This window comes from Wyeomyia smithii, chromosome 2, assembly GCF_029784165.1.
Source record: "Wyeomyia smithii strain HCP4-BCI-WySm-NY-G18 chromosome 2, ASM2978416v1, whole genome shotgun sequence".
In the NCBI taxonomy this organism is placed as follows: domain Eukaryota; kingdom Metazoa; phylum Arthropoda; class Insecta; order Diptera; family Culicidae; genus Wyeomyia; species Wyeomyia smithii.
Genome location: NC_073695.1, coordinates 200,515,556 through 200,791,465, shown reverse-complemented (window position 1 = coordinate 200,791,465; position 275,910 = coordinate 200,515,556). Strand labels below are relative to the sequence as shown.

The 275,910-nt window shown below is 38.8% G+C and overlaps 19 protein-coding genes and 1 pseudogene across 37 annotated transcripts in view; 9 read left to right on the top strand and 11 right to left on the bottom strand.

The window, feature by feature from the left end:
- Window positions 1-1,830: 1,830 nt before the first annotated feature.
- Window positions 1,831-6,539, bottom strand: LOC129722632 (uncharacterized). The gene is made up of 2 exons (XM_055676233.1): window positions 5,529-6,539; window positions 1,831-2,584 (listed from the first exon to the last, which is right to left on the bottom strand). The coding sequence occupies exons 1-2, from the start codon at window positions 6,427-6,429 to the stop codon at window positions 2,565-2,567; spliced, it is 921 nt and encodes a 306-aa protein (XP_055532208.1). The 5' UTR covers window positions 6,430-6,539; the 3' UTR covers window positions 1,831-2,564.
- Window positions 6,540-7,478: 939 nt separating this feature from the next.
- LOC129722630 (protein lines) lies at window positions 7,479-16,099 on the bottom strand. Its single transcript, XM_055676231.1, has 2 exons — window positions 15,359-16,099; window positions 7,479-12,227 (listed from the first exon to the last, which is right to left on the bottom strand). The coding sequence occupies exon 2, from the start codon at window positions 12,077-12,079 to the stop codon at window positions 9,362-9,364; it is 2,718 nt and encodes a 905-aa protein (XP_055532206.1). The 5' UTR covers window positions 12,080-12,227; window positions 15,359-16,099; the 3' UTR covers window positions 7,479-9,361.
- Window positions 16,100-21,607: 5,508 nt separating this feature from the next.
- Window positions 21,608-22,353, top strand: LOC129722633 (protein mago nashi). The gene is made up of 2 exons (XM_055676234.1): window positions 21,608-21,990; window positions 22,056-22,353. Exons 1-2 carry the CDS (start codon window positions 21,724-21,726, stop codon window positions 22,236-22,238), a joined length of 450 nt encoding a protein of 149 aa, XP_055532209.1. The 5' UTR covers window positions 21,608-21,723; the 3' UTR covers window positions 22,239-22,353.
- On the bottom strand, window positions 22,174-23,903 carry LOC129722631 (WASH complex subunit 1). Its single transcript, XM_055676232.1, has 2 exons — window positions 22,639-23,903; window positions 22,174-22,575 (listed from the first exon to the last, which is right to left on the bottom strand). The coding sequence occupies exons 1-2, from the start codon at window positions 23,794-23,796 to the stop codon at window positions 22,375-22,377; spliced, it is 1,359 nt and encodes a 452-aa protein (XP_055532207.1). The 5' UTR covers window positions 23,797-23,903; the 3' UTR covers window positions 22,174-22,374.
- Window positions 23,904-31,703: 7,800 nt separating this feature from the next.
- On the bottom strand, window positions 31,704-36,815 carry LOC129724179 (ankyrin repeat domain-containing protein 13B). 2 transcript variants are annotated; one of them, XM_055678862.1, is made up of 5 exons: window positions 36,398-36,814; window positions 35,980-36,112; window positions 33,943-35,028; window positions 33,546-33,885; window positions 31,704-32,438 (listed from the first exon to the last, which is right to left on the bottom strand). In XM_055678862.1, the coding sequence occupies exons 1-5, from the start codon at window positions 36,494-36,496 to the stop codon at window positions 32,168-32,170; spliced, it is 1,929 nt and encodes a 642-aa protein (XP_055534837.1). In that variant the 5' UTR covers window positions 36,497-36,814; the 3' UTR covers window positions 31,704-32,167. The 2 variants fall into 2 exon arrangements, with proteins under 2 accessions (XP_055534837.1, XP_055534838.1); XM_055678863.1 differs by having other exon boundaries at window positions 32,300-33,343; window positions 36,398-36,815.
- Window positions 36,816-44,023: 7,208 nt separating this feature from the next.
- On the bottom strand, window positions 44,024-44,593 carry LOC129721036 (uncharacterized). Its single transcript, XM_055673082.1, has 2 exons — window positions 44,228-44,593; window positions 44,024-44,170 (listed from the first exon to the last, which is right to left on the bottom strand). Exons 1-2 carry the CDS (start codon window positions 44,574-44,576, stop codon window positions 44,103-44,105), a joined length of 417 nt encoding a protein of 138 aa, XP_055529057.1. The 5' UTR covers window positions 44,577-44,593; the 3' UTR covers window positions 44,024-44,102.
- A 2,650-nt stretch (window positions 44,594-47,243) lies between these two features.
- Window positions 47,244-80,927, top strand: LOC129723558 (membrane-associated guanylate kinase, WW and PDZ domain-containing protein 1). Of its 3 annotated transcripts, none has more exons than XM_055677860.1 (4): window positions 47,244-47,343; window positions 50,403-51,966; window positions 75,121-77,560; window positions 77,638-80,927. In XM_055677860.1, exons 2-4 carry the CDS (start codon window positions 51,437-51,439, stop codon window positions 78,190-78,192), a joined length of 3,525 nt encoding a protein of 1,174 aa, XP_055533835.1. In that variant the 5' UTR covers window positions 47,244-47,343; window positions 50,403-51,436; the 3' UTR covers window positions 78,193-80,927. The 3 variants fall into 3 exon arrangements, with proteins under 3 accessions (XP_055533835.1, XP_055533834.1, XP_055533837.1); XM_055677859.1 differs by having other exon boundaries at window positions 47,251-47,407; XM_055677862.1 differs by lacking the exon at window positions 47,244-47,343 and adding an exon at window positions 48,952-49,187.
- A 289-nt stretch (window positions 80,928-81,216) lies between these two features.
- LOC129723564 (mitochondrial import inner membrane translocase subunit Tim10) lies at window positions 81,217-81,797 on the bottom strand. Its single transcript, XM_055677871.1, has 2 exons — window positions 81,647-81,797; window positions 81,217-81,583 (listed from the first exon to the last, which is right to left on the bottom strand). Exons 1-2 carry the CDS (start codon window positions 81,795-81,797, stop codon window positions 81,456-81,458), a joined length of 279 nt encoding a protein of 92 aa, XP_055533846.1. The 3' UTR covers window positions 81,217-81,455.
- An 80-nt stretch (window positions 81,798-81,877) lies between these two features.
- On the bottom strand, window positions 81,878-100,322 carry LOC129723565 (uncharacterized). 4 transcript variants are annotated; one of them, XM_055677875.1, is made up of 3 exons: window positions 100,228-100,322; window positions 82,146-82,190; window positions 81,878-82,031 (listed from the first exon to the last, which is right to left on the bottom strand). In XM_055677875.1, exons 2-3 carry the CDS (start codon window positions 82,181-82,183, stop codon window positions 81,878-81,880), a joined length of 192 nt encoding a protein of 63 aa, XP_055533850.1. In that variant the 5' UTR covers window positions 82,184-82,190; window positions 100,228-100,322. The 4 variants fall into 4 exon arrangements, with proteins under 4 accessions (XP_055533850.1, XP_055533848.1, XP_055533847.1 ...); XM_055677873.1 differs by lacking the exon at window positions 100,228-100,322 and adding an exon at window positions 82,260-82,352; XM_055677872.1 differs by lacking the exon at window positions 100,228-100,322 and adding an exon at window positions 82,272-82,331.
- On the top strand, window positions 88,210-90,688 carry LOC129723562 (uncharacterized). Its single transcript, XM_055677868.1, has 4 exons — window positions 88,210-88,519; window positions 88,671-88,741; window positions 88,832-89,561; window positions 89,626-90,688. The coding sequence occupies exons 1-4, from the start codon at window positions 88,478-88,480 to the stop codon at window positions 90,142-90,144; spliced, it is 1,362 nt and encodes a 453-aa protein (XP_055533843.1). The 5' UTR covers window positions 88,210-88,477; the 3' UTR covers window positions 90,145-90,688.
- LOC129723559 (nuclear exosome regulator NRDE2) lies at window positions 91,068-94,214 on the bottom strand. Its single transcript, XM_055677863.1, has 2 exons — window positions 93,954-94,214; window positions 91,068-93,895 (listed from the first exon to the last, which is right to left on the bottom strand). Exons 1-2 carry the CDS (start codon window positions 94,003-94,005, stop codon window positions 91,116-91,118), a joined length of 2,832 nt encoding a protein of 943 aa, XP_055533838.1. The 5' UTR covers window positions 94,006-94,214; the 3' UTR covers window positions 91,068-91,115.
- Window positions 100,323-109,714: 9,392 nt separating the features above from the next.
- LOC129720340 (uncharacterized) lies at window positions 109,715-119,340 on the top strand (annotated as a pseudogene).
- Window positions 119,341-121,463: 2,123 nt separating this feature from the next.
- LOC129723561 (uncharacterized) lies at window positions 121,464-226,388 on the top strand. Of its 4 annotated transcripts, XR_008727772.1 has the most exons (7): window positions 121,464-121,695; window positions 121,755-122,421; window positions 122,477-123,314; window positions 206,864-207,056; window positions 225,738-225,855; window positions 225,917-226,031; window positions 226,090-226,388. XR_008727772.1 is itself a non-coding variant. In XM_055677867.1 (4 exons), the coding sequence occupies exons 1-3, from the start codon at window positions 121,596-121,598 to the stop codon at window positions 123,267-123,269; spliced, it is 1,560 nt and encodes a 519-aa protein (XP_055533842.1). In that variant the 5' UTR covers window positions 121,464-121,595; the 3' UTR covers window positions 123,270-123,314; window positions 206,864-207,201. The 4 variants fall into 4 exon arrangements, 3 of the variants coding, with proteins under 3 accessions (XP_055533842.1, XP_055533840.1, XP_055533841.1); XM_055677867.1 differs by lacking the exons at window positions 225,738-225,855; window positions 225,917-226,031; window positions 226,090-226,388 and having other exon boundaries at window positions 206,864-207,201; XM_055677865.1 differs by lacking the exons at window positions 206,864-207,056; window positions 225,738-225,855; window positions 225,917-226,031; window positions 226,090-226,388 and adding an exon at window positions 147,094-147,459.
- LOC129723560 (zinc finger protein 883-like) lies at window positions 123,452-125,417 on the bottom strand. Its single transcript, XM_055677864.1, has 2 exons — window positions 125,003-125,417; window positions 123,452-124,939 (listed from the first exon to the last, which is right to left on the bottom strand). Exons 1-2 carry the CDS (start codon window positions 125,287-125,289, stop codon window positions 123,583-123,585), a joined length of 1,644 nt encoding a protein of 547 aa, XP_055533839.1. The 5' UTR covers window positions 125,290-125,417; the 3' UTR covers window positions 123,452-123,582.
- LOC129723563 (4-hydroxyphenylpyruvate dioxygenase) lies at window positions 136,842-144,895 on the bottom strand. The gene is made up of 3 exons (XM_055677870.1): window positions 144,701-144,895; window positions 137,145-138,212; window positions 136,842-137,083 (listed from the first exon to the last, which is right to left on the bottom strand). Exons 1-3 carry the CDS (start codon window positions 144,701-144,703, stop codon window positions 137,009-137,011), a joined length of 1,146 nt encoding a protein of 381 aa, XP_055533845.1. The 5' UTR covers window positions 144,704-144,895; the 3' UTR covers window positions 136,842-137,008.
- Window positions 166,791-207,847, bottom strand: LOC129723556 (huntingtin-interacting protein 1). 10 transcript variants are annotated; one of them, XM_055677852.1, is made up of 13 exons: window positions 207,667-207,847; window positions 180,690-181,350; window positions 180,142-180,563; window positions 180,020-180,081; window positions 179,221-179,952; window positions 179,047-179,156; window positions 178,595-178,633; window positions 170,669-171,182; window positions 170,048-170,418; window positions 169,297-169,768; window positions 168,828-169,075; window positions 167,950-168,203; window positions 166,791-167,889 (listed from the first exon to the last, which is right to left on the bottom strand). In XM_055677852.1, the coding sequence occupies exons 2-13, from the start codon at window positions 180,720-180,722 to the stop codon at window positions 167,499-167,501; spliced, it is 3,648 nt and encodes a 1,215-aa protein (XP_055533827.1). In that variant the 5' UTR covers window positions 180,723-181,350; window positions 207,667-207,847; the 3' UTR covers window positions 166,791-167,498. The 10 variants fall into 10 exon arrangements, with proteins under 10 accessions (XP_055533827.1, XP_055533832.1, XP_055533829.1 ...); XM_055677857.1 differs by lacking the exon at window positions 207,667-207,847 and adding an exon at window positions 207,327-207,347; XM_055677854.1 differs by lacking the exon at window positions 207,667-207,847 and adding an exon at window positions 206,428-206,568.
- LOC129720339 (uncharacterized) lies at window positions 216,266-219,419 on the top strand. Its single transcript, XM_055671806.1, has 3 exons — window positions 216,266-216,617; window positions 216,954-218,498; window positions 218,653-219,419. Exons 1-3 carry the CDS (start codon window positions 216,266-216,268, stop codon window positions 219,417-219,419), a joined length of 2,664 nt encoding a protein of 887 aa, XP_055527781.1.
- LOC129720338 (uncharacterized) lies at window positions 219,677-225,495 on the top strand. Its single transcript, XM_055671805.1, has 2 exons — window positions 219,677-220,163; window positions 225,233-225,495. The coding sequence occupies exons 1-2, from the start codon at window positions 219,677-219,679 to the stop codon at window positions 225,493-225,495; spliced, it is 750 nt and encodes a 249-aa protein (XP_055527780.1).
- A 13,564-nt stretch (window positions 226,389-239,952) lies between the features above and the next one.
- On the top strand, window positions 239,953-246,167 carry LOC129723551 (protein Daple-like). The gene is made up of 2 exons (XM_055677841.1): window positions 239,953-242,996; window positions 243,053-246,167. Exons 1-2 carry the CDS (start codon window positions 240,276-240,278, stop codon window positions 243,395-243,397), a joined length of 3,066 nt encoding a protein of 1,021 aa, XP_055533816.1. The 5' UTR covers window positions 239,953-240,275; the 3' UTR covers window positions 243,398-246,167.
- A 29,552-nt stretch (window positions 246,168-275,719) lies between these two features.
- The window catches only part of LOC129724237 (uncharacterized), a 19,687-nt gene continuing 19,496 nt past the window's right edge, over window positions 275,720-275,910 (top strand). Inside the window, exon 1 of the mRNA XM_055678959.1 lies at window positions 275,720-275,910. This exon is cut by the window's right edge and continues 758 nt beyond it. The gene's annotated coding sequence lies outside the window, so the exon portion shown is untranslated.

Below are 275,910 nucleotides of genomic sequence, written 5' to 3'. Positions count from 1 at the left end.
TAAAACACACACGCAAGTGGTGTGGTGGGTTTGGACATGCCTGCGTTAGACAGCCCGTTACCCTGCTTCAAACCATGCGACATAACATGGCAAGCAGCGTCCGATATCTCACCGGCTGACGCTTGATGTGTAACTATCAAGGGTGGCACGAATCAGTCTAATTAGTTTTGTTGGAAAACCATGCTCGCACTTCATCTTCTATAACTCATTTCTTTTAACAGATGGTGTGTCTGCAAGCTCGAATTCTCGAAGTTTATCGAGGATTTGTCGCAAGGTAAACATTTGGTCCGTGGTGAAGCGTCTCCCTCGAAAACCGCATTGGTATTTACCAACATAGGTTTCCTTCAACGGTCTCAGTCGATGGAACAGGATGGGGGAGAGAATTTCGACACGGTATTGAGAAGAGTTATGCCCCTATTGTTACTACAGTCCAGATATTTCGGACATATGAGACCCTCCAACCAGTCCGAGAGCAATTCTACATGGCCCGATACAGCTGTTCACTCATGACTTCTAAAAGCTTGGAGGGAATACCGTCTTTCCCAGCTGCTTTCTGCTTTCTTCACCTCTTCCATGGTTGGTGGACCTACAGCTTGTCCATCATTCACAATATAAATCCTGTTCTTGCGACGTCTTTGTCTTTCTCGTTGTTCAACAGAAAATGTTTCCAACGCCTTATCACCTCTGATTTAGCGGTAATCAGGTTCCCCTCCTTGTCGTTGAACATGACAGGGGCAGACACGTTTCGCTTCCTGATTCCGTTCGTACCTGAAGCAGCCCTCCGTCTTCTCTTCCGTCGCTTGCTGGTATACAGTGTCAAACTACTCGTTGGGCATGGTTATCGCAGCTATACCCAACACTGGATGTGTGGATGTGTCTCCACTGTTCGTTTGGGACCTTCCAACTTGCTCATCGATCCGTGCATCAACATTCTACGATTACTCTGTAGCCACTTTTCCAGTTGATATGTTCAACCGTCTCTTCCTCGTTGCTCTTGATTTGAATACATGGGACGATCTTGGATACCACGGGATAGTGATCCTAGTCAACCTTCGGTCCTCTGAACGACCTTACGAAAAATGCCGACCATCGATCAGAACATGGTCGATCTGACAGCAAGCCACCCCATTTGGGTGTATCCAGATAAGCTTACGAATATTACGAATAGAGTGGAAGCTTTCTCTGCCAATTACGGGGCGGAAGAAGTGTTCCTACTCGACTTGTGCATTTGGGCACTCACTGTACGTCTTCTCAAGGAGATTCTAGAACTCCTCCTTCTCGTCATCGGGTTTATCATTAGTCGGTGCGTACACATTGATTAGGCTGTGATTGAAGAATTTCTCCTAATCCTTAACACCCATATACGGTCACTGATCAACCTTCATCTAATGACACGCTTCAACTTTTTCCCAATTGGCACGAAACCGACTTCTCTTTCTACTTTCACGCCGCCACTCTCTTTCTGCACTCTATGCAATGGAACTCGTGGCTTTCTGATAAAAATTAGTTCTTATTTCCGATTGAGATTCGCCACAGGAAACCTCTGAACTAGTCGGCATCAAATCTCTACCCGGTCCTTCAGATAATGGCAAGGGGCGATCAAACCGTTCAATACCCTTCTGCTTTTAATATATCACAACTAGGTAAAATAAGGTCAGTGAACTCCAAGGATTTCGGATCAGAGATCAACGAACTGTATCAAGAATCTTCTGCCGCTCGCGTCCAGCTCAGCGGTATTTATTTGCATTGCTTTCGCGCGTGTTGGTAAACACGCTGTACGTTTTACATAATCAAAATTCTGATCGGCCTTAGCCTTTGACTTGGTCTTTTTCTGTACACCACAATTCTTCCTCTTTTAGATTTTGAATACATTTACAATGCAAATAATTAAAAAAAATATAATTAAAATAATTTTTGTATATAATTTGAATTGCGTTCTTTAACGCTCTAATTTGTAAAATTTGTTACATAATAATAATTCCATTTTCAAAATGTGTCCATTGACACAATATACAATTCTAATTTTCAGAATGTGTCCATTGACACTCTTATTTATAATACAATATTTTTTTTTTGTAAAATATGCTAATAGATATAATTGTTTAATTATTTTAATTTTTATTTTTCAGATAGCGTCCATTGACACCGATATCTTTTTCTAACCAATTTATTTTTATTTTCAGATAGTGCCCGTTGACACCTATATCTTTTCATTAACAATTAATTTTATTTTAATTTTTTTTCATTTGTGTCCTTTGACACACATCACCAAAATCATTCAGTTTAGCTTTTTAATTTTCATTTTTGTTTTTCTTTTACCTTCATGTTCTCTCTTCTGTACTTAATTCTTTCTGACCGTCTCGGAGCCGATGATCCTGCTGCGCTATTAGTACCATCATCCATCCGCAATCTCTTAAGGTCGTTCTCTAATACATCGTCAGAGAAACCAAAGAACTCGCAACCTGAAGTGGATCTTTCACGTTTGCAGGTCCTCCTGCACGGAACAGTCAAATTATGCCTTACACTAGTTGTTTTTGGGACCTTCAATTGCTCGCGATGCGCCTTTAGCACCACGTTTCCAATACTGATCTGGAAAATTGTAGGAGAACACTGTTTAATGAATTTTGCTTCTACCCATCTGGAAGAGTCTTTAATATTATGATTTTTGTACCAAATGTTATCTCCTAACTTCAATCGAGCAATTGGATCAACCAAATTTGTTTGCTTAAAACTAGGAATATCACAGATTGTTATTTTTCTATCATCAACAGAATCGTCATTAATCTTTGGTTTATTTATTTTCTTTGGATTAATCAAATCCAATAAAATCTTTGGTGTATATGTAAATATTTTCTCTGATGGAAAAGTTCCATCCTTTGGCAAGCAAGAATTTCTATAATTTATCAGAAACAAGTTAATCTGATCCTCCGTATCCATCTGCCTAACATCTTCATCAAACAGGAACCTTTTGAACACTTCCTTAACAATCCTTACCGACCTTTCGGCTTGCCCATTACTAGAGGGATTGTAAGGAGGGCTTTTCATGACTACTATTCCTTGCCTTTCCAAAAATGATACAAAAACAGACGAATTAAAGGGTGGACCACCATCCGTCACTACCACATCCGGAAGACCAAATCTTGCAAAAAGAGAAACAAATTTCCTAATAACCTTGCTTGCATCAGTTCCATAACGCATCCATTCTACTTCGATCCATTTAGAATAACTGTCAACAATTAACAAAAATATCTTTTGACCGAAATAAAAAAAATCGGCATGTATTCTACTAAACGGACGAACCGAAGGAACCCAATGCGTTTGTGTCTTGCTTTTGGGAACTATTGCCATCTTATTACACGATACACATGCTTGAACGAAAGCCTCTATAGCTGCGTTGATACCAAACCAGTACACAGATCTACGTGCCATCTGCTTCATTTTTACAACTCCTGAATGGTTTACATGTAACAGTTTTAAAATATCTCTATGCATGCTTCTTGGAATAACAACTCTGTCCTGGAAGATCAGACACCCGTCAATCAGTTCTAAGTCGTGTCTATTAGAGTGGACATTTAATAATTCCTTGTCTATCTTCTCAGGCCAACCATTCTGGTAATAATTGATAATTCGTTGTAAAAACACATCACGACTCGTTTCCTTAGCAATCTTGGTACAATTTACGGGAACTTCCTGAGAAAAATTTATGCTTTTAACGAATTCTCTATCATATTCTTCAGGAGTACCTAAGTCAAGAGGAAAACGCGAGCAAAAATCTGCATTACCCATTTGAGCAGATGGTCTGTAACATATATTAAAGTCATAAATTGACAACTCCAAAATATACCGTTGTAATCTAGTTACATAAATCGCGTTTTTACCAGATCTCCCAAAAATTCCAACCAAAGGTTTATGATCTGTGTACACCGTAAAACTCTGACCATATAAAAATTTGTGAAATTTTTTGATCGTGCTTACTAAAGCCAAAGCCTCTAAATGTAGGATCGGGTAAGAACGTTGTGCTTTGTTTAGAGAGAAAGAAGTGAAACAAACTGGTTTTTCTACGCCGTTAACCATGTGCGCCATAACTCCACCTAGTCCATATCCTGATGCATCTGTCACAACTACAATTGGTTTCTTTGGATCGTAATATTCTAAAATATTTGCATCCAACAAAGCCTTTTTACTATTAACGAAAGCCTCTTCGCATTTTTTATCCCACTCAAATTTTACGTCTTTTTTTAGTAGCTGATACAGACAAAAAAGTTTAGAGGACAAATGTGGAACAAATTTGCCATAATAATTAATAAGGCCCAAAAAAGCTTTTAGCTCCGTAACATTTTTTGGGGTGGCTGCTTTACTAATAGTAGAAATTTTATCAGGACTAGGAAGCAGCCCCTTATCAGTTATAATGTGTCCCAAATAAGGCAAATTTGATACGAAAAACGAACACTTTTTCCAGTTCACCTTAATGTTTGCCTTGTTTAGTCGATCCAATACGGTATAAAGTTTTTTATGACAATCATCTAAATCAACTCCAGCAATTAAAACATCATCAAGGTAAACCGAAACATTCTCTAAACCAGCCAAAACCTGCTCCATTACCTGTTGAAAAATTGCCGCGCTAGACGATGCTCCCTGAGGCAAACGATTGTAAGTAAACAAACCTTTAATAGTATTGATTACTACAAATTTCCTGGAGTTCTTTGACAAAGCCAACTGAGTATATGCGCCTTCAAGGTCAAGAGAACAAAACACCTTACACCCAGAAAGCTTGGCGAACAAATCCTGTGCTACGGGAAGCGGATATGTGTTGGGAATGATTAATTTATTTATAGACACCTTACAGTCGATAACCATCCTAATCTCCTGATTTTTTTTCATCACTACTACTACAGGGGAGGCCCACTCACTAGTCTTAATTGGTGTTATAACTTTTTGCTGTTCTAACATCTCTAAATGCTCTATGACCTTATCTTGCAACCTGTATGGCACATCATAAGCCCTTTTAAATATAGGTGTATCCTCTTTCAGCACCAAATCTGCCTCGTACCCAACAATAGGAGATGAAAAATCTTTAAGAAAAACATTAGAATATTGCCTCTTAATATTTGAAATTGTTTTATCCCTCTGGTTTATGGCACCAACATTGTTTATGGCGGAAAAATTTTTAAAGGATTTTCTCCAATCAGAATAAAACACATCCAACCAGCTGCGCCCTAACAAAGGAAGAAAATCATTCTGACTGTCTAAAATAATCAATTCCAAACGCCTATGAACACCATTAATTTCAACATCAACCAAAGCTTTGCCCAAAATCGATAATTCAGCCCCATTTACAACGACCAATTTCTTCTCACATTTTTCTAATGGTAAATCAAAAAATTTTGCATATAAACGCTTTCCCATAAGAGTGATTGACGAACCACAGTCAACCTCCATTTTAACAAAACGATTTTGAATTTTTACGTCAATCAAACAGGGCTCATTAAAATTTGTTTTGTTTGAAACCATCATACATGTGAATTCACCTGAGTCATCTGAAGAATCGTCCAACATTGGCTTGAATCTGCTAAACAATTGTTCCAAGTTAGATTCAGCGCTAGTGCCTGGTTGCGGCTCATCGGCAAAACGAACAGTTGGTTTGCGTTGACTGTTGATGTATTTGAAGCATCTCTTCAAAATATGTCCTGGTTTTCCACAAAAATAGCAAGAGACTACCGGTTTGTTGTAATTATATTTTTTCGATCTGCTCCTACTTCTATCTCTGTTATTACTCCTGCTTCTATTTCTCATGTGAAAACCTGACCTACTTCTACTTCTGCTTCTATTTCTACCATTTCGTTCGTTCAAATATTCATCTCGCCTACCCAATCTGTTTTTTACCGAAGCCACCTGTTCTGTTCTACCACTTATCATTCTTGCTCTCGATCCTGCCAACTCCCAATTCACTAACATGCGCTCCGCCGAAGCCAACGTCAAATTTTCCTCGCTTAACATTTTCTGCTGTAAATCTTTGTTGAAAACTCCCATCAAAAGCTTGTCCCTAATCGCGGTGTCTTTAAACTCTCCAAACTCACAGAATTCCGCTTGAAGCTTGACAGCCAAAACGAAATTCTCTGCGGACTCATCTTCCCCTTGAACGCGGTTGTAAAATTTAAATCGTTGTATAAGATCTGATTCTTTTTTATCAAAACGTTCTTTTAATTTCTTAATTATCTCAGCGTATTGCAAGGTGGATAAGTCTCTCGCCGGATACAGCAGTTTGAGTTCCTCAAACACTGCTGGTCCGCTAAGCGTTATAAATAAAGCTTTCTGTGAGCTTTCCGGTACATTATTGTACTGAAATACGAACCCTAACCGCTCAACATAATTGGTGAATGAAGCACCAGGGACGTAGGGCTCAATCGAACCGACAATGTTCGAAGCCATTTCAACCAAATCTGCAGCACTAATGAAAAGTAGAGTCACCCTAACGAGTCACAAAAGAGAAAAATAAAGTCGCTTACCAGAGTCGATGTAATTTACCAAACCTTCTCACGCTCTCCGTTTACGATCGATATAGTGTTGTATGCTGTAGAATCGGAGCAGGAGCGCAAAGCAGAATCGACATAAACAAATCTCCCGTAGAACCTTTAGATTTAGCGCGCAGAACTCACACGCTCTCCAGTCGATCTCGCTTACACCGTTGCCGTAATGTTTTAGTACTGGCACTCAATGCACTTTGAGCAACACAGCCGACGGGTAATGAAATTAAAATAAAACTTCTCCCGCTGGAGGAACACAGCGAATCAAATGATTTTTTTTTTTAAATTGCACACACTTTCTTTTTTTTTTTTTTTAATACTTTTCAAATCACTTTCTTCTTAAAACCTTTGCTTTCTTTTCGTTAAATTTGCACTATATTTTGCCTTTGCAAATAAAATCGAGACCTTCGCCTGCACACTATTTAAAAGACCTTTGCCTTAGCACTTTTTTTCCCTCAGAGTATCACACTTTTTTTATTCTTTTCACAAAAATTAGCACCGTTGTGCCCGAATTTTTTTTTTAAATTTTCAACAACTGACCTTTTTGTCCCCTTTTTTCCTTCTATAAAATCACTTACGGCCGTTGCCGTGCCTCACAAATATCAAACAAATCCAAACTTTTGCGTGCCTTTGTACAACTAATCAGCAATTTCACTAGCTATTCAAATTTTTGCACACGCGTACCAAATTGACTTCGTCGCCAATTTTAATATATCACAACTAGGTAAAATAAGGTCAGTGAACTCCAAGGATTTCGGATCAGAGATCAACGAACTGTATCAAGAATCTTCTGCCGCTCGCGTCCAGCTCAGCGGTATTTATTTGCATTGCTTTCGCGCGTGTTGGTAAACACGCTGTACGTTTTACATAATCAAAATTCTGATCGGCCTTAGCCTTTGACTTGGTCTTTTTCTGTACACCACACTGCTTACAGTAGAGTGTGCAATGCAGTAAAATCAACGTTTCCTGATTCCGGCGTACCGATGGATAAATCCTGAGAGTGGAGAGTGTTTCTAAACTAAGTTTATATTGATTGTTGACGATTGATTTTCTCGAAAATTGGCATCGACCAAAAGACTAAAGCCTGATACATAAAGTTTTGATGACTTTTTGAGTTCTTGGTGGCAGTCAAAAATAGTTTTAAGATGCAAAGACCAATCTACTTGATTCTAATATTTCTTGATTTCCAATATTTTTAACATAATTCAATGGTTAATCTGTTTATTTCGACGCAGATTACAGAAGCGCAACGCTTATGTCAAAATGGTAATGCCAAGGTAAGTTTCTCTTAGTTCTATTCCTTCTCTAACGACGTTTGTTGAGGCAAGTTTAATTTTAAATAGTTTATTGTGAGTCAATTGTACACATCGAACGATCTGATTTTTATATAAATTATTATTTGCATAATAAAACCTAACTAAATATTTCACACACACATATATGTTTTCTAGCAATATAAATTATCTTTAGGTGGTCACCATAAATTAAAAAATTCTCCTTTCCTTACTAACGAATTTTAGTTGGAACTAAATTACAATTTATACAAAAAATACATACAGGAATAGACCGAATGGTAGAACCAAGGCTCTACTTACTCTGCAAGCACTGCAATCGCATCTTAATTTTGTGATAACCCATCAACCATTTTTACTAAGCACCATTCATCGAATGGTAAATTTGTCGAAGTTAGTAGATGAGGGTTATTTGTTGCGGTCTTATTTCATTGGGCGAACCGTCTTTCGGCGTAGTGTTATCTATTACTGCTGAGTTACTCTATCGCTATTATGTACAAATATACTAAACGACTAAACAAAATAACCCACTTGAGGGGAGAATATTATTAACTAACACAATGATTCGTGTGAGAGAGAACTTTTCTATTTTAACGATCAGTCTGCAGAACGAAATATTACAGGATTGCGATTACGGAAGTACTTGGAAATTGGATCCATCCAACTATGTGGAGAGGATCTGTACGAAGGCACTGTTTCGTGGCCGGCAGTATTGTCTAAACGATTTAAAGTTTTTTTTCTGGTTCAAGAAACACTAATTTTATGTGTAATTTTGATCTCAAATAATTCTAACATTTTATTTCTTCCGAAAGCATAAAATTAACCATAAATACGTTCGCTCAAAAACATTTTAATATCATTGAAGCATACCTGAACATTTTGTTATTGTTTAACCGAATATTTTTTTCTGTAGATTCAAAATTATTGTTAGGTATAAGAACTATGTTTGTGATGCTAGTAACAGTAGCACTTTTATGTGATATGTGTCTAAGCTTGCGGTCTTTGACTGCACTGCACGCAAACTTCAACGTGCAATTTTCAGGATAATCAGTATTGTGGCTAGAGAACACTTTTCCGTACGTTTTTTTACAATTTCTGTGTTTGCGAAATCATCAGCAGATGACTAAGCACCAACGTCCCGAGTTCAGAAGGTCCTTCAAGATTTAAGATGTTTTTGAAATTTGTCGAATAAAATATATCAAAAGGTATGGAACATAAAGCCGAGATGTTTTACAATTTTTGAATTGAAATAATTTCTTTGTGTTAATGTAGAGGTTTTACACGTTTGTACGTTTTTTTGTACGCTACTGTACTCAGCAACTCCGAGTACAAAGATATGCATAAAACTATTACATACGGAATACGAGGCTACTTGAACTTTACATTAGATAAGTTTCTTCTCAAAATATAACATTCTCGCATTCACTGGGATTCCTTGAGCAAATAAAAACTTATAATTTGGTCATAATGGAGCTACCCGTTTTGCAGAACCGTCCTGCATCACAAACATAGTTCCTTCCCATACCCCGAAGAACAAAACTCACCTCAACTTAATTCGTTACCCTCGTACAAACTCTCGCAGTTCTCAATTAATCGCAGGATCGGGCCGATATTGTAAGGAAAAATGGTGTCCGCGACGAGACGACTGATTTGCAACCGTAAACTTATTAGCACCGTCATAACATTATCCAGCACCACGTTCTGATTCTGTTGATTGGTCTGCAATGCCGCGCTGCTACTATTGTACATAACCGCCCGGGCGTTGCTGTAGCTGTTGTGTCTGTAGTAACTCAGACAACTCTCCGTAAACATTGCCCAGTTTTGTCGAATGTACTTCAGAAACCGAAGTAGGAACAACAGAAAACAGGTCTCCGTACTGATCAATAAATCCAGAAACAGGTGTGTGATGTTTGGTCCCAAGTTGGAGAATTCGATAAACGTGTACACTGGATTCAGAATTGCGATCAGCTCCGGGAAGGCGTTATTACGGAAAGATATACCGGATGTGACGTCCAGCGTACACACCATCGCCTCCACCAGATAGTCGTCTTGGTCATCAAACAGATGTATTAATACCTGACTGAAGTGGCTATCTGGGTGAAACTCGAGCTGATGCTTAAGGTAAGTCTCCAGTTTTCGAACTACATCTCGGATGCTCCGCTCAATCATTTGTATTTCTTGCATATCAATGTCACTACTGTCCACACTGCTGTCACTGGAGTCACATCGAATTTCCTTCACGATGACTGCCACAGCTTTCAAGACTAAGAGTGCCATTTTTTGCATAAGAGTTCGGTCATAATGAGACCCGGAAGACGTGGAAGCAACAGCCGCACTTTGAGAACTGCTGCCACCACTACTGCTCCCAGCAATACTGCACCTTCCATTTGCTTCCATAACATGTGATAGACGGCTGTCGTGATACTGAACGACTTCTCCCTTGTGACCTAAAAAACCTATTCCACTTTTGTAAATAGATTTAGGCATCTTATCTAATATGCGGTGGTCCTTGACGGACCTGACAACACTGTGAGCTAAACTACCCACTTCTTCGGGAATAAAATCCTGCAGCGCTAACGTACTTCCATAGCAGAGTGCTTCATTAAACAAAGTTAGCATCTGCTTGTAGATCACTGCGTTCTCAGTCGACAGAAGCAGAGCGTGGAAGTCGTCTAGTTTCGAACAGAACGGTTTTGTTTCCACTACCGAGAGATTTGCTTTAACACTGATAATGCTTTCCCAGAGCCCTAAGAAGGTTAGGATACAGGTTTCCGTTGATATACTCTGTGGGTTGTTTGGGCGCGACACCTCTGGGATAAGCTTGCTGATAATTTTCACAAGTGCTGACCACTTTCGACCAAGGACACAAATAGTTTCGCATTTGATTCTTGTCGTATCGAAGCTTTCCGAATCCGTCAAGGTTATGATATGGCATACTTGTTGGGAGGAACTTGAAGATATGCTTCCGCTAAGATGTTGCTGGAGGGGTTGTTGATGCTGACTTATTACACTATGGCTAGACAAGGGAAACGTGCCCGGGTTTACCAATGGAGTTGAGCCCGACGATGGACTAAAAATGCTATTCGTTAACGGTTCACCTTCATACTGCTGAGAACCGTAATGTGTGGCGAAGTAGTTATTTTCTAGTGGGGGAACATGAAACCCTCCAGACCCAGAAGAACCGGCAACCGGTGCTTGTCCGGTTTGAATATCCTCCTCGAGTGGATGTTCCGTTTCATCTTTCCATTCTACGATTTGTTTGATAATATCCAAACTAAAGTTGATTTTCTTCACTGCCATAAAATCCGCTTGATGAAAACCGAACAAATTTGCTACGATCTTCTCCAGCCACCTGTCGTCCCAGTTATCCTTAATTATAATCAGGAATGAGGATAATATCCTCCCGGAAAGGTAGTTTATGAACTTGTTGTTGTAGTTACACAAACCAATAATCTCATCCACGTTAACTGAGACGAAATCCGCATCCGCGTGTTGCTGGTTTTCGCTTCGTATTAGATAGTTACACATGTCCATTATCCCAGAACATATGTTACCTTTGATGTTCTGCTTCAAGTACGTATCAAAAAGCAGCTGCACGTTAGACAGGAACTTGAGAAGATATTCGAATGGCCACTCAATCATTGGTAGCAGTTGCCGTATTTTCCCTACCCTTCGTCCACCCTTGTTTAACGGGGATGCCTCACTGCATATATAATACGACTGAAAGGACATTAATAGCACCTCGGTTTCCAGCCGACATAGGCATTGTCGTGATATAGCTTCTTGAAACAGCGCTTGATAGTCTGACACCTGTCGCAGGAGCAGATCGTCTTCTTCCGTTTCTGATCGAGCATCTGCGTTTTCTGGCATACCTGTCACCGCTGGTGACGGAGTTGCGACAGGAACCACTGCGGCTGCAGAAGCATTAGACGAGGACGATGTCGGTGGGGATGACGACAGGGATGTCGAGCTAGAACTGGCTGACGCAATAAGCGACGAGGCATTGGACGAATTACCACTCGAACTGTCCACAACGTCGGAATCGTTCTCAATTCGCTGCCGCTTTGACATCGGCTGCTCGTTTCCCGAAGAAGATAGCGTACTGCTTCCATTTCCGGCGTTACCAATAACGTTAGTAGACGAGGAAGTTCCACTTCCCGGCACGGTCACACTGCCGTTTCCGTTGCCGACTACCGCTACTGGTGCACCAGTCAGCGAGGAACCCAGCGGTTTTTTGGGTTCCTTTTCGTTTTGCAAAACCATCGGTTACAGTGTGTTGTGGTGTTTCGAAAATAATCTTTGTTCACCGTTGACTCCTTCATGAAATTGGTTGTAGTTAGTCACGAATAGCGGTTTGGCGTGTTCGGTGATTCGGAGAGGTTGCCAGTCCATGTAGATGCATTTTGTGAATCTGTAATAGTAAACAATAGTAAACACAAATTAGATGATGAAGTTTATGTTTTGGTTATGTTTTCTTGGGGTGTACTAGCATTGAAATAAAACCAAAATTTAAATCTTTAAACCGATTTCTGATTTGTATAACCAGCTAAAAGAGTGAATTTCTATAAGCAAAACGTAAGTTGAAAAAATATACCTTTATCGTTGTCCTTCGATTTAAAAATGAAGAATGGAAATCGCTCTCAATCACTTAATTGACAGTTGACAATACATGGGCAAACTGCCATTCAAGTGATTTCGAGTAGATTTCGATCAGTTTTAATACGCGATTTCGAAACTGAGGAACGATATACATTTTTGTAAATCACGTTTTGCTCAGAAAATGTAGGTACCGGAAGCAGCAACCTTATGAATACAACCCGCTAAACTAGGAATAATGAATTCTGGAGGCTATCCTTGAATAAAGTCCGAAAGATTGATAATATTCATATACATCTGGCAGTTCTTTAACGTAGTCTTACGGCGCCACGAGGCTGGGGTGCAAATTTAAAAAACCAAAAGCATCGAGAGCGTCACGTTTGTCTTTTTTCAAAAACTCTTACTCAGTTTTTAACGGATTTCCGTTATTTTTGCAACAATCGATTGAAAAATTAGATATGCGTCCACCAAATGCGGAAAATTGTGATATGTTCTAACTTTTGTTTTGAACGCAGATTACGACATATAAAAGTTGAAAACCAGATCAAATACCATCCAATATGGGTAACTATGTTTGGTATCGGGATAATATCCAAAGATGGTGATTTCCGGCAAATTGTTCGTCTTAGCTTCCGGTCTTTGGAAAACAACCTAAAATGACCGAATAACACCCAACATGGATATCTCCAGAATCGAAATAGCGTCTAAAGCCTGTATTACACTCTTTGACCAAGCGTCAAATATTTGGCACTTTTTGACAGATAAAAATTTGGTCAAAGATAATTGTTTGTCACTCTCCAATTTTAACATGGGGCAAACACGGGCAGACAACAACCATGATATCAAATAAGTTTGACCATTATGTCAGAAGGTCCATAGATGGGCAGTAAACTTTAGACGTTATTTTTTTAATGAAAATGGTGATTTCCGGTTTTCAGAAAAAGCCAAATATCATCCAATATAAGTGCTTCCGCAAACCTCAAACGATATTTTGAATTCACGGTTGCAATTTCCGGTTCAAATGGCCGGATACCATTCATTATGGGTATTTTCGGAATCAAATGGGTGTCGAGTCCGGAAAATGACTCCAGATGTCATTTTTAAAATTCAAGATGACGACTTCCGGTTTCCGGAAAACAGCTTGAAATGGTTGAGTGCCACCTAGTATAGGTATTCACCTAACCGAGATTGTGTTCAGGCAGAAAATCAATTCCAGGCGCCATTTTTAAATTCAAGATGGTGACTTACGGTTCCTGAAGCAGTCTACAATCGCCGAATACAGGGGCGACTCGTCCATAGGTGCAACCTGTGCATTGCACACGGGGACGCCAGGCAAAAAAATATATTTCAGACGCAAATTTATATCAATATTTTATTGGCTTTCAGTTTCACTTTCAAAAAATAGTAGCGACTAGATTGACTTGCGCATATATGAAGAAATAAAAATAGACTGACTTGCGTGATTACGCGGACATGATTGTGATTACTTCCTCAAATTGCGATTTTCAGAATTTGTAGTTGAACAGGCAGATCCAAAAGCCACGAGTAGCCCCTGGCCGAATACCATCTAATATGGGTATTTCTAAAATCGAGTTGATGCCCAGAAGCCGGAAATAGACTCTAGACGTCATTTTAAATTCAAGATGGTCAGTGACGTCGGGTCCACCTGTGCAGCATGTGCACTGCACAGGTACCCTACTTCCTAATATCCGGGCATATGCAATTATTGAAATATTATAACTTATAAAAACAAGCAAGCATACTAGCGAAACCCTTCCATTCACCACTTTGGTTTGATTCTCTTATCTCAGTTGAGGAAAAAGAACTTAAATGAATGTTTGATGCACATGTCACGAAATCAGCCACGCGACGCCTCTGTAGATGGTGATTTCCGGTTTACGGGAATCAGCATAAAATGACCGATCTAATATTAATAGTTCAGGAACCAGATTGTTTTCCAGAGACCGTAAATCGACCCCAGATGTCATTTGAATATTTGTCAAGGTTACCAAATTTTTTCCGGAGTTATTTAACAGTGCTGGATAAGGTAATTAACATTTAATACATCGTAATCTAAGCGTCTAATATTCATTCAAATGTTTGAAAATAAGAAGTTTGCAAACATTCTCGAATGCCACAATGCAAATAATGTAACAGACAGCCTTAGGTAGTTTGTCGTCAACCTTGTCTTGTTTGTTCTTTTGACGGTGAAAAGGGGCTCTACCGCCAACGGTGTTCCAGTAACCTCCAAAATGGGGATACTCTATATGTATGTATACTAAAACTCTATATAATTAAAATTAATTAATTATTCGTTCGATATGATTGAAAGAAATGAATGTCCTAATCATATAAGTAGGTAATTATTTCTCTCAGATTATTTCTACCGATATTTTTAAAATTTGAAACCGATTCAACAACTCTAATTAAATAAAATTTTATTCAGTTTCCGTTAACTCTTCATTATAACCCTTCATGCATAATTTATAGACATTCGCTATCATATATCAAACCGGCCAGAATGATGATCCCATATATCGCTGTAGCATACCACACGCAACAGCAGCTGCCTACCACCCGACGAGTGGAAGGAAAGATCAGACAGAAAGGGCGAAATTCTCGAATGCTTTTTAACCTCGTCTTCCTTTCCAACTATCTTCGCCTGGGCTCTCTATTGCATTCTTACCGGAAGCTATCAAAATTCCATCCCGCCCGTGTACAAGTTTCCGTCGACTCTCATCTCAAGCTCAACTGTGAAGAGATTCAGTAACGACGGCCCTCCTGATGCAACTTTGCAACAAAACGCATTTGCGAACACCCGAATAAAAACATATTAGAATAATCCACGATCCAGCAGACAAAATCAATTACAGCGCACATTACATTATACACCACCGTTCCTGCCCACCTGTGCCACGATTACCCAACCAACGAAAAATAACTTACCGTCAAAATAAATTTCATCCAACAAGCAAGGCAGTAGAACAGCAAAAGCGAAAAAAAATGATTCAATTCAACGCTGGCGGCAGGCAGCTCCAAATAGGCGGCAGCAGACGCGAAGAAGAGCCGATCAAAATCCAATTCCAAAAGCGATCCACGGGTGATCGCAAGCTTCACAGCCTTCTGCCTGAATCTGCGTGTCTCCGATATTGGTATGAGTCTTGCGTTCCACAGCACACAACCGAAGAGGGAATAAGCGAGGAAAAAATAACTTGTTCTTGCACGGTGTGGGTGACTGTGTAAGTGTCAAACACCAGTAGCACTTTTCAAAATAATCGCACTTTTTTCGCGCAATCCTTGCCTGAACGGAGAACTACAAGTTTCCGTGCAGTCTTCGGGAATTTATTGGAAAATTTTGACAGTATTTCACGTAATCAATACAAACTTTTAATGAAAACGGCTAAAATACCACTTGTTGCTTCTGAACTCACAGAAATCTCGGAAGCTTTTCCTGGCTTCAATGATTGAACTGGTGTTGGCGCAGCGCAGCTCTCAGATTTACCGATTAAAATTAACACTGTTTTCTCAACGATCCGTGTCACAATTTTATATTACAACGTCAGTCCGACAGTACAGTAACTTCAGAATGGAATTAAACAAGAATTTGAATCAATTAACACAGGAAATTGCACAAAATATTACGGGATTAAGAGGACTGCTGTTTCCAAGTAGAGAGTAGACACGATTTTTTACTAAAATGGCGACCTTCAATAACATTTGTCGTCACGGTAGACTGGGTTGGCAGTGTAGATTGTGCCATTCGATCTCATGCCTCATGGGCCAAATTTTTGTGTGATGAAAAGGCTTTCTGGTTCTGGTAATATTAAAAATGCTGTGAAAATTTATTCAGTTAAATAAATATTATTTACTCAAATATTGTCCTTTCACAAAAAAATTAGAATGCAGGGTATTTTCAAGAAAAAGAAGAAGCAACACCCGCAACTGGCAGACATCTAAAACACTGGTAAAAATGTGCTGTAAAAAAGAGCACTCGATACACGTTCAACTGGGGATAATGAAATATTCATAATTGAAATACGAAAATATCCGAATAAGTTCTATTCTCTACACCTCATTAGTTAATTATGGTCTTTTTGTTTGTTTCTTAGGTTTTCGTTTGTCTTGATCGAGCAAAGAATATCATATTCATCATCGAAGGCATGTACGATTTATTGCCATCAGTGATGGGCACCATTTCGCCTATTTTTAGATTGGTTAGCGAATATGATACGACAACATCGGGTACGGGTTTGTTAAAGTTCGCATGCTTTTGGCGATTTGATGTATTTATCACAACAAAGCCATGATATATAAAATAAAAGTCGTGGGACAACTATGTCTATAAAGCTCAATTTTGAAGATGCAGGAGACAGACATAGAAACGATGCGCTGACACTTTTGCGGTACTGGAAAACATTTATGTTATCTCAGGAAACAAATTCAAAAAAAAGATTTTCTGAAGCATAGGAATTCTCGAGCTGGAACCAACAGAAGTTGCGGGGAAATTAGGCCTTCGAATTTCGTTCAGCGGTAGAGCTCAGAAGCTTCGGTTTTTCGAAAAATGTCCTCACGGGTAAAACTAAATTAAAGCTGAGAGAGTTTCCCAGCTGAAAAATATATAAATATTTTTTTTTTTACCACAAAAGATCAAAATAATGGTCGCAGTGGTCCAAATCTTACAAAAAAAAACACTATATTTTAACGTTTATTGCATCTCTAAGAAATTTAGCATCACAATATTTTTGTGCTATCGAACATTTTTCATTGGTAAAAAAGTATAATTTTACCCGCACGACTTCCCGAAGTCTAATTGTGTTAAAATTTAGAATACTAACTTCTTTCGAGAAGACGAAACTTTTGAGCCGTTCATCTAAATCTCTGAACGAAATTCAGAAGTCTTTTTCCCATATATCTCATTGATACATTTTTTGTTGAAGTTTTAACCGGCGGTCATTCACCAGTCAATGAAAACTATGTTATATTGCATACTGTTAAAGCAACATCAAATAATGGATTATAACTAGTTTATTCGTAGAACATTCTGATTGTAATCCATATCAATGCGGCTCTGCTGCATAGTCGAGGGCAAGGAATCAAGGCGGCTTTAAGTCAATGCTATTTAATTTCAATTGAAATAAATTAAGAGTGCATACGCTTTGACAAACAATTTCTTGAGTCGCTTTTTTATCGGTGCTGTCTGAAATTGTCATTTTCGGTTGTCAGTTGCGGTTGTCAGTCAGAGCGCAAAATTCTAATTTTTCTCTGAAATCACAATAGAAGTTTGGGGTTGGAAGAAACTTCTTTTCTGCTTTTTAATATTCTGTCTGCCTAAGACCAGAGTCTATGTTTAAGAGTCCCGCAAAGATGAAACCAAAGGAACCAAATCAGTGTCAAACGAGGGTACCAATCGAGCAATATAAATAAACAAGGTGATAATGTTAGGAGTGGATGAAAAGTGCTGTAATTGAGCGTAATAAAGAATATGTGTTTTTCTGAAGTTTTACTTACACATTTTAATCCCACATTAAACCTGTACACTGGTTCACTTGAATTCAACAAAACATCACCGGTGTAATCTTTCAAAACTGTGTACCTTGGGAAGAATTTCAAAAAATTATATTCGCTTATGCATGGTGAAAAACAGAACTGTATAGTTCTTGGCAACAAACGGCACAAAAACCGTGTTGCCGAAACGATAGATTTTCTCTTCGCGCGACTCTATATACCATAGACTCAGGTCTCTGCCTCCTCACAAGTTACCAAAAAGGCCTTTAGATAGCAGACGAAAGTTTTTGTAACGTCAAAAAGAAAAAAATTAATTGACAGGTCGAAAAGCGTATCTAGCAATGGGCGATCTTTGAACAAAAATCGATTCTCCTGCATCGATTAATCAAAATCAAAAAAATCGATTCATAAGAAAATCGAGCCTGAAAAATCGATTTAACAAAAAATCGATTTTTGTTCGGTATAAGCTTTTTACGACTTTTTTTGGCTATATTTATGGAGATTTTGTTTTGTTTGCGTTTTCTGGTTTATTAATCATGTTCATCGAGTTTTCGTACACATCTACTAACGATACGGCTTTTTTAGTTTATTGCCATCTTCTTTAACCGCGTGTACTCTCAGCGTTGTTTTTTCTACTAAAAGTTTTCATTGTTGCTCATCCCATAGACCATTTCACGAGACGTTTGGGAACTTGATTCATGAACGAAATTTTGACAGAAAGTTTGGAACCGCTGACATAATGCACGTGAAAGCATCAAGAACATCAGCAGGATCCGTGACACCTGTCAGTTCATGAAATGGTCTATTGTTTCGGATGCACTAAGAGCAATCCAAACCTGTATACAGTCAGGTTTTTTTTTACGCGGGGGATACGTACCTCGTAAAAAAACGCATAAAAACCGCGGTAATTCAAAAATCCGCGTAAAAAAACGCGCTCATTCAAAAATCCGCGTAAAAAAAACCTCGCTAATTTAAAAATCCGCGTAAAAAAACACGTTTTTTTTTAAAATCCGCGTAAAGTAGTCCAGCAAGAAGGGCTTTAGAAAAAACCCGAGACGCTCTAGAACCAGTATTTAAAATTGTCCTTTTTGACGGTCATTCCGGATCTTTCAGTGGGCGGAAGGTATTTTTTGGACTAAGTCTTTTACTAGATAAACACTTAAACGTTTCTGGTTCCAAACCCACGTTAATTCGGAAATTCACGAAAATTGTTTTGAATTAGCGCGGTGTCGCGTAAAAAAAACGCGTTAATTCAAAAATCCGCGTAAAAAACCCCGGTAATTCAAAAATCCGCGTAAAAAAACCGCGTTAACTCAAAAATTCGCGTAAAAAAAACCCTTGAAAAACCTGACTCTAATTGGGTTGTTTATTTATTCACGGATTTCCGTGATTTTTTAAAACTTTATATCATTTTCCTTCGGTTTTTAAATGAAAAATAAAAATTCGCTCTAAATCGTTACAATGACAGTTGGTAGATGGGCGAATCGTTGTAGCGGTTTCGAGCAGATTTCAAGAAGTTTTAAATCGTGATTTAAAAAGCGAAGGACAATGATAGAATTTTTTTTGAATCACGTTTTACTTGGAAAATTCAGATCATTCAGATGATATGGAAAACTGATATAGCTTAACAACCCAATTCATAAAAAAATCGGGATATCCGCAGAACAAACTCAAAAAAAAACAAAAATGGCGAGCGCGACACCATGCAGAACAGAATACAGCACGGCATATACACGACCATTCAATTCAACTTTTGCAATATTTGAGTTAACGATCACCCCGCTACTCATAGTTGAAAAATAAGCGCATATGCCTTTTCTACCTGAATCAAAAAATTGTTGCTTGATAGTAAACATCCACAACGATAGTAAACAACGTCCCTACGGAAGCCAATTTTCAAAAAGTGCACTTGCAGAGGTAGCAAATATGAAATAATGTTGGCTTAATGGTAAATTCAATATCCAATGCAATGCAAAATTTCAGCTAAATCGGAATTCAGGAGTATTTGGTCTAAATTTCACTTTCTCGACTTATGAAGAAAAGCACAGTTTGTAATAGTTTTTTTTTGTGCCAAATGTCTTATGCCTTGTTCACACTATAGCAGATATCACGTGATATCGCGTATCTTGAAATAAACATACATCTAGTTTTCACGGAAAATTTGGAGTATGGGATTTGAAATCAAGATGGGCGATATTACATCATGTGAACTGGTTATTAGAAATGTATAAAACGTCGAGGTCGGGTGTTATCCAAAAAATCGAAATTTTGCTAACTGTTCGTGAAGGCGAAATTTTGAACACTACTTTTAAATAAAACTGTCAAAGTCAATTTCCATTGCCACCCCAATGTACACCAATCAGATAGTAATGACTGTATACAATATATGTCAAACTTTCGAGACGGTCTTGTGGTCTGGTAATTTATATTCAGTTTGAGGTGCGGCTCACGAGCCGTTCATATAAACCGGTTCTTAGGAAAGAGCGAGTTAACGAACGGCTCACGAAAAAGGACCACGGTTCTTTGGGCGCACCAGAACTGTTTGGTTCGCGCGAACCCGAAGTTTACTGAGACAACACGAACTGTCAACGCTCGTGAATCATTGTGAACCATGAGTCGGTTCAGAGCCGCTCTTGCAAAAGAGCCGTTTCACCCACCCCTAATCCTTGATATATTTCACAACGCATGCGTATTAGCCAAATTTCATACGGGTTTGTCTATTGATGTCGCGTTTACAAAGGCAAAAAATGGTTACTGCGTTAAAAATACTGGAGGGACTTAATTTGTCTGCGGATTGTTCTTTTTCAACTCGACGACAAGGTTATCCAGCTTCCCTGACCTACAGAAAACGTCAAAATGGGCTGCGTGCACTATACGCCATTACCGTTCGTGAATAGCTGGATATGCTGGATATGGGGGTGGTGACATACTCATGAAAAATGTTGTCATGGACGTAGACAATTGGGTCCTAAAGCTATTCCGGTTTTTATATATCATTTGAAAAAGCCGCGTTTTCTGAGCAAAACGTGATTTTTAAAAAACGTTTATCGTTTTCCTTTGATTTTTAAATGAAGAATAAAAAACTGCTTGAAAGGTCTCAAATGACTTTTCGCCCATGTACGGTATATGAGAGAGCTGTCATTTAAGGCATTTCGAGCAGATTTTTATCCTTCATTTGTAAATCAAAGGAAAATGATAAACTTTTTTTAAAAATCACGTTTTGCTAAGAAATTTGCACTCTTTCAGCTGATATATAAAAATCAGAAAACCGTTTAAAACTTTAGGACCCCATTGTTTGAACCAACAAAAACATTTGAAATGCGTTTTTCCCGGTTTCGTGTCTATTGAATTTTAGCCCATTCTTCAACTATGGACATCCCGGTAAAAAATTGACACATTTTTCAGATCAGTGTCCGAATTCCGAGCACACACTTCTTCGGAGAGGAGAAAAAAAATTCGTATACTATCAAGAAAGAAATTTTCTTCTCTTCAAAGAAAAGTGTTCTCGGAATTCGGCCGCAGATTACGTTAGCAACAATAAATGCAATCACTATTGTTTTCAATCCGTTTTGCTCACATTTATTTTTCAGGCGGAAAAAAACGATCTTGCCATCAGAAGATCGCACGTGGAGAAATCGATTCAAAAAATCGATGAATCGACTAGAAAAGATCGATTTTGCAAAAATCGGATGGATCTTGCCCATTGCTAAGCGTATCAGCGAGAAAAGAAAAGTCAAAGTGAGAATCTCGATATCAAGCGGTCAGATAGCAGTATTTTTCTATTTTCCAGCTTTCAAACTTTAACTATGGCATCCAACACGGAAGATTTCTATCTGCGCTATTACGTCGGTCATAAGGGTAAATTCGGACACGAATTTCTCGAATTTGAGTTCCGGCCGGATGGCAAATTAAGATACGCAAACAATTCCAACTACAAAAACGATACCATGATTCGGAAAGAAGCGTACGTCCACCAGTCCGTCATGGAGGAGCTAAAACGAATCATTGTAGATTCGGAAATCATGCAGGAGGATGACTCGATGTGGCCACCACCGGATCGAGTAGGACGACAGGTAAGATAAACTTCACTTTTAGGTTATGATGTATCATCAGCGTCAATTTGCTTTCACTGTTTTAGGAGCTGGAGATTGTGATTGGAGATGAGCATATTTCTTTCACTACCTCAAAGACTGGATCTCTAGTAGATGTCAACCAATCTAAGGATCCGGAAGGATTACGTTGCTTTTATTACCTGGTGCAAGATTTAAAATGTCTCGTATTTTCACTGATCGGTCTGCACTTTAAAATCAAACCTATTTAGGAAGCAAGCTGTAATCACAACAATTTTCAACTCATTTCTGACTAACATATTGTAGATTTAATTTTGCTTTATAATACAAAACACGAAATACAAAAACATTTGAATTTCCAGTAAAGTTTCGTCTGCATTAATCGTATTAATCCCAATCTTCGTCGTTACTCTCACTGGCACTTGCGTCAGCTTTTGGGGGCGGGGGTGGAATCAACGCCGATAGACGGTCTATAACATTGCCTGGCTCTTGATTCTCTCGGGCTCCAGAAATACCTTTGCGTCGCATTTGCAGTTTATTGTGTAGATCGTCGATAAAATTTTGCGGACCCGTTTTGGAGGGTTTAGTCTATTAAACAAAAATTTATATTACAGGTTGCAAAACGATGTGTGAAAGTTTTGGCTAACCTACCGAATCTTTTTTACTATTGCTAGCCTCACTGGGTTTGAGATTAGCGTTTCCAACACCTCCGGCTTTTCGGATTGCTTCCATTAGATTGAAATGAGCATCCCCAGCTTGTGGAACTGGAGGCTTTCGGTCTTCTGCCTTCTTAACATCCTTCTGGGCCTGCTTCTTCTCTTCTGCAATACTTTCAACTGCGTATACATCTAGTGGAGGAGGTGGTGGTGGAGGCGGCGGTGGCGGAGGAGGTGGTAATTGTGCACTAGGTGTTGCAGAAGATAATTTAGCTTTCACAGGAACAATTACTGGAACTATATTCGGTGCTGTTAAGGTTTCTTCTGTTTGTCCGATATCTACCAAGTCTTTCAACTCTGGTAATTGATCAGCAATTGCAGCTAACTGCAGAGAAGGAGCAATCAATGTGTTATTTCCAGCGTACTGAATATTAGTAACGATGCCTGGCAGATCAGGCAAATCAACTGGAACATCTATTTTGGGTGCTTCATTGAGCTTCGGAGTGTAAAATATCTCCTGGCCTTTCTTTCGTGAACGGTTTCGTATAATTGGCGAAGAAGATGAAAGTATTCTTTCCTCGCGTATCTGACCGGCGGCTTTTCTACCGTCTCTCGACTTGTCTGCGATTCCCTTATAGCTAACCGCGAATTCTTTACTGTTAAACATCAGAATTGAATCAACATATTTTACGCCTTCGTCCAATCGAATTTTTTGGGGATTATCAAACGAAAAAATCCCATGTCGATCCGTTGGACTTTTCACATGGTAAAACTGTATTTTCTCTTGATAGGAGTGTGCTGGAACGTACGGTCTATCACGTAGTGTGTATTCGTTTTCCCTCATCCGTATCCCGTTTTGGCTGGTAAACGTTGGTAGCACGGTAACATTAAGATCCGCTCCTGGATAACGGCAGGGAGAATAAATAACAATTGCCTCTTTGGTGTCCTTCAACCGTTCTACGTCCGTGTTTACTTTTTCGATTCGAGCATTGATTCCTTCTAGCCGCTGCCGATTAGTTTCAATTCTTCGATTAACTTTATTGAAAACATCCTCAATGACTTCGTTTAGAAATTCGAACACATTGATCGTCTGAAGGATTGTTTCTTCGTGGCGTAAATCGGAATCGATTATTGGAATGTTGTAGCAAGGCATGATTCAGTGGTTTATTCGCTAATTTACAACTGGCGTATTTAACGAGTTAAATTTTAACATAGGAAAAAAATTAGCACTTGTTTATGTTTTGCTGAGAATAGTGATGGGAAACTTATCGATACTTATCGATAATATCGATAAATGCGGGACATCGATATTATCGTTAATTTTCTGACGCTCACGATAATTATCGATATTATAAGGGTGAGCAGTGCACAAGTCAGTGCAGCTGGTTACTGGAGGAGACCCAAAAGAAGGAGACCTCACCTACCCTACCCCAGGAGTTGCTTTTGCCGCTAGGTATTTGTTGGGTGCTGCTATTCGACAAGATTTAGCATTGTTGGGGGTGGTGTAAAGGTTCGCCCCGGGTGTCACTGAGTTTCTGACAAATAATGGTAACTAAAAAGGTATTTATAGTTTTTAGTTTCCTGAGAACAGATGAATTCGACAACTGAGTACTGGAGGAGTTTAAAAAATATCCAAACTTTTTGCACCATCTCATTAAAAGCAGTGATACGAAATTGTAATAAAATTCATTTTCTTTGGCTTGCTAACTCTTATAATATGATGGACATGCATAGCAGCAGTCTATTGGTATTTCTCTGGTAATTCTAGTTTAACTTGGAACTGTTTAAGTTTAAAGTATCTGTTACCCAACAAACAATTTTTAGTTCCACTAAAAATCCAATTCAACGAAATTGTTGCGCCAAAAAAAATATCCTGACTTATACAGGGGGTAGACAAAATAATTGAGATGAAAAAATTCTCTCGAATTTTAAATGACCCGAGCTTTACGAAAAATGAATCAATTTTGATAACCGGTTTCATTTCACTGGAAAACAGTATTATACTAGTGTTACTAGGGAACTTGGTGTGATCAACCTACACTGAAAATGTTTCGGATTTCAAGAGTGTGTGTCAAATTGTACATTTTCGCAACGCATAGAACGTTTTAGGCAACTAAATTTTCTACCTAATATAATTCATTTAAAGAAATCTGTGATCACCGATATTTTCTAAAAACATTTTTTGTTTTTAAAATTATATTTTTGTCGGAGTAGGATCTTAAACTCATTTTTTTATATTTTTGAAGGAAAGTTCAGATAATTTTTACTAAGATATATTGATTCATAAGAAAAAGGTTCAAATACAGTTAGGTTTTCTTACGCGGGGGATACATGCCTCGTGAAAAAACCATGTTAATTCAGAAATCCGCTTGATAAACCGTTTTAATTCAAAAAATCGCGTAAAAAACCACGATAATTTGAAAATCTGCATAAATAACCTTTTAGAGAAAATCCGCGTGAAAATAATCTGACCTTTTTAAATGTTAATCAAGATAAATTTTAAAACGCAAGTTTACAAAGTTGCTTGGTTTAATAAGACCTACACACCCACAATGTTCGATTGAATTCTGCTAGAGTGCTGCAAGCTCTAAGAAAATTAGTACCCAACAGTGAACCTAAGTGAAATAGAATGTCAGAAAAAAATCTACGCGTTGCAAAAATGTACACTTTGGCACACACTCCAGAAATCCGAAACATTTCCAGTGACCAAGTTCCCCAAGAAGGTGCGGCTGTGGCTGACAATCAGCGAGAAAGGGATGTCAAAGTTGCTCTTCTTTCGCTCCGGGCTGGCCGTGAACGGGGAAATTTATAGTACGAAGTGCCTGACAGAAGTTGCGTCGTTCATCAAGAAATACCATAGGCGCAAAGACAGGGTGTTCTGGCCAGATTTGACGTCGGCCAACTACTCGAAGCGATCGTTGGAGGAGATGGAGCGGCTGAATATCGATGTGGTACCGAAGTCGGCGAATCCGCCCAATGTCCCCCACCTGCTTCCCATCGAGAATTTTTGGGCAAACTTGAAGCGCAAGACCTATTCCAACAATTTTGTCGCGTAAACGGAGGAGGAATTAATAAAAAAAAAAAAAAAAACAGAAAGAAAGAGTTTAAAAACATGGCTACACGCATGTTTTCGTCCGCCATGACGAATGTTCCGGTTAACTGCCGGAAGGCCGCACGCAAGGACGTAATATTTTTTTGCGAGGAAGCTAACATGATAACCTTCCATGGGAAATTTATCCAACTCAATTATCTGTCCTATATTTTTTTCATCACCATCTGAAATAGTTTTTTTCATCACCATCTGAAAAAAATTTTTCTACCGCAAACGTTAGCTGTCAAATTATCGATACTTATCGATAAAAGCCCCGGAATTATCGATGTCCGTTTTGGGCGATATTTCCCATCACTGAGAATTGATCGATACTGGTCGATACTTAAGGCAAACGTATCGATATTCTCTCAAATTCAGTATCGATAATGAAAAACCGAACTATAGGGGCAAGACACATTAGGAATATCGCAAGTTTTTACAATATCAATTAACGTTTGAATCGAATATTACTATTAAAAGATTTGCCCAAAACTGAACGCGGTCTAATCCAAACACCGCGCTTGAATCAAAGGCCGCGCTGAGTTACCAGATGGATGCTGTTTTTATTTGCATCAACCTTCATTGTGAAAGAATCGGAAAAATCCTTGAAGAAATCACTGCTGGAGACAGTGGAGACTAAAAAGGATTACTAATCACCAGAGGAAAATCTCTTGGATCATATACTCACTTCGTGGTTTCTGTTTTAAGCATTATGATATCAATCTATATTACAGTAATCTGTAAAAATGGCACCCCTGACGCCGCCTTCAGTGTGCTGCCAGAATCGAAGTTTGTTTTGATTTTGGAAAGGGTTGCCAAGACAGGTAGATTTAATTTTGGCTGTTGCTTACAGTGTCCCGAGGAAAATAAAATGGATTCGGCAACCAAGAAGGGCATTTGGTTTCAGAGTTTCGGTTTATAGCGCGGCGAATAAGTTTCAGTGAAACTCACAATAGTTGGCACTCAAAAGTCCCTGTTCAACACATTCCAAAGTCAAGATTTACTCATTTACGACAGGTTGGTGTTTTTCCTGAATAATCGTCGAAATATTTTACCAAATCCGCATAATCATATGCAACTGTTAAAATCACTAATATTTTGACACCTTTTGAAGTTCAAAGCTTTAGGTCAGACTCAAATTGGTATAAAAAATGGTTCCAAAAAATATCTCGGGTTCAGGTTTCGGGCCAATTTCGGGAACGGGTCGGATCGGATTTAAGCGAAAACATGTTTCGGGTTTCAACTGAAAATAAAAATTCGGTCTCGGGTCGGATACGGATTTGAAAAATATCAAACCTGACCACACCCGATTCTGAACACAGAACTTTTAAATGGAAAGCGAGACATCGAAGCATCTGCAGTTATGGTGCATTATTTTAACGCAGATCGAGGTTTCTTGACAAAGTCTATTCAAATGACACGAATGACATCGTGTTTGTCTGTGGTGATTATAATCATGATGAGTAGAAAAAAGCAATTTTTCTTTATAATACTTCATTTGTTGTTCAATCTTTCTCCTAAAACATGACTGTAGCAATCAAACAAACCATAGTTCATTTTGAAACCTGAACCAAACTAACAGGTGACAACTAAAAATTAGGAATTTTTTTCTACAGCTGTCAAAAAAGGTGGAAGAAATCGAAGAAAAACTGATTTATTTCTCATGAAGATATATTCATTGTGAACTAACAAAAAATATTGAACATTTGAGAAAGGTCTGTTACCGGCCTCTCGACCATGTTTTCTTTTGATGCCGAAACAGCATTGTACGGCCTTCAAGTCCGCTTTCCGAATGCATCTCTTGATTTTACCCATCAACTGTTCGTAATTCGTTGATTTCCAGTTATTTCTCAAACTAAACTCAAAATCCCAAGGAAATCTTCGATTGGACGACACTGGGGTGGATTTGTTGGGTTGCGTATTTGGGGTATAAATGGAGTCGAATGATTGCTTAGAAATGTTTGTGTTTTTGACGTACTGTGATGATATTTTTTCTGGCCAAATCATACACACAATTCATCTGTATGGTGTTTTGAAAAAGATGGAATCAATGTTGTTCAAACATTCGTTTTGGTATATATTTTAATTGATAGCCAAACCACTAGGCTTGAACCATGATTTGACAAAAAGGGAAAAGTCTTTTTCTGTCCACTACGCAGGTTGGTCTTTAGCTTCCTTCCTGGCGGATTATAGTTGAGGTTTGCAGGAAACCATACACAATAGAAACCGGAAGATTTTCGCTTTCAAAATGGTTTTCCATCACCTCTTGTCGATATTGTTTTGCAGTTCATACCGAACCGTACAATGCACTTGCGGAGTGCTCCTTGTTTGGACACCATTTTGAACCGAACTGAGCATGCATAAACAAAACAAAAAAAATGACATAAAGAGGAAAGATAGAGCTTTCATATACATATTGTCATTTCGCTCTAAGCGTGTTTGTTGTAGAGTAAAAGAGCCCTCGAAAAATTCCAGATTTTTAGTTGTCGCCCGATACCACAACATGATCTACCACTACTCTCTCCACTATACGAGAACATTCCAAGCCAGGGGGTACAATCGATATGAAAAATATCACCAAGGGGTACGCGGACAAAAAAAGGTTGAAAACCGCTGCTTTGGAGGGTTGGAGACGAAGCATAACTATGCAACAGCGAATAACTTTTTCGTGTTTGTTGATATATCCTCACAATTGAATACCGCAAATTCAGGTGTTTTAAGTTGGAAATTGTTTCTTGAATTAATGAATACTGGTAGCAAGGTATGTAGCATTGTTATATTTATAATTTAAATTCATCCAAATGATATATTATGAGATGCGACAATTTTTATGCCCTAGTTGTTTATAAACAAACCTACTCGCTGGCAACTTTTAATTTCCCAATATGGCTGATTCTGCTTTTGACATATCGTTACACCATATCTTTATACATCATGATTATAATCAGCCACGCATCGTGTGGATGACTGGTGCTGGCCCTGCTTCTGTTCGATTGCCTGTTGCTAGTACGACGCTGATGGACGGCATGGATTATTTTAATCTAAGACAGCAAAACTATCAGCGAAACCATAACGATCGTACCCTGGATTTAGTTTTTTGTTCCCTTGACCATCAGCTTACTGTTGATAACTGTATTACACCGCTACTCCCTGTCGACCGCCACCACCCACCCCTAACTTTCTCACTACCTACCGTCCGTTCTCATAGTACTGTCCCGGTATGTGCAGATAATTGAAGCAGATTGAACTACCGAAAAATTGACTTCGTCGCATTGATCGATTATTTGATGAGCTTCGACTGGAATTCAATCTACGTTTGCACTGATGTCGACGATATGACAGCACGCTTTTGCGATATAATTGGTCAGTGGTTGAATGCAAATGTACCGCTAGCGAAGCGTCCCAACATCCCTGCTTGGAGCACGCGTCGATTGCATGAATTAAAACGGCTTCGAAACAATGCCCAGCGTAATTTTCGCCGTTTGAAAACGCAGGTAGCAAAACATAATTTCAAAAGCACCAGCGACGAATACCGCCGTCTTAACAGAGAATTATACAAATCGTACGTCTCACATGTACAGACAGACCTTAGGAGAAACCCCAAAGGATTTTGGAATTTTGTCAACTCCAAACGAAAATGTTCATCGGTGCCTGTAAATGTTCGCTTGGATGACTTAGACGCGACTGCAGAATCGGAATCGTGTGAGCTTTTTGCAACTTTTTTCGCATCAGTGTTCGCTGATAGAGTTGCCTCCGATTTTTTTTTATTCTCGCTTATTTTCCGTCGGTCTAGTTCCGCCACTGTTGTGGCCAATCACTGACGCCCAGGGAGGCGACTCCACACCCAGGACCCTAACTCACGACCCATTTATTAACGGACCGGCGCCAACGGCTTTACTTCCTCATGCGATGGAAGGGGTGATCCCAGAGATTTTTCGCCTCAGAAAATCTCCCGGTGTCGGCTAGAATTGAATCTAGACCAGTTGGGTTGGTTGTGAGTGGATCACGCCACCTCACAACCATCGACTCCTATGTCGGCGGTGGGATTCGAACCCAGGTGTCGAGCGTGGTTGGCGGAGACGCTACCAACCACACTAGGCCCCCGCTCATGAGTTGCCTCCGATGCCGAGGCGGATATTGCGGCGGCTGATGTTCCGGCCGATTTGATTGATTTGACAACATTTGAAATTACCACCGATTTGATAATGGATGCCGCAAAGAAACTTAAGCGATCTTATACTCCGGGGCCCGATGGCATCCCGGCTATAGTTATAAGCCGTTGTGCTAATGCGCTAGTAAACCCACTTCGCTGCATTTTCAACAAGTCGTTCGAGCAACGGAAATTCCCCGAGATATGGAAACAATCTTTTATGTTCCCAGTTCTAAAATCTGGTGATCGTCAAAATGTCAGAAATTATCGAGGCATAACTAGTCTCTCAGCTGGTTCTAAGTTGTTCGAGATTATTGTTAGTAACGTAATGCTCCATTCCACTAAGAATTACATCTCTACCGCGCAACATGGTTTCATGCCGAACCGCTCAGTTCATAGTAACTTACTGGAATTTGCTTCGATGTGCATTGCACATATCGAACAAAAAGCGCAAGTTGATGTCTTCTACACTGATTTGAAGGCAGCTTTCGATCGTATTGACCATAACATACTTTTGCGTAAAATGTCACGGCTTGGAGCTTCGCGTTCACTTGTGGAATGGTTAAGTTCGTATTTATGTGGAAGGATACTGCGTGTGAAACTTCGTTCTTGTGTCTCGTCGCAATTCACTAATAAATCGGAAGTTCCGCAAGGTAGCAATTTGGGGCCTCTGCTTTTCGCTATATTCTTCAATGATGCAATGCTACGGTTAGGTGTTGGCTGTAGGTTGGTATATGCGGATGATCTAAAGCTATATCTGGTAGGTTGTACAATCGACGATTGTCGTCGTTTGCAACATTTGCTGAGTATATTCGTCGAGTGGTGCCATAAGAACTGGCTGATAATTAGTATTGGAAAATGTGAGGTAATGACATTCCACCGCATTTTAAATCCGATCATATTCGAATACCGCATTGATTTACTTGAGCTGAGAAGAGTTGACCGTGTTTGCGACCTTGGCATCTTAATTTCAAAAGCGAGTCGACAGCTGGGATTCATTGCAAAAATTGGCCGTGACTTCAAAGACCCTCACTGCTTCAAAGCCTTATACTGCTCTCTAGTACGACCACTTCTTGAAAATTGTAGCTCGATCTGGTACCCTCATCAGTTAACTTGGTGTCTACGGATCGAACGTGTTCGGATGAAATTTGTCCGACTGGCATTACGTGACCTTTCCTGGCGTGATCCGGAAAATCTTCCTCCGTATCCTGACCGCTGTCGATTACTTGGCCTCGACACGCTCGAACGTCGACGCAAAATCCAGCAAGCTGCATCTGTTGCCAAAATATTGAATGGCGAAATAGGATCGCCAACGCTCTTGTTCCAGCTAAACTTCCGTGCTTCTCAACGTTTGTTACGTTCAACTGGCCTTCTACAAACCGCATTCCATCGGACGTCGTTTGGATTTAACGAGCCTATAACCGCGGCAATCAGGACCTTCTCAAGCGTAGAAGATTTGTTTGAGTTTGGCGAACCACCCCGCAAGTTTGTGAATAAGTTGAAAAATTCGAATATTTTGTAAACTTGACACTATTTTTTTTTATTTATTAAGACTGCATACTGTCAGATACATTATTGAATAAAATTAAAATTAAAGCCATACATGCTTGGAGAGGGCACAAATAATAAACAGAAACACATTAAAAAAGTTACCCGCCTTATGTTCACAGAAAAAAAAAGAAAACTCCCAGTTTCTTCATAAAACGACAATACACAGAAATATGGATATTTAACTATTTTTGGATAAAATATTCCTCGTTTCGGCAGAGCAAACATACGGATTCTTCAAACTAAAGTCACGGTGTCTAAAAGCAATGGCTAATTTAATATAAATTTATACAAATAAGAATATTGTAGTTCATAATTGATATAAGTATCTTTGTTTGATAACTTATAAAGTTTATAGGGAAAGCAACGCATACAATTTGCGTGAAGTCATACAATCGAACGTGGTATATATAGAATAAAATGCTTGAAAACAGAATAATAGACGACCGTTAATTTATACAAATTTAATGTCGTTGATCAGCAAGATAGATCTCTCACTATACGACTAACTCTAAGCACAGTACATACAAAAATAGTTAGATCACTGCTGTATAAATATTACGAAAAAATGGCTAGTGCTAATAAATATGTTTAATATTTCTTCTTTTTTTAATTCAGCCATTAATGTTAGTCTTCGAATATTCCATATTCGCGCTTTCGGTAAAAAATTTTTGATTTCACTGTGTGCAACTGTGCAGACTGAAACAACCCGTGCCAACGGAAACTAAATCCTAACTACTTATCCTCTAAGCTGAGCCGCAATACCTCGGCTAGCATCTCCTCCTCACGCTTGCGTTCCTCTTCGCGCCGTTTTTCCTCCTCCTGGCTGAGCTTGATCGCCAGCTCGAGATTTGGATCCAGATAGTCGGGAATGCTGTCCACTTCATCGTTTCCGAGCATTCCACCAGGAGCGGCGGCGGTACCGTTGACGGCCTGCTGCTCATGTTCCGCAGAAGTAGCTGCACTTCCACTTTGAAATCCAGTGATCAGTGATTCTTGCAAAGCTCTGTGGATACAACATATAAAAGCGTTTTGGTTCGACTAGCGATAGTGTTCGAGTGACGGATGGGTGATGGATTGCTATGCTCTAGATAAGTATTGACAGGAGTTCTAAGGGTTGTTAGGAAACGGGTTCTGCGTGGTGCTTGATTGTTCGTTAGTGAAAATGAAGATTGGAACGCTCTAATCATGACTCTTATTTAACGTGGCTTTACACAGTAAACATTTGGACAAAGTTGTATTGTGTAAATGATTGATAACGTAATTTCATAATCCTGAGTTCCAATGTCAACCTTAATCTTGTAACGTCTGCGTTACATGATAAATTGAAATCTGCTTTTGCTCATATTCAACAATGCTTAATGAGGTATACACGTCTGTAAGCACCCCTCGTCCGTTTTTACTTTATTAAAAAACAATGTTATAAAAATATAAATAATTTTGTTAATTAGACAATCAGCTGTTAGTGTATAGGACAATTTTGGATTTAGTGCCACAATCCTATTGACACTAAAAGTCTCTCCCGATCCGAAATTCTGTTGTAAGACGATTGTCTTGTTAGGCCAGGAGCATACATTGGAACTGGGATCGTTTGATAGAAGTTTCATGGCTTTGCTAAAACTACGATTTTTAAATACTCATGTGCACATTCAGTTTTAGGTTTGATGCATATCATAACAGATCATGTCACTAGATTGCCAAAGGACAAATTTAAATCAATAGTTTTTAGTTACGCAACAAATAGAAAACAATTATTTACACGTGAGATGTTATTGTTTCTCATAAAGCGCTCACATATATTTCGCTAAAAACAGTTAACTTTTGTTGAACAACTTTTTAAGAGGGCTTTTCGCCAGTGAATTGGGCAAAGCGGGTGCAAGATTTTTACGAGCATCTATAGGTTTGGTAGAGCTGTCAACAAGCGGTGTTCAATAGTTATGCGTTGAGCCATTATTGAAGAAGCATTAGCCAAGTGCCGAATAACAGAATATTTCAAAAATAGAAAAAAAAAAACGGGCAAAAAGAATATGAAACGTAAGTTTTGTTCCGCTGTGGTAACAGTTGTGAAGATATTCTGTTGGTTATTGAATCAATCGCACCATAACACACTCACCTTTGCAACTGTTCTTCCTCGTAAAAGTTTGGCGTTAGTGGACGCTGTGCTCTGAGTGCCTCCCAAATGTCAACTTCGTCGTTCTCGCTACCAGATTCAATCAAACTCTGCTGGATGGCAAACTGCATCAATTCATCCTCGTCCTCAAAGGTAACCTGCCGCCTGAACTCGCTACCCCGTCGAACATATTCGGCAGGAACATCGAAACAGCAGTCGTCAATAATGCATGTCGTTCGATCGTCCGATTCCTTGAGGTGGCTAACGTTGGTCACGGCTGTATCAATCGCGAACACATTTCCGAATGTAACCACCGCGTTAAGCACGTGGAAGAGTGGAATCTCTGCAAAAATCGACAGATATCAGCATTCCGCTTAGGAATTTATTTAAAAAAAACTACCTATTCTGACCGGAAACCCTGATGGAAGTTGCATCGTGATAAAGTCTTTCAATTTGGACACGTGTGGACTAGCCATAGTAGACATGAGATCTAGAATTGGTAAAACCTGTTCCTGTAGTTTAATTGGAAATTCTTCGCTAAGCCACAGATTGGCCTTGAAGCGTTGCACTTTGGCAGTAACTCTCTTTGGTTTTCCAACGTCTCTTCCTTGAAGATCAATGTCAGAAAAATATTCTTCTGCACTAGGAGCGCCGGCAGGAAAATCCGTTGTTGAATTTGACGAGGTAGCACCTTCTAATGGACTGCTATCATCCGTTTGACCCAGCAGTGGTGAGGAACTAGTATCTTTAAGTGCACTTTGCGTGTTATTAGTCGCATTCGAACCACCATGATCGTAATCTTCCTCTGCCATTCCTAGGAAATGCTGCAGCGGAGTTCGTGAGCTGCGAATTCTGGCCTGTTCCTCACTCAAGTGCTCGTTACGTGTACGGGTAATAAATTCTACGTTACTAGCACCATATACTTTGCACTCGTAACCGTTTACGTTTTCTACCTTTTCGCTACGCCATCCCCAGAAGCCGGACTTGTTGCGTTCAAAACTGATCTTGTCCATGTCGATATGGTTACAAATGACCGGCGCTTGAAGTCGTAATGAAACGGACTCTTTCGACGGCGCAATGCCAACAATTTCTTCTGCCTCTATATTTCGCATGTGTTCCACTGATACTTCGCCAGTATCGTGATCAATTTCGATCATGGTCGCCGTCTCAGCTTGTCCCTTGAAAATGTAGCTCCGATTACCTCGTTGCCAGCTGTTGTTGTCGAACCCTAGTAAGGTGGTGTCAATTCGCACATTCGAACCTCTTTTGAAGACTTTGTACGTGTCACTAGGGCAAACGCGCGACATCAACGGAACCCAGCTGGTGAATTCCCATTTCATCTCGACATAGAAATCAGGTGTGTCCTGCAAGTGTTGCAGCAGTTGTGGAACATGGGAAACCCGTTTGATGTGACGTTGCAGGTCTCGTACCTCTAGGATTGCAGTAAGAATGCTAGCGTCGCCAGAGCAGACTGCCTCTTGAACCACTACGAAAGGTGAAAATGAACCATTATAAAATGCTCAATGACGGAAAACATGAGTATGAAAAACGCCTCATTTATCGATTTTGTCATTGAGGACGCACATCACTGCAGCTTCAATATCATCAAAAATGAATTTTATTTTGTTTTTTAGCCAGTGAATTAATTTTTTATCCAAAATTATTTAAAATATGAATTTAAAATATTAATTGGATTAAAAATCAAGATTTAATTGTATGTTTTAGTACAATATGTTAAAGCAATAAAGCACTAAACAATGAACTTTAATAATCATTTATTAATTTTAAAAAAATGTTGCACATTGAATGTTAAAATTTAATTTTCTAAAAAGCTGTAATTTTTTATAGATTTTTCCTGGCATAATATATTACAATAATCAACGTAAACTCGTTATTTCTTTGTTGAAACTATAGTGTTTATACTAGTTAAGTTTTAACTATTTGTTCATAGTGTGAAACTTCGTATCATTATTCATCTGTAAACGAATCAGCTATCCGTGTAAGAGTAAAAAAAGAGTGTACCGTATAAATATTGAACAGTTTTCTCTCTATCATTATAGCAACCGTTCCTGTTAAGCATGTAACCCTCAACAGTATTTGGCAAAGTTGTCATACCGACAAACGATCCGTCATTTATAATTGTCACCGTCAAATGGTGCTACTTACAACAATCGCACAGTATGCTTCTTCTTCATTTGTTGATGTTCATATACTTAAATATTCAAACTTCATAAAACCTAGTCATATGTCATGTGATCTTTAACCGTAATAATTTATTAAGCAAACTTCACCATCTTACGGTACAGCAAGAAACTAATGAGTGATAGTTAGGATCCTTATGATAAGTTGACCTTGCGCAGTAGTCAAGTACCTTTGGTAGTAGTATCCCCTAAAGCACTTCGAAACAGAATCATCCGATATTCAACACCAAACTTACCCGACCATCCATCGCATTCGAAATTGGCATCACATCTGGCCGCTAGAAGTAATTTTACGCATTCCAAGTGACAAAGCTTGACCGCTAGCATAAGCGGCGTTCGACCTCGCGGGTCCAGCTGTTCTAAGTTGTACTGCGAAATGTACGTAAAAAGCAATCAAATAATTAGTATCCAGCTCACGCATATCCTTCCCTTGGGACGCAGAATGCCCAAGACTATTTTCCGAGATTGGAAATGTTATCAGTTTCCATAAAAACAGGCAAAACGAAACGACTATTCCGCATTTGTCTAATCAACGATAATCGAATTATATTTCAAACAAACTAATTGAATTAATAAATTTTCAACAGCTGCAGTAAATCCGAGCTCAAGCTCTGGTCTGCTCCCAAAAAAGCCCGTTAATCAAGCAAAACCTACCTCACTCGATTCAATCGCTTGCTGCAGCTCACGAAAATCGTTGTTCCAGACAAACCAATGGATCGGATACTTTTCTTTAATCTTATCAATCGTTATCATCTTCCAGACGAACAAACCCGTAGTGAGCTATTCACTTGCCTCCTGAATAATGAACGTAGCGTACAGAATATTTTAATGCACTAGCTAGAAACACCGTCTGTGAATGGCTGGCAAAATGATTCACTCTTTAGAAAACAACAATTTTTCACTAGCACCACAACCAAATGTAAGCTCGGATGTGTAAAACGATTGAAAAAATAAATACCAGGAAGGTGTTAATTGAACCGATTACAAAGTATACTGGTTTTTCTCCTATCAATTTGCAGGACGAAACACTTTTGCACAAAAAGATAACGCTTTGGAAAAAGGAGAAAAACAAGCAGAGAATGAAAATGACAGTAAATGGTGCAAGCAAGGTTGCCAGGCCAGCTGTTTTAGAAACTAATTTAGTCATTGAAGTCAGGGGCCTATAAACGTCAACATTTTGCCTACCAATCATTAATTCATCACGGCGATAATATTTCATTTCAAATGCTTACAAAACTTATCTTATTCATTGAAAGTGCACATTGTACTGAAAACAAATGTTGAGCTCTTGCCTTTTTCCATTTGAAACGACATTTACTCGAGAATAAGGCTACCGCAAAATGGGACGTTTACTCTATTACACTTGCTTTAGGGCAAACCAACCAAAAAGTGGGTACCAGAATCAATGAGTGGTAGATGGAAAATGTATGGAGTTTGACAGCCACAAGAGCCCCTTGATTGAAGTAGAGGATAGGGGCTAGACTTCTTCTTCTTCTCTAATTGTGGACACAATAATGTACCACTCAATGGAACGGCAATCTTTTTATGCGGGGGTTTCGTCTCAAATTTTTATGAAAACGCGTAAAATATGACATTGAGTTGAAAAGATTACTAAGAAAACCGTTCTAAAATCTTCTTGCTATGTTTGAATATGAGAGTGATCAGTTTAAAGACAAAAATGCAACATTTTCACCAGAAATTGTGATTTGTTTGTAAAACGGATAACTCTAAATATAAAACGGAAGCTTAACTTAAATTAGTTGGATGTCTTGTACCGTTTTGAAGCACTGCAGAATGTTTCTAGTTCCCTATTTAAAAAGTTCAACATTGTTAAACTGTACCTTCTTTCTTCAATAAAAAAGATTTCTGCAGACTTTTGCCTACGCAAACGATTTTTTTTTTCAAATCACGGCCAGATTTTTTTTTTTTCAAATTTCAAGCAGATTTTGTCAGTTTTTCGTGCAGTTGTAAACTTTTCCAAAAACATCTGCCATCTCTGATTGACCGTAATGAAGATTAAAAAAACTGCCGCTTTTCATAGACCTGTTTTAAGTAGCAGGTAGAATATCGATACAGCTGATATCAATGCTCCGCGTTCAATATCAACCTGGTATCGATACGACCAGAAAAAAATTATCGATGCTTGAGTATCGATACTTTTGCAGATCTTGGCCAATGCTAGAACGGTAACCAGGACCATAAATCCAACAGCTCTCTTATTTATTGTCTTTTTGACGTTATCCTTCCGCTCGATGGCATAGATGCCAGTCGTATCGTATTTCTATTACATGAAAATTGTTATAATAACAGTGCAGTCAGGTTTTTAAACTTTGATATTTGTTTGTTTTATGTAGTTCAATACTTTTTTGTACAGGTCAATATCATTAGTCTTTAATATGTCAACCGTACTTTGAAACTTGTCTACAAAGCTGAATATTTCTCTTATACTTTGGAAACGAGGACATTTTAATAAAGCGTGTTCGGATGTTTCCGGTTCATCGCATGTGTTACAGTTAGGATTTTCTTGCAGACCCATTTTGTGTAGCCAAAATTTACTGTAATCATGACCTGCCATTAGTCTGTTTATAATACGCGTTTCTCTGTTATCTAGTTTGTTTTTTTTTTTTCTCGCAGTACTACGGGTTGACAGGAAAACCTTCTTGGATGGCGAAGAATTTTTGTCCTTTTTGCTGAGCATACTCTTTGTACCATTGATTTGTTGAGGTATACTTTTCTTCCTGTAACATCAAACAGACGTCCTTAATTAAAAGCTCGTGTTTGATGACGATATCAAAATTCGTTCCTTGCTTAGCTAATTGGTCTGCTATAACATTACCAAGTATGTTTGTATGACTAGGAATCCATTGTATGGAAACATTTTAATCACGGCAGTTATTCAAAATGTCGTCGATTAGCTTACTTCTATACGATTTTTGTTGACTGTTTTTCAGAAGTTTACATGAAGAGAGAGAGTCGGTTAATATTACTGAACATTTTAAGCCGAATCTCTTAATTTGTTCAGTGGCTACTCTAATTGCAATCATTTCTGCTGTCATAATCGAGGTTTCATGTTCTAGGCGGTGTGCTATCCGTTTTTTTTTTGTTTTTCCAAGTATACACCTATTCCGCACACGTTTCTATTTTTCGAGGCGTCCGTATAAACTTTTTGTGCGTTTAGGTATTTTCCATTAAGAAGATGAAGAACTAACTGTTTGAATATTTTGATGTTTGCATCCGCTTTGCGTACTTCTATTCCAAGGTCCAATTGGATTTCAACCTTCTCCTCGCATTGACGGCTGTATTTAATTGGACTTATACAGTTAAATATTTCACGATTTGCCATATATAATTGTTCAACGTACGTAAGTTGCTCTGTTTTCCCGGAATAGTTCCATAGTTTTTTCAATTGGTCGAACAATGGCGTGTTCAACGCTATACTTTTGGCTATCTCCTTGCTTGCCACAAATTTAGTTCTAATAACCCATGGTTCTTGTCCAGCAAGCGCCATGAGAGTGTTGATTGGAGTTGTTTTTGTGCAGCCGGTTGTTTTTCGTAGACAGCTGTTCAACGATACTTGAATCATTTTCTTATTCGTAGTACAGGTGTTGTTGACTATCGACGAACCATACTCAACACTGTTCCTGATGAGTGCATTGTGTATGTTCCTCATTGTTTGTGGATGGCGCCCTGGTATATACCACTTATAACTTTAAGCATGGACAACCTTTCGTTTATTTTGTTTTTCATTTCTTTCGTGTGATAACCGAAATTAAAAAAACGATCTATGTGTAGCTCTTGAAACTTGTGCCTTTTTACTGTTTCGACAATGATGTTTCTAATCGTTAGCTGTATAGTGTTGTTTCCTCCGTGGAAAATTAAAGTTTTCGTTTGTTCCGGGTGTATTTGTAAATTGAGGCTCTCTGCTCGCTCTTTAAACTTTGAAACAAAGTGTTGCACGGTTTGTTTGAGTTCGTCAATGTTTCTCCCTTTTATCAGGAGCGCAAAATCGTCCGCGAATTGAATAACCGTACCATCGTTATGTTGTATGTTGTGTAAATCGGCCGTGTAAATATTGAATAATGTTGGGGAGAGGACGTCCCCTTGCGGAAGTCCGTTACTTATGGTGCGCGAAACCTTTTGCTCCGCTACCTGCATTGTTATTCTCCTGTTGACTAGTGATGTGCTTACCCATGTGACAATTTCCGGTGGGAAGTTAAATTTTTGGATAATTTCTTCCAATTTTATGCATTTCACTGCGTTATAAGCATTAGAAATATCTATAAACAATGTCGATTGTTGACTGGTCCTTTCCTGCTTTGGGAATAGCTATCACTTTTATTTCTTTTAAATCACTGGGTAACGACCCAGCTATGAACATGTTGTTGATATCTCGTATAACATTTTTCTTTACATCAGGTTTTAATTGTTTTAGCATCCCATACGTTATCATATCGTTTGATGGGGCCGATCGGGAACATTTTTTAGCTAAAATTTTTTCCCATTTTACTATGTCGATCAAGTTATAGTTACACATCGGTCCAAAGGATAAAGGAACATCTACCGTTACTTCATTTGGGCCGAAATGAAGGTCTAAGAATTTTTCCGCAAGCTGAACATTTTCTTGTACTGGATTATTGACCTTGCGATTTTTCTTCCCGGTTAATCTACCAATTTTATTCCACAAGATTTTTGAACTCGTCGTTGGATCGATGCTAGCTGCTAGCTCTTCGATTTGTTGTCGAATTCCTTCTTTTTTCTGCCGAATAAAAATAGCCGTCATCTTTTTAACATTTATTAAGTTTTCGACAGAGCTCACACGGTTGAATTGTGTCATCGCCTCTTGTTTGTTTTTCCAAGCTTTTCCCACCTCTTTATTCCACCAAATCTTTGGAATGTATTTGCTCTTTTTCCTATGTTGTTTCACGCTGCATTGGACTTTGTTCTTTAGATCTACAATACTTTGAACTTCATCGCCGTCCAGTACTAAAATGCTTTCATATACTTTACGATAATTGATCACAGATTGCTTTTGTTTTCTGATTAACGCGATTTATTTTGATATTTAATAGTAGATGAGCACTCCCTCCTACTGACTCTGGTAGAGCTTTCCATTCGCAGTTACAGAACAGGTTAGCAGATGCTAGAGATAGATCGATGGCTGTTGGCTTTTTCCCTATCTCTAGTGGTACAAAAGTTTTCGCGCCGTCATTCAGTAGTATCAGGTTCGAATTGTTAATGATTTCTAGAAGCTTCGCTCCTTTCGTGTCACACGTGTCGTTACCCCAAATGAAATGATGACAGTTAAAATCTCCTAGAACTATTCTAGAAGCTGAACTAAGACTATTGAAAATTATCTCCATGTTGGATTCGAAGTCGTCCTTCGATATCGACGGAGAAACATAAATTGCAGCTACAACAATGTTCAATCTTATGATGTTGACAGCGGTGAACTGTATTTGATCAGATGGTACAGAAACGTCTACTGGTTGGTAATTCCAATTATTTTTAATGAGAATACCCGCACCGCCGTAATTATCAATACGGGATGAAAGTACTCGATGGTATCCGGTAACGTTGTATTGTCGTGATTCTTCTTCTCTGAATTTCGACCAAGTTTCGGACAGTATGGCTATATCATAACTTTTTTCATTCAATACACGGATTATTTCTTCTTTATTTTTCTTTAAGCTTTGCACGTTTGTCTGCAATATTCTCATAATTGTATGGCGTTGCATTTAAAAATCATCTGTTTCGGTTAGTTCCATACTACTGGGATTAATTCTTCGCTTATCGATCATATCCGTAACAAATAATGAAAATTCTTCTGGGGTATGTTTTTCACTCGTTTCTTGTACATTTTTTGTGATGGTGTTTAACTTATCCGGCATTTCCTGATAGTTTTCACCATTATTAACAGTTGGCTTCTCTCGCTGAATTTCTGTTCCTTGAGACTGGTCTAATCTGTTCTGTGTTAGTTGTTCTTTCCACTCTGTTGATTCATTTGGCTTGTAACGCTTGAATAAGGCTGGGCTCTCCTGTGTACTGGCTCCTGTTTTTTGTTTCGCCTGGAACACCATGATATTGTCTGCTAAGGTTTGAACATTATTTATTCGTCTATTCCTCTCCGTTTTTCGTCGAGGCAAGTTTGGGTTTCGGCGGAAATTACCCGCTGTCATTTCAGCAAAAGGTTCAGCTGGAGTAGGCTCTTGAACTGCTTCAGTCAAGGCTTCATAATAATTTTGTGTTTGAATGGGAAACTGCTTGGTCGCCTCTATGGCTGTAAGATTGGTTCGTGCCATTATCGCCTGAATGTTGTTTTGGCGGTTACGTCCTGGACATGACTGGTCGGTAGTCTTGTGGTTACTACGACAGTATAGACATTTTTCTTGGTTCTGGCAGTTCGAAAAATCTTCGTCTTTCTCATGAAATTTTGTGCAGTTTGCACATCTGCGTTTGCCGTTGCAATTTTCGGTTTTGTGGTTGTATCGAAGGCAGTTGAGACAGATATTTGCTTTGTGGTAGAATGTCTTCACCCGTACTGAGACACAAAATATTTTCACGGACTGAGGCAGTTTATTTGCCCTGAACGTAACGCTCATCCTCATTGTAGGTTCTGCGATTCCTTCGACAAAACTATTTAAACGATAGACTTGCATGACTGGATAGTCGCCATTGATTTCTTCCATAACCTCTTCTGCAGAAATATCCAACGGAACTCCAGATATAACTCCGGTTACAGATATCAGATGTCGTGGTATGTACGCTCGGTAATTTTTATCTTTTAACAACTGATCTGTCGTTAGGCGATTCGCGATTTGGTAATTATTTAGATACACCATTACTTTAAATCGTCCGATATTTTTCATGTCAGTCACATGTGTTTTGTACATTGCCATTTTGCGTAATGTGTTGGCGAGCGACAGTTTGTTTATTGTTCCATTTTGTGTATCGATCATTTCTACCATAACTCTGAATGGTCCTTGATCATCAAACTCATAGTGAGAATCCCGTTTTTCCATGTTCTCTCTTCTGTTCATCTTCGCAGAGTCTCCTAGATACTTTCTTTTATTACCATTTCCGGTCGACATATTGCTTCTTTCCTCCATCTTGCTAATTTTTCAAACCGCGTGTCATGTTATTCTTCATCTATGAACTTAACCTTTTTCGGTATCTAATGGCGTCTCTGATCGCCGCGTGTGCGGATTCGATATTATTCTCACTTCTACTTTATGATCACTCAATATTCCACTTCACACGCAATTATATCAAAAAAAACTATTTGCAGAGGTAATGCCCCTCAAATCACTTCTACGATGTATTTTGCTACGAATAAAAATTTCCAAGCGCGTTTCTGAAAGACTTGTTCATCACTCAACGTTTGAAACCCGAATCGTAGAGGCTAGACAACTTTACTTTCAAGAAAAAAAATTCGGTAATAGTATTCGATAATGGTGGATATATTTTGATATTTATCATTTATCTGTCACATTCATATCACTCCGACAATAATGTGCTGTCAAGGAGTTGTGATACAGGTAGACGGGTGCCTGAAAATGCAACGATAAATACTTTGTAATATCGAATATTGGATTTATATCAATAGTGTTTTCCCCCTACGGTAATAGACCATTTTACGAGACGTTTCTGAACTCAATTCATGAATGAAATTTTGACAGAAAGCTCGGAACCGCTGACATAATACACGCAAAAGCAGCATCAACGTCAACAGGATCCGTGACACCTGACACCTGACGTAATCGATATCGTAAATAGGAGGGGATTGTAAGGTAGCTTTCGGTGTTACTAAAATTTTCTCCTGTACCACTCGTTAGAAAATATAAGAAAAAATCATGCTCCCAATGAATACAGCAAACATTAGGATGTACTCGCAGAATCTCCAAAGACAAGAGTAGACTGACCATATTTAGAGGGTAAGAAAACAAAAAATATGTTTTGTTTTTTTGTTTTGAAATGTTTTAATTTTATGACATTTAATTTAATTTAATTTATTAAAATTTATCTGACAGAGTGTGTGTCTTAATGAAAAACTTAATACTAGAACAATGTCAATAAATAATCACAAAAAGGTTACCTAACGCGAATTCTATTTTTAAAAGTTGTACCAGTTATATTAAAATCGAACGCATCTGCCACTGTGTAAAAGCTGGCCGACATGAAGCGTATTGGGTCAAATTGCTCATACTGTGCATTGTATATCCAGGTAGCCGAGGGTTTCCGGAGCATCGATTTTATTTAGAAGAACTTTATCAATGACCCGGGGAACAATTTTGTTGTATGACAGCTTTTTAAGCTTTAATTCAGCCGAAGTCCACCGAATAGCATCTTTATAAGCTGTAATTCAACAAAATTGTTTATTGGGGAATGCAGCTTGCGCTTCGAATCGTCTCTGCTCAAGAGTTTGCATTCCTAAAAGAGAAATATCATTGATGAATATCATGAAGAGTAGCGGTTCTAGGTTGCTACCTAGCGGGACTCCAGAGACATTCGTGAACTGCGCAGAAAACTCACTTCCTATCTTCACACAGAGTGTTCGATTCATCAAGTAGGAACCAAACCATTGCACGAGAGCAGATGAAACTCCAAGTTTTTCAAGTTTAGCTAAAAGTAATCTGTGGTCAACTCGATCGAACGCCGCTTTCAGATCGGTGTATATTGCATCTATTTGAGCACCGTTACTCATGTTTTGCAAGCAAGTCGAAGAGAACTCGGCTAAATTAGTCGTTATCGAGCGTTTCGGGTGGAAACCATGTTGATCCGACGTGATGTAATGTTTGCAGCTGGCGAATAGGGCGTCGTTTACAATTATTTCCATCACCTTAGAGCATGCGCAGAGAGATGAGATGCCTATATAGTTTTGTACATCACGTCCCCTTTTTTGTGCACGGGAAACATAATGGAAAATTTCCAACTGGATGGAAATGCGCATTGCCGAATAGATAAGTTGAACAACAGGCATAACGGGTGAATAAGGACAGTGACACATCGTTTAAGAACGCACGACGGAACTAACCTCAACTTGGTAGTCAACTATTCATAACGATTGTATTAAATTTTAAATTTATACGACGAAATGACAACCTTAGCTGCGGGAGACAGATGTTTTTGGTTAAACTCCGACAAATAAGATATCGTCAATTATAGGGATGGGCAAATTATATCGTAGTCCCTTGAGTTTTAAATGAAGAAATTCAAGCAGATTTCGATCAGTTTTTAACCCAAACAAAAATCGAAAAACAGGGGTGGCATTGCGCATTTCGTTTCAACTGATTTTTATTCGTTTCGACCACATTTGACATTGCCGATTTCGATTCGAGCTCGGAACGAGTAGATGGCGTATTATTGCAGTTGATCTTCGAGCAAAACTGACATTACTTAATGGTTTGATCTAGCATTTTTTAGCTCGAAAGTGATAAAAAATGGTCGATAGGTTGAAGACGTTCGTTTGTACCTGAGTTTTTTGACTAAAACATAAATAATTTCACTGAACATCTGTGGAGCGGAAAAACATTAATTTGGTGGGATCCACTAGCGAGTAGATTCAAAGTAGGGGCTAACTTTAACGGAGCAAGAATTGTACTAGTGCAGTTTGGAGGGAAATATTGTACTTAAAATAGGTTTGAGTGCTCCCCGCCTTGTCTTGAAACGTTGACGAAACCATGAAAAAAAAATTTCTTTTGCTTCAGAAAATAACTAACTTTGTTTCATTTTAATGTAAGCCTAATACCCCGTTCACACTACACCGCATATCACCTGATATCAGGCGATTCGTGCTATCGAGTCTATATCACCATCCATATTACCTGATAACCCATACAATCGAGCTGTCAACGGATATCACCTCGGCTACATGCTATCGCGGATATCATGTTCGAAAACCAATAATAACCACAATTCAAGCAGTTGGCAACATGGCCAACCAGCGTTGCCAGGTATCCAGATTTTGCTGGATTATCCAGATTTTTGAACATGTATCCAGGTAGACAGCTTTGATGTCCAATTATCCAGATTTTTCATGGATGATCCAGATTTTATCCAGATTTTATTTTCTCTGTTCCGCAAAAAGGTCATCACTTCAATTTTGGCGCGAAATTTTGCAATTTTGTCACCTCAAATTTTGCGTACCCCAAGACTTTTATTCCAAAAATTAACCTTTCACCCCACGAAATGACTGCCAGATTCCTTCCAGATTTTTATTTTGCCTTTTCCAGATTTTTGAAATAATGACCTGGCAACGCTGTGGCCAACAGACATTTGACGCAACCCTACAAATTCCGAACTTCGCGTTGCATGCGAGAAAAAAGGAAGGAAATATTTTTACTATTTTCATCCCGCATATGTTGATAATTGCATATAAGAGTTCGCGTTGGTGCGAGCCAACTCGCTGACATCTCTACCCTAATCCCATTGCTCTTGTTGTCTTGTTTTAGCTTTGACCAGTTTTTGTTTTCTTCTCTTTTCAATAACCAAAGCAAATGTCGAATCATATCAGCTCACTCAAATGTGAACGCTCGAGGTGATATCCGATATCATCTGGCGATATCAGATTTCTTTCTGAGTGTTACGTATGTCTTATGTATGTGTTATTACCACCTCGTTCCTACTCGAAAAATGCTGCATTGATTTTGTAAATAACTTTTTGACAGTTCCTTATGTGATTTTATTTGGGGCTCGATAAGGCCGAGAAAAAGAAAATTCATTTTGTTCATTATTTATCGAGCAGTTTGACAGGGCGAGATACGGAGTACTATGGGGCAACGTGTACCAGAAAAAAACACCAGTGTTACGTATGTCTTATGTATGTGTTATTACCATGACTCTGGTAGCAACGTGTACCAGAAAAAAAGCCAGTGTTACGTATGTCTTATGCATGTGGTATTATCACATACATAAGACATACGTAACACTCAAGAAGAAATCTTCCAAAAAAGTTGGTACAAAATGAACTACTCGAAAGTACCAACCTCTGTAAAAAAAAACCTCTGTTTGAGTAGTTTATGGAGGTTGTGTACCTGCGCAGCCCTGCATTTGTCTCGTTCCTACTCGAAAGATGCTGCATTGATTTTGTAAATAACTTTTTGACAGTTCCTTATGGGATTTTCTTTGGGGCTCGATAAGGATGAGAGAAAGAAAATTCATTTGGTTCATTATTTATAGAGCAGTTTGACAGGGCGAGGTACGGAGTACTATGGGGCAACGTGTACCAGAAAAAAACGCCAGTGTTACGTATGTCTTATGTATGTGGTATTATCACGTTTGCCTAGCTTCAGAACCCCCCACCCCCAAGTTCTAGGAACTCGTCACCCATGTAAGAAAAAAATAATGTTTTACAATTTTACAATCTAAAACTTCATGTAATTAACCTTTTTGGTCATGCGACATTTTGAACCCTGATTCTAGAAATGTACGCCCACTGAAGAAATCCGACAAACAAAAGTCGAGTAGTTCGGTCTTGTCGCCTGTCGGTCGCGTTCCGTCAGATTGAGTTTTTGTTTGAAGATGGATGCGAGTAGAACGTTTGCTCAATATTTTGGCTATTTATGGCTGTAAAAGTTCTTGTTTTGACCTGAAACACCTATTAGGTATGTGCTTTAAAGTGCGTTTAGTTTGAAGAAACATTTTTTGTGCATTATTCATCGTGAAGTGGTGAGTTTTGTGTGGATTTTTGTATTTACATCTTCGCAACATCAAACGCAAGCCGTGGTCGTCGTTCTCATTTTACATTGCTTTAGCCCAGCAAGCTTATTCTTGATGCGTGGAACAGCCAACTCCGCTGTGGATTTGACAAGCCCTGTTTATTTGAATTACGTTGCACGTTTTGTTTTCAAACTTTAAATTATAGATATTAGTCAACACTGCGTACGTTACGTGTGGCTGCTGTTCCACATTCCAACATAGTCGCTTTTTGCATTACCTTTTTAGGAAACAGTACCATGTAATCTAATTTGTCAAGAAAGACTACTAATATATGTTATCGACGCTCTGCAGACAAATTCCAAATCATGTTTCGACGCTTAACCACATAAGCCAAAGTCTATAATTATCGAATACCAACATCCAAAATCGTCGGCAAAAGGTTGATGAGTCGAGAGATAATTTATGAAAGGCTCCATATGGTGCCAAAGCGCTGCTGCGAAATTTTCGAAGAAGAAGAAATCATGCAACTGGATAAGCCAGATGTAAGCAGAAGCTTAGCAGAATCAGAGAACGCGCTAGCAACGTCACTAGTTTATTCCAATAAAAGAGAATGTATGTTTACCTCTCCACTCCTTCATTCATCCACCGAAGGTCCAACGGAGTCGCAAAGTACGCACAGCATAAAACACATCAGTTACTTATCCAACACACACAAAGCTGACAAAACAAACCGCGGTTCGCCGTGTTCCAACCGCGAGCTGTGCCATTGCAGCAACTTGTAGAAGATGAACACACACACTCAAAAAACGCAAGTGGAACTTCTCTGTTTTCTTCGGATCTTCCTTCGTCCCAAGTAGCGTCTTTGCATTATGATTTTTTGGATTTTTTATTAAGTCGGTCCTGGTCTACAGTCATCTTTCAAAGTTAACGAATTGAGTGCGTTTGCTGTAATAGATGGTTCGTTTGCTAAATTTCTTCTTCAGTCGCTCGTATATTTTGCTATGAGATTTATAAGAGAAATATCTATGCAACAGTAGCGAAAAACGAACGACGAAGTTACGGTTTATTAAATTTTCTACCCCCAGGCTGAATTCCATCATCGTTATCGTCATTATAATCATCACCTTCCTCTTTCGAATCAATATAACTAGGAACGAAAGCAAAAGAGCAGATAACCGGACAGGACAGGTGAAAAAGCTAGTAGTTAAGCATCCAGTGAGCGATTTTCTACAATCTGTGTGTGTGTGTCCCTCCATATCGTTCCCAATAATGTAGGATAAACAACGAAAAGGAAAGAAAGAAGTGGAAGGGCGACAAGTGGAACCACACATACCTCCATAAGTAAAGCGCTTTGAACCATGAGTAGAATATTCACAGCGTCCGACGCCGGTGGCAGGTGAAACGGCGGGAGGAAAATATGTTTATTATGCAATTTTATGCTACTCTTCTGTTTTCTCAACAGTCGGTTCTCATGTTCACGCAGGGAAGAACATTGTTTGAACGAGTTGTCTTCGGTTGGCGGTTTCTCCCTTTTGTGTGTGTTGTTAGTTTGTCCGTAATAGAAACAGTTGTGGGCTAGAATTACGTTCGAATATCGAGAACTGTTCCACCGCATGCGAGTGAACGAAAACAGTGTCGGTGAAGCAACGGAATTTATGTTGTGTAAAACAGAACGATTCTCTTGTGAACCGAACTTCCGGTGTATTTTGGCTTATTCGATATCGTATAGAATTTAAGTATATCAAGGGTTGTTCGACATGATTGAACGAATATTTAATATATTCATTGAGTAAGTGTTCTTCTGCTGCTTACAAAATTGAGATTGAGTCGTAACTGAAGAATTTTATGCCAATTAACCATATATTCAAATATTTTGCAAGATGTAGGTACATAGCGATAGAGATCTTTTTTTGAAAAAAGTTTTATAGTAAGAATAATGTATGTGAGAAAAAAATGCATTTCGGCAATATTATTTTTTCAAAGAAGTTCGTACATTTTATTTTGTGATCAAACTTTTGTAGAAATTATAGTCTTTGAATAGAAAAATCGATGTTTCTTTTAGTGAAGTGAGAAAGTGTTGACATAAACAAGTTTGCATAAAATCGTTTGATGTTATAAATAGACACAAAAAAGACGAACTCTACAAGTGCTTGACACATAATTCCAAATTTACGCCCATCTCAAGATATGATGAATGTGGGTTACTACCATTACCTTGACGATGCGATCTAGCGAATGTAAAATAAGAGCGCAACTGCTATCCAGGATATTTTTCGATAATGAAACTCCTTAAGTTTACAATGTGACCATATCGCTTATTTTGCATACACAAATAATTGCCAATGATTGGGGTATACGACCTACTAACAAGGCTAGGCGCTACTTGAAAATTGGCCCACAGCAAACCTGTTTTGTATGAAAACTGCAATTATAATTATGCGACCAAACCAAATTCCTCTATGACCTCAAAAACGCTGCTGTGAAGCGAGCCCATAGTGGACCAGTTCCAACCAGTAAGCAGTGCGGTTTTCATCGATTTTTTAATGTATGAAAAGATAGAATATCTCTACCAGTATCAAAAGACAAACAAGACGTTTATGCTTTCGCAAGCATATAGGGTTTTGGTTGAATGGCAGAGGCTAGGGGCTGAGCCTGGTATGAATGAAGCGAAAGTTCAATGGAGAGTTTCTGCACGACAGCGACTATCGAGCAGCTTCCACCCCTTGTCATCCAACCCAACAGAATGCGCGCAAGTGTTGGTGCTTTAGAGTTCCCAGTAAAGGTTCACTCTCTAGAGTCGCATAGGCTGGAGGACGGGTTGGCTTGACGGTGTATCATAAAGTAAAAAAGCGCTTATTACGAATTTACCTCGGTTACGAGCCACAGCACCCTTTTCACCTCGGCGAATTCGAAATTTAATCGCTTCTGTTAGAAATAAACTTTCAGTGTACGTAGCAAAAACGGCGATGGTTAATTATTGTGTTTTTATTTTCTCGCCCAACAGGTTGTACAATCGTATTGGATCCGGATTATATACTGAGTTCGGTTTTTATTATTACGTGGTGAAATAGAAGCCAGCCATTTTTTGGTTGAGTAACATGTGAGTGTGCCTTTTAAAATTAGGAGGTTTACTGTGTATATGCGAAAAAGAGATATCGCAGTCAACGTACGGTTGGTAGGTTCGGGACCACCACCTTTGAAATAAGCAAAAGATTAAGTATTTTCGCGTGGAATGCTGTGCGAATGATTCATGTTATAGTCATGCGCGCATGAGGAACACGAAGAGCTCTTGCCAGTGTATAGATGTCTCCAGTCATCACTACGTACCTTCATCAGCATCACAATCGCAGACTTTAACGGTTGCATCTCTTGTTAGCATCTCTAGTGAATGTAACGATTTATATCATCCAAGTTGCTGGCTTTAGAGGTTTAATGCACGTACTGAAGAAATAATCTATCCAAGAAGCACCGACATAAAGTAATACTGTGTTGACGTGAGAAAAAATGCAACAACCGACATTCGTTCGTTCGCCTAAGTCCGAAGAAAAACTGTGCGACGACAGGTGATGTGATCTATAGGCAGATTAGGTATAGCAGCAAAATGCCTCTAAAATAAAGTGTCAGAGAAATCCGTCTCAGTGGGTATGCGAAGTCAAGCGCTACTACATATCGACCTCCAACGAGGGGAAGTGCAGTGTTCAAAGCAAGGGGAATTAAATACCAATTTGTGATCAAAAAGCGTTACAGCTAAAAATATACCTTCGTCGCTTACAGCCATTTACATCACACGAGAGTGCATTCAAAAGTTGTGTTTTTTACTGAAGAATTTCAATTCAGTGGTGTTTGTGTACGGTAGCAGCAGCGTTGCATCTGTGTCATTGAAACACGTTTTTAGCATACCAAACTTTGCGTGGATCGGCACGCACACCTTTTCAACAAGGCAAGGAAGGCCAGGAGTTTGCGATGCCGACGAAGAAGTGACCGAGCAAGTTAAGTGAGGAGCTGCTAAAAGAATATAGAAAGCCATCAACACATTCAATGACAGACAAAAGTGAAGTTAAGTTAACATCAATAATGAATGAGTCAGGGGCTGCTACTGCTAGTGCCAATAGTAGTGCCAATGCGAAATCCGAAACCAACAAAGATTCACTAACAAAAATGGGCGTAAATAGTGGCATGAATGGCCCCAATGGAAATACAACAGCAACAGCTAAGGCGGCTTCTGTACCGGGTGATAACGGTACCGATGTAGGGCCAGACATAATGATGACCTCTGCTGGGGTGAATAACGATGGTCATCCGCATCATCACCATCACCATCATCATCACCACAGTCACGTTCATCAACATCAGCAGCAGCAACAGCAGCAACACCTCTCGCAACAGTATCAACAGCAACAGCAGCATCAATCACAATCAGGAGTGATAAGCAACGGTAGTGGTGGTTTCTACGATCAGAAAACAGATATTTCTCCCGTCGTCCCAAACGAGGAGGATGACGGACTTGGGCCACTGCCACAGAAATGGGAAAAAGCGTACACCGATAGTGGAGAGGTTTACTTTATTGAGTAAGTATAGCAGATTACATATAATTTATGTCCGGTCGCAAACTATTGAAACAAATTAGAAAACTTAAAAACGTTAAAAATTTTTCCAACAAATTTAAATATTTAAAAAAAAAATTTCAAGAGAAAAAATTGAAATTTTTTTCCCATTTTTGAATAGGTTAAATAAAAAGGTGATTCAAACATAAATAGAAATGCAAATTTCTGTTACTTTCGTATGAATGTATAATAATGTAAAATGTTTTCAAGATTATGGAATACGGTTTCTCAAATTATCCTCAAAACTTCAAGCTAGCGTGGTACTCAGACTCCAGAATTCATTGTTTGACCAATAAGTCATGAGAATTTTTTTGGGTTTTACCTACTAAAAGTTTGCCAAGACTGGAATTTTGAAAGCAGATGTGTACCTAATTCATCAAAACTATCTGCATATGAAAGTAATTAATTGACATCTTATTGTATCTAAAGGTTTCTGGTCATTTAAGGAGGAAAATATTTTGAAAAAATAATATGTATTTTCAAATGTTTGATAAGAAAAACAATCAAATGATCATGAAAATCAATGTTTTTAAGAGCGTTTAATTGGCATTCAATTATTTTGACCGTCTTAGAACTGTTTGTTGGCTTGAGATGCTTTTTTCGTATATTGCTCTGCTGGCTATGTTCTTAAGCTAAGAGAACACAGCATTTTTCAAAGAAATAAACGGAGTATTAAATTCGGCGTTATGGCATTTGCTCATCAAATGAATCGAATTTTCATGCTATGAACTATTTGTTCTGCTAACTTACTGTTGATTGTTTTAGTCAGCAGTCGATACGATGGCTAGCTCGATGGAACAATTTCATACATCAAAATTAACTTTCTTTTGGCTTTTGAAACGCGAGGCTGTTTTAAGAGAAAATCCTCGGAATAAATTCTCGGGCAGGCTTCACGGCTACTTTGATATTTTGATATATCCAATATTTTGTACTTAAATAAAAAATACCATCAATGCATTCATATTTCTGTAACAATCGGATTTAGATCTTTTGGGCGAGAAAAAAATACTGGAAAAAGTTAACTTTCTGGAAAAACCTGGACAAATCAAGGAATTTTATTTTTGACTAACCCCTCTGTCGTGGTTGATTGCATAAGGCTACCGCTTCCAACGGCGGGTCGGCTTCTAATTCCTGCATCGCATATCGTGGCAAAATATATAAACAAAAACATGCCATACGCTTTGAAGCACATGCTTCAGAACTCGTGACAGTTGGAATCCCTCTCCCCATAACAACAGAATTCAAGCGCCTGAAACTTGGATTAAAGTTTATCTTACAGAGAATCTCTTGGCAAGAGCATTATAACTCAATCGGGGCATGAAGAGGTAAAAAGAGAATTGAAAAACCAATTAAATGGGGAAATGAAAAACACTCACAAAAGTATACTGACTCTAAACTCATAAATTGGAGAGAGACTGATGAAAACCATCAACAAATTTCGAAAGAAACTTGAACATAAAAACAATTTCAGAAATGATTATTACTATTGAAATCGATTAAAAAATCTTGAAATGAAGAATCTAAAATATTATTAAACTTTTATTTCTAGACTTGATCACCAGTCAGTTATAAATTGTGATAATATTAAATTCATAGAAACAATTCTTATTACTTTTGTTGCACAAGGAAATTCCAAATTTTTGACAGAAGTTACACGTAAAACTTTTGTAGTTAGGATGTTAGCAACGGTATTGCAATATCATCCAATGAGATACTTGATCCAGTCGATCATTCGTAGTTGGTATTGACTGAGCAGAGCCTGTGTGTTTCTTCTGTTAAAGATTCTTCGGTATTCCGGAGTTGCTTGGTCAGCTTGGTCGTTGTATTTCCATACTGCTTTCAGACATTGTATAGATGCTCTTTGGTGCTCTTTTTTGTCATACCGAGTTGTCATATTGTAGGGGTAAGCGGTGTAAGACCGCCCTCTTAAGAAATTCTGTTTATAGAAAAAAAAAGTTGCGGCTGCAATTTCATTTTTTCTTCGCTAAGAGGTTCTTCTATTCAATTTCTTATTTAAAAAATAAGAACTGAAATATTTTTGTTTATTTTCCAGCTTTTTTTTCAATTTTTAAAATTCATTGGAAATGTGCAGATTTTTTTCATGCGGAGTAAGCACGCCCACCAGCGGGGTAAGATCGCCCACCATTTTTTAAGGATAACAAATAGTTTTAGGGCCAAAACAGTTGATTTTATCGGTATAGTGTCTTTGACAAAGTTGTAGATGGTATTTTGAAGTAGAATACTTCTCTCAGGAAGTTCGGCTACATAGGGATGTGAAATGAAAATCTAAAATCGAAAAAAGTGAAAAATATGTCCAATTTCAAATGCCAATAAATCGGTTAGTATTCGATGTATTTCCTTCGTTCTTGCACCAATAGATTGGAAAATCTTCTAAGATTCTTCCCAAATGAAGATAATTGTTATTTTATTATTAAAACTATTGTACTATTGAAAATAGTCAAGCCTTGTCAAAACGAAAAATTCGACCTCTGATTGGTCGTTATATGATTGCTTTCCAAGCACGGTCGACCCTTCTGTGGTCTATCTGCTTGTTCCCTTAGAATGAAACTAAAAGCATGGGAAACTATGAAAGTGGAATCCAACTGGACAAACACTTTCATCGGTAGGCAGTCGAAACGTTTTATCACTCCGAACGTTTCTATGACTCGTAAAATACTGGATCTTTCAAAAAAAGATCTAAGCACGTATACTGGTTTTATAACAGGGCATTGTCCGAGCCGTTATCATTTGAAGGTTATGAAAAAACTTCAAGATGATACATGTCGAGTATGTGGCATGGAAAAAGAAGACTCAGAACATCTGTTATGCCGGTGTCCGGCAATTTTTATCAAAAGATATGAGTTCTTCGAGAGAGGTCTTCTGGAACCCTCTGAAATCTGGAGAACAAATCCCAGTACGGTTGTGCGCTTCATACGAAGTATAATACCGGACTGGACTAATGCTATTGGCCAGACTTTAACGACCACTTCCAATAGTGATACGTTATCCTGACTAAGCAAAATTAAAAAGGGGGAATATGTCACAAAATATCAAAACATTGGTCGCAGTGACGAAAATACCCAACACGGAAAAAAAAGCACGGTCGACAGCATCATATACCTTGCAATTTAAAATATGCTATTTGGTCTATATAAGAGCCTGTTACAGCCGAAGCCGCTCATAATAGTTCTAGACAGCGACAACAGCAGTCATCCCTTAGCAGCAGCAGTAGCAGTGCAGTGGATACCAGCGATAGCGGATAGCGGCCACACTGCCGGTACCCGGATAACTGTCCCATAATGAAAAACAACATGTTGAGAAAACGGCGATTGAATATTATCCGTGAATTTTCGGATTTCCAGCAATTACATCCAGACCCAATGACCATAACAGTTTCATGGCAGCACAAGTTTATTGTTGAAAATAAAAAAACCATAGATGGAATTGGTTTTACGTTTTATAACTTGAAAAAAAGACAAAATGGGACAAAATATGCCGGTACATTTCAAAAGTACTCGCATATTTTGTCCCATCACATATAAATCCAACCAGCAACCGGCAGTATCATTGGCAACGTAGATTGTACTACAGAAAAACAACATTAGTCTAGTTAATTAAATGATATACTTCTATATGCCTAAAATAATCCGATATACACTAATCTGGAGCAAAATTTTATGTTTGCAGTTTGTACCACTATGCAGTGGGACTGTAATGCGAGTACTTTCAAAGACAACTTGGTATTTTTTCCATGTTTTTCCATACAAAAGTATCAATTTTAATTTTTTTCCAGAAAATATGATAACAATTAAGTCGATTCCCGATGATAACTCAAAAGTGACCAAAATCAGTATGGGACAGTTATGCGGGTACCGGAAGCACAGCTGTGGCATAGCAATCGATAGCGCACTAGTTGCAGCGGATCTCAGGCCACAACTGTGGCATGGCTACGGATAGCGTAGCAGTTGCAGCGGGTATATCTGACCATGAAGCATTTAGGCAATAATTGAATGAAAATTGCAATTGCAGCAATCGGCCTTTTTCAAGGCTACTAAATGTATTTGGAAGAGCATAATGAATGGTTATTAATAAACTGCAACTGAGGTTTGATGCTGCTGCAAATGCACAGCTGTTGATGTTGATACTGTACTTAACAAGCGGTATATATGATAAAATCCGAGTTAACTTTCTTGTAAAAGTATTCCACTTCAATCCTGCAGTCGTGGCTTTGCACACAACCCTCCTATGATTTTTTTCTTTTTAAATAAAATATACACTGTGAAATATCTGAAAAAATATTTTAACTTTTTTGTTTCTTGATTAGCCAAGTTAAAATCATTGTTAAGGTAATTTTTTGTGGTTTTCAAAATGAATAGTTTTTTCAGAATTGGGGTTTTTCTAGATATACAATTTATAATATACCTGTCTTTAAGCTAAAAATTAAAACTCATTAAACCTGTTTGTATGATTTTTTTGGAAGACTTATTATGTATAGAGTAATAATAATAGTTATTAATTTTTTTTATTCATATTTTCAATTTTTCTGTTTTTTTTTTTGAAGAACAAAGTTACCTCTATACATCAAACAAACCGCCCAAAAAAAATCCTTACAAAATTTGAGCTAATAATATTTCTATTACTCCATGATCCAACAACCATCAGATTTTAGCTTACCTTTTGTAGATTTTGTAGGCAAAAACATGTTTTTTTAAAATAAATAAAAAAAATATTTTTAATTTTATTTTTATATCTTTTCTTGAAATTTTTTACAGTATATACTTTTTTTCGGAAGTAAAAAACTACTATTTTCAACTCTGCCGGAGACGTCACACCGATCAAAAAACCGTCCTGGCTCAAAATTATTTTTGTTCATTAGTACCATTTTACACAAGTTTATTTTTTTTCAAAAATTAGTCTTGTTAAAAAATATTACCGTCTGCCGGGGTGAAATTAAGCCACGGGGGTGAGATTGAGCCAAAACGGGAAATGTTTGTATGTTAAATTACTTAAGATTTCCAGAACCTAATGCCTCAAACTCAATACTATATGAAACATGACATATTTATTCACAACTTGAAATAGAATATAGATAATATTAGTGAACTGTTTACTTAAATAATGTTCCAAAGTACAGACTGGGAAACACGCGCAAATAACGTTACCAAAAATGTCCCATGCAAATCAACCCGATCAAGAAATTACATCAACTTCCGTTCAGATGGTATGTTAGGATGTCGTCTCCAATAAGTTGAGGAAATATCATGCATTGAACCTGCGATGGCTCAGAAAAAAAATGTTTTTCCAAACTGTACACTTTTCGAGCCCTTTTGGGGTGAGATTGTGCCAAGCTATAATGAACTGAACGGTACAGTGTGCGGAATTCACATTCACGATAAAATTATATCAGTATAAAACAAAACGCTTGCATTGTTTACATAGGGTATGTTGTCTAGCTATGGTATTATTTGAAATAATGACTAAATGCTTGAGAACAGTAAGCTAACAACTGTTAAATGGAAATTTAAAATGACTGAAATTACTTATGGAATGTAACAAAATTTCGTACACCTATTATATATAAACTGATGACTTTTTAGGCAAGGAAGGAGGGTACCGTACGTACCCACACGTTTCCAGCAGTTTTGAGATCTCCAATGGAATATATAGTGGTCAATGACACATAATAATTGAAAAGAAAAGTCTTCTCAGGCTTTATGTCCTAAGGTTTTTCCTTTCTAAGCTACCTGGAGACGCCACTATGTGTTTAGAGACTGTCCATGAGCCACGTTCTCATAACTGGCACAATACAAATTAATGTTTTACGTAGCCAATTAAATCTAATGCCTTATGGTCTAAAATATCTTATAATCTAAAGGCAAATTTTTTATCCTCGCTGCCGACTACGAGCTGAAACTAAATCTATTACTAAAACTAACATGGTTTTTTTTTTATCCGAGATTCGTTTCGCTGTTAAATGGGCACCTTGATGCTCTTCAAATAGCTATAAACAAGTAGCATGTATGGCAAGTTTCGCTGAGCGAGGATATCACGAACTGGCACATAAGGCTGTATTCCTCGGGCCCTGAGGGTATCCAAAAGTAGAGATCTGGCGCCGCGGAATTCAGCACACACCCAAACCACGTGTTCAATGTCTTGGTACCCCAATCCACAAACGCAATGACTACTGCTCGCCAGCCCAATACGCAGGAGATGTGCATCTAACTCGTAGTGGTTGGACATAATCCGAGACATCATGCGAATGAAATCTCGTCCTACATCCAACCCACGAAACCAAGGTTTGGTGGAAACCTGGAGGATGATGCTGTGTAGCCACCTCCCCAGTTCTCCCTTATCCCACGAGGCCTGCCAGTTGAAAAGTGTATTCTGACGTGAAAATTTTAAAAATTCATTGTAGGCAATTGGTCTGTTGTAAATATCACCGTTTGTTGCGCCCACCTTAGCCAAAGTGTCCGCTTTCTCATTGCCCGGAATGGAACAATGAGAAGGGACCCACACTAAGGTAATCTGAGAAGATTTTTCGGATAAAGCACTCAGATGTTCCCGTATTTTCCCCAGGAAATACGGAGAGAGCCTTACATCCTTCATCGATCGGAGAGCCTCAATAGAACTGAGACCGTCCGTAAAGATGAAATAATGGTCCGTGGGCATTTTTTCAATAATCCCTAAGGTATACTGAATTGCAGCCAATTCTGCGACGTAAACAGAAGCAGGATTATCGAGCTTGTAGGAGGCGGTTAAATTATTGTTGAAGATACCGAAGTCAGTGGACCCGTTGAGAAGTGATCCATCAGTATAAAACGCATTGTCGCAGTTGATGTTTTTAAATTTGTTATAAAATATTTTATAACATAATATTTTTTTATATCTGCTGCACGCGTAATGATCCCGGATTCCACGAGTTTCTTCCATGATGGATGTATCGAAAAACACAGTAGAAACAGAAGTATCTAACAAGTTGACACGATTGGAGGTGTATGAGGAAGGATTTATACTTTGAGACAAGTGATTGAAATACACAGTCATGAAACGGGTTTGAGAATTAAGTTCAACTAGCCTATCGAAATTTTCGATTACAAAGGGGTTCAAAACCTCACATTTGATAAGAACACGAGAAGTCAGATCCCAAAAGCGGTCTTTTAAAGAGGGAACGCCCGCCATAACTTCCAAACTCATCGTATGGGTCGAATGCATGCAACCTAAGGCAATACGCAAACAACGATACTGCAATCGTTCCAGCTTGAGTAAATGGGTGTTTGCAGCGGAGCGGAAGCAGAAACACCCGTACTCAAGCACCGACAACATCGTTGTTTGGTAAAGCCTTATAAGGTCTCCTGGGTGGGCGCCCCACCATGATCCAGTAATTGTCCGGAGAAAATTCACTCGCTGTTGACATTTTTTCATCAAATACCGAACGTGACATCCCCAGGTGCCTTTTGAATCGAACCAGACACCAAGATATTTATATACCAAAATCTGAGAAATCGTTTTACTCATTAACTGTAAGTGGAGCTGAGCAGGCTCGCGCTCCCTAGAAAAAATTATTGTCTCAGTCTTCTCCGGTGAGAATTCGATACCTAGCTGTATAGCCCAAGCAGACAAATTGTCCAAGGTATCTTGCAATGGTCCTTGCAAATCAGCAGCTTTGGCTCCTGTAACAGAGACCACGCTGTCATCTGCAAGTTGTCTTATCGTGCATAAATTTGCCAGACATGCGTCAATGTCATTCACATAAAAATTGTAAAGAAGGGGGCTCAAGCATGAGCCCTGGGGAAGACCCATGTAGCTAATACGAAACGTTGCCAAATCGCCATGCGTAAAATGCATATGCTTTTCGGACAACAAATTATGCAAAAAATTGTTCAAAATTGGTGAAAATCCCTGTCGGTGAAGTTTGCCCGAAAGAATGTCAATAGAAACGGAATCAAAAGCCCCCTTAATGTCCTAGAACACAGATGCCATTTGTTCTTTGTGAGCATAGGCTAGCTGAATATCTGTAGAAAGCAACGCAAGACAATCATTCGTTCCTTTGGCACGGCGGAAGCCAAATTGAGTATCTGATAGTAGACCGTTTGATTCGACCCAATGGTCTAAACGACGGAGTATCATTTTCTCCATCAATTTCCGGATACAGGATAGCATTGCAATCGGCCTATAAGAGTTGTGATCAGAAGCTGGTTTCCCGATTTTTGGAGCGCTCAAGCGCCTCTTGGCATTGCCGGGTAGATTCTTCAACAAGTTGAATTTGATTTTATCTAACCCATGCGCGTTATTGTTACAGGGCAGGGGGGCAACTGAAAATTCTGCCATCGTGAAAGGTGATTCTATCGCGTCGTGGCCCGGAGACGTATCGCGAACAAAGTTTTGCGCAGGAACAGAGTCCGGACATACTTTCCTGGCAAATTCAAATATCCACCGACTTGAAGACTCCTCGCTTTCGATGACCGTTACGCGATTTCGCATTCTTCGGGCTGTGTTCCAAAGAGTGCTAATTGATGTCTCCCTCGACGTCTCGTTTACGAACCGACGCCAATATCCGCGTTTCTTTGCTTTAGCCAAGCTTTTAAACTTGGTCTCAAGCTCCAAATACCGCTTAAAGCCGTCGGGTTGACGTTTCACCCGAAAGAAGGCCTTAAACGCGTCGGATTTTTCCGTGTAGACATCGGAGCACTCTTTGTCCCACCACGGAGTGGGAGGCCGTTCTTTGATCGTCACGCCGGGATATTTCTTCGTTTGGGCTCGCAACGCGGCGTCGAGAATCAAGCCCGCGAGGAGGTTGTGTTCTTCAAGTGGTGGGTGATGTTGAATCGACTCGACAGCTTCTGAAATCATTTCCTCGTAAAACTTCCAATCGACATTCCGTGTGAGGTCATACGGAAAATCAACTGATCGCGTGCGAGTTGAACCATTATCAATTGAAACTTGAATAGGCAAATGATCGCTACCGTGGGGATCAAGGACTACCTTCCATATGCAATCCAACCGTAGCGATGTTGAACATAAAGATAAATCTAAAGCACTGGGGCGCGCTGGAGGTTTCGGAACGCGTGTCATATCCCTGTTGTTTAATATTGTCATGTCGAAGTCGTCGCAGAGGTTATAGATCAAAGAGGAACGGTTATCATTAGAAGGGGAACCCCAAGCCACGCCGTGAGAGTTAAAATCTTCCAAAATCAAACGTGGCGAGGGAAGAAGTTCTATTAAATCAAAGAGCAGCAGTTGCCCAACCTGTGCTCTGGGAGGAATATATATTAAGGCAATACAAAGCTCTTTACCTTGTATTGTCATTTGACATGCGACAGCTTCGACGCCTGGGACCGTGGGGAGGTTAATACGATAGAAAGAATAGCACTTCTTAATCCCTAGAAGTACTCCTCCGTAAGGGGTGTCTCGGTCGAGGCGAATTATATTAAAATCATGGAAGCTAATATCTACATTTGAAGTGAGCCAAGTTTCACAGAGGGAATATGCATCGCATTTATGCTTACTAATCAAAACTTTAAATGAATCAATTTTGGGGATGATACTTCTACAATTCCACTGTAAAATAGAGAAAGAATCCTTCATCTTAGCCGATGAATTAGCCATCGAATGATACGATCGCTGCAAGGAGGGGCCATTTAGCAGTCAACTGCTTCAAAAACGTTCAACTGTTGGTAGAAATGCCAGCAGAAGACTTTTAAGAGGATCAGTTATGTTAAAATTTTCGAAAACCCAGTCCACAATATCTACAATATCACTTCAGCAGTCCAGATTCTGGCTGAATCTTGGACGAAAAATAAGGAACAGTTGGGTTTTTTGATGTTTCTGGAAGTGCCGGAAACTCCTTACTTGAATTCAATTTTGCCAATCCCGGAGGAGTTTGCTTCGGATTTTCTACAGCACTTTTTTGTTTCTTAGTATCACTTCAGATGGAGACCTTCTTTGTCCTTTCCTAGGAAGTCTAGGGGAAGAAAGGTTTTTCCTCTTCCTAGACTTCCCGGGTTCAACAAAAGAAGGTTCCCCAACTGAATAGTCAGAATCAGACTCATCGGATGACAAGACCTCAAAAAGATTCGGGGAAACCAGTTTGGTGGCAGCGGCCTCTTCGAGCATTTCTGCGAAAGTGCGCTTAGAGCGCTCTTTCAGAGACCGCTTGATCTTTTCTTGGCGCTGTTTGTACGCGGGACATGCAGATAGCTCATGCGGAGTCTGCCCACAATAAAGACACTTTCCAGCACCCTTATTACAGGCGTCATCCGCATGTTGCTCTCCGCACTTGCCACAACGTGCTTTATTGCCACAGTGAGAGGCCGTATGGCCCAACTGTTTGCACTTGAGGCAATTCATTACCCGCGGTAGAAACAAGCGCACGGGTAGACGTACCTTATCCACGAGCACATAGCTCGGCAGAGCAGACCCGGCGAAAGTCACGCGAAAAGAGTCTGATGGGGTGTAAGTTTTTACACCCTTGTCGAGCGATACTGAAAACATTCAAGTATCTTGGCAGGTTCAAGGCTAGAATCCTTGAAAAGGCCTTTTCCAGCCTTCGACAGGTCCTCGACAGTCAGACTCGATTCGCTGACCACACCGTCAATCTCAACTACGCGAGCTGGAATGTACACGTGATACTCCCGCGTGAAGAGCTCACAAGCAGCAATCTCGTTCGCTTGCTTGAGGACACCAAAACACGCAGCTTATTCGGGCGTACTTTGGTAATTTCAGTCACGGCTGTAAACCGTGCCAGATCTTTACAGATTTGCATTGTGTTTAATGCTTTCACTTTCGGCCGGAAAAATACAGCCCCAATACCAGCTTTGCCCTCCGGATACTGCTTAAGCCGATGGGTAGCTTCCTGCGGGGCTCCATTTTTAACCCTTGGAACTTTGTATCCGGGAGGGCTAGGCGGTAGAACGAGCGGGTTTTTATCCCCGCGTTCGTCGTCCATGTTGGACGCGTAAGCCACACACGGAAAATGCCAATCAACAAATAAAATTGTAGAAAAAAACCAAGAAAAAAAAACTACTTATCTTCTGCAGCCGTTCTCCACCGCAATCTGCGCACGGGCGATGCCAATCTCCAGTCCTTCACACAAGAGTCCGGTAGCAAAAGCTGCAGCCGCTCCAGCCACACAGCAGCACCAATACAGCCAAGCAGCCGTGCGCCGGGTACTGGATTTCTCCAAGTAGCGACACAACACACGGGCTATTGTTAACTTTTTCTTCCTTGTTTTTGCTGTCTTCAACAGCGACGACGGCAACGAGCAGCAGTGCACACGCAATACAATGCACGGTGACCTTTAAGGCGAATAACTGGTCGGCACTATCGAGATCGAAATAAAATTGCGACCGAACACTACGAGAGCACAACTCGGAATGACTCAAGATATTGATTTGATCCAGTCATACATTTTTCTATAATTCATATGAAATGTAATTTCTTGTCAACCCCCTACAGCCCCTTAATAGTCCATGTTGTTTATGGTCGTCCCTATACTTACTGTTGTATTATGTTATTCATGTGAATTATTCGTAGATACACTACTGTTCATTAAACAGGTATTAAATTCAAATTTTTGCCTTTGGCACAATCTCACCCCATAGAAGGGGTGAGATTAGGCCAAAGTTCATTCAATTTTAGCAAAATTATAGTTCATTGTAATTTGACCATATTTGCGGCAGTCGTTAACTTAACATTTAAGTGTGTATTGACGTGATTGGGATCAAACTCATTGCCTAAATGTGTGCATTACAAGCTAAGGCTACTGACATACTGAGGCGTCAAATGAAGCGAAGCAAGAAGCGTCCGAGCTACTTCTTCGAACGTCTATATGAAACGCTCAAACCGGTCATACTGGAGCGGCAAAGACGCGTCGATAGAGGCGGCGAAACAGAACGAGTAGTGTTTTGACGCAAGTATATGTACGCGGTAATACCATATTCAGACTAAATCTTTTATCGCCAGGTGCTTTATATTTGCTTTGTTTTGGTTTGGTAATTGAAAAAAGCAAATAAAATACATTTTCGTTTAGAAAATGTTAAAATGTTTAGAAGAGGGTTGTGCAGTAAGTCCATGTTCAGACTAAACCTGATATCGCCAGGTACTTAATATTTGCTTTATTTTGGTCTTAAATTTTAAAAAAGAAAAAAAGTAGGATAGAAAATACTATCGGGAAAAATTTTCAGGTCGTCGGGAAAATAGCACTGATATTATTGATTGATATTGTTGAGTTTTGATTTGAATGGCCAGAAATTTAGCATGCTGAACTTCTTTGGTCGCGAAAATGCAAGCCGCTGAGTAACTAGCTGTGCTCACATGGGTTATTGAAATCCTAACAGATATTATAAACTAGTTGAACGTTGCTCGGGGTCAACGGGTTTAAAATTCAGAATAATTTCTTATATTTTTTACTACGTCTGTAGCGCAACTCACTTCAGTAATATTATTTTATTTCATGAAAAAATCTCTATGTTTACTAAAACGTAGTTTTCCGTGCTTGAAGAAGTAAAAAAATCTTCATTGGACGAATTAATATTTCCTTCAAACAAAACCGCTACTGGAATCTAGGAATATGACAACACAACGCATTTGCGACGCTCGCTCCAGTATGTCATAGGAAGCTTCACCCAACGCTTCTGTTTATTCCGCTTCTCAAACGCTCAACGCTTCGCTTCGTTTGACGCCTCAGTATGACAGTAGCCTAAGGAACAAAAACGTGTCCTTTTTTGGCACAATCTCACCCCGGCTGACGGTACTAGTAGAGCTTCAACCAAATCGAAAATGGTCGATTAACATCGATGTCTTATGTGGCTTGAAATTGCTTTACTGATCCTGTAAATGTTCCCTTTGTAGTGTCGAGGCATTTGGGTCTTGAAGTAAAACAACAAACAGTTGTATACGTGGCGGTTTTACCCCATGTATAGTGGGCAGCTTTACCCCCAGTGGAACAATTTCGTATTCCACCGAAAATGTAGTCAAAATTCACAAACAAAACAATAGATTTTTAGACAGAAAAACCTTGAGTCCCGTTGCTGCAAAACAATAGCGCTTCGACTGGTTGCCAGCTGAAAGGTTGTTTTTGATTATTACTGTGACCGTTCGCGCACTATCAAAAAAGAAAGGGGTGCAAAATGTTATGTAATTATCCTGTAACAGACACGTTAAAGAAATTTTTCAATTATTATATAACTTGGTAGTAAAATTACGGTGGGTGGTCTTACCCTGTTTACCCCTACTGACTGGCTCCGCTCCAACATATATGGACTAGGGATGTAACGGATATCCGCATCCGCAAATGCGGAACATCCGCATGAAAATTGACATCCGTATCAACATCTGCATCCGTAATCACATATCCGCATCCGCATCATACCATGCGGATATCGAAAAAAAATATCGCTTCATAAAATATTGCGGAAAAATTTTCCTTGGTGTATTTACTGCTCGCCCAAATAATTTTTGCACTGGGGAGGGGCATGGTTATGTGAAAAAAGCAAAATATAACACAAGGGATGCTGCGGATATCCGCATCCGCGAATGCGGAACATCCGCATGAAAATTGACATCCGCATCAACATCTGCATCCGTAATCACATATCCGCATCTGCAGATGTCTGAAAAATCACATCCGTAACATCCCTGATATGGACATCAAGTTGACGGGTTTCTTGTTTTTCTAAACCATTGCAATGATGGTGATTTACAGTTGCAAGGCACTTCTTGTAAAATCCTCTAGGATTGTTCTTCTTCATTATCTCCTTTTTATCTGGTAGCTCCATAATTTTCAATCTGTTAATCCTCACTGTTCCGAGAAAATAAATGTCTTGCTTTGCTAGGTGTGTTACCAGAGGAAGTGAAGTGTAGAAATTGTCGAGGTACAAAATACGGCACGATTAGAATCAGCTTCGTATCAGCAAAGGATACAACTTAAATCCCATTCATGTGGCTCATTAGGTAAATATTGCTTTGTCATTTTCATTGCATACATTTGCTCGTCCATGGATAGCTTCTGTTCCATTGGTATTCTACCGAAACTTTCTATAAGAGGTTTGAAAGCTGGATGTATCTTATGAAGTTTGTCATGTTGGGGGTGTTCCTTTAGCAACATTCCGTTATTGCTGAAATGAGTAACAACAATCTTGGTAAAGGTGTTCTGTAGCATAGTTGTGTTGATAGGATCATAATCATACTTGTAACTAGGGTGATTGATCGTGATTCGCACTATGCAAAAACTGATCCTGGTTCGTGCTATTAACTAAATTAGAGGGTGGTCGGTATTACCGACTTTTCGACAAACCGGTATTTCGGTATTCATAAAAATAAAAACCGGTAAACCCGGTAAAAAACCGGTATTTTTATTTTTTTCTGACTAATACAAACCAGGGGCGACTCGTGGTCTATAAAACTACTAGTTCAACTACAAAATTCTGAAAATGATAGTTTGGGGAAATAATGACAATCATGTCCGCGAAAAAACGCAAGTCATTCTCTCTGTACTATTTGAAAAAAAAAACTGAAAAATAATTAAACATATACAGAAATTTGGATTTGAAATTTATTTATTGCCTAGCGTTTTAGGTCACATCTATGGATGTGTCGCTGCATAATTATGTTTTTGCATTTATGAGTACCTATGCTTCATTACGACCCAGTTTTTTTTCTGTAAGATTTGGACCACTTGTTTTGATTTCTTGTGATGTTATACGATCCAGATACAACACTGGATAAATTTATTAGTGTTTGGAAAACTTTAATGAATGAATCCAGTGATATGATAACGAAGAACATAATTTCGAAACTCATATTAGTAAAAAACACGCAGATTTTTATTTCAAATTTCTTTCACATCGCAAAACTTAGTTTCAAATTAATGAATAAATTTGAAATTCTTAGAGGAACAACTATTGAAATTGTTGAGAAGAGTAAATGAATGAAGTAGAAAATGAAATGACGATCAGGCAAGAATTTACATTCTACGAATCCGAAGGAATCGAAGGTAAATACTTCCCTATTTTTCTGTTTGATGCTCTTTAAACTGTTCTTCCAAATTTAGTTGAACCTGAGAAAGCATTTTCCTCACTTCCATCAATAGTGATATGTCTGCCACGAGTACCTAGACTAAAGAACAGGTATACCACAAAAGATCAAAATAATGGTCGCAGTGGTCCAAATCTTACAAAAAAAAGCATTCTCCTCAGCTAGAATTATTGCTAATGAAATTCGCTGCAGTTTGGGCGACGAAGCTTTGACCATGCTACAGCTATTTATATTTCACTTTCTCAAGAATAAGGAGCAGTAATTCTTAGGACGAAATACTTTATTGATTGATTCTTTCATCCTGTAAACGCGCTGTAGCAGGAGCAACATGTTTATAATTAGGTGCAACCTGTGCAATGCACACGGAGACGCCAAACAAAAAATAAATCCCCAATCCAAATTTATATTTATGTATTATTTTTTTAGTTTTACTTTTAAATAGCACAAAACGAATAATGATATACGTTTTTTCGCAGACAAGATTGTGATTGCTGCCCCAAACTATGTTTTTCAGAATTTGTTGTTGAACTATTAGGTTCAAAATCCACGTGTTGCCTCTGTGAGTATGAGTGTGTAAAGAGATTAGCTGTTCTACTTAAAAAATAAATGTCTTGCTTTATTGATATGAAGTTTTTTAACATATTATCGATACACACAAATAAATCATCTGAATCCAAGCAGAACAAACAAGAAGGAAACAAAAATTGATAAATAGGTTAGAGTAAATTTAAATTCAATGTTGCTTCTGTCTAAATATATTGTTTATATACGCCGTCATGTGATTTGTAACGCCGACCTAACAATGATTTATGAATATTGTGACAATAATTTTTTTAATTTTAAGAAAAATACCGGAAATACCGGGTTTTTCGCCTCTCCAATACCGGTATTTCGGTATTGGAAAAAATATCGGTTTTACCGGTTTTACCGGTTTTTGTTTTACCGGTAAACCACCCTACTAAATTATCAACAAACCATTGAATATTCGAAGCTTTTAAATTAAATTAATTTATAAAGCTGCTTATATTTTTTATTAATTTATTAAGCTGCTTCTCTGTGAGGTTCAAAGCGTTGGTTCAGGCTTAAATTAGTGAAAAAATTGACCCCTAAAAATCTCTGATAGGGTTTTACAATTCCGGGTTTGCGTTTTAACCGAAAAAAAATTGGGGTTCGGGTCGGGTCCGGGTTTAAAAAATATCAAACCCGACCATCTCTCTTGGTGTACCGATGTGTAATAGGTACTAATGCTCATCTGCAACATCTGAATTCGACTGCTCGCGTAAAAAACTGATCTAATGAATTATATTCCTTAAACCATTAAAATGCATTTATTTTGAAACGTTATTCGCAATGTTGTTTTAAAATTGCCTTGCGCATTTTAGGGTTACATATTACTATTTTAGTCTACATAAACAATAGATTGTTTTATAAGATAGTTGTACTTAAAAGTCAGGACGGGACTTTCCAAGTATCTCTAATGGTTTTCTGGGGATAGGTATTTTCTGCTTAAAAATTTTTCTAGCGATGATTTCATGTATCAATGTTAAAAAGCTTCTTTATAACCAAAACAATTTGAGCAAGTTTTTTTCTAAGCAAAAAAAGAAAACATAGCTATCCTTTTTGATCCTTCAAAGCTTCATTATTACTGTTGGAAATTTATTTACATAAATGTATGAAGTTCTGGGGATGAATTGAAAAGAAATCAAGGTAAAGTTGTTAACCTGTGGTATTAATTTATCAATTAGAATTGGTTTCATTCAGCTCACCATGAATAACTGAAAATCTTTCCAAGTTTGTTTTTATTCAAATTTTTATTAGAACCGCGAAGTTATGATTTTGTGCTGTTAGCGTTCTACATTTTTTGATAAATTGGAAAAACATTTTTCATGATTTTGAACTATCTTCTAAGACATTAAAACAACCATATACACTACCCGTCATAAGTTTGGAATCGCTTTACTGAGTATTGCAACACCCAGTTCGAATACTGCAACACCCCAAAAAGTTTAGCATCACTTGATATGGGCAGGTCAATGTAACTCTATCTCTTGATTCTAAAAACCTAGAGAGTTATGGTCTTCAGCAAAGTTGCTCAGGAGGTCAAGGGATTATGATTGGAGGAGAGTTTAGTTCGGAATTCAGCCACAACGCAGCGCTAGTGTGCATGAAGTTTTGAGTGTTTTGAACGCTATTTAGCTCAATAATCCCACCATTTAGAGAGTTGCGATTTTCAGCAAAGTTACTCAAGGGCTTGTAACTGGCGGATAGTATAGTGCGGAATTCAGCCGCAACGCAGCGCTATTGTGCATGTAGTTTTGAGCGTTTCAAATTTAGTTTAGCTCAATAATAATATCATTTACACCGATTGTTTACACGTGACGAAGTGAAACCAATTTGAATGTTGACAATTTGATTACCAAACACAATACGTAAGCTTGTGTGTGTGTTTTTTCTAAAGAAGTGCTTTCATTTGAGGAGGTTATAAAATATAGCATGCGACTGTGTTGGTATGTTGACAGTTTGATCAGCAACATACACAACCCGTTTTACTATGGGGAAAATTGACGATATCGCGACTGTGAGCTGTGATCAAGCACAGCTAGGATTATTGCTAATGAAATTCGCTGCAGTTTGGGCGACGAAGCTTTGACCATGCTACAGCTATTTATATTTCACTTTCTCAAGAATAAGGAGCAGTAATTCTTAGGACGAAATACTTTATTGATTGATTCTTTCATCCTGTAAACGCGCTGTAGCAGGAGCAACATGTTTATAATTAGGTGCAACCTGTGCAATGCACACGGAGACGCCAAACAAAAAATAAATCCCCAATCCAAATTTATATTTATGTATTATTTTTTTAGTTTTACTTTAAAATAGCACAAAACGAATAATGATATACGTTTTTTCGCAGACAAGATTGTGATTGCTGCCCCAAACTATGTTTTTCAGAATTTGTTGTTGAACTATTAGGTTCAAAATCCACGTGTTGCCTCTGTGAGTATGAGTGTGTAAAGAGATTAGCTGTTCTACTTAAAAAATAAATGTCTTGCTTTATTGATATGAAGTTTTTTAACATATTATCGATACACACAAATAAATCATCTGAATCCAAGCAGAACAAACAAGATGGAAACAAAAATTGATAAATAGGTTAGAGTAAATTTAAATTCAATGTTGCTTCTGTCTAAATATATTTTTTATATACGCCGTCATGTGATTTGTAACGCCGACCTAACAATGATTTATGAATATTGTGACAATAATTTTTTTAATTTTAAGAAAAATACCGGAAATACCGGGTTTTTCGCCTCTCCAATACCGGTATTTCGGTATTGGAAAAAATATCGGTTTTACCGGTTTTACCGGTTTTTGTTTTACCGGTAAACCACCCTACTAAATTATCAACAAACCATTGAATATTCGAAGCTTTTAAATTAAATTAATTTATGAAGCTGCTTATATTTTTTATTAATTTATTAAGCTGCTTCTCTGTGAGGTTCAAAGCGTTGGTTCAGGCTTAAATTAGTGAAAAAATTGACCCCTAAAAATCTCTGATAGGGTTTTACAATTCCGGGTTTGCGTTTTAACCGAAAAAAAATTGGGGTTCGGGTCGGGTCCGGGTTTAAAAAATATCAAACCCGACCATCTCTCTTGGTGTACCGATGTGTAATAGGTACTAATGCTCATCTGCAACATCTGAATTCGACTGCTCGCGTAAAAAACTGATCTAATGAATTATATTCCTTAAACCATTAAAATGCATTTATTTTGAAACGTTATTCGCAATGTTGTTTTAAAATTGCCTTGCGCATTTTAGGGTTACATATTACTATTTTAGTCTACATAAACAATACATTGTTTTATAAGATAGTTGTACTTAAAAGTCAGGACGGGACTTTCCAAGTATCTCTAATGGTTTTCTGGGGATAGGTATTTTCTGCTTAAAAATTTTTCTAGCGATGATTTCATGTATCAATGTTAAAAAGCTTCTTTATAACCAAAACAATTTGAGCAAGTTTTTTTCTAAGCAAAAAAAGAAAACATAGCTATCCTTTTTGATCCTTCAAAGCTTCATTATTACTGTTGGAAATTTATTTACATAAATGTATGAAGTTCTGGGGATGAATTGAAAAGAAATCAAGGTAAAGTTGTTAACCTGTGGTATTAATTTATCAATTAGAATTGGTTCCATTCAGCTCACCATGAATAACTGAAAATCTTTCCAAGTTTGTTTTTATTTAAATTTTTATTAGAACCGCGAAGTTATGATTTTGTGCTGTTAGCGTTCTACATTTTTTGATAAATTGGAAAAACATTTTTCATGATTTTGAACTATCTTCTAAGACATTAAAACAACCATATACACTACCCGTCATAAGTTTGGAATCGCTTTACTGAGTATTGCAACACCCAGTTCGAATACTGCAACACCCCAAAAAGTTTAGCATCACTTGATATGGGCAGGTCAATGTAACTCTATCTCTTGATTCTAAAAACCTAGAGAGTTATGGTCTTCAGCAAAGTTGCTCAGGAGGTCAAGGGATTATGATTGGAGGAGAGTTTAGTTCAGAATTCAGCCACAACGCAGCGCTAGTGTGCATGAAGTTTTGAGTGTTTTGAACGCTATTTAGCTCAATAATCCCACCATTTAGAGAGTTGCGATTTTCAGCAAAGTTACTCAAGGGCTTGTAATTGGCGGATAGTATAGTGCGGAATTCAGCCGCAACGCAGCGCTATTGTGCATGTAGTTTTGAGCGTTTCAAATTTAGTTTAGCTCAATAATAATATCATTTACACTGATTGTTTACACGTGACGAAGTGAAACCAATTTGAATGTTGACAATTTGATTACCAAACACAATACGTAAGCTTGTGTGTGTGTTTTTTCTAAAGAAGTGCTTTCATTTGAGGAGGTTATAAAATATAGCATGCGACTGTGTTGGTATGTTGACAGTTTGATCAGCAACATACACAACCCGTTTTACTATGGGGAAAATTGACGATATCGCGACTGTGAGCTGTGATCAAGCACGTTGAAACACAGTATAACGGCGCATATGTGTTCCGAACTATTCCATTGAGGCTATTTCCATTACAATTCAGTGTCAACACAAATCAAAAACACCTAGTGTTCTAATTGAAATACGACTTCGACGATTTCGACAACTTCGGCAACCACCAGAGCCTGATTTCGTGTGTAATTTTTGGGTGTCTGCTCGTTGGATGGGGCTTACACGCGCTATCTCAAACCATGTACTGAAGTCAGAACCACTCGGCTTGCATGTAAGCCGACGGCGTTGCGTGTTCGGTCTCCAGCTTGCAGGGTAAAGTAATACGAAATGTCCCCTGTGGTAGTCAAATCCTTCAATTTCGGATTAGAGGCAACTTCCTAGGTTGTCAAAAACACGAGATATCCGCCTATTCTAAGTGATGCTAAACTTTTCGGGAGGTGTTGCAATATTCAAACTGGGTGTTGCAATACTCAGTAAAGCGATTCAAAACTTATGACGGTTAGTGTATATCTTATACAACTGACCCAAACAGCAATATTGCAAAGTTAATTCTTATACACGGGCATACTGGTCTCAAAATTACCGCGGAAATTCATTCATAAAAATGCGAATATGTACCTTTCTCAAGTAATATCCAATGGTCTCCTTACTTTGAAGAAGCATACGATAAAAAAAACTACACAAATAAAGAATGTTGAAAGCCCACCTCCTAATCACCGACAAAAACGTAAATTATTTGAAAGGGAGGAGATCTGGTGAAAATCTATTATTACCCAGTATCTACTTATTAGGAATATGAGAAACCGAAAAAAAAATCATTGCAGAATCATATATTTTAACGCCTTCTCCATACAAAATAGAGGGCTGATGGCGATCACGCAATAATACCCCGTGGCTCTGTGGTTAGCGATGTCGGTCGGTTAGCTTTCTCACACGGTTGTGATATCGGGTTCGATTCCCCATCAAGTCGAGTATCTTTTCGAGCTGGAAATTTCCTCTACTCAGCACTGGGGCACGCTGTATCGTTGTACTTATCCTTCACATGCCAAATGTGTCCAAAAAAAAAAACAATATCGATAACGAATTCTCTCAACTAATCTAGTTGATCGAGACCGCTATTACCTCCTAGGCTAAGCGTGTGATATTGTTTTATCCAAGAGAGAACCGCGATTTGATCACTTATATAAACAAAGACAATTTTCGGTAACTTACCTTTTTTGTAAGATTTGAACCAAGTTTTTTGTAAGATTTGGACCAAATGTATTACTTCATTGGGATTGGGAGGCGTCAAATTTCGTCATCTGACTGACCAATTTATTTTAGATATAACTTGACTTGGTTTCTTTCTGCCAGTTGTTTTAGTAAAAGAAAGCACGAAAATAATCATTCCCCGTTGCGTTGAGAGCAAAAGTGATACATGTCCAGTCTTAGAATGATGGATGCATTATAGCTTGATAATCTTAGGACACAAAACATTCATGTCTTCAGCAAAGCTGTTCAAGTGATTCATTATTTTTAGATGAAAATCTATTTGTAAGGAATTTTTTTCACGACGTGGCGCTAGTGTATCTGTGTATACTTTGTAACGGATGAGATTTTTCCCGTTTTTAGATCACCTCCTTGGTGTCTCTGGGAAAGTTATTGGGTAGACACATGACTACACACTGGACCCAATTTCAGCTTTTGGTAGACTGGATCTCTCCGGATCCATTTTTAGAAGTGGCCGAGAAGCTCCCGGTTTTCTCCTAATTATTTTCGGGTTATTAGTTTAGAGGCCAATGGTCTTCGACCGAAATATAGTTTACGATGCACTCCACGTGTTCCTTCAGAGGATCCGTAACTACCGTAGAAAAGGGCAGCTTTTCTTTTTTCGAATTCACTTACAAATGGTCAACTAAAAGAAATTATTTTTTGAGCGAAATATGTTTTTAGAGTGGTCAACAAACGACCCATCGAAAGATCCGGAATTACCGTAAATAAGGACCATTTTCGAAAATATTCCCATTGTTTTATGACTGAAAGTATATGTCTGTGATGTTATCCAGCACTCTGACGGTATGTAATGATGTTACGTTGTGTAACGCTGTAACGTTACGTAACTCTGTGACGATACGTAGCGCATTTACATTACACCACAAAGGAGCGGATTCAACAAAAAAAATGGTAAGCTCTAGAAACAGTTCTGTAAATTGACCTTTCTTACGGTAGTTCCGGATCTTCCGGTAAACCATCTGGTGGGCACCCTAGACCTTGCTTCGATCAAAAGATTATTTACTTTCTAGTTAGTTCTGTAGTTAAAAAAAAACAAAACCCGTTAATATCATTTTTGAAAATTTAAGTCTTTCACGTTCCAATGGGCAACCTTGGACCATACTTCGATCAAACCATTATTTTTTTTGCTAGTAGAAGAAATAAAAGTGATTTCAAGATAACTGGGAAGCTCTGGCACCACTTTTGGTCACACCTGGTGGTCATTTTGGACCATATTTTGGTTAAAATAACATTTTTCTGTTTCGATATAACCGGGGTCACTTATACAGTAACTGCAGGTTTTGCGGAAGGTTACTTGGTGACCACCTTAATTTATTCCCCGGCAAAAAAACATCTTACTTCTGATTGACCGCCAAAGAGTGGTTTGAAAAAAAAAGCCGAAGAACTCGGATAACGAGTTCACAAAATAATTGGTATTAAATATTTCAGGCTATTGTCTTTATTTTTTCCATGGAGCAAAAGTGGTTCATGTTTTTGCATTCAAGTTTGTGCAAATTTTTCATCCAAACTTTGTTTTGTTTTCATGCACCGTGTTTTCAGACCCTCAATGACTTAGTGCAGTTTTGTTGTGAAAAATGTTCAAAATAATTTACTATTCGAGTGTTTACAATAATTGCGTCTCCTGAAAAATTTACTCAATGGCAATACATGTACCACTTTTGCTCTCAACGGCTTGTATGTCTGTTTTGAGATAAGATTATTTTTATCTAAATATTTGCATTATTTAAAAGAATAGTATGGTATCTATTTGCAAACTAAATTCCTGACTTTTGCTCTTCCACTTTTTATTTATTTCCAGTCATAACACCGGCACATCGCACTGGCTCGATCCAAGATTGTCCAAGTTCCAAAAAAAATCCCTCGAAGATTGCCAAGATGATGAGCTGCCGTACGGCTGGGAGAAAATCTGTGATCCCCATTACGGTACCTACTATATTGATCACGTCAATCGCAAAACACAGTATGAAAATCCAGTTCTACAAGCAAAGCGACTGAGTGAACGGGCTGGCAGTGGAAGTACTGGCATGGGACCAGGTTCTGCTATGAGCAATTATAGTGGACAAAATGGTGAAGGAGGCAGCAGTCACGATGATACTGGGGGAATGGGACGGCCAAACCACTTCACGAAGAATCCTGCGAATCTGAGAGGCGAACGACTGATGACGACGCTCGTTAAATCGACTCGTGGTTTGGGATTCACGATTGTTGGTGGAGATGATAATGTGGAGGAGTTTCTCCAAATTAAATCGATCGTTCCGAATGGACCTGCATGGATCGATGGAAAATTGAAAACAGGTGATGTGTTGGTTTATGTGAATGATATTTGTGTGCTAGGATTTACGCACCACGAGATGGTGAATATCTTTCAATCTATCCTGCCGGGGGAAGAGGTTCATCTAGACGTTTGCCGCGGTTATCCACTACCGTTCGATCCGAACGATCCAAATACGGAGGTGGTGACTACCATTGCTGTGGATGGTCTCAATAATGGAGCGATGACTGAGTCGGATTTAAAGTTTCTGGAAACTGGCGGTTTTATGGATCTGGGCGACATACAGCACAAGAACCCGATTGCAAAAATTCAATCCGGTGTTGCCACAGCGAATGGCGGGGATGTTTACTTCACTGACACTCATTCTTATCAGCAGCACTATAAGAGCAAAGAGGGCAGCTTCGAAATACCAGAAATTCTTCACATTAATATAGTTAAAAGTGATACCGGGTTTGGATTTACGATTACGGATAGCTCGTACGGGCAAAGGGTGAAAAAAATTCTTGATCGACAATGTTGTAAAAATCTTCAGGAAGGTGATATTTTGCTGAGCATTAATTCTATTCCTGTTAAAGATATGTCTCACAACGAAGTTGTGCAAGTGTTGAAAGATTGTCCCAAGAACATCGAAACTACGCTGAAAGTTCAGCGAGGACCGTCAGCGTTGCTGGTGGCCAGCAGTAAAATGACGAACAAATTAAGAAAAAGCATTGAAATGGCAAAGTTCGGTAGCGGTTTGCTTAAAAAAGATGGTTACGGTATTGGTGCTAATAGTTTATTCAGAAGTAAAACACCGACTGCTGATCTGTACAGTACTCAGACAAAGGAGGTTCTACCTACCAGGCCGAAAACACCCTTGGTCGATACAAGAGCCAGAGCCAAAACTCCTTCCCTGCCATTATCCGACTTGAGTACTGAAGAAATTGAACTTGACGTTAACAAAAACACAGGAGATACAAAAATGGATCCGAATTTGAACCTTAAATCAAACAACAGTGTGCATGATAATGACTCCATAGCAAACGATATTGATTCGTTCAACAATGACGATCAGTATCAATCGGCTAAGCATTCTAATCTCACCGAAAGATTGGGAGAGCTTACAATTAATAGCTCAAACAATAGCGCTGCAGACACCATCTACCACAACCATCAACCTCAATACGGAGGAGGTCCAGGAGAACACCTGCAACATCAGCCAAATTACAATCATAACAATTACAATCACCTGTATTCACCTCCTCTAGTTCCTCCTCCACCAGTGCCACCTATGTCGGCAAATCATGTCGGTTATGGACCCAATACGATTCCACTTCAGCCAACCTACCATCATGAGAGTTGTTTCTGTTACGATTGCCAGGACTATCAGCGCCAGCAGCAACATCACCATCAGCAAATGTATCAGCAACAAACTTTTAACCGTTCCTATGGGAATAATCATAGCCATATGCAGCATCCGCAGCAACATCAGCTTCCGTATCAATTACCACCACAAATGAGTGATAATATTGGCAAACGACTGAACGAATATTTGATGGACAGAAAAAGATTGCTTCATCAGCAGCAGCAACCGTTGCCTCAGCAGCACCATCAGTTCGATAATCTCTACCATCATCATAAGGCACCTATTCCACTGCCCCCACAGCACCAGCAACAAGCACCTGTGCCATTCGATCAGCACTTCTATACTACTAATAACTGGCGAGCTGCCGTTGGTGGAAACCAACACTCTCCGCAGTTGTATAGTGGAGCGGCCATGTATCCAGCTCCGGTTCCCATGGATGATTATGCACTAACCGAAGTTATTCTGGATCGACAGGCGCTCGGATTCGGTTTTCGTATTGTCGGTGGAACGGAAGAGGGATCTCAAGTTACCGTAGGGCACATCGTGCCAGGCGGTGCCGCGGATAAAGACACGAGGATTGCCTCCGGTGACGAGATCCTAAGCATTAATGGAGTCAATGTGGTAAGTTGGTTAATGTCAGTTCAAATAAGTTGCTCGGTAGTTCGGGTTTCACTTTTATGTTTTCTACAAATTCTTAGGAGAATGCCTCTCATCATCGGGCCGTGCAATTGATGGGTGAAGCTGGTCTACGTGGTCAGGTCACTATGATTCTACGACGAAGAAAGCCGCTGAAACCACCGCCACCGACGCCGAATTCTCGTTACCCATACAATGTTTTGGTGTCACGCAGCGAAAATGAAGGATTTGGATTCGTGATAATTTCCTCCGCCGGTCAATACCATGGATCATCGATTGGAGACCTCATACCGGGTAGCCCAGCTGAACGCTGCGGAGAACTGAAAATCGGCGACCGTATAGTTGCAGTCAATTCGATCGACATATCTGGTATGAGTCACGGGGATGTGGTAAACCTGATAAAGGAGTCCGGATTACAGGTACAGCTCACTATCGGTTGCCCCCGCCCGATGGACACCCCGACGGGAGCATCATTGGTCCAGACGACTGGTGGGTTGACTTCTACCGCCATTCCCGCCTCCAATGTGTCAAATTCGAGTGGTAACGAAATGTACGTAAGTACAAGCACCGGTAGCATCGGACCATCTATGAACCGATATCCAACTATAATGTCCTGATTGAGAACTAAGGTAATCCTTCGGCGCCAATCGGTTTCGATAGAGGAGGAGGAAGACGAATGATCGAAGTTAGCAAATTCGCTTATTTTTTCTGATGGAACCAAAGCATTTTTTATTTACTTCTAAGATCATGTAAGTATCGCATATAGTTCTGTTAGCGCATATCTTTTGAGAGCTTTCGAGTCGGCTTAAAGCGGACGCAGAAAGCAGAAGCTCAATAGTACAGTAAGCGTATTGTATTGATAAGATTGACTAATAAGCTCCCTTTAAAATTAAAGGTACTTTGAAAAGGTTCAGCCGAAAACCTTTTTCTTATTGGCAACACAGCCAACACCCTGAAAGTATACATGACGGGTTATGCTGTAGTTAGAAATACACATCAATTGCTCATAAAATCTCTGAGACTAGTATCGCAAGTCATACAGTCAGTGATGGCATGAACTCGTGCAAAGTTGAACTGAGTAACACTTTTCCAGATTTGAATCCAACTTGAATCTGCTTCCTCTCGATAATTTGAGTTTTTTTGCACCGCGCACTCTGATCGATTGAGTTTAAATGCGTGCAATGCATGCAGTGCACCATGTATCCAACGATGCAGGCGTTAATGTGACGCGATGAGTTTTGTTTTTAGATCGAATTTATGCTTTCAAAGGACAATGCAACAAACTGTTGCAGCAGACGCGGCGCGAATTACATCGCAATTCGATTTTTATGCAATTGTTGTTATGCAGGATTCAAACTCAAATCCAACTCAAGTGTAATGCACTGTTAGTAGGGTTTACGTGCAAACCGAAAATAAATGTGCAAGCAAGTTTTAAAACTCACTTGGATACGAGTGCAAAGTCTCACTGCCTACTCTGCATACAGTTTCAATTTAACTTCTATGATTACCTTTCGGCAGTTAGTTTCAGCTGGAGAAGTGAACATACTGCAAAATAGTGGCAATAATGATTCGTACTATAAATAAATAATACATGCAATAACACATTTTATTTTTTTCGCATACAAACTTTGAAATGAATAAAGTAGGTATCAAACTTCAAATTATAAACGATTTTCATAGGGAATAGCGTCATCTGCTGAAAAAAAATTTTTTTTTCATGAATAACAATGAATTTTTGAAAATATTTATTTTTTGAATACTTTCTGGTTAAAGTATTCGTCGACCCTCAAAATTAGATCGTGCCATTCTATCAATTTTTCAAACTTTTGAAACGACAGATCCTATACACAAATGCTGTGATGGCACCTGCGTTGCAATTTTGTTTTCTTAAACAACAAAAATGTTATATTTTTATCAGTTCCACCTTCAGATCTCATGGTTACAGCACTTGCATAGTGCGGAATTATTATTATACCTGCCTGGAAGGTGGAAAACAAATCGCAACCTCATCATCATACAGCCGAGAGCTTTTTTCAACGTTTCTTTTTGTACCTTCGCACCCAGCTGCGTGCGACGGGGGCGTGGGAAATGTGGGCATAATCCAGTTATAAATAGAAACTACATATATCGCGCGAGCAATAATCACACACAACAATAGTTGGTACGTACTGGCGATTAGTGACGGTACGTTCGTTTGGTAGCATGCTGAACACACCGCAAATTATATGCATCAAATACTAGCAGCAGCTTTTACTGCGGCTTAGCAAATCGTTCTTTTCAAGTGGAACCCGATGTAAACCAATGAAACAAAGCAAATCGAAAACGAGTGTCGTTTGCAAATCTGCCTTACGCTAAAATCCCTCCACGAGAGAAACAATCAGCAGTAGCATTTATAACGCAAAACAGAAACCAGCGCCGAAATGACTGAATATAACATTTTTAACAAACGGTACACGAATGAAACAGGAAGGCACACATATCATTTAATCCTATTCATCAACCGACAATTTTGTCGGATATCTAATAAACTGCACACACTAGATATAGAGTCTTCCGCGACCGGTGATAGAAATAAATATGTAAAATCTCAACCTGATTGGCGATGCAAACCACCCTCACCAACAAGCAAATCACTGTGAATAATCTTGCCTTACCTTTATATTTATATACATAAGCAAAAGATGAAACGAAGTAAACTGTATAAGAATGAAGAGCATAGTAGTATTCCATAGTAGATGTTTTTAGCAGTAGTAGAAAATTAATCATAAACAACATTTGCTATTGATATTCTGCAGGACGACTCGTGGATGGTCGAATCGATTTGTTAGACATTACAAGTATTATCTAGTTAGTAGTTCTGACCCTAAGAAAATATCAAACCGAGCTTAGCAGTCAACGGCTGATTTTATAGAACCCGACGATAGGTGAATTGTTGTTATAAAAGTGCCTCCATTTAGTCAATATTAGTAAGCAAACTTTTATGCACACCTCCAGATGTTCTCGAACTGATTTTGAATGCATTTTAAAGCCCAATCTTTCGACTGTAATGTTATAAAACTTCTACAAAGCTGCGTACTTAGACATACTAAATAGCACTATTTACTTTCTTTTTACTTAAAGCACTCTACTCTACTTAAATCTGCTAGAATCATAAGCAGAAGATCCTGTGTCTGAAAAAATTACGAAATAATGTAATTATTAGCCTTTAACTCATCGTTATTGTTAAATGAAAGATTGTAAAGTATACAGAACATTCAGACACATTTAGTTACTATATAAAACTGTATATTCTGTAGTATCTTCTATAAAACCCGTACACGACACGAAGCAATACAATCAATCAAAATAATAATTGTCGGATGTTTGACAATTTGCGTAAGATCATTAATGAGAAATTTTCCATGAACGACCAGTGAGGAATGGTACAAAATTAGAAGTAGGAAATCTGATTCTTAAGCATTCCGAAAAAGTAACCAGATTTTTTTTCATGTGTTTAGATTTTGATCTCGTAACAATATCACATGCTCCACCGGTCTAGGTCATGATTGCTCTTAAATTTTTTATACTCTTACGGGGTCTATGAACGAAAACCCGCGAGAAAGAATAAGGCTATATGGCGTTGTTCTCTACAAAACAAGAAGTTTTTATTCGTTTTTAATATATTTTGAAACATTAAACATTCTCCGCCATGCGATCCACATACATAATAAAACTTATGGTACCTGTCACAGCGTTTGAGAAATTTTACACTTATTTTTCACATGATGCCGCCCACCGCAAGACGGTTCCAAGATTGCAGACATCCAGAGCTATTTTTATTGTACCGAGAACACCTTTAACTTTCTACGTTGTACACTACCTACACTATCCGAGCTGATCTCTAAACACCCATTTTTTTCTTAAGGTCTTCGTCCTGGGCAGACATGGCGGTCAACTTTTTGCCTATTCGTTCATGGATTTCCAGATATTTGGCCACACATCGATCGAGACAGACAGATTCACCTTTTCCTAGAACAATAAACAAACGGATGATTAGAAATGGAAACATATAAATTCAAAGAACATTATTACCAAGCTCTGCATCGGCGTATTTTGGGGGAATACACTTTTTGTGGCATGCCTGGGTCATCCGAGTGTACAGATCGGACATCATTTCAATTTCCATTTCTTGCATTAATTGAAGCTTCGCCTGCTGGGCGGCATCCAGTTGTGCGGTATTCATTTTACTGCTTTTCTGTTAATTTTACGTTCTTAGGGGAGGATTGATCTTCTAAATAATAATTTCCAGTCTTGTATTTCTTCCTAAGCGTCGAATCGTCGAGGTGATTCTACGGAGTAATCGCCTACGTTAGATTTCCTCATTCGTTCACGAATTTTCATATTCTCATATCGATTTTTATCAACAGAGCGCTTTGAATATACAAATCCACCGATGCCTAGTACTGTAATAATGCCCCTGTGGACAAAAACAAATATGTATCAAAGTAAGTACGGTTCCAAGCTGCGAAATATTTTCCGAATCACACAATCCAATGAATTGCACTGCAGATACTCTGCAACAAGAGCTTACCAGCCGATTCCGATTCTACCGAGATGTCCTATTTGCATAATCGTACTAAAATTAGAAGAAACAGATGGAAATTTATGTAGTAAATCATGTATTTGCTTGATTTTTGGTTTTTACTATAGCTCTTACGAAACAGCACACACATGAAATCGCTGCACGCGCACCATTCGTGACAGTTTGGTTGGTTGATACACTTTACGCGAAAAGTGCCTAACAGAAACGTTAAAATAACCTAAATGTGGGTAGATTGGGTGTAATTGATATAACCTATTGGTTACGCGAAACCCAAGTAAAACAATGCTTTGTGTGACCAAGTTGGTTGTTTAGCTACTCACGGATTTCTGATTTTTATATATATATATATATATATATATATATATATATATATATATATATATATATATATATATATATATATATATATATATATATATATATATATATATATATATATATATATATATATATATATATATATATATATATATATATATATATATATATATATATATATATATATATATATATATATATATATATATATATATATATATATATATATATATGTTTTATATAGTGTAATTTTCTGAGCAAAACGTGATGTTTTCAAAATTTTATATCATTGTTTTTCGATTTTTAAGCGAAGAATAAAAACACATACATAAGTTTTTTTGTTACGCGTTGCCACACAGTACCCCGCACGCTCGTGAAAAGTAACACAGCGAATGAATTAGTTTTAATTAAATTTCATAAGTTGCATGGAAACGTCAAAAAATGAATACCGCATTTGGTGATTCTGTGTAATTTTTACACTGATTTTAGATTAATCTAGAATAACTCATTTTTGAATTTACCACTATAACTCAATTTTGAGTAGCAAGCATGAAAAAACGACACCATTATTTGACACGAGTGAAAAGGCGGCACCATGATTCAACATTTGTGCGCCATTATTTAGCCTTTGCGGCCGTGTTATCTATTCTTGTGGCTATTTGAGTGATTCCAAAATATGAGAAAATCGCTGGGAAGGTGGTCACGGACATTTTAAAAAGCTTTAAGGTACACATATAAACTTTTTTCATTATTCATTCTAAAGAACCAAAAGTTTTCAGGTTGTTCGTGTCATCAGGAAAATTGTGGGAGAGTAAAATATCAAGTGATTATGCATCACAAAAAAAAGAGCAAAATATACTCAAAAAATAAATATAATTAGACACCGTTTAGATTTTGTTTGTTTTGTTCTGACTGTTACCGGCACAAACCTCCCTCTCTACGCTAACATCGCATTTCAAACTGAGTGGTTTTCAATTCTTAAACTGAGTACTTTTAAATTCTGAAAATGGTTAGTTTTAAATTCAAAAATAAATATTTCTATATTCAAAAATTTGATAGTTTCAAAATCTAAATCTGTGTAGGTTTTAATTTTAAAACTGAGTAGTTTTAAATTCAATAAATGGATAATTTTGTACACATAAACTGATATTTTTTAAGAACTAAATGAGTTTTATTAAACACAAAAAATGAGTTCAATTGTATACATCATTCTGAATAATAAATACACAGTATTTGCCCATACTATGGTTACACAATTTTGAATAACAACAGAGTTACTCAATTTTCGTGTTGTTCCACTTTTTATGAAAATGAATTGTTTTCTAATCATTTTTGAATTCATTTTAGGGAGCGTGCGTACTCTTTTTTATCAAACTACTCGATAAATAATGAACGAAATGAATTTTCCCTTTTTTCGGCTTCATCGAGCCTCAATAAAAATTCCATAAGTAATTTTCAAGAAGTTCTTTACAAAATCAATGCAGCATTTTTCGAGTGGGAACGAGACAAATGCAGGGCTGCGTAGGTACACTGCCTTCATAAACTACTCAAACAGTGATTTTATTCAGAGAGTGGTACCATTCGAGTAGTTCATTTTGCATCAAATTTTTTTGGAAAATTTCTTCCTGAGTGTTACGTTGTCTTATGTATGTGGTGGTACCGCTCGAGTAGTTCATTTTGTACCAACTTTTTTGTAAGATTTCTTCCTGAGTGTTACGAATGTCTTATGTATGTGGTAATTGTTAATGCGTCACTTGTGTAGGCTGACCAGACGTACCGTTTTGAACGGGACAGTACCATTTTTTCGACTATTTTTAACCGTCCCGCCTTTTTCCCATTTTGTACCGTTTTAGAGACTTCTTGAAAAATTGGGTTGTTTAGCTATATCAGTTTTTATGTCATCAAAAAGATCTGCGTTTTCTAGGTAAAACGTGATTTAAAAAAAATTTCTATCGTTGTCCTTCGCTTTTCAAATCACGATTTAAAACTGCTCGAAATCTGCTCGAAATCGCTACTGACAGTTCGCCCACATACATAAGACATACGTAACACTGGCGTTTTTTTCTGGTACACTTTGCCCCATAGTACTCCGTACCTCGCCCTGTCAAACTGCTCGATAAATAATGAACAAAATGAATTTTCTTTTTCTCGGCCTTATCGAGCCCCAAAGAAAATCCCATAAGGAACTGTCAAAAAGTTATTCACAAAATCAATGCAGCATTTTTCGAGTAGGAACGAGACAAATGCAGGGCTGCGCAGGTACACTGCCTTTAAAAACAACTCAAACAGAGGTTTTTTTTTACAGGGGTTGGTACTTTCGAGTAGTTCATTTTGTACCAACTTTTTTGGAAGATTTCTTCCTAAGTGTTACGTATGTCTTATGTATGTGGTTCGCCCATATACCAACTGTCATTGTAGCGAATTAGAGCGAATATTCATTCTTCATTTAAAAATCGAAGGATTATGATATAATGTTTTAAAAAATCAAAACTCTTGAAAGATTACACCGGTGATGCTTTGTTAAATTTAACTGAACCAAGGTACAGGTTTACTGTTGGATTAATATGTGTAGTTGAAACTTCGGAAAAACACATATCACATACATAAGACATACGTAACACTGGCGTTTTTTTCTGGTACACTTTGCCCCATAGTACTTCGTACCTCGCCCTGTCAAACTGCTCGATAAATAATGAACAAAATGAATTTTTTTTTCTCGGCCTTATCGAGCCCCAAAGAAAATCCCATAAGGAACTGTCAAAAAGTTATTCACAAAATCAATGCAGCATTTTTCGAGTAGGAACGAGACAAATGCAGGGCTGTGCAGGTACACTGCCTTTAAAAACAACTCAAACAGAGGTTTTTTTTACAGAGGTTGGTGCTTTCGAGTAGTTCATTTTGTACCAACTTTTTTGGAAGTTTTTTTCCTAAGTGTTACGTATGTCTTATGTATGTGCACATATTCTTTATCACGCTTAATTACAACACTTTTCATCCAATCCTAACATTATCACCTTATTTATTTACATTGCTCGATTGGTACCCTCATTTGACACTGATTTGGTTCCATTGGTTTCATCCATGGTGAGTAGAACATGGTGCAACCACATACATAAGACATACGTAACACTGGCGTTTTATTCTGGCACACGTTGCCCCATAGTACTCCGTACCTCGCCCTGTCAAACTGCTCGATAAATAATGAACAAAATGAATTTTCTTTTTCTCGGCCTTACCGAGTCCCAAAGAAAATCCCATAAGGAACTGTCAAAAAGTTATTTACAAAATCAATGCAGCATTTTTCGAGTAGGAACGAGACAAATGCAGGGCTGCGCAGGTACACTGCCTTCAAAAACAACTCAAACAGAGGTTTTTTTCACAGAGGTTGGTACTTTCGAGTAGTTCATTTTGTACCAACTTTTTTGGAAGATTTCTCCCTGAGTGTTACGTATGTCTTATGTATGTGGTGCAACTGTTTGACCAAAAAGTAGGCGCGGGGTGAGGACGCGTTTTTCACTTTGGAGGGTTGGAGACGAAACATCACTATGCAACAGCGAATAACCACATACATAAGAAATCTTCCAAAAAAGTTGGTACAAAATGAACTACTCGAAAGTACCAACCTCTGTAAAAAAACCTCTGTTTGAGTAGTTTATGGAGGTTGTGTACCTGCACAGCCCTGCATTTGTCTCGTTCCCACTCGACAAATGCTGCATTGATTTTGTAAACAACTTTTTGACAGTTTTGTGAGGGATTTTGTTGAGGGCTTTAGTAGAGCCGCGATGAAGAAAATTCATTCCGTTCATTTTCGTCGAGCAGTTCATACTGGTGTTGATATCGGGTGATGTGGGGCAAAGAGTACAAAAAAAAAAATCGCCAGTGTTACGTATGTCTAAGTATGTGGAATAACTTTTTCGTGTTTGTTGATATATTCTTACCAACTAGGCAATTGAATACCGCAAATTCAGGTGTTTTAAGTTGGAATTTTTTTCCTATATTAATGAATAGGGACCATTCATTAATGATGTCACGCGTTTAGGGGGGGGGGGGGTTTCAATTATTGTGACATTTTGTGACATATGGGGGAGGGGGGGTTAGCTTGAGTGTGACATCACATTTCAACAAAAAAAAATAAATAAAAATGTCACATACCTAACCACAGAGATCAACTCAGAACTATTTATAATATTTGCATCATTCATTTATAGTTCTACGATCCCTTCTTTTGCTTAAGATTTGCTTTAAATAAAATAAACGACAATTTTTTTCTCCTTAAAAAAGCATAATGTTCTTTAATTCCGTTTCACCGTGCATGTCATTTATGAATGACAGCGCAATTTCATCAATTTTTAGTGTCTCTCAATCCAATCAATACAAAAATTGTGACAAAACGTAAATAAAAATGCTTGGTTATTGTAACATGTGGAGAATATTCGGGTTGCGAATTGAGTGAAGAAGAGGAACTAAATATTGATGGTTTTTCAAAAATCAGCAGCAGTTAATGTCTCGGCTTTCTATGTCGTCGATATGCGACTCCATCAGCAGCATTCTTGGACTAAGAACTAAACGCCTTTTCTAGTTATCTTATATAATCTTATTTTCTTTTTAGTTTCAGTTTTTCTTTCAGTAAAATCGTTCTTATTAGGAAAAAAAAAAATTCCTAACAAATTTCTCAATTTCAATCAATTATCACCAAAGAAGGGGGAGGGGGATATTAAAACGTGACGTAGTTAAGGGGGGGGTCAAGGAAGTTGTGACAACTTGTGACAAGGGGGAGGGGGGAGTTAATTTGTTCCAAATTTGCGTGACACCATTAATGGATCGTCCCATCTTGGTAGCAAGGTATGTAGTATTGCCACATTTATAATTTAAATGCATCCAAATGATATATTATGAGATGCGATAATTTTTATGCCCTAGTTGTTTATAAACAAACCTACTCGCTGGCAATTTTTTTCCAATATGGCTGATTCTTCTTTTGAAATACCGTTACACCATGTCTTTACACATCATGGTTTCATCTTTGCGCGACTCTATATTATAAACTTAGACTTTGCTATTCCCGAATAGATCACTTTTTACGCTATTCCCGTCTGATCATTCGTGATCAGAAATCGGAAGAAGCTGCTTAACATAATAGACCAAAAATGGTAAAAAGTGATGAAAGTCGAAGCAACGAGATGCGATGATTCACAGTTTGAAGGAAACAAAAGCAGCTTTACACGGGTTTGCACGTTTACTAGTGTGCGTAGGTGAAAAGTCACTTATCTCTATTGTGTGACATTATAGATCATTGCACGATGACGTCGCAAAACAAGAAGAAGAAAGAGATTTGACAGGTGTCGCGGGTTTGTTTATATAGTAAAATTTTCGGCTCGAATAAAAATGCGGAAGTGTCTTGTTAAAAATTGCGTTTCCAAGGATAAACCAAAAGATCACAGTAATGAATTCGCATAGGCGGAGAGTTTTTTCATGTTTTTTCCTACTCGTATCATTTATTTTCACTCCTATAACATAAAAAGTGCATGAAACACCTTGTAAACAAACCCGTGGGAAATGTCAGAAAAGTGAGGTTATTTTTCGTGTACGACGCACAGAAAAAACAGAAAATTTCATTAACGGAATCAAACGATAATTTATTAAAACTGCTCGAAAATTGTGGTAAAATGTGTGTGCACTGTAAAAGTTTACTCTGTTTATGGCTCTGTGAGCACCTTTTTATTCGACTGTACCTTGCTCTCTAGAGAAGCGTCAAATTTGCCGTCAAAACGCCATTCTCACTCCAGTTGAATAGGTGAGAAATCTGATCAGAAAAAAAGAAGAAGCAAACTGCGCGAGATTTCGGTGGTTGGTTTTGGTGAAAATTTTCAAAAATACCTCTGGTAATAACCAGTTTAGCAAGAAAAATTGTTCTGCAGTGTACAGGCATCCCACAAGCATCACAGAGGTAGTACGCAGTTGTTAGCTGGGTCAGAAAAGTCTTTCCCTCTAGGTACAAAGCGATGCCGTCTAAGAAGAAAAAGTACAATGCACGATTTCCGGCGGTAAGTAGCGGAGCAATCTGGCCATTTCAAGATATATTCCAACTTGGTACTGTTACACTATACGAGGGAATAGGCCTGGGTGTTGATTTGGTTTACAAATTGAATTTGTGCAAATGCGAAGCATTTAGCTGTTTTTGTTTTGTTTTTCTAGGGAAGAATCAAGAAGATAATGCAAACGGATGAAGAAGTTGGAAAAGTGGCGCAAGCAGTCCCCGTTATTATCTATATCCTTTTCAAAAGAACAAATTTTTGTTTATTTTCAGAAAGTTTATACTGTATCAAGATTTTTTTCCTTAACCTAGATTAAATAACACCTCGGACATTGGAGCTTTTCGTTGAATCTTTACTAACCAAAACTCTTCGCATCACTAATGCACGAAATGCTAAAACGCTATCACCATCGCATATGAAACAGTGCATCATTTCTGAGAATCGATTCGATTTTTTGCGTGATTTGGTTAAAAACATCCCGGATATCGGAGTGAATGAGGATCAACATTCTGGGTCTGAGACTGGTTTTGGAAGTGAGACGACTATTCCTCCGACAACCACATCATCGTCTACATCGAATGGTGGTAGTAATGTTACTGCAAATCCGTCCGCAAACGAGGCCGCCAGTAGTGCGACTTCTAGTGGACTGGCGATACAAAGGGCGGAGTCTCACGCTACAGTCGGAAGTAACTATGCAAGTGCTCTGCTAACTCAGTCAAAGCAGCCAATCTTAGTTCAACAGCAACAACCACCGCAAACAAATGCGATGAAACGAACATTGAATCACACTAATAGTTTAAATTTCTACAAAGAAATCTCGTTGGAGGACTCTGCTGGGAGAAGCAATGTCAGAGAGCCACCACCGAAGTTAAGCAGGTTACACTCAGCACCGGCTGGAACAACAATAACAGCAACGAATTCGGCTCCCTTCAAAATTAACATATTGCCCACGACCAATGCTGCAGTTGCACCGACAGACGTGAACCAAACTTATCCGCAACGACAGACTATCGCAAACAGCGGAGGTGCGCCTGGTAATAGTAATTTCAAGGTTAGTTGATAGCTTGATATACATTATGCTGTTTAATTATATGTATTTTTTTTTATTCTAACAGATCACCTACAAAATTGAGCAAGTTGCTGCCGGTTCATCAGGTACTGTTGCCACAAAGTCTATTAAACTCGATCAGCCAGTAATAAAGTTGGATTATTCCAACCTGCAACTGCCGATGACGATGGCTGCCACTGACCCGCAACCGAAGCCTGTTGTCCGATCGCATCAGGTGCAACCAACAATCAAGATCGACCTTAGCAATATTACCAACTTTAGTTCCAAGGCGATACAGCCAGGAAGTGCTGTGAGCATCAAGCAAGTGCCTTCAACGCCCACTGCCAGCACACCCTCGACCCCTCTTTCTGCCCTGAGCAGTGCCTCTTCAACAGCTTCATCGTCTACAGCGTCGAGTAGCAAGAACCCCTATATCTTTCAACATTCTACAGCGGGTTGCTCCTCCGCCACACAGCAGGCTTCGTCCGTATCATCGACTTCTGCTCCAAATTCCAGTGTAGCACCGCCGTATTCCGCAGCGTTCTCTACGATTCCTGGCATGGATGAAGACTATGATGATATTTAACTTTTCACAGTTCCGTGGTGTAGAGTAAGTAGGAGTTTTGCTAGTTAACTAGTTTATTGATCTTCTTTTTTGCCGATTCTAATGCATTTATACGATATGCATCAGCCTTTTTTCTGTTCTCCATTTTGCGGCTGATCTGAGTCGCCAAAATATGTTAAAATATAAACTTTCCAGCAAACTACATAACGATCGAAATTGCAAAACGTGTACAGAAACGCTGTTTCATAATTGCTACCTAAGTGTAAGTTGTTTGTTTTAACTTGTAAGCTTTAATACATGCTGAGAAGCAAGAACACGAGAGCTGTATTATAATTTCTCATTATTTTAAAACAATAAAATTGTGTTTTAAGATTGCACCTGTTTGTAGCGGAGTGCATCAATCTACACACATTTCGTACCTATACAGCTGTTGTTGTAGAGCCAGGGATTTGCAGTAATTATGTTTCCGATTGGTTACACACACACCCACACAGACACACGAACTTTTTGAGTCACATTGTACAACAATTCGAGCTGATATCGATGAATAAATTTATTTAGGTTTACGCGAAATTGGAATTGGGATAGAAATGCAGAGAATTTCCCTAGGGTGTTAGAATAGTTTGAAACTCGTCTATGGAGTTTGGTGACATTACACTTTGACCAACATTTGTAGATCGAGAAATGAGTTTTCAAAAATAGTATTAAAAAGACTTGAAAATGTTATTGGGCATTTTTTCTTTCACTTTATTTCATTTCTGAACGAAATATACTAATAATATGCAAAAAATTCAAGATTTCGAGTAAGTAAGAGTTGCTTAAATGACTGATGTTACCAAACTCAAAAAGTTACTGAGTAAATTGTTGTGAAATTCTTCAAGGGACAAGATTGATAGATGAACAACTATGTGATCAGTTCTTTCATATCATCTATAATTCAACAAGAACCAGCAATAGTCAGCTTTGTTTATTTCACATCATATCAAGCTTAATCATTCGTTCCGCAGAATTTCCAGTTCCTCCGGTATCGCGTGTATCCGTAGTTGTTTCTCCATCAGCAAATCTAGCAGATGGGAAAGTTCTTGTGGTGCAAAAAACGCTCCATCCAGATACAATGCCTTATTCCATGGGCAAGCCTCCAGGGCAAGGTATAAAGTTTTCCGACACTGTTCCAGCACATTGTCCTGACCGACCGTAGCAATCGACTGGTTGAAGCTGGGTTGATCGAAAAGTTCTCTCAGGTACAACCTCCACAGCAAAGCATTTTGGCGCAATGATGATTCCCGCCTGACGCTGTGCTTAAGTAAATTCAACAACCGGCGCTTGTACGTTGTTTCTCCCTCTTTAGAAGGCTGCCCTAAGCTTGAATCGTGTATGTAGTAAGAACTGCGTATACGGCCGGCTACAGTCAACAGAAGAACCGAACGAATGGTCAAATATTTGCCAAGAATCGTGCGAATCTGAAACCAGGAGAACGATTCGGAAAAGGCACAAAACCGAATGGCGGCCGCGTTCTCCGGAAATTCGTGTAAAATGCGGTCTACGGCCTGCAGTAAGCAATTATTGGAGTATTCGTCGAAACGGAAGGTAAGAATTTTCAAATATATTTCGTATAACTGCTCGCGAATGAACAGGTGCCTCTGATTGGTTGAATTGTTGAAGTGAAATAGAAAACCTTCGAGTTTCCGGGTGGTTTCCGTTTTGGACTTGACTAGCGCCAGGTAGTAGATATATGCCTTCATGGTGTTGATAAGCGGATTGACGGCAAAATACTGTTCCAGTAATAAGAATTCAGCTTGATCATCACTGGATAGCAGGCGAGTTGCGCGCTCGTTAAGTTTCTGCAATGCAAGAAGTTTTACCGGATCTTTTGGCGGTTCAAAATTTTCATCAAAGCATATCTGTTTGGGATTCAAGGCCAGCGTTGTTAATAGGTAAATTGCCTGAGCTTTCTTCTTTTCTTTTATTAGGATATCTGTTACACTGAGTATCAGCGCATACAGATCATCGTCAGAGGTGTCGTCATATTGAGAGGAGAAAACTTGGACCGAAATGTTGAAAATTTTCATACAGCTATCGCCAAATCCTTCCATCTCGTATTCAATCAGGCCATATTCTATGTAGAAGCGTAAGTTGTTTGGATATTTACTGTTTTTCAACAAATTTTTAACACGACTTCTACAGGATTTCTTGCGTTGATCAGCTAGAGGTCCGGATATTTTATCAAAAACAACCAAAATCCGCTCAAGTCTTAGATAAAGAAGAAGAAGAATAACATGCTTCTCGTCTGTGAAATGCTCCGATGTCGCAACAATTAGCTCACGCATAAGGTCAAGATATGATTCAAAAGCGAGATTAGTGTTGATGAACGATGGAGGTGTGTTGAGCTCTTTGATTAAACTTAAAACGGCGAGATCATATTTTTTACTCCTGTTAATTTCTAGAAACAAAGGTAACAACTGCTCCGAATGATCTGCCTCGTATGTTTCAGGTTTAAAAAAATTACATCTCTCGAACGCGTTACTTTCGAACGGATACTTCATCAGTTTGAGAATTAAAATGACCAGATCGAAGCTGTACTCTCGATTGATTAGAGGGTATACAAAGCCGACAATGTCTTCCTGTAGTACCATTCGCTGTGGGTCACTGCACATCTTGGTCCCCCCAAATGGCAGGAAATGAAAAGCCCCACGCAGTTTCTCGATTCTCAACCATATTTCATTCATGGGCAATCCTGACTTCAAAATGAGTTCCTCATACTCGATCAATTGAGTGTAATGTTCCGGGGATACAAAAAGCTGCTTGCCGTTAGCGAAATCGGTACTCACGTTCAATCCAACCGCCAGTTGTACTAATCCAAAGAACTGCTCCCATAGACCAGACTGCCTACAAAACAGTGAGCATTTTTTGAAAAACTTCAACATAACTTCATCGCTGCGCTTCGCTAAAAAAAGCGACCGTATGCTCTTTTCATACAGACGAAGTACATTGGGAGCAATGCATTGAGCCATCGCTCCTTGTTTGTTAGCAATCAATGCGTCCCACAGCAGGACATTGGTGTTATCTTTAGATATCAGACGCTCGATCATTTCTAGCACTTCATCCGTTGGGAAAACTTTCACAATTTGTTCTAACCATAAAGTAAGAAGTTCGTTACTGTCCGGATGTTGTCGCATAGCTTTTTCAAGTATAGTCAGCTCTGCTTTATTATTCTGATAGCTGTCGATGTGAGTCGGATGGTCTGCTTTGTAACGGAAATATTCCACCCATTTTTCCACAGAATCATCAACCCTAGCAGCCTTCTCGAGTTCGAATTCTTTTTCTAACGAAACAGCAGCCCTATGTTCTAACTCTTTGATGTTTCTGTGGTATTTGAAATATCGTTGCTTTTGCTCTATTTTATTGTTGTTTGTTCGAAAGTGGAATCGGTACGGTCCCAGTCTGTAACGAGGACACGCTGGCTTGTGCAGTGTTTCCACTGTCAAGTAAATTTTCAAACCCTCCAAGTCCGTGTAGTATTCGTGTTCTGAAACGTGAACTGGCTGCTGGGTGGTTTTCTTCTTATCTGCTTCAACATCGGAACTACTTCGATGGCGACGTTTTTTATGTTTCTTGCCCTTCTTTTTCGTTTTACGTCTAGGGATTTTGCTCTGTTCATTAGCATGGGAGTGATCCGAATCAGAATCCGATTCTGCAGGTTCAGTAACTGGGAATGCTATGTAACTTTGGTTGGTTAGCCAGGATAGGTCACTCGGTTTCGCTGGCACAGATGCTGTAAAAATGCAACTTTGTTCAACTGGCTCATATAATCAAATAATAACAGTACTTACCACCTTCAGAGCTATTAGAAGCAGGAGTTGAGTAAGCCGGAAACAAAGACATGCTTATTTCAAAAACAGTTTAATTAAACGAGCGTAACTTCTTTGCGATTTAGTAAAAAAAAAAAAAAAAAAACAAACATCTGAAAATCAAGAGCTGTGCTCAGCTCTACTACGATTTGAGGGTTAACTATTGTCTTGAATTTTTGTTTGTTTACGAAGTCAGAGATATCAGAAAATTATAGCAACAGCTTCTTGTTACAGATGGGCGTACTCCTATCGATTGGCGTTGACGGTGTTGCTGATATTTGTTTGGTTTCTGCGTGCGAAAAAAAAAGAAGGAAATATTTTTGCTTTTGTCATCACGCACATTTTGACAATTACATAAGAGAGTTCACGCAGGTGCGAACAGCCTTCGAAATCTCTTTCAACGCGAATAAACCGAATTGACGGTACGATTTTTTTGTGACCGCTCGGTATGAGTAGTTTAACGTGAACTACCAAAAGGACGTATTCGCATGGACCTATTTACGTCATGTGTTCGTGCCAGTCGATGAGGAAAACATAAACAAATCGTTGTTTTGTTTGCAATGCTACGTTTTTAGCTAGCAATACTCAGAGGGAGAGATATGCGAAGAGAGTGTTGTGAGCCAAACGAACATGTCGAAATTCGAGCCAAACGAACAAGAAAGGTCACACATTGAAAGGTATTGCAATAAGGTTTTATAAAGAATATATTTATTTTTACACGTTTTTCATGTTCTATTGCTAAAACATGAATTGAGAATGCTCCAAAGTTGCTTCATCACAGTGATTTTTAACTGGTGGTTCACAAACCCTTAATATGGTCTACAGAATAATGATGAAAGTATATAAAATTAAACATAAACATAAAATTTAACACCTTCACGGTTTTTGTGATGCACTTTTTTATTCCCCAGGACTTCCACCGTCACCATCAGCTATACGAGCCGAATTAAAAAGTTAGTAAACATTGTGCTTTGAGAAGAGATCTGGCACCTCTGATATGTGAAACCTAGTTGCCAAATCAGCGTTTTTTTTCATCGCTTATCTCTCCCTCTGAGGATCTCTATTTTTAGCAGCTGGACAAATATTCGGTTGAACACTTATTATATGTTTTAAACTCGGTTCTTAATATACTTTTCGTTTGTTTCGTTCTAGGGCTAGACAACTTTATTTTTAAGAGAAATATTTCGGTAGTATCATACACACTCAATCAGATAATAAAAGTTCGGTAATTATTATTACAATTTCGATCGGTAAGTTTAAGAAAATACAGAGTAGTTTGTAAATTTGATACAACTTTACATATTTTCTGTATTCAGCGAATAATTTTACTGAATACTGCTATACTTTCTGCTGAACTGTTCGGTAAATTAAACTTTTACCGAATATTGGTAAAAAACTACCGGACCAACTATAGTGCTGTCAAATTTTCTCTATTCGTTGTTCTCCTTCTGGTTGTCAAGTCACATTCTCGGTTCCATTGGAACATTGAAAAAAAAAAACCTGCAAAAAAAAACGGAGAATGTTTCCCAACAACTTCAGCATAAAGATGATCGCATAGAACAAATTTTTCGTAAGTATATGATGATAAAATTTGTAAATGTAAAATATTCTTATTTGCTTCTACTTCCGAGCATCTGTTGCATGCTACGTAAATAGTTTACACCGCCATGTTAATGGACACATCCGGAAGATCCTCGGCTTTAAGACTATGAGCACAACTGGCATGAGGTTCATGCACAGTCCACAGCAATAAAAAACTTTAATTGATTTTCGCTCGTACACACTTATAGCGAATTTCTTGATTCCACTAGCTCACCTCGTTTTGACCTGGAAGCGCACTAACTGCTGTCAAAACCCTTCTTTGTTCGCTCGATTTTGACCCAGTTTTGACCTGGCGTGATGCCCGAAGCGCACTGTAAAATTTGTCAGTTTCAACCCACCATTTCTTTATTCCACTGTGTGCGGGCAAAACTGCCATTTAAGACGCAAGTAAGAAAGAGATGCCAGATAATTGTTTACGAACTTAGCACGTGCGGTGGTGGGTTGAAGCTGACAAATTTTAAAGTGTGCTTCGGGCAGCACAGCAGGTCAAAATCGAGCGAACAAAGAAGGGTTTTGACAGCAGTTAGTGCGCTTCCAGGTCAAAACGAGATGAGCTGGTGGAATAAAGAAAATTCGCTATATGGTGGCGAACCAGCTTGTGGCAGAAAGCCACCTTAATATTGTGAGTTTCACTGAAACTTATTCGCCGCGCTATAAACCGAAACTCTGAAACCAAATGCCCTTCTTGGTTGCCGAATCGATTATATTTTCCTCGGGACACTGTAAGCAACAGCCAAAGTTAAATCTACCTGTCTTGGCAACTCTTTCCAAAATCAAAACAAACTTCGATTCTGGCAGCACACTGAAGGCGACGTCAGGGGTGCCAGGGGTACGGATTACTCTAATATAGATTGATATCATAATGCTTAAAACAGAAACCACGAAGTGAGTATATGATCCAATAGATTTTCCTCTGGTGATTAGTAATCCTTTTTAGTCTCCACTGTCCCCAGCAGTGATTTCTTCAAGGATTTTCCTGATTCTTTAACAATGAAGGTTAATGCAAATAAGAACAGCATAAATCTGGCAACTCAGCGCGGCCTTTGATTCAAGCGCGGTGTTTGGATTACACACTTAGATTTTATTGCCGAGAACTCAACAGCTGATAAATTCAGCGAAATGTTCTACAAGTTTTCGGCAGAATTTTCAAGAACTTCGGCAAACGAAATTTAATACCTGCTGAATTACGGTAGATCGATGTATTTGCTGAATGTTCGTCGAAATATATTGCTGACATTTGTTAAAAAATTCGCCGAGCTCCATCGGTTGTTGGGAAGTTCGCCGAGATAAATTAAGTGTGTAGACCGCGTTCAGTTTTGGGCAAATCTCTTAATAAAGTAAAAAAAAAGAAATTCGCTATAAGTGTGTACCTAGGACAGGACGTGACAAGAGAAACCAAAAATCACCCAAAGTTCTGTCAAAGCGAAAGCCCTCTCTAATTGGTCGATTTTACTTAGCGCACTGTTAAATTTTGTTATTAGTCGGTACGGTTGGCCGTGCTGCGAAAACTATCGATATTTTTTGTTCACACTGTTTTTGCTTACCAAGTGAATGAACAGCTTTTGTTCAACAATTTTTTGAAACTTTTTCATACACTATACCACAGATAACAGACATTCATGTTCATAAAAAGAAATTTGAAAATCGTGTGTAAAAATATGAATCAAAATACGTTAATACACTAACGACATCTGTCTTGTGGTGCCCCAGTTGCACTGCATAAATATTGCTGTAGCGATATTTTATCGATATCAGTGCTTGGTTTGCAAGCGACAAACGCGCCACATAACGGGAGCATTACCACTTAGTGGTAAATGGCGGTTGCAAGCTTTTACACATCTTTTGAAAAGAAGATGAACGTCTGTGCTCTGAGACTATACTGTGTAATGTCTATAAAAATCAACATTCGAAATGTTATTCACGTTTTTGAAACTACGTATGATAAACAATAGCAGATTCATTTCATGAAAAGCAAGACGAACCCAAAATTAGTTGAAATTATGGCTGGTTCAAACAAATTTAACATATATCTTAAAATCAATTGAACTAGCATCATCAAATGAAACAATTAAAATTGAAATCCAGAACTTGGAAAATCCTTGATATTTATATTTTGCTAATTAAACATTTTTGGAAACACCGGCAAGCGTCGTGCCGAAAAATCACAATGTTGCATGAGGGCAATTTCGAACGAAAAGAAGAATAACTAGAAGCCACTTGTCACGTCCTGTCCTAGGTGTGTACGAGTGAAAATCAATTAAGTTTTTTACTGCTGTGGACTGTGCATGAGCCTCATGCCAGTTGTGCTCATACACACTCAATCACATTTTTACTGGTCGGTAATTTTTTTTACAGTTTTCGATCTGTTAATCAAGAAAATTACCGAGATTTCAGCTTTCTCAGCAACAATTACTGACTTTTAGTGTAAACTTCCTTGATTTACTGAACTTGGCTAACAAAAATGCCAATATTTCTGTAAAAAAGTCACCTTACTGTACAAAGTCAACAGTCTGTAAAATAGAGCAACGAGTTTTCAGTAATTACAAAATTTTACTGAACCATCAGCAAAATTTTCAGAAAATCACTGACCACTGTAAATTAGGCTCTTTGATGCGCGCCATTTTATGTTTTATTTTCTGTGTTGCGGTTGTGAAAAAGTGAACAAATGGAAGATATTTTATATCAATTAAAGCAGGTGGATACAGGAGTGGAGGACATTTTTCGTAAGTAAAGTCATTTATCGTTGTTTTTTTGTGTGCAAAGTTATTTGAATGCTTTCATGAATATCGACATGTTTAGTGACGTAAAAACATACTCTAAACAAAAAGCTTTTCTTGAAAATCTCGCAGTTCAAATTCCCGAACCAGTGGACAAATGTGTGGGAAAACGCATCGCAATGCTCCATGTCAACAGTATTCCTCGACTAGAAACGATTAACGAAACCTTTACATATTTACCGATCATTGAAACATTGAAGCTCATATTTAGAGACCCACAGAACAGAATGTTACTCATGTCAAATAATTTTCAAGGAACGACGGGTGTCAAGGAGTATGGTTCGTTCAAGACAGGTTTGCTTTATGAGTCAAGCGAATATTTTAAGAAATATTTCAAGGCAATAATGTTGAATATCTATGAGGACGATGTTGAGCTTGGTAACGCTCTAAGTTCAAGAGCAGGGAGAAATAAAATCGCAAATTTTATGTTCAAAGTTCAAAACTTTCCCGACAAATGGAATAACTCTCCAAAGACAATATTTCCTTACTGAGCCCCAGCGCAAACTTTTTTTGTCGAATCTGCACTGTTTCTCGTTCTGAGTTCAAAAATGATCCGTTCAAGAAATTTCCTGTAAGAACGCTTGATTGGTATAACAAAAAACTAGATGCTGTTCAATGTAGCAAATTAAAACCATCTGCATGCGGCTTAAAAAAACTGGTTGTATTTTAAACCAACTTGAAAATTACCATATTATCAATAATTGGTCACTAGACCCAATGCACGATTTGGCAGAAGGCGTGATTCCTCAAACGTTGCAATTAGTCATGAGCGAATATTCTAAGCAAAAGGATTTAGGTTTCACCGCGCAGTTCATCAACAACCGCATCGATAATTTCAAATTCGGTTATGTGGACCGGAAGAATCGGCCCATGGGTAATATTCCCAGAGAATGCAATTTAATGACAATGATTGGACATCTAATTAACATCACGAGGATTGTTCTATCGCCAATTGTATCTGAAGATATGCTCGATGAGCATGTACGACTTTTCACTGAAAATTTTGTGAACATTTTGAGAAAAGAATAAACAAACTTCACCATTTGCAACACTATTCTGATTGCATAAAGCATACCGGTAGTATGAACCAATCGAATTGTCTTCCATATGAGCAAAAAAATAAACCTGCTAAACGACAAGCGGCAGTGTGTCGGAATTTTAAAAACATAAGTAAAAGTTTGGCCAAACGGCAATGTATTGAATTGGTGATTGAAATTCTCGAAAGACCATTCCGAAATATAACAATCTTGAAGCCGAATGCGATTACGGGTATAGAAACACTCAGTCATGTTCATGTAGCCGAGGAATACAACAACATGTATAGCCTGAACTCTGTGAAATTCAACGGAATCGAATTCAGAATAAATCTTCTGGTTTCTATCAGAAATCACCAGAACATGAGTTTTCCGTCATACGGCATTATTAAAGAGATCGTCGAAATCGATGGTGAAATACATTTTTTGTTGCGATTATGTGAAACTCTAGAGTACTATAACTTCCTGCAGGCATATGAGGTGGATGAACTTGAAACTTATCAATTATTTCACATAGACGATGTTCTCCAACACACAGTTTTTGCGTTCTGGACCACCTACAATAGTAACATTAAATTTGTATCGAGACGCTTTTTCAATCAAGATTACTGAAAATTCAAATTTGAAAACACGCATAACGAACTCGCTATAAATTTTTGATCTGTTTTACTTAGTATATGACGACATGCTATACCGATAATACATACGAGTAACAAGCAAATCAGCCACTCAAAGGTAAACGTCACTTCGGGGAACATAATGAAAATACAATCATTATTGCTTATGTACGTAACAGTTTTTTATCTTTACCATTTAGTTAGCAAATTATATCTTTTTACTCACGTTTGGTCTCCTTCTGTTACTTATCCGTACTATAACAACCTGTATTAGAACAGCCCGTACTTTTAGAAATTCGTACTAACTATAACGGAGTAATCCTATAATCGTGACATTTAGGTTAAGCGATTATAATTTAATTTAAATTTTACCTTTTACCAGACTTTTAGCTTATAAGAAAACCCGTACTAATAATTTAAGTTAGATGTAGGTATAATAACAATGAATTATTAGATGTAAGTATAATTATAAATGTAATCTAATTCCGGTAGCATAAAAAAAACTCCTTCTGAACCTCGTTTATCAGTAACTTAAGCGAGCTCACTCTGACAACCTTTTACCTTTTTCTGCTCTTCCTTTTATCTGTCAATACACTCGTAGACAGTTGAGCATCCAGGGTTGCTCATCGGCCGTCGGCGGCTCAAGATTGTACAGATGGAGGTGCATCACATCCCACAGGGTTGTGACAGTATGTAACCAGTAACTGCAAATGCAAAACTAAGGGATCATTCAAATAATACATAACGCTCTAGGGGGTGGGGGGGGGGTATTCAGCGGAGCGTTATATTGCATGTGGCAAACATGTAAAATTGCGTTACATGGGTGTGGGTGGGTATTGAAAATTGCCAAATTCCGCGTTATGTAATATTTGAATGGTTCCTAACTAACAGTAGTCGTGCTTTCGTATTACGTGTACGATGTGTAATCTGGCAACGAATTTCTTTATTTCATCAGCTCACTTCGTTCTGACCAGAGTCTATGTGTATATAGAGTCGCGCAAAGAGAAAATCTATCATTTCGGCAACACAGTTTTTATGCCGTTTGTTGCCAAGAACTATACAGTTCTGTTTTCCACCATGCATAACCGAATATCATTTTTTGTAATTCTTCTCAGGGTACACAGTTTTGAAAAATTACACCGGTGATGCTTTGTTAAATTTAACTGAGCCAGTGTACATGTTCAATGTTGGATTTAAAACATGTAGTTAAAACTTCGGAAAAACACATATTCTTTATCACGCTTAATTACAACACTTTTCATCCACTCCTAACATTATCACCTTGTTTATTTACATTGCTCGATTGGTACCCTTGTTTGACACTGATTTGGTTCTTCTGGTTTCATCTTTGCGCGACTCTATATTATAAACATAGACTCTGGTTTTGACCTGGTGCCAACCTAATTGCCGTCAAAACCAGTGATGCCACATATACAGGTTGATCTGCATTTATACAGTTTTTCTGCGTATTTTTCATACAGATATCTGTATATATTGGCCATGACGACTCTGTTGATATTGGTTTGGTTTTCACTTGCAAAAGTGAAGGAGGGAAATATTTTTGCTTTTGTTTTCACACATAAATTGACAATTGCAATGAGAATTTGCGTAGGTGCGAACAGCCTTAAAAATCTCTTTTACTTGTATCAGGGCCAATTCCTGAGTAGATTTGCACTCAACCAGTGGAAAAAAATTCGCACTCACCCAGTGGAATAACGGAATTCGCCCCTTTTGAATCTTTGTATACACGAACGGTTGTCAAATAAAGTAAAGGCACAGAGTGGTTTAATGGTAGCTCCTAAAATAATGCAAGTCGTAATCGTATTTTCTAATCTTATTCATAGTGCGATCTCCTGTCTGCAGAATTGTCTCTAGAATAAATAAAGCAAACTAAACTGTTTTCTAGCCTAATTATATGTTTTTATTAACGTTGCAGAGTCTGAAGGTATTGACGATTTGGATATTTTCTTAGAATTAGATGAACACGATTTCACACGACTGCAGTTGAAAACAAAAACGATTAAACATATCAAACGCATTCAGAAGGAAATATCTTCTATGCCTACAAATGAAGAATTTGCAATAGAAATGCTTGAATATCCTATAAACGATGCTACGGAGACGATTGCCGAACATGCAGAAATTTTCGATCAGGAGGGAAACCAGGATCCAATCGAAGGTTGCCATGATAAAAATGAAGTTAATCCATTCCACGAAATATTATTGGACAAGGTATTTTCCCCATTCTGTGCCGAACACGCATCAGTATCGGATGTGTTTGGTGATCGCTTCGATAGAATATAAAACAAAAGACGCGCGAGCAAGTGTTGGCATTGTTTGCCTGGTCGAGTGAAGGTTCAAGGTCGCCCGCCTTTGTGCAACTGTTTCGCATCGTGGCTGTTTGCTGGTGTGTAAGCCGATTTGGCTGCTAAGTGATTTGTGCTACAGCAGTGGACGAGAATCTCAACACAAAGGAGGAAAAAGAAGAAGCCAACAGTTGACAGCGAGTTGTGTCGCTGTGCTGAGTGATCACACACCCGGCTCGCTGCTGGTGGCTGTTTGGAGCTGCTGTATTGGTGCTGCTGGCTGTAACGGCTGCAGCTTCGACCGTTCGGACAACCAACCCTGCTGAAAGGAGAAGTAAAGAGGTACGTGTTCTGTCGGCGCTAGTGTGCTAGATTTAGCGCGATGGATGTAGATCCCTCGCCTCCCGTGCCACCATTCCCGAACCCCTCCGACCCTGTCCCTCCTGCCAACCCTTCCTCTGTTAATTCTCCAGTCCCCCCTAGCCCCAGGCTTTACCCGGACGGATCTCAGGGCAGCTTTACTGTTTTCTTTCGGCCAAAAGCAGGACCGAAATCGAAACCATTAAACATCCTGCAGATTTCGAAAGACCTGACGGAGGGGTACAAGGCCGTGACCGAAATCTCCAAGGTCAGACCCAACAAGCTCCGTGTCGTGGTCAGCGACCTGGAACAGGCCAACGCTATTGCTCGCTCCGAGCTTTTCACACGCGAGTATCGCGTTTATATACCCGCACGAGACGTGGAGATCGACGGTGTCATAACCGATTCGAGTCTGTCGGTCGAGTGTATCTTGGCAAGCGGTTTTGGCTGCTTCAAAAATGCTTTGTGTCACGACGTAAAAGTAAAGATCATAGATTGCAAGCAATTGCGGTCTGTGGCTCTTGTCAACGGCACAAAAGTGTACACTCCGTCAGACTCGTTTCGTGTTACGTTTGCCGGATCTGCTCTCCCTAGCCACGTCTCGATCGATCGGGTTCGTCTGCCTGTGCGATTGTATGTACCCCGTGTTATGAATTGCACCAATTGCAAGCAGCTAGGCCACACAGCCGCCTACTGCTGCAATAAGGCACGATGTAGCAAGTGTGGAGAAACTCATGCGGACGATTCTTGCAGTGTAAATGCTGAAAAATGTATTCACTGCGGGGAAAATCAGCATGAGCTCTCCACATGCCCGGTGTACATGCAGCGCAGAGATAAAATCAAGCGGTCACTTAAGGAGCGTTCAAAGCGATCTTACGCTGAGATGCTGAAGAAGACCGTGACCACTTCTACCATAACATCGAACCCCTTTGATCTGTTGTCCTCTGATGGAACCGATTCTGACGATTCACCAGCGGGAACAACTTATGCCAATCCTGGGGCGTCTAGAAAGAGGAAAAATATTTCCTCTCCTAAACTTCCCCGAAAAGGTCCTAAGATTTCCCAAAGTGAAATGAAAGTTACAAACAAACCAAACAGTGCTGCGGAAAAACCGAAGCAAACTCCTCCTGGGCTTGCAAATTTAAAGTCCCAGAAGGAGTTCCCAGCACTGCCAGGAACATCTAAAACCCCAGTTGTTCCTTTTGCACTCCCAGTTGATGAAACAAACTCTGGATTAGTGAAATTTTCTGACATTGTGGACTGGATTTTTGAAACTTTCAATGTACCCGATCCAATTAAAATTTTTCTTACAGCATTCCTCCCAACAGTTAGATTATTTTTGAAGCAGTTGACTGCCCAATGGCCCCTCCTTGCAGCGATTGTATCCTTCGATGCCTAATTCATCTGCGTATACGAAGGATTCTATCTCTGTCTTACAGTGGAATTGTAGAAGTATTTTACCAAAAATGGATTTAAAGTTTTAACAAATGCGGTGCATTTTCCCTTTGTGAAACTTGGCTTACTTCAAATATTGATCTCAACTTCCATGATTTTAATATTATTCGCCTTGATCGAGACACCCCATATGGAGGAGTACTTTTAGGGATTAAAAAGTACTATTCTTTCTATCGTATTAACCTACCCTCGATTCCAGGCATCGAAGTTGTCGCATGTCAAATGACAATACAAGGTAAAGAGCTTTGTATTGCCTCAATATATATTCCTCCCAGAGCACAGGTTGGGCAACGGTTGCTCTTTGATTTAATAGAACTTCTTCCCTCGCCACGTTTGATTTTGGGAGACTTCAACTCTCATGGTGTGGCTTGGGGTTCCCCCTACAATGATAACCGCTCCTCTTTAATCTATAACCTTTGCGATGACTTCGACATGACTATTTTGAACAACGGTGAAATGACACGTATCCCGAAACCTCCAGCGCGCCCAAGCGCTTTGGATCTATCCTTATGTTCGACGTCGCTACGGCTGGATTGCACATGGAAGGTAATCCTCGATCCTCACGGTAGCGACCAACTGCCTATTCTTATTTCAATTACTAACGGTTCAACTCGCATGCGACCAATTTACATTCCGTATGACCTCACACGGAATGTCGATTGGAAGTTATACGAGGAAATGATTTCAAAAGCGGTCGAGTCGATTCAACATCACCCACCACTTGAAGAATACAACCTCCTCGCGGGCTTAATCCTCGACGCCGCGTTGCAAGCCCAAACGAAGAAATATCCCGGCGTAACGATCAAAGAGCGGCCTCCAACTCCGTGGTGGGACAAAGAGTGCTCCGATGTCTACACGCAAAGATCTGACGCGTTTTTGGCCTTCCAGAAGGGAGGTATACCCGACGACTATATACGGTATTCGGAGCTTAATACCAAGCTTAAAAGCCTGGCTAAAGCAAAGAAACGCGGATATTGGCGTCGGTTCGTGAACGAGACGTCGAGGTAGACATCGATGAGCACTCTTTGGAACACAGCCCGAAGAATGCGGAATCGCGTAACGGTCAACGAAAGCGAGGAGTCTTCAAGTCGGTGGATATTTGATTTTGCCAGGAAAGTATGTCCGGACTCTGTTCCTGCGCAAAACTTTGTTCGCGATACGGCTCCGGGTCACGACGCGATAACGCACCTGGGTTAGATAGAATCAAATTCAACTTGTTGAAGAATCTACCTGGCAATGCCAAGAGGCGCTTGTTGAACTTGTTCAATAAGTTCCTGGAGCAAAACATTGTACCGCAGGATTGGAGGCAAGTGAAGGTGATCGCCATCCAAAAACCAGGGAAACCAGCTTATGATCACAACTCTTATAGGCAATGCTATCCTGTATCCGGAAATTGATGGAAAAAATGATACTCCGTCGTTTAGACCACTGGGTCGAATCAAATGGTCTACTATCAGATACTCATTTTGGCTTCCGCCGTGCCAAAGGGACGAATGATTGTCTTGCGTTGCTTTCAACAGATATTCAGCTGGCGTATGCTCGCAAAGAACAAATGGCGTCTGCGTTCTTGGACATTAAGGGGGCTTTTGATTCCGTTTCTATTGACATTCTTTCGGGTAAACTTCACCGACAAGGATTTTCTCCAATTTTGAACAATTTTTTGCACAATTTGCTGTCCGAAAAGCACATGCATTTTACGCACGACGATTTGGCAACTTTTCGCATAAGCTACATGGGTCTTCCCCAGGGCTCATGTTTAAGCCCCCTTCTTTACAACTTTTATGTAAATGACATCGACGAATGTCTGGCAAATTCATGCACGATAAGACAACTTGCAGACGACAGTGTAATCTCTGTTACAGGAGCCAAAGCTGCCGATTTGCAAGGACCATTGCAAGATACCTTGGACAATTTGTCTGCTTGGGCTTTACAGCTAGGTATCGAATTCTCTCCGGAGAAGACTGAGATAGTAGTTTTTCTAGAAAGCATGAACCTGCTCAGCTTCAAACACAATTAATGGGTAAAACGATTTCTCAGGTTTTGGTACACAAATATCTTGGTGTCTGGTTCGACTCTAAAGGCACCTGGGGTTGTCACGTGAGGTATCTGATGAAAAAATGTCAACAAAGAGTGAATTTTCTTCGTACAATAACCGGACAATGGTGGGGAGCCCACCCAGGAGACCTTATAAGGCTTTACCAAACAACGATATTGTCTGTCATTGAGTACGGGCGTTTCTGCTTCCGCTCCGCAGCAAACACACATTTGATCAAACTGGAGCGAATACAATATCGTTGTTTGCGTATCGCCTTGGGTTGCATGCAGTCGACCCATACGATGAGTTTGGAGGTCTTAGCTGGAGTACTACCATTGAAAAACCGCTTCTGGAGCCTGTCTTCTCGCATTCTTATCAAATGTGAGGTCTTGAACCGTCCTGTGATTGAAAATTTTAAAGGTTAATCGAACTTAATTCTCAAACCCGTTTTATGACATTGTATTTTTAATCACATGTCCCATAATATTAACCCTTCTTCGAATATTCCAAATCGTGTCAACTTATCAAATACTTCTGATTCTACTGTGTTTTCGATACATCCATGATAGAAGAAACTCGTGGAATCCCGGAGCATTTACGCGTGCAGCAGATCCCCAAATTTTTTTCTAATAAATATCGAAACATCAACTGCGACAACATGTTCTACACTGACGGATCACTTCTTGATGGGTCCACTGGCTTCGGTATTTTCAATAACAATTTAACCGTCTCCCATAAGCTTGATAATCCTGCTTCTGTTTACGTCGCAGAATTGGCTGCAATTCAGTACACCCTAGGGATTATCGAAAAAATGTCCACGGACCATTATTTCATCTTTACGGACAGTCTCAGTTCCATTGAGGCTCTCCGATCGATAAAGGTGTTAAGCACTCTCCGTATTTCCTGGGGAAAATACGGGAACATCTGAGTGCTTTATCCGAAAAATCGTATCAGATTACCTTAGCGTGGGTCCCTTCTCACTGCTCGATACCGGGCAATGAGAAAGCGGACTCTTTGGCTAAGGTGGGCGCAACAAACGGTGGAATTTATGAAAGACCAATTGCCTTTAATGAATTTTTCTCATTTGTACGTCAGAATACGATCATCAGTTGGCAAAATGTTTGGACCAGAGGGGAACTGGGAAGGTGGTTACATTTCATAATCCCCAAGGTGTCGACGAACCCGTGGTTCAAGGGGTTGGATGTAGGTCGGGATTTCATTTGCGTGATGTCCCGGCTTATGTCCAATCACTATAGATTTGACGCGCATCTCCGTCGTGTTGGGCTCGGGGAAAGTGGTATCTGTGCCTGTGGTGAAGGTTATCACGATATAGAGCACGTTGTTTGGTCATGCCCTGTACACCGTGACGCCAGGCCTAAATTATAGCTTCCCTGCAGGCCGAAGGTAGGCAGTCGGCTGTTCCTGTTCGTGATGTCTTGGCAAGCCGTGACCTATCCTACATGTCCCTTATATACGTTTTCCCGAAATCCATCCACGCCCCAGTTTAGTCCTACCCCCTTCCGCCTGCATCCAGCCTAACGATAAGAACACGTTAAGACCCCGGATCCGGAAACAGCAATCAGACCCGCACGATACTCTCAAGGCCCGAGGGAGACAACCCAATATGCCAGTCCGTAATATCTTGGCAGTGCAATACGGATCTGAGAACTTCGAGCTGCGGGCAGTGTTAACTATGTTTGTCGGAGATTCGTTGGCAGCTCACGACGTTTTTGGATTACTGAGCCCCAGCGCAAACTTTTTTTGTCGAATCTGCACTGTTTCTCGTTCTGAGTTCAAAAATGATCCGTTCAAGAAATTTCCTGTAAGAACGCTTGATTGGTATAACAAAAAACTAGATGCTGTTCAATGTAGCAAATTAAAACCATCTGCATGCGGCTTAAAAAAACTGGTTGTATTTTAAACCAACTTGAAAATTACCATATTATCAATAATTGGTCACTAGACCCAATGCACGATTTGGCAGAAGGCGTGATTCCTCAAACGTTGCAATTAGTCATGAGCGAATATTCTAAGCAAAAGGATTTAGGTTTCACCGCGCAGTTCATCAACAACCGCATCGATAATTTCAAATTCGGTTATGTGGACCGGAAGAATCGGCCCATGGGTAATATTCCCAGAGAATGCAATTTAATGACAATGATTGGACATCTAATTAACATCACGAGGATTGTTCTATCGCCAATTGTATCTGAAGATATGCTCGATGAGCATGTACGACTTTTCACTGAAAATTTTGTGAACATTTTGAGAAAAGAATAAACAAACTTCACCATTTGCAACACTATTCTGATTGCATAAAGCATACCGGTAGTATGAACCAATCGAATTGTCTTCCATATGAGCAAAAAAATAAACCTGCTAAACGACAAGCGGCAGTGTGTCGGAATTTTAAAAACATAAGTAAAAGTTTGGCCAAACGGCAATGTATTGAATTGGTGATTGAAATTCTCGAAAGACCATTCCGAAATATAACAATCTTGAAGCCGAATGCGATTACGGGTATAGAAACACTCAGTCATGTTCATGTAGCCGAGGAATACAACAACATGTATAGCCTGAACTCTGTGAAATTCAACGGAATCGAATTCAGAATAAATCTTCTGGTTTCTATCAGAAATCACCAGAACATGAGTTTTCCGTCATACGGCATTATTAAAGAGATCGTCGAAATCGATGGTGAAATACATTTTTTGTTGCGATTATGTGAAACTCTAGAGTACTATAACTTCCTGCAGGCATATGAGGTGGATGAACTTGAAACTTATCAATTATTTCACATAGACGATGTTCTCCAACACACAGTTTTTGCGTTCTGGACCACCTACAATAGTAACATTAAATTTGTATCGAGACGCTTTTTCAATCAAGATTACTGAAAATTCAAATTTGAAAACACGCATAACGAACTCGCTATAAATTTTTGATCTGTTTTACTTAGTATATGACGACATGCTATACCGATAATACATACGAGTAACAAGCAAATCAGCCACTCAAAGGTAAACGTCACTTCGGGGAACATAATGAAAATACAATCATTATTGCTTATGTACGTAACAGTTTTTTATCTTTACCATTTAGTTAGCAAATTATATCTTTTTACTCACGTTTGGTCTCCTTCTGTTACTTATCCGTACTATAACAACCTGTATTAGAACAGCCCGTACTTTTAGAAATTCGTACTAACTATAACGGAGTAATCCTATAATCGTGACATTTAGGTTAAGCGATTATAATTTAATTTAAATTTTACCTTTTACCAGACTTTTAGCTTATAAGAAAACCCGTACTAATAATTTAAGTTAGATGTAGGTATAATAACAATGAATTATTAGATGTAAGTATAATTATAAATGTAATCTAATTCCGGTAGCATAAAAAAAACTCCTTCTGAACCTCGTTTATCAGTAACTTAAGCGAGCTCACTCTGACAACCTTTTACCTTTTTCTGCTCTTCCTTTTATCTGTCAATACACTCGTAGACAGTTGAGCATCCAGGGTTGCTCATCGGCCGTCGGCGGCTCAAGATTGTACAGATGGAGGTGCATCACATCCCACAGGGTTGTGACAGTATGTAACCAGTAACTGCAAATGCAAAACTAAGGGATCATTCAAATAATACATAACGCTCTAGGGGGTGGGGGGGGGGTATTCAGCGGAGCGTTATATTGCATGTGGCAAACATGTAAAATTGCGTTACATGGGTGTGGGTGGGTATTGAAAATTGCCAAATTCCGCGTTATGTAATATTTGAATGGTTCCTAACTAACAGTAGTCGTGCTTTCGTATTACGTGTACGATGTGTAATCTGGCAACGAATTTCTTTATTTCATCAGCTCACTTCGTTCTGACCAGAGTCTATGTGTATATAGAGTCGCGCAAAGAGAAAATCTATCATTTCGGCAACACAGTTTTTATGCCGTTTGTTGCCAAGAACTATACAGTTCTGTTTTCCACCATGCATAACCGAATATCATTTTTTGTAATTCTTCTCAGGGTACACAGTTTTGAAAAATTACACCGGTGATGCTTTGTTAAATTTAACTGAGCCAGTGTACATGTTCAATGTTGGATTTAAAACATGTAGTTAAAACTTCGGAAAAACACATATTCTTTATCACGCTTAATTACAACACTTTTCATCCACTCCTAACATTATCACCTTGTTTATTTACATTGCTCGATTGGTACCCTTGTTTGACACTGATTTGGTTCTTCTGGTTTCATCTTTGCGCGACTCTATATTATAAACATAGACTCTGGTTTTGACCTGGTGCCAACCTAATTGCCGTCAAAACCAGTGATGCCACATATACAGGTTGATCTGCATTTATACAGTTTTTCTGCGTATTTTTCATACAGATATCTGTATATATTGGCCATGACGACTCTGTTGATATTGGTTTGGTTTTCACTTGCAAAAGTGAAGGAGGGAAATATTTTTGCTTTTGTTTTCACACATAAATTGACAATTGCAATGAGAATTTGCGTAGGTGCGAACAGCCTTAAAAATCTCTTTTACTTGTATCAGGGCCAATTCCTGAGTAGATTTGCACTCAACCAGTGGAAAAAAATTCGCACTCACCCAGTGGAATAACGGAATTCGCCCCTTTTGAATCTTTGTATACACGAACGGTTGTCAAATAAAGTAAAGGCACAGAGTGGTTTAATGGTAGCTCCTAAAATAATGCAAGTCGTAATCGTATTTTCTAATCTTATTCATAGTGCGATCTCCTGTCTGCAGAATTGTCTCTAGAATAAATAAAGCAAACTAAACTGTTTTCTAGCCTAATTATATGTTTTTATTAACGTTGCAGAGTCTGAAGGTATTGACGATTTGGATATTTTCTTAGAATTAGATGAACACGATTTCACACGACTGCAGTTGAAAACAAAAACGATTAAACATATCAAACGCATTCAGAAGGAAATATCTTCTATGCCTACAAATGAAGAATTTGCAATAGAAATGCTTGAATATCCTATAAACGATGCTACGGAGACGATTGCCGAACATGCAGAAATTTTCGATCAGGAGGGAAACCAGGATCCAATCGAAGGTTGCCATGATAAAAATGAAGTTAATCCATTCCACGAAATATTATTGGACAAGGTATTTTCCCCATTCTGTGCCGAACACGCATCAGTATCGGATGTGTTTGGTGATCGCTTCGATAGAATATAAAACAAAAGACGCGCGAGCAAGTGTTGGCATTGTTTGCCTGGTCGAGTGAAGGTTCAAGGTCGCCCGCCTTTGTGCAACTGTTTCGCATCGTGGCTGTTTGCTGGTGTGTAAGCCGATTTGGCTGCTAAGTGATTTGTGCTACAGCAGTGGACGAGAATCTCAACACAAAGGAGGAAAAAGAAGAAGCCAACAGTTGACAGCGAGTTGTGTCGCTGTGCTGAGTGATCACACACCCGGCTCGCTGCTGGTGGCTGTTTGAAGCTGCTGTATTGGTGCTGCTGGCTGTAACGGCTGCAGCTTCGACCGTTCGGACAACCAACCCTGCTGAAAGGAGAAGTAAAGAGGTACGTGTTCTGTCGGCGCTAGTGTGCTAGATTTAGCGCGATGGATGTAGATCCCTCGCCTCCCGTGCCACCATTCCCGAACCCCTCCGACCCTGTCCCTCCTGCCAACCCTTCCTCTGTTAATTCTCCAGTCCCCCCTAGCCCCAGGCTTTACCCGGACGGATCTCAGGGCAGCTTTACTGTTTTCTTTCGGCCAAAAGCAGGACCGAAATCGAAACCATTAAACATCCTGCAGATTTCGAAAGACCTGACGGAGGGGTACAAGGCCGTGACCGAAATCTCCAAGGTCAGACCCAACAAGCTCCGTGTCGTGGTCAGCGACCTGGAACAGGCCAACGCTATTGCTCGCTCCGAGCTTTTCACACGCGAGTATCGCGTTTATATACCCGCACGAGACGTGGAGATCGACGGTGTCATAACCGATTCGAGTCTGTCGGTCGAGTGTATCTTGGCAAGCGGTTTTGGCTGCTTCAAAAATGCTTTGTGTCACGACGTAAAAGTAAAGATCATAGATTGCAAGCAATTGCGGTCTGTGGCTCTTGTCAACGGCACAAAAGTGTACACTCCGTCAGACTCGTTTCGTGTTACGTTTGCCGGATCTGCTCTCCCTAGCCACGTCTCGATCGATCGGGTTCGTCTGCCTGTGCGATTGTATGTACCCCGTGTTATGAATTGCACCAATTGCAAGCAGCTAGGCCACACAGCCGCCTACTGCTGCAATAAGGCACGATGTAGCAAGTGTGGAGAAACTCATGCGGACGATTCTTGCAGTGTAAATGCTGAAAAATGTATTCACTGCGGGGAAAATCAGCATGAGCTCTCCACATGCCCGGTGTACATGCAGCGCAGAGATAAAATCAAGCGGTCACTTAAGGAGCGTTCAAAGCGATCTTACGCTGAGATGCTGAAGAAGACCGTGACCACTTCTACCATAACATCGAACCCCTTTGATCTGTTGTCCTCTGATGGAACCGATTCTGACGATTCACCAGCGGGAACAACTTATGCCAATCCTGGGGCGTCTAGAAAGAGGAAAAATATTTCCTCTCCTAAACTTCCCCGAAAAGGTCCTAAGATTTCCCAAAGTGAAATGAAAGTTACAAACAAACCAAACAGTGCTGCGGAAAAACCGAAGCAAACTCCTCCTGGGCTTGCAAATTTAAAGTCCCAGAAGGAGTTCCCAGCACTGCCAGGAACATCTAAAACCCCAGTTGTTCCTTTTGCACTCCCAGTTGATGAAACAAACTCTGGATTAGTGAAATTTTCTGACATTGTGGACTGGATTTTTGAAACTTTCAATGTACCCGATCCAATTAAAATTTTTCTTACAGCATTCCTCCCAACAGTTAGATTATTTTTGAAGCAGTTGACTGCCCAATGGCCCCTCCTTGCAGCGATTGTATCCTTCGATGCCTAATTCATCTGCGTATACGAAGGATTCTATCTCTGTCTTACAGTGGAATTGTAGAAGTATTTTACCAAAAATGGATTTAAAGTTTTAACAAATGCGGTGCATTTTCCCTTTGTGAAACTTGGCTTACTTCAAATATTGATCTCAACTTCCATGATTTTAATATTATTCGCCTTGATCGAGACACCCCATATGGAGGAGTACTTTTAGGGATTAAAAAGTACTATTCTTTCTATCGTATTAACCTACCCTCGATTCCAGGCATCGAAGTTGTCGCATGTCAAATGACAATACAAGGTAAAGAGCTTTGTATTGCCTCAATATATATTCCTCCCAGAGCACAGGTTGGGCAACGGTTGCTCTTTGATTTAATAGAACTTCTTCCCTCGCCACGTTTGATTTTGGGAGACTTCAACTCTCATGGTGTGGCTTGGGGTTCCCCCTACAATGATAACCGCTCCTCTTTAATCTATAACCTTTGCGATGACTTCGACATGACTATTTTGAACAACGGTGAAATGACACGTATCCCGAAACCTCCAGCGCGCCCAAGCGCTTTGGATCTATCCTTATGTTCGACGTCGCTACGGCTGGATTGCACATGGAAGGTAATCCTCGATCCTCACGGTAGCGACCAACTGCCTATTCTTATTTCAATTACTAACGGTTCAACTCGCATGCGACCAATTTACATTCCGTATGACCTCACACGGAATGTCGATTGGAAGTTATACGAGGAAATGATTTCAAAAGCGGTCGAGTCGATTCAACATCACCCACCACTTGAAGAATACAACCTCCTCGCGGGCTTAATCCTCGACGCCGCGTTGCAAGCCCAAACGAAGAAATATCCCGGCGTAACGATCAAAGAGCGGCCTCCAACTCCGTGGTGGGACAAAGAGTGCTCCGATGTCTACACGCAAAGATCTGACGCGTTTTTGGCCTTCCAGAAGGGAGGTATACCCGACGACTATATACGGTATTCGGAGCTTAATACCAAGCTTAAAAGCCTGGCTAAAGCAAAGAAACGCGGATATTGGCGTCGGTTCGTGAACGAGACGTCGAGGTAGACATCGATGAGCACTCTTTGGAACACAGCCCGAAGAATGCGGAATCGCGTAACGGTCAACGAAAGCGAGGAGTCTTCAAGTCGGTGGATATTTGATTTTGCCAGGAAAGTATGTCCGGACTCTGTTCCTGCGCAAAACTTTGTTCGCGATACGGCTCCGGGTCACGACGCGATAACGCACCTGGGTTAGATAGAATCAAATTCAACTTGTTGAAGAATCTACCTGGCAATGCCAAGAGGCGCTTGTTGAACTTGTTCAATAAGTTCCTGGAGCAAAACATTGTACCGCAGGATTGGAGGCAAGTGAAGGTGATCGCCATCCAAAAACCAGGGAAACCAGCTTATGATCACAACTCTTATAGGCAATGCTATCCTGTATCCGGAAATTGATGGAAAAAATGATACTCCGTCGTTTAGACCACTGGGTCGAATCAAATGGTCTACTATCAGATACTCATTTTGGCTTCCGCCGTGCCAAAGGGACGAATGATTGTCTTGCGTTGCTTTCAACAGATATTCAGCTGGCGTATGCTCGCAAAGAACAAATGGCGTCTGCGTTCTTGGACATTAAGGGGGCTTTTGATTCCGTTTCTATTGACATTCTTTCGGGTAAACTTCACCGACAAGGATTTTCTCCAATTTTGAACAATTTTTTGCACAATTTGCTGTCCGAAAAGCACATGCATTTTACGCACGACGATTTGGCAACTTTTCGCATAAGCTACATGGGTCTTCCCCAGGGCTCATGTTTAAGCCCCCTTCTTTACAACTTTTATGTAAATGACATCGACGAATGTCTGGCAAATTCATGCACGATAAGACAACTTGCAGACGACAGTGTAATCTCTGTTACAGGAGCCAAAGCTGCCGATTTGCAAGGACCATTGCAAGATACCTTGGACAATTTGTCTGCTTGGGCTTTACAGCTAGGTATCGAATTCTCTCCGGAGAAGACTGAGATAGTAGTTTTTCTAGAAAGCATGAACCTGCTCAGCTTCAAACACAATTAATGGGTAAAACGATTTCTCAGGTTTTGGTACACAAATATCATGGTGTCTGGTTCGACTCTAAAGGCACCTGGGGTTGTCACGTGAGGTATCTGATGAAAAAATGTCAACAAAGAGTGAATTTTCTTCGTACAATAACCGGACAATGGTGGGGAGCCCACCCAGGAGACCTTATAAGGCTTTACCAAACAACGATATTGTCTGTCATTGAGTACGGGCGTTTCTGCTTCCGCTCCGCAGCAAACACACATTTGATCAAACTGGAGCGAATACAATATCGTTGTTTGCGTATCGCCTTGGGTTGCATGCAGTCGACCCATACGATGAGTTTGGAGGTCTTAGCTGGAGTACTACCATTGAAAAACCGCTTCTGGAGCCTGTCTTCTCGCATTCTTATCAAATGTGAGGTCTTGAACCGTCCTGTGATTGAAAATTTTAAAGGTTAATCGAACTTAATTCTCAAACCCGTTTTATGACATTGTATTTTTAATCACATGTCCCATAATATTAACCCTTCTTCGAATATTCCAAATCGTGTCAACTTATCAAATACTTCTGATTCTACTGTGTTTTCGATACATCCATGATAGAAGAAACTCGTGGAATCCCGGAGCATTTACGCGTGCAGCAGATCCCCAAATTTTTTTCTAATAAATATCGAAACATCAACTGCGACAACATGTTCTACACTGACGGATCACTTCTTGATGGGTCCACTGGCTTCGGTATTTTCAATAACAATTTAACCGTCTCCCATAAGCTTGATAATCCTGCTTCTGTTTACGTCGCAGAATTGGCTGCAATTCAGTACACCCTAGGGATTATCGAAAAAATGTCCACGGACCATTATTTCATCTTTACGGACAGTCTCAGTTCCATTGAGGCTCTCCGATCGATGAAAGATGTTAAGCACTCTCCGTATTTCCTGGGGAAAATACGGGAACATCTGAGTGCTTTATCCGAAAAATCGTATCAGATTACCTTAGCGTGGGTCCCTTCTCACTGCTCGATACCGGGCAATGAGAAAGCGGACTCTTTGGCTAAGGTGGGCGCAACAAACGGTGGAATTTATGAAAGACCAATTGCCTTTATTGAATTTTTCTCATTTGTACGTCAGAATACGATCATCAGTTGGCAAAATGTTTGGACCAGAGGGGAACTGGGAAGGTGGTTACATTTCATAATCCCCAAGGTGTCGACGAACCCGTGGTTCAAGGGGTTGGATGTAGGTCGGGATTTCATTTGCGTGATGTCCCGGCTTATGTCCAATCACTATAGATTTGACGCGCATCTCCGTCGTGTTGGGCTCGGGGAAAGTGGTATCTGTGCCTGTGGTGAAGGTTATCACGACATAGAGCACGTTGTTTGGTCATGCCCTGTACACCGTGACGCCAGGCCTAAATTATAGCTTCCCTGCAGGCCGAAGGTAGGCAGTCGGCTGTTCCTGTTCGTGATGTCTTGGCAAGCCGTGACCTATCCTACATGTCCCTTATATACGTTTTCCCGAAATCCATCCACGCCCCAGTTTAGTCCTACCCCCTTCCGCCTGCATCCAGCCTAACGATAAGAACACGTTAAGACCCCGGATCCGGAAACAGCAATCAGACCCGCACGATACTCTCAAGGCCCGAGGGAGACAACCCAATATGCCAGTTCGTAATATCTTGGCCCAGCAGCGGAACATGTGCTTACCTATGGCAATGAAAACCATCATACAGTAAACCAGTGCTTTAAATGCAAAATATTATAGCTTTAAGTTAGATTTAGTTTCAGCTCGTGGTCGGCAGCGAGGATAAAAAATTTGCTTTTAGTTATAAAGATAGTTTAGAAAGTAAGCTACCAGATATAATTGGCGCCGTTAGACATTAAATTGTATTTGTGCCGTGTCAAATAAATTATAGATGAACAAAAAAAAAAGGTATTTTCCTATCAATTTTTACCCTATATTTTAAGTTTGGGTTGAGAAAAATCACAGAGAACAGAGCATTATTTGAAAAAAAAAAAAAAAAGATTAATGAAAACTTATAAATTATTCTATTGTACTACCACCGCTATTTCAGAGTGTCGTAGCTATCGTACATTACAAGGGGATAATTTCTAGAGACTGCAACTATTTTATATTAATTGTGCCAAGTCTAGGTCTTTCGCCTGGACGTCGGTTCTCTGTGCTTTGATAATGATTGTTAGAGTCTGTGATGTCGCGGTCTTTGTAACAATTAACCAGGTTACTTAGAAGTTTATTTTGGGTTAAATAATTAAATAGTTTACGTATACATTGTTAAGTTTCACCAAATTTATGCAATTTGCTAGATTATCGACATTGACAGTATTCTTGAGAGAACAGCAGAGGGTCAACAAGTTAAAGAATACCTAAAGCAAGGAAGTCGACCAAACAACAAAATTTTAAACAAATATTACACGTATTGACCATCTTTTTGAGAACAACTTATGGATCTTAAGTAAAATAGAAATTGTTCCTTGTGCAATTTTATTCACATCGTAAAATTCCTTTTCTAGGTATCCTACAGCTTTCCACAAGGACCTTATAGCACGTTCGTTGGTTCAAGCTTATCCTATCTTGCGTTCAAGTAATGCTGAAAACCCTCAAGCTCTCTGGTTTCACCGAAATGCAAGAGGTCCACATAAGCATTCAGGAAGATTGCATTAACATCTCGAGTATGTCAACCGTATATCCGGAGGGAGAAAAATTGTTCGAATAAAACGCGCAGCAAATGGCGAACCGAAAGTTTAACTTCTTGTTAACCTGGATGAAGGCTGTTCTGAGGATCTAGATGAATTGTTAATTTTTTATCTTGTTAACTACAATCTTTTATACTACGAAGAACAGGTCTTTTTGATGTTACGTTTCAGCTTTAGATTGTTCGCTACTCAAGGAGTTTTTTGCCAACATTTGATCTTTTTCGCTGCCAAAGTAGATTGAAGGCCAATAATAAGTTATGTTACGGTAAAAACGACAATTTTTCCGAGCCTCCCTTCACCCTATATCATTTCTTGAGCTCCCCGTGAAAGCGTGACCTAATTTTTGTATGAAGCCTCAATAGGTTTTTCTGTATTTTTTCGTGTTCGAGTCAAACTGATTGGAAATTTGCAATGGAGGTTTGAAATTATATGTGGGGATAATAGGTTGCTCAAGTTAATGAATTGTTAATTCGGATCTCTGTGAATTTTGGAAAAACTGACATCGACGTATTATCTGTTTCAGATTGCTGAGTTGAAATTCTTTTGCCTCTCCGCAAGAACACAACCACGCGCTGAGAAGTTGTGGATCCACACTTTCAATGATAGAGACCGATTTCACCAATCTGGAGAGTTTAACAACTATTTGATGGATTTTCCGATAGCTACTGCTTTTGATGGAAAACTAGTAAGGCTTGTTACACTTAACTCACAATGATTGTTTTTTTAATAATGATATACTCTTATTTCTAGCTTTCGCTCGACTTTCAGAAACTTTATCCACAGGCTCCGCACTTCTGGAACAAATTCCAAGACTTACAAACAAAGATGTTGAATCATTATTCAACTCTACTGAAAAATATTCAGGATGGTAATGTTATCAATTTGGAAGAGTTTATTTAATTTATTGAATTCATTTACAGACACCATCAGAACACTAGGAATCATTCGGCTCAAAAATCCAGCTCGTGGAATCAAGCGCTCTACAGAAGATTGTAACTTGGTAGACATACCTTTGGGAGGAATAGCAGAATGGATCCAGGTAATAATGCACATATGTTTAAAAATTACGTTAATCTAACAAAATATCTAGTATTTAGCACAATTCTAATAGTTTGTTTAAAAAAAAAGAAAATATTTGAATGTTTACCTATATAATTTTGAATCAAATGTTCATTATCATTTTAGTAGTCTTCTATATAATAATAAATAAACCATTTGTTCTTTTTCTCCACATTTTAGCTTGATGAACCGATTCCTATCAATGATAACGATAATCCGATCCTCTATTTGAGAGGACACTTCCCAGATGACAATTACGATGCGGTTATCTCATGGAGAGGAATAACACTACCAGTAAAAAAGGAATTTCGATACTGCTTCGAGATGTTATGTAAAACGATGGTTGTCTTCAACGCTACTAGTAAACCATCAGATAAAATGTTTTAATTTTTATTTTGTCGGAGCTGATGGGTATTGGCAATTTAACTACGACTGGGGAAAAATTTAAATGTAGTCTGGATTAAGACATTTTGTTTCTGTTTTTAATAAAACTTTCAAAGTAACGTAAACAGTCAGTAGTTTTAACTTAAGAAAAATAAAAACGTCCATTTTTATTTTAGTCGATTTACTGACTGATCAAAATCAAGCTAATGACAACAAATTTATCACTGAAAAAACTCAGTAAAATCAGTTTATTTTTCACTGAACACATCAGATAAATTCACCGAGAAAGTCTTCACTCTTTACTGGAATACTCGCTTTATTTTGACAGTTTGCGGTTTACTGATATCGGTAAACAAAATCAGTTACGAGCGTTGATAACCGAAAGGTCAGTTGTTCGAAAACTCAGTAAAATTCTACCGAGTTCGGTGTTACGAACTGAGTGTGTAGTTTCTACGCGAGGTTCTTCCGGATGTGTCCATTAACATGGCGGTGTAAACTATTTACGTAGCATGCAACAGATGCTCGGAAGTAGAAGAAAATAAGATGATGGTTTTATGCCTGAAATATTTACAAATTTTATCATAATACACTTACGAAAAATTTGTTCTATGCGATCATCTTTTTGCTGAAGTTAATGGGAAACATTCTCCATTTTTTTGCAGGAACTTCAATGTTCCAATGGTTTCGATGAAAAATAAATCTATGTTTTTGATTTTTTGAATTTATTTTATTTATTGAGTCAGATTTACAAAACCCAGTTATCATTACTTACTTACTTAACTTTACTTTACTTTTTTGGCTAACGGACCGTTCACCGGTCTAGGGCCGAACGAATTAGAGATGTCCAGCTTCTTCTGTCTTGGGCAGCCGTTCTCCAGTCTCCCCGTACACCAGCAGATCGTGCATCTTCTTCCACCGCGCACATCCACCGCGTGCGAGGTTTACCACGGAGTCGACGGCCTCTTCCTGGTTCTCTACTGAAGATAGTTTTGGCGGCTCTCTCGTCAGGCATCCTGGCTACATGTCCAGCACACTGAAGCCTGCCCCGCTGTATTACCTTCACTATATCAGCATGTTTGTATACCTGGTACAACTCGTGATTCATGCGTCTGCGCCACACTCCGTCTTCCAATTTACCGCCAAGTATCGATCGCAGAACTTTACGCTCAAAAACTCCGAGCACTCGTCGATCAGCTTCCTTTAGCGTCCATGCTTCATGTCCGTAAAGGGCCACCGGGAGTATAACTACGGGACCTTAGCTGGTTACGCAGTCCGTAGAAAGCCCTGTTCGCAGCTGCAACTCGTCGTTTCACTTCACGGCTCATATCGTTGTCACATGTCACAAGCGTACCAAGATAAACGAATTCGTCAACCACTTCAAAACGTTCCCCATCTATCTCCACCTCAGCACCAACACCACGGGGACCCCCAGTTATCATTAAATTGCCAAATTTAGGCAAACTGGGTAACTTGTACTCATTTTCGTTAATTTCTGGTTTGCATAAACAGAGTAGATTCTACTCTCTACTCTAGGTACTCCAATTAGGGTACCTCACCCTTTTTCAAAAATGGGTAATATCAAACTCACTTTAGAGTAACAAAAAATGAGCGTGTAGAGCTTTAGAATGGATTTCTCGACGCTTTGTGATAAGGTCGTATGTCTAAACGTCAACAAAACGAGTGATAGTTATATTCCTTGTACTTCACAAGCATAAATCTCGCTAAACATGTGAAAAGGGCCCATGTGCCATATGTAAACAAGCCACAATTTCACGTTTTTCAATGAATACAAATTTAATCTACTCGTACAAATAAGATTTTTTGATAAAAAGTGAATTCTTTTATCAATAAATCTTATTGGTAAGAGTAGATTTCGCTTGTATTGATCAAGAAACGAGAAAATTTGGCTTGTTTACATATGGCACATGGGCCCTTTTCACGTGTTTGGCGAGAAATCATCTCTCACTCGTTTTGTTTACGTTAGACATACGATCTTATCACAAAGTAGTCGAGATTTCTTTCAATGTTTCCAGCTGTTTACTAGCCATAATGGCGGTCGCTATAATGCGTGATAACGTAATATGCGAAACTCTCTGCTCATGTCAGTTTCGAAGTTTCGACTTAACTTCATATTCTTGTTATGTCTTGTTTACTGTTTGCAGGCGTTTTTTTTTTGTTGAAACAGTTTCATTCGCGCTTGTGTCGTTCGTAGTTATGGAAATTTAAACGAACATATTGTTTCTATCATTTTGTACATAATGATAAACTCCGACATACTAATTGAGAAGTATTTCGAACACCGTAAGGTGCACGAAAGCTTTTTGCAGCTCTTCAGCAATCTGTTCGAGACAGTCATGAGTAAGTGTTTCTATTGTTTCAACATTAGTCATAAATCAACTGAATATTATTCTGTTTAGAAATGCAAACATTAGCATCAGACGTAAGTCGGCACTATGATGCTATCTTCGAACAGTTGAAATTACATAGCCAAACACCACCTGTTGTTTCTCACAAAAGGCGCAAAGCTCACTCCATTGATTCTCCTTCAAATATTGTTCGCGCGCTTGAGGAAACCTCGACTGCGCGCAATAAATCTGATTCAGAGCTTTCTAGCTCCATATTGAATCAAAATATCAATCTACCGGACTCGGACGAATCGTTCTTTGCACTTACGCAGACCCCAACCAGGACTCCTTTGTCACCAAAAGTTCCTAGCGGTTCCGTAGATAACGTTCAATATACACCACCTAGAAAAAAATGGATCAAAACCGAACTCTGTGAAACACCTGATCAAAAATTATTGGAAACGGAAAAGAAGAAAAAGAAGCACAATTTATCTCTCAACAGATTTTCCTCAGCTTTACCAACATCTCCAGAAACAAATAAGCAAATTGAACAGCTTCCTGTGAGGGCAAAAATGGCAACACCTAAGACTGGGAGCGGAGAACAACAAGAGAATGTAGTCCCAGCTGGAAAATGGACGGTTAAAAAAGGAAACACTGGATCTGCCAGTGTAGTGGCATCCAACTCAAAACGAACACCAACACCAACTGGGAAGAACAATTCTCTTTTAAACCGGACCAGGTATTCAATCATTGTATAGATTTATTGTTCTTTTTTCAAGTTAGTATTTTTTAAGGTTGCGCCAAACTAAGTTACGTTTTCCTGACAACCTGAACAAATCGGATGTAGTTGAAGATCAAACTTATTTTGATGATTTTGTCGTGCCGAGTCCAACCGCTTTCAGTGGTTCACGTTTTCTAAAAAGCATTAAGAAACGAGAACAGTCTTCACTGATAGGTGACTCTAAATCGATGAAAGTTCAACCACAAGCGAATCCTCCCGAAGATGATCATTTTGATATCGATCAGACCTATTTCTCGGAAGCGGAAAAAGATTTGACTCGGCAAACGTCTCACACATCCTGTGTTAAAAAGGAAAACTTATTTCCCAAAAAGATTCCAATAGCTCCCAACGAACCAGTTTCGACTAAAGAAACTAAACAGATAAATGACGTCGACTCAGATACGAGTAGTGTTTTGTTTGTAAATCCCCCAGCGGCACAGGTCATCGTCATCGAAGAAACGCAACCAAATCAAAAAGATCTGTTTATGGAAGCTATCCGGGAGCAGCGTCGCAAACAAGAACAAACCCGGCAATCCGTGCTGAGCGTGATGGCCCCAGCACCGTCAGAATTGAAGCAGACGGATTTTGCTAGCAGAGAAAAATTGCAATCAGCTCAGAAACCTTTGGCGCCGGAGCGTCGGTGCGGAGAATGCAACAAACACTATGATTTTTTGGTCCACTGTGGGCTTCCGGTGGAGGTTATACGTTCCAAAATGGTGCGAAATTGCCGTGAATGTCGAAATGTTCAGCTGCACGAAACACCGATTGGTTTTTGGAATCCGGAGTTCTCACCAACACAGGAATAACAGGAGCCGATAACAATGTGCCTTAATCTGTTGCTTCTTTTAACGGTAAGCAATTGGTTTTAGTTATCTAATTGATTAGAGAAACTTAAGTACGTCACCCAAACATAGAGAAACAGACCCCTAGTGTTATTCTTGAAGGAACTTTAGAAGAAAAAAATGTAATATTTCAAACAAAGCCCTAATGAGGTTACGTGCAGTTGAAATGCCGCATTATTGCTGTTCATTTTTATCATTAATTTTATCTGTATTCTGAATAATTGAGAAATGTTGACCGTGTTCAGCAATGTGATGAAATCGCATTGTGATCAAAGTTCTAGGTTTCGGATTGCGCAGCCAGCCTTGATCCCTCAACTCCCATAATCGGCGGTGGTCCCAAATCTGCAGACTGATATGGCTCCGCGTGATTTGTAGTCATATGTCTGCTGAGTGAGGCATCGTCCACAAATTTTGTCTTACAAGAGACACATTCGTAGGGACTTTCCGGCAGATGGTGAATACGGATGTGTGTTTTCATGTTCTCCCTGTATGTAAACAGTTTACCGCAAAACTCACAGGCATAGTTTTGTTCATTCCGATGTAGCTTCAGATGCTGTCTGAGATTGCTTTTGTGTATAAAATCTTTGGCACAGTATTCGCACTTGTACTCCCGAATGCCCGTATGTACTGCATAGTGAGCTTTGAGTTGTGATTCATTCACGAACTTTCGCTGACACTGGTCACATTCAATCTCCTTGAAGTGCAGTTTAAGATGATTACTTATCCTCATTATAGATTTTGTAAATGTTTTTCCACACAGTTTGCAGACGAATATTTTGTCTTGCCCCGGTTCATGATGCACTGTGTAATGTCCGCTCCAATCCTTATGTGGTTTATAATCGGGATTGTCGATATGGATCTTTCTGTGGAGGCGCATATTTCCAGCAGTATGAAATTTCATTGGACACAGCTCACACTTAAAGGTTTTACCACTGATATGCATTTTCAAATGTGCGTTGTAGCTTCCTAGAGAATGCACAATTCGGTGACAGACATTACATTCAAAAGTTTCAGTTTGCTGGCTTGCGTGTACCCGCGATATGTGTTCCTTTAATTTGTATTTCCTATGGAAGATTTCGTTGCACTGGCCGCATTCCAGATTAGTTTTATGATCCCGTAGGTGACGCTTAAGTGCTGCCAACGAGCTGCAAACGATGCCACATTGTTCGCAGGTTGAGGGACACGGAGCGCCTTCGCCCAGGTGAAATGTCTTGACGTGACCCTCGCGTGCTCTTTCATCGCTGTATCGTCGATCACAGTACTTGCATTTTACCGGTTGGGCGTGCATCTTTTTGTGCAAATTCAACGATCGCACAGTCGTCAGAACGGTCCTTTCCATTTCACATTCAGGACAAGTGTACGGAACTAGCTCTGTATGGGAAGCTAGGTGATCTAGAAGGGCTTTTCCAGATATCATTGACTCACTTTTGCAAATGTAACATTTGTTATCGTTTTGTTTTGGTCGAATGGAATGGGCTTGGCGTTGTTCAGATGTGGCACTGAATTTAACAATGTGTGATTGATTCTCAACTACTGCTTGTTGTTCTACTTTAATGTGATTATCTGATTTATTTTGTATTTCTTGTTTAAAAATGCGTTCCTCAACAGATATATCTTTAGCTAATTTTTCTTTTCTAGAAACATACAGATATGTCAATAGTATTAATAGTGATCGAATATACGCAGAAAGTACTTACTCTTGATTTCCTTCAACTTCCATATCATTCGAAGTTGGTTTATCTAACAATCGATAACGAAGCGTTTGCTCGTTTTGTCGAAATTTTTGTATCGTTTTTCGCAAGTCAAACAGTTGATCAACGCATTGGCCACATACCCCGGGTGGAAGTCCATCATTAACTTCAATCGAAAGTTGTAATATCTCAGTAATGATGTTGATTACATTCTGCTCCGCGTAGTCGTTGATTATCGACTTGAGATTGGTGTTCGGCTTAGAACACATTCTGCATATCATGGCAATATCCATTTTTTGTAATTTTTCGCATTTAATACTGAAATGCGCAATTTTGACCAGAAAACAGACCAAGCATCAATGATTAAAACCAACTGAATCTTACTCGAAGAACGGATTGATAATCAAAACAGAGAAAACCAAAACAAACATAAACATTATGGTAATGGTCACATTTTAGGAATACATCGCCCTGTTTCTAACATAAAATATATACCAGCGGTGTGGTTCAACATGTATTAAACAACATGTACCACGTTTGCTGCAGTTACCTTAGTAGAATTTTCCCTTCCACCCACCCATGTTTTCATCGGTTGACGTTTTGAAAAACGACTGACGAGGGGTTCGCTTATGTACAGCTAGTTTCACATTGAAAACTTTTGGCAAATGTTGTATAGCGTATCGTAGTGCATTATATTAGTAAATTATATTCTTACGAGAACCTCACTTGTGACTCTGGTACCTAATGATAATGTTCACGTGGACACATTTTTTCTAAAAAAATGAAAATCTGCAAAAAATTGGCCTATAATAAAAATTTTACAGATAGGTATTCTGGTTTTAGAGCTCAGCTGTTATTGAGATAAATTTGAAATCGTTTTTTTTGTGGCTTATCTGGTTTTTTAATTTTGGAAAGGTTTTTTTCAAACATGTTGAGCACATGTTGAAAATCTTTCGAAAATTTCAGATAAATTAAGATATACTTTTAAGTTTTCTTAGGTTAATTTGAAATCATTTTTCATAAACTTTTTTCTAACTCTTTGAGGTACTAGAGCAAAATCATTTCAAATGACGTGGAAATACGCGAAGATTCAATTGACCATTTTTGATTTGAATGAAACTTTGCACACGTATTTGGCTTAGCAAACTGAGCATTTTTCGCAGATGGAGAGATTTTTTACACCCATGAGTTACATTCTAAAAGGGCGTATGTCTTTTGGCATAGGTTTTATTCGAAGCATTGTAGTCCAGAAACCGTTGGTTGTATAAAAAAATCACAGGAAGGTTGTGTGCAAAGCCACGACCGCAAGGTTGAAGTAGAATACTTTTACAAGAAAGATAATCCGGCTGCTTGCGTGTCAGTCATTTTTCCTAGTAAATAAATGTTGACCGCTCATTGGCAGTATTGAAAATTCTGTGCAAACGAAGTTGAAATACTACTCAATTTCAGTTTGCACATATAAATACGACCTCACTGAACAGGAAAAGTACAAACTCTTTGCGGCGCAAACAAGTTTCAACAGTCAGAGTATATGTACATGTGAATTCAAATTAAGATAATTAACTTTTGGCTAAAGCTCAGAACAAGAAAATATTAAATCTTCAATTCATTTGTTTGGTTGTCCTAAAAATGGTTCGATTTCTCCTACCTCTAGTAGAAGGCCCTTCTCCAGCGTCCCAACCAGAGGTTGGACACGTGTTACCTCTGGCTGCTTTTAAATTGACCTCCGTACTGGTACTTGGTTTCTTCGATGCACTTCCCCCATGCTGGTCCTTCGCGCGTTTCCGAGCATCACGCTTGTATTTGGCGTTCATATATTTAGACATGACACTGAATAAACTTCCGATGGATTCCTCAATAAATGCAATAAATGCACTCGTAGTCTCTTACCCGAGAATAATAAAACACTTCCAAGAAATGTTGCACTACTGCCCATAATTCAGAAATTGGCTAATATGCCGTAGGCATCAAATCGAGAAAAACGCCTTTGAAAGTTTTTTATCGGTACAACATATTTTGACTGCTCATGACAACTTTTTTATTTAGTATGTCACCCTTCATATATGCTGGACCCTTGCCGTTGAGTTGAAACAGAGAAATCTGTAGAAAAATTCCATCCGCCACGTATTTTTAACACAGTAGCCGTTTTTTTTTTCAATTATAAACGAAAGGTCAGTTGACAAAACGGTGTGCAATTCGGCTAATATCCATACGATGTGAATTATATCGTACTCGTTGGTGATGCAAATGGTTTTAAATTTAATAAAACAACACGGAAGCACAAGTGAGGATGAAAAGGACGACGAGACAATTGTTACGTGCGGCAATATAATAATATAACGAAAATATTATTATTCATGGTAATCTCACAATCCACTTTCCTATTTTTTCTCATCAAATCCAAAATGAAATCTGAATCTTATCTTTATTAATAATACTCCTAATCAAAGAGCTAAATATCATTTTTTTAAATGTAAAGGTTTATGACAGAAGGAAACAGTCACACGTTTTGATCATTGGGTTTCGCTGTACAACAAATAAATTCTTGTAGCATCAAATATTCTTCGTGAAAAAGCCAAATTTGATGCAATGGCCTTACGATCGCTCACCTGTCGCCAGTAACCACCAAGCTACAACACACTTTCGAAAGTTAGAAGAAAAACAGTTCAGTAATAATACACTGGTTCGTGAACATGCCACAGGTTCAAATTGGATATTGGATATTAGCCAAATTCTCAGTTATTCTGGATATTAGCCAAAATTGTTTCACGTTTGCTGCCTTCCCAAATGCATTTTTTGACAATCGGCTTCCGTAGGGACCTTGTTTAGGGTGTACACAAATCTAATCTCGTGTTTTCTCGATTTTGGTAAAAATGGCATATTAGCCAATTTTTGAATTATGGGCAGGACTAGTAAAAAGACAATTTCCACGTGTTGTAACGTGCTGGAGCACGAAATCTATGTCTGTGATAGAGAACCTTCACGTTCACGAGGCATGACTGGAGAAACGCGTCTAATAATGCGGTAAAATTTTTAATGTCTTTTTGTGCAAATTATTGTACTCAGACAAAAACCTGTTTTGAATTGGATGAATTTTTAGTGAATAAACGTTAACCGTTTGTTATTCAAAGTTGGTCATGCTGATCGCAGCCTTTGTGCTGCCCCTACAGTGGGGGGATTACTAAATAAAGTAAAAATTGGACAACTACAACAGAATTTAATTGCATCCCGCACAGAATGTCTGCTTGTGTTGATGCCAGAAAATTATTAACCTTCAATTATTTTTTTATTTGCCTTGAAAAAAGCATTTTGCGGTTCAAAATCGGTTGCTAACTACAACATTTGAGCTGCCCTAACATTGGGGGAATTAAGATACACGAACAACATGCACTGTGGAAGCTATTTCACATTCAGTAAATTAGACGCGTGCGACAAATTTAAATTGCTAGGATGCAACCCAAAATACTTGCTTGCGTTGACAAAAATTATTAACTTTCAATGACTTGTTTATTTGCCTTCAAAAAGGCATTTCGATTTCCAAAATTGGATTTCCTGATGGCAATCTTCATGCTGCCCCAACACGGGGGGAATAATGGCTGTCTGGCGACACACGCTGAGAAAAACCGCGCTGCTCCTGAGACGTGGTGACCAACCACAGGGCTAGTGCTGCTGCTGAGGAAAGACGACTGCTGTTGTCGCTGTCTAGAACTATTATGAGCGGCTCCGGCTGAAACAGGCTCTTATATAGGCCAAATAGCATGTTTTCAATTGCAAGGTATATAATCCTGTCGACCGCGCTTGGGAAGCAAGCATATAATGACCAATCAGAGGTCGAATTTTTCGTTTTGACAAGGCTTGACTATTTTCAATAGTACAATAGTGTGAATAATAAAATTACAATTATCCTATTTTGGAAAGAATCTTAGAAGATTTTCCAATCTATTGCTGCAAGAACGAAGGAAATCCATCGAATACTAACCGATTTATTAGCATTTGAAATTGGACATATTTTTCACTTTATTCGGTTTTAGATTCTCATTTCACATCCCTATGTAGCCGAACTTCCTGAGAGAAGTATTCTACTTCAAAACTGTCTGAGAATGAGTTGTAGGGAATTGAAAATGAATCATAAAAAATTATACACTGTACAAAAAAAATTTGTTTGGCCAAAAAAAAAAAATTAAAAATAAACATTAAATTTCAATTTAAAAAAAAAAGAGTTGATTTTTTTTTTAATTTTTTTTAAATAAACTTGACGTTAAAACGCAACTTTAAAAAAAAGTCCAGGATGGAGAAATGAAAAATATTTTTTTCATGGTAGATTGATTTTTTCTAATTCAAACATTTTTCAAAAAAAAAAAATATTCTGATGATTTTGAAAGATGCAGAAAGTCATTTTAAATCAAAAAGCTCTTAGTAGTTAACATTCTAAAGGCATTGGTTTTTGAGTTAATTCTAATTTAAGCTCGAAAAATTATTAAAATTTAGGGAAATACACGTTTTTCTTAATTTGTCCGTGGTTCTCCAGCAAAAACCATACGTTCATTGGAATGCTTGATCAAAAATATACAATTCATTCTTTGACAAGACGATTGGCCGAACGGTTCTCAAGAAAAGAGCTCTGAACTTCACCATCTTTCAAATTATTTTTTGCTTCTCTTATGTAAGTCGACTGTTGAGTTTTTATGTGATCGTGGGTTATCAACTTTTCCAACTTTTCACAAAAATAAGATACAAATTCATCAATTGATTTCACACGTGTCTCTATATTACATCGATCTGTTGCAATCAACTGTTCGAAAGGTATTTCTCTCACACAACGTTCCTCAAGTTCTTTGAAAAAACTGTTTTCAAAATCTAAACGGCTTGGGCCATGTTCACATTTGCGGAGATAACAATATTTGGATCGTGTAGTTGAGCTACATAATAGTTGTTCAAAGTAAAATTTATAATCATTTTGGAGTGAATATTTCTTTAGACTGTGTATCATCAATTCAGTATTCTCGTGATCAGTACAAACACAAATATTATGAGATCCTGAGCTTCCAAGTAATTTACAATGCTTAGGTTTCAAAGCTCTAAAAAAAGTCAACCCAATATCAGTTTTGCTGATATCTTTAAAATAAGCGTAATCCTCAACTGCAATACCTCGTTTTTTACTTCCAGGGGCAATCCATGTCCAAGCCTCACGTCAGAAATAGCCAATATTCCACTAACCTCTGATATGCGCCGAGTCTGTTTCACAATGTATTTCGTTGTTTCTACACGATTCTACACGAATCACAAATTGATGAAAACGTAATAAAATGAGCTTGACTGTTCAATATTTTTAATTTTGCAATAACGTTTTCGTTTAATTTGCGTAAGCTTGATGAACACCGACGATCAGGTAAGGGTTTACAGCACTTGGGCTTGGTGTATTCCATTTTCGGTTTATTCATCTTCACAAAATGCAAACTGTTACTAACACTTCTAAAGAAGTGCAATCGTATTTATATACGAAAACAGATATTATAGCATATTGGTAGCGTACTTTACAAGTAGGTAGTGTTGCACGACAAACATTTTTTTATAAAACATTCGGCAAAGGGGAACGTGTAGGTAGGCCAAGGTACAGCGCCTGAGTTATTTATCCAATCGTTTTGTTGTCAAAGAATGAATTGTATATTTTTGATCAAGCATTCCAATGAACGTATGGTTTTTCTGGAGAACCACGGACAAAATAAGAAAAACGTGTATTTCCTAAATTCTATTAATTTTTCGAGCTTAAATTAGAAACAACTCAAAAACCAATGCCTTTAGAATGTTAACTACCAAGAGCTTTTTGATTTAAAATGACTCTCTGCATCTTTCAAAATCATCAAAATAAATGTCTTTTGAAAAATGTTTGAATTAGAATTTTTATTAAAAAAAATCAATCTACCATAAAAAAACATTTTTCGTTTCTCCATCCTGGACTTTTTTTTAAAGTTGCGTTTTAACGTCAAGTTTATTTGAAAAAAAAAAAACAAAAAATATTCAACTCTTTTTTTCTAAACTAAAATTTAATGTTTATTTTTAATGTTTTTTGGTCAGAAAATTTTTTTTTGTGCAGTATATAATTTTTTTATGATGCATTTTTAATTCCCTACAACTCATTCTCAGACAGTTTTTCTATACAACCAACGGTTTCTGGACTACAATGCTTCGAATAAAACCTATGCCAAAAGACATACACCCTTTTAGAATGTAACTCATGGGTGTGAAAAATCTCTCCATCTGTGAAAAATGCTCAGTTTGCTAAGCCAAATACGTGTGCAAAGTTTCATTCAAATCAAAAATGGTCGATATTCGACCATCGGTCATTTGGCGCGATTTGTCTCACTATCAGCTAAGCTGTGGAATAAGTTTTGTCTTCAGTCTCATCCATCTATGGATCCACTTTAACCTAAAAAGATTTTGAATTTGTGTTTTGCCCCTTTAATTTAGAAGCGTTCTTCAACCATTAGGCTGAATTTGAGAATTTTTTAAATATATTTTTTGACGATTTTTCTTTACCTAAGATTCATTGATTATATTTTATTTTGGCTTTTTCTGTCTAATTGAGGCGTTTCTAACTATTGCTGACTTTTTCCGACCGGCCTTCAGAAACGGTTTTGAACCATTTCGAGCTGAACTTGTATTCATTTTTTATTCTTTCTAAGTCTTTCGAAGTGTTTTCAGATGTTTCAAGCACAATTTTGGATTATTCTCTGAATTGTTCGTAGTATATTTGTTTTAGCATGCTACCGTATTAGGGCTGCGTTGCCTAATTCTATTTATGCAAGGAGTTATGCATTTTGAATTAAGTTTGGTATAGTTTTTTCTTGAGTTTTTTTCCTGGTTTATATTCTGATTTGCTGTCAAGTTTATAGGTGTTTTGTCTGTTTTTTTACTTAGGCTTTTTTAGGCTTTCGGGTTAAAATTTGAGTAACTTGAAGATATGTTTAAGATTAGTTGTTGGAGATTATTTTATTTCCATGCGCCGCGTTAGGTTTGTTTTTCTAAGCTTTTGAAGTGCTTTCAATAATCTCAGGGTGCGTTTTGGATTCTTTGCCTATGGTTTAACTAGCATTCAGGAGTGCTTCAGCAGTGGGGGGCACATTCCGCTAATTCGCTAGTTAAATCCCTAATATCCAGTTAGCGGTTAAGCGATTTCGCTAGTTTTTGAGCTGGTTAGTGAAATCGCTAACGTTATTCATTCAGAGGATCGAAAAAAAAAAACAATTCGCAAAAACTACGGGTTTCTGATGGCGTACATAAAATACTTCGAATGATGAACATACTTCACTGCAAAAGTTTTTTTGAAACGCATGTTTCATTCAAACAACGATCAATTGTGTTAATTGTCTAGATTTCCTCTCTTTACGACAGCAGGGCAAGTCAGTCTTTTTACACTAGAACGGGGTTCCAGATATTGTACAAGCCACAGGAGCATCCCAAAAGGACATGCTCAAGGTGATCTAGATTAAATTTTTGGCTCGCCAGAAACTTCTGTAAATTGCAATGTGCTTGAAATTATGGCAACTCCGGTTCTACTTTTTTCCGTTTTTACAAAATCCCCAAGTATGAACACCGTTTTGTCAATTTTAAACCTCTTGTTGTAAATAACACAATAATTATTTTCCTCCGTTTTTATGAGCAATTAATATAGCCATAAGATAATCTATGTATTAATAAGTTAGCGATTAGTCCCAAAAACATTGTTAATGTCTCTTGGTTTGAACCGGTACCAAATATAAATAAGCTAACTGTGCTTCTCTAATCAGCCGGCTGAACATAAAATAAACCAAAAATAGCTAAATAGAGACGAGTAGAAGTTATATGTATGATCGCATCACTTATCAAAGTGAATCCTTATTCAACGAGCCCTCCCCTACTAACAAAAACCTCCTTCCTGTGACCTTTGTGGAGATGCAGGGGTTAACACGGTCTTTAAATAGCAAGGGTCACTTTAACATCCCTTCCCTCTTCCCACCTGATTGCCAGAACGTGGCCGGCGTCGTTATTGATCCTTCAAAGTATTGAGTCACTAAAACTTAAACAATGAGAATGGTCGGTCACTCCCAACCCCATTCAGTTGATTCACTGTGCAATTTTACTGATTCGGATCAATCACGGTGTGCAACCATTGATATGTGCAGTCAGTCAAGCTAAGCTAAGCTACGTATTAATAAGTTAGCGATTAGTGAAAGTTCCGCTTATTTGGGTTTAGCGTTTAGCGATTATCGAGCTAAATTTTCCAGTTAGCGGTTAGCGCCAAATTTTCAGTTAGCGGTACCCACCATTGCTTTTCTGGTTTATATATGGCGATATGAAACTTTTTGATTGAAAATCAATTTTGAACTTACTTTTGTCCATTTTTAAACAATTTCTACGGCGTTTTTGGTTACTCCTGTTTTTTAAAACCTGATTGTTTTTATTTTTAGCAATAGTTTTCTGGCATTTTAGACTGAACTGTATCCGCCCATAAAAGCGTATCCTTTATGTTGGTCTCGAGGTCTGATACTGATCTAATAAGCCAGTTGTCGTATCTTCGAGCCCCGGTTTTGGATATACTGTAAGTGTCAGCAGTATTGTAGCGCTAGCATTGCAAATCCTGTACATTAACCCTTCAACGGGGCGAGGCTAAAAAAATGTCATTAAATTTCATTGTTTATTTCTGATCACTGATCATAGCTCGTATTCTTGAAGCAGAAAAAAAACAAAAGTTGTTGGTGGCTATATAGTTGCCACTGCCATATAAAGGGTTAACAGTTCGCTGCAAAGTCTGTATCTAATAAACAGAACAACATGAGCCACCTCGGTTTTAATTTAGTTTAAGAATAGTAAGGCTGAACCAGTTTGTTTGTGCAGTTTTTTGGACGCTTCTGTTATGTTCAGCTAAACTTGAATTTTTGGTAGGGGCTGGCATATTCTTTCTTTAGTAATAAAAGCTGAAATCGCAAAGTACGGTGTCCCCTGTTATCTAGAATAGTGAAGGGGAAAATTACCGAACCGCTCTGGATAGGATAAGTATCATTTTATTTTCGAAGTGTTTAGTTTGTTTTTGACCAGGTACAAACAATCACCGACCGAGAAGTAAATTTAGAAATTGTCACGCAAAAATATCGGCCCTTCGTGATTTGGCCGATTAAAATTTCGGCGCCTTTTGTGATTCGACCCTTTGTAGGTAAATTTATAAATCAACTAAAACAGTAAATTTTTGGTTGTCTTTCGATTCTCAAATGAAGAATAAAAGCGCTTGAGTTGGTACACGGGCGAACTGTTCAAGCTGTTTCGAGATATTTTTTCCCCCTTTTAGGAGACTGCACGAATGCGACTATTATTTGATCTATTGTGGTATGCTCCAACTTACTCTTAAGTGCGTATGAGCAGATTCATCACTATTTGGCGAGTTGATGTCTTTGCTACATTGCACATTCATCCCAGTTGGGCAACGCACTTCGTATGAAGTTTCTTACCTCACCGGGACTTTCCCTCCAAATATCGGTAGGTTCTATGTGTCCCTTACCGAAGATACGCAATCAGTGTTGTATTAATATTCGGCATTCGCAAAGTAGATGTTCATTATCGAGTTTGCCTATCTTTTTGACCTGTAAATATCCTCAGGTCTTTCTTATTTAGCTTGAGAAACACGAGGCTTTTCTCGTGATTTGGCTGTATGAATCTTTCAGAGCTTCCAGAGCGTTCGGGGGGACTCCACAGAAAGGTTCTGGGCCAACAAAGTCAGTGGATGACCTTGTCTGGCTAGAAGTCAGCCTTCTCATTTCCCTCGATTCCACAGTGACCAGGAACCCAGTATAAGTTATCCTGGTTTTTCATAGCCAACTGTCGGTGCGTTAGGATGCTTTCCCACACTATTTTAGAGTGGCAACAAGGAGAATTCAGGGCTTTAAGTGCTGCATATCACAGAAAATACAAATATTTGCGTGTCGGTAATTTCTTTTCAGACACGTATTCGCGCACTCTATTATCGCTTATATTTCCGCCTGGAATACTGTTGGCCAATGTCCCATGGGAAATTTTTTTATTAATTCCTGGCCCTGTGAATCCTGCACCCGTGGAACCGTCTGCGCAGAAGTAAAGTGAGCCATCCCGAATTGTGGGTCCACCTTGTTGTCAACTTTCTCGTTCTATCTCTGATATTCTGTCGGAAATTTCGAAGTTTGTTTTCATTTCCACCCAATTCTCGTTAGTTTCTATTAGATTATTTATTTGGAAAGCTTTCAGTGTTCTCAGGTGTTCTGTTTGATCTCCTTCTTTTAGATTAGACTGTCGATTCAGCCTTAGAGCGCTTTTTTTCCGCTTCTAGTTGAACCACCTGATGAAGTGGAAGAAGAGGAAGTATTGCATCTTAGGCTTTTGATGGAGTGATCTTTGGAATTTTTCTAGTTTAGCTTCAGTGGATGTTTCAGTGGTTTTGGGCCACCAAACTAACGAGGCGTAGGTTATTCTTGGTATGATTATAGTTTTGTATATCCAATGTATCATGCTGGGTTTGAGACCCCCTTTTTTACTCGGGATTTAAAAACCGAAGGACAACGATAATTTTTTTGTAAATCACGTTTTACTCAGAAAACTCAGATGATATATAAAAACTAGTAGCTAAGGGGGAAGTTGAAGGGTTCAACCCGCCCCCAGTATCTTCGATCTTAATTCCTGTTTCGTTTAGATCTTGTTAAGCTGGAATTATATTCATTTTTACTTTCTGTTCAAAATGTTTTCAATCATTTTGCTTCGTTTTCATGCATTTTGAGTTAAATTTGGTGTATGTATTTACTAATTTTTTAAATCTTCTCAAAAAAAACTTTCTAGCTTCTACAGAAGGTTCCAGCCATATTGAGCTAACTTTTGAATCCTCTTTTTTTTTCACATATATCCGCTTTGTTTTTGGTCTTTTCGGGGGTCTTTGAGTGCTTGGAAACTTTTGTTTTTGCCAACTCTGTGGTTTAGAAATTTTTGGCAAAAACTAATATGATATCAACATTTCAGCTCTTCTTCAAAAAATTAACCTAGGAATCATTTCTAGCAAAATTTTGAAACAATTTCTGCCTCAAACATTCACATGTTTGGTGCGTTTTTAGGCTGCATTTTAATGAAAAATCTCTTTTAGTCTAGATGACTTTGGGCTGAAATACTTTCCTGACATTTTCTTTGTTCAATGCTTGCATAGACCACAGAAATAAACATTTTTCAACTTTTCTTCCAAGGGGTGGGGAAGGGGCGGGGTAAGGTGGTTTGGTCAATTTCCACGATTGTCCACCGGAGGGGTCGGGGGATCTAAAGTGACAATTTTTGGGTTCACAGGGAATGTGGACGGCTCCTCTCAATATCTAAAATTTTTATTCAAACCCAATCTCAATTCTAAACCTTAAAGTTCAATCCAAACCCCAGTCACAACCTCAAGTTCAATCTCCTAATCTTAATCCCAATTTCAATCCCAATCTCAATACAAAGCTCAATTTTGAAATCCCAATCCTCTCTCTATTCGGTGTCATTTTTTCGGTGCTTTGTTTTGGTGTAAATCGATTAATTGTTAATAATATATCTGAATGATCTTCAGTGTCTACTCAGGTCCATCGGTCCATTGACATCAAAGTTTTCCAATGTTTACAAAAGGAGTGCGCAAAAGTGTTTTTATACTGACGTTTTATTTTTGAATTTTTGACCTAAGTTAAGATAAAGTTATACGTTAATAACTTATGATTCGCTCCTGCGATTCATAAGAAAAACATTTGTAGAAAAACTGCATAATAACTCCATTTACTCAAAAACGTCCTAATTGATTTGGTCGACTCCAGTTGCCGTGATGAAAAGAAATCAGTGAAATCAAGAACGGTTCATTTATTCTATTCACTTAAACACTAAGGGTTAGGTAGTCGCGGTTCGTCTTTAATCTAAGCTTAATTGTCCTGCCGTGTCCATTTGTGATATTTGCTCTGTTTTTTTTTTCTTTTTCTCATCAATCGATTAGTTGCAGATCCGCATGGTTTACAGATTGCCTCGCTTTTCCTGATCGGCTTCGATAGCTTCAAACAGTGCTTTGAAGTTGCCCGCCCCAAAACCCTATAAAAGAACAGAGTTTCAGTATCCAATATCTGTTTCAAAAACTAATGGATTATCTTACGTTATGGTTGTGTCTTTGGATAACTTCCAGGAAGAGAGTCGGTCGGTCTTGCATGTTTTTGGTGAAGATCTGCAGCAAGTATCCGTTTTCATCGTAATCGATGAGAATATTCAACTTTTGCAGCACGTTCATATCCTCCGTTATCTTAACATTACTGGCCTTCAAACGCTGCCGCAGCTGGTCGTAATATGTGTCTGGAACGGATAGGAAATGCATACCTCTAGCACGAAGGTTCGTGATCGCTGCAATGATATCGTTGGTATTCAGTGCGATATGTTGAACGCCCGCTCCACCGTAGTAGTCAACGTATTCTCCGATTTGAGACTTTTTCTTGCCTTTGGCAGGTTCGTTGATGGGCATTTTGATTGTCTCCTCGTAGTTGGTCATTACGATCGACCGCAACGCGGAATATTCGGTGTGGATTTGACTGTCGTCCACCGACCAGAAACGATGGAACAATAAAACCTTCTCGTACCATGCCGCGGTTGACTCCATTTGAAGATCGGGTTGATTTCCAACAACGTGATCAACGAAATTCAGGTTGATTGGCGGTAATGTCTTCAACAAAGCATCGTCGTACAACGGTGCTTTGTACCCGGGCAGAAACACCCCTCGGTAGTTTTTCCGCTCCACAAAAGTGTGCTGAGTGTCGCCGTACGTTTTGACTGTGGCGAATCGTACCTTTCCGAATTCGTCACTTTCTTCCCAAGTATCTCGAACCATGACGGCTCCGCGTTCCTTTGCTCTCTTCACGATGATGTCGAGATCTTCGACCTGGAAAGCCACATCCTTCACTCCGTCGCCGTGTCGCACCAGATGAGCACCGAGCTCGGTGTTGTTTGGTTCGTAGGCCGACACGAACACGAAGGTGACTTTGTTTTGCCGTACGACGTGCTTGGCCAGCTGGCGACTTCCGGTTTCCAGCCCCTGGTAGGCTATCTCGGTGAATCCCATCCGGGTGGTGTAGTAGCTGGCTGCCTGTTTCGCGTTACCCACGTAGAAGGTGAGATGGTCGAAGCACAAGAACTTGCCGCCATTTGGTTTCGGGCCCTTGTCGGTGTAGGTGGTCTGTAAGGGTAGGGGATTTGGTTGTAAATTATGAAACAATATTCTTTTGTTTGAATGTTTTTGAGTTAGGTCATTTTTGTTCAATTAAAAAAAAATCATAGGTGATCTCAAACAGACGAGAATGGGTTATTGGTATAATGCTGTACTGTAATGAATGAGCAACAACAACTCTTGACACTTTTAAGACAAACGTTGAGTTGAAATAATTATGGAAGAAATTGGAACCATCCATTCAGAAGGTCGACTCATATTATTAATCTCGAGTGCGCGAACGTATTTTTATTGAATTTGACGTAAAAGGGTAGGGGCTAAAAAGTCGTCAATATGCTGCGCAGTACAACTTATTGATAAAGAGATTATAAGAATATTGTAATATTGTTTCCTGTTAGAGATATTGTGCCACTCTCAATATTTACCGGGCAAAAAAAGTATGATGAAGACGAACTAATTACTTCTCCAGTTGCCTACTTTGTACACAGGATAGCCGCATGTTATAAGGTTTTCAAAATTAGGTTGAAAGAAGTTGGAATATTTTTTATTACGCTTATTTTCGTCAGTGTAAAGGGAAAAAAGTTTTCAGAACCTGAATAAATATATGAAAGTATGCAAAGCATTTGACGTAGAAATGTTCTTAGCATATGAGAGCTTTACGCAAGAATAGAGAGCAACATTAAATCTGATCCGAAAGCATTTTTTAGCTTCGTGAGTGACAAAATGAATTCTGAAAAGAAGAAATCACACCAGTGAGCGTGTTACTATCTATGAAATAATTCTAGAAACTATCGGCTACAACCACATCTGCACTAGATGACGTTGGTTGGCTATGGGTATTGAAGTGGTTCATCGTTATATCGAGAAGTGTGAACTTGGCAGCACAGAGCCAGAACAGTAATGCATTTCGAATTTGTTTTAAATTGTGCTCTTAAAAATTTCGTATATTCGGGTTTCTATTTGAGCTGGCATTGAGAGGTAAGCTCTCTCTCCTTCCGAGAAGGAAATGCAGTGTAAACAAGTGGAACAGTCTACCTCCACACAACTATAAAAAAAAACAGAAGGAAATAGGTTGCCAAAATCAAGGCTCGGATGCACCTGAGAAGAAAACTCCAGACGTGTTCTCAAGCAGCCTGGATCAAAGGATTCCAACGAAACGCTGCTGCAAAGCTACCCGCTCTATGTTCTTCCCGTTTATGTGCAAGCCGATCCAGCTTCAAATTCGGGAGGAGATGCCCGTTGCACATTGGGAAAAAATGAACCCAAATTCCCACTAATTCGAAGCCGCTGGGCTTGCAACCTGAAATATAGCATTTCTTACATAAAATAGGTCAATAAATCGATTGGTGATAGTTTCATCTTGTGCAGGGCACGGTAAAAGGTCTATATTTCCAAAAATACGAAAAAAAAAGGGTAAAAAGGGGCAAAATAGACCATTTTTCGTGCCCTGCACGAAATGAAACCATCACCAATCGATTTATTGACCAGTTTTACATAAAAAATGCTATGTAATATAATAAATAATCGCCTAGAGGGTTCCACTACTCTGGCATCACTTCGTCGAATTCGTGTCCTCTCCAGCCTCGTCGTCGAGTGGGAATCTTACCACCCACGTCATCGAGATGTCACCCAGTACATAAAGTGTCTTGCTTTTCGATATGGTACCAGAAATTGCCCGTTGCGACAAATATGCTGGCAATCGCGTCACCACCGAGTGCGCGTCGGACAGGAAAGTGATATGTGCAAGCTGTGGGCAGCTACATCAAGGTAGCGATCTGAGTTGCTCAAAGCGAGCGGAGTTCATCAAAATTCGGAAGGATACCGGCAAAAGGAGTAAACTGCTAGGAACAAGGCTCCTGCTTATAATGAGGAAAATTATCCAAAGCTGCACCATGTGGTTCCGAACCTCACACTGCTCCCGCTGAACAACAAACTATTGTCTGGTATATCGTTGGTTCATGACCGATTGAGAGCTGTCAGTAAGTCAGTTCCGCCGCTCTTGTTGTCACAACCTCCTCCTGGATTGACCGGAGCCTGGACAATTCCACCAAACTACCGTGCAGCTTAATCTAACTTCCTACGCCTAGTGGATTGTCGGTGCAAACAGGTCCAGATCCACGCTGCCACCTCGGTGGTGTCTGAATTCTTCGGCAAAAATGCTCCATTACCCGCTCAAAAGCTTTTTAAATTGGAACGCTCGATCTATCAAGAGCAAAATCTCCGAGCTTGGTGAGTTCTTCAAAACTAACGACATCGATTTCGGTTACCTTACCGAAACCCATCTGAAGCCTGATGTTTCGAGCTACTTCCAAAACCACCGGCTACTTCGTCTACATTGCACTAATTGCACTGATTGCAGATGCAGATTGCAGATTACACTGCACGATTACTGTGAGGAATGGCATCAAGTTCAAGCTGCTTTCATCCAGCTCAGCCTCATTGAAGTAATCGGCATCTAGATCACCACCAACAGTGGCCCTCTCACCTGCATCACGGTATACTGTCCGAGGCAAACCCGCGTTCGGAATGGCTCTGACGTAACTCTCAAGAACGATATCATAGAGCTGGCGAGGAGATACGGCAAGATCCTCATCGCCGGTGACATCAATGCCAAACACGAAGTGTGAGGTAACACGTGCCGCAACCAGAACGGAATTGTCTTAAGTGACGACTTTCAATATGGTCATCACAACATCTTGTAGCCCGAAGCCCCAAGGCCTACAACAACATCGGCCATTTAACCGTACTCGAGGAACTTATATCCCACCATTACCCGGTGCTGTTAAGTATCGGTTCTGTGGTTGACGTTCACCAACCGAGACTACCATCATGTCGACTGGCTGGCATTCGGACAGAGTGTCGATCAGCATGTCAACTTTAATCGGCAAATCGAGACTACCAACCACATTGATTAGGCGTAATCGTAACTTCTCCAAATTAGCTAGTGGTCTAGACAGTTACTCAAAGCCCTTCTGGAAACTAGCCAAAGTGCTTAAAAACAAACCAAAACCAGTCTCTCCCCTTTTCTCTGATGGTAGACAATTACTGACACTGGCTGAAAAGTCAAATCCTGGAAACCATTTCCTAAGTTCTCATCAATTAAGTAATAGGGTTATAAGTCCGCTCGAAGACATCGTGTGTGTATGGTACACAGTCTAACAGTCCAGGGGCTGAGAGTGACGGTGGGTGAGGTCAAAAACGCAATCAAACTAACCAAAACCATGAAGGCACCTGACTTCGATGCTCAACATCGAGCTTAAGTTAGTAAGTTATCACCCAATTAGCCTCCTCTCTGCACTTTCCAAGCGCTTATTCCGCTGACTTCTACAACATATTCCTTAAGGAACAGTTTGGCTCCCCAAGGGCTACTATCCACCAACCTCTGCGTGTTGCAGACATCGTTCCCAGTCCGCACAAATGACATGTAGGTGACCTTTATGAGACGATTCATATTCGTATGAAGAATATGTTCTGTAAATGGTCAGGAATGCTGAAAAAGCGTCGAAAAGGGGGCTTAGAGCCTTATATAAACTTTTAGTAACTGTCACAAAGTGGTTTGTTAGAAAATTTCTACATTTACATATTTTTAACTTGGTGATATTTATAGGAAAAACCAGAAACATTTCTATTTTTTTTTAAATTGTCGCCGCGAGACATATTTTTATCAACACTTTCATGAATATTTTTCGTGACAAAGTTCTAAAATAAAACATAGTATTCGTGACCAACTCACTAACATTGCTATTTTAGTGTTTTTTTATTTCGCCGATGAAATTTAGAAATGATTGAGTGTGTGTATATAAGTAATAACATAGAACAAGCGGAAATGCAATCCCATTTTCATGGAGAAAGTATATCGCCTACCCCTTAAAATTTTCACGCGCCTCCAAAAAAAAAATAGGTTTTCGATATAATTCGTAAAATTTTTAATAATTTAATAAACACGAAAAAATAATTTTGTTGATTTTTCAAGGCAAATGTCTGTTTATAAATGACTCCTGTTGTAATCCTGCTACAAAATACATGAGAATTTTCAAGGAAAACGTCTAAATCATATTATGGTTTAATTTTATAATGGACTACTTTCGCCGCTTTTAGCAAGTATTTCCCCCATTTTAGTGAGCCAACAAACTTCAGGTGTTCGTCACCAATTATTCTTGGTGACTTTTCTAAACAAGATGCATTCCTCCAATTATAGATCATTTCTTGATTCTTCAATAAAGATCAACTGATACGGGGACACATTTGAGACAATACCAACCGAACGTTAGTTTCAGGGAATATGTCACCTTATTAAATTTAACTATTTTTTGTTACTTGTTTAAAAAAGGATAGGGTTACTAAAATCCCGCGGAACTTTCAGAAAAATCACATATTCTTCAATGACAACATTTGGCATATGTTTCCTTAGAAAGTCACAGTGACTAAATAGTAACATTTGTTGGTTAAAGCCAGATGTTCACTTTTTTTTTATTTTTGTTTAAATCAAAAGAGATGATTACCAAAATCACTGTGACAATCTTAATAACTTATAAGTTTTTTCAAAAGGTTACTAACTCTATTAAACAAAACTTTTGTCAATTATTTTCTTACAAAAGTCACAGTGACTAACTTTCTTAATTTACTTAATTTCTTGGTGACTATTCTAAGACAAAAAGCCATTTGTACTTCAAATTATCACCGTGACTACATAATGGAAAAAATACTTTCGTTCCACAAGTGAAATGATTTCGTCTGTGACTTTTCAGAGAAAAATAAATAAATTGTAGATCAATGATCACGGAAACAAAATAAAAGAAATATTTGTTTTTTTTTTTTATCATAGCTAGTGCCTTTTGTAAGAAAATAAATACAAGTTTTTCTATAAAAAGTAATGGTTACTCGAATACAAGAACTATTTCTGAGATAATAGTAAGAAAAAAGTCCTATTTTTTTTGTGACTCTCGTGCGGATTGGGTTAGGCGGAATAACATCTGCCATGACATTACTGGACGTCAAAATGGCGTTCGAAAGCATCTGGTATGATGGCCTGGTCTGTAAGCTGCAGAGATTCAGTTTTCCGATCTTCCTGGTGAAGTTTGTCCAAGGCTATCTATAGGCCAGAACATTTCAGGTCAGTCTGAACAACATCAGCTCTGACCCCCAGGGTTGGTCCCGTTATCTTCAATATCTTCACATCAGACATCCCTGATTTACCTGGTGGAGCTAAACTATGATCCTTATTACAGAAGACGAGGCGAGCAAATCGCCTCGCCCGCAGTCACTGATGAGGCGAGCAAAGTGTTGTGTTAGGGAACGCGAGTGAAACTTGGTTGGTGACAGCTGGGCGACAGACGAACTACCCGTCCAATATTCAGTCGACTCGCCATCAGTAATACCAAAATTAGTCAGACGAGTGCTCGTCTCATCTTCTGTAATAGGGGCTAATCTCTGTTTGCCGATAATACCGCACTCATATCCAAAAGATGTATGCTAATGAATGACCAATATGATAGATGAATTTGCAAAAAAGTTCTTGTTTTGGCAAGAAATTTGCAGCAAGAAAATCATGTTTCCCGACACAAACAAGACAATAAACTCGAAAATGTATGGGAAGGTATACCTACTTTTGTTGAGACTCATTAAGATCCAGTGAAGTTTTGACCAGATTTAGCTACACAGTAAAAAATTCTGAATAATACACGTCACGTAAAATATTTTCCCATTTAAATTTTAGCTGTTTTTGACGTAAACCCTGATTTTGTTTGAAAATTATGTGCAATTCCATTAAAATTTCTGTTGATTCTGACGTAAACCACGATTTAATTTGAAAATTATGTAAAAAACATTTAAAGTAGCGTGGAATATTATGGAATTTTCTATCATAAGCGATGGAGGCAATTCTTTACATGCGATTCGACATAAAGTTTTCTTACTGTGTAGTTATCACTACTGTCGAGAGGTGCTTTAATGGTGCCCGTGACAATGTGTTCGATAACATTAAAAAAAGTTTGTGAATGGCATTATTCATTAACTGAGCTGTGTTTCTAGCAAAGTTAGCTTCGTTGACAAATAATGTAAAACCTTCAGCTACTTGATAATTGATTGTATTTCAGTGGAGATTGTATTTTAGGCTTACAAAGAAGCTAATACTATTTTCACCAAGCAATACGAACAATTCAACTCTATTCCTGATAACATGGGATCGCTTACTTTGGTATACTATCAAAAAGGGCGGGGGTGTAGAACCACAATTAATTCTTCTTGCTTTGTGACAGAACTACAATATAACACATATCCTTGGTTGATAACAGTACTCACTCGAAACAGCGTTACTGTTTTTCGATAATTCCGATCGAGGCATCGGAATAACTTTGCACATAGACAATTCAAAATAATGCAAGCACCGATTTAATCTCAACAAACTTATAATGAATTCTTCTTCAGTAAATTGATTCATTGTGGGTTATCACCTCTTTTAACTTCCCCGCGTTCTAAACTGCTAGTATTCCACTCACCATTTTGAACAAATTTTTCAAACAAACTCTACCACTTCACTTTTCAAATAAAAGATTCAGCACCTTTTGCACCTCACAACACCCCGTCGAATTATTTGTCGTAAACTTTCAAACTTACTGATAAAAACACAAATATAAAACTTCTACCCGTTCCGAAGCGTGGTGCGATCGATTTCAAACTTGCACCGACAGTCGGCACGGGGCTAGCTTTTATAGCATTCCAGTGATCGTTCGCACCCGCACAAACAGGTTGTGTTTCTAACTGAAAACCGGCAAGTTAGCTTTAGAGCTGCTGGCCTGATCCCCCAGTGTCACCCAACGAGAAATGGTTGCTTTCCATTCCGATGCCGTTTATTTTCAGTTGCTTTGCATACCTGTGACGGCACTCCGGTGGGTTATTTATCGATTAGAACTAGAAGTAAACAGTAAATTTGTTATTGCAAGAATATACAACGTGCCAACGGATGTGTAAACAACGGAAATTCGAAGGTGTGTAGCGGGGTATGGATCGCTGGTTGTTTCAAGTTTACGAATATCCTTATGCCGGGGTTATATGAAGGTAAATTGAAATGTGCTTCGTCACGGTTGTCATTCATTATTTCCCTCGATGCATTCATCAAACAGTTGTGATCTCCAAAATATTTTACATCTGCCTAACCTTTTCTTGGTAGAAAGTTGCAATGAATCGAGTCATATTTGGTAATTGAGAATCCAATTAAGACTTGAATAATTGATATTAGGTATAATTTATTTTTGTATTCCATTATTCTTCCACTGATCTTTGTAATTTGAATATGTATTGTGACATAGATTGTGACAATTGTAGGTTGACTTTTTTCTCAAAATCATAAAATTGCACTACCAAAAGCAGGTTACGATGTCTTCTTCAAAGATGCTGTTGACAACATAGGATTTAAAATGTATCTAAAATAGAACTACTAGTTATGCATTTCCGGTTTTGGTTCTAAGGGTTCTCGAATCGTTTCACTCCATTCCGCTTGGTGATAATAACACCCGAAAACTGGTTTATGGATGGGCCTTGTTTTTGTCGCTGCTGTTGCTTAGCGGCGAGCATCCATGACGTGTCCAGTGCACGCCTTGGTATCATACGATCCAAGAGAATTTTAAGTTCCGTATGTTGACTTTGAATATTTAACTGCCGTTATATGGGTGTATATATTTGTTTTCTATTTTGAAGGCGTGTATCTTCTTTTTAATGTTCAATAATTATGACAGGGTTCGTGATTTTTGTTTTTTCAGTTGTTTTCTTAACTTCATTGCTAGAGAAAAATTACAATTACAGTGGCTATTTACTGAATCGATGCTTTAAGCATCTGGGTACAAGTATTCAAATTACAACCAGAAGGTGATAAAAGCTGTTTGACTTGCAAATCATCGCGATTTGAATATAGGCGAGCCCCCAACAGTCTCCTTGCTAGATAAATGTATTTTATTAGTAGGTCGTAGTCAATAAGCTAACTACACTATTATTGATAGTAAAACTGCTATTTTAAGCTCATATCTGGTTCATCGTTCATTTCAAAAATTTGAGCTGTCATAAATGGTATTGAACTCAGAAATAAAATAAGTCAGTAAATTGTTTCTATTTTCGTGAGAAGATTTTTACAGGCCCATGAAGAAATCAGCACGTTTTCTAATGCATTCGAACATTAATTACGACATAATAAAAAATGCTTTTAATTTTTCAAACCGGATCGTCCTATTTTCATCATCGTAAAATAAACACTTTCTTACAGACTGAGCAACGATCGCAGAGTTTGTTTCTCGCCTGTGAATTCATTAAATCAAAGTGACAATAATATTTTTACGTAGTACGATATCTAACCGCAAAATACTGCGTTTTATTTCAAGGTTGTTAAGCCCTTCAGACCAGAGGCACAAGCGAAGTTAACAACTAAAATAATTCATGTTTGATTTTACTTCTTCACAACTGTTGACCGATCCGTCAACACTGTACTATTATAAGTGTGCTACAATTAGCACCTATGAGAGTAATCGCTCGACAGTTACTCTTTTAAGTAGTTCGTTGTGGCAGATTGGAATAGATGTCTGCTTGTGTCTTGTCTTAGGGGTGGACCCAATGAGAATAGAAGAGAGGTGAGGAGGAGAATGTATTTTTGTAGTATTAGTAAATGCTTCGAATGTAAACAATCATGTTGATAATGATATTGTTACCGGTGACGTCACTATTTGAAAAGATTAGGAAACGGGTGCAGTGTTAAGTTCGCAATATTCCTGGAGTTATTACCGAATTTTTTTTGCAAAGCAGGCATTGTTTGTAACAATTTTCATTATTCAACATTAGTGCTTTTCATTCTAGCTTACCGGGTTTCTCTTATAGATACTTTTTAAAGTGTGTATACTCTCTCTAGCTGGCACCATACGTACGACGTTATTGGAACCAAAAACGGAAAAAATATTGAGTACATCAACATCTGTCGGCGAACACAATGGAAGATATGAAAACCGTCGTTATCAGTAAAGGAAACAGTCAACAAAATGACAATATCCAGGAAAAACAAGGAATTAATGATGATCAGCAACGGAAAGATCGCTGACATGCTCGTTTCTACCGCAAGGAAGGGTAAACCAGAATTCCGACAGGGAAAACCTTTTCGTAGGCGAGACGATGTGCTTCTCTATATAGTAAACAATGATGGTGAAATAAAAAAAATATTTCTATATAGCAATAAACAATGAAGGTGAAATAAAAAAAAATTCTATGCAGTTTCATACAACTTTTTTTTTTTTTTTTAAGGGGGGATTTGTTAGTAGCTTAAGTATTTATGATAAATATTAGTAAATAATGAGTATGTGTGTCCAATCACAAATGGTGACTTCTCAACACTGTTAGAAATTTGTAATTTTAATTGTTAGGATTTGTTTGCTTTCGCAATTAGGACTTATCATTCGTAGGGATTTAAACCTACTTGTCAGAAAAGGGGAAGTAAACTTACAACTAACTTAATTGCTAACTTATTGGCTATAAAGAGAGCTTATCGTAGCAATTGAGGATTGCAACGATTTTTGTCGAAAATTGTTAATAATTTTATTTGACATAGCTTCTAATGGTTCAACACCAGTAAGTCTATGTAATTCGAGTGTACCAAACCAAGGAGGACGCTTCAAAATCATTTTCAGAATTTTATTCTGAATCCTTTGGAGCGTTTTCTTCCTTGTTGAACAGCAACTTGACCAGATCGGTACAGCATAAAGCATTGCTGGTCTAAAAATTTGTTTGTAAATCAAAAGTTTGTTCTTTAAACAAAGTTTAGAATTCCTGTTAATGAGAGGATATAAACATCTCGTATATTTGATGCACTTGGCTTGTATACTCTCAATGTGCTCTTTGAAAATAAGTTTTTATCATAAATTAGTCCCAAGTACTTAACCTTGTCGGACCAACTTAAAATAACCCCATTCATCTTGACAACGTGATTATTGTTTGGCTTGAGGAAAGAAGCCCTAGGCTTATGCGGAAAAATTTTCATTTGAGTTTTAGAAGCATTGGGAGAGATTTTCCACTTTTGCAAGTAGGAAGAAAAAATATCTAAACTTTTCTGCAATCGACTGCATATGACACGAAGACTTTTTCCTTTTACGGAAATGCTTGTGTCATCGCAGAACAATGACTTTGTGCATCCTGGAGGCAAATCAGGAAGATCTGAAGTGAATATGTTGTACAGGACTGGACCCAAGACTGAACCTTGAGGCACACCTGCTCTGACAGGAAATCTATCAGATTTTGAATTCTGATAGACAACCTGCAGAGTTCGATCAGTAAGATAATTTTTTAAAATTTTGATTAGGAAAATTGGAAAATTAAAAGTTTGCAATTTCGCAATCAAACCTTTATGCCAAACACTGTCGAATGCTTTTTCTATGTCTAAAAGAGCAGCTCCAGTGGAATAACCTTCAGATTTGTTAGCTCGTATCATATTAGTAACTCTGAGCAATTGATGAGTTGTGGAATGCCCATGGCGAAATCCAAACTGTTCATTTGCAAAAATTGAATTTTCGTTGATGTGTGACATCATTCTGTTAAGAATAACTCTCTCAAACAGTTTACTTATTGAAGAAAGCAAACTGATTGGTCGATAACTTGAAACTTCAGCTGGGTTCTTATCCGGTTTTAAAATGGGAGTAATTTTTGCATTTTTCCATAATTTGGGAAAATATGCAATTTTGAAGCAGCAATTGAAAATTTTCACTAAAAAATCCATTGTGCTCTCAGGGAGATGTTTGATTAGTATATTAAAGATTCCATCGTCACCAGGTGCCTTCATATTTTTGAAATTTTTAATAATTGATTTAATCTCATTCAAGTTAGTTTCAATTATTTCTGCAGGTAAAAAATTCTGGGAAGAAATTAAATCAAATTGACGTGTGACTTCATTTTCAATTGGACTCACAAAATTCAAATTTGAGTCATGAACACTCTCAAACTGCTGAGCAAGTCTTTGAGCCTTTTGTTCATTGGATACAAGAAAACGTTCACCATCTTTTAAAACTGGAATAGGCTTTGAAGGTTTCTTAAGAATCTTCGACAGCTTCCAAAATGGTTTTGAATATGGTTTCAATTTTTCAACTTAAGTCTCAAAATTTTGATTTCTCAGAAGAGTAAATCTATGTTTAATCTCTTTTTGTAAATCTTTATAAATAGTTTTAAAAACAGGGTCACGAGAACGTTGATATTGACGTCTGCGGACATTTTTCAAACGAATTAGAAGTTGAAGATTTTCGTCAATTATTGGTGAATCAAATTTCACTTGAGCCTTTGGAACAGAATAATTCCTGGCATCAACAATTGCACATTTTAATGCTTCCAAAGCGGAATCAATATTCACTTCGTTTTGCAAATCAAGCTCATTATTGAAATTTCTCTCAATATAATTTTTGTATCTTTCCCAATTAGCTTTGTTATAATTAAAAACAGAGCTCATAGGGTTTAAAACTGATTCATGTGATAAAGAAAAAGTTATTGGAAGATGGTCAGAATCAAAGTCAGCATGTGTGATCAAATCACTACATACATGACTTTGATCTGTCAGCACCAAATCAATTGTTGAAGGGTTTCTTACAGAAGAAAAGCATGTAGGACTATTCGGAGACAAAATAGAATAGTATCCTGAAGAACAATCATTGAATAAAATTTTGCCATTGGAATTACTTTGAGAATTATTCCATGAACGATGTTTAGCGTTAAAATCGCCGATTATGAAAAATTTCGAACGATTTCTGGTGAGTTTTTGTAAATCACCTTTAAAATAATTTTTGAGCTCGCGTGTGCATTGAAATGGTAAATATGCTGCGGCAATAAATAAAATCCCAAGTTCAGTTTGAACTTCAATTCCCAAAGTTTCAATAACTTTCGTCTCAAGATGGGGAAGAGCACGATGTTTGATTCGGCGATGAATAACAATTGCAACTCCACCGCCGGAACCCTGAATCCTATCATATCTATGAACCACGTAATTGGGATCATATTTTAATTTTATGTTAGGTTTCAAAAATGTTTCAGTAATAATTGCAATATGCACATTATTTACTGTTAAAAAATTAAAAAGCTCATTCTCATTGGCCTTCAATGGGCGAGCATTCCAATTTAATATTTTAATTGTTTTATTTAAAATCATTGCTAAATTTTAAATTAGAAACAATTTTAATAGTAAAATTTGTGCCTATTTGAATGGCTTCAAACATTGATTTTGCCTGCAACATGGCGTTCATAAGATCGAACATTGCCTGTTGCAAAAAAGAAAGTTTACCTGCCGTAATAGGCCCCAGGCAGTTGACATTAGAAAAAATATTTTCGGCAGCAATATTAGCTGGAGTAATAGGTGTGCAATTATTTTCTAGCGTGTTTTGCTTACCCATATTAACGGTCATTTTCGAATTACCAACACTAGGCGGTATAATGTTCGAACTACCTGTAACCTGTGCATAAGTTAAACGGGTATGCAAAGGAGTAGGTAAACTATGCGTCACTGGTACGCTTGGAGAATTTTGTTTTGAAGTTGGCTTTAATTGAGAAATTGAATTTTGTTTACCTTGCCTTGCCTTAACAATTGCTAAACGGACTGGGCATTGATAAAAATTTGACATATGGTTGCCGTTACAATTCGCACAGCGAAAATTTTTACTCTCTTTCACAGGACATGTGTCCTTTTTGTGAGAAGAGTCTCCACAATTAAGACATTTTTGGTCCATGTTACAGAATTTGGAACCATGGCCATAACGTTGGCAAGTACGGCATTGGGTGATATGCTTTTCACCTCCGCCATACTTCCTATAAGTTTCCCACTTTACACGCACATTATACAAAGCATGTGCTTTTTCAAAAAATTTTAAGTTGTTAACCTCATTGCGGTTAAAATGAATTAAATAATTAACAAGGGAAATTCCAGTTCTCTGACTGTTTTCGCCTCGTGATTTTTGTTTCATGAAAATTACTTGGGTAGGGGCTATGCCAAGTAATTCTGTTAAAGTAAGTTTGATCTCATCAACGGTTTGATCGTTGGTGAGACCTTTCAAGACAACCTTGAACGGCTTGGCGTTCTTGGTGTCATATGTAAAAAATTTGTACATCTTGTCAGTTAAATACTGAACAAGACGATCACGACCCTTTACTGAGTCGGCTAATAAGCGGCATTCACCTCTACGGCCAATTTGATAGGTAACTTTAACGTCAGAAACAAACGTTGAAAGTTCCTTTTTGAATATATTGAATTCAGAAGAAATAGTTACCACAATAGGTGGAACTTTCTCCTTTTTTAAAGATTTTATATTTTGTATAGTTTCATTATTGGTAACTTCCATTTCACCAGCTTCTTGCTCAGGCAAAATATCAAAAGGATTGTCACTACAGACACTCGATGTGTCAGAAAGAGATGCCTCTCTTTACCTCCCCGCAGCGATGCGAGGTTTCTTTTTCCGTCCAGCCATTTCAGGTGATACGAAAAAAGTTAAAACAAATGTTAAATTCAAAAGTAGGTAGTCTTGAGAAAGACTGATGGGAAATAACTTTCAGGTAGTCTTTAAAAGACACACTGACAAAACACAAACTTTGAAGCTATAGGCAGTCAAAGACCAGTCCACAAGCAACCGAAAAAACGTCTGATCTGTAGGACAGTTCAAGACGCACTGAGTTTCATACAACTGTTTTATTGTTCATATAGGCAACTATTCCAATTAAATGATAAAATGTTTAATTTTTCGGGAATTCTTCCTGATAATTGCACTCCTCTCGTCGATCTTATCATTAGGCGTCTGACTAAAGCTTGTTATAGTTTCACTTTTTCGTTGCTTTCGAATTCGCATCCTCGCTTTCTCCATTTTTTTTCTCTTGCAATTGCTTCTTCAAATGCTTTACGCGAATATTTAATCTCGTCTTAGTAAAGGATGTTAAAACTCTTTCTGGAAGCTGCGGAAATTTTTGTTTTAGTTTATGGATAGTCCTTTTTTTACATTTTGTTTGTTTTTAAATCCAATTTGTTTAGTGTCAGGGCCGATATTATGAATCCAGTTAAAATAAGAATCAAGCTGGTCTCCTATGTTAAACCATTCCTCACTTGGTTGGACTAAACCGCCGTGTGATAGATCTTGCACATAATTCTCTTTATTAACATCTGGTTCACAGTCTTGTTCTAATTGATAGGTATAATTTCCCAAATTCGGAAATTCATTCATCTGGTTTTTGGCGATGTAACCCATAGCGTACTCGAAACCATCTGCCTCTTCAAGACTCCTTTTCTTAGGTTCATATATCCACGGCGATTCTGCGTCATCGCTGAATACTACATCCTCCTTTTTTCTATTCTTTAGGTAAAGGTTGGCTTTGCGGAAAACGTTAGATATAGGATTGGCTTCCTTCACCAAAACAGACCGCGTATTTTGGTTAACTTTCAACTGCTTTGACAGTCCTTCGCCAAGTATCATCAATCTGAGACGTTCGAGAGCTTGAGTATGGTCATGAATGGTCATGAGTACCACCGTTTAGTCGAATCACCGCAAACTCATTCTCTGCGCAATCCTGGTTAACCTTATACATCATCAGAAATCCTTGCTCCAAACCGGGGAGTTTTCTAATCTCTGTCAACAGGTTTTTTGAGGACTGGATGGAAATGAGTATCGCTTGTTGGAACAACTGGAAACATGCAAATTAATGTAAAAAAAGAATCGTAGCTAATAATAAAATGTAATCACCTTGTGTCCGGTTTGAGCTGGCAGACAATGTGCTGTAAGCACTCGAATCTCTGTGATCATAGTTTCCATTTGGTCAAGAATCTGATTTTGTTTTTCGAGTTCCACACTATAACATTTTTTCGAGAGAATATTCTGGTTTAGTGAATATGAATTCATCGTGTCAAACCAATCGTTCACAACTTGAATGATTTTAGCCAGCAAGCAGGCTTCTTCATATTGTCCGTAGTGTCTTCTCAAATTCACAGCCGTGGTGTTACTGATCAACTCAGCAGCTAATCTCACGTTTTGACGCTCAGGTCCACGACATGTCAAATGCTTGGAAGTCAGCTTGAACAACGAATTTAATTCGACAGAAGCGTCTTGACCACTATCGGTCAGATTTTTTTTCTCTGTTGTCGCTTTATTCACTAAGAGCTCCAAAAAATTTTTTGTGACTAATCTACCTGCAAAAAAGGGAAACAAGAAAATCAGTTCAACTGTCGGTTCAGAAATAGTAGGACATTTAAAATTGCGATAAATTTATTTCGATTGATTTTACAATTCACGTGGAAGAAAAATCAGATTCAAACATTAAAAAAACTATTTTTTCAATAATTACAAACTAACCTTTGTATAAGAATCCGGTATCCAAAAGCCAGTTTCGGAAAAGCTTCAAGAGGTGTGGGGCATCTGGCAAGAAGAAGATGTCTTTTCCAGTACATGGATGCTTCATTGAAGTTTGTTTAGTCTCGTAATTGACTCCGTGATCTCGCCATACACCACGATTGCCTGATCCACAATCATGTACATTGGCCATCACAGAGAATCCTATGTCATAGAGGCGTGTGATCAGATCGTCCAAAAGTTGCTTGGTCATTTTGGTGTCGAAATCAACGAAAATGGGCTGTTTCCACTGAGAAAAAAGCCCTCTAACAATAACGACTTGCATTTCAGAATGCGGGCCAAGAATTGCATCGTTCTTTTTGTCGTACTCGATGGAGGATTGAACAGACATTTCATCATACACAAGAGCACATATTTTTTCACGATCTGTCATGTGTGTACCAGCAACCTTCAGTAATGTGAATACATCGTCGATCACACCATTCCGCATATTGACATGTGAAGCCCATTCACGCAAACTCCGTAATGATGGCAACGGATAGTTGTATTCACTTCGCAGTAGTTCGTAGGCAGGTTTGCTATGATATCTGTAAAATTTAAATTTCTATTAATGCAGATAATATTCGCCAAGACTTTCATCTAGATAATGTTCCAGCATCAAATGATAGTAGCTATACAAATTTTGTTGTACTAAAATATGAACCAGAGTATTGCGAAGAAAATAAAAGAAAAACAGCTCTTTTTTGGCTTGCTGATTATGCTATGAAACCGACTTGTCATGAACGGCAGTACGGCTCGCAATAAGCTTAGTAAAAAATATACCCAAACAAAAAAATGGTCCATATTGATCCCAAAAACCCTCATAGCAATGATTCTATTTTTTTGTGTGACTAATAATCGGGGAGACATACCTCAATGAGAAAGATTTTGCAATCTCTTCGGCCGTCCATATCACTTTTTCTTTCTTTTTGAGTAGCAAATCTATTTGGTTTCTTGAAAAAACCCCTCTAAGAACTTCTTCAACACGGTCCATAATATTTTTCTCTCTTATTTCGTTCAACTGTCCGCATGCCTTTCGAAGATCATCGATAATTTTACATTTGTCAGTTAGTTCTTTGTCCTTCTGCTTTAGTTGTTTGTTTTTTTCTTTTATCGTTTTGAGTAAAGCCACAAAATGTTGATTGTTTTCCATTACCTTTTTGAATAAAATTAGTTTGGTTATTTTACGAGATGATAACTTCATTTTTAAATTAAATTGGGAAATATGACAAGTTAGAAAAAAAATTGAAGTCTATTCCAACATGGACAGCTGTAGAGTAATCCTCTAATCTAAAATGACTGAATAATTTGCTCAAGTGTTTTCTCGTAGTCAAACTTGAGGCCTTTGCCATGCTAAACGCCAACGCGAGCGATCGGGTCTCTTCACCGGTAAATGCACTAGACGGACTAAAAAGTAAACACAAATAGTGACGTAGGCATTTGGTGTTAAGCTCGCACCCAGTGATGCCAGATATACCGATAATTGTGTGTTATAAACCCTTTCTATGTTATGCTACAATAAAGAAGAATAAAACATGCCAAAAATATATCTAGCATCTTTGCTCGCGTTTGGGGGCGTGCAAGTGTTAGTAAGTTTTCTCCTCACCTCTCTTTTATTCTCATTGGGGTGGACCCTGCTCTGGAAGGTTGAAAAAAAAATTTACTTGATCTTTGTTTTTTTCTGTAGCTGTTGGTAGCGTTTTTCTCGAAATTATGTTTTTTCAACTGTTGGTAAGTTTTCTTCAGCAAATGGATGATCTGATGATACGGTGATGATACGGTGAACATGGTAGCTTGTGTACCACTAGTGTCTAATTCAGAAAGCTTTTTTTTGTGTGAAATAAAGTGCTATAGGTGATCTAGTGCTAGTGATCCGACGGCCAAATTGGATATCTTAACGGATAAGTAGAAGTGTCTTTGCATGCTTTTGATTCATTCTGTTTTTTATTGATTTAATTTGTGCCATTTGTCTATATCACATAGACGCTACGGCTGCTGATTGAAATTTCATTGTTGTTTTTTTCATTGTTCGCTGCCTATAGCCTCTGCCGTTGCTGCTGGACGATACCAGCGTATTTGTCTCAGCGGGGTCAACTGGGGCCGTTTTTCAAAAAAATCAAAGAAAAGAGAACCGTAAGGCTCGGCCGGTCATTGTGATCAAACCAGTCGAGTCTTCTCAATCTAGTGAAAACACTAGATTATTTTTGAAAGAAAAATTGGATCCAAAAATACACAAAATTAGTAATTTTAGGAACGGAAAGAATGGCTCGATTATTGCTGAGTGTGCAACAGGGGATAATGTTGAGGTTGTGAAAAAAGATATAGAGAGCAATCTAGGTGAAAAGTATAGTGCTGTTATTCCCACAATTCCGAAACCAAAGTTGAAAATTGTGGGAATGAGTGATCGGTATTCCTCTGAAGACTTCATTGACCTGTTGAAAAGTCAAAATGACATCAACGTCAATGAAGTAAAAGTGATTGCGGAGTACGAAAATATTCGCTTCAAATATAATAAATATAATGTAATTGTTGAAGTTGACAAGGATACTTATAAAGCCTTGATGAGTGCTGGAAAAGTAAGCATTGAATGGAATAAGTGTCCTGTACAAGAGGCCATTATTGTTTTGCGTTGTTTTAAATGTGGAGAATTTGGCCATAAAAGCACGGAGTGTGTTAATCCCGAAACATGTTCCAAATGTAGCGGGCAACACAAGACATCTGATTGCTCTTCAACTGAATTTAACTGCGTGAATTGTTTAAAGTCAAATAAAGAATTGAAAATGAATTTGGACGTTAAACATCCAGCTTCTAGTTCACAGTGTCCGGTTTATCGGTGACTGTTCGAAAAAAGAAAAAGCAACATGTTTTTTAGTAAATAGCAGCTAAAAGAATTGCAATGTGAGAGGAAGTTAGAAATATTATATCTGAATATTGCTGGTTTATCTACAAATTATGTTGCTTTGCGGCATCTTGTGGAAACAAAACGTCCAATGTTAGTATTTATAACCGAAACTCATATAGTAGATGCTGATGCATTTGATCAGTATAGTTTTCCGGGATACAAAGTTGCTTTTTGCCTTTCGCATTCCAGACATACTGGTGGGGTTGCTATTTACGCCAAAGAATCAGTTGAAAACAATTGGTTCCTTGGAAATTCAGTTGAAGGAGGCATGACGATTGGAAACTTCGGACTTTTATATCACTCCCCTAGTTCAAGTAACCAGCGTTTTATAGAAATATTAGATAACTGGTGGGATAACTTCGTTGATTTAAACAAATTAAATGTCATTGCTGGTGATTTCAATATTGATTGGTTAAATGATCCAAATTCGAATCAATTGAAGCAGTTAGCTAACTTTTACAATTTAACACAAACGGTTTCAGAATTTACGAGAATTTCCAGACATTCGCGTACATTAATTGATCACGTGTTTGCCAATTTTGACAACGTTCATTCTGTTACAGGGGCCGATTGTAAAATTTCAGACCATGAGACAATTTGTATTTTGATAAAGAATGATCGACACCGTGATGAAAAGGTAAAAATTAAGTGCTGGAATAGATATTCAAAGCAGGCATTGTCTCAGCTTGTTTTGAGAAGCTTGGATTTTCTCCCAATAACTGGTGATTTGAATAATAAAGCAGCTGTTCTCACCAATACGCTGAAAGAGTGTACCAGTAGTCTAGTTTTTGAAAAATACATTGAATCGGATAAATCGAACAGCTGGTACTCTTTGGATCTTTTACGTTTAAAACGTAAAAGAGATAAAAAGTACAAACAATTTTGCCGAAGTAACGATAACAATGATTGGAATAGGTACACTGTCGCGCGTAATTTATATTCACGCGCCTTGAAAAAGGCCCGTTGTGAATATATACAGAGGAAGATCGATCAACATCAAAATAACAGCAAAGAGTTATGAAAAATATTAAAAACATTAATGAAAAATAAAGATCGTTTTCCGCAATCCATAACATTTGACGGTTTGAGAGAACAATCAGCGCGAGTAATAGCAGAGAAATTCAACAATTATTTCGTTGATAGTGTTCAATCGATCAATCAAAGCATTGATTTGGTCAATGAACCGGACGAGATAATACAGCCGATCAATAATAACTGTAGCTTTGATGGTTTTCATCCTATTACTTTTGCAGAGTTGAAAGATATTTGTTTTTCTTTGGAAAGATCGGCTGGTATCGACAATGTCAACGCAAAAGTAATACAAGATTGCTTTTATGTTATTGGACACGACCTGCTGGACCTTGGTAATGAATCATCACAAACGGGGCACGTGCCTGAAGTTTGGAAGGAATCTCTTGTGGTTCCTATCCCCAAGATTACTGGGACGAATAAAGCCGAAGAGTTCCGTCCCATTAACATGTTGCACACATTAGAGAAAATATTAGAACTTGTTGTAAAAGGCCAGCTGATGAATTATTTGAATAGTAATAACTTGCTAATCCCAGAGCAATCAGGTTATCGAGAGGGTCACTCTTGTGAGTCTGCTTTGAATCTGGTGTTAGCAAAATGGAAAGAAAAAATCGAGGCTAAAGAAACTATTTTTGCGGTGTTTTTGGATCTAAAACGCGCTTTTGAAACAATTTCTAGGCCCTTATTGTTACAAACATTGGAGCGCTTTGGTATCGTAGGGACAGCATACAAATGGTTTGAAAGCTATTTGTGTGCTAGAACTCAGAAGACTCGTTTTAACGATTTTGATTCGGATTCCATTGCTAATACACTTGGTGTACCGCAAGGAAGTGTTCTAAGGCCCATTTTATTCATTATTTACATTAATGACATGAAGCGAGTTTTACGGTTCTGTGATATTAATTTATTCGCTGATGACACTGTTCTGTTCATTGCAGCGAAGCATCCGCTTGATGTTGTAGCACTTCTAAACCAAGATTTACATTATCTAGCGAATTGGTTGAAATTTAAGCAACTAAAGTTAAACATTAGTAAGACAAAGTACTTGATAATTTCTTCAGCCAACTCCAGACTAGACGTAAATATTGAAATTGATGGTGAGACGATTGATCGCGTAAATGAAATAAAGTATCTTGGAGTAATTATTGATGACAGATTAACTTTTAAGTCTCACATTGATAATGTCATCAAAAAAATGGCCAGAAAATACGGTGTCTTGTGCCGGTTAAAGGATGAATTGGCTATTAGAAGTAAAATTCAGTTGTACAAGTCAATTATTTCACCACATATAGATTTCTGCTCATCCATTTTATTCCTGGCAAACAATACGCAAATATTGAGATTGCAACGTTTACAAAATAGAATTATGCGATTAATATTAAAATGCAATAGATACAGTTTCTCGAGTTTTATGCTGGACGCATTGCGATGGCTTTCTGTGAAGCAAAGAGTATATTTTTTGACAATGGTGTTTCTGTATAAAATTTTTAATAATATGTTGCCTCGATATTTGTGTGACCGGATTGATAGAGGAAGAGATTTGCACAGGTACAACACTAGAAACGCGGAAGATGCCAGAACACCAAATTTTCTTTTTGGAAGATCACAGAACTCTCTGTTGTACAAAGGAATAAACTTTTTCAATTCGATGCCCAGGCAAGTAAAACGTGCAGCAATAATGGCAGAGTTTAAACGGCTTTGTATTTCACACATAAAGTCTGTTTTGTAGACAGCATAGTTTTTTTGTGAATTTATAAAGAAGATTGTAAAATTGAAATATTTTTTTCTAATTTATTTGGTACATTTAGTTATTATGTTCATTCATGATGATGGATTTTTTGTTTGAATATAGTTATATAATATTAAGTAGTAGAGTAAAAAAAAAAAGAGTCGGCTACACATGTTTGAGTCACGCACGCGGAGACTGACATAGACAATCTTGATATGAGTACATCAGGTTTAAACCCCTGAAATGGAAACAAAAAGCATATCGGGTTGACAAATTGCTTTTTGGCTTGTAATATTTTCTAAATTATGTTACTTTCTTTTTAACAATTCATCTGTTTTCACAATTTAAAATAGGGTTTGGAGCGAAAACTGAAAAGGCTTGAGTTTGCCTGTGATCTGTAGAGCTCGTTATCGAGAACGGTCTGGATGAGCCTTGGATTGGAAATCCGTCATTTTTTTTTTTAATTATTGGTATTCATTTGAAGGGTTACTATGTCTGAAATTAATAACCAGTCCGTTATTTGTTTGCCAACTGGTTACATTGCATGTTTTTAAAAATATCTCATATAGATAAATCGTCCAGCTCAAACCGATGTAGGGGTATGAGGTGGGACCATCTAGTTACATAGCCGTTTTTTGATATCTGAATTTTTCAATTTTTTATCATATTTTTGATAGTAACTTTTTAATGAAAAAAATTCGCTGTTTGTACGCGGGGCATGCGGAGTCAGCTCACAATAAGGGGACACTCTTATCGTAGGTATCATCTACGTGTTACTCTCTGCATTTACCACATCTCTCTTTATTGCCGCAGTGGTTGGATGCAATCATCACCCGGAGTACAAACAACCGCACGGATAGACGCACCTTTTCCACGAGCACATACCTCGCAGAGCAGACCCAGTGAAAATCACGCGAGAAGAGCCTGCTTGGGTGTATGTTTTTACACCCTTGTCGAGGGATACCGAAAACAATTGTTTGCAATCCAGTATCTCTATCGGTTGAAAACTGGAATCCTCAAGATAGTCTTTCCCAGCCTTGAACAGGGCCTCGACGGTCTTACTCGAATCACTGATCACACCGTCAATTTCCATTGCGTAATACTGCAGTGTGAAAAGCTCACAAACAGCAATCTCATTTGCTTGCCTGAGGCTTGACACCAAAACACGCATTTTTATTGGGTCACGGCTGAAAATCGTGCCATCTTTACGTAAAGAGCAACTTAACAGCAGAGCAGGTAACAACGATCCTGTCTCCCATAAAAGAATTGTCTATCTTTCTTATCAAAAATTGTTTCTTAAACCATCATTTTTTGCATCAAATTCATCTTTGGGACGAAGTTTTCTTTGCACTTCGATTGGCGACTTCAATTCTCTCAGTGGAATCTCGCAAAACATACAAATATAAAAAATACTCAAGTAATTCCAAAGTAATTCTTCAACTCACTGATTAGGAATTGAAGTCTAAATTAAGCAAACTTCATTTTCGTTTTTTTCACTACCTCACTATTCTATTCCTATTCCTAGTAGGCTAGAGCCGGCGTGGCTCGTGCTGTATTAAGAAGTCGTCTTCATTCCACTCGGTTCTGGGTGTATGGCGTCATGCTCCCAGGCGTCATATCACTCGTAGGTCACTTTCAATTTGTTTAAGCCATCGTGCACGCTGTGCTCCTCTGTGTCTGGTTTTAATCGGGTTGTCGTCCGGCAACGGCCCTTCATAATCTGTTAACTTCAACCATATGTGCAATGGGGGTCTGTCTCTCCTAGCAGCGCGTGCAGCTCATGGTTCATGCGTCTACACCATTTTCTGTCTTCAGTCTGTACTCTACCGTAGATGGTTCGCTGCACGTTTCGTTCGAAAACTCCAAGGGCGCTGAGGTCCCCTGAGAGCAGTGTTGTCGTCGTCTAGCCCATAGAGGACCATCTGTCTAACTAGTGTTTTTACAACTTCAGCTTTGTACGGTTGCGCACTCGATTGGATCTCAGCGTTTCACGAAGTCTCTGGATCCAGCGACCAGCGATTATAAGTACACGAACTCGTCTACCACTTCAAGCTTATCGCCGTCTACGATGATTCGGGGTGGGAGGCTTACATTGTTCTCCTTGGAGCCTCTTTGTATACTTTGTTTTTGACGCATTGATCAGCAGTTCAATATGCTTAGCTTTTGCCTTTAGTTTGATGTAGGTCGCAAAGTTTCGTGCTATAATGTCGAAGTCATCAGCGAAGCCTTTAGACTGAACCCGCTTCGTGAAAATCGTACCACTCGTGTCGATCCCCGCTCTTTGTATGACACCTTCGAGGGTGAAGTTAAAAAGCAAACAGGAAAGTCCATCACGTTGTCTCAATCATCGGCATGACTCGAAGGAACTCGAGAGTATCCCCGAAGCACGAACGAAGCACATCGCACGATTCATGGTAGCCTTGATCAGCCGCGTCAGTTTATCCGGGCAAATATCCTCGTTCTCGTGCATGATCTGCCATAGCTGTTCTAGATCAACTGTATCATAGGCTGCCTTGAAGTCGATAAAAATGTGACACGTTGCACTCACTACTTTTTTCAAAAATCTGTAGGGTTGAAAATATGTGGTTCGTGGTTGCGCGAGCTCTCACGAAACCCGCCTGGTATTGCCCCACGAACCTCCTGGTTAAGGGGGTAAACGTTGGGATAGAACTTGGGAGAGTATTTTATAAGCAGCATTATTGATGAGCGTAATGCCACGATAGTTCAGGACTCTAGCTTGTCGCCATTCTTATAGATGGGGCAGACGACTCCCTCCATCCACTCTTCTGGCAGTTTTTTTTCATCTCAGTTCTTGGAAATGATCCAGTGCATTGCTCTAGCTAGCGTTTCTACACAATGTTTGTAGAGCTCACCCGGTAGGCCGTCTTTGCTGTTTTTCAGCCTTCCAATCTCCCGTTGAATTTCGTAGAGGTCGGAAGCTGATCCCCGGTCATCTACTGCTGGCACTCCCAGGTCCGTTCCAGTTCCGATTCTGTTTGTTGCATCGCCATTCAGATGTTCATCAAAGTGCTTCCACCTGTCAACCACCTCGCTATCGTTCGTGAAGGGATCTCCTTCCACATCCTTGCCAAAGGCGGCTCGCGGCACATAGCCTTTACGGGATGGATAATCTTTTCGTGAAACTTGTGTGAATATTTATTTTAGCTCCTTATGGTCACGATCGTTCTGCTGGCGCTTTTTATGTCTCAGGATCGTGGTCATGTCGTTCCTTGCCCGTCTGTTTTTGACCAGGTTCTCTCTCGTCCTTATCCTCAGGTAATTTACCCAGGTCCGGCATTTCTCTGTCACCGCTGCCTCGCATTCTCCATCATACCAGTTGTTTCTGCCACTCGGCGCCTCTATTCCTAGCGTCATCGTTGCGGAATTCCTGATGGCCGTGCAGATCGTGTTCCAGTAATCCTCGAGAGAAGCTGCGCCGAACTTCGTGGGTAGTGCCGCTTCAAGCTGTTGCGCGTGGATCTCGGCAGCTTGTGGGTTCCGTAGCTGCTTCATTCTGAGCCGCGGGGACGGGCTCTGTGGTGACTGATAGACATTCGACGTTTTAAGGCGTATATAAACCGCCACTAAGTAGTGGTTCGAGTTAATGTCCTCGGTGCACCTGCACCTCGGTGATGTCCGAGAAAAACCGTCCGTCGATGAGCACATGGTCAATTTGGTTTGTTGTTCGTTGGTCAAGTGATTTTCAAGTGGCTTTGTGGATATCCTTAAGAGGGAAGAATGTACTTCGGCCTTCTGACCGTTGGTCGTTGTTGTTCGTCTCGGTGTGCAAACTTTCGTGTCCGATCACCGGTTTATACAGGTCTTCCCTTACGATGTGAGCGTTCATTTCCCGGATGACGATCTTGATGTCCGCCGAGAGGAGCTGTCGTAGACGTCCTCCAGCTGTGCGTAGAAGGCTTCCTTTTCAACATCGGGTTTTCCCTCATGCGGGCAGTGCACATCGATGATGGAGTAATTGTAGAACCGGCTTTTAATCCTCAATACACTCATCCTGTCTCTGATCGCCTGCCACTTGATCACACGACTTGGTATGCTGCCCAACACAATTAAGCCGGTACCCCGCTAATTTACTGTTCCGCTCCTCTGCCAGTGATAGGCCCTGCGGCCGTAGTAAAGTATTTTTTTGCCATGTCACCTTACTAAGATGGCGATGGCTAGTCTCGTGACGGGGCTGCCGTCTTGCGTGTAGCTGACGAGACACCGCATTTTTTGCTTCTGCCGCACCGGGTTTTTGGGCTAAGACGCTTATGGCGGCGTCGACTCGCCTTTTAGGAGTCGTTAGAGGAGATTATGTAGAGCCACTACGCATCTCCTAGCCCTAAATAACTCCTGCTGCTTGTTCGGGGTACTTATTCATTATATTCGCACCTAACCTAACCATCTCTGGAGCTCGTTTCGCTATCCACAACCTGCGACCCGTCCGGCATTCCTTGCAGCTAGGCTGTGCGTATTGGAACTCACATTGAATCAGCGAGAAGCGTGTTGATCCCTGTGAGGATCACTATAACACGCGGACACTACCTCACTAAGAATAGGTATTTAAAAAAATTTGCAACAATTTTATGTTCGAGGCTTAATCTGCTTATTTAAAAGTTTTTGTTCGAATAACAGATGGGCCTACTAGCAGACAAAATGTTTAGTTAGAGAGCTGGGCGATATTATGCTGTTGTTCGAATGTTTTTTGCATTATTCTGATATTTTACGAAAATCGAAAACCAATTTTATTTCACAAGAACTCTTTTAAAAGAATAAGCATATAAAGGTTTTTGTTTACAGAGAGAAAGTAGCCTGAATTATCATTAGTGATATCGCTTACTGCACGTACGTGCTGTTCAAATTAACCGTTGCGTAGTTTAGTCAATGGTCAATTCGAAAACAACATTCAATTTGAGCCAATGAAATCTTTCCGTAAAAAGTCTCCATGCAAGATTCCTACTCAATCGTACAATAGCCTCTTTCCCTGAACCAGGTATAATCACAAAATTCGATTCCCACAGACAGACATTCATTTGATGCAACCTTCTGTTGCATAGTCTGAAATAGTATATTTTTTCGACATTTCTTCGCTAGAATAAAGCAATGATACATCTTTTTTCTCGAGGGAGAAACAATGACGACCACAAAAAACGCCTCCGACTGACTCTGACTGATGAAGATCCCTTTGATTGATTAGGGCTCAAACTTTTGCATGTAAATGAGAGTAATATATTATAAATGTGATAGTGCCCTTAAGAAAAGACGTTTGTCATAAATATGAGCTGAAATTCTGATAAAAACAAGAAGAGAGAGGTAGGCTAATCAGACCTCGATATAATGACATAGGATGGTTGACTTGCTAGGCTACATACCTCGAGAAAAAATGACAAGTCAAAGGGCTATTCCCACTGCTTCCGATCCGGGACCGGGCCGTGGCTGATCCGTGTGTCATCCGGGCTCGTTTGAGATTGATTGCATGCGTTCTTACGAACGCATTCACACCGACGCGACGTGCCCAGACCGGAGCAGCGCTGAGTTGCCGTCGTGCTGCCGCCGTGCGAGAAAAATACTACAAGGTATACAGCCCTAGGGTTGTATGAAATGGTGACGTGGGACAAACACTGTAATAAGAAGGATTTTTAGTTACAAATGTTACAGAATCTGCAGACAGCATCAGTTAGTTTGTTCTGTGATTTAGTATTTTTTTATATGCAGACTCTCCATAAATTTTCTTTATAGAAATATATTGAACAGTACTCGAAGGAACTTCGATTACACTCAACGATATTGTGTAATGTTTCTTTGTGCGAACAACATTTCTTTAACAAGGCACAAGCGTGTCGTTGTTATTGAAGAAGCACAGAATTTCTCGCAATGCGTCTGAATCAGAATCAACTCTATTTCCTCATAAACCAAATCCAACAATATTTACGTTATCATGATACATGTTTTTGTTTTATTAAACTCTGATAGAATTCAATTTATTATATAAATCTCATTATGAAAATAATTTCGAAGCCGTTACATAGGTTCACTCATAGGGAAACATAAGAAGATGAGTTGAGTTGAAAATTATCAACAAGTTCCAGCGAAAAATCATAACAATCAACAATTACGAGGAAGTTAAAGTTCGAAATGATTAACTTCTATTTTTTTGTTTTTTTCATTTGCCAACAATTACATTCACTGAATTACGAAGACAGCTAATATACCTAAGAATATTATTTGTTAAGTTGAAAACAAAAATAGATCAGCTAACAATGTTGAAAAAAAAATCTTATGACCGTTGCAAATATGCTCAATTCTTGTTGAGTAGTTTATGTTTTTTTAGGTAATCATATTCATGAGATAAACTTTTAATCACTATCAATGCAGTAGCATTGCAGTTTTTCCTTGATTTCACGGAAATAGAAGTTGTGTACCATTGCAACGATAGACGACGAGAGTCCAGCGGCGCTCTGCTCCACATGATATGTATATTATACTGTACGGTATTGTTGCTTTTACCAGCATGTTTTCTTTCAAGACAGCAGTTTTTGTTATGCTCTGACAGCAGGTTTGGAAATTGTTCCAGTAAAAGGCTTGTTTCAAAACTTTTCGAAAAATCTTTACCTTCGAGACTTCAAATTAGTCTAAGTTCATGGAAGCAAACTTATTCTGACCTGTTAGGACGGGGAAACTCTGTCCATTTTTTTTATATTGATACAGAGAATATCACAGGGAATGGTTGGTGTCCATTCACATCGTCTGTGCTAGGAATGCTCGCGTGTGATTGGTCAATTGTTCGCGTAAATTTCCTTGTAACTTTTTATCAATTTTCACCGTTGAGCAGTGAAATAATAATGATGACTAGCATATTCTAAAATTGTTACACATTTTATCTATCCAACAATATATTGGTTATTGTTATTCATCATGTGGTTGTGCTGTTATTATCGTTTGAAATCTGACGTAACATTTGCCAATTGCGTTTCCTATTTTACAGAATGCATCTCAGAATAGAAAACAAAGACGTAGTCCCACGTCAAAACTATCGTTGCCGACGATACTTTGTGTTGCCGGGAGAGTGCACGGAAGGCATTCGGGTAGATGTGTGTATGTAGTAGTAACATATTTTCGGTTTTGCTTTGCATTTGCATTCATGCATATTGCCGTCACAGTCAAACGTTGAATTATAGTTCGGGAAAAGTGTTGTGTTAAAAAAGTGTTGTGTTTTCTCAGCCAGAGCGCAGCGCAGGCACGGTTCGTACACGGCGCAGTGTGAATGCATTAAAGTCCCGGACGGGACACGGACACGGCCCGGATCCGGCCCGGCCCTGGAACGGAAGCAGTGGGTATAGCCCTTAAAGCTTCAGGATAGCCGTGCAATGTTTAGCAATTTACCCAGAGCAAAAGACTTCAATACCGAACAAGGTTCGAACCCGGTTATATAATGATCTTACAATTGCTAGGTCAGAAATAATAGAGTTGAACAGCTAAAAATAATCATTATTAGGTAATATAATTTAGTATGTAAAATGCCAGATGGACTTTCGGATAAATAAATTTGTGTCAACAAACAACTGTTTCGCATTATACAATTGATTTAGCTGAGCTTTTTTATTCAGAACATATTTTAGTTAGCGGTACACTAGTATGTAAAAATATATCAACAATTGGTTTCTTCGTGGTACAAAGTAGACAAACATAATAAATTACCTCGCTTCTTCGCATTAATACGTATTCAAATGATTATATTTGGTAGATAAGTAAGCTCACTCATCGCTTGTGGTTTTGATCGTCTGCAAGTTGAAACATCTCATGTAACAGGTGAGAAAAAGATATGCCCTCAATGTATGCACGATTTAGAGGTAAATCTTTTTACATCTTAAGATAATTGATAAAAAGATTTGATATAAAATATTTTTTTTCATACTGATGGTTAACTATAGATCAAATCATAGATGTCTAATAAATTTGAATCGTTCCTTATCGGTTCATATATCATATCGATGGCTGTAGAAGAAGACACAGTCAGGAATAGTGTTACTCTATCATTGCATATTTAGAAGTTTACGTCCTCGACAGGTGGGGCTAATATTGTATACCTTTTTCTATTGCATTTTATTTTGCAGCTAATCTACACAAACAGTGTGTTGACGACTAATGAATTTTGATATATTGTCTTAAACACTGTAAATTTTTCACTATTCCGTGACATCTTTCTATACTTGTTCACAAGATAAGAATAATGTTGATCTGTCTTCAGTTTTGCAACTACAATGGCAAATGTTTCACTCGTCAACAGGAGACTGATAGTTCTTTTTACGGAACGCCGCCAGCTTCATTCTTTCCGTTTGAAGCGCTTGCTCGAGCTCGAGAACTTTGACCTGGATTTCCATTTCCTTGGTTTTAGCTTGATGCACCGTTAGTGATCCGAGGTCCAAGTCTTGTGAATCTTCCAAACGTTGGCTACAATCTTTAGCTGTGGCCACTACAATCCCGGTAGCTTGGGTGACATTCTTCGAGGCGGTTCCCAGTGCAGCCAGATTCTGGCTCCCACGGGGTGCCTTGACGCGACTCGCTACTACAAGTTGGGCTGTGCAAGCCGCAATCTCCTGGGCTGCCACAATTAGATCAAGCTGGTGACGAGATCCACCGGCAACGGTCTTGTTGGCTGCCGTCCTGAAATAGAAGATAAATTTAACTGTAACTTATCGCAATGTCTATTAAAGTACAACTTACACCAGGAAGTTCGCCCCTTGTGCCACACTCTTGGCGGCAGAAATCAATCCTTCGGTCCACTGATGGTTGCGTTTGTAAAACTCCTTCGCCGAGGCAGAACCCTTTCCGAGCGCGACAATTTCCGACTGCAGGAGACGGGACTTCTGCACCAGAATGCGGATTGCCTGCATCAGAGTTGTACAGGCGTCGAGAATTTTCTCATTGACCTCCAACTTTATGCCCGAATCGGAAGCTCGTGACTTGGATAACATTTCCTGTGCGAAATAGGTTGATTAAGTTTCCAAAGTAAAAGAGTGCATTCTTTTGTGGCCCGATCTACAGGGTTGTAATATATGTGATAACGTTAACAAAAACATTGTGGTAATTTGCTGTGAACATTTACTTCATGTAAATTTGTTATGATTTTGTGCCGCACAGCTACGGATGGTGAAGTAACATATCATACATTAACATTGGGTTGTTTAAATTAAAATGCATAGAAATATGTAATGTCCCAAGAGAACTTATATTTTTTTTGGAAGAAGAAGAGGGAAATATTTTAAGAAAATCAGCTTTGATGTCAGCTGTAAAGTAGAGCCGTGCAGGAGAAAAGTTTCAGCAATTAATCTTGAGTAAATATATATTTTTCCAAGAACAGTTAAATATGGACAGAATTGCATCGAATCCGAAAAGACGAAACCTTGCCCAAAGTTATGAAAAGCCTCGTCCGAGCTTGCGGCTAAACATTTGGCCAACTCTGAAAAATGGCTCACCACTGTAGACCTGGGCAAAATGAGGCAACAATTGAACTGGATAAAGCAAGTATCCACGTCTAGAAGCGCACGTCTAACGGACAGTCCGTACCGGCCGCGGTCGCCGATTGCGGGTGGAATGTTTACCTCGATTTGGGCGGCCGCTTCCTCGATTGCCTTGTCCATGCTGCTGAGTTCGTTTTCGACCAGATCGCCCAGGTTCTCTGTGCCATCCGTTTGCTTGCTCAAATCGCCAATCATGGAGGTTACCTTCTGTAGTTTACTTCGCAGATCGACTATCTTAGTCGCGACGCAGTCTGATTCGCTTGTTTTGTGTAGCGACTGGAACAAACCGGCGATCGATCCGCCCAGTTCTTTGATCTCCTCGGCTATACCTGTGAGTGATTGATTTAACGATGATTCGTGTTTGTGGGGGGAGGAGAGTTAGCGACAGAAAACAATAAAATTGGGAACTCGGGTAACTCAAAATACTCACGCGGTTGAAATTGAACGAAAGTTTTGCATGCATCGGAAATAAAAACTTATTTCATTTTGCTTTGACACAAATAAACAACTTTTACACCCAAATACATAATAGAAACATTTTTATACTTACGTTCTCCACACTCGATGTTCGCGGAACGATTACAGATAGACATTCCCTGTACGTGCGCCGATGCCAGTAGATGGGCACCAATGATAACCTTTCGCGCCAGTGATTCCACATTCGTTGAGTTATCCTTACGATAACTTTCATGAACTATTGCTAGCTTTGAGAGAACTTCTTCTAGTTCCTCGGCAATCATCAGGAAGTACGTAGGAGTTCCGCCAGCGCCGGGCATTTCGCTTTCGCTTATCGCTCGTAGTGCCAGTTTCTCGGAAGATTTGATACATGCCTCGAGCAGCGTGCGAAGCGCCGTTTCGCCGGATATTTTTGCGTCCACCAGGGAGCTCTCCAGGTTGCGCATTGTGCCCAGTGCGTCCTGATACTTTTGATCCATTTCGTCCTGTTGGTGAAGTAAATCTTGCAGGTCGGACTCGATTGTACCTTTTTCGGTCAGCAATCGGTCCATATTTGCATCGAGAGACTTTTGGTAAAAGACAAAAAATTTTAAGATTAGATTTGGAACGAAAAATTATTTGTTTAACACAGAGATGGCGAAATGATCTCTTTTACCACTGTTTAGCGTAACGGGATGGTCAATAAAGCGTCACGGGAATTGCGCGAATGTTCCGTTTTATGATACATGTAGCTTGGCGTTATTTACTCATGATGAATGTTTATGTAAATACAAAAAATTGTTAGCACAATACAAGACACAATTGCTACCGATAAACCAAACAAAAAGAAAACCCAACCGCCATACCTGATACTTTTCTTCCAGTTCCTGGTATTTTGCCCTCAGTTCGTCCAGCTCGTGATCCTTCTGCTCGATAACGTTTTTGAGGTCTTTCTCCAACGATTCGAAGTCCGACGAACGTTGGCTGGATTTTGTTTGCAGTGCTGTCAACTGTAGGAATTGATTATCTTTCTCCACTAGAAGGTTTTCTTTCTCAGCACACAAGGTAGACACTTTCTCCGTCATTTCAGACTGCAACGATTCTAGCATTAGCAGATCGGCTTCGTGGGTTCTGTTGAACTGTTGCTCCTGTGCAGCCTTAGCTGCTTCCAGATCGGTGTGTTGTTTTTGCAGGGATTCGTAGTCCCGTTGCAATTGATCCAGTTTTTGTGACAGTTCTGTTTACGATAAAATGATAGTTAAAAATGGGGGTCTTTGTACAGTTTTTTATTCGAAAGAGTGATATTTGAGTGGTTACTGATATAGACATGAGAATAGAATGGGTTTAGAAATCAGTTCCAGAATTAATGTGAGAAAAAAGTTACAATCAAACTAACAATCACATAAATCGAAAATTGGCATGCATGTAAAACACAAATTAAAAATATCCTGAGAAATAGTTTCTAGAGGCAACTTTTCTATATTTACCTTGTGCATGCTGAGCTTTTTCGCTAACACTTTGCTGCAGAGAAACTTCCTCCCGTGAGTGCAGTTCGGACTCGATTTGTAGCTTCTCCATTTTGAGCAGTACATCGTCGTACTGCTTGGAAAGCTGCTCCCGCTCGAGTTGAATTTCTCCGAGGCTGCTCTCCAGCGCTCCTTTTTCGGCTTGCAACGTTTCTCGATCGGTTCTGAATGTGGCTAGTTCTGTTTCCACCCGTTCGAGGCTGATCTTTAGTTCGGCAATCTCAGCCTGCCGGTCTGCTTCCATTTCCTGGTATTTGTTTTGCAGGGTGGCATATTTCTCCGTGGTGTCCTGGAGCTCAGCGGCTACGGCTTCATGCTCTCGTTTGGCTTCCGAAGAGCTTTGCTGAAGCTTTTCCGCCACAATGGTTTGCTTTTGCTGAAGCTCTTCCATTTGAATACGAATTTCTTCTTTGGCTGCAGTAGCTTCCAAGGCGGCTTTGTTGGAGGTCGCCAGCTGTCGGCTGATTTCCCCATGCTGTTTGGGAGTTGCACAAATATCGTTTGTTATTGACAATGTTAGATCTTTAAAAAAAGATAGACCTGTTCGGATAAAATCGCTTCACTGTTGTAGTCGCAAATACGAGCAATTCTAGAACACAGTGAATTGAGACATGCTAGAATAGGGAATTTCCGAATCGATTCCAAAAGATTTGAAAAACTGAAATTTGGTGCCCATCTCTGTTCCATGGTTTTTAAGTTGTCATAGATTACTTTGTTGTTTAACCAGAAACGTGTTTGAAAAGTTAAATGACGTAGGTACATGGGTACTACGGTGGGGAAAAATGATCGATTTTCCAGAACCTAGTTTTTTTGGTTCCTTTTGGGGCCCCAACAAACCCTAAACTTACCGGAAGTCCGCTTGGCGCATTGCATTTCAAATTTGTATGAAAATTTATATGGGAAAACCTACTTTTTTGCATTTACCTTTCTAGAGAGCTCAATAATACTCTAAAAATGCACTACATTATGTTAAAGTATAGTATTTTAGATGCCTAACAACTTTGCCGAAGACACTGAAGAGCTAGGTGCTCCATAAGTAGAGCTATAGCTGTTCAAAGTTGAGTATGTCGATTTGAATGCAGAAAATTTTGTTTTCTGCCAACATTACCAATGTACCGGCGTCAGCAGGATTCCCATCGAGTTTATACACTCAGCTGGATCAAGTAAACAAATTTAGGTCAACATTCTAGTCGTAGGTAGAATCTACAACGTGTTTTTGATGTCACTTCTGATGGAAATCTGACTGACGCCGGTACACTGGCAGTGTTGGCAGAAAAAATGATTTGCAACATAAATTTCGACATACTCAACTTTGAACAGCTTTAGCATTTTTTTGGGACACCCTAGCTCTTTAGTGTCTTCGGCCAAGTTGTTAGGCATCAAAAAACCTACCATTTGAAGTCATGAAACCTTTGGTTTGAGCCATTTTGAGCTCTATGGAATGGAAAATGCAAAAGAGTTAGTTTTTCCATACAAATCTCCATATAAATTTGAAATACAATGCGCCAAGCGGAGACAAAACCAATCGACTTCCGATAAATTTAGGATTGTTTGGGGCCCCAAAAAGAACAAAAAAAAAAACTTGGTTCTGGCCTTCTGCTATCAAGTTTCGTTTTTTCCATATAACGATTCCCCACCCTAATGGGTACATTATTCATTAGCACATATCTAGGTAGTTGAATTGTGCGAGATCCTACTAAGTTTCGCATATTTTTAATTAATTTCTAAATGTAGTATTCTATACTAAATATATTCAAATAAATTTAGCGTATAGGGTTCAAATATATTTTGCTGTAAAATTGAATTGAAAGTTTTTTTTTCATGTCGAATGTGAAAAATTAGACAAAATTTTCGAAATAGTCTATTTCAAATAGTAAACATTTTTTTACACAGAAATACAAAAAAAAGAATGTTCATCATGTTTAATATATTCGATTTGTCTTTCCCATTCCTTTCGTATATTATAAAACTATCAGTGAGTGTTCCTACTCTATGTATGCACTCACAAATACGCATGGTGTTGCCTGTCCTTCGGTTGCGTTTTGTTTTTGATGCGCGATGAAGCAATTTTGGGATGTTGTAGTAAAGCGTGTTTTGACCGGTGACCGGTCTTGCAATCGTGTGGGGTTGAGCGAGATTCCAATTACAAAACCATCAAAAGGTTACCTAAGGAGACATCCTCTTTGAAAGACCTAAAATTGGAAGGGAGCGTATCCGGCGAAAAAGGCAACGTTCAGTTAAAACCTTTCACCGATCTGAATTTTCAGATCGGTGAAAGGTTTGTCTACGCTATTTTGGCAACTAATCTTGGATGTAAGGCCTACGTGAAGCGCAAATTTTATGACGTTTCCGAATCCCCTTCAGAAAAAGAGGGCGAAAATGATACTTTCACGGCAATATTCCCGAGGTATTTTTTCTGAACAGAAACCAATTGTCCTGGAGCAGCCACACAATGTATTAAGTGATCTATTATGAGCAGCAGCAAGAGACAATATTTTGGAGTCCCAAGGAAATGTTCCTCGATTCCAGAGTGCAGCTTCAGTGATGATTTGGGTGGCAGTTTGTAAACGCGATAAACTTCCACAGGCTTTTTTACAACAACAGGCAATGTTTACGTGCCCTTCAATACAACTTTTAAGAGAATCACGTACCTGTCAAAATTAACCCTTGAATGCTCGGGGCAATTTTGAACATTTTTATAAAATTTCTCTAACTGTGCAATTCCACAAAAAGCGGGCAACCAATTTACCCGACCATTTTTTATTTGACTGAAACTTTGTATAGAAAATTCTATGGGCAAAAGATGCCATTTTTTCCTGTAGGAGCCTATGACCACTGCTACCATTAGTTAGATATATTGTGGTAGCTATTTCCAGATGCCATTGCTATTGATTTTTTTTTTTTGAAACACGACTCATTTTTCAGAAGCTATTTAAAAATGCTATGCTGGGAAGGTACTGATGATTACAAATATTTTTGAGAGCCAAAAAAAACTGTTTTTAATTTATTTAGTTTACTCAAAGGCGACTAGGCTCTCTGATAAAAATCATAATGAGTAGAACATGGTGTAACGGTTTGACCAAAAAGTAGGCGCGGGGTAGGGAAGCGTTTTTTCACTTTGGAGGGTTGGAGACGTAGCATCACTATGCAACAGCGAATAACTTTTTCGTGTTTGTTGATATATCCTTACTAACAAGGCAATTGAATATCGCAAATTCAGGTGTTTTAAGTTGGAAATTGTTTCTTAAATTAATGAATATTGGTAGCAAGGTATGTAGCATTGTCATATTTATAATTGAAATATCAAAATGATAATTTAATTTAATTTTTATGCCCTAGTTGTTTATAAATAAACCTACTCGCTGGCCATTTTTTTTTCAATATGGCCGACTTTGCTTTTGACATACCGTTACACCATGTCTTTATACATCATGATAAAAATCAAATCAAACCAAAATCAGAGACGCTCTTCCATAGGTGCAACTTGTGCATTGCACAGGGAGTCGCCAGGCACAAAATAAATTCCAAATCCGACTTTATATTTTATTATTTTTTAGTTTTATCTTTAAATAGTAGCAAAGAGAATGACTTGCGTTTTTTCGTGGACATGATTATGATTACTTCCTCAAACTGTGTTTTTCAGAATTTGGCGTTTTACAGGTAGCTCCAAAACCCACGAGTCGCCCCTGAGTTTACTTAAATTTAATTTAATGTAAATTACGGCAAGCTTTCTAATTTCGAACTTTATGCAATGAACGATGGTCAAATGAGAGCAAACTCAGTGTATTTGATCTCGTGACAACGAATAGATTTTAACCTGAAATATCGTGATTTTTATTTCCAAAGTAGCTGTAAATAATGATGATTTTCAGTTTAGTAATCTTTTCTTGTCATGTACATATCGAATAATAGCACATTGCCAAAAGAATCCGTGGATTTCATGAGCGACCAATTTCACTCCGATTTATTTAATAAGACTTTAGAGCATTCTTTAAGTTTGGTCATAAAGTAAACGATAGATATTTCACTCATAGTCATGGGGGTTTTCTTGGGCACATACCCGCAGTACTCATTTTAAATAAATATTGCTTCGGAAAACATCAATTAAAACTGAGTTATTCGAAAAATGTTATAAAAATTGATCAGCAATGTCAAAATTCTAAGAGTTTGTCCATATAATCGCATTTTCTTTCCCATCATTAAAAAACAGACCTTAAATCGGACAAAAACTGAGCTCAAAACAGTGATTCTACGAAAACAGTTTTGGCATGGTTTCAACCCTCTAGTGCCTCTTATCGTTTATAAATTTCATAGTGATTCTTTCGAAGTCCGCCTGAAAATTAACTTGGGCACTAAAGGGTTAATATATTTCACAGCAAAATATTATCAAGTATATATAGCATTAATCGATCCGCTTATATTAAGTGTGGTGTCTTATATTGAAAAAAAAAAAAAAACACACAAGGATTGTATGCAAAGCCACGACCACAAGGTTGACGAAGAACTACACAAGGTTAATTTTTACTTTACTTATATGGCATATGTTCAAAATTTTACGCAAAAGAGGAGTTGAAGTGCTACTGAACTTCAGTTTGCACATACATCATTGAACAGGAATGAAACAAACACTATACATCGCAACAAGTTTCAAGAGTCAGAATGCATGCAGATTAAAATATTCTAGTGCAAAACGAACAAATATTTAATCTACAATAATTTGTTTGTTGTTCTCATGAGAACAATTGCTGCTCAATTTAATTCCGGATATAATGTTGACCGCATCCATGTGCTACCCCGACAGTGTTTTTCGCCACCGAAGATCGAATCCTTTGTCGCAGTGGAAAATGTACCCAACAGAAAAAAAAAACCATTTCCTGATAAACAGTTCAAAATATATGGACCGTCAAACTTTCAGTTTTTCCACACTGAAAGTTTGACGGTCCATATATTTTGAATGGCAGCATCCCAAAACGTTTGTGTGTTGTCAAAATACGGCAACTTTTTATTAGAGGAAGTGCCGGCTAGTAAACCTATTACTGATGCTACCCGCTACTGCACAAAGGCAGCTTTTTGCTAGAGGAAGTGTCGTTGGCTCTGCCAATGTCGCTGCTTATACCCGCTACCACTGCTGCTGCTATCCGCTGCCATTGCTATCCTCTGCCACTGCTGCTTCTGCTAAGTAAGGATTATTGCAGTCGCTGTCTAGATCGAATGTGAGCAGTTTTAGCCGAAACAGGCTGTCACAGCCAAAAAGTACATTCCGAATTACTAGGTCTATAATTCTGTCGACCGTGCTTGGGAAAGCAATTATATCAATCATAAGTTGATTCATTTGCCTTTGACATCTCTTTTTTCACTAATCGCAAAATCGTCCTATAAGCTATTTCTGCAGAAAGTCAATAGAAATTCAAAATTTAAAAGTGGTGTCATTGTTGCTCCTTAAGGTGGAATTCGTCCAAACTCGGAAGAATATGTTTTTGCATTACAATACAACAAAAAATTATACATAGAATCCAAGGCAGAAGTAAAAGTAAACTTTTGTTGCACTGTGTAACCAAAGTTTTCGTTACCGTCATTGAAATCGTCAATATTGATCAAATTTCAAGGATTTGTGTTCCGTTTTCTTCGACTGACTAGAATAAGCGCCTCTGATTAAGCCGTTTCCTACCCTGAGAAACTTACTTCAGAATAGTAATTAGAAATATCATTGCTGAAACTTATGCATATCCCAATATTTTCGTAATAACTCAGTATTTGTTATTTTACTATGGCTTTAATCGTTGCTAACATATTTTGCTGCTTTCAGTGCTATTCAATGGAATGAAATAAAGTGATCCAAATTATTCGCAGTCAAAGAAATAATTATTTGTTGTCAAATAACCTTCAAAAAAGCGTATTTTCATAAAAAATTGAAATTTCCAAAGTTGAATTTCGAAATATTTCAAAAATGTATGCATTAAGACAGTTTTTATGATTTGAAATTATATTATTAAAACACAGACAAACAGACGTTGCCACCCGATGACGATTTCATCGACCAGAAAAATACCGATAATTTTGAAATTTTGCTTAGTGGGCAATAATGCCGCAAGTGTCGCTATAAGCAAGCGTGCTTTTCCATTATCAAAGACAAAACCATCAGTGATGCTGGTTGAGTGGATTTGAGGAAGCGTGCACATCCATTAGCAAAGACAAAAACCGTTTTACGAAAATAAGTTAGTAGGCAATAAGCTCACATAGTGGCGCATGAGTGTAACGTTTCGAATAAGGACGATGATTTTTCAGGATTTTTGTTCGAAGAGGCACGTCTGTTTGTCTGTGATTAAAATTTGATTTCTCTTCAAAAAGTTTAAATTGAAAATATTCTTAAATATTTAACTTTCAATATTTTTTTTTTCATTTTTTCATCCTGAACCTTTTAAGCTTTGGAATAACTTCAAGGTTCAATAAAAAAAATCGTTTCTGTATTTATAAAAAGATTGAGAGTTGATTTTCTAACTTTCTTAAATTCGAAATAACATGAATACAGATGCATGTAGAAAGTGTAATGTCTATCCAAATCTTTTATCAACAGCAGTTTGAACATTCACTGCTCACTTCTTGCCCAGCATGAGCGCTGCGTGTAGCAATTTTTAACACCGAACTTCTTTTTTCTGCTTTGTGCTGTGTTCCTGCCGCTCGCAGAAAAAATAATACACTTGCTGCTTGCACCACAGCCGAGCGAAACAAGAGTGGTGAATCACTTTATTGCGAATACATAGAAGTACAAGGCGGTGCGTACTGCTGAGAAAAATTCGATAACATTCAATAAGCGAACATGAGTGACGAGCGGCTGGACTTTTGTTTCAGTTTTGAAATGCAAAGCAAACAATGCAATCTACTTTGCTAGCTAGACGCTGCCCTCGTTTGATATATGAAGAACTGCAGTGAGCTCTGTTGTGTAGTTATTGTGCGCAATGTCCTTTCGTGTGAGAAAGCTCACACCAATTTATTATTTCCCTGAAGAGATATTTCAGATCCCGCTGCGGTGTTTTTTTGCAAGCTACTCAGATACACATGGTTTGTTGCTTTCTTCAAGGAAGTGCGTCGCATTGCAGTTGTTCTAGCAGTGAAAGATACACTAAAGTCGCTTTTTACGCGGGAGATATGTGCCGCGTAAAAATAACCGCGTAAAATCCGGAATCCGCGTAAAAAAACGCGGGAATTCCGAAATCTGCGTAAAAAAACCCGTGTTAATTCTGCAATCCGAGTGAAGAGAAACCGTAATCCGCGCAAAAAATACCGCGTAAATTCCGGTATCCGCGTAAATTCCGGAATCCGCGTAAAAAAAACCGCGTTGATTTCGGAATCCGCGTAAAAAACGCGAAACAAGCGGCCTTAGTGTATTCTCCTACACGCTAGTGATTTTCTGAGCAGAAATAACAAGTCGCATTCCGCGCAGCACATTTTTCTGTGCACTCATCTTAAAAAAACTATTTTTCAATTGTAAATTTCACTAAAACACAACAAATTTGTGTGCTTTACCATGTGCATAGCATAGCCTGCTATGATAGTACAGAAATTAAGTATGTTTTCGTAAAATTAACTGTTGAAAAACAGTTTTTTAAGATGAGTACGCGGAAAAATGTGCTGCGCAGAATTACCCGCAGTCACTGTATATCGCGATCAGTAATTTTTATCAGGAATTTTTAGAAGATCACTTTCACCCCATTCCACAGCACTCTGGTATTTTTATATTTAATAAAGTCTCCGTTAATGAGAATCGATATTTCAGATTACTCAGATTGCCTGGTAACTTTTCATAACTGCCGGTTCTCCTAATTTTGTGCGAATTATTCAATGTTTCTTGTAACTGGCTGCACCCAACCACAGTTTAATTTTTCTCACCTGTTTGTAGCATTGCACTCTGTATTCATAAATCTTAGTCTACACGTTCACACAAAATTAAAACAGTGAAATATTCGGACAAACCAAATTTACCAAATGAAGAATCGAAGAATATCGCACCCACAACAAGCGAGCGCGCAACCAAGCATAAACACAAGTGGCGTTTGATCACCCAAGCGTGAAAGTAAAAGTGTTTGTAACGCGATAGTTGTTCCGCCTCGCGCCGCACCGAGCGGGGGGGGTGTCGATATGCCAGGCAGGCGTAAACAGCCGTAGCATTGAGAGTGAAAAATAAAAAACATCAACCCATAAATTAGTGCAGCATGCAAAAAAACGGAAAAAAGTGAAATGAACAGAAGAAAAAAAAATTAGATCCATCAATATTATGCACTGCAGGCGAATTCGAAGGCAGACATCGCAATTGAACAGATTTTTCTTGCTATCTGGCTCACCTGTCGAAGCAGCTGGACATGCTCGTCCCGTATCTGGGTGTACATGGTTTTCAGCTTTTGGAACTTTTCCTCGCTTGCTTTGGCCCGCTCTTCCTCGGCATGTGCTTTTTCTATAGATTAAAATGTTACTGAATGAGATCTTTGATTCGATTAGGATTGTGTACTTTATCTTACGTTCTAGAGTAGGTGCTGATTGGGCTCGCAGCTCCAGTTCTTCCTTTTGAATTCGCAAGTTGGACAGTTCACCCTGGCTGAATGTTAGTTGCGAGTTCAGTTGGCCGATCTGTTCTTCGAGTCGCTGCTGCACATCCCGCTGCTCGATGGTGAGTGATTTAACGTAGTTTGAAAGCCGCTCGATCTCCATCTGCAGATGTCGGATTAGATCGTCGCGATCCTTGAGAAGCCGCTCCAGCTCCAATACCTGATAGTTTGGAGGTGCCGCCTGCTGGATATGATTCTGGTGGTGGTTTTGAGGAAGCTCAGGAATGGGTGGTGCCGCTTCGGAGGTATCGATCAGGCTCTCTGACATTATTGATTCTGCATCGTTATCGATGGGTTCAGAGTCAGGCATTACGACAACCGGTGCCTGATAATTGCCAAGGTCACTTTGCTGTTCGAAGTTAGGTGGAGCATCCGGAAGCTTAGGAACTGTTATGAGGTTAACGAAGTACTGCAGATTCCGGGATTGATTGTAGAACGACTTTAATTGGTGAAATAGTGTTCGGAACCGTTCTCGATGACCAGTAAGCAGATCGGATGGCAGATTTGCATGCAGTTTGAACATTATTCGTACGACAAAGTCGTATAATGGGTTCGAATCCTGAATACACGGGATCAGTGGTGCCAAACGGCATTGACCGGGGGAAGTCATGGAACTGACACAGAACGTGGTGATTGAGTTGAAGACTGGGGGAAGAACAATGTTTAGTTTTGATTTTTCCGTTAAATTAGATTTTAAATAAATTGCACTCACTTGTCGCTTGAAGTGCAATGATGTCATCCAGATAATCGAAGATTTCCACCGCAAGCTGGAAGCTATGAAATAACTGAAATTACTAGACAAACTCTATAACTGACATAACTACAATCACTTACTAGAAGTTTATATCACCTCCACCGATATGTTCCAGCTCTCCAGGTTTCAGCGCCAGACTGCCCGGTATCCGGGGATTCCGATCGTGAAACTCTAGCTTCGTTACCAGTAGCTTGGTGTAATGCTTGATGCAAATTCCGTAGCCATCGTTCAGGTGACCCCACAGTTTACCCGCCTCAGTCAGCATTCCTCGATGGCGCATCGAGTGCTGACAGCAGTGCGGATGCCCTTCGCGAAGGATTTTGTGCAGCAGATGACAAAACTTCCACGCTACTATTCGGTTTTCCTGAACTGGCTGTCGGATGGCGATGGCCCAAAACGCGTGGCCACCTTTGCTGTGGAACGTGCCGATGATGGCTGCCCGTACGTGTTTGACCTTGATAGGCGCCTCCACGTTACTGAGCGCCTTAGAGATACTCATTGTCTAACGAAAAAGATACCCAGGTTAGAGAGGCGATTATCATCGTTTGTTTTGAACACTTTCAAACCAACGAAAAAGTGCGGTGCAAAACCGGTGTTGTTAGTAAATAGGCAAACTCTTGGTACTTACCAGATTGTAATATTCTTTGTCGGTCAACGACATCTTGGCTGCCTTAAATGCTTATCGATTGATTAAATCCTTTGTACAATTGTCAGCAGTTGTGCTTCAATTTTAAGAAATGCGCTCTCAATTAGCTAACTTTTTGCTTAAATTTTGAAACAAAATCTGCATACTATGAAGAAATTTCCGGTATAAGCAAAATGTCACAAGAGTTAAAATGCTCTCTAGGAAACAGTAATCAGTCTAATAAAAATCTTTCGATGGAAAAACTTTCGTCTTGTTGCCATCAATCAGTTAACGGATTCCGGCTGCGGATTGATTTGTTTTCTTCGATGTTCGGTTTTTCGGCTCTTCCGTGAGGCGTACCTCTTCTAAAGCAGTTGTACAGGTTGCTTAAGTTTTCCACTCTGGTGCGCATCGAAAGTAAAAGCTTTGGATTAATTTATGGCCGTTCGAATCTGCTATGCAGCGTAACACAATTATTGGATGTTGCTTTCCGATGATTTACAGTTTAACTGAATGTTTCTTGTTTACTTGTTCGGTAACAAATGCTACTTTAAATTTTTGTTTTAATTGCTCATTTTAGCCCAAAACAAAGGTAACCTAATTAGTAAAGCTGGCGGATTATCAATGCGTTAACAGGTGGAGAGCTACACTTTCCTCATATAATCTGAAATTAGGCAGAGAAAAAGAGCGAAAATGCAGGAAAAGTAGGAGAGATAATTGTTTTAGAAACATTATCAGATATGAAAGTGGGACGGTTGAACAGAATGTTTTCTCAAAGCTGTTTTAGCTTTTCAAGATCAAGAAAAAAACAAACAAACTGGATTGCACACAAACAAGATTCCAAAAGTCTTTGAACTCTAGGCTATTTATATGCAGTATATTTGCAAGTAGAATACACTGGCACTGTTTGGAATCGTCTGAGGTATAATGATAAGATCAATCAGTAGCGGCGACAGAGACTTAACCGCTCATCATCCACTAGAGATAACCTGGTTTGAAAAATGGAATGAATGTCTGTGGGTTTAATTGGTGTTTATCATTTTCATGCTCATACTTTGTATGTAGCGTGTGATTTAGAATATCAGGGGTGTGATGTTTGAATTTTTTTCGTTGCTAATATTTCGTCCCCTTAATGCTAGAACTAGATAACTCGAAATTTGTCGATTTTGAGTTAAGTATGCCATCATCTCGTTGTAACACGCAAAAGTGTTATTCATCAATTAAAAAACTATATATCTCAACGTAAAACAAGTGTGTTTTGTGACAAAACAGAATAACTCAGTTTTTTGTTGATTTTTTCTTTGCTATAACCGGCTTGAAATGATATGGATGCGTTTCATATAATCTGAACCATTGAAAATGGCATTTGAATCGTCATCACCAGAATAGGTCAAATTTTCAAGCTCGTTTTTCTCGAAACGTCAATTTTCGGGTTATCTAGTTCATCGGTTCTCAACCTGGGGTACGCGTACCCCTGGGGGTATTCGAAAGCTTTCAAGGGGTACGCGAAAAAAAAAAAACAGTAATGGCGGACAAAGCAATTTTTTTTATAATACTTCATTTGTTGTTCAATTTTGCTCCTAAAACATGACTGTAGCAATCAAACAAACCATAGTTCATTTTGAAACCTGAACTAAACTAACGGGTGACAACTAAAAATTTGGAATTTTTTTCTACAGCTGTCAAAAAAGGTGGAAGAAATTAAAGATAAACTGATTTAATTCTCATGAAGATACATACACTATGAGCTAGCAAAAAATATTGAACATTTGAGAAAGGTCCTTCAAGTCCGCTTTTCGAATGCATCTCTTGATTTTACCGATCAACTGTTCACAATTCGTTGATTTCCAGTTATTTTTGCACCAAAGGAACTCAAAATCTCAAGGAAATCTTCGATTGAACGACACTGGGGTGGATTTATTGGGTTGCGTATTTGGGGTACAAATGGAGTCGTGTGGTTGCTTAGGAACGTTTGTGTTTTTGACGTACTGTGATGATATTTTTTCTGGCTGAATCACATACCCAATTCATCTGTATGATGTTTTAAAAGAAATGGAATCATAATGTTCAAACATTCGTTCTGGTATAAATTTTAACTGATAGCCAAACCTCTAGGCTTGAACCATGATTTGACAAAAAGGGAAAGTCCTTTTCTGTTCACTACGCAGGCTGGTCTTCAGCTTTCTCCCTGGCTCAAAATGGTTTAGCGGCCATCCACATACCACGTGGACAGCTTTGGGGGGGGATGGTTGCTAATGTCCACGGTCCATACAATTTTTTTAGAATTTATATGGGAAGTTGTCCACGGAGGGGGAGGGGGGGGGTCCAAATCGTTAAAAATCTGTCCACGTGGTATGTGGATGGCCCCTTACTCACCTCTTGTCAAAATTGTTTTGCAGTTCATACCGAACCGTACAATGCACTTGCGGAATGCTCCTTGTTTGGACGCCATTTTGAACCGAATTGAGCATGTATAAACAAAACACAAAATACTGACATAAAGAGGAAGGATAGAGCTTTCATATACATATTTCCATTTCTCTCTAAGTGTTGTTGAGGAGTAAAAGACCCCCCAAAAAAATTCCAGATTTTTAGTTGTCACCCGTTACCACTATTCTCTCCACTACGCGAGAGCATTCCAAGCCAGGGGGTACAATCGATATGAAAAATATCGTCAAGGGGTACGCGGAAAAAAAAGGTTGAGAACCGCTGATCTAGTTCTAGCATTAAGAGGACGATTTATTCAGGGGGAAAATATGCATTTTTCTTTTTTTTATAGCTTCAAGCATACAGCCACCCCCACCCCACAATATCACATTCTTCATTCACCTCAGAGTTATTAATAGTATATTTATATCAAAAATGATAAATATTAGAAAATGATGAATTAGAAATGCATTTTTGGGACCTAATATTATTCAGAACCGATAAATCGAAATGTTCAGTAAAAAAAACCAAAAATTGAACGAAAATTGTATTTTTATAAAGATGAAATCATCTGAAAAAGAGCGCAGAAAAACGATCGGTGTATGAAAATAATGCGTACAGTATTGGCATGATGCCAGGTCCGGTCAAAATAATGTTTCGCCTCCGTGGGACCGCAGGAAGGGCCACAGACGTTTCTGGAGGCACTCGGTGCGGTGAATTTCGCTGTTAATGGTACCCGTTGTGATGTACGGTTTACTTATTTTATCGCCTTGGCATATGGCCTACCAGAGCAAGTTTTTTTTTTGGCGTATTTGTCCATTTTCTTCTTCCTTATGTCTTCCGGAACATCAAACCGTGATTTGGTAAGGTAGAACCTCAGCCCCAGTATCTGCTTTGCGTCTACCTTGATGACCGGACCTTGAATACACGAAGCCCAGCTTGTTTAATGGTTTGCGTAACGAACCAAGTGGAACAATTTGCCTTCAGAGTCGCGTCGAGAATCGAAAGGTTCGGGTTAGGCTCGAAATAATCCAACACCTTCTAGGCCTTCACAGGGTCCCATACACTTTCCTCGCTATTGCCTTGCAACCCGAGCACGGATAACAATGATGTGGACGGAATGAATTCCATTGCCTACATATTTTCACTCAGCAAAGTGCTTTGTTTCGTTTCTCATTCTCGAGTTTGCGTCGCTCCGTCTATATTCGTAGCTCTTAGAGGTATGCGACATCAGGAAATGAGAGCGGATTACAATCAACTATCGGGTACTGTGGAACACCTTACCTTTGCATACGGCAGCAAGAGGTACCATCGCATACAGCAGGATATCTTGCTGGCACAGCTACCGGAGGGCAGAGCGGAGAGCAAGGTGAAAATAATGGAATCTGTTCTTTTAAGAACTATGAATGGTTGAAGATAAGAGTTAAGAGAATTTTCGCAACTACCGTCAGTCGGGTGAAATTGTGCCAGTGGGGGTGAGATTGTGTCATCTAACTCGTGACTTGTCAGCCATCTTTTCCGGGTTTGAAGATTAGTCTTCCTTGATTAAGCATTTGAGGAATCTTTTCCAAGAAAGTTTGGTCTCGGATCGCCATGAGATGGCTGACAAACAATGGGTTGGAATGGCACAATCTCAACCTGGCTTACGATACTACTAGTGTAAAATTTTAATGTGCATATTTCTCAATAATCAGTTTTACAATAACGACCAGGACAACAAAGTAAACCGGCAGTGTTTCCTATGAACAATTTGTCGCAGCAAGATATAACCCTCATTTTAAGAATTTTCACTGCGAAATTTTGTGATTTTCTTGTTCAATTGTTCCTTTGTGCCCATTATCGGTCCAATACTTGTAACGCAAATTAGTTAATCTTGAACCAGGGTAACTTAAGCATCAGGAAAGCACAAATTTTCTTTTGATGCCAATGACAATTACTCAGTGTTAACGACTGCGTCGCACAGTGCAACGTCCCATAGACAAAAATCAAAAAAGTGGATTTCTTATTGAACCAATTCTATGTGCTGGTATGTTTTATACATGTTTGAGACATACTGTAATGATATTATTAACCTCCCAAGCTCACTCATACGATTATGGCACGCATCTACTGCAAAATGGTTTCAACTACTCAAGTGACACGGTATTTTTAAAAAAATTTCTCAGTTTTCAAATTAATTTTTTAATATACTTTATATTTTTTCATGTTAAAATCAAAATGGCAACGGTAGAGGCATGTAACTACTACATTTCACATGTTACTATTGAGACATAACGTAGCGCATTTGGAAGTTAAAGGCTTCTTAGTCATGCTTATTTATGCTTAGAAAAAAAGACACTTTCGATTTAAAATCGATCGTCAAAAAAAGTACCCCAAAATACCTCTCTGAATTTCACTTTTCCTCTTATTTGGAATGTCCTTCAAACTTTGGAAGTGATTGCCATTGCTCAAGTTTGCTCTTTCAACTGAAATTCGCGTTTTCGAATGATACCTCTGGAACCAAGAGTGAGCAATTTGTCGTACATATGTCCCTTATTTTTATGTTTAACACGTAATTTATGTGCAAAACACATAAAAGAATCCTGGATTAACAATGTCTAGATGTTTTGCAACAGTAAACCGTAAATAAACACAGTTAAAAGAGATTCAAATAGAAATAATCATAAAAACTAAATGTGATGGCGTTTAGGTCACTTTTTCATCGCCTAGAAATTATTTTAATATGCTTTTCAAGCCTTTTATCTCGAAATGCATAATCTTCTTGGAAAATTATCATTTTATGCTTCTGTACAAAAAAATGGCGTTTGAGACATTTTTGCGATGACGTATTTGACATTCGTCAATTGTGCAAAAAGTAGTTCTCATCGGTACTAAACATTGTTCGTGTCACACCAATTGAAAAAAAATACTAGAATGGCTGTTTTGAGTTTTGTCCCGCATTCCCATACATTCAACGCACTGTGCGTCGCTCCGCCCACATTGCGAAAATCTACGCTCAACTCGAAAGAAAAGCGTGTAAAAAATTCAACTTCATTCTTGTTCTTAACACGATACCAAGTGGAGCCCTTATTGCTGTTGGAGATACACGGTGTATAACAGGCGTTAATGGGCGATAGATTAAATAGATTAAATGGGGTCCATTTAATGAAACATATTACAACGTATACAGCCCCAGGGTTGTATGAAATGGTGACGTGGGACTAAACGCTGTAATTACAGATAGAATTAGTTCGTTTGTTCGGCGATTTACATATTTTAATTCTCAGCCTCCCCTTCATTTTTTCAGAAATATATTCAATAACACTCGAAAGAACTTAATTTACACTTGGTGATATTGTTCCTGTAGCGTTTTTATATGTGCAAACGAAGTTAAAATTTGAAAAAAATAATTTTTGTTTTTTGCTTTTGTTTCATTTGCCAACAATTACATTGACTGTTTTACGAAGACAGCCAATATAAGTATATAATATTATTTGTAAAGTTAAAAATAAGAAAATATCTAACAATGTTGAAATGTGAAAAAATATTCTGAATAGATCTTAGTGAATGGAAAAAAAAATTAAAATTAAATAAAATAACTTATAACTCATAACTGTTGCCTAAATGTTCAATTCTTATTGAGTAATTGATGGTTGTTTACCATCAGTAGCAGCATTGCAGTTTTGATTGCACGCGAATAGAAGTCGTGCCCGCAGCAATGATAGACGACGAGAAACTAGCGGCACTCTGCTCCACATATACTTTACGGTACTGTTGCGTTTACCAGCATGTTTTCCTTCAAGACATCACTTTTTATTACACTCTAACAGCAGGTTTAGAAATTGTTCAAGAAAAGTGGTTGTTTCAAACTTTTAAAAAAACCTTTACCTTCGAGACATCAAATTAGTCTAGGTTCATGGAAGCAAACATGAATTGACCTATTGGGACGAGTCGAATGACCAACACATGGTTAAAGCTTCGTTAAAGTGATAAATACACTGAAGTCGCTTTTTACGCGGGGGATACATGTCGCGTAAAAAAACCGCATAAAAAAACCGCGTAAATTCCGGAATCCGCGTAAAAAAACCGCGTAAATTCCGGAATCCGCGTAAAAAAAAATCGCGTAAATTCCGGAATCCGCGTAAAAAAAGCCGCGTAAAAAACCGTGTAAAAAGCGACCTTAGTGTAAATAAATAAATTGATCTATTGGAATGGGTCAATTTTTTTTTGATATTGATATAGAGAATATCACAGGGAATGGTTGGTGTCTATTCATGTCGTCTGTGCTAGGAATGCTCACATGTGACTGGTTCATTGTTCGCGTAAATTGGTCCTTGACATAATATTGCAGTTTTCGGTAATGTATACCTTTAACGAGGTCTAGCACAAGAAGTGTGATAGCTAGCTTAATTCAGTTGGTTTAATTGGAAAGCTGAGAAAATTTCGTAGTCAATAGTATCTTAAAAACGTCAAATTAGAGGAAATAAGAAGCACTTACAAACGACTAAATGTGGAATCAAAGGTTTTTTGAGAACTAAACTGCAATTCTCACTCTGAAATGTGTGATAAACATGGGTTTTGTTGTTAACCAAATTAAACATTGAAGTCTTCTGTTGTTTGTTGTTTTTTGACACCAAGTACTCAACAGTTTCAATTTAGCTGCCATTTCACTTTAAAAGCAATAAGCTGTGCCTTCGTTTAGTGTTGTGAGATTCACAGTTTTCTGCTCCACTGTCTAACGAAACATTTCAAGCATTGATCTAGTATGCAGTGCATGCTGTGTACAAGACGTCAACGACGCAAAATCTCAAAGCTCGTTGCGGCAGGAGCGAGGATAGACAGGAGTGGTACCATCTCCAGGAAGTCCGGCCCGTCACTTAGCTCCACCGACTACATAGACATAAAGGCACACAACTTTGGCACGTTGACGGAAACGTACAGCGAACTTAAAGCAGAGGCCAATCGGTTCGGACTAGACATAAACACGTGAAAGACAAAATACATGAGAAGTTGGGGCTTGAGGGAAGACACAGTTAGCCTCCCAATCCGGATTCTAATTGACGGTGACGCAATCGAGGTGGTAGATGAGTGCGTATTTGGGTTCACTAGTGACCGCCTACAACGACATTACCTACCACAGAGATAACAAGACGCATTATGACCGGAAATCGCGCTTACCTTGGACTACTGAAAACATTTCAATCGAACAAAATTTGCTGCTACAAAAACAACTATTAGACCGGTAGTCCTCTACGACCACGAAACATGTACCTTGCTTGTGGAGGACCAGCGTGTCCTAGGGGTTTTCGAATGGAAGGTGCTGCGTACGGTCTACGGTGGAGTGTAGATGGAACATGGAGACGACGAATGAACCACGAGTTGCACAAGTTACTGGGCGAATCCACTACAGTTCATACGGCTAAAATCGGAAGGCTACGGTGGGCTGGACATGTCATAAGAATGTTGGACGAAAACCCAGTCAAAATGGTTCTGGGTAATGACCATACAAGAACGCGGCGTCGCACAGAGGAGTAACTCGTGTGAAAACCTGGCCAAAATTATTTTCACTGCTATTTACTGCCCATGATTGCATATCAGTCCCACCTGCATTTTTGTCGTTCTTCTAGAGAAGTTATGGTGAATGTCTATCTCAATATGTGGGAATAAACCACGCTCAACAGCTGAAATAACTTACGGAAAGAACTCATTTGCTGCAAAATATCGATCAATCGTCATTTTTTTGACGCCTGGCACAAGACAATACTATAAATGGATCGATTCCCAAAAAAAATGCTTGAAAGTTTCGTCTAGGGTTAAAATAAACTAATAAGTTTTGCCTAGAGCAGTTTAGAGTGACCTAGAACAAAAAGAAATCAGCAATCCACGTTTCTGTACCTCTGACTGTTTTAATTTTCTCATTTCATTTCAAATTTAATCTTTCCCATCGACATAAACGTCTTCAAACCGGATAATCGAAAACCTTTGAATAAGAGCTCGCCAAATTTAAACATGTGAAAAACACCGTAAGGCGTTGTACACAAATTACGTAACGCTAAAAACCTAGATTTCAGACCACCTCCCCCCTGATGTAACGATTAAAATTACGTAACGCTGATCAACCTGACCCCTTCCGAAATTTTCAATTTCGAGCAAACAACACAGTTACGTAACTGTCTCTACTAACCCCCCACCCTGCCCCATACGTAACAATAAGTAACGCAGACTCAACCCTGCCCCCCCGCCCCCATATGCGTTTCGTAATTTGTGTACGACGCCTAAATTCTACTTCCAGGAACTACAAAGAAAGTAGATATGATAGGATTAAAACTTTTGGCGTTTTTATTTTAATTTGATTAAACTTAACTACTTAGTTGAAACTGAAAAAAATCAAATACTTGACTTTTCCTATGAGTCAAAAACTCGAAAACTGTGATTAAAGTTTCCGTTTATTCATCGGACGGTTAACGGTCTAAGTACTAGATTACATTACAAAATTTCCCAGCACAATGATTAACAAAAATCGTCATAATTTCTGTGTGACAGGCGTCCATAAAAAAAGATTTTTTTTTTCAAATTCACCTTCTCTTTATAAACTTTTTTCCAGCAAATCTTTTTTTAAATATATAGAATATAAGTCCAAGTGTCATTATGACATGTAAATGAAACCATTTGTGTATTATAGGATTAGATTTACGAAGACCGCTACCGTAGTTACACCACAGCTAGACAGAACACGGATAAGCCCTGCTTGAACACGGTATTACGACGTCGGCGGATCTAGAATTCACTTTACGTAAACTGTTGGTTATATTCCACAGAAATTTTTTTATTCAAAAACGTTTCCTTCCGATGATGACGTATTCATTTCGTTATCTGGATTTGAAACTGTTAACACCGAAAGCGCCGATCACCGACGACTATAATTGTTTTCACACTAGAATTTCGCAGTAGAATTAGTCACCTTGACTTCGCAGATCACCGTCGTCAGGTATAATCACTTTTGTATATACGCTGAACTTGGTAGACGACGCTCTTCGTACAGTTTGTCCTCGATTGTAGTCGCTTCCCGGTCGTATCCGTACTGTCGAGCAGACCTCGGGCGTAACAAAAAACTGCAGCCACAAATAGGATTAGACATGAAGGAACTCAATCGATACCGGGGCAGTTTGTCCTTGGGGTAAAGGTCTCATTTGCTGACCAACGGCATCAGAGAGTTTAGATTTTTTACTGTTCACTTTAGTTAAACTAGAGTGTGATTCAGCTGAAAAATTTTGTCATATGGAATTTCGCTTTACCCCAAAATTACCTTGCTTATTATCAGTCGGATGCGTATCGATGCCTTCCGATAACGCGCCGGTGGTTTCAGTTCGTGTTGCAAGTTCTTCGGCGCAAATACTTGCAACTGGGTCCGATTAGATAAGAGCGGGTGAGTGAATGATAGAGATTGGCTTGGAGGGCGTCAGCAAATGTTCAAGACACCGTGTTCACCGTGGAAATAATCGATGTTAATAGATAGATAGATGTTAATCTAGCGAGTTTTGTTCTATTCGTCAGATGGTAATTTTGCAGCACGGTCTGCAGCGAATTATCAAATGTGATTAAATTTTTAGGTTGTTTCATGCCAAAATTATAATGTCGTAAAAGTATACAATCATACCAAGTAAAATTTTCTCGGCTGTGATAGAAGTTTCATTATTTCAGTTATTCTCAGAAAATGATAGCTGTTGAAACACAGCGCAAGCAGTAGATAGCCCTTCTGCTAATTAAACATCAATCATTCACCGTACACATTTTTCCAGTGACTCATATCTTCCGTGTGTCTGACTTTTTAAGTGCAGCGCTTGAGTTGTCTCACTACATATTAGAAGCGATTCGGTTCTACCTACTAGAGTAGTGTGGGGCAAAAGCTTGCACTGATCTCTTTGAAAAAATCTAGTACATTTTGTTTTTTCGAACTATTTTTATCTAACTCTAGCAAACGGTGGCCTTGTTATGTCAGCATCTTACTTCCAAACTGACTGGCTGCGGATCCAATTTTCATAGCTTTGGTATTTTTCACCTATTACTTCATCGAAAAATACAAAAAATCGAAAATAGCAGAACCGCAAAAACTTTTCTGTAATGATAATTTGCAGAATGAATCTGTTTTTCTGAAAAACTATAAACGATTTTTGTAGAAATCAAAACAATTAAAAAATGAATAGTGAGGTAAAGTGTGTAGTAACAGCCGGAAGTATAATGAGAAGAATTAAACACAAAATAGCCCGACAAAGGCGACAAAGGAGGCGACGGATTTAGGAGAGCTCGGCATTTATGAAACAGATATTATACTTTAGAAATGAATTAGACAATAAGAAACAAATTTTTATAAAACAGAATTCCTAAAATAATTTTTTTTACGTAGTCTTGAAACAATTACAGCATCCAGCTTACGAGAAGAAATCAATTTCTTTCTATTTGAGCAAGAGCGTTTTTGAACTCTAACCGTTCTCAAATTGACAACAATTTGACAAATTTATTTGTTGATTAAATTTCGCCGTACCAAGGAACTGTACTATTTTTATCTATTCTGCTCATATTGATACGAAAAACTTGAATGTAATTAATCTTCGCATTTACTCAGAATACATTTCCTACCTATTTTTCCTATTTTCGTCGCATTGGTTTTAATTGCGTCCTGCAAAAAAATTTCCTTCGTGCGCTTCATTATGTACAGCAAAGCAAAAAGAAGCAAAGCCTTGGTGCTACATTCCGTATCGGAACTAGACTTTCTGTTTATTATACACAGACTTCGCAGCCAACTGTTAAGTGTACAGGACAATAGCGGGGATAGCGCTACTGATACTAACAGTCTTTCCCGAGCCGAGACTCGAACCTACGACGACTGGCTTGTTAGGCCAGCATCGCACCTCGAGAGCAGCTGGGAGAGATGTTTGTACAACAATGTGTACGAAATAAACGCAGCTGTATTAGTATACAGGATTTCTCTGTGTATTTTGAGATCTTCTTCTTTAAACAGTCTAAAATTTTGTAGTCTCCGGTCAGATACGGACCAGTGAATTACAGGATGCCGGAAACCTGTGGTGGAGTGTGGATGACTGGGGTTTGATAGTAAACTTTCTGTAAATATATCAAACAACGATCAAAATTTAGTCTAATTCATCAAGTAGGATGTAACGTTGAGAGGAAGATTTCTGTATGGAATGTAATAATCAGTGTGTATTGTATAGCAGAAATGAACAAGATTTCTAAGACCGTTTTTTCACCATCTCCCAAATGGTCTCGAGGTACGATGCTGGCCTAACAAGTCAGTTTTCGTATGTTCGAGTCTCTTTCGTATGCTCGAGTAGCGCTACTATCCCGCAATTGTCCTGTACACTTGGCAGTTGGCTGCGAAGTCTGTGTATAATAAAAAAACAAGGTCGATTTCTGATACGGACTGTAGTACGAATGCTTTGCTGTGCTTAATTATCACCATCATCCTCTTACATTTTTTATATGATTGGTTCCTCTCTCTAACGTAGACATCCGAAATGACACGATTACAAGCATATGATCTGACGTCTTCATGGTGATCTTCGTAGCAAACTTTATTTTCTATCTCATCAGCAGTACCATCCGGATTCCTACGTTGAGCCTGTGTTTTTTGTGCCTTGTGCTCAGACAATGGGACACCGCCGCTAATTTTTGCTAATAAATCACACCAGTGAGCGCGACTGTTTGTGTATTGCCATCTATTAAAAAAATGCTGAAACTATCGATTTTATCATTCACACCAGAACTAGATGTCGTTGCTTGACTAAGAGTATTAAAGCGGTTCATCGGCAGATGGAAATGTTAAAACTTGATAGCAAAGAGCCAGAACAAAATTTTATTGCTTCCATTTGAGCCCTCAAAAATCCTAAACTTATCGGACGTCAATTACTGGTGACTCCGCTTATCGTATTGCATTTTGAATTTGTATGAAGATTTCTCAGATATAACTTGCTTTTTGCAACCTTGAACCACCTTAATGAGTATTGTGCGCATCCGCTTTTAACCACACGGCTCTCGCCCTAATTTTGAGCCGTTGTCAAAATCAATACCACGGGCTCATGGACGATTGGTAGTAAGGCGCAATGGAGTTATATAGGAAACACATGTGTTTTGATAGAAATAGATTGCGTTTAGTGAAAGTGAGTACCAGAAGGATAAAATAAAATGTATAGAAGACGTTTGATAGCTGTGTTCTCGGTCAATGAGCAAAATACTCGGAGAAATTTCGATTTTACTACCACTGAGAAAGCGCCATCTCTTGCTATTGGACATTTTTTCAGGTGTCCTATTGGGTTGTTAAGCTATTCACGGATTTCTGGTTTTTATATATCGACTAAAAGAGTGTAATTTTCTGAGCAAAACGTGATTTTTCAAAATTTTATATCATCGTCCTTCGATTTTTTTCGAAGAATAAAAATCCAAAAAACTGATGTAGCTAAACAAGCCAATTACATTTTTTTTCAACTGCGAAAACAGGTGCAAATCTTTGCCCCGTCTTACTCTACTACTACCGATACAATCGTGTTGTCGCTATTGTTACACGCCGACGCCGGTCACATCATTCGATGATAGTAGTTAATAGTTTAAGTTTTATTCATGTAGACAAATGTAGTCAGATGAATTAATAAACCAATAAACAATGATTGAAAGTCGAGATGCGACTCTAAAAATTGGATCATAACAAGTTTACATCACGTTCGAAACACAACAATAGATAAGGTAACATGTAAATAATTCTATCACGAAACTATCAGAATATAAGTATATAAGTATGAAAGCTGAGTCGCTTAGAAATACTATTACCGAAATGAAACCGATTTTAAGACGTGATGACAACCCGATTAGCAACGTCGGGTGTCTGCGTGTGGCACAATCATAACGCACAGCATTATCACGATATCGATTCACGCTTGAAGATTGTACACATATCAAGCACCATAATAAAGGTGATCTTCGAAACGAAAATAGAGCTTGAGGAATGCGCTATCTCCAGCGAAAAAAGTACATAATTGATAGTATACCTTAATCACGCACGGCAGCCATGTTAAAGCCTACAAGCTGCACGCGTATTTCCAAGACGATCATCATCTTTCTGCACCGTTGCGCGTTCCATAGGGCAGCGAGAAATTTGCTATTTATTTTCATACCATTCAATCCCTCAATATCATGTTGGCTTTTCACTAGTTTAAGATTGCTGCATGCAAAGATGGAATTGGTATGGACTCTAAACTAGGCGTGTTTGGAATTATCCAATGATCCATATAAGAGATTGAATAGTTGAGATATTATTGGCCGGGCCTGTTACGAGTGGTGGAAACGATTCAATAACGCTAGTAGAATATCTTTTTTATTACCAATGAAATTACTACAATCTCTCAACTTTTCACTAAGATATCACGAAATTTCGCCTGCATTGTTTACTAATTGTGACCCAGTTTGCCGGCAGCTTTCGTGTTAGTTGGCCCCCTTGGAGTAGCATCTCGTAATCTAGCTCAATGTATTTAGTTGTAATTTTATGCAACAGACGCTGTGAGGTAGACGAAAATATAATGGAAAAGCAGTGTACAGTTCTATGGAGCTCTGTCTTTTACCGCTGCGGTAAATATATCAACGAAGAATTGCCGTTTTTCCGGCTCTTCGTTGGATTTGCATTTGCTAGTTGTGATTTGAGCTTTGTGCCGAGTTGAGCGCTGTTATGTGTAGGATCACTTAAGACGGAGGAATTTTGCCTAAATTTGTTTCCAAAATAAGGCGGGACGTATAAAGTGCGTTTTCAACAGGAAATGTATCATGTAGCTTGAGGAAAACTTAACATAGAGCGTTTCATTTTTTTCTATTGAAGCCTATAAAATGCAAATTTTTTAAACATTCCTCCCTTAAATAGAAAGCTTACACTAAAAGGCAGCAAGACTAACACATCATGAAATTTTGTAGTTTTGGGTTGTCAATGGCGATGTTAAATGCTGTCAAATTTCGTCTTAAATGGACCCGCTTCAAAATTCACAAAAAAATTCACGTCAGTAGATGTGCCTTTCTAGCTCAGATCGCAAATATCCTTAAAATGATGAAAAATGAGGTTTAAACTCGTATAACTTGCTCATAATATGCACGTAATAGTCCCAAATATATTTGATGAGAATAACAATTTACAGTTTTCGTTATCTATTTCGAGCTGTGCCAGTCTTGGATTCAGCTGACGATGTGGAACAGAACTTTTCTTTAATATTCGATTTCCCTTCTAAACATCCTTAATTTAAAAATCAAAGATGATACTAGATGCTATTTCAAATGCAAACTTACGTTTCAGTTTTGACATAGGACTACGTTTTTCTTCACTCTACTGAGGTGCATTTTGTGAAAACTGAAATGTATGGTGAAATGAAAAGCACGTAGGTCCTACAATGAGCCTGCGTTTGTGCTCTAAATCATTTTTTTATAGCCTCAAACTTAAAAATTAGGACTACGGATATTTATTTACGCTGATATAAAACATGTTAGTTTAATTAAACCTTTCGATATTTTTTTCCTCTGTGGGGACTCATCACTGCGACCAGAGACATTAGATGTGTGTTTTCTGTACTTTACACCTCATACTATTATTACATACTGTGTACTCCAATCACAATTCCTTGCAGAGGCTCTACTGCTAAACCTCTGGTTTTATTTTGAGCATTAATATTTTGTCAATAGAAAGAAGTTTTATCGAGACCTTGTTCGTCCAGCCAACATCGCGCCATAATTACAAGAGAACTATTATTCTATGTTATTGAGATCAGTTTTGTTGTAAGAGACTTCTTTTTGTTCAGAAGGATTTCGCGCCAAATCGACTGAAGGGCTGGCAGCACCCCCATAGAGTTCAATGAAATTATGTGGGTGTGTAGGCCATACCACCCTGCCTTTTTGCCTTTCTCCTAGAAAGGTATAGCAATCACTGAAAAAACCAAAGGTATAGAAGTGCCCCAAAGGGTCGAATCTCGTATATCAGTCGACTTAGTTCGACGAGCTGAGCATTTTCTGTATGTGTGCGTGTGTGTGTGTGTGTATGTATGTATGTATGTAACGGTCTCCCAATCTCACTCGATTTTCTCAGAGATGGCTGGACCGATTTTCATGGAACTAATTGCAAATGAAAGGTCTAGTTGCCCCATAAGATCCTATTGAATTTTTATGAGGTTATGTATCAAAATGTGAAAATCACAAAACTTCATTATCTCAGAAACTACACAACCGATTTGAACAAAATTGGTGTCAAAAGAACGGGCTTGTTTTTTGAACCATTTGTGAAATAATTTTATAATGATTGGACAAATAGTTCAAAAGTTACACAAAGTAACGTGCTTCGAAGACTGTTTAAACTCACTCACTTTTCTCAGAGATGGCGAGACCGATTTTCACAAAATTAGTGTCATATGGAAGGCCTTGTTGCCCCATAGGACCCTATTGAATTTTATTGTTATTGGACTTCAACTTCGTCCGTTATGTATAATAATGTGAAATCAGGTTATGAAAAGAAATATGTTTCTTAAACTGCTTGAACTCACCCACTTTCCTCAGAGATGGATGGACCGATTTTCACGAAATAAGTTGCAATAGAAAGGTCTAGTTGCCCGATAAGACCCTATGAAATTTTATTATAATTGGACTGTAACTTTGTCTGTTTTGTATCAAAATGTAGAAGATATAAAACTCTATTATCTCAGAAACTACACGAACGATTTGAACAAAACAGGTATCAAATGAACAGAATGTCTTCAAAACCCCTAACTAACGAATGTTTTGATGATTAAACATCTAGTTCAAAGGCTATGAAAAGAAACATGTTCAGAAACTTTTTTTTTTCAATTTACTCCTTTTGGATTGATTTCAACAATCTTAGTTTTAAATTGAAGGTTTAGTTGCTTTATTGGTAACCGTTTTGCCTTTCTCCTAGAAAGGTATAGCAATCACTGGCAAAACCGAAAGTATATAAGTGCTCCAAAGGAACGAATGGCATATATCACTCGACTCAGCTCGACGAGCTAAGCATGTTCTGTATGTGTATGTGTGTGTATATGTGGAACTTTTTATTCTCACTCACTTTTCTCATAGATAGCTGGACCGATTTTCATTAAAATGATTGCTAATGAAAACTCTTGTTGTCCCATAAGACCCTATTCAATTTCATTGTAATCGGATTTATAGTTTAGAGGTTATGTATCAAAAAGTAAAAATTATGAACATCATTATTTAAAAAACTACACAACCGTTTTGAACAAAATTGATTTCAAATGAACGGGCTACCTGAAATACCCTTAACTTTTGAATTTTATACAGATTGAACTTGTGATTCACAAGTTATGAAAAGAAAAGTGTTCTGATAACTGTTTAATCTCACTCATGTTTCTCAGAGATGGCTGTACCGATTTTCATAAAACCAGTGTCAAATGGAAGGTCTAGTTGCCCCATAAGACCCTGTTGATTTATTTTGCAATCGGACTATTCCTTTGCCTGTTATGTTTAAATATGTGAAATCCAGCTATGAAAAGGAACATATTCCGAAGACTACTTGAACTCACTTACAGAAATACACAGAAATTACACAACCGATTTGAACAATATTGATATCAGATGGCTATTTAAGGGTTAACTGATGAAATTTTTATTATCTCAAAGATTATACGACTTATTTGAACATAACTAGTGTCATACGAATGAGTTATTTCTCAAACTTACAAATAACAAACTTCATAGCGATTTGATATGCGGCTAAAAAGTTATGGAAAGAGAAGAAATTCAAAAACTATTTAAAACTATACCTGCGTTGATCAATATATGTGGCCTCAACATAATTATATATGGTATCGTACTGATTGAACGTTCCCGGTATCGCTCGTGATTAAATTGTTCGAAATTAAGAGTCATTTCTTTTATTTCGCTATTCTTAAGCACTAACATTACGTCAAATTTCACATTTTATACTTCAATTACAACAGCAATATTTTAGAACACAAAGAGTTCATTCATTGGATTGAAGCGTTCATGTAAATCTATTTTTACAAAAAATAAGTTTGAATGGGAAAGGCTTGGTCTGATCGCTAGGTGGATTATTTTTTTTTGAAAATTACTCTCTATCAATATTTTAAGAGGGCTGAAGTTTTTTTTAAATCGAAATATCTGGGTAATGACAAGAGACAGAGAAAAGTTCTCAAGGGAAGACTTAGAAAAGTGTCGGAGCTTCTATAGAAAAATATTAACAAAATCGAATTTGAGATCTTGCACTGAAAAAAAATCATGTCAAAGTGATTTGAAAAAAAAAAACGGTCATCTCAGTTTTTTTTTCAAAATAAGTTTTGTAGATAGACAATTTAGTTATATAATTTCTTCAGAACAAATTACTCGAAAAAAAATCTTATTAACAAAATTTTTTATGTCCTGGAAGTACGGTAATGACAAGAGTTAGAGAAGCGTTGTCAAGGAATGACAATGACCCTACAGGGAATTGTCTGAAGTTTTATTTATAAATATTGAAAAAAAAAATTTTGAAATTTCAACCCGTAAAGACCCGGGACGGAAGTTGTTTTTCGAAAATGCTCGTTCTCAGCACTGGAACGGCCGATTTGAGAAAACTTGGAATTTTATTCAAGGGGAATAGTTGCTCTAAGTTTTGGTAAAGATGTCACCCCTCTGAACCCCTCCCCGTTTTCGTGAGACGCAAATATGTCTGTTTTTTTCTAATTTTTCAAACAGATTGAGCAAACACTGGGAATTTTCATACGTATCAATTGCTCCATGTATCAAATCATGTCAGGTGGATGAAATATGGTATTTTAGAGTGAATTTTGGACTTTCCAAATTATTTCAGTACAAAATCACAAAACTACGTATTTTCATAAAAAAATCAAATAAGAAAATCGTTTTCTCAGTCTTCCACAGTAGGTTTCAGCTTGGCTCTTGAATTTTCAAGCTCTATATTTCTAGAGTAACGTCTGCTGAATCCAAAGATGCTGAAAGATTTATTCTAGCATGCACAGATTTAGAGAAAAACGAGTTTGAATTCACTAAAGTACGAGTTCTACGTACTTTGGTGAATTTAGCCTGGTTTTTCTCAAAATGTTTGCATGCTAAAATAAATATTTCATCTCGTATGGATTCAGGAGACTTTACAATAAAAATGTAGAGGTTAAATTTGAAGAACGGTTTTGTTGTTTGAATTTTTACAAAAATACGTAGTTTTGTGGTTTTGTACTGAAATAATTTGAAAACTCCAAAATTCACTCTCACATACCATATTTAATCCACCTGACATGATTTGATACATGGAGCAATTGATACGTATGAAAATTCCCAGTGTTTGCTCAATCTGTTTGAAAAATTAGAAAAAACACACTGAGAACGAGCATTGTCAAAAAAAAACAAGTTTCGTCCCGGGTCTTTACGGGTTAAACTAAAAAAAATTAATTTAAAAAAAATATCAGTTTTTTAGTAAATTAGTTTTTTAGATAGGCAATTTCAAACTTTTTCAAACAAATCAAAAAAAAAAAAAAAGAAATCAAACGGCGGAGCCGGATGGAGCCGCTTGAGAGTTATTGTCAGAAAAAAAATTATTTCATGTGCCTGCAGAGTGCCTATTTTGGTTTGTTCAGAAAAGTTTCAGGCAATTAAACGATCTATCTTAAAAACTTATTTTGAGATAAATCTGAGATGACCGATTTTTCTGAAATCTCTTTTTTCTTATTACTTTGAAAGCAATAACGCAAAACGCTTCTTTTGGCATCAAATCTTTTACTTAAAAAAAGTTCTTCTCCAGTCAAGTAACAACACATACTGTCATGTATTTCGCACATGTTACGAGAGTACAACTATCCAACAGTAGGACTTTTGCTACACATACATGCATAGCATCTGTTGGGCACACATTACAGATTTTACCACCTTCAATGTACAACAATTCAACAGCTTCCGCTTTTGTAAAGATCGATTACGGCTACGTCCTTATGGTCGGAAATAAGGCAGTGTCACGATCGTTGTTACCATAGACCGAGTTTACCTGTGTGCATCTTTAACGACTAGTAAGGCGTCGTGCATAAATTACGTAACGCCAAAAACCTAGATTTCAGACCCACTCCCTCCCCCTATGTAACGATAAGTAACGTTCGATATGACTCCCCCCTAAAATTACGTAACGCTGGACAACCTGCCCCCGTCTAAATTTGCAATTTTGAGCAAACATCACAGTTACGGTAACGGATTTTCATACTTTCACCCTTCCCTCTACACACTTTATATAGATTCTACTGCTCTTCTTTTCCGAGCTTCGTTAGATACCCTACCAAGCATCAGCAATTATAACTGTCTGGAGAGCGTGAAGGAAGGGTCAAGTAGGGTAATGGGAAGGAGCCTGAAAATAAACCCATGCGTGAAGCCTCTGGCCGCGAACGATCTGATTCTACTAAGATTCGAACCCATAACCATTCGCTTGACAAAGCGGACTCGGTAACTTTGAGGCTACGAGCTTCCTCCTAACGCGGGTTTTTTATGCGGTTTTCCGAATAAACGCGGTTGTATTACGAGGTACGTATCCCTAGTATAAAAAATGACTGTATATCGGTTTGTAAAAAAAGTTCGAGAGTGATATCCAAGACACGACCGCATGGAAGACGTGGGACTACGTAAATTATTATTCATCGTACTCTTCAGTTATATAATATTGTAAGTGCAGCGGATATCGTACGCGGTCTCACCATGATATGATGCATTAATGCGATAATTGCATGAAATTTGTAAATGCATTAATCGACCTTTTTCAAGCTTATCACAATTCGTTGATACTGTGCATAACCAGCGGTATATACGGAGCTAGTCCGGTTTTAAACAGAATAATCTCATGTTAAGGCCCTTCGACAACCAAATGGAATGATTTTACTAAGATTCGAACCCACCACCACCCTTTTTTCAAAGCGGAATCTGTTACCTTGCGGCTACCGAGCTTTCCTAACCTTTCAATATACAGGTTAGAAAATAAAATTTGCTCCGAATATCGTACACAACCGTATGAGCCAGCAGTGCAATTCCTCAAAAAACGGGCAATTAATTTAATCGACAATTTTTTATTTGGCTGAAACGTGGCAAAGATGCCACGAGCTATTAATTTAACTTTTTGGAACACGACTCATTTTCGAGAAGCTATTCAAAAATGCTATTTTGGGAAGGTATTGATGATTACAAATATTTATAAAGCCAAAACGGTTTGTTTGATCGGTGCGACGACTTCGGCAAGTTGTAGATAATAATTTCGTCTTAAAAAAAAAACATTAAAAAAAAACAAATATTTGAAAAAAATAGGACAAATTTAAAATTGATTATCTAAAAAAGCTCATTCTTTAAAATTTAATAATCAACTAAATAGGCATATTAGTTCTTCGCTTCACCGCACGGTGGTTCAAAAATTAAAAAAGCCGGTTAAAAGTCATTTTCTCGCGAACGTTACATTTCAGAACAATGGTGTCTTCAGAAAAGTTTAAGAGTAAAAAAAAAACACTGACATTAACTGATTCGCGGTGAATCATTCTACAAGTTAGTTTTAAAAAAAAAATTCTCTCGGATAATCAATATTTTTGACGGTGGCAAAGTTTTCCAAATAACAAGGGGGCGGGGGCTAGAGGTACGCAAATATTCGCTTGTCCACGGAAGGGGGAGGGGATAATGATAATGTCCATAATGTTGATATAAACTAATACCTGTTTCGGTAATGTGGTCACACAAATCTACCAAAAACACAGCATGGCTTGTTTGTTTCTACGTTGCCATTGTCAGCAATACCACTTATGGTTTTTAACCTTTTTAATTAAAGTGTGTTTGTGTTTTGCACAAAAAAAACCTGCTTAGGGACCATCCATTAATGATGTCCATTAATGATGTGACATCACATTTGATATTTGATATTTGCATTATTCATTTATAGTTCTACGATCCCGTCTTTTTTGCTCAAGATTTGCTTTAGATAAATGAATTTTTTTTCGTTCAAAAAGCATAAAGTTCGTTAATTCTATTTTACCGTGCATGTTCGTTTATGAATGACAGCGCAACTTCATTAATTTTTAGTGTCTCTCAATCCAATCAATACGAAAACTGTGACAGAACGTAAATAAAAATGCTTGGCTATTGTAACATGTGGAGAAGATTTGGATTGCGAGTTGATTGAAGAAGAGGAACTGAATATTGATGGCCTTTCAAAAATCAGCAATGATGCTGCAGTTACTGTCTCGGCTTTCTATGTCGTCGATATGCGACTCCATCAACAGCATCTTTGGACTAAGAACTAAACGCTCTTTCTAGTTATCTGCTATAATATTCTTTCCCTTTTAGTTTCAGTAAAATCGTTCTCATTAAGAAAAAATGCATTCCTAACAAACTTCTTGATTTTCAATCAATTATTACCAAAGAAGGGGTGTGGGGGGGGGGGGGGTATAAAAACGTGACCTAATTAAGGAGGGGGATCAAGGAAGTTGTGACAGCTTGTGACAAGGGGGAGGGGGGAGTTAGTTTTTCCCAAATTTTGCGTGACATCATTAATGGATCGTCCCTTATTAACAATAACAAATAACACAATATCAAACGTGTAGTTCAATTCTAGTTTCCTTTTCGATTGCTTCTTCTGATCGAAATGTAGGTAAAATAGAGGTGATTATAGTTTAGAAGATACATTATTAGATGATTAAAGTACAGATACATAACTTATCTGAGGCAATCGGCAATTTTTGTTTTCGTACGATCCAGGATCCTTTCGAAAACATTTGCAGTGAATGAAAATCAACAAAAATACAATAATGATACTGTCTCGCGAAAGAATTATGTATTGGAATCCAACAACTTACACACCAAAATCTGTATACAATTTTCAGCAAAAAAAATACTGAAAATAATCAGCGAAATTTTTTTCTGCTGATTATCAGCATTCAAAATACTGTTTACCGAAAATCAGCAAATTGCCACTAATTGCTAATTTTTTGGCAACTCTATCAGTCAAGCTATCAGAACTACCGCCATTTTATAATTCGAGCGTGTTATAATCACAAGATTCGAGAATTACAGGAAAAATAGTGTATGCATTCATATATCAAATAAGGTATGTCATCTCGAGACAAACGGAAAGTTATTAGAATGCGTTTCCTTTAATTACAGATTTTTTTTGAACGATTGTCATCATTAGAGAAAAAAATCCTTCGCGCAGCGCTAAGCGTACTGTGCATGGGACAAACGTGATAGATAACCAATTAGAACGTATCAGCGAATGGATCAACGTAAGTGTCACCTGCTAAGAAACAATACAGAGGTTTCCAACCTTTTTTGATATTTTTCTAGCCTGAGGACGACATTGACCAATTCGTTGCCAATTATACGAAAACAAAATTACCGATACTTATCATAAGAGCAGCACCATATGAAGGAAGATCGGCGTATGTTTGTGTTGAAAAACGTGTGTTCTCAGTAACACCTGATAGTCTGAAAGCATTCTTTGAACTTATTCACACATATTATTTTTTCAAAATGCGGTTTGACTCCTCTCTCACAAATTTTTAAAACTTTTTCGTTGGGACAATTTCAGGAATGGAGAAAGTCAGCACTACAGTTGACAACTTTATTATAAACTTAAAATAAATATTTGCAATGAAACATAAAATATATGAAAAAATATTAGTTCTAATAAAATAACAAGAAATTCCCGGATTCTGCTAATTTTTGCTGAGATGCATCAGTAAATTCACGTCATAGGCTCAAATGCTGAACAATCAGCGGTTCTATTACAGCAACTGATTTTTCAGTAAAGAAGTTTCAAAAGTTTGACGTTACGAATTGCTGATCGCTTCCAGCGAGAATGTTTGCTGATTTCATAACTGATTTCTCAGCATGTAAAATTTCAGCAAAGTTTTGCTGATTTCCAGCAATAAAAACTTAGTGTGTAAGTTGTCAATGAATTTTCATTAAAGGTTCTAAATATGTCTATAGCATCTGGAGAGTTAGTCGACATTTACTATCGTAAATTCCAACTTAGTTATTCAGATGCTCCGAGCCGGTATAGAGACCCCGAGCAGTGCATCTATATTTTCACAATTTTTTTCGCTGATTCAATTATGAATGCATCCGAAATTCGCAACTGACTGCACGGTGCTGCTATGAGAAGACTGTGCACATGTAGAGTGCATTTTGGCATGGAATCCTTACTTTCCGTGCAAACGTTTGAAACTTAATGATGGCTTGGGTCTGTTGACTATATTGTATCTCATTCAGGTATGAAAGTTTTGCATGCAGCTATTATTTCCTCGCCTGAGCTTGAAAATAGCAGCGTGCGTGCGAGAATGCCAATTGTTAATTCAGTATGATTAGAGATGCGTTTTTAGGATTATTGATTTCGGTAAACATTTCATTTCCCTTTTGAAGTTTTTTCTATCGCACAAAACTGGCAAACACTTCGAAGGTTTGGAGTTTGGAACCAACAATTTCACATCTGCTTTTTTTCTGTGTGCTGAAAACGTCGTTCTGGAACGTTCGGAACTGATCTCCTGTTTCTGTGGACTTTTTTTACCTGCACCGGTGTAAGAAATCAAAGAAAGGCAGGTGCTGTTGAAGTTAATAGTTGATTCGGTTTCATCAGTTTTTGATATTCTGAAGTGCCAGGAGCAAAATGTCCATGTTTTTGCTAACAAAATATTCACGAAACGTTGTTGCAACCATCTTTCAGGTTTCGAATGCGACACACGGAATTTTGAAATTACGATTTTTTTTTGATTAACTGTTTAGCACCCCCTTTTACTGCCAACTGAACACTTGACCTTAACCAATCGATAAAACGGTTCCTCAATGGCGAATGAATCAAGACAAACATTAGCTGAACGTATATCACCACTTGCTTCATTGTTAGTGCCGGATCACACTTGCGCAGATGTGCAAGTATGCACAGCAGGTATTCAGCGATGCGTACTACCTGTTTCTTGGTACATTTACCGATGTGCGTGCTTTTTTTTATTGTTTATGTGTTTTTTTTCAGCAATCTAAACCGTTAAGCGTAGCCGAAGGCTACATTCACCTGGCGGCGCAAATCGCAGCTGTTTGTCGTAAAGGGTGCTTCCCAGTGAGCGTTGAATGCTATTTTAGTTTTCTTTTTTATAGTGGAATTTTTCAAATGGTTCGATAAAAATTTTTAATATATTCTCACTAAGCAGTAAAATGATATCACACATTTTAACAAAATACTTTTTAAAAAAGTTAGAAGTCACTTCGATGAGTTAAAAATGGATAATCAGATTGGTGTTGTCAGCCTATAGGTATTAATAAAACGAAACTGAATACTAAACCTATTTCCTAGAACGTTTGGCGTATTCTAAATGAATTTTAAGATCTTAGGAATAAGCTAGACAAAAAAGTTTTAGAATTAATTTTAAGAAAACAACTGTCAAGTAAACGAATATTCCAAACCAATTTCCTAATCCTCGATCAGCTTCGCGGATTTACTAAAGGTATATTAATTTCTGACTGTTGAAAATGTTTTCATTTACGTTTTTTTATCAACAGATTTGTGTATTAATTTTTTATTAAGTTTCAAGATATCTTTTCTACACTCCGTTGTTTTTTATGCCGCATTCCGTGACATTTGCTTGTACAGATAATTCAATAAGCCCCTGTTTAATTTTCCCTCATCAAGAGCGTTCTTGTGCCTTTTGGTTGAATCCCCAAAACCACCGAAATCTCAAAGTGTATTTCAATTGAAAATGTATAACTGGTCCTATGATAAAAAAGGGCTAATCATGCAGCGCAGTGTTGACAGTATACTCAAAACTTCTAACCTCGATTTAGGTCCATCCGGATAAATTTGGTCATTGAACAAATCTCGCAACAACAAACACCGCATTCACCTCGTTATACCCTAAATTATGGTTTATCATAAGCTATGAGTGTACCACGAACATAATGTCTGATAATTTAGGCGGGCGTGGACGCAAAAGCATATAATAATAAAAGTACAACAAAGCCGCGATGAAAAGTTCGTGGTTCTGCCAAGCGCTAGCCGGAAGCTGGTTTGTATGAGACGTTCTGCTGGCACACATAGAAAGCTTCGACCGTAAAGAATCGACAGCCTGAAAAGGAAATGGCTAATTGCCACCAGGTGATGTACCAATTATAATCCATTGGATCAATTGTTATGCAAATAGTGCTGTTGAACTTTACAGAAGCCAGTGTTTCCCTCATACCGTTGTTAGCATTGTCACTCGGTGCATGGTGAGAGTAATTTGCTTCCGTTTTGAAGCGCAATGTATTTGCCTACCATATTCTTGATCAGATTCTCGTGTTCGACGTCTACACTATTTTTCCTGCTGTGCAGTACTCGTGATAATGAAATCGATGCCATTTTGGACCTCTTTCAGCGGCACTAAAATAGATCAACACACACTATCGACCGAACATCAAATAAACTCGCACCAAAAACACTTCCGGAGAGGAAACACCCCGTTAGTTTATTCGAATTTAAGAGCTTTTTAGCTTCGAGACGACAATGGTATATAATATGTTATTATTTTGTCTAGACCACGCAAAAGTAGGTGTTTTCGACCGCCAGCACTTCACTAAAAATTCTTTGACACTATTTGCATATATCTCAGAAATTACTAATTCACTCTGTTTTCAAAACAACGTACAGAGCGACAATTCTCGCGTGCTCGCCGAATGCACATGAACTCTCATTGCAATATTTCACATTGCAGAAACCGTCGAACCACGTTGCTGCAAGCCCCGCCCGAGATAGCTCTTCATGCGTCCAACTCGACCGTATGCATCGAATAGACTGTCGGAGAGTGTGGAGCCCACGCCGGTGGATTAGAGTTGCAGCATTTGGTGTTACGGATTGTATGTGAATGAAACTCAATCATCTGCTGCGAACGTAGTAGTAATAGTAAGGTAAGAAATCCTGTTGCAGGATAAGCTTAAGTATAACAAATCTAGTGTAGTGAGGACAGGTAAATCCCATGTAATAAATTGCATTTTTCATTTGGATATATTGGGGTGATGTTGAAAAAAAAAAAAAAAACAACGGCGGTTTTAGAGATAATTCTCAAGTTTGGGAACAGCAGGCTTTGAAGCGGTGTGGAATTTAACCCCGCATAGTAAACCTAAATGTCAGTGTCTCACTGTGGTCTAACTATAATTATTATTTCCTTTTTTTCTCACCGCTGAATAAACACATGCATATTTTTTTTCTGCGAACGTTTCTTCATTGATGATTCATAGAGATTGAAATTTCATAGAGGTACACAGTTTCATTCTCACTTGTTTAGATCCATGCTGGAATTTGCACAGATCAACATAATTATCACCATAACTGAATGTTTTTTTTTAGCAAAATGAGCAGTGGCAATGTAAATTTAAAAAACTACAGCAAATTGGACCGATTAATTTGTATTTGTAAACACAGGAAATTACTTGACATTTCAAAAGAGGGCCTGCCCCAGCAGAATTTCTACTGCTATTCAAATCATTTCAAGCGCTGCTATTTCATCGCTTTACTCACATTTCGGTACACTTAAAACGTCGGCAATTTGATGATTTTGTACGTTCACAACTGGATTTCACTAATTACACACTTTTATGACACGACTATGCGGTAAAAACATAAAGAAATGAAATTCTAGTTTAAGAAACAAGCAAAACGACTAACATGAAAGTTTTGTGTACAAGAGAGACAGTTTTGTTTATCTGTCGCACTCGACGCAATCGCCAAGTGGCCGCCTGGTGGACGGAGTAACAAGCTCGAATGAAAACACGAAAATCAAAAGTCGATTCAGATTATTCATCACCCACCGTCAACGGAACTAAACGTTGCGTAGCCACACGAATAATGTGTAATGAAATTATAAATCGTTGTGCACAACATCACAGTTCTTTGTATTTTGATAACTCATGGTGTTTGTTCGCAAAGTGTTACAATTTTTCGGACGTTTTTTTAAAAAAAAAAAACAAACAAAAATGCAAGTGCAATGAGCTTAAAATTGTTCATTTTTTTAACGAAAAGAATTTTTTTTATTAGAAATAATTTGTTCAAAGACTGATGACGCTAGTAACGAACATTTAAAAAAATAAATGATAAAGTATAAATGGAGAAAATTGGTTGAATAATTTTCCGGCAATCGTAAGCACGGCAAAGTTTTTTTTTGAAAAACGTCATTCCGAGATAATTTTGGGCGACAGCCATAAATTATAAAACGCTCATAGGGGGTAGGGGGGAAAGGGTATCCTTGAGCGTTACGATTTGTTACATAGGGGAGGGGGGGGGGTACGTAAAATCAGCGTTACGTAACAAAAAGTCTCAGGAGAGACTTTCCAAAAACGAGCCACATACATAAGACATACGTAACACTGGCGTTTTTTTTCTGATACATGTTGCCCCATAGTACTCCGTACCTCGTCCTGTCAAACTGCTTGATAAATAATGAACAAAATGAATTTTCTTTTTCTCGGCTTTATCGAGCCCCGAAGAAAATCCCATAAGGAACTCAAAAAAAAAATATTTACAAAATCAATGCAGCATTTTTTTGAGTAGGAACGAGACAAACGCAGGGCTGCGCAGGCACACTGCCTTTAAAAACAACTCAAATAGTGATTTTATTCAGAGTGCAGTACCATTCGAGTAGTTCATTTTGTGCCAACATTTTTGGAAGATTTCTTCCTGAGTGTTACGTATGTCTTATGTATGATATGTAACAGGGAAACCACTTATATAAGACATACGTAACACTGGCACAGTGTTACGTATGTAACACACAGTACTCCGTCCTGTCAAACTACTCGACAAATAATGAACGAAATGAATTTTCCTTTTTTTCGGCTTCATCGAGCCATAAGTAATTGAGTTGTTTCGCTACTCACGGATTTCTGATTTTTATATCCGGAGTGATTCGCGATTACGGCGCAACTAACAAAATGTAAACAAATGGTTTTATTACACCATTGGTTTCGAAAAGACTTACGAAATTCATGGCAAGAATCCTTTCTTTTGTATAAATCGATAAAATTATTTAAATCAAGCTTTTAGTGAAGGGCGATAAAGCAGTTTACCCAAAACAAAAGATACTTTGGAACTAGGCCCTTTACATTGTTTTGAAGCAACGGGCTTATTTGCGGAACATTTCGTAAACAGGCGACAGTAAAGGGCGGATCAACTTTTGTTTTCAAAATTATATATCATCTGGAAGAGTTTAATTTTTAAGCAAAACGTGGTTTTTTAAAACTTTATATCAGTATCCTTCGATTTTTAAATGAAGAATTAAAATTCGCTCCAAATCGCTACAATGACAGTTGGTATATGGGCGAACCACATACTTAGACATACGTAACACTCAGGAAGAAATCTTCCAAAAAAGTAGGTACAAAATGAAATACTCGAAAGTACCAACCTCTGTAAAAAAAACCTCTGTTTGAGTAGTTTATGGAGGTTGTGTACCTGCGCAGCCCTACATTTGTCTCGTTCCCACTCGAAAAATGCAGCATTGATTTTGTAAACAACTTTTTGACAGTTTCGTAAGGGATTTTGTTGAGGGCTCGAGTAGAGCCGCTATGAAAAAAATTCATTCCGTTCATTTTCGTCGAGCAGTTCATACTGGTGTTGGTACCGGGTGATGTGGGGCAAAGAGTACCAAAAAAAAATCGCCAGTGTTACGTATGTCTAAGTATGTGGTGGTACCATTCGAGTAGTTAATTTTGTACCAACTTTTTTGGAAGATTTCTTCCTGAGTGTTACGTATGTTTTACCATGACCATGAACCATGAACCATGCAAAAGTAGATTAAATTGAGATTTTAATCATGCGAAGAAATAATATTCTTTTGTAGCACTGTGGATAAAATTGAATTTCACCACTGTTGCCGCAGCTTCTGGCAACGCTGAGCCCGTCGCTATCGGAAATTAATCCCTCGATCGAGTACTCGATCCCTGCGCAGTCGACATCAAAAAACGGCCTTTGACAGACGGAAATAAAACTTTAGTGTCATTAAAAAAAAAGAAGATCAGAGATGCTTAGAAGTGTGGTAGAAAACGTTTCTCTCATTAATATAAGTCTTTGGCAATTTCGATCTAATTTTCAATTATATAAAATATTTGTCATGGGCGCAACTACGGGGGGGCTAGGGGGGGCTGAAGCCCCCCCTGGAACGTGTTTAGCCCCCCCTAGAATTTCCCAGAGAATGATTGTATTCAATATATATACATTCAATACTACTTATCAGAGCATCAAAATCAACACAAATTGAGATGTCGTCATTCATTGGCTAAGAACTAGTTCTGCACCCAGGATCGATTCTCAACCCTCGCTCTCTTACTCCCCTTCCCAGTCTGACGAGAGCTGTAGTAACTCGTGCTGTATCAAGTAGTCGCCAGTTTACTCGGTTTTGGGCTGTGTTTCACCAGTTCCCCAGACGTCTCATCACTCGCAAGTCTCTTTCGATCTGGTCGAGCCATCATGCACGCTGCGCCCCTTAATTTCTTGTGCCGGTAGGGTTGCTGAAGAGAAGTGATTTCACATGGTTGTCGTCCGGCATTCTTACGATGTGACCGGCCCACCGCAACCTAATGTCTTTCGCCAGGTGTGCAATGGGGTTCTCTCCAAGCAGCGCTTGTAGCTCATGGTTCATGCGCTGTAGCCATTATCCGTCGTCCGCTTGTGCTCCACCGTAGATAGTCACCTTCTGTTCGCCGATAGGCACCTTCTGTTCGAAAATATCAAAAGGACTTCCGTAGAGGACTACCGGTTATCAGGGGTTTGTAGTTTTTTGTATCGAAGTGGTCATGTCCGATCATCACCGTGATTGGTGCGTACGTTTGTAATGTCTGAGAAGAACGGGCCGTCGTTGAGAACGTGGTCAATTTGTTTTGCTGTACGTTGGTCGAGGTAAGAAGGGACTTTGGACTGCTAATCCGCGGGAAGCTGCGAAGTTGGTGCATAGCAGGCTGTGCGGGCCGATAACCGGCTTATATAAGTCTATCCTTCCGTTCATGTCCCCAACGACGATCTCGATATCTCTACGCGAGCAGCTATCGTAGAGTTTCTCCAGCTGTGCGTAGAACGCTTCTTCCCCTGTATCAGGTCTTCCTTCGTGAGGGCAGTGCACATTGGGAATAGTGTAGTTGTGGAACCGGCCTTTCATTCTCAACAAACACAACCTGTCGCTGATTGCCTGCCGCTTTGGTGGTACTGTGCCTTGCGGCCACAAATCCACCGTACCTTCTCTCCTTTCAGGCAATGCTTCTGGAGCGCAACGATGTCGAAGTGGCGGGGTTCTAGCTGATCCAGCAGAATCCGGTCGACATTCGGGTCATTAAGCGATCTACTGTTACATGTACTGAGCTTCTAATCGTCGTCCTTATTTTGTCGGCTGGGTCATTGCCGATTGTTCCGGTTCGTTTTGAATTCTTGATTCTCCGTAGTATGTTTATTTTAGTATGCTGCCTTACTAGGGCTGCGATGCCTAGTCTTGCGACGGAGCTGCCGCCATGGATGTAGCTGGCGAGACACCGCATTTCATAGTTCAACCGTCCGGTCCAGATCAGTCGCTGTTTGAGCCGCCCCTAGCCTGTGGGGTAGACGCGCAGACAACCTGCTCTCTAAGGAGAACAACTATCCCACCGGTTCACCGGTTTTTCCTTGGTTGCTCGTATCCCAGTCGGTACCACATGGAGGTAGGAATAGGGCATTATGCCTTGAACCACAGTGGGGTCTATTTCATTCTAACTAGTACGGGTGAACTGTTAAAAAGCACTGCCCAGCCGTTTACCAAATCTAGCTCTCCTCAATATCGTATCATTGTTGCTGAAAGAGCTTGGCGACGACGATGTGTTCAAGATATTCAGTACATCTTCGGAGATTCTATCCCGAAGTGATTTTTTCTGCTTTTACGATACTATTTTAAGCGTCATTAAAAAAGCATATTCAAACTCTTTTTTCTCTTTTTTAAAATGACATACATGAAAACTAGCCCCCCCAAGAAATTTTCCTTAGTTGCGCCCATGATATTTGTAAACGTAAGTTGATCTTAATATTACTCTTATTACAAATTAAACCTAAACTAAATGTAAATCTTACAGTAAACTATTAAATAAATCTACGGATCTAAATTCCAACCTAAAATACGAGCCTACACAAAATTGTAAGTTTGGTTAAAATGATTAAAAATACGCTAATAAATATAATTCTAGCTTTAGCTGATCGAGAACCTTGAGTTTCACTGCTGAAAGACTGTGTAGTCCTTGTTCGCGTGAACAAACTAAAGAATTTTTGTCTAGAATGGCAAACAATGATAACGGAGGACTGGCAACATGGCCAGTAAAACAAACGTACATTGAATCGGTCCGTAAATTTCTAATAAAATTCACGTGTATTTTCGCACTAGAGGTCATGAAAGGTTGTAAATTTTCAAGTATATCGGGTGTCGCGTGTGTAAGATACAAATTAGTAAGAGTGGAGTGAAAATTATAAGATCAAAAATGGAAGTGATTATGCAGTGTAAATTGGCACAGAAGATATAGTTCGCCATTCGTGTACGTTTTGATTTTTACCAAGTGAACGGTAGTGTTAGTGAAAAGAGAGTGGAAACCGTAAAAAAGGAATGAGGTTCAACACGTCCTCTCCACTGACATCGATTGGGTTTGTGTGTTTTTTTATCTTCCGCTGAGCTTTGCGCGCAGCGAAGTGCAAAGCTTTCTTGCATTTGTGGTTCCTGCTGCTGGCTCGCAGAATGCAACTGGAGAGACAGGAAACAGAAGCTAAGTATTGGTTTTGGTGATATTTCACGTCGTGTTTGAAACGGGATCAGAGTGAAATTGTGACTACCTATGTTAACGCACACAGCTTTTCTTCCATTCGATTTGAACGGCATGTGAGCGAGAGAGAATTTGTTTTTTTTCTGCCTTTTGTGCTGCTTACGACCGCAGAGGCACCTTCGAAGATGCCGATTTTCTGATTCTTTCTCTCTCGATCACTTGCTGTGTGTGTTGGGTAGCGCGTTCACGTGTTCATGATTTTTTTTACGTTGCATCAACTTGCAAGTTGCAGTAGGCTGACATGAGAATGTGTGTTCAGCAAATAGACCATCGCACGGTGACGTCGCGCACTTGCGTTTGACAGCTATAGACCTTTTTACGTACGAATGTGTTAGTGCCAATAGTTGAGGAAAATATTTACAAATAGCTGTTTTGTTTGCAATGCTATGTTTTTAGCAGGTGGACAAATATTCAGTTGAACACTCATTATATGTTTTAAACTTGTTTCTGTATGAATTTCTTAATTCGTGATCAGAAATCGGAAGAAGCTGCTGAACATAATCGACTAAGAATGTTAAAAAGTGAGAAAAGTCGAAGCAACGAGATGCGATGATTTACAGTTTGGAGGAAACAAAAGCAACTTTACACGGGTTTACGCGTTTCCTAGTGTGCGTAGGTGAAAAGTCACTTGTCTTTATTGGTGGCTTTGTTTGCCTTCGAGCGATGCAGTTTGGTTCTAAATTATAGCAGATCATTTCAGTTGTGACCAGTGATGCCACATATATAGATTTGTCTGCTTTTATACAGATTTCTTGCGTATTTTTCATACAGATATCTGCATGCAGATTGCAGATTTTCTGGAAATAATACAGATTTTTTTGGTTTTCATGGGGTAGTAAATTGAACTTCTTGATGTGGTTGAAAAGCGGAGATTGGCTCGGATGCGGTTCAGCGTGTCGTAGGTTTTACTATATTCATATGCTACTATAAATCTTTGAACACGCTAACTTTCACAAGATCGAATTGATAGTTTTACAATAGAGTGTGAACATCTATCATTCACACGCGACAAATATCTAAGTGCTTCGTCTGTCATGAAGAGTTCTGATCGGTTACGGTCATTTAACCATATTTAACCCTATTATTTTTATGATTTTCCTAGCTTTTGGACAAATGTTGATACACTTGAATTTTTTTTTTTTCATTCAATAATGTTTAAATCTTGTTGGATGCAATTTCTTGTTTTTGAATTTTAAGGGCTTTGGATGCATGTAAATTTGCCAGTTTTTGAATTCATTAGGATACTTAGCTCATTCCAAATTATATTACAAGAGAAAAACGCGTTGTAGATCTTATATCCTCTAAAATTGCGGTCGGCTTACAGTTTCCGAATAAAGTTTAACGTCTTACGAAATAAAGCTACTCATTGATTCGTGAATGGGTAAATTAAGGTGTTCATGTGCAGAAACGCGTAGAGTCGTACGATACGTAAGGTAACCGAAATTACTTAACCTCCACGATTCGCTTGTATCCCGTCACTGCAAATATGATGAGATTCAAACATGTTGGCACCTGGCGCGCTTTCGTGAGTTCAAATATCGAAGATCGCACCACTAACCTCGGGAAAGTGCGTGCACGTCGGGTTCAAAATTGGAAGGGTCGGTCAGTTCCTCTATTAGTACAAAGCTCGTTATTCCCGTCGTACTCCTAAAGTCAATGAAACAAAACGTCTTAGATACATAGAAGATAGGTTCGCGAAAAATATCTTAGTGGACGAGGGCCCATAAATACCGCCAAGAGTTTTATCGTATGTAGAGAAGAAACGCGACAAACAACTAACACAAAATTCCTATACCCGTGGTGCTTGTGGAGTGTGCAGGAGTATATCCGGCCTCTAGTAACAACAAGTATCGAACTAACACCCCTTTCCTTCCTTCCTTTGATCTACGTTCTGGACCGGCAGGCGTCGGTACTGATCAGCATGCAGGGGTTATCGGAGATGCACATCGAAAAGCTAAATCCCAAGCAGGAATCACTAAATTCGATTTACAACTCCAATCGATCCTGATCAGTAACGAAGTGGCAACCGGTGGTGATCAATCAAGCTCAAGCTCAAGAATGGCAAACAATGATAACGTGGATGACGGCATAAACGCGAGTGCTTGTGCTGCTTGTGATCGACCAGACTGGGCAGATGACATGGTTCAGTGCGACGAGTGTACCGAGTGGTATCACATCAAATGTGTTGGCGTCACAGCATCTGTAGAACATCGTCGTTGGGAGTGCAGCGGTTGCCCTCCCATTAGTGTGAGCAGCCGATCTTCCAAAATTTCAGTACAAAAGGTATTGGAGCAGAAAAGGTTAGAAGAGGAGCAACGGATTCGCCGTAAGCGATTTCAACTGGAGAAAGTGCTCGAGAAGAAACGGATCGATCAGGAGAGAAATCAAATATTAGAAGAGGAAGAACTGGAGAAAACGTTCCTTAAAGAAAAATATGATCTATTGGAACGGCAGGAGGTACATGAAACAGAAAGTGTTGTGAGCGATAACTGTCGTACGACTCATGAGAAGGTTTCGCAATGGTTGGAGAATGACGGACAAGTAGGGCCTAATACTAGTACACCAAAGGTCGTACATACGAAGGCATCTAATCTGGAAGCCCCCAATCGAAATTCTCGTATGGAAATGAGCTCAGTTTCAACCTGCTCGATAAGCGGAGGGACAAATGCAAATTCTCTTCCTTCAGATGCCCTCTCCAGACCGAATGTAACGTCAGATTTACCACCGCAACATCCTATCAAACGCTTAACCAACCCGATGCCACCCGCACCACCAACCAGTGCCTTATCCGATGCCGCTACCATTGAGATAACACCGTTACCGTTTCAATATGCACCATCGCAAGAAGTTCAACTTCCACCAAGGGCATCACACCGTGGTGCAAATATTAGAAGAGCGCTACCGTTAAAACAAAGCTCGCGCCCGTTGGATGCAAACAAACATGTGCCCACTGCATTGCAACCGGATTAAATAAACCAATTGAGCGCTCTAGAGATGGGGCCTTCCTCATCGCAAATAGCAGCTCGTCGAGTAATGTCCCGGGACCTTCTGGATTTCGATGGCAACCCAGAAGAATGGCCTATTTTCATTAGCCAGTATAACATCACCACAGAAAACTGTGGCTTCAGTGATGCCGAAAATCTGATTAGATTACAACGGTCTTTGAAAGGCCACGCAGAGAATCTGTGCGCAGTCGATTGTTGTTACCCGCCTCCGTGCCTCGAGTGATTGAAACCCTTCGAATGCTTTACGGTAGACCAGCACTGCTCATATCCACTTTGTTGAACAGAGTACGCACGATGGCACCGCCGCATATGGAACGTCTTGAAACTTTGATTGACTTCGGAGTAGAACTTCAGGGGCTCTGCGATCCTTTGCAAGCATCCGGTGAAATAGCTCATTTAAACAATCCATCGCTATTACAGGAGCTAGAAGACAAATTACCAACATCGCTAAAGCTTCAGTGGGGAATGCAAAAGCAAATTAACCCAAATGTAACCTTGCAGACTTTTGCCGATTATATGTCACAAATGGTTACAGCTGCTAGTCATGTGACCAAGCTAGTTAACCGCTTCAACGATCGACGCCTGGGTGATCGTAGAAATAATAACAAATCGAAGGAGAAAGTGCTACTAAATACACACAGCTCATGTGACGGACAAAAGCCAACAACCAGTATCATCACGGGTGTATCAAAGAACTGCGTTCTTTGTTATCAGTCGGACCACCGAATATAGGACTGTAAACAGTTCCATGGTCCCACTGTAGAAAATCGCTGGAATAAAATTCATTTCCTAAAACTTTGTCGTACTTGTCTCAATTCACATGGGAGAAATCGATGTCGGTTGGCAGTTAAATGCGGGATCGATGGTTGTGAATTCAAGCACCACCCGCTGCTACATTCGAAGGTTGAGAATAAAGCAAAACCCACTACTGCTGAGAGCCACTCGCATCGCGATACTGAGTCAATAATTCTTTTCCGGATAGTTCCTGTAACTCTGCGAAGTAAATCAGCGACGGTGAACACGTTCGCGTTTTTAGACGATGGTTCATCTCTAACGTTGGTAGAGCAGTCAGTCGCCCACGAGTTAGGTGTAACCGGACCAACGGAGCTTCTTTATCTGAAATGGACCGGGGATGTAACACGGTGTGAATCAGACTCTAAAGAGATCTCACTTGAGCTATCGGGATTGGCTGGCACGAAATTCGATGGTATCCAGTCAGCCAGGACCGTATCTGAATTAAAACTGCCGGTGCAATCTCTAGACCCGTTCAGCCTTGCTCAGCAGTACCCTCACTTCAAAGGGTTGCCGATTTCTCGCTATGAAAATGCATTGCCACGCGTGCTTATCGGTTTGGATCAGGTAAACCTATCGTTGTCACTTAAATGCCGTGAGGGACGGCTGGGAGAGCCAGTGGCCACAAAAACTCGTCTCGGTTGGTGCGTTCACGGAGGCGGACGCAATGGCATTTTGAAGCCTATAGGTGTCTGCTGTTACGTTTCAGACACTAGAGCAGATAACGAGCTACACGACCTGGTCAAAATGCATTTCGAGATAGATGATATTGGCACTAAGCCATTGATGGAACTGGAATCGGTAGACGACACGAGGGCAAAAAATATTTTAAGAGACACTACTAAACGCACGGATGGAAGGCTTGAGACAGGGCTCTTATGGAGATATGATCAATTCGAATTCCCGGAGAGTTATCACATGGCTCTTCGCCGGCTGGAGTGCCTAGAGCGGAGAATGTCTCGAGACCCTGCATTGAAACAAAACGTGCATCAGCAGATACAAGATTATCAATCGAATGGCTATGCTCATCGCGCTACTGACGAGGAATTTGTGGCCGCTGATCCTCGCAGATGCTGGTACTTACCACTGGGAATTGTGACCCATCCCAAAAAGCCCGGAAAAGTCCGTTTGATTTGGGACGCCGCGGCCAAGGTAGACGGCATTTCCTTAAACGCACTTTTGCTGAAAGGGCCAGATTTGTTGTCATCTCTGTCAGGAATTTCGATTCGGTTCCGCGAAAAACCCATAGCGATAAGTGGTGACATACGTCAAATGTTTCACAAAATTCGTATCAGACCTGAAGATCGACACGCAGAGCGTTTTTTGTGGCGGGAAGATACAACCAAGAAACCGGACGTGTTTCTTAATGACGTGGCAACATTTGGCTCTAGTTGTTCACCGTGCAGCGCACAATACATCAAAAATAAAAACGCCGAAGAATACGCGGCTGAGTTTCCACGCGCTGCAGAGGCCGTGGTGAAGTGTCATTACGTGGACGACTTGTTGGATAGTTTTGACACCAAAGAAGAAGCCATGCAAGTGGCAGCTGAAGTTAAACTTATACATAGCAGAGGCGGGTTTGACATACGTGGTTGGCGTTCCAACTCTCCAGCAGTACTGCGACATTTGGGAGAAACAGTGGTTCCGGCGGTTAAAAATCTGGACTTAGAAAAGGGAGACGGCGCATGCTGTGGCTACCTACCGAAGACGAATTGGCTTTCTCAATTCAAATGCGGCAAGATATTTCAAAAATTATTGGCGAGGGCCTTCGACCAACCAAGCGACAGGTTTTACGATGCGTTATGTCATTATTCGACCCTCTCGGTTTGTTGGTTACATACATAATTCACGGCAAGATTTTAATGAAACGATATGGCGTTGCGGAACAGGCTGGGACCAAGAAATTGGAGATGAGGCATTTGACTTATGGAGAAAGTGGACCGACAATCTATGCCATATCGATAATATTCGGCTTCCTCGATGCTTCATTGGCCGAAATCCTTCAGGATCGATACGCTCTATTCAACTCCACACATTCGTGGATGCCAGCGAAGAGGCCTACAGCACTGCTGCATATTACCGAATAATATTTGCTGATGGAACTATATCTTGTGTCTTGATATCGGCGAAAGCGAAAATTGCACCCCTTACACCGCTATCCATACTTCGTCTAGAATTAAGGGCAGCCGTTCGCGGTGCTCGGCTAGCAAGTTTCGTGGGTGATAATCATACTTACGCAATCGACAAAAGAATATTCTGGTCGGATGCTAGTACAGTACTAGCCTGGATCCGGTCAGACGCTCGCAGATATCGGCAATACGTCTCTTGTCGAATTGGTGAAATACTCACGCTTACCGAAACTCAGGAGTGGAAATGGGTACCGACGAAAATGAACACTGCTGATGAAGCCACAAAGTGGGGTCATGGCCCCTGTTTGTCACCGGAAAAAGAATGGTTTCGCGGACCAACATTTCTGCAGTACCCAGAACAGCAATGGCCAATCCAAAAAAGCAACGTTAAATTCGAGACGGTAGAAGAATTGCGATCATGTTTTGTGCACAACGTAATTATACGCAAGCCAATAATTAAATTCGAACGATTCTCTCTGTGGGTGCGGCTTGTTCGATCGGTTACCTGGATGAGCACGGTATCCTGAGAGTGGATGGAAGAATAGGCGCGGCTGCAAATACCGGATTCGACACGAAATTTCCCATAATTTTATCGAAGACGCACAGGTTGACAAACCTACTGTTAGACAATTATCATCGAGAAAACCACCATGCAAACTTTGAGACCACCGTCAATGAGGTATGACAGAAATTTTATATTTCCCACCTTCGGGCAGCTGTACGAAAAACGGCTCGATTATGCCAATGGTGTAAAATCTACAAATCAGAACCAACAACTCCGAGGATGGCTCCCCTACCAGCTGCCAGGCTGGCCTCCTTCGAACGTCCTTTTACTCACGTCGGGGTGGATTTTTTTGGTCCAGTGACGGTCAAAATCGGACGTAGTCACGCTAAGCGTTGGGTGGCACTGTTCACATGCCTGACGATCAGAGCAGTGCACCTCGAAATAGCGTATAGTTTGAGCACAGATAGTTGCATTTCATGTTTTCGTCGCTTCGTCGGTCGTCGTGGAGCTCCTCTCGAAGTCTATAGCGACAACGGTACCAACTTTGTAGGAGCGGAAAGGGTACTTATGCGGCAAATTAAAAGTGACATGGCGGAGGCGTTTACAAATGCTAATACAAAGTGGCTTTTCAACCCTCCTTCGGCCCCACACATGGGCGGAGTTTGGGAAAGGATGGTGCGATCCGTTAAGGCAGCGATCGAGAGTATAGATACGGGAAGAAAGTTAAATGATGAAGGGTTTTTGACGTTGTTAATTGAAGCAGAGAGTAAGTAAATTCTAGGCCACTGACCTATCTACCATTGAAAACAGCTGAGCAGGAGGGCCTCACGCCGAATCATTTTTTACTTGGCAGCTCCAAGGGAGTGAAGCAGCCAGCAGTTAGGTTTGTAAATCAACAAGATGCATCTTTGAACAGCTGGAATCAGATTCGCCATCAGCTCGACATTTTCTGGCATCGATGGCTGAAAGAGTATCTCCCAACGATCTGTAGACGAACAAGGTGGTTCGGCGATACCAAACCCATTGAAGTAGGGGATCTAGTTCTTGTTGCGTATAGTGCTACAAGGAACAATTGGATACGAGGTCTTATATCTACGATACCGTTAAGTTCAGATGGCAAAGCGCGACAGGCTACAGTCCAGACGAGCACGGGATTTCTTAGAAGACCAGTAAGCAAGCTGGCACTTTTAAGCGTCAAATCTCAAGGTAAAACTGCTTCGGCCACGCAGTGTTACGGGGGCGGGAATGTTGCCGCAGCTTCTGGCAACGCTGAGCCCGTCGCTATCGGAAATTAATCCCTCGATCGAGTACTCGATCCCTGCGCAGTCGACATCAAAAAACGGCCCTTGACAGACGGAAATAAAACTTTAGTGTCATTAAAAAAAAAGAAGATCAGAGATGCTTAGAAGTGTGGCAGAAAACGTTTCTCTCATTAATATAAGTCTTTGGCAATTTCGATCTAATTTTCAATTATATAAAATATTTGTAAACGTAAGTTGATCTTAATATTACTTTTATTACAAATTAAACTAAATGTTAATCTTACAGTAAACTATTAAATAAATCTACGGATCTAAATTCCAACCTAAAATACGAGCCTACACAAAATTGTAAGTTTGGTTAAAATGATTAAAAATACGCTAATAAATATAATTCTAGCTTTAGCTGATCGAGAACCTTGAGTTTCACTGCTGAAAGACTGTGTAGTCCTTGTTCGCGTGAACAACCACTATCCGCAATGTTTTGGCGAGTAACAGAAAAATGTTACCTACACACTCAATCAGATAATAAAAGTTCGGTAATTTTTATTACAATTTCGATCGGTAGGTTTGAGAAAATGCAGAGTAGTTTGTAAAACTGACATTACTTTACATATTTTCTGTATTCAGCAAATAATTTTACTGAATACTGCTATACTTTCTGCTGAACTGCTCGGTAAATTGAACTTTTACCGAACATTTGTAAAAAACTACTGGGCTAACTATAGAGCTGTCAATTTTTTTCTATTCGTTGCTCTCGTTCTGGTTGTGAAGTCACATTCTCGGTTCAGTTTGAAGTACCTGCGGAAAAAATGGAGGACGTTTTCCAGCAACTTCAGCAAAAAGATGATCGCATAGTACAAATTTTTCGTAAGTATATAATAATAAAAATTTGTACATATTTGTATATATTTTAGACATCAAACCATCACATAATTTGTTTCTATTGCCGAGCACCTGTTGCGGGCTACGTAAATAGTTTACACCGACATGTTAATGATCACATCCGGAAGAATCATTTCGATTCCGAAAAAACTATTTTTGACTGCACATTTCCACAATGTGACTGTCGATATGGAAATTTTTATTCTCTTAAGAGACATATTCTTGAGAAGCACCCCACCGAAAGTCATTCAATGTCGGCAATCGAACATCAGCATGAACTTCTAGAACTCTTTAATTTACCCGACAACACTCAAAAACAGCAAAGGAATACAGTACCGAAGCTGGTATCTTTGGAAGATATTAAAAAAGTAATAAACATTAGCGTTTGTCGTATGACAGCAGATGTCGGATTACCGCACACGAAGATCAAAGATTTCGTAAATCTTTGCGAAACTATCGTGCATCACATAACGTCTTACTTAAAAGGAAAAATCCTGGAAGTTTACAATAATCGTAGCGTAAATATCAACCCAGAAGATTCAATATTTCTACAAAATTTATTTTCTCTGGATCAACTGTTCGATCAAGTAAAGACATTTTCCAGTCAAACCAAATTTTTGAATACTTTGGCCGTGTCTATGCCTGTTGCGCGAGAATTGCTACTCAATCGTCGTGGGGACGTGCGACATGTAAATTCGGTTCCGAGAAGTGTTCTTGTGAATGAAACTGCGTCATACATTAGTGTTGTAGATACACTCAAATTGATTTTTAAAAAACCCTGAAGCCAGAAAGCTATTAGCAGAATCTTACCTCGATTTGTCTGATACGCCATGCGTTACTGAGTATAGCCACATACATAAGACATACGTAACACTGGCGTTTTTTCTGGTACACTTTGCCCCATAGTACTCCGTACCTCGCCCTGTCAAACTGCTCGATAAATAATGAACAAAATGAATTTTCTTTTTCTCGGCCTTATCGAGCCCCAAAGAAAATCCCATAAGGAACTGTCAAAAAGTTATTCACAAAATCAATGCAGCATTTTTCGAGTAGGAACGAGACAAATGCAGGGCTGCGCAGGTACACTGCCTTTAAAAACAACTCAAACAGAGGTTTTTTTTTACAGAGGTTGGTACTTTCGAGTAGTTCATTTTGTACCAACTTTTTTGGAAGATTTCTTCCTAAGTGTTACGTATGTCTTATGTATGTGGTATAGCTCTTTCAAAACAGGTGAAACGTACAAGCAACATGAGTTCTTCCGCCGATTTCCAGAATCAATCAGACTGACCATATACCAGGATGACGTCGAGCTTGGTAATGCATTCAGTTCCCGTGCAGGTATAAACAAAGTTTGTAACTTCAGCTTTAAAATACAAAGTATTCCGGCGAAATGGAATTCTTCCCCACGCACGGTTTTTCCTTTACTATACTGTAATTCAATTGATGTTAAGAAGCATGGATATCGAAAAATACTCGAACCTCTTATAAGTGATCTCAAGCGTCTTGAAAATGGAATTACTGTAAGTTATGGAGCGCAAAAATTCACTTTGCAGGCGGTTGTAACCATATTTTTCGGAGATACCCTGGCCGTGCATGACGTATTTGAATTACTAGGACCAAGCGCAAACTTTTTTTGTCGATCATGCCAAGTTTCGAGAGAAGTCTTTCACAAAAAACCTCTCGTTAAACATCCATCCCGTACCAGAGATTGGTATGAAAGTAATCTATCAGCCGTACAGCAAGGATTAAAAGCTCCGAAAGATTGTGGATTGAAGGTATCTGGTTGCATACTGAATGAACTGCAATTCTTTCATATTAGCGATAATCATTGTCTCGACCCTATGCATGATTTAGCCGAGGGCGTAGTTCCATTGACTGTTCAGCTTGTACTGGCATATTATTACAGCAATAAAGAAACAAAGCTTAGCGCTAGATATATTAATGATCGCATAAATAACTTCATATACGGTTATGCTGATCGTCATAATAAGCCATCATCCAATTTTACAGATGAAATGTTGTTACGCCCTTCAAAGCATAAGATAAAAAAACTGCTTCTCAAACATTTTTGCTATTGCGTGCTTTACCATTTCTTTTCGGACACAAGCTTGCTAAAAAATGTCAATACATGCAAATGATCGGTAATCTGATTAATATTGTCAGAATCATTATTTAACCTGTGGTATCGGAACATCTTCTCTCATAGTTAGATGAACATATATCGCAATTTGAAAATGTGTTCTATAACAAATTCGATCGGACAAACTGTCAACCGTTTGAATCGCATGAATGAATCCTACATACCCCCACATTATGAGTTCGTTTACGTTCCCAAAACAGTTTCATTGAACGGTATAGAATTTCGCCCAAATCTCATAGTTGGCCTAAAAAATCATAAAAATATTCTATTTCCTCAAATCTAGAAAATCTATAACGAGCGTCTTAGCAGAGTGATTGAGATCAATCAAAGAAATAGTTATCGGTTTCCGTTAAACTCTACTAAATTTTTTGGAAATAAATATTGAAATTCAGTCCGCAAAATATATATTTCGACTGTGACGTACAGTCTTCCTCAGTGCTTATGTGGACTGGTAAAGAGCAAAGCGTAAATCCTGTTTTTTATTTGTAGTAGGTAAAAATGAAAATTTAGCACCCTTAATTGGAGTTAGGTAGGGAATTATGCGGTCGATTGTTTACCGTACCATGTCTGGGGTTTTTTGGGAAGCAGATTGAATAGCCATGAGGGGTGATTACCTGCGTCTTTATTGAGAAGCGTTCATGAGTGTTGTTTATAAATTTCTAAACTTTCAGCTACGTCTAATTTCCATAAATTATTAACGGGGCGGAGGAGGTGAATGTTATCCGAAGTTAGTGGATGTTCCTCGTTAAAAATATGTTCAGCCACTTTTGATTTGAAATGGTGTGGTGGGGCATTTGTTGAAACTCTACTTGCTTTGGTCACTAACTTCGGATAACATTCACCTCCTCCGCCCCGTTAATAATTTATGGAAATTAGACGTAGCTGAAAGTTTAGAAATTTATAAACAACACTCATGCACGCTTCTCAATAAAGACGCAGGTAATCACCCCTCATGGCTATTCAATCTGCTTCCCAAAAAACCCCAGACATGGTACGGTAAACAATCGACCGCATAATTCCCTACCTAACTCCAATTGAGGGTGCTAAATTTTCATTTTTACCTACTACAAATAAAAAAACAGGATTTACGCTTTGCTCTTTACCAGTCCACATAAGCACTGAGGAAGACTGTACGTCACAGTCGAAATATATATTTGCGGACTGAATTTCAATATTTATTTCCAAAAAAATTAGTAGAGTATAACGGAAACCGATAACTATTTCTTTGGTTGATTCTATTTCCTGTATACGGTATAATACGCGAGATCGTAGTACTATCGGGCAAAACTTTTTTTCTGTTGCGAATGTGTGACACCACGGACTATAATGAATTCTATGAAGCCTATGAACTGCAAATCACAAAGCAAGAAAAATTTATCGGCACTGAAGATTGTTTCACTGATGCAATCTTCTCATTTTGGATCCCTGCAGTCTACAGTCAGAGTCAGAGATACATTTCGAGGCGATGTTATAACCGAGATTATTGATCTGTTGTACGTAAATCATATTTATCCATTTTTTTTAACTGTTGAATAACCATTCTCATACCAGGCAATGAAGAAATTGAAGATCTGGAAACATTCCTAGAGTTAAATGAACGTGACTATAGTAGATTACAGTTAACAACAAAAATGATCAAAACCATCGAAAAATTACAAGCACAGTTTCGTGAAAAGCCAGAAGACTGCAAGGAACATGAAGAATGGGTTGAAGAGGTGTCGAATAACGATTCGGAATATTGTCAGGAAAATGCAGTCTCCTGGGATGCTGATAATCCTTATCATGGCATTTCACTCGAGGAAGTTAGCATCTAGTTAATTTTTTGTGAAAAACAGTCACTGTATTTTCTAACCTCTTTCAGAATATTAGTATCGATCGTACTTCCGATGGCATTGTACCTATGGAAATACTGCAAGAAAATGGAAGAATAAGCGATAGTATCACTAGAAAAATTTGTAATGTTTCGTGTGAATGCTTGAAATCGCTGTACGAATATCAATCACATGAATTTTAACTTCATGGAGACCCTCAATTTATATTTATTGTTTACTTGCAGATTTCTTACGATTTCAAAATGATGAAACCAGCAGCAGGAGAATTTTTCGAAAAGTGGATTACACTAGAACAAAAAATCCTAACCACTTACAAGGAGATGTTTAAAGAAATTAAGCATGGTAGCACGATTTAAAGTATTTGTCTTAGTTCAGTGAATAATTATATTACATATCGTTGTAGATTTCATACGTGCACTTGCCATTATAAAGGAAAAAATCCATCACGGGGATCCAAAAGGCGCCAAGCAGACAATGGGGGAAATAATCCGCTCAATGGAATTGTTCACTTTATTAGAGTAAGTAAGGCATCAATCAAGTGATTCAACTTTATAGTTTTTGTGTTATATGTTATAGGCTGACGATGAAATACCAACAGACGAAAACATTCCATTGTTGATTGTTCGTGGCTCCTTTTCTGCGGACTCCAACGAATGTACTCTCCACCTTTTAGGTCACAACATACCCGTGGGCAACGATTTGCGATCCGCCTTCAAAATTTATCTCGAATCGCTCACTGTTTTCAACATAACACCTGCTGCATTCGATAAGCAGTTCTTCCTGTTTTTCAATGGTGCTGTCTTCGGCTTTGAAACTTTGAGCACAACTGGCATGACGTTTATGCACAGTCTACAGCAGTAAAAACGATTTTCGCTTGGACAAATCCGATGCGGCGAACATCGATTTTTGATTTTTTTTTTTTCTTTTTAATACTTAAAATTTTTAATTATCTTCGTATAAGAATATATTTCATCAAAACAACGTTGAATCATATTTCTGGTTTACTTAAATATTTAAAAATAAACAAATAACAAACATCCTTTCCCTACTGTCTTAAACAACTTACAGATTTGATCGGTAGTTCTGACAACTAATCGCATTTGCCGTTTTCACAGATTGAGTCGGTAATAATGACAGAAAGCTTCAACAATTTGATTACTGATCGTTCGGTAATGGTTTATATTACCGAACGTTTTACTGAGCGCTCAGCTGTTGAAAAGTCGGTGAAAAAATAAACGAATTCAGTGATTTAATTTAAGTGTGTACTGTACGCACAATCAAATGATTTTTAGCGCTAAGAAACTAATTTCTCATCACTGCTGATTGCCATTTGCATAACGTGTGAAATGACTCTCGTACTGTTGCTACCTCGACAGCGTTTTCTAGCATTTTCCGAACTTTGAAAGCTACTAAGTTGTCCATAACAGCTAGCAGATAGACAACAGAATATAACAATACGCACGAGTGGTAGAAAAATCTTAACTACTTCACAATCAAATGACATCACACTATTTAACACAATTGCTTTTAATCTTTCGTTCAACAGGGACAACATAAGAACATATCGATCGTATTTCCAAACCTTTTGCAAAAATAACATTGAAATGAGACAAGTTGTTGTAATTCTACCACATACATTCGGGTTATTCGCGTTGAAAGAGATCTCGAAGGCTGTTCGCACCTACGTGAACTCTCATATGCAATTGTCAAAATGTGCGTGATGACAAAAGTAAAAATATTTCCTTCCTTCTTTTTCGCATGCAAAAACCAAACAAATATCAGCAACACCGTCAACGCGAATAAGACATACGTAACACTCAGGAAGAAATCTTCCAAAAAAGTTGGTACAAAATGAACTACTCGAATGGTACCACACCCTGAATGAAATCACTGTTTGAGTTGATTTTGAAGGCAGTGTACCTGCGTCTCGTTCCTACTCGAAAAATGCTGCATTGATTTTGTAAATAGCTTTTTGACAGTTCCTCATGGGATTTTCTTTGGGGCTCGATAAAGCCGAAAAAAAGAAAATTCATTTTGTTCATTATTTGTCGAGCAGTTGGACAGGACGAGGTACGGAGTACTATTGGGCAACGTGTACCAGAAAAAACGCCAGTGTTACGTATGTCTTATGTATGTGATTATACGTTAATTTTGCGTCCGTGTCTTATAAACAACCTTGTCAACTATTTTACAACAATCCATTGGTAAAGCGTAATAATACCGGTATTTCCGAAAAAAAATGCATCAAATCAACGACTGTTCAGTAATATCTGTAAGTTTTACAATAATTTCGTCAATTTTTAAAGAAATTTACATTTACCAAAATCTGTATAACTTTTTACCGAACAGTCTGTGAAACTGCAAATTATAAATCTGGTAGTTTTTTTTTTCTCATACTTGCAACCGAGCCAAACGGGATATATTCTCCTGGTGCTGCTGATTTTTGTTGTGTGAAAACAAGCTATTTATAGTCAGACCTAAATCATGGCTACTGTTTTCTGAAGCCGCCGCCGATGATGATGGCGCTAGTGTTGAAAATATAATCTTAAGCTCAGTTCATTGTGCCGTATGTGAAAAAATAAACGAATTCGGTGATTTAATTTAAGTGTGTACTGTACGCACAATCAAATGATTTTTAGCGCTTAGAAACTAATTTCTCATTACTGCTGATTGCCATTTGCATAACGTGTGAAATGACTCTCGTTCTGTTGCTACCTCGACAGCGTTTTCTAGCATTTTCCGAACTTTGAAAGCTACTAAGTTGTCCATAACAGCTAGCAGATAGACAACAGAATTTAACAATACGCACGAGTGGTAGAAAAATCTTAACTACTTCACAATCAAATGACATCACACTATTTAACACAATTGCTTTTAATCTTTCGTTCAACAGGGACAACATAAGAACATATCGATCGTATTTCCAAACCTTTTGCAAGAATAACATTGAAATGAGACAAGTTGTTGTAATTCTACCACATATATAAGACATACGTAACACTCAGGAAGAAATCTTCCAAAAAAGTTGGTACAAAATGAACTACTCGAATGGTACCACACCCTGAATGAAATCACTGTTTGAGTTGTTTTTGAAGGCAGTGTACCTGCGTCTCGTTCCTACTCGAAAAATGCTGCATTGATTTTGTAAATAGCTTTTTGACAGTTCGTCATGGAATTTTCTTTGAGGCTCGATAAAGCCGAAAAAAAGAAAATTCATTTTGTTCATTATTTGTCGAGCAGTTGGACAGGACGAGGTACGGACTACTATGGGGCAACGTGTACCAGAAAAAAAACGCCAGTGTTACGTATGTCTTATGTATGTGATTATACGTTAATTTTGCGTCCGTGTCTTATAAACAACCTCGTCAACTATTTTACAACAATCCATTGGTAAAGCGTAATAATACCGGTATTTCCGAAAAAAAATGCATCAAATCAACGACTGTTCAGTAATATCTGTAGGTTTTACCATAATTTCGTCAATTTTTAAAGAAATTTACATTTACCAAAATCTGTATAACTTTTTACCGAACAGTCTGTGAAACTGCAAAATATAAATCTGGTAGGTTTTTTGCAACCGAGCAAAACGGGATATTTTCTCCTGGTGCTGCTGATTTTTGTTGTGTGAAAACAAGCTATTTATAGTCAGACCTAAATCATGGCTACTGTTTTCTGAAGCCGCCGCCGATGATGATGGCGCTAGTGTTGAAAATATAATGTTAAGCTCAGTTCATTGTGCCGTATGTGTCACTGCACGGATTTTTGTGTGTGCTTCTAACTATATCGAACGTAGGGTTATCCGGGACGTGTTGAAACATGTTTGAACGTGACCATTTATGTCCTGAACAAAATGCGTACAATGTTCCAAACAAGATGAACGTTCTTCGCTTTTTGCATTTTTACACACCACTCGCAGCAACAGATGATCTCGCATGGGCGGAGCTTAATCGGCTGTTTCGCAAGCCAGAGAAAAATGGCTTCAGGCAAAATGTAAGGGAATCATTCTGTGCCGAACACGCATCAGTATCGGACGTGTTTGGTGATCGCTCCGATAGAATATAAAACAAAAGACGCGTGAGCAAGTGTTGGCATTGTTAGCCTGGTCGAGTGAAGGTTCAAGGTCGCCCGCCTTTGTGCAACTGTTTCGCATCGTGGCTGTTTGCTGGTGCGTAAGCCGATTTGGCTGCTAAGTGATTTGTGCTACAGCAGTGGACGAGAATCTCAACACAAAGGAGGAAAAAGAAGAAGCCAACAGTTGACAGCGAGTTGTGTCACTGTGCTGCATGATCGCACACCCGGCTCGCTGCTGGTGGCTGTTTGGAGCTGCTGTATTGGTGCTGCTGGCGGTAACGGCTGCAGCTTCGACCGTTCGGACAACCAACCCTGCTGAAAGGAGAAGTAAAGAGGTACGTGTTCTGTCGGCGCTAGTGCGCTAGATTTAGCGCGATGGATGTAGATCCCTCGCCTCCCGTGCCACCATCCCCGAACCCCTCCGACCCTGTCCCTCCTGCCAACCCTTCCTCTGTTAATTCTCCAGTCCCCCCTCGCCCGAGGCTTTACCCGGACGGATCTCAGGGCAGTTTTACTGTTTTCTTTCGGTCAAAAGCAGGACCGAAATCGAAACCGTTAAACATCCTGCAGATTTCGAAAGACCTGACGGAGGGGTACAAGGCCGTGACCGAAATCTCCAAGGTCAGACCCAACAAGCTCCGTGTCGTGGTCAGCGACCTGGAACAGGCCAACGCTATTGCTCGCTCCGAGCTTTTCACACGCGAGTATCGCGTTTATATACCCACACGAGACGTGGAGATCGACGGTGTCATAACCGATTCGAGTCTGTCGGTCGAGTGTATCTTGGCAAGCGGTTTTGGCTGCTTCAAAAATGCTTTGTGTCACGACGTAAAAGTAAAAATCATAGATTGCAAGCAATTGCGGTCTGTGTCTCTTGTCAACGGAACAAAAGTGTACACTCCGTCAGACTCGTTTCGTGTTACGTTTGCCGGATCTGCTCTCCCTAGCCACGTCTCGATCGATCGGGTTCGTCTGCCTGTGCGATTGTATGTACCCCGTGTTATGAATTGCACCAATTGCAAGCAGCTAGGCCACACAGCCGCCTACTGCTGCAATAAGGCACGATGTAGCAAGTGTGGAGAAACTCATGCGGACGATTCTTGCAGTGTAAATGCTGAAAAATGTATTCACTGCGAGGAAAATCAGCATGAGCTCTCCACATGCCCGGTGTACATGCAGCGCAGAGATAAAATCAAGCGGTCACTTAAGGAGCGTTCAAAGCGATCTTACGCTGAGATGCTGAAGAAGACCGTGACCACTTCTACCATAACATCGAACCCCTTTGATCTGTTGTCCTCTGATGAAACCGATTCTGACGATTCACCAGCGGGAACAACTTATGCCAATCCTGGGGCGTCTAGAAAGAGGAAAAATATTTCCTCTCCTAAACTTCCCCGAAAAGGTCCTAAGATTTCCCAAAGTGAAATGAAAGTTACAAACAAACCAAACAGTGCTGCGGAAAAACCGAAGCAAACTCCTCCTGGGCTTGCAAATTTAAAGTCCCAGAAGGAGTTCCCAGCACTGCCAGGAACATCTAAAACCCCAGTTGTTCCTTTTGCACACCCAGTTGATGAAACAAACTCTGGATTTGTGAAATTCTCTGACATTGTGGACTGGATCTTTGAAAATTTCAATATACCCGATCCAATTAAAGTTTTTCTTACAGCATTCCTCCCAACAGTTAGATCATTTTTGAAGCAGTTGACTGCCCAATGGCCCCTCCTTGCAGCGATTGTATCCTTCGATGCCTAATTCATCTGCGTATACGAAGGATTCTATCTCTGTCTTACAGTGGAATTGTAGAAGTATTTTACCAAAAATGGATTCATTTAAAGTTTTAATCAATAGAAACAAATGCGATGCATTTTCCCTTTGTGAAACTTGGCTTACTTCAAATATTGATCTCAACTTCCATGATTTTAATATTATTCGCCTTGATCGAGACACCCCATATGGAGGAGTACTTCTAGGGATTAAAAAGTGCTATTCTTTCTATCGTATTAACTTCCCCTCGATTCCAGGCATCGAAGTTGTCGCATGTCAAATGACAATACAAGGTAAAGAGCTTTGTATTGCCTCAATATATATTCCTCCCAGAGCACAGGTTGGGCAACGGTTGCTTTTTGATTTAATAGAACTTCTTCCCTCGCCACGTTTGATTTTGGGAGACTTCAACTCTCATGGTGTGGCTTGGGGTTCTCCCTACAATGATAACCGCTCCTCTTTAATCTATAACCTTTGCGATGACTTCGACATGACTATTTTGAACAACGGTGAAATGACACGTATCGCGAAACCTCCAGCGCGCCCAAGCGCTTTGGATCTATCCTTATGTTCGACGTCGCTACGGTTGGATTGCACCTGGAAGGTAATCCTCGATCCCCACGGTAGCGACCATTTGCCTATTCTTATTTCAATTACTAACGGGTCAACCCGCATGCGACCAATTGACATGCCGTATGACCTCACACGGAATGTCGATTGGAAGTTATACGAGGAAATGATTTCAGAAGCGGTCGAGTCGATTCAACATCATCCACCACTTGAAGAATACAACCTCCTCGCGGGCTCAATTCTCGACGCCGCGTTGCAAGCCCAAACGAAGAAATATCCCGGCTTAACGATTAAAGAGCGGCCTCCAACTCCGTGGTGGGACAAAGAGTGCTCCGATGTCTACACGCAAAGATCCGACGCGTTTTTGGCCTTCCAGAAGGGAGGTATACCCGACGACTATATACGGTATTCGGAGCTTAATACCAAGCTTAAAAGCCTGGCTTAAGCAAAGAAACGCGGATATTGGCGTCGGTTCGTGAAAGAGACGTCGAGGGAGACATCGATGAGCACTCTTTGGAACACAGCCCGAAGAATGCGGAATCGCGTAACGGTCAACGAAAGCGAGGAGTCTTCAAGTCGGTGGATATTTGATTTTGCCAGGAAAGTATGTCCGGACTCTGTTCCTGAGCAAAACTTTGTTCGCGATACGTCTCCGGGTCACGACGCGATAGAATCACCTTTTACGATGGCAGAATTTTCAGTTGCCCTCCTGTCCTGTAACAATAACGCGCCTGGGTTAGATAGAATCAAATTCAACTTGTTGAAGAATCTACCCGGCAATGCCAAGAGGCATTCAACAAGAACTTGTTCAATAAGTTCCTGGAGCAGAACATTGTACCGCAGGATTGGAGGCAAGTGAAGGTGATCGCCATCCAAAAACCAGAGAAACCAGCTTCTGATCACAACTCTTATAGGCCGATTGCAATGCTATCCTGTATCCGGAAATTGATGGAAAAAATGATACTCCGTCGTTTAGACCATTGGGTCGAATCAAATGGCCTACTATCGGATACTCAATTTGGTTTCCGCCGTGCCAAAGGGACGAATGATTGTCTTGCGTTGCTTTCAACAGATATTCAGCTGGCGTATGCTCGCAAAGAACAAATGGCGTCTGCGTTCTTGGACATTAAGGGGGCTTTTGATTCCGTTTCTATTGACATTCTTTCGGGTAAACTTCACCGACAAGGATTTTCTCCAATTTTAAACAATTTTTTGCACAATTTGTTGTCCGAAAAGCACATGCATTTTACGCACGGCGATTCGGCAACTTTTCGCATTAGCTACATGGGTCTTCCCCAGGGCTCATGTTTAAGCCCCCTTCTCAACAACTTTTATGTAAATGACATCGACGAATGTCTGGCAAATTCATGCACGATAAGACAACTTGCAGACGACAGTGTAATCTCTGTTACAGGAGCCAAAGCTGCCGATTTGCAAGGACCATTGCAAGATACCTTGGATGATTTGTCTGCTTGGGCTTTACAGCTAGGTATCGAATTCTCTCCGGAGAAGACTGAGATAGTAGTTTTTTCGAGGAAGCATGAACCTGCTGAGCTTCAAACACAATTAATGGGTAAAACTATTTCTCAGGTTTTGGTACACAGATATCTTGGTGTCTGGTTCGACGCTAAAGGCACCTGGGGTTGTCACGTTAGGTATCTGATGAAAAAATGTCAACAAAGAGTGAATTTTCTTCCTACAATAACCGGACAATGGTGGGGAGCCCACCGGGAGACCTTATAAGGCTTTACCAAACAACGATATTGTCTGTCATTGAGTACGGGTGTTTCTGCTTTCGCTCCGCAGCAAACACACATTTGATCAAACTGGAGCGAATACAATATCGTTGTTTGCGTATCGCCTTGGGTTGCATGCAGTCGACCCATATGATGAGTTTGGAGGTCTTAGCTGGAGTACTACCATTGAAAAACCGTTTCTGGAGCCTATCTTCTCGCATTCTTATAAAATGTGAGGTCTTGAACCGTCCTGTGATTGAAAATTTTGAAAGGTTAATCGAACTTAATTCTCAAACCCGTTTTATGACATTGTATTTCAATCACATGTCCCAAAATATTAACCCTTCTTCGAATATTCCGAATCGTGTCAACTTATCAAATACTTCGGATTCTATTGTGTTTTTCGATACATCCATGATAGAAGAAACTCGTGGAATCCCGGATCATTTACGCGTGCAGCAGATCCCTAAAAAATTTTCCAATAAATATCGAAACATCAACTGCGACAATATGTTCTACACTGACGGATCACTTCTTGATGGGTCCATTGGCTTCGGTATTTTCAATAACAATTTAACCGTCTCCCATAAGCTCGATAATCCTGCTTCTGTTTACGTCGCAGAATTGGCTGCAATTAAGTACACCCTAGGGATTATCGAAAAAATGCCCACGGACCATTATTTCATCTTTACGGACAGTCTCAGTTCCATTGAGGCTCTCCGATCGATGAAAGATGTTAAGCACTCTCCGCATTTCCTGGGGAAAATACGGGAACATCTGAATGCTTTATCCGAAAAATCGTATCAGATTACCTTAGCGTGGGTCCCTTCTCACTGTTCGATACCGGGCAATGAGAAAGCGGACTCTTTGGCTAAGGTGGGCGCAACAAACGGTGGAATTTATGAAAGACCAATTGCCTTTAATGAATTTTTCTCATTTGTACGTCAGAATACGATCATCAGTTGGCAAAATGCTTGGACCAGAGGGGAACTGGGAAGGTGGTTACATTCCTTAATCCCCAAGGTGTCGACGAACCCGTGGTCCAAGGGGTTGGATGTAGGTCGGGATTTCATTCGCGTGATGTCCCGGCTTATGTCCAATCACTATAGATTTGACGCGCATCTCCGTCGTGTTGGGCTCGGAGAGAGTGGTGTCTGTGCCTGTGGTGAAGGTTATCACGACATAGAGCACGTTGTTTGGTCATGCCCTGTACACCGTGACGCCAGGTCTAAATTAATAGCTTCCCTGCAGGCCGAAGGTAGGCAGTCGGCTGTTCCTGTTCGTGATGTCTTGGCGAGCCGTGACCTATCCTACATGTCCCTTATATACGTTTTCCTGAAATCCATCCACGCCCCAGTTTAATCCTATTCCCGTCTGCCTACATCCAACCTAACGACAAGAACACGTTAAGACCCCGGATCCGGAAACAGCGATCAGACCCGCACGATACTCTCAAGGCCCGAGGGAGACAACCCAATATGCCAGTCCATAATATCTTGGCCCAGCAGCGAAAAAAATAAATATGCTGCTTACCTATGGCAATGAAAACCATCATACAGTAAACCAGTGCTTTTAATGCAAAATATTATAGCTTTAAGTTAGATTTAGTTCCAGCTCGTAGTCGGCAGCGAGGATAAAAAATTTGCTTTTAGTTATTAAGATACTTTAGAAAGTAAGCTACCAGATATAATTGGCGCCGTTGAACATTAAATTGTATTTGTGCCGTGTCAAATAAATTATAGATGAACAAAAAAAAATGTATGGGAATGACGTTCGTGACAGGGATGTGTTTATAGTATGGAAAATGTTTATGATGAATTGCTGAAACAGGATGTACGAGTGTTTGACATTTTTTACAATCAAATTAATTTGGTACGATTTTAGGTGGCACCGGCAGGTTCATTCATAACCTGCTTTTTCTGCCGTCTGTTTTTCATACAGGTGCTTCCGATATTTTCTATTTTCGTGTGCCTATATGTCGTTTTTGTGTGGTGCTGTACCCATCCGAACAAACCGAATAAAGAAACATTTTCAGGTCTCATTGCAATATGTGTGCGTGGTAGGGCGCCAATCATCGTATGAAAAAAAAAGTGACCAGAAAATTTCAAAAAAAAACCCTATACAACATGTTCACCTGCTCGAAAAAACACCCTGTGCAAAATTTCAGCTCAATCGGACTTAAAATGGGGTGGCGCAAAGCGATTGAAGTTTGGCTTTTTTGAAAACCAAAAAATCACCCAAGGAGGGGGGGGGGGTACGTGAAATTTCGGTTTTCGAAAATTTTTTTTTGATGCCAAATGACTTATAAACGCATGAAACGTCGAGAATTGGTGTCATCTGAAAAAAAAATTTTTTTTGCAAAAATTTACTTGGTCGTTTTTTTAATTGTGGACTTGGTCGTTTTTTTAATTGTGGAAGGCGGAGTTCAAAATGTTAAGAATTTATCTTTTGAAATTGATCACTAGTCTCTCGAAATAGCTTGTATAATGATATACACTATAACTAGCATCGAATACATTATGTTTCATTAGGGTGGTTCATTTATTCGACATAGGGTGGTTCATAATATTGTGTGAAAATGAGTATAAAATGAAAAGAATCACTTTTCACTGAATACCGAAAGAAAAATTCCTGAAAATATAATATTTGTTATATCATTGTCGTTAGGGTGGCAATGTTGAATTGGAAAAATTATAAGTAAAATGGCAAAATATTACAAAACAAATTTACAAAATGTTTCAAACTACTCTGTGCAAAAAAAATAATTATCTCAACCAAAATTGAGATTGTGTCTCGTGGAAAATGTTGAATGCTTTCATGTCATTTGAAAAATCACACACGGGAGGTACATGGAATTTTAATATTAGAAAAATGTTTTCGATTCCAAGTGTCTTAAACTTTTAAATGAAACGGTGGAAACTGATGGAATATGTTATATTACTTTGTTTGAAAAATCTACTCTCTAAGACACTTGCACTCGTCTTTCGAATGTTGTACCAGACATTTTATTCGTTTTATTTACCACAATAATGTCCTTTTGCCAACACTTGATTGAACACACAGTGCTCTGGCTTATATAATCGGACAAAAGACTGTATCGATGTTATTCAGTGATAATGAGAGTATAGGGATCTCAATCAGACACGCAACAAAATTGACTCGTTGTTTCTGGGTTTGCGTCGTTTTGACAGTTCGACCACACATTTTCTGTCATGTTTACATCATCAGAACGTGAACCTGCCCATTGGCTGAAATTTTCCATAGACGTTTTTATAGGCAAAAGATGCCATTTTGTGCTATTGGTTCAATCTATTGAAACACAACTCATTTTTGAAAAGCTGTTTGAAAATGCTATTTCGGATAGCTATTGATCATTACAAAAATTTGTAGAGCCTACACGGTTCGTTTGAGCGGTGTGACATCTTCGGCAAAGTTGTAGATAATAGTTTTGTTTTTCAAAAAAATATACACTCTAAAAACAAATTACTAATTTAAAAAAAATAAAAGAAAGTTATAAATTAATTATCGAAAACAGCCCATTTAAAAAAACTGATTTTTTTTATTAAAACTACGAAAGTTTAAAAAAAAAAATACCTTTAAAACAAAAAATTGAAAATAATTTTTTTTTCGAAAAATATTTTTTTTTTTCAAAAAACTATAACTTATTTTCCTTGATTTCTATATGAATGGACTGGTTTCATTGTTTTGGTAATCTTTCGTAGGTTTTATTGAAAAAATCAAGCTTTTAAAAATTGACCCCTTTTGAATAATCAAGTTTTTAAAAAATGACCCCTTTTGAATAATTAACTTTTGAACGAATAATTTTTTGAGTTATCTACAACTTTGTCGAAGACGTCACACCAATCAAACGAACCGAAGTGGTTTTTTTCTATTTTATACTCATTTTTCGCAATATCATGAACCACCCTATGCCGAATAAATGAACCACCCTAATGAAACATAATGTATTCGATGCTAGTTATAGTGTATATCATTATACAGGCTATTTCGAGAGACTAGTGATCAATTTCAAAAGATAAATTCTAAACATTTTGAACTCAGCCCTCCACAATTGAAAAAACGGCTAAGTCCCAGAGAGTAAATTTTTGTAAAAAAAAAATTCAGATGACACCAATTCTCGACGTTTCATGCGTTTTCAAGTCATTTGGCATCAAAAAAAATTTCGAAAACCGAAATTTCACGTACCCCCCTCCTTGGGTGATTTTTTGGTTTCCAAAAAAGCCAAACTTTAATCGCTTTGCGCCACCCCATTTTAAGTCCGATTGAGCTGAAATTTTGCACAGGGTGTTTTTTCGAGCAGGTGAACATTTTGTATAGGGTTTTTTTTTGAAATTCGAGATGACCATTTTGGCTGGCACCCTAGCGTGTAGCTAGTGTTTCACTCGGTTGCAACTGTTTTTCAACGGTGCAAAAATGTGTATGCTGAAGTCACGCCATTGGCATCCCTATCCAGCTTTTTACGCGCCATAATGGCGGACGCTATAATGCAAAGTTCGTAATCAATTACCCACCCTTTTGACCACTCTGCTTACGTCAGTTTGAAGTCTTTATATATTTTTTCCTAAGACAAGACGCGACTGCTGGTCACCGTTACATTCAACCAAATTGAACCGGCTGCTGATTGGCTGAATCCGATAACGCAATCGTCACGTAGAAAATACAACGAGGTTACTTTTCACTGTAAAGCAGTGATGCTGGAGAGTCATAATTTGGCTATTATAATTAAAGTATGCAAGGTACATGATATTACCGAGTAATGTATTTCACTGTTATAACTTTAAAAATGCATTGGTTAATCTTTTTTACTATTTCGGTTGAAGTCCAAGAAACTTAGGAAGAAAAAATTTGGGTACCAAGAAACTTAGGAAGAGAAAAATTGATAGTAGAAGTATGCTTTATTAAACATAAAATAATAAATAAAAATTGAGTATTATTCGCCTATATATTGCAATTTTAATTTGTTTTATTTTCATTGACCTGCAGAAGTTGTTAAAAATTATCATTCTGGCATCAAAGGTATGGAACGTTCAAAAAAATTTCGACGGGGATGACGGCCGTTACGAAATGAAAAATAAGAAGCCAGCTGTCGCGTCTTGTCCAGGGGACTATAAACGTCAACATTTTGCCTACCAATCATAAATTGATCACGGCGTTAAAATTTCATTTAAAATACTTACAAAACCTATCTTATTCATCGAAAGTGCACATTGTACTGAAAACAAACGTTGAGTTCTTGTTTTTTCCATCCTAAACGATATTTATTCGGGAGTAAATCTACCGACAATTATGGGACGTTTACTCTATTTCATTTGTTTTAGGGCAAACCAACCAAAAAGTGGGTACCAGAAACGCTGGTACCAGAATCAATGAGTGGTAGATGGAAAATGTATGGAGTTTGACAGCCACACGAACCCCTTGGTCTTGTCTTAGATTTTTTCAAAAGGAAAATATATCTGGCAACATTTGTGTTGTTACAGAAATCGCAAATCTGACGGAAGCAGAGAGGTTCGCATATTACGAACACACATTATAGCGACCGCCATTAGCAAAGCAAAGCCTTGGTGCTACATTCCGATTCGGAACTTGACCTTCTGTTTATTTATACACAGACTTCGCAGCCGACTATTTAGTGTACAGGACAATTGCGGGGCTAGCGCTACGATCCTACTGACACTAACAGTCTCTCCCGAGACGAGACTCGAACCTACGACGACTGGCTTGTTAGGCCAGCATCGTACCTCGAGACCATCTGGGAGACTGCCATTATGGTGCGTAAAAAGCTGGATACCGAGTAACATGAGGATGAATTCATGTCCTGGGCTCAAATTAAATTGTGCCCGCTGTCAGCAGTAAAATAAATATGTATGAAAAGAGGCGGTGATATACTATCTCATTTACACATATGTTGAGATGTTAGCCCTTGAAACATGGCGCTATGCCATAGGGGTGGCTGAAGTCGACAATTATGATAATCTGACAATCCCTAGACACAAGTCGGATGAACTGTGGTGAACCATTCGATATCTAGTTTTGCTTTTTCGTTTACATTTCTCTCTCTCACTTGTATCTTGTTTACATTTCACTTCGATTCGGGTTATTCGCGTTGAAAGAGATTTTGAAGGCTGTTCGCACCTACGTGAACTCTCATATGCAATTGTTAAAATGTGCGTGATGACAAAAGCAAAAATATTTCCTTCCTTCTTTTTCGCATGCAAAAACCAAACAAATATCAGCAACACCGTCAACGCGGATATGCAAGTGCGACTGAGCGCGACGTCATTTTTGAATTGCTTTGCCATACGCATACGCAGACGGAGGCGAAAATTGCAGCAACAGAAGTGCAAATATTTTGACGATGTATTCATCGTAAGTGTTTACGGGTTTACAAGCACGTATTTGCTATCGTTAGTTGTTCCAATAGTATTGCATAAAATGTATTAAAAATCAGCGAAAATAGTTGACTGATTAAAACAAGAACTCAGGTTTTGTGGCAGTACAGAAGTGAAAGCACAATCTGGTGCACTGGTTTTGCCATGATGGCAGAAACGGAAAAATAATTGCTTGGATTCGGTTTATTCGCAGCAGGTGGTCGTCTCCGTTATGTCTAGAACAGAACATTTCCAGATACCCGGCTGTGCCAAAGACGAGAATATCGTTGCATCGCTGGTCGAGGTGGAGAATCCTACTTGGCACAATTTACTGGCTCCGAGTAATGGCAACCTTGGTGAAAAAACACCACAACAGGGGGACTGCAGTGCTTCGGAAAGTTTACTTTCCACAGCATCGACGGAGATCTTTGGGGATCCCTCTGGACAGGCTGATATTCTGAATTCTTTGCGACTTGAGAGTGCAGTAAATTATGACTCAGGAAATTTTTCATTCTCGGAGAGTTCAAAAGGCAAAACAGCTATCGGTCCGAATGGACAAGATTTGCACCAGCGGTTTGTTCAGCTTAACACGGAGCTCTACCACGCTAAAACCGAGCTGTTGACTTATAAGTACAAATGGAATGAGATTCGACATGAGGTGGAACTGCAGTGGAACAAAAAGTATCAGCGAATCGAAGATGAGAAGATCGCTTTGGAGCAGCAGATTGAAGAGCTGAGGGAACAGCTACAAAAAGTAATCAATTTGAATGGGTCTTCCGAAGTTAGTTCTTATTTTTTAGAGGTTGCCAACTTCAAAACAGACTTCGATCAACTCAAGCTTCAACTGGATTGTAAAGATCAAGCAAATCATATTTTAAAAAAACAGTTAGCAGAGCAGTATTGTGACAAAGAGAGGCAGTCGATTGAGGCTAGAAAATTGGAGAAGGTGTTATTGGAGGTACGAAATGAACTAGCTTCAGCAAGAAAGGCCGAAGAGTGGTTTCGAAATGAGTTACACGCGTGCCAAAACTCCAACGCCAAACTTAGAGAAAATATTTTATTATTGGAGAACAAGGCTATGCAGTATAAAAATCGAAACTATCAGCTTAAATTTGATCTACAACAAGCAGCACTTGTTAAAGAAGATGTACAGCGCAGTGCTTTGAACGAGAAAAAAGAATTGTTGAGTAAACTGAAATACTTCGAGTCTTGTAACAAATTAGAAAATCGTCCTTTCGTAGTATTTTGTGATTATGACGTAAAGCTGAAGGAAGCCAATGATAAAATAATAGCCTTAACGGAAGCCAGTAAAAATTACGACCATGAGAAAGAGCAACTTGTTTTCAGTATCAAGGTGCTTAACAACACGCTCTCCAATCAGGACATATTAGCCCAAACGTACAAAACCAAGGAAGCACAAGCCACGTCGACTATCGCTGCTCTGCAAGGAAAAATATCCCGTTTAAATGCAGAAAACAAGCAACTGCAGTATAAGAACGATAAACTTCAAGCTGCGATAGCGAGGCATGGTTATACGAACAGAGATCTAGATGTCAGCATAGGTCATTTACGAGCACAACTGAAAGTTTTGTCGATAAACTTCGAGAGCACACGACAAGCGCTCAGTGTAAAGGAATGCGAAGTGAAAAACTCACAGCAGGAAAAACACGCACTCCAGGAACGTTATCAGCACCAGTTGGAAGCGTGTCGAACGGATTTGGAGGCCCGACTAAAAATGAGTCAATCGCAGGCAGCAAAGCGATACGAGTTGCTTCTGGACAATTTTCGAAAGATTCAATCTAAAAATTTAGATTTGGAGATTAAACTAGGTCACTATACGGATCACAGCGAAAAGTTTCAAAAAAGTGAAAAATTGGTGAAGCAACTCAAACAGGATATTGAGGAGCTGCAGGATAAGGTTGTGCAAGATGCTCAAGCAGTTGTTGCAAAGATGACTCCGAAGGAGGGTAGAACGGTAAAAAAGAGCATTTGTGCCAAGCATGGTTTTCCCATTCCCGAAGATGATTCTAAAAATCTGAAAATCCTCCTTAAGGTGATTGAAAGCGAACATAGGCACAAACTGAAGCGATATGAGCTAAATAATAGAACTCTGTTGAAAAAGGTGAAGGAGCATAATCATGCCAGAAAACTAGCTGAGCAAAAAGTGGAATCATTACAACGTGATGTTGCCAGTATCCATTCTCTGCAGTGCGATTTTGCTCGATTACGAGAGAAAAACCTGCTCCTAGAAGCAGATCTAGAATCATCCCGACAGGAGTGTTCTGTTTTGCAAAACGACAAGTGTGGCTTATTGGACACTTTGGAAAACAACTGTCTACTGAAAGCGGATGAAGACATCTGGAGTTCTATTCGGCGCATTTCTGCTGAGTTGCGAGATTGGCAGCATGTTCGGAAAGAAAACCAACGTTTAAAAGAATTGCTACGTGTTAGCGAATCAAAAATTAATCAACTAGAGGAAGAACTAAAAGTATCACTATCCTCACTGGAAGAAAAGAGTACAGTTATTGAGAAATTAAAACTTGCCACTGAGCTGCAACTTGCGGAGAGTGGCGAGATTCGTTCCGCTTTGACTGTAAAATCTATTCAGCTAGAAGATACTCATCGAGTGATTGATGATTTGAGCAGTGAACGAAATTCATTGCAAGATACCCTAGGTGGCAAACAGTTGAACGAAGAAAAGCTGCTGGAAGAAATTAATTCACTTCACAAGCAATTGAAGTTGCGAGATGTTCAATTGGAAACGGCATGCAAAAGAATTAACCTGTACGAGGAGTCTGAGAAGACATTGATACAGTCCATGCATAAATTCTTTAAAAATCTCCAAATCCTTCGAGAGGAGATAGTGGCTGAGAAGCAAGAAAAGCAAGAGCTGCAAGTAACAGTGAGGCTGTTGAAAGAAAGCCTAAATCAATTTGGTTTACGTGAAGTGAAGGTAAGTTATTTCAATAAATCATTACACAACTACTTCATCGTATGTTGTTTTTTTAGAACTGCCAAACCAACAGTCAACCGGATAGCACCAACACATCGATTCCGAGCTTGGATTCCAGCCAAGGTAACCAGCAGCAGTCGGAGCGGCCAGATCTACTACAGTTGAACTCGTCAGCCCTTGTTGATGTCGGTTTCAATGAAGAAACCTTACAAACTCTGCTAGCCGAATGTTACCACCGTGATCACAGTCTCCGTCCACTGCAAGAAAGTATCGCTTCATTACGGACGGAGATGAACAATTTGAATGCGATCGTATGGCAAAGTGGCAATCTACGGTACCCGGCGATTTCTCTCATGGAGGAACTGCAGGATGCGACCAATGGCGCTTACAATTGTAGATGAGTATGACCTAGACAATAGTACAACTTTTTGCGCTTACACCATTCATTTGCATACTTTCAACTAGAGTGAAAGTTATGAATAATTGAAGTGAGCCCAGCGATAACAAGGCAACTGACAGCGCGAGAGGCGCAGCTGCAAGTTTTTCCTCTAATGCTTGTGCCACACTTAAAGTACTTTAATGTAAACATCTTTTTAGTTAGGTTTTCCTTGGTCTTACTAGGTCTTACTTGTGAAATCTCTTTTTTTATTGTTTTTGTCATTGTCTGATATATGTCGTTTTCGTTTTTGCGGTGTAGCTACCCCGCGGACTACACTTTGTCCTATCACTGTTTTTTTTACATTTTCCGGACTATCCCGGACTACCCTTTTTCTGTCCCGGACAGTCCGCGCAAGAAACAGAGTGCAGTTTTGAAGACACCAACACATTCACACGTATGTGTCAAAATAAAAAAAAAATGTGTCAAAATCGGTTTGCTTTGATTATCGTTCTTCGCGTGTCAAACATCAGGTTGAATTTTATTTATTTTATTTTGTTATTTGGTAATTTTTCATTAAATTGGCAAATTTTACGTACAGTAGCACAAATGCGATAAAAGACAATGGCGGTAATGACCGAAACAAAAGTGACAGTTACCTCTGGTATTACAACTGCTCGGAAAGTGTTTTTTTTTTCAGCTGCAAAGCGAAGTCCGGGACGGGATAGTCCTGCCGTAAAAACGAATTCGACAATAGTTTCATGCAGATTCTTATGTTTAACATTGTAATTGTCAATTTGACATTGACGTATTTTCTTTTGAAAATAATCGAAATTTGCGATTAGGTTCACAATTCACAAACATAATTTTTCATCAGTATGTTTGCTGTTTAGGGCTAAAATAAATCAAAATTTGTTTAAACTGCATTAATAATCTCACAATATTCCGAAAATTTTGAAAGTGGAGTGAGTTATAGGTTTGTTCCATCATCACCTTATATTCTTAGGATTTATAATAGGAATGCAGTAGCAACTATTTCTGTTTGAAATTGGCTACCCAAATTTTATTAACAGAATATTGAACCTCTCTTTACCATGGTTATTCTAGAGCACCGTTGGTTTGGATGCAAAATGCCTTTAAAAATATTTGCATATCCTACTCAAAACGCATAAATATGTTCTTCAATCAGTATGTCGTTCAAGAATATATTTATGTATTTTGAGTAGGATAGGCAAATATTTCGAAAGACTTTTAGCATCCTCACCTGTGGTGCCCTAGAAATGCATAAATATGTTCTTCAATCAGTATGTCGTTCAAGAATATATTTATGTATTTTGAGTAGGATAGGCAAATATTTCGAAAGACTTTTAGCATCCAAACCGTGGTAAAGAGAAGGTTAAATTACTCAAGTTTCCGCTTAATTTATAGTCTGGTTTCGCGAAATTTTAGCTCTAGTCCTTTCGTTCGTAAATATCTTTGAATTAATTGAGAAGATCTCTGATAGTAATAACACACTACAAATAAGTACGTGGAAAATAGATATTTTTGAATAACAATTTTAAGACACTAATTGGTTTTTGTTTTGAGATAGCATGTTAACTTTTCATAAAACTTCGGTAATGATCTTATATAAGTTTCTTTTTTAAATACTGACGATCATGTTTTCAAAATTTTTAATTACCCCAATGAGCCTTTTAAATTGTCTTTTGAAGTGATAGTTGTTCAATTTAGTGTGTGCACTGTGTTCAAGCTTAACCTACATCCGATTTATCAACACTTGCATTGAAAACTGCAGCTGTGTGCCTCGTTATAATAAAATATACCGTTTAGATTTTAGTAAGAAATGCTCAATAAGACAGTAACATGTTGGTTTACAAAGTGTAATTACAATTTAAATAGAATGGTATAATCCTGTTCAATAGAAATGCACACGGTTAGCGTACACCCAAAAACAAGTAAACGCATTCGTTCATTAACATATTTGTCACCGATTAAAGTTGATATTATAGCACATCAAAATGTATAAGGAAGAAATTCAACATCAGAAAAAGGGAAAGGACTACAATTCATTAAATAGAACACCGACCTCAAATGTTTCAATATTAATTATGATTAAACTAATTATGTTTTTATATAGCTAATGAGCTGATCGAGAACACTTTATATATAACAATAATTCTAAATGATTTTTCGATCGATTAACTACACTGCCAAGTTACCCCGGCACAATTCAAAAGTCATCCTTTCGCCGGCTTTCGTGCTAGGCATTTTTCTTGCATATGCAACAGTTCCTTAATTTCGTTTACTTTACAGTATACTTATCGAATACGAAGTATTTTTCAACCAGCCAATCTACATCGAATTTATTGTTATTTGTCTATTTATTTAGCTTGAGTTAAATAGCTTCTATTGTCTGTGATCACTAGGTTTCTAGGAGATCTATTTAATGTATCTCGAGATTGGGTATAGCAGAATTCCAAATATGTATACAGGTTTACATGCATTAACTAGAACGCTAGTAGTATGTCTAGAAAGCAGCCGATTTTGTGTTATGTAATTTTCATTTCAGTCTATCAATTCTAACTGCTTCTAGAGATTTAGGCATATTTATATTAATTTGAAGACAGAACGGTGAATTACTTTAAGAACATAAAAAATCAATGGTTGTTCGACTAAGAAAAAGAGTGTAACCTATTTATTCATATTTATTCGCATGGACTTTGTTTTAAATATTACATTGTACGAGAAATCTGTATAATCTGGAAACGTTTCAAATAAAAAAAATCGAATTCTAATCTTGAAGTATTCCCAAAAGAATGAGTGACTCCCTCAGAAGATTCTTGGACCAAATTTAGAAGAATTTTATAACAGATACTGTAAGTCGTTGTGAAGGTTTTACTGGTATACAAAAATTTTCTTTTGGGTATGGCGATATAATTGTGTTACTATTTCACTTTACTTTGTACTCCTTTTGTGGCTGACAGTTGTATTGGTCGAGACACACCTTACTACTAATGTCGTTTTCGTTTTTGCGGTGTAGCTACCCCGTTTTTGCGGTGTAGCTACTACACTTTGTCCTATCACTGTTTTTTTTTACATTTTCCGGACTATCCTTTTTCTGTCCCGGACAGTCCGCGCAAGAAACAGAGTGCAGTTTTGAAGACACCAACACATTCACACGTATGTGTCAAAATCGGTTTGCTTTGATTATCGTTCTTCGCGTGTCAAACATCAGGTTGAATTTTATTTATTTTATTTTGTTATTTTGTCATTTTTCAGTAAATTGGCAAATTTTTCGTACAGTAGCACAAATGCGATAAAAGACATGGCGATAAAAGACATGGCGATAATGACCAAAACAAAAGTGACAGTTACCTCTGGTATTACGCAAACCATTGCAACTGCTCGGAAAGTGTTTTTTCAGCTGCAAAGCGTAGTCCGGGACGGGATAGTCCTGCCGTAAAAACGAATTCGACATAATAAATATTATCTTCGCAGGTCGCAGGTATCGTTCTATATCGCCCTTCCCAGAAACCGCACTGGTACTCTTTAATAAAGACTTTTCTTTCTGTAACGGCCTCAGTCTATGAAAAAGGATGCAGAAGAGAATATTGTAAGCTGAATAAAGGATTGTTATGACTCGATAATAAAGTTCTACCCAGTTAGAATTCGGAATCACTTATTGTGTTGCAGCACGGAAAGCGACCGCTGCAAGAATTCCTTTGCAGCGGTTTGTTTACCTAGGCGCCCATTTTCTGTGTTATAAATTTCCCGGTGTTTTGTACAGTGAGTCAAAAGTTATTCCAGATGGAAGCCGATAGGAAAGAAACATTTCTGCACATCCTGCACGTCCAAAGTTGCCGCATCGCAAAAACGTTTAAAATCGCCAAATCAACCGTGTATGATGTGATCAAACGTTTCAGGGAGCGAAAGAGCGTGAAATCGAGTGCCTCAAGGTAAGCGTCGTAGTGCACCATATGACCGCAAGCTGAACCAGAAGGTGTTGAGAACCGTCAGAGGAAACCCTGGACTATTAGATAACGAAATCGCACAAAAGTACGCCGCTTCATGCAATACCGTTTGAAGAATTCGTTTGCGAGCAGGATATCGTTCTTATCGAGCCAGCAAGCTACCAAACAGAACATTGAAGCAAAGTTCCGTCACTAAAACTCGAGCTTGGAAATTGTACCAGCAGGTTTCGACGAAGTACAAAGGATGTCTGCTCGGCGACGATGAAAGCTACGTCAAAATGGATTTCGGACAGCTTCCCGGCCAAAAATTCAACATGGCGACGGCACGAGGAGATGTCCCTGCGAAGTTTAAGTTTGCTTTTATGGACAAATTTGCAAAAAAAAAAACTAATGATTTGCAAAGCGATAAGCAGCTGCGGAGCAAAGACCAAAGTGTTTGTACACTGTTCAAGAAAGAATGCCACAAAAATCGCATACTACCTTTCATAAAAGCCCATGAAGGTCCCGTGAAGTTTTGGCCTGATTTGGCGAGTTGCCACTACAGCCGGGAAGTCATCCAGTGGTACCGCGATAATTACGTAGATTTCATCGATAAAAACATAAATCCACCCAACTGCCCGCAGTTCCGGCCCATCGAGAGATTTTGGGCAATAATAGAGTGGAAGCTTAAGAAAATTGCAAAAACGGCTCGGGACGCGACTCAGATGACCAAAATGTGAAACAAATGTGCCGAGAAAGTTGACTTCGGAGGTGTGCAGGAATAAAGAAAAAAGTGTTCACTCCTGTCCTTGAAAATTCGGGTGTCCAGTTGCTATGTGGTTTTTTAGTTCATACAAGCTTCGTCTAAGCTTGATGCATCCGCAGCTTGTTCATCATCCTCTAGCTCACTTCTTTTTCTGTCGACGTTTTTATCCTGTTCGCCGTTCAACAATACCTTGGAATGTTGTTTCCAACGCATGACCACAAGGATTGGCACAGTTCGGTTCCTGATTTCTTTTACCATTATATAGAAAGTTCTCGTGTCGTACTTGGACACGTGCCCAGCACCTCAACAGCAACTCCGTCAGTTGACAACCTCTGGATGTCTAACTGTATCCGCCAGGTGCTCGACTTGAATACATTGGCCAGCCGGGTGCGAATCGTTTCTTACCACGCGAATCGGCATTGGGGCCTCGGAAGGCACATCTATGGCGTCTGAGAAATGCCCAGCGTTAACCAGAACATGAACGATAAAGCAGGCTTCGCCAATAGGGTGTTTCCATGTGTTTTGTCTGCATATCCTTGCGTGTGAAGTATGTGCTACAGATTGCCATACCTTTGGCTGAAGCGAAGTTCACCAATCTCAATCCATTCTCATTACTGGTAGCAAGGGACAGTGGTGCTTATTACGGGAGTCACTTCACGGTGAAATCAGAGTGAAGTGAACAACATCCTACTCACGTAAGTGAAAAAAACGTCGCAAAGTGACATCTGCCGTGGAATCTGGGTTATTATGAGTGTCATATCAGTGAAGTGAGAACGGAAAAAGCGACGTTTCGCGTGGAATTATTTCACGACCATTTTGGAATGATTCCACGAAGATGCCATAAGTCCTGAGGTTGATTGATTTGTGATCTAATGGTAAATATTGGATTTATTCTTTAGTAACGAAGCGAATCAGAATTTGATCCGTGCCTTAAAGCGGTCAAATTTTTATTTTTTTGTCCGATGAGAAAAATGCAAACTAGTTCAGGAAATTTGCGTTCCCGAAGAAAACATTTTTCTTGATGCCGAATGTCTTAGAAATGCAGAACACGTCAAGATCTGGTGTTATCTAAAAAAACGAGAAAAAACGACTTTCTGGAACTTGGATATTTTTGAGCTGGGAAACAATCTCATTTCACTTGTCTTATTCTCAATTTCACTTCACTGTCAATCTCACTCAACGGAGGTGATTTTTGTCACCTCACTTCAGGTGGAATCGGGAATAGGTCTTAAAAAGTGAAGTGAGCGTGAGAGTGAAATATATTTCACCGTGAAGTGACTCCCGTGATAAACACCAGTGTCTACCAATCATAGGACGGAAAAACTGCTCCCGTCCAACCTGTGCGTTCGCGTTCCCGAACACGATCTTTATATCATGTTTTGGGCACTCTCTGTATGTTTTATGGAGGAGTTCATAGATCGTTTTGTGACAATCTGTGACAAGGGGGAGAAGGAGTTGGATTTAAATCGAAGTAGCATTTATTTTTAAAAGACCGATTTTTTTTGCAGAAAATGTACATTTCAAATACTAGTGCAAAAAGCTCTGCAGCGGGAGCTGTCGAAATCTTTTTATCTGTGGCCATCAGCAATCTTCTGAAGGCTTATCTTGTAGGGTAAGGAACGGCTTAGGTATTATACCAATCGAATAAAACGGCCGTCAAACTCTATCGACAATTTCAGCGACTAGAACGAACACTCCGAACAACTATCTGTCTTACAAATACTGACTGTACATGAAATACCGTTCAACACAAAAAAAATTGAAAATCAACCAAAGAATTTTTATTTAAGAAAACGTTATTTTTTGTAGAGTAAGCAGCCGTTATGTGCTCGACAGAAAAAAGTACCTTTAGTGGTGTCCCGGAAGAATTTTCGTTTTCCCGAAAATCCGGTTTTCCGGGTTCATATTCCAAAAAAAAAAAACACACACTGCGAATATGCGTATAGTTAAAAGAAAGCAGGGATATAAACTTTAGAATTTTTTTCTTGCAGTGGCCAGCTAGCTAATTAGCAGGCCAGCTACGGTAATTAATCGGATTTTTTTTTTGGAAAAAATCAACTTTCTGGCGCTTAAAAATTTTTAAGCTGGGGCCAATGGAACAAATCGTTTAGCGGTAGAGCTGATGATTTTTTTTTAAGACGAAACTTTTGAGCCCTATCACTAAACAAAAAATCGAAAAATCTGTTTTCATTGGCACCCTCATACATAGGTTACGGCTGGGTATTTGTATTCGAGCTCGACGTGAAGACCGCTATTGATTAGCGAAACTGTGTATCTTCCACTTAATTTCTTCAAATGTTCAAATGTCTTGAGGGTGCGACCATGTGCGTTCGAAAAACTAAGGACAGAAGAGAGTTTTTAATAGTTCTACTCTGAAGCAACATTGAAGAAATTACAGCGTTAGAAATCCAGCTTCGAGAGTCACCTCATTTAAAACCAATGTCAACCAACGATACTGAGATATTCTATTCACGAAAAAATACTGATAAAATGGAGCCTTAATTCTAAATTTTACGTAGGCATTGTTTGATCAGTGTTCACCATCAGACCGGGTAGAGTGTGGAATGCCCAGTGCGTAGTCCGGTCAGACTACAGTTTTTATAGTCCGATTTTACTTCGGACCGGAACGGAACAGAGTTGTTCGGGCCAGGTAACGGACTGGGTTATGCTTCCGAGATGTGAATAATTCCGGCCAAAATATATTGAACTGAACATGAACATGAATCACAAGAAGCAATTAAGATTTGAAAAAACTAGTATTGTGTGTCGTTTTTTCCCACGATATGCTCAATCTAAGAAATCAAGAAGTGAGAAATAGAAACTTCTGGAAAAATTGGTCCAATTTCACAGCCAAACTTGTTTTTCATTGTTCTAATGTACTCAAACATATAAAACTGTGATTGGTTCTTTCTTAAAAATGACACTTTAAAAAACTGACATTTTCACTCCCAGACGCTGGACCGGACATCCGAAAGGGAAGTATGCGGATCGTCAGTTTCAACTTTGACGCGAATCAGGCTGGCTCATCAAAAGATTGGATAATTTATCCTCTTTGGCATATGAATTCGACCAAAAAATTGACTGATATCGTTAACATTGAAAAAATACTGGAGACTATTCAACAATGCTTATTGCTTATATTTCAGATTTTTCTTTTGGATTTTTTCACCTAATATCAATCACATACATGAGAAAATTGCGTGGTGGGGCAATGCAAACGCGTGGGGGGGCTAAGCCCCCCCTAGCCCCCCGGTAGCTACGGGCCTGTTCACACATTTCGAGTATTTCGTCTCAATACCCAAAGCTGCTAGACGAGGGGGGTGTCTTCTAATGCTTTGTTTTTTTTTTTTTCAGGGGGGTTGAGATTTTGTGACCAAATGCTACGAGAGGTGAGAGGGGTGTGAAAATCATGGACAAAATGCTGCGTCATTTTAGTATGCTCCCTTATGTCCTTTTCTTGTAAAATACTCATCTTGACCGGCTTCAGCGAAACCTCAAATCCAACACGATAAACTTCTGGCGCCATGTAAACGAATAAAGAAAACAATCTGGACTGCCTTCGTGCATGACCAACGGTACATACGGAGCTCAGTACCGAAGATATACTGCCCCTTATTATGTACCTAGAGTCTCTGCGCCCATCACTAGTGAAATGGTGACTAAGTCAGGTAAACGAATCCTCGACAGGTTGTGATCCAGATGGAATCCCTTCGCTAATCTTGAAACGTTGCTTGGAATCTTTTGTACAAAAAAAAAAGGATTCAAGCGAACGGTTTCGAACTATCGCGGTATACCCGCATTAAGTGCTACTTTTAAGCTTTTCGAGATCATTGTTCTTGAAACTGTATTTCAAAGGCACTCGCATATCATTTCGTCGAAACAGTATGGATTTATGCCTGAGAGATCAACTACAACTAACTTAGCCACCTTCACGTCATTTCTCATATGAGAGATAGAGAATGGACATCAGGGAGACGCTATATATACCGATTGATCTGCAGCTTTTGACAAGATGAACCCCAAAACAGCATTGGCGAAGTTTGACCGTATGGACATCGACAATAACATGCTGACCTGGCTACGTTGACCGAAATATGACAGTGAAGATTGATGATTTAATGTTATCGCCAATTTCTGTCTCGTCTGGAGTCCCACAAGGGAGTCTTCTCGGCCCTTTCCTGTTCCTACTATACATGAATGATGTAAACAGCTCTTTCAAATGCTTTAAACTCTCGTACGCAGACGACCTCAAGCTAAACTATGTCATAAGAGTCACGTTGACGCGTCCTTTCTATAACAGCTGCTGAGGGGGGGTTTGGAGCTTGGTACTGCATCAATCGTTTGTCTCTCAATGTGACTAAATGTTCCGCAAGCGTACTTCATACCACCATGTTTTCAGTCGCACCACTGACATATCGTTAACTAGTCTCATATAAATTCATCTATTATATTTTAGCACATCATAATAGACATTCGCATTTTTCGAATCTCTTCTTATTATTTTTATGCATGTTCTATGTTGAAAATTAAAAAAAAACAGCTATGAAAGGTAGCCAACCTTAATCTAATTAAATATCCTAATACTTCTTGTTATATTTTATATTTCTTTTTTATTAATACCGTATTATATGTACATAATAATATCTATATTATTACATAATTCAAGTTCTTTTAATGTGTTCAGGAGCGATCGTGATATATCGCTATCTGATAAGAAATCAGGTGGAGGAGTGCTTGTGGCTGTTGGGGTTCAGCATGATTCTGAGCAAATTATAACCAAGAAACATGCCGAACTTGAAGATTTCTGGGTTAAAGTTTTATTGAAGGGTGAAATCCATATTTTCGTATCAGTTTACTTTCCACCCCACTTTGCCAAAAAGCAATCATATGAAAAATTGTTAAGGACGGTAGAATTAGTGAGTCCAACACTAACTCAAAAATTCATATATATGGAGATTTCAATCAAAATGATGCTGATTTTATTGTAAATGATGATAATAAATCGCTTTTACTTCCTGTAGTAGGAGAAAACGAAACTCTGCAATTTATTTTTGACGGATTTAGTCAACTTGGATTACATCAGGTTAACTCAATCCGAAATGAGCAAAACTGTTTTTTGGACTTTTTATTCACCAATTGCACGGAAGATTTTAGTGTTGACAAAGCAGAATATCCCCTATGGAAAAATGAAAAATTTCATACTGCAATTGAGTACTCACTAATGATTGATACCGAGAGATCACGACCCTCTGATCATGAGCCTGAATATAAATATGACTTCACTAAAGCAAATTTTGAACTAATCAATCGTAAATTAACTGACATCGACTGGCAGTCACTTCTAAAAAAATGAAACAGATATGAACAAAGCGGTTGATAATTTTTTATCATCACTGTATGGTGTTTTAGACTCAACTCAGTTGAGTCAACTGTACCAAAATCAAAAAAGAAAATGGCTAGCTCAAAAGATCCCATTTGGTTTACCAGAGAAATGAAAAATTTGAAGAATAGGAAACAAAAAGCTCATAAAACTTACAAAAACAGATATTTGAACATATGTAATGAACTGAATACTAAAATATCTATAGCGTATGAGAATTACAACACAACATGACACACAGTTTTTCAAATTTGCAAACGATAAAATGAAGTCTAATAACTTCCCATCTGGCATGCAATATGACTTTGCCAATACTGACTCCAAGCAAATCTGCAACAAGTTTGCGAGGTTTTTTCAAACCGTTTACAGGGGCGGATTAAGGTGAAGGCGAAACAGGCGGTCGCCTGCTCGTCAATCATTGAAGGGCGCCAAATGTGGGAGCGAAAAGAACAAAAAAAAAAACAAAACTCAAACCACAATAATAATTTGAATGTTCGGCGCACTAAACGAACGGAACGAAAATTGTCAATTTTTTCGAGCAAGCGTTATTTTAATGAAAATAAACCATAAAGTCTATTATGCATGTTAGAAACAGTTTGATTGAATTAAAACAATGCAAAACGAGTTTTGTTGTGAAATTTTACTTGACTTCCTAAAGTGTTGTTTTAGTCAAATTTAGAGTGACGCGTTGTTTCTCAACCACTGAATATGTACTTTTAATTTTTTCTGAAACATTAATTATAAATCAAATGAAAATTGTTTTTTTTTGTATAATACACTCGATTATCAGACTCGATTATCCGGAATGTAAAAAAAAATCATTCCGGATAATCGAATCACAGGAAAAATATTCGAATGTGCGATTAACGAACATGAAAAAAATATTTTCTTCTTTTATTTTTCTTGTATGATGCTGTGGCGTAACCAGAAATTATTTCTATGGCGAAAAAGGGTAAAATCTTGAGAAGCAAAAAAAAAATTGAACATTGTTTATTTCTACATAATTCGAACATGTCCCAAACATGCCAGAAGAGATATGAATGGTAACAAATATTCCAGGAGGGATGGTAAAGGATAAGATTTAGAAAGAAAAGTTAGAAACGAACACCAAAAATAGTAGGAGGGTGGTATTCAAGACACGACCGCATGGAGTTGACTACGGTATTCTTATATTCCATTAAAACAAATAGTAGAGGGAATTGCAACTCCTGTATTTGCTGCAATTTTATCTAACAGTGCATTTTGAATGCTGAGACGTTAAAACGTTATAAATAATAATATATACTAAAAGAATGGATCTCTCTTATTTAATCGCTGTCATTTCATACATATTCGAATCAAATTGGGTAAAATTTTTCTATCTAAGCAAAAAGCAAACTCAACGAAACTATCTGAAATTGGAGACCAGAACGATTCAAGCGAAAATTTTAAATTTAAAAATTGTTTGACATTAAATCGATAAATCTCATACTAGGTTAGCTCCAGCCCAGCCTATAACTTCATGTATTTAAAAAAAGTGGAAGAGGTTGTTTATAATATACGACCGCAAGTTAACGTAGAATTACGACAGCCTGCCTTATGTCAATAATTTTTTTTGCGGTAGCTTTGGAAATACACTCGATTAGGGTTAATCAATTTAATGGTGTGAAGCGGTCGAAATTCTGCTGTGATTTCAAACTATAATCGTCTTCTCCAGGACGTTACATCCTTGCTAATAAAGTGTTGTGAATTTTCTAAAACAGACCCAGCATCGTGAGCAGAACGTGCCGAACTTTTCTGTTTGAAATCGGATTGAACCGCAGTATCAACAAATCGTAATAAACATCACACTGCTGTGCATTTTCAGCAGCATCAAACCACAGTTGCAGTTAAGTAATAACCATTAGTTATGCTCTTCCAAATACATTTAGTAGCCTTGAATAAGACCGGTTGCTGCAATTGCAATTTTTTGAATTATCGCATAAATTAATTATTTCCAGTTTCACTATTCTACAACGTTCGAAAAAATTTATTTCGTATGTCGTAATACTAATGTACAAAAATCCCCATTTTTTGGTCAGAAATTTGTCATAAAGCTTCCGAGCTCTCGGTTTCACAGATTCAGCTTGTTTTGGCTTTCGTTTTGGCTGCTTCTGCTTCCGACGGGTCTGCAGACCCATTCTTCCCTTGGCACGCATAACGTTACTCGCCGAGGTTCCAAGCTTTCTCGCCACATCTCGTACTGATACTGAAGGATGCCGCTTGTAGTATTCCTTAACCTTTTTGTCCATTGTGGGATCAACAGGCCCGAGTTTTCTACCACGTCTTGGGGCATCAGTAAATGTGCACTCTTCACAATACTTCCGCAATGCGGTTTGAACTGCTCCGACACTTATACCTTCTTCTCTGGCTAATTTTCTTATAGAAAGACCACTCACGGTGTCCCATTTGTGCACAATTCGCTTTCCTTGCTCGGGAGAAAGGCCACGCATTTTCAAAATTTCGCATTAAATGTTAGAAAAAATGACAGCATCTGTTTCCTTTGGATGTAAACAACAGGACGCAGCCAACGTTTGGTTGAATACTGCACGTTATTTGAAATGACGGTTGATCGTAAGTGTATTTATAATTATCGGAACGGTCTATATTTTATATCTTTTTGATTATTTTTTAACTGCTGGACTGATTTAGCGAGTGGTGACAAAGCCGGTATCAGTATGGAAATTGCTGCCTGGGGAACTAGCGGAATCGAATACCTAAAGCCAATGCAAGTCCACAAAACCGATGTCTTAAGACAATACTTAGGTTGCCGTTTCTTTTTCCTACAGAGGATCTGTACAAATTGCGTAAACATAATGTTCTGCCTATAAAAGGGTTACACAAATTCCAAGTGAGTGTTCTAATGTACAAAGTAACCCATGAAGTGGACCTGCATCATAATTGGACATTTTTAAGCGCTCTTCACCACTATTGAACAAGACATGCTCATCATATACAAAGAATAGGATAGGAAGGATAGAACAGAAATAGGTAAACGGAGATTTTCGAACGTAGGACCTTCAGTCTATAATGGATTGCCTGATATCATGAAAGGAGTTTCCTCGATTCATGCTTTCAAGCGGCAATTGAAAGCTTTCATCAAGGGCAATGTCAGAAATTTCATGTTTCATTAACGGTCTCTGATAAAATCATGAAACCATCCAATTAAAACAGTAATATCAGAAACACTCAGTCTTAAGCTAGAGCAATCTCTTTAAAAGAACTTTAAGTTCAGTAGGGTAAGTTCGAAATTGTTATATTATTATGTAATAACCTGAAATAAATTGAATTGAATTGAAAACAGTTAGGTTTTTCAACGCGTTTTTTAATGCGGTTTTCTACGATTTACACGGTTTTTTAAGAGGTATGTATCCACCGCGTAAAAAACCTGACAGTAAACGAAAAAATGAAGGGGGCGCTCAATTAAGTTTTCGCCTGCAGCTCAAATCAGTCTTCGTCCGCCCCTAACCGTTTATAAAAATAGCGACGAAGTCAGGGACTTTGAGTACTTTTCGCACTTGCATGAACAAATGAATAACGTATCTGTTAAACAAATAACTGTTCAAGAAATCCTCGCAACACTAGAAGAACTGGATGCTTCAAAAGGTCCAGGACCAGATGGAATTCCACTCTCACTTATGAAAAATCTTGCTCCTGCTTTTGTAAAACCCTTGTTTTGGCCCTTCAACTTGTCCCTTACGTCCGGACAATTTCCATCAGTTTGGAAAAAATCTTTTCTTATACCGGTTTCCAAGTCAGGCAAGAGATCTAACATCAAAAATTATCGTGGCATTGCAATAATATCATGTATCCCCAAACTTTTTGAAGCTATCGTAAACCGAATAATATTTAATCAGGTAAAGAACCGCATAACGTGTAACCAACATGGTTTTTACAAAGGAAGGTCTACGGCTACCAACTTACTTGAATTTGTTGATTTCTCTCTTGCGTCTATGGACAGAGGCAACTTCGTGGGAACTCTATACACGACTTTTAGTAAAGCTTTTGACAGAGTAGATATTTCCATGCTTATGTTCAAATTAGAAAAAACTGGGATTTGAGTGTGGCCTACTTAGATGGATTGAATCTTATCTGACAAATAGGACACAAACGGTTAGGTTTAAGGGACACGTTTCTGTACCAGTAAAAGTGACATCTGGAGTTCCACAAGGCTCCCATTTAGGTTCTTTGCTCTTCATTTTATTTGTTAATGACGTTACTCTGGTGCTGAATCGTCTCAAAGTATTGATATATGCCGATGACATGAAATTGTACATGGAAATAAGAAACAAATCAGACATCCAACAATTCCAACAAGAGGTTGACATTTTCTACATTTTGTGTAAAACAGTCTTCTTGATCTCAACGTAAAAAAATGCAATATTATATCCTGCACAAGGAAAAGAAATCCTGAACATTCCAGTTGCACTCTTGGACATCAAATTGTAGAAAGGTGTTATTAAATTAGAGATTTAGGAGTGATTATGGATTTTAAGTTAACATTCATTGATCACTACAATACAATCATCAATAGAGCCAACAGTATGCTAAGTTTTATAGAAAGGTTCAGTTGTCATTTCGTAGACCCGTACACTATAAAAACTCTTTTTGTTACATATGTTAGATCTATTTTAGAATACTGTAGTGTTGTTTGGTCGTCTTACCAAGACGTCCGTTCGAATAGAATCGAATCCGTACAAAAACAGTTTTTGTTACATGCACTAAGAAAACTAGTTTGGAATTCATTTCCTCTCCCTTAATATGAATAGCGTTGCATGCTAATTAATGTAGAAACGCTTGAAAAAAGAAGAGAAATTGCATCGGTAACTCTCGTTAACGATTTAGTCTCACAACGCATATGTTCGGAAAATTTGCTAGGAAAACTCAACTTTTATGCTCCTACACGCTTATTAAGAACGCGAAAAGTGTTTGTATTAAATTCTTATAGAACAGAATATGCCATGGCCGGGCCAGTTAATAGTATGATGAGTCTTTTTAATAAACATTGTGAAGTTATTGATTTAACGATGTCGCGAAATGCTTTTAGAAAAACATTGAACACTAGAATTACAACACTATATTTATGATGTTAGCAATAGTTTTTAAGATGTAGTCTACTATGATTGACGCAAATAAACAGAAGTTAAATTGAATCATGATCATATCACTTATCAAAGTGAATTCTGATCAAAAACCCTACTCACTAACAAAAACTCCCATCCGTGGTCTTCGTAGGGATGCAGAGGTATACTCGGTCTCTAACAAAGCAAAAACCACATTCTACTATTCCTTTCATATTCTAGGTTTCACGCGGCACCAGTGATGGCATGAACTCGTGCAAAGTTGAACTGAGTTAGTGATGGGAAACTTATCGATACTTATCGATAATATCGATAAATGCTGGTAATCGATATTATCGCTAATTTTTTGACGTTAACGATAATTATCGATAATCAAGGGTGAGCACAAGTCAGTGCGGTAGGTTACTGGAGGAGACCCAAAAGAAGGAGACCTCACCTACCCTACCCCAGGAGTTGCTTTTGCCGCTAGGTATTTGTTGAGTGCTGCTATTCGACAAGATTTAGCATTGTTGGGGTGGTGTAAAGGTTCGCCCCGGGTGTCACTGAGTTTCTGAGAAATAATGGTAACTAAAAAGGTATTTATAGCTTTTAGTTTCCTAAGAACAGATGAATTCGACTACTTAGTACTGGAGTACTTTGAAAAAATATCCAAACTTTTTGCACCATCTCATAAAAAGCAATGATACGAAATTGTAATAAAATGCATTTTCTTTGGCTTGCCAACTCTTATAATGTGTTGGACATGCATAGCGGCAGTCTATTGGTAATTCTCTGGTAATTGTTTAGTTTAACTTGGAACTGTTCAAGTTTGAAGTATCTGTTACCCAACAAACAATTTTTAGTTTCACTAAAAATCCAAATCAACGAAATTGTTGCGCCAAAAAAGTATCCTGATTTATACAGGGGGTAGACAAAATAATTGAAATGAATAAAATTCTCTCGAATTTTGAATCGCCAGAACGTTACGAAAAATGAATCAATTTTGATAACCGGTTTCATTTCACTGGCAAACAGTATTATATTAGTATTACTTGAGAACTTGGTGTGACCAACCTACACCGAAAATGTTTCGGGTTTCAAGAGTGTGTCAAAGTGTACATTTTTGCAACGCATAGAATGTTTTGGGCAACTAAATTGTCTATCTAAAATACTTCATTTAAAAAAATATGAGATCACCGATATTTTCTAAAATCATTTTTTGTTTTTAAAATTGTATTTTTTCCAGAGTAGGATCTTTAACTCATTTTTTTTTATATCTTTGAAGCAAAGTTCGAGTAATTTTTACTCAGATATATTGATTCATAAGAAAAAGGTTCAAATACAGTTAGGGGTTCTTACGCGGGGGATACATCCCTCGTGAAAAAACCATGTTAATTCACAAAATCCGCTTGATAAACCGCTTTAATTAAAAAATTCGTGTAAAAAACCACAATAATTTGAAAATCTGCATAGATAACCTTTTAGAGGAAATCCGCGTGAAAATAATCTGACCTTTTTAAATGTTAATCTAAATAAATTTTCAAACGCAAGTTTGCAAAGTTGCTTGGTTTAATAAGACCTTCACACCCACAATCTTCGATTGAATTCTGATAGAGTGCAGAAATTAGTACCCAACAGGGAAAAAACCGCCAAAATCAATACCCATACTAAATAAATTCATACCTCGATGATTCCTTGGCGAATTTTCAAGCTTTGGCTACCAATGAACCCGAAATAAATTCTGATTTATTGACAACATATAAACCTCAGTGAAACAGAATGTCAGAAAAAGTTCTACGCGTTGCAAAAATGTACACTTTGGCACACACTCCGGAAATCCGAAACATTTCCAGTGACCCTTGGTCAAGTCCAGTTCTCAAGTAATACTGGGAAACTAGGACAGTTTTCCAGTAAAATGAAACCTGTTTTGTCAGAATTGATTCATTTTTTGTGAAGTTTTGGCCATTTAAAAATTGACAGAATTTTGCCTGCATCAATTATTTCCCTTATTATACAACCTTCAAAATGAACTTCGGCTTGAAACTACTCCGTAGAAAGCACTCCTGGCGTAAAACCCGAAGACTTTCCAAAACAAACTGTTTAACTCGTCCGGTTGTTTGAATTTTCATTTGCAGTATCGTAAGATTTGTCATTCAAGGCCTTAACACAATGGATACGTTGCGGCTGCGTTTGCGGCAGTTTGACAGTTAGCCCATACATTTACTGTCACATTGACGTCAACGCAACGCAAACGTATCCATTCTGTTTGAGCCATCACTGTTTCTGTTTTTAACAAATTTCTATAGCAAAATTGCATTTGTCGAATAACGTTTGTGGTAAAAAATTGACAAAAATTGCCGATTTTTCATGGGTTTTCCTTTGATTGCACTGACGAAACTACTCATGCGTCATCAATCATAGTAACCCATGAGTTAGCAAAAAAAATTGACAGCTCTATCAGTCAAACTCTAACTGTGATGGCGAAAAAAGTGAAGTGTGCGCGTTCGAAGAATGGTACCCCGCCGCGTCAAAAACGGACATCGTGCGGCACTTTGTGGACGCCGGGTATGCCGGTTCTGGCATCTACAACATCTTGACACTATTGGACAACGATCAGAGCATCGAAGGAAAGCCCGGTTCCGGGCGGCCAACGACCCTGAGCGACAAGAAGCTTCAAAGGATGCTGAAGAGGAAGACCGAGGGAAAGGTGGCTAAATCGCTGCGTGCACTTGGCCGAGAGGTTGGTGCATGTTCTAAAACAGTGAAAAAGCATCTGAAGAACATGGACATACATGCAGGAACGGACAGGACGCGGCAGTGGAATTGGACGACTAGCCCTATCTCACCCTGGATGGCAACGACTAGCAAGGTTCTTCGTATTTTACCTCCCCCACGAAGGAAGTGAGCACCGAGGTAAAGTTGATTTCACAGACCAAGTTCCCCAAGAAGGTGCGGCTGTGTCTGACAATCAGCGAAAAAGGGATGTCAAAGTTGCTCTTTTTTCGCTCCGGGATGGCCGTGAACGGGGAAATTTATAGTACGAAGTGCCTGACAGAAGTTGCGTCGTTCTTCAAGAAATACCATAAGCGCAAAGACACAGTGTTCTGGCCAGATTTGACGTCGGCCAACTACTCGAAGCGATCGTTGGAGGAGATGGAGCGGCTGAATATCGATGTGGTACCGAAATCGGCGAATCCGCCCAATGTCCCCCACCTGCTTCCCATCGAGAATTTCTGGGCAAACTTGAAGCGAAAGATCTATTCCAACCATTTTGTCGCGAAAACGGAGGAGGAATTAATAAAAAAAAAACGAAGAAAGAGCTTAACAACATGGCTACACGCATGTTTTCGTCCGCCATGGCGAATGTTCCGGTTAACTGCCGGAAGGCTGCACGCAAGGACGTAATATTTTTTTGTGAGGAAGCTAACATGATAACCTTCCATGGAAAATTTATCCAACTCAATTATCTGTCATAGTTTTTTTTTCATCACCATCTGAAATAGTTTTTTTTTCATCACCATCTGGAAATTTTTTTTTTAACGCAAACTTTAGCTGTCAAATTATCGATACTTATCGATAATATCGATAAAAGCCCCGGAATTATCGATTGTTATCGATGTCCGTTTTGAGCGATATTTCCCATCACTAAACTGAGTAACACTTTTCCAGATTTGAATCCAACTTGAATCTGCTTCCTCTCGATAGTTTGAGTTTTTTTTGCACCGCACACTCTGATCGATCGAGTTTAAATGCGTGCAATGCATGCAGTGCACGATGTATCCGGCGATGCAGGCGAAGATGTAACGCGATGAGTTTTGTTTTTAGTTCGAATTTATGCTTTCAAAGGACAATGCAACAAACTGTTGCAGCAGACGCGGCGCGAATTTCATCGCATTTCGATTTTTATGCAATTGTTGTTATGCAGGATTAAAACTCAAATCCAACTCAAGTGTAATGCACTGTTAGTAGGGTTTACGTGCAAACCGAAAATAAATGTGCAAGCAAGTTTTAAAACTCACTTGGATACGAGGGCAAAGTCACACTGCCTACTCTGCACGGCACTGAAACAATTCTAAAATCATAGTTCCGAGAGAAACGGGTTTTAACATTAACGTTTAAAATTACCTTTTTCACTTTAAATTTTCAGTCTTCCTTCTCATCCTACCTATTTGTGTCTATTACCTATGTACATACTATAGGAATGTTTTATGAGTTAAAATCTCTTTCCTACCATTTTTTGAAGGATGTTTTTAATTAAAATTGCAATACGCATCTACTTATAACTCTGGATTTTAAGTAAATTTTGAAATGAGTGTTCGTGAGATAAAACTCAATCGTATTTCGCATCGTCCGACATCAAAATTTCAAATGAAAAAAAAAATTTTGAGTTGTGCCGGTGTTGTACGAAACCGATGATATCCCCACCTGACGTTATAGGTCTATAAAAAATCGGATCATTGGATGAGGAGGAATGGCACAGTGAGAATGAATGACCACTCCCAGTCGTTCTTCCAGTTGATTCAGGGTGCATCTTGATTGGCCCGGACCTATCACGGAGTAGCAATCTTCGGTATGTAGAGTCAGAACTAAGCTAAGCTAAGCTACAAAAAGCTTTATCCGATGTACTAATGACTTTGAATGCGAAAGAAATGTAGGTAACGAAAAACTCTGGGAAAACGTTTTGAGCATAGTTTGCATTCCTTGGCATCAACTAATCAAGGTAAAAATAACTAAAATCGAGTGATTAGCCTTTAGTTTCATCGTTGGGCAAATGTTAATTTACACACAGCCTTAAACATTTATGTGAATACTTCTGATTGTTTTTCATTTCAGTAAATTTATCTATATTGCCTCTTTGTTTAGTTTCCGCACTATTTTCCTTTTTATTGTTTCAGTATAGACCCTTTAGTTGATCATGAAGTCAATCATAGACATCTCGGTTGCTATAGACCGGCTCCTCATTAATCATTGAAGCCGGATCGTGAGTGCAATGTAGGCCCAGTTTTATGGGTCTTGTTTGATCGAATCAACATCAATTAATCAAGTTGAAGTTCGCTTGAAAATCAAGCCAATCTGACAGTGTTCAAATTGAGTGTATGAGAAATGCATCTTTGTTCTCATGTTTTGACTCTGCAAAGTCTATATATTTTTTAGAAATATGAAAATAATGTTAAAATAAATTTGAATAGCAATTTTGGAAATAGACTAGAAAATTTTTCTTATGTTGATAAAGTTGGTCACAAACCTGAAAATTATTGACGTAGCCGGATTCATAGAAAAACACTGAACCACATGAAAATACTACAAGGTATACAGCCCTAGGGTTGTATGAAATGGTGACGTGGGACTAAACGCTGTAATTACTGTAATTACAGACACAATAAATTCGTTTGTTCAGTGATAAACGTATTTAAATTCTCAGCCTTTCCTTAATTTTTTTCAGAAATATATTAATTACACTCGAAAGAATTTTATTAACACTTAGTGATGTTGTGTCTGTAGTGTTTTTTTTTTCTTTTGTACAAACAACATTCAACAATTACAACCAAGTTAAAGCTTGAAAAGATTCATTTTTGTTTTTTGCTGCTCAAGTCTGTTTTATTTGCCAACAAATACATTCACTGTATTACGAAGACAGTTAATATAAGTATATTTTTTTTGTTAAGTTGGAAATGAAAAAATATCTAATCAATGTTTAGTCAATATTTAAATGCAAAAAAAAAAATTTTTAATAGATTAATTCTTTCTTTTAGGCTCTCGCCGGCTCTTACTCTTTTATAATTTAATATTTCTAGGAATTTGCTCGTTCGAGATTATGTCGGTCACGATTATTCAGTGAATGTCGAATATAAAAAATAGATAAAAATAACTTATAACCGTTGCAAAAAGTCAATTCTTGTTGCTTGTTGAGTAATTCATGGTTTTTATGGTTATCATATTAATGAGATAAACTTTCAGTCACCATCAGTAGCAGCATTACAGTTTTGATTGCACGCGAATAGAAGTCGTGCCCGCTGCAATGATAGACGACGAGAAACTAGCGGCGCTCTGCTCCACGTACACTCTACGGTAATGTTGCTTTTACCAGCATGTTTTCTTTCAAGACATCAGTTTCTATTACGCTTCTATTAGTTCTATTAGCAGGTTTAGAAATTGTTCAAAGCAAGGTGTTGTTTCAAACTTTTCGAAAAACCTTTACCTTCGAGACATCAAATTAGTTTAGATTCATGAAAGCAAACATAAATTGACCTATTGGGACGGGGAGACTCTGTCAATTTCTTTTTGGATATTGATACAGAGTAAATCGCAGGGAATGGTTGGTGTCTATTCATGTCGTCTGTGCTAGGAATACTCGCATGTAATTGGTTCATTGTTCGCGTAAATTTGTCCTTGGCACATTTTATGGATTTAAGGCGCTTTGCAATGAAAAAATAATGATAACTAGCATATTACAAAATTGTTATACATTTTATCTATCCAACAACATATTGGTTATTGTTATCCATCATGAGGTTACGCTGTTACTATCGTTTAAAATATGACGCAACATTTTGCCAGTTTCAACTCCAATTTTACAGAATGCATACCAGTTTAGAAAACAAAGACGTAGTCCCACGTCAAAATCATTACATAACCAGATCGGATGACCCGGAAACATCGTGCTTTTCATCGGCTACTTGTTAGTCATGCATTATCAGAACGCGTTCTCAACTAAATAATGAATATAATATTATAAAAGAATGCAACCGTCCTGCTGGTGATTGCCCCGTTTCCGACTTGGAACTCATTTTCATTCGGCTGCACCGCAGCAACGCTTTATCTGAGTGCGTTCCACAACCGGAGTATGCACCTCTACAAGCTCCGGTATTATTGTTTATTAATTTATATCCACAGGCGCGCGCGCTCTGACCCTGCCAGACAACAGCACGAAAAACGTGACTCTTGGGTTATTTGTACATTTTTTATGTGCTTACCTACATACTAATAAATGTAGCAGCAACCTGTCGGGTGACGTGCGTCGTTTTGTGTACATTTGCCGCGAAATTTTACAGATCCCGTTCCATTGTTTGCTGAGGTGCGGCAGGTTGTATGTTCCCCAAGTTATGCTATACGGTTAAGCGCCGTAGCCGTGGGTCGGTTGTACACACGGACAAACGGGGGTATCTTAAAAATGTATGCAGGTTATACAGTGGTTTATTTAATACACGAAAGGTGAAAACAACAAAGGTATTCAACATTGAAGTTATGATAGCACTTGTTTGTTACTTCAATGAATAAGAATTTAAAACGATTGTAAACTATTTGAAAACTGTACATGAATAAATCTATATACAAACTATATAATAATGTAAACAACAAAAATTACTCAACTAGAGGAAAAGAGAAATTTTAATCAATATTGCACGCATAAGTAGGTACAACACTCTCCCCTACAAATTTATATTTATTGTCGCTAAATGAAACGTATAAAGTTCTATTGTCTTAATCAAGTTACCGTTGACTGGGGCATCTGCTGATAAATGGGGACGTTAAAAAATAAAGTAATCTAAAAAAGTACATCGAAGTACTGATTACTTTGACACATTCACACATTCATTTCTACATATGTTTCATATGTAATATTTTTGATAAAAATCTGAGAAGTTAAAAATGGCTGCCAATAAAATAGGTATAATATATTGGACGACAACAAAGTGTCTTCAGCAAAATTGGGTATAGTCAGCAGTAGCAGTTCTGGTAGAAATTATACACTGCGATTTTTTCCTTCAAATAAATAAAAATTGAAAATTGATATGAAAAATAGCCCATTGATCCATCTAATTTGCACTCTACATCTGCAAATTGGTTAGACTCCCACAAATCACAATTGAGGGCCTCTGAAAGTGAAACCTCAAACGAATCATATTCCATGATCGGCTTTCTGCAATCAAAGAAAAAATAAATATTCCGTCAACCGTTTTGGCGTTAATATGTAGGCATATAATACATTTATTGTATCTTGTATCAATCGACTTATCCCGATCGTTGGAATTGTGCGACACGCATTAATTAGCGCTGCGGTTGTACGGGACTAACCAGCAACGGGCGTTCAGTCGGCAAATCGTCTTTCATCATTCAATCAGCTGTCGGATGGATAAGGGAAGAAAAGATTTGCTTTTGAAAACTACCTAGCAGTGTGAATTACTTCATGAAAGTGATAGTTTTTTTTCCTTCGAACGTCAAAATCCTTGAATTTCGCAAAAATCTTCTTTTTCACATTGCTACCATCACTTTCACTAGGCACGAACAGTAAAACCAGACTAAGTCGTTGTTAATAAATTGTAAACGTTTGTCCCGTTGTCCCATTGCTACCCGCAAACGGTCTGTAAGATTTGTGGTTAGGCCCATTCCGTGGACCACCGCGAATATGGTACTGTAGGACGTTTGCTGTTGGTTAACCCAACTAGAACGCATGATCGATCGTTTTCGCTCTGTTTTTCCAACGTGTAATCCGATACCTTTGAAACGCGCATAAGATCGGCTGGAACTGTAAAGAAGCGGTGCGGAGCAAGAAATTGATCAATTTTTACTACGGGCGAGCAAAAGTGAAGGCATCAATATGCACATTTGCATACTGTACTGATCACCGATGGGATAAATGCTAGCGAAGTTAGCAACTCCGATTACTAGGGAATCTATTATTTATATAATTCAACTTAATTCTAATCCAACCGATTAACGATAAAAAATAATATGTCGGTAAATGTGTTAAATGTGTGGTAAAACACATTTTGATACTTAGTATCACATACATGCGATTTGATCAAGAACTGAAGCAATTTGCAATATTTGGGATTGAGTACTGGGTAAGTTTTACTTTTTTGTTTCCTGTGTGGACTCATCACTGCGATCATAGACATTTATTCTATTAGCAGTATCACTGTTGAAGTGAATGATACGCTTTTTCATTTAGGTATATCCTTGCTTGTGTGTTAGGTTTTACCCTTCCGTTTCAAGCTTACTGCTCTACTATATCGAGCTTTTTTCAATCCTCCCAATAACACCAAGTTACAATTCTCTGGAGAGAGACTTCACCAAACGTTCCTCTTTGGCCAGGTTCATTCTAAGAGGGACTTATTATATCAAGAGGAAGGAGTCTTATCGAAACCTCGTTCCCCGTGTCAATATTGCCAATTACATTTCCCTGGGGAGGATGAATATTCCCCTGGTCAGTTTTATTATAAGAAGGACTTATTTTGTCAAGAGGAAGGAGTCCTGTCGTTTTAAATTTTATTTATTTAGTACTGCACTCTGATTTGATAAGAATCCTCGAAAAATTACATACTTGAATTATTGCAGTTTTTTTTACTTCAACTCAAGATTAAATTTTTTCTTTTATTCTTGTAAAAAGATACACATACACATAGATACATACAAATAGTGTGTTTCGTATAAAAAATTGCTGCAGGTTGTTTGTTTCTTTAATTATCATTTCAGAATTGTGATGTGTTGACGTGGTTTTTTTTTTATTAGGGAATTATAATTACGTTGTCCATTGATGTGAACTTTTGTAATATATCTCAGTCAATTGCTATACGTGTCCCCTTGCAAAATACAATGACCACTATTGTTGAGTGATCAGGTACCTGCACCGACACGCTCCCAGTCAGGTGAAATATGGTTTATGAAGCCAATCACCTTCCCAGGATTCAAAGACCAAATCTCTTTGGGCTGTAAACAGCCCCTGCCAAGAAACCTTGATATTCGTTTAAATAATGTACCACAACTGCACAGCAGATGTTCCGACGTCTCGCTTTCCATTTTACAAAAGCGACAGATATCATCCTGAACCCGGCCAATATTCTTTAAATGATATCTACTCGGACAATGCTCCGTTACTAAGCCGACGTATGTACAAAGAGCTCTTTTGTTGAGCTCTAGGAGCTTTTTTGAATGATTCCTGTTTGGTGTTATAAATCTTTTAGGTTGGAAACACTTTTCGACATCTAACCAATTGGTTATCACCTTTTGTTTCTCCTAGCGTTTAAGCTCCATTTTCACTGCATAGTTTGATATACCGCAGAAAGGTTCTGGGCCGATAAACTGTGAGTTAGATCCTTGTTTTGCAAGTTCGTCTTTCCTTTCATTCCCACCAATGCCACAATGTCCTGGAACCCAAGACAAATTTACTGAGTTTGTTTAACACAGCTGTCGCAATGTGAGAATACATTCCTGGATAATCTTGGATGTACATTTATAAGCATCAAGTGCTTCAGCGCTGCAAATGTGTTGACGTTAGAACATGTACCCAATAAAAAGAACTTCTGATTCCCTACGTTACCATGGCACCGGTGCTGTAGATAGCTCAATGTGGGATTTCAAGAGTCGTCTCCATTCCGCTCGTTCCATGGCAGTTCGCCAGCTCTGCAGTTGGTGTAGGGTCCGTAGGTCGTCTTCCACCTGATCGATCTACCTTGTCCGCTGTGCACCTTTCCGTCTCATCCTTGACGGATTGGTTTCAAGGACCATCTTCACCGGGCTGTCGTCCGACATCCTTACGTCATGTCCAGCCCACCGCAACCTGCCAATCTTAGCGGTGTGGACGATAGCTGGCTCCCCAAGTAACTCCTGCAGTTCGTGATTTATTCGCCTTCTCCACGCTCAGTTCTCCATCCGCATTCCACGCAACACCCTTCGCTCGAAGACCACAAGAGTGCGTTGGTCCTCCACAAACATAGTCTATGTATCATGGCCGTAGAGGGCTACCGGTGGTTTCTCTTCTGGTATCGTTGCCGGCAGCAGTGTTGTTAGTCTCACTCATAAACAGCATGCATTGGGGTATCAAGAAATTGAACACGTGGTTTGGGTGTGTGCCGCATTCCGCGGCACCAGATCTCTACTTTTGGATACCCTCAGGGCTCCAGAAATACAGCCCTATGTGCCAGTTCGTGATATCCTCGCTCAGCGAAACTTGCCATACATGCTACTTGTTTATAGCTATTTGAAAAGCATCAAAGTGCCCATTTAACAGCGAAACGAATCTCGGGTAAAAAAAACATGTTAGTTTTAGCATTAGATATAGTTTCAGCTCGTAGTCGGCAGCGAGAATAAAAAATTTGCCTTTAGCTTATAAGATATTTTAGACCATAAGGCATTAGATATAGTTGGCTCCGTAAAACAATAAAGAAAGGATTTTCGCACTCAAACACTCCTAGTCGAGAAATTTCAGTGAGTACTCCTCGCGTACTTTTTCACAGTCGTTGAGTAGCAAGACAATAGAGGTTTTGCGTATGAGTGACGGGTAGACAGACGGGTACATGAAGAAGAAAAAGTAACTATCTCGGAAGCGTGTGTGCAAAAGACTTGAAAAGCGTAGCATATGTTTCGTTCTCAAGCAAAAAGGAGGAGAAAGGTTCTGCTTCTCGCTCGCTTTGCAACGTAACCAGTTACTAGTGAGCCGAGGTACACGTAATCGTCGACCACCTCGATTTCATCACCACCAACTTGAACTCGGGGTGGGAGGTTAGCACTGTCTTCTCGTGAACTCCTTATTCTCATGTACTTCGTCTTGAATGCACTGATGACCAGTCCGATTCGTTTGGCTTCGGCCTTTAGGGCGATGTAAGTATCCGCGATCTTCTCGAAGGTCCGAGCCACAATGATGATATTGTTAGTTGAACCGACTTTTGGAATATCGTGCCACCCGTACTAATCCCCGTTTTTCTAATGATACCTTCTAGGGCAATGTTAAGCAGTAGGCACGAGAGACCATCACCTTGCTTTGAATCTCTTCGAGTTTCGAAGGGGCTTGAGAGTGCCCTCGATACTCGATTTACACACATTACTCGAAACATCGTCGTTTTAACAAATCGTGTTAGTTCGTCCGGGAATCCTCAGTCGTGCATAATTTGCCACAGCTGATCTCGACCGATTGTGCCGTATGCCGAATTAAAATCGATGAATAGGTGGTGTGTGAGCAGGTTGTACTCGCGCGATTTCTACATAACCTGCCGAACCGCGAATATTCGATCCGTAGTGGCGCGGGCACCCATGAATTCCGCCTGGTAGTGTCCCATGAACTGCTTCGCAAATGGTGATAGTCTACGGTAGAGCCCTTGTACCTAGTAGCGCTACAGCAGTAGTACCTACGGTGAATCGGATGCACCGCCATCTTGCAAGTAGCTGCGTTAAGCTGCTCGTCCGTGGCTAACGCTGCCTCCAGTTGCTGCGCGTATTCCTGTGCGACTCCGGCGTCCCGCAGTTGCTCACATCTCCTAGGAAGTGGTCCGAATCTATATTCGCACTGCGGTAGGTTGATGATGTCGGAGGAGCCTACCATCGATTAGAACGTGGTCGATTTTATTCTCTGTCTGTTGGTCGGGTGATCTCCAGGTGATTTTGTTGATATCTTTGCGGGAGAAAAAGGTACTTCGGATTACCATGCCACGGGAGGCTGCGAAGTGCACGCACCGATGGCCACCGCATTCAGGCTATTTAGCCTGTCTGTACACTGCCTCCCGTTCTACTTGAGCATTCATATCCCCAATGACGACTTCCACGTCCCGTCGCGGGCAGCTATCGTAGATCTGCTCCAGCAAAACAGTCGCACCATCTTGGTGAACAGACACTCGGGTTGGCGAAGCATTTCCTCTACCGCTGAAGTATGGTTTACGCGCCAACGATCGTGTCGCACCTTCTCACTCACTGTTGTCGGAGCACCAGGCTACACCAATTAGTTGTGTCCATGTTTACTGCTGGCAGTCTAATGTGATCGTATATCTCGTGGAGGCGTGCGATAGGAACTTGTGAGGGCCGGAGATAAATTTGACACCCAGTCTAGTTTACCAACTCACCCTTTTAAGCTGGGACTTCTAGGGTTTTTTCCTGATTTCTACGGAATGCTCCGTATACTTGTATATCCTTAAAAGTTAAACAAATTGGTAGATGTGTTGAAAATTCTGTAGATTTGGCAAGCCTGTTGAGCAATTCTTTAGCACCAGCACTGCCCGAAGTGGTAGACCCTAAGGTTTTAGAGAAACTGTCACTTTAGCAACAAACTCATGGGAAAACCAATCCCGAAACAGCCATCGTGTGATCCAAACGTTTTTTGAAAAAGTATATTGCACTGGCAGTTCTTGTGTTCTTAAGCGCCCTTAGATGTCTCGATTTTCCTATCATCATAGCGGTAGCTTGAAGGATCTATGTATCTGCATTGCAACACGGCATAAAGGTTATGCGTTCCTGATAATTCACCATGTGCAACAAACGTGGATAAAGGTGTACACCTGTAATACAAAATTCAATATCTGTGCAGCAGTCAACTTGTTTGCTCGAACTATGCTGGCAAACTGAGTGACATATGCTTGCTGCAATGCTTGCTATGTATAGACACTGCATATAACCCTGCGGAGTGAATGGCAACAATACTAGCATCGCTGGTTTTTTATATTGTTGTTATTTGTTTGATACAAATTTCTCATTATGATCTTTTTTGCTTGCTCGTTTGACAGTTGTTTTGGCTCACTGTGATTCAGTCCACAAATCTATATATAGTGTCTATATTGCTACGTCGTTGGACATTTTTTTTAAGATTTGGACTACTGCGATCATTGTTTTGATCTTTTGTGGTAATCGGATATACCTAGTTTCATTTCAGAAACTTTCGAATGTACCCTCGACTTACATAAAAGGGTCCTTCACCATAGATTTTTATGAAAAATTTTTTGGATTGAATTGCCAAAATATTTTGACTTTCGCAAAAAAAAACATGTGTAAAGCATTGTCTAGTGAAGAATACAACAATCGCCATGGCGAACGAAAACATGCGCAGAGGCTTGTTTTTGAGTTTTTTCTTCTCTTTATTCATCTATTTTCGTGACAAAATTGTAAATCTTACCTTCAGTTGCGTCTAGAAACTCTCGATGCGACGCAGCTAGGGAACGCTCCATCTCCTCCAACGATTGCTTCGAGTAGTGGGTCGACGGCAGATTCAGACAGTACATCGCGTTTACGCTCTTATGGTATTTTTTGATGAACGACGCAACTTCCGGTAGGTACTTCTTACTATTAATTTCCTCGTTCACTGCCAGTCCGGAGCAAAAGAAGAGCGGCTTAGACATCCCCTTCTTGCTGATTGTCAGCCACAGCAGCACCATCTTGGGGAACTTGGTGTGTCAAAGGTGGAGGAAGTAAAATACGAAGTGCCTTGCCAGTCGTTGCCATCCATGTTCGCCAAGTAATTTTCACAGTTTGGCCGATGGCACCAACCTCCTCACGAAGCGCACGCAACGATGTAGCCACTTTTCCCTCGGTCATCCTCTTCATCACCCTTTAAAGATTTCTATCGCTAAAGGGCGTCGGCCGTTCGGAGCCAAGTTTTTTTTCGATGCTTTGATTCTTGTTCAATAGTGCCAAGATATTATCGATGTTGAAATGGGCGTATCCGGCGTCCACAAAGTGTCGCACGAAATCCGTTTTTGACGCGGCGGGGTACCGTTCATTGAACGTGCACACTTCTGAAGTAGTTTCACTGTTTTCGCCATCAAGGCTAGAATTCGAGTTAAATTAATTCGGCTGAGTTATGGGTTACTATGATTGAAAAAAAATCGACAATTTTTATGCATTTTTTTAAATGCAAACGAAAAGGCTCAACAGTTACGTCTTCTCGAAAAAAGTCCAAAATTTTAACTTAATCGGAGTTTTGGCAAGGCTTCACTTACAATAGTAAAAGTCTTACTTTTTTAAGCAATGAAAAACATGCGCAAGAGTCGCTTTTGAAATATTCGAAATCGAAATTTTGTTTGATAGCAAACTATTTAAAAGTGCATGAAATATGTAGCTACATAAACTTTCACTCAACGATATCCATGAAAAGTGATCGCATGCACATATGCGCGGCAATTTTAAATTTCGAACATAGAAAACATTGCATTTTGTTTGTTTCGTCCGATAATTCCCTGTGGGTAAGTACCCACAGGGATATTTTTCGAGTGGGTACTACTACCCATACTACCCACATCAACCGCCGGCCCTGGTAAAAAGGCTTTTCTCAAAATCGTCTACGATTTGAACTTTCTCTTTAATGGTTGGCACCATTCTCCGTTGCATGATGCGAAGTTTTTAACTTTTTCCAACTGCTATCATTTCACTTCTCTTCAATTACTGGCTGTATTGGAACACGTGTTGAGGCAATATGAATTTTTGACAGTTTGACGTTAGGTTAAACCAGAGTCGGATTTAAGGGGGGCCCGGGCTCCCACATTTTTGGGGGCCCCTAAAATCGAGAAAAAGTTTTTCAAATGATGTTTTTCAAAGATTCAAATGAGAATCAAAAGATCGATTTACAGCAAGAAAATTTGAACAGAGCATTTCAATCTGAAACTTTCCTTCAGTGTTATTTTTTCGCGAGCACCAATATCTGCTAAATCCTATGAGAGTTCACCTCGGAATCTCTTGGAATGACACACATTAACACACCACACACCATTTGAATCGAACCAGCGCGCATGGGAGGTAAAGCAGAGAAAGAAAAAACCCACAAGTTTTTTTAACGCATCGCTGTTGCTTACCTGTCCGAATCATACCAGATGTGCTTTGCAAAATGCAGATTTTCAGAGTCCGTGTGCAGATTTTATTGACCTGCAGATGTGTGTAGTTTTTTCCTAGTTTCTGTAGGTTATTAACAGGGTTGTTTTATATTTGCGCAGTCTTTCTCTAATCTGCATCTGTCTTTCTCTAAAATTCTAACAAATTGCTGGTAACTTTTCAATAAGAAAATAAACGTTTCAACTTGTGCGGTTGAAAAAACGGTTTTGTTTTATTTTGGGGCACCCACTTAAAACTGGTCTCCAGGCCCCCACAATCGTAAATCCGGCTCTGGGTTAAACACACATGCTTGAACCAACATAAGGGCGTAACTAACAACATAACAAAGCTAGTAAACCAGTTGACAAGAAAAAAAAGCAAAGAAAAATTCTTTCGAAAAATAAATAGACGTGATTGTTTTTAACATAGTCTGTGTTTAACATGTAATGTTTTTTTTTAGAAAATCTATACCGAGCGTCTTAGCAGAGTGATTGAGAAATCAAAAAAATAGTTATCGGTTTCTGGTATACTCTACTAGAAGAGTATAACGGAAACCGATAACTATTTCTTTGATTTCTATGTAATAATTTCAGTCCTCTGGAGATTGTCTTAGATTAGTTACTTTTGCGACTTTTACCTTTTGTCGGTTTTCTCTAGAAATGCCAACCTTGATCTAGTATTTTGCCCTATAGATCAATGCACGGACCGACCTAACCTTACTTTCCAACAGTTCATGAAGCATATGTCAGTACAATTAACGAGTACAGTAGGATCTTTTGTTAAGCGTTTTTTGACGCGGGTTTTTTTCCATTACACAAAAATTTCCATTATCATATTCAAATGATGAAATGATTTTAAGACGATTTCTTCATTATATTTTTAACTCAAAAAAAGTCCAAACAAGTTTGAGACGCATCCCCCGCGTAAATAAGACCTTGGCATGCAATATATTCCATACCAGAAAACTGATTGTTCTAGATAAATGATAATTTAAAGTATGAAGATAATTCATTGGCTCGATTATCCGGAGGATTCGGTTATCCGGAGCGAAATATTCTTCAGGATTCGGGTTATCGATCCCGTCATATTGCATCCATCAACAAAAACTACCGTTTAATTTTGCGAATGACATCATCGCCAAAGAAGCTAATTCCTATCATTAGTACCTACCTACCCTCGATTATAAAATATTATTAACCAAATAAAATATTATTAAAGAAATAAGTCTCCACCATTACTCTTGGTTGACATAACCACGATCAACGATGGAAACCACATCAAATACTAAAACCGTGATTTGCGGTGTTGCCGGCGAATTAACTCACGTTGCCATTCGAACCGATCAAATCGACTGCACTGGCTTCCGCTAGCCACAACCGGAGAGCGGCAGCGTTGTTGTTGCTGCTTATGTTTCCGCGGCTGCCGTTTTGTTAATCTGTAATGTATTACAACAATCACATCACCGTGAAATATTGCCCTCATTCCCCGAAGCCTATCAATTTCACATTAGTACAGTGCTTATCTGTTTCCTTCCAGCCGATTCGTGAACCCAGAGGCTGATTTTTCATACAAACTGTTGAAGTGCGATCAGCTTTGGCATTTTAGTAGATTATGTGCTACAAGCTTTTTCACACCGTTGTTGTATAGGGATTACTATTAATCGTTACAAAGTATTTTCTTTGCCGTGAGGCATAATAACGTAGATGTTTGAAATAAATTGGAATTCTACGACAGTTAAGATAAAGTGCGTAGCGTGACTACATCCGGTCTTACTTGGATATCACGAGTTTTAAGATCATA

Coding starts and splice junctions, on each gene's coding strand:
- LOC129723558 (XM_055677860.1), top strand. CDS start 51,437: ATGACAGACAAAAGTGAAGTTAAGTTAACATCAATAATGAATGAGTCA. Junction 51,967..75,120: donor GGAGAGGTTTACTTTATTGA/GTAAGTATAGCA, acceptor ATTTATTTCCAG/TCATAACACCGGCACATCGC. Junction 77,561..77,637: donor GCATTAATGGAGTCAATGTG/GTAAGTTGGTTA, acceptor ACAAATTCTTAG/GAGAATGCCTCTCATCATCG.
- LOC129720338 (XM_055671805.1), top strand. CDS start 219,677: ATGGCTCCCCTACCAGCTGCCAGGCTGGCCTCCTTCGAACGTCCTTTT. Junction 220,164..225,232: donor GTTGTTAATTGAAGCAGAGA/GTAAGTAAATTC, acceptor TTCTCATACCAG/GCAATGAAGAAATTGAAGAT.
- LOC129723556 (XM_055677848.1), bottom strand. CDS start 206,511: ATGGCATCGATTTCATTATCACGAGTACTGCACAGCAGGAAAAATAGT. Junction 180,082..180,141: donor GGAGGTGATATAAACTTCTA/GTAAGTGATTGT, acceptor GTTATTTCATAG/CTTCCAGCTTGCGGTGGAAA. Junction 170,419..170,668: donor AAAAGCTCAGCATGCACAAG/GTAAATATAGAA, acceptor TATCGTAAACAG/AACTGTCACAAAAACTGGAT.
- LOC129723559 (XM_055677863.1), bottom strand. CDS start 94,005: ATGTCTTTGTTTCCGGCTTACTCAACTCCTGCTTCTAATAGCTCTGAA. Junction 93,896..93,953: donor TTCTAATAGCTCTGAAGGTG/GTAAGTACTGTT, acceptor GCATTTTTACAG/CATCTGTGCCAGCGAAACCG.
- LOC129720339 (XM_055671806.1), top strand. CDS start 216,266: ATGGCACCGCCGCATATGGAACGTCTTGAAACTTTGATTGACTTCGGA. Junction 216,618..216,953: donor ACTAAATACACACAGCTCAT/GTGACGGACAAA, acceptor TTTTCCGGATAG/TTCCTGTAACTCTGCGAAGT. Junction 218,499..218,652: donor GCTTTCTCAATTCAAATGCG/GCAAGATATTTC, acceptor GTTGCGGAACAG/GCTGGGACCAAGAAATTGGA.
- LOC129723562 (XM_055677868.1), top strand. CDS start 88,478: ATGCCGTCTAAGAAGAAAAAGTACAATGCACGATTTCCGGCG. Junction 88,520..88,670: donor ACAATGCACGATTTCCGGCG/GTAAGTAGCGGA, acceptor TTGTTTTTCTAG/GGAAGAATCAAGAAGATAAT. Junction 88,742..88,831: donor CAAGCAGTCCCCGTTATTAT/CTATATCCTTTT, acceptor AGATTAAATAAC/ACCTCGGACATTGGAGCTTT.
- LOC129724179 (XM_055678862.1), bottom strand. CDS start 36,496: ATGATAACGATTGATAAGATTAAAGAAAAGTATCCGATCCATTGGTTT. Junction 35,029..35,979: donor CGAATGCGATGGATGGTCGG/GTAAGTTTGGTG, acceptor CACCTTTCGTAG/TGGTTCAAGAGGCAGTCTGC. Junction 33,886..33,942: donor AGGGTTTCCGGTCAGAATAG/GTAGTTTTTTTT, acceptor CGATTTTTGCAG/AGATTCCACTCTTCCACGTG.
- LOC129723551 (XM_055677841.1), top strand. CDS start 240,276: ATGTCTAGAACAGAACATTTCCAGATACCCGGCTGTGCCAAAGACGAG. Junction 242,997..243,052: donor TTGGTTTACGTGAAGTGAAG/GTAAGTTATTTC, acceptor TTGTTTTTTTAG/AACTGCCAAACCAACAGTCA.
- LOC129723563 (XM_055677870.1), bottom strand. Junction 137,084..137,144: donor TCCAAAGACACAACCATAAC/GTAAGATAATCC, acceptor GTTCTTTTATAG/GGTTTTGGGGCGGGCAACTT.
- LOC129723560 (XM_055677864.1), bottom strand. CDS start 125,289: ATGGATATTGCCATGATATGCAGAATGTGTTCTAAGCCGAACACCAAT. Junction 124,940..125,002: donor GAAGTTGAAGGAAATCAAGA/GTAAGTACTTTC, acceptor GTATGTTTCTAG/AAAAGAAAAATTAGCTAAAG.
- LOC129722631 (XM_055676232.1), bottom strand. CDS start 23,796: ATGCCTTGCTACAACATTCCAATAATCGATTCCGATTTACGCCACGAA. Junction 22,576..22,638: donor GCAATAGTAAAAAAGATTCG/GTAGGTTAGCCA, acceptor TTTGTTTAATAG/ACTAAACCCTCCAAAACGGG.
- LOC129722632 (XM_055676233.1), bottom strand. CDS start 6,429: ATGGCTTCGAACATTGTCGGTTCGATTGAGCCCTACGTCCCTGGTGCT. Junction 2,585..5,528: donor CGATTCTTCAGATGACTCAG/GTGAATTCACAT, acceptor TTTCCAGATCAG/TATTGGAAACGTGGTGCTAA.
- LOC129721036 (XM_055673082.1), bottom strand. CDS start 44,576: ATGGAAATAATTGTAAACGACGCCCTATTCGCCAGCTGCAAACATTAC. Junction 44,171..44,227: donor TGTCTCTGGAGTCCCGCTAG/GTAGCAACCTAG, acceptor TTTCTCTTTTAG/GAATGCAAACTCTTGAGCAG.
- LOC129723561 (XM_055677867.1), top strand. CDS start 121,596: ATGATAAACTCCGACATACTAATTGAGAAGTATTTCGAACACCGTAAG. Junction 121,696..121,754: donor TCTGTTCGAGACAGTCATGA/GTAAGTGTTTCT, acceptor TATTCTGTTTAG/AAATGCAAACATTAGCATCA. Junction 122,422..122,476: donor TCTCTTTTAAACCGGACCAG/GTATTCAATCAT, acceptor GTATTTTTTAAG/GTTGCGCCAAACTAAGTTAC.
- LOC129722633 (XM_055676234.1), top strand. CDS start 21,724: ATGGCATCCAACACGGAAGATTTCTATCTGCGCTATTACGTCGGTCAT. Junction 21,991..22,055: donor CGGATCGAGTAGGACGACAG/GTAAGATAAACT, acceptor TCACTGTTTTAG/GAGCTGGAGATTGTGATTGG.
- LOC129723565 (XM_055677872.1), bottom strand. CDS start 82,309: ATGGTGCGCGTGCAGCGATTTCATGTGTGTGCTGTTTC. Junction 82,191..82,271: donor TTTCATGTGTGTGCTGTTTC/GTAAGAGCTATA, acceptor TTCTAATTTTAG/TACGATTATGCAAATAGGAC. Junction 82,032..82,145: donor GGTAGAATCGGAATCGGCTG/GTAAGCTCTTGT, acceptor TTTTGTCCACAG/GGGCATTATTACAGTACTAG.
- LOC129722630 (XM_055676231.1), bottom strand. CDS start 12,079: ATGGTTTTGCAAAACGAAAAGGAACCCAAAAAACCGCTGGGTTCCTCG.
- LOC129723564 (XM_055677871.1), bottom strand. CDS start 81,797: ATGAATACCGCACAACTGGATGCCGCCCAGCAGGCGAAGCTTCAATTA. Junction 81,584..81,646: donor ATACGCCGATGCAGAGCTTG/GTAATAATGTTC, acceptor TTATTGTTCTAG/GAAAAGGTGAATCTGTCTGT.